This window comes from Muntiacus reevesi, chromosome 1, assembly GCF_963930625.1.
Source record: "Muntiacus reevesi chromosome 1, mMunRee1.1, whole genome shotgun sequence".
In the NCBI taxonomy this organism is placed as follows: Eukaryota; Metazoa; Chordata; class Mammalia; order Artiodactyla; family Cervidae; genus Muntiacus; species Muntiacus reevesi.
The window spans coordinates 103508343-103796700 of record NC_089249.1 but is presented as its reverse complement, the minus strand read 5'-3'; the positions used below and the strand labels follow the sequence as shown (position 1 = coordinate 103796700).

The 288358-nt window shown below is 36.9% G+C and overlaps 3 protein-coding genes, 1 long non-coding RNA gene and 3 other non-coding genes across 11 annotated transcripts in view; 3 read left to right on the top strand and 4 right to left on the bottom strand.

Moving 5' to 3' along the window:
• Positions 1-87417, top strand: part of SLC30A7 (solute carrier family 30 member 7) — an 88173-nt gene extending 756 nt beyond the window's left edge. The window contains exons 3-11 of one of the 2 annotated variants that reach the window (XM_065907935.1): positions 13997-14110; positions 18181-18268; positions 19012-19138; positions 27992-28135; positions 32829-32879; positions 35816-35951; positions 71942-72032; positions 77984-78133; positions 86082-87417. In XM_065907935.1, coding sequence (XP_065764007.1) covers positions 13997-14110; positions 18181-18268; positions 19012-19138; positions 27992-28135; positions 32829-32879; positions 35816-35951; positions 71942-72032; positions 77984-78133; positions 86082-86129 — 949 coding nt within the window. In that variant the 3' untranslated portion in view covers positions 86130-87417. Of the gene's footprint in view, positions 1-13996; positions 14111-18180; positions 18269-19011; positions 19139-27991; positions 28136-32828; positions 32880-35815; positions 35952-71941; positions 72033-77983; positions 78134-82128; positions 86054-86081 lie in introns of those variants that run through there. The other variant, XM_065907927.1, reaches the window with a different exon arrangement.
• LOC136156734 (U6 spliceosomal RNA) lies at positions 76117-76223 on the bottom strand. Its single transcript, XR_010661218.1, has one exon. It is a non-coding gene; the product is annotated as a U6 spliceosomal RNA (small nuclear RNA).
• A 16444-nt stretch (positions 87418-103861) lies between the features above and the next one.
• Positions 103862-133211, bottom strand: DPH5 (diphthamide biosynthesis 5). Of its 4 annotated transcripts, none has more exons than XM_065907897.1 (8): positions 133094-133211; positions 132724-132939; positions 129192-129316; positions 124022-124130; positions 112800-112920; positions 107833-107872; positions 106274-106377; positions 103862-104769 (listed from the first exon to the last, which is right to left on the bottom strand). In XM_065907897.1, the coding sequence occupies exons 2-8, from the start codon at positions 132856-132858 to the stop codon at positions 104546-104548; spliced, it is 858 nt and encodes a 285-aa protein (XP_065763969.1). In that variant the 5' UTR covers positions 132859-132939; positions 133094-133211; the 3' UTR covers positions 103862-104545. The 4 variants fall into 4 exon arrangements, with proteins under 4 accessions (XP_065763969.1, XP_065763959.1, XP_065763986.1 ...); XM_065907887.1 differs by having other exon boundaries at positions 132724-132881; positions 133094-133209; XM_065907914.1 differs by having other exon boundaries at positions 132724-132881; positions 133185-133205.
• Positions 122615-122756, bottom strand: LOC136156565 (U4 spliceosomal RNA). The gene has a single exon (XR_010661076.1). It is a non-coding gene; the product is annotated as a U4 spliceosomal RNA (small nuclear RNA).
• On the top strand, positions 132894-255180 carry LOC136145980 (uncharacterized). Its single transcript, XM_065904827.1, has 6 exons — positions 132894-132942; positions 133080-133465; positions 210656-210711; positions 213889-214015; positions 246814-246906; positions 250026-255180. The coding sequence occupies exons 1-6, from the start codon at positions 132894-132896 to the stop codon at positions 250209-250211; spliced, it is 897 nt and encodes a 298-aa protein (XP_065760899.1). The 3' UTR covers positions 250212-255180.
• On the bottom strand, positions 227405-229006 carry LOC136163169 (uncharacterized). Its single transcript, XR_010662197.1, has 2 exons — positions 228873-229006; positions 227405-228016 (listed from the first exon to the last, which is right to left on the bottom strand). It is a non-coding gene; the product is annotated as an uncharacterized lncRNA (long non-coding RNA).
• LOC136156690 (U6 spliceosomal RNA) lies at positions 243979-244085 on the top strand. The gene has a single exon (XR_010661178.1). It is a non-coding gene; the product is annotated as a U6 spliceosomal RNA (small nuclear RNA).
• Positions 255181-288358: the final 33178 nt, after the last annotated feature.

Below are 288358 nucleotides of genomic sequence, written 5' to 3'. Positions count from 1 at the left end.
AGTTAAGATTTAGGTCCCCGCCTCCTTCGCCAAGCACCCCCACCCCCACCCCCGACTCCTTCAAACCAGGGTGACAGGTCCCCTCCTCATTTTGACAGATGGAGAGAGTCTTTCGTTTTTGCACACCTTAGCTTTGCCCACTTTCTTGGAATTGGGAGAAATCCTTTTCTTCCCGTTCTGTGGCGTAGTGGTATTAGGAATTGACCATTGAAATTGTGGGAGGGAATACCTGAGATCTTATACTTAATTTGATACTAGGTCTTGAAACGAGGGAGAGGTTTATAAAGGGGATATTTGGAGAAACATGTTTCATTCTCTTTACTTTTATGCTGAATCTCTCAGAATTTTCTTCTGGTCTTGACTGTGCTAAAAGATCCCACATAGTTTTCTAAAAGCTTTTCGTCTCTTGAGTCGGTGGGTTTTGGTGTCACCTTTGGTTCTTTTTGTTTTTGTTTTTAACTGCTTTGGGAAGAGGTCTATCCAGTTTAACTCCGTGGAAATGCAGTAATGTTATCCAGGTGTTTGCAGTTGAATGCTTAAGGTCTTGTAAAATTGTTGAGTTAAGGAAAAGATCATCTCACTTCTAGGTGTATTGATTCTTCTTTAAATACACTTGTCTTATAATAGCCAACACTTCAAAATTTTATATAAAATTTTAGTTTTTTCTTGGATTCCTTGTAATAGATCTTGGACCCCAAGTTTAAGAACCTATGCCATCTATGCTTTATTTTCTATTAATTTAATAAACTAAATCTCTGTCCTTTAAGGTCTATTTTCAGAGAGAATTGGTGTTTTTCGGTCTTTATTGAGATTGAACAGTGACATTAGGTGATACCACCACTTTTTGTGACATGTATATTTTTATATGAAAAGGTAGACTTTTAAATTCAAATGTCAACTCAGTTTTATCAGAACTACTCAGCAGATTATGCCGGTTATTGGTTTAGTCACCACTCAAGTATAAAAGGCATATTGAAACATAATAAAATCTCAGTGTATGTAATAACCGTTTTTAATCATTTGGGGATCAGATATATGTGTCCTGTAATATTAATACCCTTTGATATGTTGTGCATGTTAAAAGCATTATATTGTCTTAGTTTGTCTTGAAATAATCATACTTTATTATAAATATGTAATATTACATACAATATGCAATATAATAAATATTTTCTATTGCATATAAATATGCAATATTTATGTTTTACATTTTCCTCTTCCTAAATTATGTCATATTGTGGCATATGTGTTGACTATTGTCAAGGCTGTATATCTTGGTTTGCCTGTGTACAGTTTTGCTATAGTTATGTTATATTACAATACATTTCACTGTGACCTTCCATTGCATAAATTACTAAGTGAGATGTCTTGTTCAAGTGATTCATATTTGAAGTACCTAAACCACCTGTCTATGAAAAGTTAGGTATATAGTAATTCTTTAGATCTGTAGAGATCTGTTGAGGAAATCACTAAGACCATTGTTTTCTAAGCGATTAATCAGTATTCATCAGGCTGTAAAGAAAACATCAATGGTGCATGGCTTGTTCTGCCTCAGGTGGCTTGTTCTTTTGACTTTAGGCCTCTTCTCCAGTTTCCTCCCTTTCTTTGTGTTAAATCTTTGCAGTCTAGCTCTGAACTACTGCCTGTCATGCCTAGATTAATTAGCAGGTACTATGTTAACCTCCACGTCCACAATCATTTATTTTCCTCCAGTGCTAATTTCTATCTGTTGATTGGGAGTACAGATGTGTTCCTGTTGAAGCCTTGGTGGCCTTAGAAGTTGCTTGGGCCTTTTCATAATCTGACTTTTTGTCTTACTTAGACACCACAAGTTTGGAGCCCCTTTGTAGACTGATTAGCAGTTTCTTTACGTGACGAAATTACCTCTGTTCCTGAAGGTTCAATTAGATTTTAAGTTCCTTGAGTAAATTCCTTACCAGAACTTGTTTTCTGTTTTTGTCATAGGCATTTCTGTGTTCCTTTGTGTTCTGTAAAAGTAGTTTCAAGATGTTATGAGATGTCAAGAGTTTTTTCCATTATGGAATTAAAAGATAGATAAAACACACTTTCTCTTCATGAATAAAGGTTCATAGAAACATTTGACCTCATTGGAATGAATGTTAAATAGTTTTGGTTCTGATTCAGTACCTTCATTTTAAATAAGAACTTAATTATAGTTGATTTGTATTTTTGATGATGAGACTATGTCATCAGTGGAGAATAGCTAAGCTCTTTGTATATTTTCCCTTATTAAATATCTAGTACTTTTTACCTTTCCACTAGAATGTAAATGTTATTAAAGTGCAGTCTTTTCTATCTTATTCAGGCACCTTAGTACATGGCACATAATATGTTTAATACATGTTTGCTGAATGAAAGAACAAAGGAATAATTAATGTATGGATTTAGTCTACCAATACTAAACCTGCTAACTACCCTGTTTGGGGCAGGGTTGTGGGGAAGGAAAATACATGTTTGCTGAATGAAAGAACAAAGGAATAATTAATGTATGGATTTAGTCTACCAATACTAAACCTGCTAACTACCCTGTTTGGGGCAGAGTTGTGGGGAAGGACATTAAGCCCCTTCTTTCTCTATTATTGGTAGCAAAATGGTAGGAATACCATATGTGATCTTTTCTTCTGTGGTTCTTTTCTTTCTAGCATTTTATTTTCATTTACTTATTTATTGTTGAGTAATCTTGAGGTAGTATAGTATATATAACAATGTGGTTTTGTACCATCTAGGATTAAATTCTTTCTTCAGTTTTAGGAAAACCCCAAATTAGTGATTGCCTGAGCATAATAAAGCTTTATTTCCAAAATGACTGTTACAGTTCCAGCCATCCCTAGCAGCAGAATATTCAGAATGGAGACAAAAAGATAAAAAGTATGTACAGTGTCTTTTAAGGAGACTTATGTGGACACTAGCACACAACACTCTTCACCAGTATTTCAGTGGCTAAACCTTTATCACATTGTTCATGTCTAGTTGCAAACGTCATGTTTTTTCCAGTCAACCAGGTGTTCTGAAAGTCATGAATTTTTTACTAATGATGAAAGGAAATATGTAGGCTCAGAAGGTGGGACCTCTTCTACAGGTGGAATAGTATAAAAGCCCAGGGAGTTTTCTACTTTCCAGAGTAGTAGAAGAGCTTAGAGGCATCAGTTACCCAAGTATTTTCTACTATACAGTGATTTTTTTCCCCCCCTAGTATCTTAATATAGTTTGCTTTTTCTTGTTTTAATGCTCTTCTATTTTATGTTTACCTCACTGTTAGAATTTTTAATTTTCAATGATATTTTCTACCAAAGCTGTTAACAACCATTTTCCTCTTAGGCATAGAGGAAACTCATTTAACTCTAAAGATAAATGTCTTTGTATCAGCAAAGTAATTACTTGTTCAAGAAATGTTTTAAGCCCTACTAGTCACTGTTTCTGTCTTACTTCTGTATAATATGTCACAGCATATGTTTGTAAAGTAATTCCTTGGTAAAGAAAATGCTTCCACTGGTAACATTTTTTCTATGGCATTAAAGATTTTAAATATCTTGAATTTTTATTGGCTTTTCCCTTCTGAAAAGACATTACCTACCAGGTTACAGTGATGACTTCTTTTGCTTTTCTGTCTTTTTTTTTTTTAACTTTAAAAACATAGATTCCTATTCCATTTTGCTGAGAATTCTACCTTACAGGAAGGGGTTATATGGAATATAGTGGAGTTGTGGGTTTTTCACCATAACTCTCATTAGTTTAACAACTTACACAAATATTAGGATTCTAAGGATTTTCTATTTTCTTGCTAATTAATTGATAGTAAATAGTTTCTCCCTTTCCATCTCATGGAACTCAAGTTGATGATTCCCTGTGTTCGATTTCAAGTTAATGTCTAACAGCCACTATAAATATACTGTTAGTTTAGTTACCTATAGACCTTTAAATTTTTTATTATGGAAAATGTATGTAAAAGTAGAGAGTTCAGTGGACCTCATGTCTCCACCTTTAATATTTATTAACATGTGGCCTATTTTGTTTCATCTGTTATATCTGTCACCACTGAATTGTTTTAATGCAGATACCAGTTACAGTATGATTTCTTCCATATTAGTAACTACTTCATTTGGGTCTGAAAGAACAGAGTCCCCGTTTTTATAATCCAGTGCTATTCTTCGACTTCCTGGTAGCTCAGCTGGTATAAGAATCCACCTGCAATGTAGGAGACCCCAGTTCGGTTCCTGGGTTGGAAGATCTGCTGGAGAAGAGATAGGTTACCCACCCAGTATTCTTGGACTTCCTTAGTGGCTCAGATGGTAAAGAATCCACCTGAATTGAGGGAGACCTGGATTCAATCCCTGGGTTGGGAAGATTCCCTGGAGAAGGGAATGGCTACCTACTCCAGTATTCTGGCCTGGAGAATTCCATGGACAGAGGAGCCTGGTGGGTTACAGTCCATGGATTCACAAAGAGTCGGACACACTGAGCAACTTTCTTTCACTTCACTTCAATGCTGTTCTTACCTATAAAAATATATAATTTATTAATATCAAATGTCCAGTGAGTGAGTGTTCACATGTCCCTTATTGTCTCATAAATTCTGTTTGAAGTTAGTTTTACAAATCAGAATTTAAAATCTATGGTATTTGACTGATATGTCTGTTAAGTCTCAGTTTATTGGTTCTTTCTTCCTTTGTCTTTTCCTTCAATAGACCTTAGATAAAATCCCTTTCATAAGTTTCTTTGGCCAGATGTTCTGTTCACATTTGTTATATTTTGCTTTAGTGATCATGTTTCCATTTTTATATCCTAAGAAGTTTTCTTTATTAAAATACCTGTAGAACGTGGTCATTTAAAAAAAGTTTAAAAATATATTTTAATATTTAGTGTTTAAAGATCAGAGCCAAAAACAGGTATGGTGCTTTTAGCAACCAGTTTTTTTAATCAAGTTGCATTTTGTGTGTAAATCATAGCGCCTTAAGAATTCTCTCTGCTACCTTTATTTTCTAAGGATTTTGTCCCAGGTAGTTTAAGTGATAATCCATAATCAGAAACATTTGCTGGTTGAAGATGGGCAGTAAAATTGACATTCCTCATGAACACTGTTTTGATATATGATAGGTGAGCAGAGAACTAGAAGCAGACTTATTTCACATGAGTTTTCCTACGTAGATGCAACTAAGTAATCTTTAAATCATGATGCAGGGTTCACACGCTCATAATCACAATGCTTTAAGAGAACATCATGTTCTGCCACCTCAAAAGAGGGAGTATTTTTTTCAGGTAGAATCATATTTTATGAAATGTTGGGGGAAAAAAAACATTTTAATGACAAATTTATTTAAAATTTAAATAAAATTAAAATATCATTTTGATGAGTATTAAAATTGCCACACTACATTTAATCATTAGAAAGGAATCTGATTCCTCTAGTATACAGAAGAGGTTTATCATTTTTTTTCCACTATTGAGGCAGTCTTTGGTGTCTATTAACACCAAATATAAATAAATCTGTTATAAAAGAGATGATGTATATTAATTTTCTAGGGCAGCTGTAACAAAGTGCCACAGGCTGGGTGACTAAAACAACAAAAATTTGTTGTCTTGTAGTTCTGGAGCCTAAAAGTCAGAGATTAAGGCTTTGTCAGGATTGGTTCCTTTGAGGTCGATGAGGTCCGTTGTTTGCTGGCAGTCTTTTGTGTTCCTTGACTTGTCGAAGCATCACCCTATCTCTGCCTTATCTTTACTTGGCAATCTCCCTGTGTACATGCCTGTCTTCAGATATCCCTTTTTATAAGGAGAGCATACATAATAGATTTGGGCCCACCTGACTGACTTAATCTCTACAGACTGTGTCTCTACAAATTATGTCTGCAGTGACCCTATTTCCAAATAAAGTCACATTCTGAGTTACTGGAGATGAAAGACTTCAACTTAGAGATTTGGGGGAGAATACAGTTCAACCCATAACGAGATTTTAGTAACTATATATGTAGATCAATAAGTCAGTGAATTTTAAAGTTTATATTTATTTAATATAAATACCTTGCCTTCTTCTATAACTAATTTATAGTCATTTAGAATAAGAGTCATATATACAATAAAACCCTCCAATTAAGAAATAAAAACATTTAAAACTATACAGAGAGGAAAAATAAACCTGTTAAATATGTGAAGTGAAGTCAAGTTGCTCAGTTGTGTCCGACTCTTTGCAACCCCATGGATTGTAGCCTACCAGGCTCCTCCCATGGGATTTTCCAGGCAGAGTACTGGATTGGGTTGCCATTTCCTTCTCCAGAGGATCTTCCCGTCCCAGGGATCAAACCCAGGTCTCTCGCTTTGTAGGCAGATGCTTTACCATCTGAGCCACCAGAAAGTTAAATATGTAGACTACTGTTGTTACTGAAATTGATTTTTGAATTTAGTTATAAAATATCATGAAATCAAGGCAGAGTGGGTAAAAATTCTCATTGTCAACTGTATTGTTTTATCAGAATAGAGAGTTTTTGAAACCAAATTTTAAAAATAGCCTACTATATCATATCAGAACATAGAAAACAAAATTATAAAGTCTTTATTGGTTTTATAACACATTACAAAGATTTTCTTCAAATGGGTCTTCATTCCTCAAAATTTAAATTGTTATTTTTAGTGTTAGTTCAAGTGTGTAGTTTTAAGTGATCTGTTCAAGGAAAAATCTTAAAATAATAAATCTGAGAGGCTTACTTGATTGGCAAGAGCCTTACTTTTTCCTCCTCAGGTATTGATTTTCTCATTCAGTCTTTTCATTTGTTCACTCATTCTTGTTCTGCTTTGAGTTGGGTTTCAGGTGAGTATAGATAGTACTTAAAACTATTTTATGCATCTCTATATATTTGAATAAAATATACAAGGTTCATGATAAAATTTAAGACATTGTTCAAAATGATTTTTGAGGAACTTGTAAATTTTTATTCTTTTCTGTGTGGTGAGTAATATGCTTTACTTCAGTTTCTAAGTTTATAATTATCCTAAATTACAAGGAAATTTAAAAACTGCTTTTTCTACTTCAGTGAAGAAGGTTTTTGACTTTTAGTTTGTAGCAGTTAGAACTGAAGAAAGCTCTGACATATATCCAAATATTAAGAGCTATGTATCATGCTGGGAATACTAGATATTAATACTACTATTAATACTACTAGGTATTACTAATAATGCAGTAATTTATTAATAATAATAGAAATAAGGGGAATATTGATGTGGGTTTAGTGTGACAAGCACTGTGTTATGTTTCATAACTATAATTCAATTATAACACTCACGACACTTTTTACTGTTACCTGTTTAAATGGTGCTAAACTGAGGTCCAAAGTAGTTAAGCAAGCTGACAGCCACAGAACTAGTAAACAGTAGAGCTGGAATTTGAACCCAGATACTCTGACTTCAAAAGTAGTGCTCTTAACCATTCTGATACTTCTTATTTTTAAAGATTGAACTGCTGATGTGCTTGCTTTCAGAATTTTTCTGTTGACCTGTCTTAAAGTTCCCTGATGATGCTCAGCTCTGTCCAGTCTGTGGTTAAGCCAGTTGGAAGAATTCTTCATCTCTGACACCTTATTTTTTGTTAAATTTTTTTTTTTGGTACTTCCATTTTGCTGAAATTTCGTACTGATTCATGCATTTTCCCCCACCTTTCCCATAGATCCTTTATTACTTACAGTTCTGATAGTTCCCATGTCTGAGTCAGTATTGTTGTCTGGTTCTGCTAACTGCATTATCTCTTCACGAGTTATTTTTCATCCTGTTATTTGTATTTCTCGAGATTTTTGATCAAAGGCTGGATGTTATGAGTAAAGAGCAGTAGATATTGAGGTACTGAGTAGGAATTGAGTAGGTACTGAGTAGGAATAGGTATGTGTCCTCTGTCAGTCTTGGTTGGTTGGGCCTTTCACTTCCAGTGTTCTTCATATGCATGTGTCACAGAAGCTCTCTCTGTGCTCATGATGCGAAGCTATAGATGGTTATTGACCATTACTCTGTGTGAGGTTTGAGGTGAGGGCAGAGGGGAGTTTATTATCTTGACAAAGCCTCAGTCTTGGGCACGCCCTTTGAGCCTGGGCCTAGAGGGTGTGCTTTTCACTTGATTGTTTTTGTTTTTACATTTTTACTCTTCCCTTCATGACTGTGAAAGTCTGTCACGTATACGAGGGTAGTCTTGGGTGAGAGTTTCTTGCTAGCAGAACACCTGCTTTGTGTTGATACAGAATCCTCTGCCTAAAAGGATTTCCTGCCCTACCCTCCTCTTTCAGTGTCTTTCTTAAAAGCGTGTATAATGTGAATCTTTAACATCACAAATAGTATGTCACTTCATGTATAAGAACTTTATAATAATACACTTCCATTTCATTCTATCTTTTGTGCTTTAACTGTCATACATTTCTCTTTTATGTAAACCCCACACTGTAGTGTTCTTTTCACTTTATACCTGAGGTTAATAAATAAATCTTTCCTCTTGACAGCTGATAGTAAATATTTTAGGCTTTAAGGGTCATAAAATCTCTGTCGCAGTTTCTTGATTCTACTGTTATAGCACAGAAGTAGCCATAGACAATATATAAACAAATGAGCATAACTGTGTTTCAGCAAAACTTTATTTACAAAAATAGATGGTGGTCCAGATTTAGCCTGTGGCCTATAGCTTGTCGACCTTGCCTTAGATTGCCAGATACCTTTTTAAAAAATAGCTTTATTGAGATACAATTCAAATACCTTAAAATTCTCCCATTTATGTTGTACTGGTGAATGGCTTTTAATGTATTTATAGAGTTGTAAAATCATCACAGCAATCCATTTTGGAACACTTATTATTCCGGAAGGAAACTTTAAAGCCCTAGCTATCACCCTCCAATTCCCTTGTCCTCTGATCTGTCCCAGTTCTATGTGATCACTAATCTATTTTCTGTCTCTATGTATTTGCCTGTTCTGAACATTTCATATAAATAGAATCATTTGCATATGATCCTTTGTGATGCTTTATTTCACTTAGCATAATGGCTTCCAGGGTTATCCATGTTCTGCATGTATCAGTATTTCATGTATTTTTATTGTCAAATAACATTTCAGCAATGTGAAAGAATTCTAGTTTCTCCACCAACACTTGTAGTTATTGGACTATTTTCCCTTAATTTATTACTTTTAATTGAAGGATGATTACAATATTGTATTGATTTCTGCCATCCAAACACATGAGTCAGCCATAGGTATACATGGACTTTTTTATTCTGGTCATCATAGTGGATGTGAAGTTGTTACTTACCGTTTTGATTTGCGTTTAATGATGTTGAGTAACTTTCCTAGTGCTGATGGCCATTTGTATGTCTTCTTTGGAGAAATGTCTATTCAGATCCTTTATTCATTTTTTAAAAGTGGATATTTTCTGTCTTTGAAGAGTTTTAAGAATTCTTCATATATTCTGGATACAAGCCTTTTGTCAGGTATATGATTGGCAGATTTTTTCTCCCACTTGTACATTGTCATTTCACTTTCTTGATACTGTCCTTTGAAGCATGAAAGTTTTAAAATTTCAATGATGTGTTCCTCTTTTTTTCTTTTATTGCTTATGCTTCTGATAGCATATTTAAGAAATCATTGCCTAAGAGATCATTAAGGTTGTGAATGCCTTAGCTCAGAGTTCCCCAACCCCTGGACTTGTCCTAGGCCATGGGCTGTGAAACCAGGCTCAGAGCAGGAGATGAGTGGCTCCCTATTGCTCCTCTTTGCTCACATTACTGCCTGAATCTTCTCTCCCATTGCTCTTATTACCACCTAAACCATGCCTACCCCTTTCCCACTTGTGGAAAAATTGTCTTCCATGAAACCAGTCCCTGGTGCCAAAAAGGTTGAGACTGCTAGTTTAGCTTTTATGTTTAGGTCTTTGATCCATTTTAGGTTAATTATTGTGTATAATATGAAGAAAGGGTCAGAAATAATTATTTTTGCATGTGGACATCTAGTTGTTTCAGCATCATTTGTTGGATACTCTAAATTCTATTCCATTGATCTGTGTATTTATTCTTATCCTAGTACCATATTGTTTTTAAGATCAACTTGTCAGTTTCTCCAAAGAGGTCAGCTGGGATTTTAATAAAGAGAATAAATTCAATCTGTGGATCAATTGGGGACGTATTGCCAATTGGGGAAGTATTGCCATCTTAACAGTATTGTCTTATCCATGCTACTGCTGCTGCTGCTAAGTCGCTTCAGTCGTGTCCGACTCTGCGACCCTGTAGACAGCAGCCCACCAGGCTCCTCTGTCCACGGGATTCTCTAGGCAAGAATACTGGAGTGGGTTACCATTTCCTTTTCCATGTCTTATCCATAAACATGGATATCTTTCCATTTATTTAGGTCTTCTTTATTTTGTTTAAACAATATTTATAGTTTTCAGAGTATAGCTTTTACACTTTTTTTTTTGCTAAATTTATTCTTTAGCATTTTTGATGCTATTATAAATGGGAATTTTTAAATTTGCATTTTGTGCCTCACTAATGCATAAAATATAATTCATTTTTGTATAATGATCTTGTAGCCTTCAACGTTCCCAAATTCATTTATTAGTTCTAACAGTTTTTTAAATTGTCCTTAAGATTTTGCATATACAAGATCATGCCACTTGCAAATAGAGATAGTTTGTACTCTTTCCCTTCCAGTCTAGGTGCTTTTTATTTCATTGCCTGCCTTGTTATACTTTCTAGTACAATGTCAAATAGAAGTGGTGAGGGGACATTTTTATCTTGTACCTGATCTGAGAGGAAAGCATTCACTCTTTGGGGCTTCCTGGATGGCTCAGTGGTAAAGAGTCCACCTGCAATGCAAGAGACACAGGAGATGTGGGTTCGATCCCTGGGACAGGAAGATCCCCTGGAGGCGGAAATGGCAACCCACCCCCTGAAAAAATCTCGCGGACAGAGGAGCCTTACAGGTTATAGTCTAAAGGGTCGCATATAGTTGAACGTGACTGAGCACACACTCACACATTCAATCTTTGGCCATTATAATGATGCTGATATTAGTTAGCTGTGGGTTTTTTGTAGATGCTATTTATCAGTTCAGGAAGTTCCCTCTACTGCAAGTTTGTTGAATGTTTTCATCATAAAGATGTTGGATTTTGTCAAATACTTTCCTACATCTCTTAAGATGATAGTGTGGTTTTTGTCTCTTCCATTGATATGATGTATTATGTCGATTGATTTTCATGTAGTTAACCAACCTTGCATTGTTGGGATTGTGGGTTGTGGGTTGTGGTCTGTACTCTTTTTTTTTTTTGGTGAATTTGATTTGCTAGTGTTTTGTTGAAGATTCTTGTGTGTGTGTGTGTTTTCAAAAACTACTGGTTTCTAGTTTCCTGTGATGTGTTTTGTCTGATTTGGGGATCAGAGTAATATTTACACAATAAATTGGGAAGTATTCCTTCATCTTCTGTTTTTTGGAAGAGTTTGTAAGGAATTGATATTTATTGTTCTTTAAATATTTAGTAGGATTTACCAGTGAAGCCATCTGGGCCTAGGCTTTTTTTTGTTGTTGAAAGTTTTAAAAATATTAATTTAATCTGCTTACTTGCTATATAAATCTGTTTAGACTTTTTTTGACTCAGTTTTGCTAGATTGTTTAGGAGTTTGTATATATCATCTTAGATACCTAATTTGTTGGCTTATATTTAGTTGTTCATAGTAATTTCTTATAATCTTTATTTTCCTTAAGGTCAGTAATAGTGTGTCACTTTCATTGCTGATTTTGGTGATAATGAGCCCTTTCTCTTTATTCTTGGTCACTTTAGTTAAAAGTTGTGAATTTTACTGATATTTTCAGAGAACCAACTTTAGTTTATTGTTTTATCCTCCTTTTTTCTGTTTTAAAGGTACCTTTTCTGTTTTAAAGTTACTTTTAAAAGTATCTTTTAAAGGTACTAAAAGTTAGAAAAGTTATGTTTAATATTTCTCCACGTTTATCATTTTCAGTGATCTTTATCATAGAAATCTAAGTTTTCATGTGGTATCATATTTGTACTTAAATAACTTTTTATTGTAGGTCAGATCTGCTAGCAGTGAATTCTCTTAGTTTTGGTTGTCTGAATAAGTCTGTTTTGCCTTCATTTTTGAAAGATATTTTACACAATATAGAATTTTAGTTGACACATTTTTTGTTTTTCAATATTTTAAAGATATTACTTCATTGCATTCTCCCTTGAGTAGTTTCTGATGCAAAATATGCTATTAATCTTTAGCTTTGCTTTTATGTATCCAGCTTTTCTTTCTTTTCTTTTTTTTTTTTTTTTTGACTGTTTTCAGAATTTTCTCTTTCTGATTGGTATTCAGTGATTTGTGAGTTTTGCCTTGCTAGGATCTCATTAAGCTTCTTGGATATGGAATTTTTGTTGTTGTTGTTGTTGGTTTGTTTGTTTATTCCATTAATTTTGGAAAACTCTAATCATTTTCTATTTAAATACTTTTTCTACCTTATTCTTCCCTCTCCATAACTGAGTATCCAAATACATGTATTTTAGTCTGTCTGATCCTTTGACAGATTTTGAATTTTCTCTTCTTTTTTTCCATTCCTTTTCTTCTTTGTGTTTTACTCTGGATAATGTGGTTTGATCTCACTGATTCTTTCTCCCTGTGTCCTGTCTGCTCAGAAGTCCGTGTATATTATTTTTAATCTTCAATATTATGATATTAAAATTTTTTTATCATTTCCATTTGATTATTTTCTAGTTTCTATCTCTGATCATAAATTTTCCCCAGCTTTGTAACACATCCTTTAACATATTGATCACATTTTTTAGTTCCTATTACAATATAATCTCTGGGACTTTTCAGATTCTACTTCTTTTGACTGTTTTAGCTTTTACAGTAGGTCTTATTACTTTTTTCCTTGATCTTGTTAATATGCCTTATAAATATTTATTGAGTGCTATATGTTATATTTAAAAGAACAATAGAGACTGAGGTTAGTAGTATTTATGACCAGAGGTGTGCACATCTTTTTTTTTCTCTTTTTTTGGTCAGGCCATTAGTGTGGGGGTTTTGAACCTATCTGGTCAATAGTTGAGCTGGGCTGTTGTGTTTTGGTATTACTAGTTACCATTCTCAGGTTTCAGCAAGCCCTGCATACCTGCGCCATAAGGGAGGAGTCTCTCTGTTTTCTTTCTTGCCTCTCAGAGGGAGATTGCTGTTGTCTTTGCTTTAGGCAAGGCTTTGGTTGGAGATGAGCTTCCCTGGTGGCTCAGATGGTAAAGCGTCTGCCTGCAATGCTGGAGACCTGGGTTCGATCCCTGGGCTGGGAAGAGCTCCTGGAGAAGGAAATGGCAACCCACTCCAGTATTCTTGCCTGGAGAATCCCACAGATGGAGGAGCCTGGTAGGCTACAGTCCATGGGGTCGCAAAGAGTCGGACACGACTGAGCGACTTCACTTCACTTTGGTTGGAGAGGTGGGGGGGATGGGTATGTGTTTCTCCTTTTGCAGCCTCAGTATTGGGCAGGCCCTTTACCCCTGAGTATAGGAGTGAGTGTTGTTAATGTTCCTGCCCCATTTCTTGTCCCTTTTGCCAGAGTTGTATCAAAAAAAGAAGAAAGGGCCTTGCTCCTATTCTAACCGCAGACCTTTGCTTTGTATCAGTGTAAGGTCTTGAGCCCAAGCTGGCTTCAACCTTGCCCCTAGTAACAAATGGCTGTTTTTTCTGTTTCTCTTTCAGTGACCTTTCAGTCGACCTTTGCTAGTCACCAGAGGGTGGGCATATTCCTGCCTTTCTTTCAGTAGCAGCAGGGCTTTTCCTTGGGTAGGGTGTGTGAGGGTGTCTTCTTAGATACTTAAAAATTATCTTAGATATTTTAAAATAAATCATATTTCAGTGTTGTCCTTTTATAAGATTAGTTCCTGATAAGCAGAGGCTGAATCTTAGATTTTTAGAGGATGACTGCTAGTTGATTATTATTGTAATATGCCAATGTGTTTCTTCTTTTCCAGCTTAGGTTTGATTTCCGACTCTTTTCACATGTTTTTCGATAGCACTGCCATTTTGGCTGGATTGGCAGCATCTGTTATTTCAAAATGGAGAGATAATGATGCTTTCTCTTATGGGTAAGACTTTTTAAAAACATTTTTATTGAAGTATAAGAAGTACAGAAAATAATACATAAATCTCAAGCTCACTTAATTTTCACAGTTGAACACTCTTATGTAATTTGAACCCTTGAAACCCCCTCAGGTCTCCTTCTAGTTCTTTAACACTCACCTTCCACTTTCCTGACTTGGGCTAGTTTTGCCTGTTTTTGGACAATATATAATTAGAATCTATAATATGTAAATTTTTTGCATCTAAGTTCTTTTGCGTCTTGATTTTACCAGAGAATTTCAGGTGAGATTGTTATTAGATAGGGGACTTTCCCAGCTCTTAACCTTTTCTTTCTTTTTTTTTTTTTCTTTTGAGAGAAGAGGAGGAAAAAGAAAAAGTTTCAGAATATGATCATGCTTCTTTATTTTTCATTTTTGGTTGATATTTTGTTTACTTATTGTTTTCAGCTCTGCCTTTATGTAGAATACTTCTCTTACTTTTGCTGAATTCAGACGATTAATCAAATATTAGGAAAGTGTTTTTATGCTGAAGGGACTTGCTCTGAACATCTGGTCTCACTTCTGAGCCTGGTAACCTTAGAGTCAGAGCTTTCTTTATGCTATCTCTGACTGGGGGAACAATGGGGTTTCCGTTATTTGATTTACTCTGCCTGAGTGTTTTCTTTCTTTCTTTTTTTTTTTTTTTTTTGAGTCCAGAATATTTTACAATGTCATTATATATATGTATTGGCAGCACTCGGAGCTAACATCTGCTTGTCTCTCTTCCACCTACTTTGTTGTTTCTCTACTCCCCCCTCACCTGCTTGTTTGATCAGTTGCCCTAGGTCTTTTCCCCCCTTTTTTTTGAGTGCTATCTCACATTCTTGCCTTTCTTTGCTACCTTTCCTGTTTTCATTCCATCTCTCATTCTTGTCCCCATCCTCCTCCTCATTCTCTCCCCTTTATTTCTCCTTAACCCCCTTCTCTCCTTTTCTGTTCTTTCTAGTTACTTGGGTCTGTGTTCAGGTTTTTTCCCTTCCTCTCCCTTCTACTCTCACTCTTTCTCCTTCCCTCACATCTTTTGTCTTATTTTTTCCTTTCTTCTACTCCGTCCCTCTATACTGTACCACTGTACCCCTCAGGTGCGTTCTTCCCCACCCCTTAACCGCTTCAGCTGTAGGTTTTTTCCCTCAGGCTCTCTTTCCTTCTTTCACAGGTTCTCTTCCCTGAGAACTCCCTCTCTTGTGCAGCTTCTCATTCTCTCCTCTCCCGTGCACATCCACCTTCTTACATGAACTGTCTCTTGTGTCTCTTCTACTCGTAGTCCTCCCCGCTTTCTCTTTCTTTCTGCTTTGCTTTTGTTCTTGAGTAAGCACATACTGCTTGCATGAGCTCTTGTTCTCTTCAAATGTTTATTGAGGATCCACTATGATTTGAATGCTGTGTTACTTCTAATGATATCAAAATGAATAAGGTATGACTTCAGCCTCAGAGGAACCTGTAGTCTGATAGGGAAGCAGTTCTGTAAAAATACTGTAATAACTAAACATTGTGTGACAAGTGCTAAAAGAGAGATATGTGAAATTCTGTGACAGAACTTTCTGATCTGGGGTGTAATCCAGGTGATGTGATTACTTATAAAATTTTAAAAAGTGAGACAAAAAAATTATATTGTTTTTATAGTATAGAGCAAGAGATCCTGTATACAAATCCAAATGGCTTGAAAACTCAGAAAAGAACCTATTTCATGGCACTAGATAATCAAAGATTTTAAAGTATATTTTTAATTTCTAAAGAAAGGTTGTGTGTGAAATTATGATTTTGTGTTGGAAAATTAGTAATTCATACATATTTTATATAAAAAATCAAATTAGAATATCTTATTAAGCAACATTTCTGGATAGACAGTAACTAAAATTTCTTAATTCTTAGGGTATCCTGTTTTCTATTTAGAATACATAATCTCCTGGTATAAGATGGTTTTTAGAAATGGCTTTGAATACCTTTAGTACCATAGCAGGTTTTACTAATTCCACTTTAACTAAAATATATGAGTGTAATATTGTTGTCACCTTTTAATTTGTTTATCCTGTCTTCTTCTTCTTTGCTCTTTTTTTCTTTTGAGAAGGGAAAAATTAGGGAATAAAAGCTGATGTAACATTTAAAACTGTTAGTAATTGCTATAGTAGTAAGTAGCAACAGTAGAAATATACTGCTGTTTTGCTAGTGTATCAAAAAGTCACTGAACAGGCTAAGCCAGTGATGAATCCCCAAATCTCCAATTCAGTATGATCACAGTAGCAGACTGAGTCAAATAGAAGAAACAATAGGAGGACTCTCAGAGGCAGCAAAAGCTTTTCAGTATATTTTATGTGATGTCACCCTTGTGTCTTGTCACACTCCTAATTTTGAAATAGTAAAGCCAGAATAAAAGTAATACACATCTGATAGATAGGTGGATGTATATGTACATGCTAATATACATATGTACATATACTTGTATATTTTTTGCTTTGGCTAAGGAATACAGGTGTGATCATTCTTAAATAGGTAATAGTACATTAATGGATCATACATTTTAATTCCCAGACAGTCTGTTCAAGTAAACACAGTCATTTGAAAAAGCAAGTGTGTCTGGACTTTACAAGTTTTTCATTTCAATCCAGCAATCAAGTTTAGCAAATATATTAAACCTAAATAAATCACTTTAGCCCAACTATTTATCAGATTTTATGGAACACCTACTAAGCATTAGGGGCAAAGAGATACCTGAAAACTGGTCTTGCCTTTGATCTTGAAGTCTAGTGGAACTCAACGACAAAAGGCTTTCAATCATGCATTAGCTATGAGATTAGAAGAGTGGGTTAAAAGAAAGTGCTTTTTTATTTTGGAGAAGTAACACTGCTGATACAGATAAACTCCTAAGTATGGATTGTGGAAAGCAGGCAGTAAATTCTTTGAATTTAATAATAAAAAAAGTATATGCTTTGACAAATAATATATTAATTCACTTATGTGTATTAGAAGGTAGACATATGCTTTATTTCTAAGTATAGATACATATATACTACTTTGAAATGTGCTTTACAGGGCAAACTCTAGCATAACTGTATGGGATATATTTTAAAGAGTTTGTTCTATTTACTTTAAAAATATTTTTGCAGTAAAAATTGTGTTATCTAGAAATTAACATAGAAAGCTTGAAAAAAATCATATTTTTGATGCTCCTATTACATTGCTTAAGGGCCAGAGTGATTAACTGCTGTTAGCACCCTTTGAATAATGTCTAAACATGTTAAACTGCAAAGTTAAAGTTGTTTCTAATAACTTTAACTAAGCCAAATATAGCTCATGAAAAAATAAAATCTTTCCCCAATGCTTCACACAGGTAGGAAGCAGAAAGTTTCAGAAGTCCATGGAACAAAAGACAGGTATTTTAAAAACAGTTTAATTCAAATTACGTGAAACTAGAATTGATTCTAAAATTTAGGATATCGAAGATTTTTTCTTAAATTTATTCATCTTTAGAAGAAGAGTGATAGAAATATAAATCTCAAGTTGTCTCTGGGATAATTCAGAACTAATTTTATTTTTCCTTCGGATCAAACCTCTGCTTGCCAGAGATTTGAAAGCTGAAAGATACAAAGCAAAAAGCATAAGGAGTTCTTAGAAAAGAAGGAATTAATAAGTTACAAATGCCCTTTTTCAAGCTCTCTTCCTCAACTTTTTATCTTTGTATCCTTCCTTCTTTGCCCACTTATCTGGTCCTATTCTTTCTTCTCCAGTTGCAGCTTGAGATTTACATTTCTCTGAAACGTCTCTCTAAAACTGCTTACTCTATAAAGGTCTTTTGGTTGGGTTGTAGATATCTCTGTATTTTATGGCATTCTTCTTTAAACATAACTCATAGTAATTAAATTTATTTTCTCAATTTTATGAAATGTACAATAAAAATACTATACTATAAACCCTGGGACTTTGTTTGCTACATATAACTGTATAGTATGGCTTAGTACCTCTGAATATATGTAAATTTATGATTTGGTTTTCTTTTAAAGAAATAACTTAATTCAGTTGTTTACTTTGCTCTTCTCTAGGTATGTTAGAGCGGAGGTTCTGGCTGGCTTTGTCAATGGCCTGTTTTTGATCTTCACTGCTTTTTTTATTTTCTCAGAAGGAGTTGAGGTATAGTAGATAATAATTAGAGCCAGTAAATTACATTTCTGTAATGAAAATGTTTACTAACTAAAGATACATGTAATAGAGTTATTTTTTTCACACTATCATTGAGTATTTACTGAGGCCAGTCTTGGGTTGCATAAAGTATTATGTGTATACAAGAGGAACTTATAAAATAATTGGAAAGTTATATGTGAAACTACTGAGGCCAGTCTTGGGTTGCATAAAGTATTATGTGTATACAAGAGGAACTTATAAAATAATTGGAAAGTTATATGTGAAACTACTTGAAATTGAAAACAAATAGTAGTGCTTTGTAAGCTGTGAATGATGTTTTGACACTGAAAAGTAAACACGCAACAACCCAGGGGGTGAGTTCTGTTGGAAATAGTTCTTAACATAGAATCTGAGGATTTTTCCAATGAATCTTCAGTATTTCGATGTTTGAGACAAGTAAAAATTTAAAAGGTAATCAACTTAAAATTATTTACAGTATTTTAAGATTCCAAAGAAGGATGGTTTTAGTCCAAATATTCATGCCTTTAAGTGTACTTACTTAAAAATAACAATTGTTACATTTTCTGAAATATGTGAGCAATGGTTTTATTTCTGTTAACTGTTTTGGCAGACAATTTTGGAGTGGTTTTAATTCTGAAAATAAAAAATTTTTTTAAATTGCCTTTTATTTTTATCAATTGATTAGTCAGAAAATATATCAATACAGTTTGTTTGTATTCTGTGTTTTCTAGAGAGCATTAGCCCCTCCAGATGTACATCATGAGAGACTGCTTCTTGTTTCAATTCTTGGGTTTGTGGTAAACCTAGTAGGAATATTTGTTTTCAAGCATGGAGGTCATGGACATTCTCATGGCTCTGGTATGATGGTTAGAACCCTTTGTTTCTTCATTTCTGGTTTCTGTCATAATTATTCATTTTTGAAAATTGATGATTTTTTAAGGTCTAACTCTATATTTATTTTTAATAACAAGAACAATATGTTAATTGACTCATGTTAATGTCTTCCTGAACCTTCCCCTTTTGTGACTTCTCAGAGTTATAGTATCAGTTTGGTGTGGCTACTTCAAGACCTCTGTAGCTCTTCTGTTTAGTATGATAACATTTATATAAAGCAAATACCAAAGCAACAACACAAATTTAGATATTAAAAAATCATAGTGTATGGGGATATGAAATTTACAATACAGTCTGTCTTTGCGATCCTTCTACCTGGTGTCCATCAGTGTACCTTCTCTTGTTCACAGACACATAAAGCTGCATGGTGTGGGTTACTGTGGTTTATTTAAAGTCTTCTATGGATTGTCATGCTTCCATATGAAGCATATCTTTATGATATGCTTTATGACATGCAAACAAACGTTTCCCCAGAGCTGTGCTGTCTTATATAGTAGTTGTTAGTCAGATGTGACTATTTAAGTTTAAATTATGGTTAATGAAATTTAATAAAACTAAGAATTCAGTTAATGACATTTCAAGTGCTTTTTACCATATTGGATAGCAAATATAGACAATTTCCATCATCACAGAAAGTTCTCTGAATTGAAAGTTTCTCAAATATGAATAGAATTGCTGGAACACAGGATATATATTTAGTTTCTAAATATATATATATTTAGTTTCTAAATATATATATATATATATTTAGTTTCAATGGACATTAGCAACTTGCCCTCCAAATAACTCATTTATATTTACCACAGCATAAAATGTAAGTACGAGGATTCTTTCACCCATATCAGAACTTGCTGTTATGGGTTTAAAACCATTTTGCTGATATTTTCATAAAAATGATATCTCATTTTATTTGTTATTTTCTGGGCTAGTAGTGAGGTTGAAAATCTTTCTGTATGTTTTTGCCATCATTCAGATTTTTTCCTCTTCTGGAATTGTCCCTCCCCTCCTTAACACCCCATTTTTCTTTCTTTTTTTTTTTTTATTAAAAAAATTTTTTTTTATTAGTTGGAGGCTAATTACTTCACAACATTTCAGTGGGTTTTGTCATACATTGACATGAATCAGCCATAGAGTTACACGTATTCCCCATCCTGATCCCCCCTCCCACCTCCCTCTCCACCCGACTCCTCTGGGTCTTCCCAGTGCACCAGGCCCGAGCACTTGTCTCATGCATCCCACCTGGGCTGGTGATCTGTTTCACCATAGATAATATACATGTTGTTCTTTCGAAACATCCCACCCTCACCTTCTCCCACAGAGTTCAAAAGTCTGTTCTGTACTTCTGTGTCTCTTTTTCTGTTTTGCATATAGGGTTATCATTACCATCTTTCTAAATTCCATATATATGTGTTAGTATGCTGTAATGTTATTTATCTTTCTGGCTTACTTCACTCTGTATAATGGGCTCCAGTTTCATCCATCTCATTAGAACTGATTCAAATGAATTCTTTTTAATGGCTGAGTAATATTCCATGAACACCCCATTTTTCTATTGTCTTATTATTAATCCATTTACAAGCTTTCGTTTATGTATTTTTTTATACTAATTCTTTGTTTTATGTGTTGCAGATATCTTTTCCTAGTCTGTGGCTTGTCTGTTTAAACTTTTATTTAGGGGTTTTTAATTTGGATGTAGTCTAGTTTCTTTCTTTTTTTGGTCTTACATACATTGTGGTATGTTTTCTGCTTTTTTTTTAAGGAGTTCCTATCCCTGAGTCATAAAAATATTCTTATTTTTTAATACCATGAAAATTTTGGTTTTTGTCCCAATTGCGTTGGTCCTTCATTTATATATATATTTTTGTGATGAAGAGTTAGGACTTTTTTTCCCAGTGTGAATAAGCAGTTTTCCAACACCATTTATTAATTTGCTTTTTACCTCACTGATATAAAAGGACACATTTAGCCTAAATTACCTTAAATATCAGATTATTTTTGGCCTTTTCAGAATCACATGGGACTAATTGCTATAAACTTTATGTTTTAACATCTGGAAGGGTTAGTTTCATCTTTCTCTCTTTTTTTTTTCCTTCCAGAGTTGTTTGGACCTGTCTTGATCATTTGGTATTTTTAATCACCTCATCAGGTTTTATGAAAAATCTTTTTGTGATTTGATTGGAAATGCATTGCCTTTATGTTTAATTCTGGAGAATTAACATCTTAAATTTTGAGTCCTCTATTAAATTGTCTTAGTCACTTTTGATTCATTTTTAGGTATTTGAAAAGTTTTTTCTATTAAGAATGAAAACTATTTTTCCTGTTTGTCTTAATTACATAGCCAGAATCTCTATCACAGTGTTTAGAAATAGTTATAGCTTATATCATTGTGTCAACCTGTATAATCATGTGGGTAACTTTTAAAGAAACATTGATGCCCTGATTTAATCCCAGAATATTTACATCAGAATCTCTGGAGGAAGAGACCCCAACATCAGCATGTTTTTAATCTCTCCAGTCAACTTTAATGTGCAATAAAGGTTCAGAACCACTGCATTTTAAAAATGCTACTGAAGTTTTACCAATGAGTCTGATGTTTGTGGTCTATTTCTGATAAAACTGTTTTACCAAGTTAAGAATATTTTTTTTCTTGCATCTGTTGAAGTAATCATTTTTTTTCCTGCTTTAGTTAATTTAAAGTTGGTAATTATGTTGGTAAGATTTTTCTCATGAGAAACCATCTTTTAATTTGAGAGTTAAAACTTAGGTCTGTGATCCATTTTATGTCAATTTTTGTATATGGTATGAGGTATAGTCCATTATCATTTTCTTGTATATAAATGTGTGGCTGTCTGAACAGAATTTTTTTAAAGGATTGTTTTTCCCCATTGAATTGTCTTGGCACCCTTGTCAATAATCAATTGAGAGTTTAGTTCTGGACTCTCAATTCTATTTTGTGGATCTGTATGTCTGTCCTTATACCATTACTATGCAGCTTTGATTAATGCCGCTTTTGGGTATGTTTTGAAATTAAAACATTTGAATTGTCCAACTTTATTCTTTTTTAAGTTTACTTTGGCTACCCTGGGTCCCTTCTTGGATTTCCATTTAAACTTTAGGATCAGTTTGTCAATTTCTGCCCAAAAAGGGCAGCTGGGGCTTTGATAGAAATCGTATTGAATCTGTAGATCAGTTTGGGAATTATTGTCATCTTAACATCTTAAGTCTCCTGATCTGTGAACATGGGATACCCTTCCATTTATTTTTAGCTTCTTTAGTTTCTTACAACGGTGTTTTGTAGTTGTTAGAGTAACTGTGTCGCACTTCTTTTGTTAACTTTACCAGTAGGGTTTTTTTTTTTTTTTATTTTGGCTGCCACTGTAAGTAGGATTGTTTTCTTAGTTTCTTATTTGGATTGCTCATTGCTAGTATAGGAATATAGCTCATATTTGTTTATTGATATTGTGTCCTACCACATTGTTGAAGTAGTTCATTATCCTAACAGGCTTTTAGTGGAATGTTTCTGTATATAAGCATACCTTATTTTATTGAGCTTTGCAGATTCTGCATTTTTTACAGATTGGAGGTTTGTGGCAGCCTTGCATCAAACAATCTAAATGACCTGGCTAGATCCTACAGTTAAATAGAAGTAGTGAGAGTGGACATTCTTATCTTTCTCCTGATTTTAGGGTGAAAGCATTCAGTATTTCATCATTAAATATAATTTTAGCTGTGTTAGCTATTTTTCAGAAAGGCTCCTTATCAGATTGAGGAAGTTTTCTTTTTATTCCTAGTTCAGTTTTCATCATGAAAGGGTATTGGATTTTTTAATTGATTTTTTTCTTCATTTTTAAAGATAATCATTTGGTTCTTTTATTCTATTCATATAGTGTGTTACATTGCTTGGTTTTCAGATATTAAACCACCTTTGCATTCTTAGGATAAATCCAATTTGGCCATGGTTTGTAATCCTTTTGACATATTACTGGATTTGGCTTGCTAGTATTTTGTTGAAGACTTGTGTGTTTATAGAATACTTTTGTACTTCCCTGGTAGTTCAGATGGTAAAGAGTCTGCCTGCAATGCAGGAGGCCTCGGTTCAATTCCTGGATTGGGAATATCCCCTGGAGAAGGAAATGGCAACCCACTGCAGTATTCTTGCCTGGAAAATCCCATGGAGGCAGGAGCCTGGCAGTCAGAGTCAGACAAAACTGAGTGACTAACGCTTTCCACACTTGTTGTGTTGGTGTTCCTAAGGGATATTTGTCTGCACTTTTCTTTTAGTATCATTGGCTGGTGCTGATATCAGGGTAACACTGGCCTTGTATAATGAGTTGGAAAGCATTCCCTTCTCTTCTCTTTTTTGGGAGGCATAGTTGAGGGATATCTAATGAAGTATTGATTCTTTCTAAATGTTTGGCAGAAATTGCTTGTGAAGACCAAGTGTTTCATTGTTGACAGTTTTAAAATTACTAATTCAGTTTTTTTGCTTGTTATAGGTTTATCTGATTTCTGTTTCCTAATGAGTCATTTCAGCAGTTTGTGTGTTTCTAGGAGTTTGTCTGTTTCATATAAATGACTTATTAATTATTTTAGATATGTATTAAAAAGTATGTCTTTTCTTTTTCTCATAAAGTCAGCAGTGGTTTTAGTAATTTTTACCTTTTTTTTCTTTTTCTTGGTCAGTCTAATTATTTTTTCCTTTTGGTTTTTCTCTATTGATTTTCTTATCTTTATTTCATTTTATTTCTGCTGTAATGTTTATTATACACCCTTTTCCTTGCTTTTGGATTTAGTTTTTTTCTTTTTCTAATATTTTAAGGTGGAAGATTAGATTATTGATTTGAATTTTTTTTTCCTTTTAGCAGAGGCTAAATAGCTATAAATATTTGTCTAAGCATTGCTATAAGTTTGGGTATGTCATGTTTCAGTTTTGTTTATCTCAAAGTATTTTTAAATTTTTCTTGTGATTTCTTCTTTGACCCATTAGTTATTTAGTGGTATCCTTTTTGATTTTCTCATATTTGTGAATATCCCTAATTTTCTTCAGTTTTTGATTTCTGATTTAATTCCATTGGGATGAGATGACCTACCTTTTATTATTTCAAGTTTTAAAAATGTTTGTTGAGTCTTGTTTCTTATTTTAATGACCTAGCATTTGTCTATCCTAGAGATTCTTCCATGTACATGTGAGAAGAATGTGTATTCTGCTGTTGTTGGGTGGGATATTCTATAGCTGTCTGTTAGGTATAGTTTGTTCATAGTTCTTCAGTCTTCTGTTGCTTTGTGATCTTCCACCTACTTGTCTATCCATTATTGAAAGTAGGGTATTGAAGTCTTCAAGTAATATTGTTGTAAGTTTTCCAGTTAATTTTTTTAGTTTTTGCTTCATGTATTTTGGAGCTGTGTTGTTCAGTTCATTTATTTCTATAGTCATGGATATCTTCCTGAGGCATAGAATTTGCTAATAACATGTTCTTTTTTTCTCACAATAATTTTCTGGCTTATAGTATTATGATAGCCACTCTGACTCTGTCTCTGTCTTTTTTAACTGCTCGCATGGCATTGGTATATTTTTCTGTCATTTTACTTGCAACTTATTTATGTCTTTGAATCTACAGTTTGCCCCTTATAGACAGAATATAGCTGAATCATTGTTTTTAGTCCATTTTTTACAGTCTCTGCCTTTTGACTAGAGGTTTCAAAAAATTTACATTTCATTTAATTACTACTATGGTAGAATTTACATCTGCCGTTTTGATATTTGTTGTCTGAATCTTTTGTCCTTTTTGTTACTCTGATCCTTGATTTTTGTCTTTTAAATTAAATAGATATTTTCTAGTATACCTTTTTAATTCTCTTGTTTCTTTTACTGTATATTATTTTAGTTCTTTTCTTAATTGTTGCCCTGGGGATTATAAACATCATCTTAGTTTAAAACAGATTAATAATAATTTAATAATTCAGATTAATAGTAATTTAATAATATACAAAAACTTTGCTCAGATATACCTCTATTCCCCAGCTCCCTTATTTATACTTCCGTTGTCAGACAAATTACATGTTTTTACGTTACAAGCCCATCAGTACAGTTTTATAATTATTGCTTTATGCAATTGTCTTCTAAAACATATGGGAGAAGAAACAAGTTGCAAATTAAAAAATATATTTGTCTTCTCTTGCAAGATTACTGTTAACTGGTGCTCTTTATTTCTTTATGTGGATTTAAATTACTATTTAGTGTTGTTTCATTTCATTTATAGGAAATACTTTTGTTTATGTGGAAGTGTCTGATTGTTCCTTTATGTTTAAAGGAGACTTTAGTTGAATTTAGAATTCTTGATTGAGTCTTCTTCTATTTTAAATTTGTTATCCCATTGTCTTTTGACCTCCCTGAGTTTTGTTGTGAAGTCAGCGTTTAATCTTACTCAAGATCTGTGGTAAATAAGTCCTTTTTATCTTGCTATACAATTTTCAAGATTTCTCTTTGATGTTCATTGATTTGACTGTGATGTCTTTAGATATGGTTCTATTTGAGTTTATTCTACTTGAAGTTTCCTGAACTTCTTGAATGTGTAGATAATATTTTTTGTCAAATTTGGGGAGTTTCCATCTATTATTTCTTCAGGTATTTTTTATATTTCTTTTTCTCCCTCTTTTCTCTTTGGGACTTTATTTATAATTAATTTGGTAGACTTGATGTTTTCATAGGTCTCTTAAGATTCCTTTTTCTTGATTTTCTTTTTTCCACCTGTTTTTCAGGGTATATAATCTCTATTGATCTATCTTCAAGCTTACTGTTATTGTGGCCCAAAACTGTGGTTGAGCCCTTGTAAAGTGGATGTTTTATTTCAGTTATAATTTTTTTTAATTCCAGAGTTTCTGTTTGGTTCTTTATTATAACTTCTATTTCTTTATTAATATTCTCTACTTGATGAGTAATCATTATTGTACTTTGATTCTTTAGACGTGATTTCCTTCTTTGACCATATTTGTCATAGCTGGTCAAAGTTTTTGTCTATAAAGTCAAAAATCTGAGTCCCCTTCAGGAACATTTTCTGTTGGCTGGTTTTTCTCCTATGTATATGGTACATTTTTCTCTTTCTTTGAATATCTTACTAATTGTTTATTGAATACTGGACCTTTAATAATAAAATGACATTCATTATCAGTTCAGTCGCTTAGTCGTGTCCAACTCTTTGCGACCCCGTGGACTGCAGCATGCTAGGCCTCCCTGTCCATCACCAACTCCTGGAGTTTACTCAAACTCATATCCATTGAGTCAGTTATGCCATCCAACTATCTCATCCTCTGTCGTCCCCTTCTCCAAAATGACATTGGTATCAGATTAATTCACCCTTTCCTCTCAAAGTTTGTTGTTCCTGATATTATTATAGTTATTTATCCTCTTGCATGACTTCCTTGTATTGATTCATGTCCTGCAATGTATGTCCACTGAATTCTTGAAGCTGAGCTCTGAATCTGATAGTTACCACGTTGAGAATAAAGATTTTTTTTCCAGGGAACTGCCAACCTTGGACAAAATGTTGACTGTGATCTGCACATGTTGCTTTTAACAGAGCCTCAGAAGAAATCAGATCTCTTCAGTGTCTGCAAAGCTGCTGACTTTTGGCTAATTTTAATTGAGCTTAGGCAGGAAGTGGAATGGAACTAACCCCAAGTTAAAACATCAAGATTCTGCTGTCTTACTGAGATTTGGTAGCTTCTTGGGTAGATGATTTTCAGTTCCTTTTGTGGTTTTGGTTAATTATCAGACTTCTGAAAGTTTTTAGTTGTGTTTCTCATATTTTTGTTGTTTGAGGAGAGGTAGCTTGCCAACTACCTCTGTCTACCATTCTGGAAGTTGATCTCCCTATTCAGAATTTTTCATATAATGCACTGCTGAGTTTGCTTTTAGGGTATTTAGGATTTTTGTAAATATAAGTGATATTTTTGAATTAGGTAGCATCCAGTCATTTTCTGTACTTGGAAATAGTTTGTAGAAGATGTTTCTATGATGGTTAGGTAGTTCTTAGGTCTGCTATGGAGAAATGATTCCCCATTATTTTGTGCCTTTTTTCCTTTAAGGATTCTACCTGCTTTAATTGTACTGGTCCTTTTACCAAATGCAGCCGTTTGCCTCTGCCTTAATGCAACCATATGCATGTATTATTTTAACTTTGTTAGTATTATATGTATGATAGTACTTGGCGAAGTTTTGGCCAAGATATTTGTCCTTGTTCACTGTTTTATCCCCGGTGCCTGGGATGGTACTGTAGCATAATGTGCTCCAACTAAGTACTTCTTGAATGAATGAGCAACATTATCTAATCTGTTTAAATCCCTCTGTGTACTTCTCACTTATTTTTATCACCAGTAGAGTCTGCCACTTCTTACTGTGCTTTTATTTCCTTCCTGAACTCTATACTAAGAACTCAGTATTGTTTTAATGAATCTATGGGGCTTTCTAGATGGCCCAGTGGTAAAGAATCCGCCTGCCAATTCAGGAGATGTCAGAGACATGGGTTTGATCCCTGGGTCAGGAAGATCCCCTGGAATAGGAAATGGCAACCCACTCCAGTGTTCTTGCCTGGAAAATCCCATGGACAGAGGAGCCCCGCAGGCTACAGTCCATGGGGTCACAAAGAGTTGGACACAACTGAGCGACTGAGCATCGTCATTTTAGAACTTTCTACAAATAAATGTTTATTGAACTGAATCTGGTTTTAGCGCTAATTCTTTTCACTAATGTCAGTATTATTGTAACCATTAAGTAATACATTTTTACATACCTTTTGTTCTTACACACTTTGTTTTTAGGCCATGGACACAGTCATTCTCTCTTTAATGGTGCTCTGGATCAGACGCATGGCCATGCAGATCACTGCCATAGTCATGAATTGAAACATGGTGCTGCACATAGCCATGATCATGCTCATGGACATGGACACTTTCACTCTCATGGTGAGTACAGCCAAAATACTTTCAAATGGACAGTTTCTTAAATTGAAAGGGCATAGATTAATTTTTCAAGTTGAAATAATCTGTTAAAAATATTATAGTCAAGTTCCTTTCTAATAAATTGGACTAAATGGTTTCTAAGACTAGTTTATTTTCAGTATAAAAGGAAATTAACTTGGCATAAGGCAGTGAATGTAGCTTTTTTCAGTGAGTTTATCATAATAAAATGCCACTATTTTAAATGAGTGTCAGTGAATGGGGAGCTATTGCATTTTAGCAGTTTTTTTTTTTAGTTATGATAAGGCCTTTTGTGCCATATATAGGCTTATAAAAATATAATAGTTTTCAATTTTCCACATTTTTATTGTAATTTTAACAGATATCACCTGATATTTATCTCCAGTTCCCTTAGAAGTCTTTATATGTTAACTTATATAGTATTGGATACTAAGTTATAAGGTATTTATCAACTTACTTAACATTTTATTTTAAAATTATGTTTAGTTTATTCACAAAATTTTAGAATATTGATAGAAGCTGCTTGGGTGATACAGTTTGATTAATCTTTAAATAAGTTATATGCTTAAAGATTGTCTGTACTTGCCAGAAAGACAGAATCCTAAAGCTTTCAATCTGAAGAGATGAAGTGGGCTTTAGGGATTGAGTACTAAGCCCCTAATATTTTCAGTCTCTAATATTTGCTATACCTTTGTAACTATTTATTACACTGGTCTGCTTTAACAGCTTGCTTTTCTAAGCTTTTTGCTCACATGCATCACAAAGTAATTTTGATAAAAACTGTATATTCACATTCTTAAGACGATTTCTAAAAAAATTTTATTGTTTAATTGCAGAGAATATAATGTAATACTTTATATTTTAGAATGAAACTTCTGTATTACTTTATTGAACATAGTCAGTGGACTCTAAATAACTTAGTGATTTGAGACCCACCATCACCTATTTAAAAATATTTAAACAGTTGTTAATTTTATAACATCCTTTCTCCTTGAATTTTTATTTCTATTCCACTTCCTTTCTAGAATTTTATTAAGTGGAGTATACTTGTGTTAAGGCTTTAATTGGTCATCTGTTATATTTCTTGGCAATAAAAAAGATATACTAATTAAAATCTTTTATCTTTTAGGAACTTAAGACAGCATTTTAACATTTCAGATGGAATTATTATAGCTTTTACTAGTATAAAGTCAATTAAAATAATTATGTTTTGATTTTTGATATATATGTAATCATTAAAAAGCAGCATTGTATTTGAAATACGTATCTTAATGAGATGATTGAAACTCTTTTTCTCTATTAGTTTATGGATAAGTAACTTATTAGCATAAAACAGGTTTTGATATCAATCCTGTTCCTGTTTTCCATCTTTATAATGTAAGTTCTAAGAAACCTTAAACAGAAGGAATTCTGTTACAGCAGTTTCTGTCAATTCTTTGATTACCTTCAGAATTATATTCCAACAGTTACATAGATTTCATCAAATATTTTTGATGATCTATTAATTGGTAGTTTTATTAGCTAATCTCTACTTTTTATTAGAAGCAAAGAATTAGAAACCGTGCTACTTATAAAAAGATTTGCCAGCCAATCTTTAGAGTCAGTCCCACCAACACTTACCATGGACCCCATGTTTGTTGTCCTAGAATCTTTCTAATACTCTGGGGAATACACTGTGATAAACTTTCAGATAGTTGAAAAGTAGCCTTTCTTTGGGGAAAGAAAAGATGTGGAAATGACTAAGACACAAAGAAATTATAGTAACTAGTAAATAGAAATGCCAGACCTCAAACAGGGAATCTGACTTCAAAATCTGCTGTTAACTATTATTCTACCTTCAGTATTTTATAAGCCAGTCTGAGAATGCAAAAGTAATAGGGCCATTATTCCATTTTGCCTGTGAGAATCATTATAGTCTCACTGTGCAGTAGTGTGAACTTTGTATTTATTGGAATGCTGCACTGTAAGTGAAGTGTCACAGGTCTTTTGTTTAAGTGCACCTATGTTAGTGACTTAAACAGCAAAGGTTTATATCTTGGATTGATTAGGTAGAGGGTAGAGGCTTTGTTCCTCATGGCCATTCAGGAATCCAGGCTCTTCCCATCTTCAGGATTCTTAACCCTTGGATTCTACCAGTGGATTATCTGCATCTAGCTGGAGATAGAGTATATAGAAGATCATGTAGGATATTCTTATGAACTGAACCTGGAAATAATTTACATCTTGTATTTTCTTTGTTTATGACTCAGTCACATACACCACCTAAATCAAGTGATCACTAACTCAGGGAGCCTGGGAAATCTAGTTAAGTTGTTTATCAGAGAGGAAGAAGAAATGGGTCTAGTAAGGAGGTAACCAATATCTGCCACAGAAAACAAATTTTATATCCAAAGAGATTGTCAGATTTTACATAGGTGGGAGTTATTTTATATAACTGTTATATTAGTGTAACTGAATATATGTTTTAAAATAATTATGTCAAAAATGACTGTCGAATCTCTTCAGCGACTGATATTGGGAAAACTGGACAGCTGCATGTAGATCAGTGAGTTAGATGACACTCTCACACCATACATAAAACTAAACTCAAAGTGGCTTAAAGACTTAAATATAGGACGTGACACCACAAAACTCCTAGAAGAGAAGACAGGCCAAGCATTCTCTGACATGAATCATACCAGTTTTTCTTAGCTCAGACTCCCAAGGCAATAGAAATAAGACAAAAATAAACAAATGGGACCTAATCAAACTTACAAGCTTTTGCACAGCAAAGGAAACCATGAACAAACTGAAAAGACAACCTACTGACTGGAAGAAAATATTTGAAAATGATGCTACCAAAAAGGGCTTAATTTCCAAAATACAGACAGCTCATACAACTTAATGACATAGAAACAAACAACCCAATCAAAAAATGGGCAAAATGTCTAAATAGACATTTCTCCAAAGAAGATATATAGATGGCTAATAAGCACATGAAAAGATGCTTAACATCTCTAATTATTAGAGAAATGCAAGTCAAAATTACAATGAGGTACCACCTAACACCAGTCAGAATGATCATCATGAAAAAGTATACAAATAACAAATGCTAAAGAGGATGTGGAGAAAAGGGAACCCTCCTACATTGCTGGCAGGAATGTGAATTGGTGCAGCCACTATGGAAAACAGTATGGAGGTTCCTTGAAAAACTAAAAATAGAGTTGCCATATGATCTAGCAATCCCACTCCTGGGCATATATCTGGAGAGTGTTGTTGTTCAGTCCTGCAGTTGTGTCCGACTCTGACCCCATGGACTTCAGCATGCTAGGCCTCCCTGTCCCTTACCATCTCCCGGAGTATAACTAATTCAAAAAGATGCACCCTAGCGTTCACAGCAGCAGTATTTACAATAGCCAAGACATGCAAGCAACCTAAATGTCTATCAGTAGATGAATAGATAAAAAAGATATGGTATATATGCACAATGGAATACTATTCAGCCATAAGAAAGAATGAAATAATGCTATTAGCAGCAACATGAATGGATTTAGGGATTGTCATAATTAAGTCAGAAGGAGGACGATAAATACAATATGATATTTATCACTTGTATGATAAATCTAAAATATGGGATTAGCAGATACAAACTACTATATATAAAATAAATGAGGTCCTACTGTATGGCACAGGAATATCTTATAATAAACCACAATAGAAAAAAAAAAAAATGACTGTCTTTATCTGGACTAACTATGTATAGACAGAAATCTCATGCCCTGAACAGGAGACTGATTTTTAGAACAGTTACACTTTCAGCTCTCAGAATTTTTAAGATGACTACATCTTTCTCCCCATGCAGCAGTACCATATTTAGACCAAAATCATTGCATAACGTTATGCTTTTATAGTTCTTCTGGCATTGGCACTTTGTTCCATCAAAGCTGTAATAAACAAGGGTAGGTCCACTCTTTGTTACTGTGGGCCAAGAACTAGGACTCTGTTAGTCTTAATCAGAAAGCGCATCAGTCGTCCTGATGCTCCCTTATGACAAATACTGCTGATCATTTACATTGTTACCTGATTTTTGCTTCGACATTACTGTTGATTAGTGATCTTCCAACTATTTAGTATAAAAATTAGTGATCTTCCAACTATTTAGTATAAAAATTGCAGTATATTTGTTATTTCTTCATCAAAAAGGCAAAATGAAAAAGTATTTTTATCTCTTCTGTATAAAAGTCTCGCCGCATTCATCTAGAAGCTATTGGGAAACTGTTTGCCATAGTCTAGTTTTCCTGGAAAATGTCCTGGTTTCATTTCTTGGTCTTATAATATCAAAGGGTAGTTTTGTTTTTTCTGAATTTTCCAACTGTAAAATTGTTGTAGCAAACTCTGTAAAGTATGCTATGGATATTAGAAAATTCATAATGTTTTTAATTTACTGGGTTTTTTTTAACCAAATTGCCTAATATAATAATTTCCTAAATACTCTGTACTATTGATGCATTTTGAAATTTCCTATGTCTATCTTCATTTAATTACCATATTAAATTTTAAAAATAATTTTGTAGGTCTGATGTGGCTATGTAATCATGCATCCTTCACGATACATTTGAATGAAAAGTACTCTGAATTGCAAAAATTGAATCAGGAATTGAAGACATGTTTTAAAATAATTTAACTTAACTCTCTACAGATGGCCCCTCCTTAAAAGAAACAACAGGACCCAGTAGACAGATTTTACAAGGTATGGCAAGCTATTTGTTTATTTCTCAGTTTTATGCAACTGGCTTCATAGTTTTGAGCTAGCTGTAGTTTTCCTTTAAGAAAAATGTATAACATAGTATTTATGTTTAAAATGTTAGCCTTCCTAGTTGATTTTTTAATATGTACTTTTAGGTATGTTAGCAGATGTTCTTTTAACTGTCACTGAGCTATTTTCTTAATATTTAATAAGAAGATTAAAATATTCAGAAACTAGACTGCTTAAATATGTATACTCATGCCATTGACTCTAGTAACACCATAATAGTATGTTTGCCTTTGTAGAATTGTTAAATAATTTTTCTAAAAATAATATTCAATATGAATTTATGTTGTAGGAAAATTGAGTGCTAAAAATGTAATGCATCCAAATTCAAAAAATGTGTAACACCAAGAGTGAATCTAAATATGAACTATGAACTTTGGGTCATAATGATATGTCATTTGTAACAAATGCACTATTCTGGTGGGGGATGTTGATAATGAGAGGGACTGTACCTGAGTTGGAACAGTGGATATAAATGAAATCTCTGTTATCTGCCACTTATTTTGCTGTGAACCTAAAACTGCTCTCAAAAGTAATGTCATATTTTAAAAAAATGTGATGCAAAGAGAGATCTTTTGCATATACATAAGCATCAAATGGTTAAACGTAAACAGGAGCTTACAGGTTATGTAAAATGATACATTACAAAATTTTACAAGCTAGAGAAAATCTGTCTTGTCCATGAACAATGGCAGTTTCTTTTTTGGGCTGTGAACTGATCTTTGGCTCTGGATTTCTATATAGGTTTCATTGTCAAAGTTCCTAATTTCCAGCTGCCCATCTTCCTGCCTTTATTAATTTTTAAAAATATTTATTTATTTATTTTTGGCTGCATCGAGTCTTAGTTGTGGCATGTGGGGTCTTTCCTTGCGGCACTGGGGCTCTCTAGTTGAGGTGTGTGGGCTTAGTTGCCCTGAGGCATGTGGGAACTTAGTTCCAGACCTGGGATCAAGCCCACATCCTCTGCATTGACAAGGCAGTTTCTTAACCACTGGACCAACAGGGAGGTCCTCTTTGTTAACTTTTGACCACAGTTGGACTTTCTCACTAGCTTGTGATCCTATTTCTACTGTGCTTATTTTTATTTTCTCCACTATTTTTTTGATACAGGCCTTGCTTTTTATCTTTTCCCTAGGACTATATTCCTTCATTCTGAAGAGTTCATTTCAGGAGGCTTAAATGTGCCTTCTAGTTACCAGTTTTCCTTTTGTGAAATATAGAGAATTGTTTTAGGGCAGCATTTGTTGAAATAACTTATAATCATGCATATGTAATACTATACATTTAGCCTTGATAATAAGAGTTAAGTTTTAGTTATGGAAATCATAACAAACTGAGGAAAGAGAGGTCAAATTTGCCTTCCTAATTATCTTTTATATAAGCTGTTGTAAAAATGAACTAATATTTTCTGAGTGTCCATTAATGGTGGCTGAAGCAGCCCATAGGATAACTGCCAGATACGAACACTTTTCCACATAGATACTCACGGTTGAAAACCAAGTTTACTGAATTTTTCAGTTATTTGCTGCATTTTCAGTGTGACTTCTGGCTTTTATATGAGTTAAACATATTAGTTTATATTTCTTTCTTTAGTAACTTTCCTCTTGAAAACATTACTGGAAAGAAAGAAGGACATATTTAGTTAAGGACATTTGCTAGTAAAACTGGTTTTTAGGTCAGCAAATAAGATGTAGCCAGGGACTTGCCAATTAAAGGAAAATCAAGAGCAAAGGATTCTTTTCTTTCTCCTTTCAGTGGTTAGAGCTGTTTTCAATTCTGATCCTACCAGAACATTGATTAAAGAATATATAAAGATTTAAAGTCTTTATCATATCACTTCAGAGTTTTGCAAGTTAGGGATCCTCATCCACTTCCATGTGTATTCCTTAAGTTTTATTTTTAAAATTTAAAGTGATCCCAAGACTTGTTAATCTATTTAATTGTTCACTAGTTAAAATTATCTTAAATAATGTATACTAAACTGAATTTTTTGACTTTTTAAATTGTTTTCCTGTCAAATATCAATTATTAAATGTTCATACATATAGATTCATGGGCAGTTAGAGTATTAGTAACTTACCATTGTAATATTTTTGGAGAAGAGAATGGCAACCCGCCTCAGTATTCTTGCCTGGAGAATCCCACAGACAGAGGAGCCTGGTGGTTTACAGTCTATAGGGTCGCAAAGTGTCGGACATGATTGAGCAATCATCACTTTCACTTTCAATGTAATAGTTAATTATTAAAAGTTAAAAATATATTTATATCCTCTTTAAACTATTCAGACTGTTACATTCTTTCATATCAGGTTTGAGTTTAGTATGTAACTTCAGTTAACAATACCTTCAGGATAATTAGTTCACCAGCTTATTAGTAGAGTTATGGTCCATAGGAAAATCTTAGTCTCAAAAGGTAATAATTTTAATTACCAGCAGAGGGCTCTGTGTGTACATATATTTGTAGTTATAAACAGTGTTTTCTTGACTGATTCTTTCAGCCTAATGCAGTTTTCTCCTAACAAATTATTAACTTCTGGACTCAACCAGAAATGAATGTGCACAAAAATTTTTTTTTAATCAAGTATTTCTTCACTTCTTCATTTATATTATAGCAAAATATTAAGGATCATGAAGAGCAAGTATAACTTACAAGTCAAATATTTTAACTCCTCCTGTTTTTTAAAAAGAAAGATTATTTTAATTCCCAAAGGTACTATTACTTCTTTACTAAACAGTGAATCAGCATTTGTACTGATTTACAAATTTGTATTTAGTTTTTTAATATATAAAACCAAGAATATAGTTTTAAGAAAAATTTACATTTTTAGTTGAACAGAAAATGTGATTTTGATTCTCATTATGCTTTATTTCTAGGTGTATTTTTACACATTCTAGCAGATACACTTGGGAGTATTGGTGTAATTGCCTCTGCCATCATGATGCAGAATTTTGGTCTGATGATAGCAGATCCTATTTGTTCAATCCTGATAGCCATGCTCATAGTTATAAGGTAAGTGTTGGTATGTTACTTTCAGATATTAAAATGAAAGGTGATAAATATCTTACTTAAATTATAGACTAAATTGTTATTATGTTGGGGGGTTTTTGGTCTTCAACAGATTTCTACATAGATTGTTTCTCTTTTCATCTTACTTTTTTTTTGTGTTACCTCAGGTTTGATATTTCTTTTTTGTATTTAGTGATTGATCTTCTGTAAATCAAATCAGTAGTAATTTTCTTTAATCCAGCACTATATTTGTAGAGTAGAACATTAGAAATATAAAATGTATTAATGTTAGAATATTATTCCTTTGACATCTGCATTTTGTACTATCAAGTGTAAAAGAATACTAAAATCTCTTCTAGAACTAGCTTTAATTTATACATTCACATTATTGTTCTAGAAGTCTTGTAAAAATGCTTACTGAAGTATATTTATGTCCTCTCTCTATCGAGATTATAAATTCTTGAGGAAGGATCTGTCTTTTAGCTCTTTGGCTCTCTATTGCCTGTCATGGTACCAATATTTATGTAAAAGTGTGATTGTGTATAAATTCTCAATAAGTGTTGTCTGAATTAAAGGATAGTTACTGTCTTTTAAATTTATGTCAATTTATTATTTTAATTTTTATCAGAAAAATGAAACAGTTGTGCCTTTATTTCCCAGTCTTGACTTTTTTACATAGATATGTCTTGATTGGACTGATTTTGTCTAGTTTATATTTATGATTTTACTGTTAGCAAAGCTGTCTTTGTAATGATAACAAAGACCTGTTAGCGGGTAGACTATGATGGTTTATAGCTTGTAGTTGAATAGAATAGACTTAAAAAATTACATTGAAATTATAATCTTATAACTTAGTCATAAATGTAGATTTTTTTTTCATAAAAGATAGGTTATACATTTTAAACATGCAGCTTATTTTTAAATTTTATTTAAATTATTTGTACTAGGAAGCATCTCTGCTGTGTAAAAATCTTGTATAAAGTTTGAATCTCTTTTCTTCATCTTTGGCAATTTTACTATACTTCCTTGAAAGTTCTTCAGCTTAGATATCACATATTCTATGAAACTTAACTTCTGATAGATTTGGTTTCTTATATCTATTCCTCTTTATTTGCATGTTCAGTGTTCATTTTATTTTGTGTTATATAATTCTTGGTTGCTTCTAATACTTCTTAGAGTTGGATCTTAATCTCAACTTTTCTTTGTCTCCAATTTTATATCCTAATTCTATCATTTGTTGCTTGGAAGAGGTTGGCTTATCTGTCTCCTTCTAATTTATTTTCTACACTGTGTCCAAAGTGATCTTTCTTTAATAAAGATTAAGGTACATGGAAAAGACTCTTTCCTTGGCTTTCTTGCCCTCAGGATAAAGTCTGATTCCTTAGTAGGCCTTCATGTTGGGATTCATTTATCTCTTCAGTCTTTCTCTCACTCTGCCTCAATTTATATCTGTTCTCCAGCCACAGTAAGTAACTGTCAGTTTCCTGGAAACATGTTACGAGCTCTCTGGATTCTGGGGCTGTCTCATCTTTCCTCTCTGCAAAATAAACTGCCCTTACATTGAGTGCCCGTCTCACTTTCCATTCACCCTCACAAATGCATAGATCTTTCAGATTAAGTGGCACTTCCTTGGAGAAGCCTTTCTTGATTCCCTGCGTCTCAGGAGGGGTTAGGTAAGGCTGTAGCACCACCTGCTACTCCCCTTGTAGTATTTACTTAGAGCCTGTCTTATCTTCTCCTTTAAGCTCCATGAGGGCAAACTGTTTTCATGGTTGTAAAGTCAGCACCTAACTGTGCCAGGTAAAACTTAATACATTTTTTTATTTGAATCAAAATAAATTTGTGTTGTTCTCAGTCTCAGAGAATGACTTTCTCTAATCCAAAATGGGTAATTCTTACTTAGTTCTAATCCCATTCAGTTGTTCCACCAGAAATATGAACAAATAAATAAATAAATACACACAAGACAAGAAAACCTTTTTTTGTTGTTGTTGAAATATAACACATTTTAAGCTATTCAAATTATTTTCAGCAAATATTTATTAAGTAAGTACCTCTTACCAGGGTAGTGAAAGGACAAGATACTGTTTTGATCTTACATTATAGCAGAAGAGAGAGACACAAATTAATCAATAAACCAATATTAAGTAGTTATTGTGCAGAGAGTTAATATGGGGTTGTAGAGACTGAGATACCACTTTTTTTTCTTTTTGTAAATTAATTTATTTTTTATAGTATTGTAGTGGTTTTTGCCATGCACTGACATGAATCAGTCATGGGTGTACATGTGTCCCCCATCCTGAACCCCCATTCCACCTCCCTCCCCATCCAAGCCCTCAGGGTTGTCCCAGTGCACCAGCCCTGAGTGCCCTGTCTCATGCATTGAACCTAGATTGGCAATCTATTTCACATATGGTAATATACGTGTTTCAATGCTATCTCTCAAATCATCCCACCCTCACCTTCTCCCACAGAGTCCAAAAGTCTGTTCTTTACACCTGGGTCTCTTTTGCTATCTCGCATAAAGGGGTCATTGTTACCATCTTTCTAAATTCCATATATATGCGTTAATATACTGTATTGGTGTTTTTCTTTCTGACTTACTTCACTCTGTATAATGGGCTCCAGTTTCATCCATCTCATTAGAACTGATTCAAAAGCATTCTTTTTATTAGCTGAGTAATATTCCATTGTGTATATGTACCACAGCTTTCTTATCCATTCATCTGCTGATAGACATCTAGGTTGCTTTCATGTCCTAGCTGTTGTAAACAGTGAACATTGGGGTACACGTGTCTCCTTCAGTTCTGGTTTCCTTGGGGTGTATGCCCAGGAGTGGGATTGCTGGGTCATATGGCAGTTCTATTTCCAGTTTTTTAAGAAATCTCCACACTGTTCTCCATAGTGGCTATACTAGTTTGCATTTCTACCAACAGTGTAAGAGGGTTCCCTTAAGTTTCATTAGGTCCCATTTGTTTATTTTTGCTTTTATTTCCATTACTCTGGGAGGTGGGTCATAGAGGATCCTGCTGTGATTTATGTCAGAGAGTGTTTTGCCTATGGTTTCATCTAGGAGTTTTATAGTTTCTGGTCTTACATTTAGATCTTTAATTCATTTTGAGTTTATTTTTGTGTATGGTGTTAGAAAGTATTCTAGTTCCATCCTTTTACAAGTGGTTGACCAGTTTTGCCGGCACCACTTGTTAAAGAGATTGTTTTTTCTCCATTGTATATTCTTGCCTCCTTTGTCAAAGATAAGGTGTCCATAGGTGCGTGGATTTATCTCTGGGCTTTCTGTTTTGTTCCACTGATCTATATTTCTGTCTTTGTGCCAGTATCATATTGTCTTGATGACTGTAGCTTTGTACTTATAGTCTGAAGTCAGGCAGTTTGATTCTTCCAGTTCCATTCTTCTTTTCAAGATTGCTTTGGCTATTTGAGGCTTTTTGTATTTCCATACAAAATGTGAAATTATTTGTTCTAGTTCTCTGAAAAATACTGTTGGTAGCTTGATAGGGATTGCATTGAATCTATAGATTGCTTTGGGTAGTATACTCATTTTCACTATATTGTTTCTTCTGATCCGTGAACATGGTATATTTCTCCATCTATTTATGTCATCTTTGATTTCTTTTATCAGTGTTTTATAGTTTTCTATATATAGGTCTTTTGTTTCTTTAGGTAGATTTATTCCTAAGTATTTTATTTTTTTCATTGCAATGGTGAATGGAATTGTTTCCTTAATTTCTCTTTCTGTTTTCTCATTGTTAGTGTATAGGAATGCAAGGGATTTCTGTGTGTTAATTTTAAATCCTGAAACTTTACTGTATTCATTCATAGCTCTAGTAATTTTCTGATGGTGTCTTTAGGGTTTTCTATGTAGAGGATCATGTCATATGCAAACAGTGAGAGTTTTACTTCTTTTCCAATCTGGATTCCTTTCATTCCTTTTTCTTCTCTGATTGCTGTGGCTAAAACTTTCAAAACTGTGTTGAATAGTAGTGGTGAGAGTGGGCATCCTTGTCTTTTTCCTGACTTAGGGGAAATGCTTTCACTTTTTCACCATTGAGGATAATGTTTCCTGTGGTTTTATCATATATGGCTTTTATTATGTTGAGGTATGTACCTTCTATGCCTGCTTTCTGGAGGGTTTTTATCATAAATGGATGTTGAATTTTGTCAAAGGCTTTCTCTGCATCTATTTAGATAATCATATGATTTTTATCTTTAAATTTGTTAATGTAATGTATCACATTGATTGATTTGTGAGTATTGAAGAATTCTTGCATCCCTGGGATAAAGCCCACTTGGTTATGATGTATGATCTTTTTAATATGTTGTTGGAGTCTGCTAGAATTTTGTTGAGGATTTTTTTCATCTATGTTCATCAGTGATATTAGCCTGTAGTTTTCTTTTTTTGTGGCATCTTTATCTGGTTTTGGTATTAGGGTGATGGTGGCCTCACAGAATGAGTTTGGAAGTTTACTTTCCTCTGCAGTTTTCTGGAAGAGTTTGAGTAGGATAGGTGTTAGCTCTCCTCTAAATTTTGGGTAGAATTCACCTGTGAAGCCATCTGGTCCTGGGCTTTTGTTTGTTGGAGGATTTTTGAGTACAGTTTCGATTTCTGTGCTTGTGATGGATCTGTTAAGATTTTCTATTCTTCCTGGTTCAGTTTTGGAAGGTTATACTTTTCTAAGAATTCATCCATTTCTTCCAAGTTGTCCATTTTTTGGGCATATAGTTGCTGATAGTAGTCTCTTATGATCCTTTGTATTTCTGTGTTTGTTGTGATTTCTCTGTTTTCATTTCTAATTTTGTTGATTTGAGTCTTCTCCCCCCCCCCTTTTTTTTTGATGAGTCTCGCTAATTTTTTTTTACTTTATTTATCTTCTCAAAAACCAGCTTTTAGTTTTGTTGATTTTTGCTATAATCTCCTTTGTTTCTTTTTCATTTATTTCTGCCCTAATTTTTATGATTTCTTTCCTTCTACTAACCCCAAGGTTCTTCATTTCTTCTTTTTCTAGTTGCTTTAGGTGTAAAGTTAGGTTATATGACTTTTCTCTTGTCTCTTGAGGTAAGCTTATATTGCTATGAACCTTCTGTTTAGCACTGCTTTTACTGAATCCCACAGGTTTTGTGTTGTTGTGTTTTCATTTTCATTTGTTTCTATACATATTTTGATTTCTTTTTTTATTTCTTCTGTGATTTGTTGGTTATTCAGAAGTGTGTTGTTTAGCCTCCATAAGTTTGTATTTCTATTTGTTCTTTTCCTGTAGTTGACATCTAATCTTAGTGCATTGTGATCAGAAAAGATGCTTGAAATGATTTCAATTTTTTCTAATTTATCAAGGCTGGATTTATGGTCCAGGATGTGATCTATCCTGGAGAGTGTTCCTTGTACACTTGAGAAAAAGGTGAAATTCATTGTTTTGGGGTGAAATGTCCTGTAGATATCAATTAGGTCTGACTGGTCCATTGTATCATTTAAAGTTTGTGTTTCCTTGCTAATTTTCTGTTCGGTTGATCTTTCCATAAGTGTGAGTGGGGTATTAAAGTCTCATACTGTTGTTGTGTTACTGTTAATTTCCCCTTTCATGCTCGTTAGCATTTGCCTTCCATATTGTGGTGCTCCTATGTTGGTTCATTTATATTTATAATTGTTATGTCTTCTTGGATTGATCCTTTGATCATTATGTAGTGTCCTTCTTTCTCTCTTTTCACGACCTTTATTTCAAAGTCTATTTTATCTGACATGAGTATTGCTACTCCTGCTTTCTTTTGGTCTCCATTTGCGTGGAGTATCTTTTTTAAGCCCTTCACTTTCAGTCTGTGTGTGTCCCTTGTTTTGAGGTGGGTCTTGTGTAGACAGCATATATAGGGGTCTTGTTTTTGTATCCATTCAGCCAGTCTTTTTGCTTTGGTTGGAGCATTCAACCCATTTACATTTAAGGTAATTATTGATAAGTATGATCCCTTTGCCATTTACTTTGTTGTCTTTGTTCTTCTGGGACTCCTATGATTCGGATGTTGGGGCATTAACATTGTCCCAGAGGTCTCTGAGGTTGTCCTCATTTCTTTTAGTTCTTTTTTCTTTTTTCCTCTCTGCTTCATTTATTTCTACCATTCTACCTTCCACTTCACTTATCCTATCTTTTGCCTCAGTTATTCTACTGTTGGTTCCCTCCAGGGTGCCTTTGATCTCAGTTATTGCATTATTCATTATTGATTGACTCTTTTTTATTTCTTCTAGGTCCTTGTTGAACATTTCTTGCATCTTCTCAATTCTTGTCTCTAGTCTATTTATCTGTAACTCCATTTTTTTTTTCAAGTTTTTGGATCATCTTTATTATCATTATTCTGAATTCTTTTTCAGGTAGACTCCCTATCTCCTCCTCTTTGGTTTGGTTTGGTGGGCATTTATCATGTTCCTTTACCTACTGAATATTTCTCTGCCTTTCCGTCTTGTTTATATTGCTGTGTTTGGGGCGGCCTTTCTGTATGCTGGGAGTTTGTGCTTCCACTTTATTGTGGAGGTTGCTTCCTGAGGGTGGGGTTGGACTAGTGTCTTGTCAAGGTTTCCTGGTTAGGGAAGCTTGTGTCGGTGTTCTGGTTGGTGGAGCTGGATCTCTTCTCTCTGAAGTGCAATGAAGTGTCCAGTAGTGAGTTTTGAGGTGTCTGTGGGTTTGGTGTGACTTTGGGCAGCCTGTATTTTAAGGCTCAGGGCTATGTTCCTGCATTTCTGGAGAATTAGCTTGGTTTGTCTTAGTCTGGAACTTGTTGGCTCTTGGGTGGAGCTTGGTTTCAGTGCAGGTTGGTTTCAGTTTCAGGACGCTTTTGGATGAGCTCTTGTTGATTAATGTTCCCTGGGGTCAGGAGTTTTCTGGTGTTCTCAAGTTTTGAATTTAAGCCTCCTGCCTCTGACTTTCAGTCTTATTCTTACAGTAGCCTCAAGACTCTCCATCCATACAGCACAAATGATAGAACATCTAAAGATTCTCCACAGTGAGGGATACCCAGAGAGGTTTGCAGAGTTACATGGAGAAGAGGAGAGGGAGGAGGGAGATAGAGGTGATCAGGAGGAGAAGCTGCTGCTGCTGCTAAGTCACTTCAGTCATTTCCGACTCTGTGCGACCCCATAGATGGCAGCCCACCAGGCTCCGCTGTCCCTGGGATTCTCCAGGAAAGAACACTGGAGTGGGTTGTGATTTCCTTCTCCAAGGAGGAGAAGAGGGGGAGTCAAAAGGGGAGAGAACAATCTAGCCAGTAATCAGTTCCTTAAGTGTTCTCCACAGCTTGGAATACCCAGAGAGATTCACAGAGTTAAGCAGAGAAGAGAATCAGGAGGAAGGAGATAGAGGTGACCTGGGGGAGAAAAGGGAGAGTCAAAAGAGGAGAGAGCAATCAAGCCAGTAATCACACCCCTAAGCAAAAATGGGTACTGAAGATTAGAGTCTTAAAGGTGCAAAATTGATAACAAATACCAAAAAGCAAAGAGTAAAAATCTAGAATAGAGGTTACACTCTGAAAAATACAATATTAAAAATAGAAAACAAAATCAATCATAAAAATTATAAAAAATGTATATATGAAATTTACTTTAAAAATAGGGCCTTTTTTTGCAAGGTAATAGTAGGTTCTAAAAATGAAATTTAAAGGAGTAATAAAGAACTTAAAAATTAAAAAATTTTGAAAATTAAAAAAGATAATAGTAAAAATATATCTAGGAATTTCTCTGGAGCTGTTGAGGTCAGTGTGGGGTCAGTTCAGTTTCAGATAGTTCCTTGTTCCAGCTTATACTTCTTCTCAAGGTCTATAGGCCCCCTCCAATGCTTAGTCAGTGCTAACTACAGGCTTTTAATCTGTTGCACCTGTCACTCCCAGAGCAGTTCCCTCTTATTTGTTTATTTTGGCTTTCTCTGTTTGCAAGTCGCTTCAGTGTCTAATTTCCGCCCTGTCACAGTGGGGCAAACGTGGTCTTATTTAGGCTCACTTGTTCAGTTGTGCTGTGGGGATGGAGGAACTCTACAAACAAACATCACTGGTGTGTGTGGGGAGTGCGCACAGTGTCTGGGCCATACTGGATTTGCCCCCGCTCATGGTGTGTGTGCTTTCCCAGTCTACACTGCTCAGGCTCCAGGTTGCTCTGCAGGGGAACTCTCCAAAGCTGGCCCTGGGTTTCATGCACTTCCCGGATCTAAGCTGCTCAGGTTCAGGTTCTCGGGTACTCCACAAAGGCACGGACTCAGTTTGGCTTGTATTTTGTACCCTTCCCAGGTCCGAACTGCTCAGGCAACCAGGTGCTTGGTGAGCGCACTGTCCCAGGTGGGCTATGCTTCTTAATCACCTCCCCGGTCCTGGCTGCTTGGTTTCCCGGGTGCGCCTCAAGTATGCCATCTCAGGTGTGCCGTGTGTTTCCTCTGGGGGGCTGATCTCTGGCTGCCCCCCCTCTTGGCAAAGGTCAGCCCTCCAGGATCCCAGGAAGACTTGGTTAGCAACTGGGAGTCTGCTCACAGTTTGGTGGAGGATGCCATCTCTGGGGCCGAGATTGCCCTCGTCCTCCGGCTCTGGCTGTCGCCCACCTGGCTCTCTCTCTCAAGCAGGAGGCTGGACTGGTCTGCAGCTGGCCAGCTCTTCTTTGGTGTTCATTCAATCCTTTGTCTGTGAGCAGGTCAGGCTTTGCCTTAGATTAGAGCTTTTTGTGGGAAAGTTCTCTCTCTCTCTCTGTTTTCTCTCTCTCTGGCTATCCCACATTTGGGTTGCTGTCTCAGGTTAACTCCCTCAGATTGTCCTCAGGGCATTCAGGCCTAGTCCTTACTAAGCATGCAACCCACACCTCCCTGTTCATCCCCACTCTGGTGGCAAATGTGTGTCTGGGCTACTTCTCCACTGGGAGTTGCGGTTGGGCACATATTCTGTGTTTTTTTTTCCCCCTCCGGGTTTTGATGCCCTCTGAGATTCCAAAACTCCCCACAGACCTCCGGTGAGAGGGTTTCTTGATGTTTGGAAACCTCCTCCTTCATGGCTTCCTCCCTGGGACGGATCTCCGTCCCTAACTCTTTTGTCTCTCCTTTTGTCTTTTGTATTTTGTCCTACCTCCTCCTGAAGAGAATGGGCTGCCTTTCTGGGTGCCTGGTGTCCTCCTCCAGCGTTCAGAAGTTGTTTTGTGGAAGTTGCTCAGCAGTCAAATGATCTTTTGATGAATTTGTGGGGGAGAAAATGGTCTTCTTGTCCTGTTTCTCCACCATCTTAGGACTGCCCCCTCGAGATACCACTTTAGATTGAGTCATAAGGGAAGACTTCTAAAGAGGGAGGGTTTTGAGTCAGAATGTCTAGGAGGGCACTCTAGCCTAAGGAACAGCTACTGTAAAAGCCCTGTAGTGAAAAGAATGTTAGCACTGAAAGGAGGTCGGTATGGCAGAAGTATAGGGAATAAGGGGAGAGTGCTTTGAAATAAAGCTTGGGAGACAGGCCTGGGAGAATCAGCCAGGATTAGGAGTTTGGATTTTTATTTCAGGTGGAGGAGGAAACCATAAGGGGTGACATTATTTGATTTGTATCATTAAAAAGGATTTTGGAAAAAAAATGATTTTGGCTGCTGTGAAGATAATAGGATTAAAGGGGGAAAGGAGGGCACATAGGCAGATTGGCTAGAAAGCTGTTATAGTGGAACAAGTAAGAGGCCTGGGTTCCTTGGTCTAAAGTACTAATAATTGAGGAGGTGGAAAGACTAGCTAAAGCTAGAAAATGCTTTGGGCCTAGAGCTGATTAAATTTGCTCATAGGTACAAATGTTTAGGTGAAGGTTTGAGTGAAAGAGGGGAAATTAAGGATACTTCCTAGAGTTTTTACATGAGCAACTGAGTGAATGAAGGTGCATCTACTGAAAGAGGGAAAACTAGGGGAAGAGTTTATCTGTTTCAAAGGCATTGGTGAGGGAAGTTCTGTTTTAGTTGTGGCTAGATTTGAGATCTCTCGTTAGATATTTATATGGAGATCTCAGGTAGGTGGTGCAAGCAAAAGTATGGAATTCTTGGGGACACTCAGCTAAATATAAAAGATTAGAAATACTGGGTTGGCCAAGAAGTTCATTTGCGGTTTTCCCCAAATGAACTTTTTGGCCAACCCAGTAGTTCACATATAAAGTCATGGAGTGGCATTTATGTGGCATGAATACCACAATTCCTACCACTTCCATTTTCCTGGAAAGCCACCGTCTTTCCTGCTGAACCCAGTTTAGCTTCAGGGAGTACTGCTTTAGGCAGCCACAACCAATCAACTACAGTTGGCTTTCAAGATGAACCTATAATACCTATGTATCCTTGTGTAAGTTCTACTGACCTGTTTATAAAACTTTTTCTCAGTAGTTTATAAAAATACATAGTCTCCAATTCATATAATTTGATTCTTTTTCATTTTGTTATTCTTTTACTTGTTCTTTTCTTCTGTTAGCAAAAGTAATACATGTTGATTATCAAAAATTCAAATGTTATTGAAATGTACAACTTGTCTATTGAAATACCCTCTTGAATCCCACCACTTGGAGATAAAGCAGACAACTTTACCATATCTGTAAATCATTTGACAAATGTTTTAGTGCCGCTGTGTGCTCGTTGGTAAACAATGTAGCAGATACCTTACCCTGGTGGAGCTTATGTTCTAAGGAGGATAGAGTCAATAAAGCAGATGAACACGCAGGTAGATAATGTAATGTCACATGATGATAAATTCTGTGAAGTAGGTGAAGGGGCTATATTTTAGAAGGACTTGGAAAGTCTTCTGCATGAGGTGACATTTCAGCAGAGACCTTAATATTGCAGGAGAGGAACTTGGGACAGGTCAGACGAACATTCCAGATAGAGGGAACCTGAAGTGAACACACTAAGATGGGAGCATGCCTGGCATGTGAGGAACGGTGACAGGCGAGGGCGGTGAGGAGGGTAGAGTGGCAGGTTCAGGCCAGTTCAGTTCAGTCCTCAGTTGTGTCCAACTCTTTGTGACCCTGTGGACTGCAGCATGCCAGGCTTCCTTGTCCATCCCCAACTCCTGGACCTTGCTCAAATTCATGTCCATTGAGTCGGTGATGCCATCCTACCATCTCATCCTCTGTCATCCCCTTCTCCTCCTGCCTTCAGTCTTTCCCAGTATCAGGGTGGTAAGTAGGTATATCTAGAGTTGGGGGAAGAGAGTGAGGTAGAAGATAGAAATTTGGGTGTCCTCCGTTTATGTATGGTATTTAAAGCCATGAGATTGGATGAGTTTGCCCAGAGAATGAGTACAGAGAAAGGAAGCCTGAGGACTGAGCCCTAGGGGAGATGGGGAGCAGGAGGCAACTCCAGCAGAGGAGAGTAAAGTGGAGTGGCCAGTGAGGCAGGAAGAAAGTCATGAGCATGCCTTGCTACAGGAGCCATGTAAAGAAAGTTTTTAAACAAGAAGGAATGATTAACCCTGTTAAATGTTGTGGGGCTGATAATTGGTAACTTAGATAAGATGCCCAGAAGAGTGATGAAAATGAAAGCCTGATCAGAGTAGCTTTAAGGGAGCTTGGCAGAGAAGAAACAGAGATAATTGTAGTCAACTGCTTTTCAAAGTTCTTTACTGTAAAGGGGAGCAGTGTGACTGATGGCAACACTGAAGTCTCACTGTGAGATCACTAAATCTCACTGTGAGATTTGTGGTCATGAATTTAAAGTGAAAACAACCAGCAGTTGTATGTTGGTTTTTTTTTTTTTTTTTTTCCCCCTACTCTTGTTTAGCTACTTGGTGAAAAGTATAGAGTAGGCAGAGAATTGGATTTAAAAGATTTTGGGTTTCGTTAGATGAGTACTGACAGAGTGAGAAAGGAGCGAGGCAGGGTGGGAAACTTAAGATTTAAAGGTAATACTAGATTCTTAAGGTTAAAGTGATAGGAGTGGACTGGATTGGAGTTCTGAGAAGTGTTAGGGAGGATGGATTAGGGGAAGAAATCCAGAAGTAGGAAGGTTTGTGAGATGCTTGAAACTAAGATCTTAAGATCTAGGGTCTGATCTTAGGGGTGGATTCAGCAAAAGATCATCATATTTAAGCCAAATGTTGGAATGCATTGTTCACATGGATATTTAATAGAGTAACGAAAAGGATAGAAGTGGAAAGAGAATAATCCTGTTGCTAAACTCTTTAGTGTCTGAAGAGGAGCTATAAAGAATTTTATCTCTATTAATTAGGATGGGTAGAGGGTGGGGGTTCCCTGGTGGCTCAGATGGTAAAGTATTTGCCTGAAGTACAGGAGACCTGGGTTCGATTCCTGGGTTGGCAATATCCCCTGGAGAAGGGAATGGCTACCCACTCTATAATTCTTGCCTGGAGAGTGCCATGGACAGAGGAGCCTGGAAGGCTACAGTCTGTAGGGTTGCAAAGAGTTGGACACAGCTGAGCTCACAGGCTAAGAGAGAAAGAGAAAGGGTGGAATAAGCTGATGGTGTGAGCTGTGATGGGGGTGTGTAAGAGGAACAGTTGTAGTGATAAGTGAGGAGGACATTTACCTCCCCACAAGCCTTGGTAGTGCAGGGAGTGTAGAAGAGAAAATGCTGTGGGGAAAATTGTCCTCAGGCGATAGCCAGTTTTCAGGTAGAGCAGCAACATGCTATGGCTATTCAGAGGAGAGACTGACGATTTAGTGGAAATCACATGTTTAAAAGTAGGTTTTTTTTAATTTTCAAAGTACTTATGTCGATAACTTGGTAAAAATATAAAAAAGAGTAAGGAAAATAATTATCTATAGTTCCATTAGCCAAGAGAACCATAAAAAAGCTACATAAATCTGTAGCTTGATGTTTGATTCACTTAACTAAAAGGGACACCTGTGCATTATGGGAAAAAATATATAAACAGGATGCAGAAAAAAGCTTTGTTACTGGTGTGGTATTTCTGAAGCCTTGCTGGAGTTTTTGTTTTTTTATTTTTTTTCTCAAAATCAGTTTTCTGCAACTAACAAAAGTTATTACCTCGTGGTGCTCTGTGACTGTCACTGTAATCATTTGTAAATACAGAGAAAAGCTTTTTTAATAAAATAAATTGTCTTTTTGTTAAATGCAAAAGTATTTCATATAATATGTTTATTATCATATAGAAGAAAAAATCGCCCAACTTTTAGAAGCAAACTGAGGTATAGTCCTTAGAAATGACATGTAATGGCATAAATTGAGGTCTGCAATGGAAAGATTATGCAATAATGAATTAAATTTATAAATTCCAAATTCTGAATGATTATCTAGATGATTATCATTGTACATGAATACAGGATTTGCATCAGATACTAATTTTGATAAACCTTGTTGATCTTGTGGTTAAATAGGTAATTATTTGTAACCTATATTAAATAAGCATTTTTTAAAAACAAGTAAATATCTACCATATCCTCAAATAGTTTAATATATTTGAGAAATTACGGATTTTTTTTCAAGAATGGTTTTGGGTGTTGCCTAACAAGTTCCTTTGCGGTTTGTCTTTCAAGTGGTTATAGTTTGTGAGCCATACTTTTGGAGGCTAAGATAAACAGTTCCCCAAGATTCTCACTTGGGGTTAGTGCCATTTTGTACAATTGAACATATGGGAATATTACCGCATAGCACTTGTATTTTTAACTGCATGTAAAACCAGTAGAGCCTTTATGAATGCTGGCTGACCTAGCAGCTTTTCTCAGGCAGCGTTCTTGCAGAGAGTCCCCTGATGCCCTGAGGCATCCATTTGTCTGTAACTATTATTAATAACTTCTCACCTACACATCTAGGAAAGTACTGGATATGAAGTATGTTGTCATTCAGTTGCTAAGTCATGTTGGACTCTTGGTGATCCCATGGACTGTAGCTCACCAGGCTCCTCTGTCTGTGGGATTACTCAGGCAAGAATACTGGAGTGGGTTGCCATTTCCTTCTCCAGGGGATCTTCCTGACCCAGGGCTCAAACCCATGTCTCCTGCATTGCAAGCAGATGCTTTACCACTGAGCCACCAGGGAAGCCCTGTACTACACTCAATGGAATTGAAAATAGTTACTCAAATCATTTTGTGTGTTCAGTGGCTCAGAGGAGAAATCCTAATTAAGAAAGTCTGGTAGACAGTCTTAGAAATACTAGAAGGAATAGAACAAGCATGATAATGTGTTAATGATCATAAACCAATAACATTAGATAAGAGAAAGTATTTGAGAGTGCAGAACTAGGAAGAAGAGATTATTCTTTTATGTAAAATATATTTAAACCTCCTAAGAATCAGTGGAAACACTGGCAGTTTAGTAAAGTTACAGATACAAAATTAATGTACAAAGTTAGTACCCTTGGTGTGTGCTCAGTCATATCTAACTTTTTGTGGCCGCATAGACTGTAGCCCACCAGGCTTCTCTGTCCATGGGATTCTCCAGGCAAGAATACTGGATTGGGTTGCCATTTCCTATTCCAGAGGATCTTTCCAACCCAGGGATATATACAATTAAAGAGCAGACACCTTTTCAATAGCAATAATAAAGACAATCTAGAGATAAAATGTATAAAACTTGTAGGAGAAAAATTTTAAACACTTCTGAAAAACACCAAGGGAGGCCTTCAGAATCTTTTTTTGTTCAGCCACGATGTTTTTGAAGAGTTAACATTATAAACATGTGAATTCTTGTGTTATTTATAAATCTTAAACTATTCTAATAGAAATACCAACAGATTAAACACAGAGTTCCAAAAAATAACCAAAAGAGACAAGAAGGCCTTCAATGAACGGTGCTTAATAATAGAAGAAAACAACAAAAGGAGAAAGACTAGAGATCTCCTCAGGAAAATTGGAAACATCAAGGGAACATTCCACCCAAAGATGGGCAAAATAAAGGATAAAAATGGTAGAGACTTAGCTGATGAGATCAAGAAGAGATGGAAAGAATACACGGAAGAACTGTATAAAAAAGATGTTAGTGAACCAGATTGCTACGATGGTGTGGTTAGTCTTCCTAAGTCAGACATTCTGGAGTGCGAAGTAGGTGGGCTATAAGAAACACTGCTGTTAATAAAACTAGTGGATGCAATAAAATTCCAGCAGAACTATTCAGATCCCTAAAGAATTATGCCATCAAGGTTTTGCATTCATTATGTCAGCAAATCTGGAAGACCCAGCAGTGGCCACAGGACTGGAAAAGGTCAGTCTTCATCCTAATTTCCAAGGAGAGTAGTACCAAAGAATGTGCTAACCCTCAGGCAGTAGCATTCATCTCTCATGCTAGTAAGGTCATGCTTAAAATCTTGCATGCTAGGCTTCAGCATTATGTGACCAAGAACTTCCAGTTGTCCCAGCTGGGTTTAGAAAAGGCAGAGGAACCAGAGGTCAAATTGCCAACATTTGCTAGATTATAGAGAAAGCAAGAGAATTTCAGAAAGCCATCTATCTCTGTTTCATCAACTCTGCTAAAGCATTTGACTGAGTGGATCATGACAAACTGTGGAAAGCTCTTAGATTGAAATACCAGACCATCTTAGCTGTCTCCTAAGAAACCTGTATGCGGGTCAAGAAGAGCAGTTTCCTGTATGGAACAAGTGATTGTTTCAAAATCAAGAAAGGAGTATGACAGGGCTGTCTGCTGTCACCATTTGTTTAACCTATATGCTGAGCACATCATGAGAAATAACAGGCTGGATGAGTTATAAGCTGAAATCACAATAGGCAGGAGAATCATCAATAACCTCAGATATGCAGATGATACCTCTCTAATGGCAGAAAGCTAAGAAGAACTAAAGAGCCTCTTGATGAGGGTGAAGAAGGAGAGTGGAAGAGCTGGCTTAAGACTAAATACTGAAAAAAACTAAGATCATGGCATCCGGCCCCATTATTGCTTGGCAAATAGAAAGGGAAAAGGTGGAAGTAGTGGTATTTCCTCTTCTTGGGCTCCCAAATCACTGCAGATGCTGACTGCAGCCATGAAAACAGAAGACGATTGCTTCTTGGCAGGAAAGCGGTGACAAACCTAGACAGTGTATTAAAAAGCAGAGACATTACCCTGCCGACAAAGGTCCGTATAGTCAAGGCTATGGTCATCCCACTGGTTGCGAGAGCGGGACTGTGAAGAAGACAGAATGCCAAAAACTCAATGCACTCAAACCATGGTGCTGAAGAAGACTCCTGAAAGTCCCTCGGATAGCAAGGAAATCAAACCAGTCAATCTTAAGGGAGATCAACCCGGAATATTCACTGGAAGGACTGATGCTGAAGCTGAAGCTCCAGTATTTTTGTCATCTGATATGAACAGATGACTCATTGGAAAACTCCCTGTTGCTGGGAAAGATTGAGGGCAGAAGGAGAAGAGAGTATCAGAAGATGAGATGGCTGGACGGCATCACCAATGCAATGAACACAAACTTGGGCAAACTCTGGGAGATGGTGAGGGACAGGGAGGCCTGGCGTGCTGCAGTCCATGGGGTCACAAAGAGTCGGACACGACTTAGGTGACTGAACAACAGCAACAACAAGTTGATGTTTTTGAAGAGTCAAAAAATTCTCTTTAGAGAGGAGGTAATAAAGGTTGATTTTAAAGTTTATAAGGAAAAACAAAGAAGCAGGAGGAATAGCCAAGAAAACCTTGGAAAAGATATAAAGTCCTTATAATTAAAATAGTGAGATGGAGCAGATTAGAATTACAGAAGTAGATTTATCTGCAGATAGAAATTTTATAGGGATAAAGGCAGCATTTTGAGTCAGTGGGGAAAAGATGGGCTTTTTTAAAATAACTGGATAATGATGTGGAAAAGACAAATTGTAACTGTACTTCATACTCTATACCAGATAAATCCAAATGGATTGAAGTTCTAAGAGTAAAACACAAACTTAACATCTGAATTACTTTTACAGTGTAAGTGTGTTAGGGGAATAGCTATGGCTCAAAACCTAGAATCAGTGAGAGAAAAGATTGATGAATTGAGTTACATTTAGAAAGAAAAAAGAACTTTGGCATAGAAAAAAGAGCACCATGAGGGAGGTCAAAAAGCATAATAAACTGGGATACATATTTGCCACTTAGATCTTAAAGGACTATTCTCCCTAATATAGACAGAGCTCTTAAAATTAAATTAAAAAAAAACCTGAAAGAAAAATGAGCAAAAGTATAAATTCATTTAGTTCAGAGGAAAAGAAATACAAACGACTTTTAAATGGGTAAAAGTAGTTTAGCCTCACTCATAAAAAAAGAAATGTAAACTAAAACTTCATTGTAATGTCACTTCTCTCCAATCAGATGAATAATTATTCAGAAACTTTTTATAAATAATATTTGGCAAGGGCATAAGTAAAATAAGTATTCTGATACATTGCTGTTAGAAATGAGAGTGGTACTATCTCTGTGGAGAGAACTTTAACAAACATCTGTCATAATGTATGTTTACCTTTGATTAAGCAATCCTACTTCTGGGAATGTATCCTAAAGATAAATTGGCAAAAATTTATAAAGATTTATTTTAAGGCCATTCTTTGTGGCTTTACGTGCTTGGGTTGGAAAGAAGACAAATGTACATTAGTAAGGGAATTCTCTGCATCCCCTAAAAAAAGGGGGGGGGGCTTCCCTGGTGACTCAAGACAGTAAAGAATCTGTCTGAAATGCGAGAGACCTGGGTTGGGGAGATCCCTGGAGGAGGGTATGGCAACCCACTCCAGTATTCTTGCCTGAAGAATCCCCATGGATAGAGGAGTCTGGCAGGCTACAGTCCTTGGGGTCGCAAGAAGTCAGACATGAATGAGTGACTAAGCACAGCACATACACTTACAAAAGAATGGGGGGGCCAGGGAAGTAAGATCAGCAAGATGGCAGAATAGGAAGCCCTAGAGTATCTTTCCTCCATGGAGACTTAACTGAGCAAACTGCAGGATGGCCCTGTGAGAAATCCAGAAGCTAGTTACAAGGTTTCTGCACACTAGACTAATGAAAAACTAACCACATGGAAGCTTGATTGGAAACTCATGGCACTCCCTACTTTCCTGCACGTGGTAGACTGGGAAGAAACCCACAATCCCCATATTCTTCCAGGGCAGGGAAAGGAGTTTAATACAAACTGACTTTTATTTAGCAGGGTTGCCTGAGGGTTGCCTTGCTTATATTCAAGTACTGACCAAAATGGGTGCCTGCTTAGGTTGCTGTTGATACTGTTCAGTTGTTAAATCATGCTGACTCTCTGCGACACCATGGACTGTACCAGGCTGTCTGTCTATGGTATTTACCAGGCAAGACTACTGGAGTGGGCTGCTATTTCTTTCTCCAGGTATCTTCCTGATCCAAGGAACCAACCCAATCTGCTGGGCAAGCATTTAGCACTGAGCTGCCTGGGAAGATGGGGATACAGTACCACAGACAGACACTAGGTGGAACCCCAGGACTGTGACTTACTACAAGTCCAGGCGGCAGCAGTATTAGAGATGGACGCCAGGAGGCGCTCCTGAGTAGCAACCAGCTTGCTTTTCAAATAGATTGCATGCAGGAGCTCAGGGCACATACCAGAAAACACTTGAGAATTCAGGATCTCCAGCCAGATTATGCAGAGAAAGTCCTCCCTGCATGAAATCTGACCACAAAGTCTGGAGAGTTGACTGATTCTTCAGATGCTGAAATCCCGACATGAAAAATAAGACATATAAAGAAATAGCCAACCATGAAAACAATTAGATATCCAGAAACCAGACTCAAGAAAAGGAGACATATGAATTGCCAGGTAAAGCATTCAAAATTACTGTCATAAAGATGCCCAGATAATTTTAAAAAAGCACAGGTAGACACTAAACAAAATCAGGAAAATGATGCATGAACAAAATGGGAATATCATCAAAGAGACAGAAATGGACAAGAGCCAAACAAAAGAAGAAACAAAAATTTTACTGGAGGGCATCAGCAGCAGATGTGACCAGGCAAAAGATAGAATCAGTGAATTTGAAGGCAGGACTTAAAAAAATTATTGAGGCAGAAGAACATAAAAAAGAAGCCAAAAAAAGGGGGGGATCCTGGAGGATTTACAGATAAGTGGAATAACATATGCATTGTGGATTGTGGGTCCCAGAAAGTAAAGGAAAAAATGGGCAGAATACCTGTTTAAAGAAACTGTGGCTGAAACTTTCCCACATCTGAGAAGAAAAGAGGATATAGAAACTCAAGAAATGTAAAGAACTTCAACTAGGATAAATATAAAAATAAAGAAGCCCGCACTGAGACACACCATAATCAAACTGTCAGAGGTTACATACAAAGTAAGAATCTTAAAAGCAGAAAGAGAAAAGCAACTTGTCACATGCAATGATAACCACAAAGGAAATATTTATAGAAAATATGCAAAGGGAAATGAGAAGGAAATCAAAACATGTCACTACAAAAAAATCAATGAAACACAAAGGAAGGCAGCAAAAGAGGTGAAAAACTAAAGATAGAAAACTGAACAAAATGATAATATTAAGTCCTTTCATGCCAGTAATTACTTTATATGTAAAGGGATTAAGCATATCAATTCAAAGGCATTGACTGGCTGAATGAATGGATTTTTCTAAAAAACAAGATTCATCTTTATTCTGCCTACAAGAGATTCACTATAGATGCAAGGACTCAAAGAGACTAAAAGTGAAAAAGTAGGAAAAGATACTTTACAGGAGTCTAAAGAGAGCAGGGTAGTAGCCATACTTAATATTAGCCAAAACAGACGACCGAAACTGTCACAAGAGACAAAGAAGAAAATTATAAGGATAAAAAGGTCAGTTCACCAGGAAGATACAACATTTGTAAGTACATATGCTGTTCACATGAGATCTCATGAATATATAAATCGAACACTGATGAAGAGGTGAGAAGAAATAATAGATAGTAACATAATAATAGTAAGAAACTTCAATACCTTAAGGCAACTAGGAAATAAACCAATCAATCATTTAGAGGCTCAATAAGCAGAGAAGACTTGAACACCATGGACCATTTGGGACTAACAGGTTGTTGTGGGCCTAGCCTAACTACAGCAGCATACACATTCTTCTCAAGTGTATGTGGAACATTCTTCCAAAAAGATGATGCATCATGTCACAAAAGAGGTCCTAAAAAGTGTATGACGTTGAAACTATATGAAATATTTTCTCTGACCACAGTGGAATGAAACTGGAAATCAATAGCGAAAGGAAAACAAGAGCATTTAAAAATATGTGGAAATTAACACAGTCTGTAACAACCAATGGGTCAGAGAATAAATCACAAGAGAATTCAGAAAATATATGGAGACAAATGAAAACAAAGACACAACATACCAAAATATATGTAATTTAGCAAAATCAGTACAAAGAGGGAAGTTCATAGCTATAAACACATACACTAAAAAAATAGAAAGATCTCAAGTCAACAGTCTAACCTTACAACCTTACAACCCAAGGAACTAGAAAAAGAAGAACAAACTAAATTCAAAGTCAGGAAAAGGAAGGAAACAATAAGGTTAGAGCAGAGATAAATGAAATAGAGAATAGAAAAGAGAATAGAAAAATAATAGGAAAAAGTCAACAAAACCTAGAGTTGATTTTTTGAAAAGAACAAGAAAATTGACAAAACTTTGCTAAACCAACTAAGAAAAAGAAAAAGACTCAGTTATCTAAAATAAGAAATGAAAGAGGAGATATTACAACTGATATCACAGAGATAGAAAGAATTGTAGGAGATTGCTGTGGATAATTATATGCCAACAAATTGGATAACCTATAAGAAATTGCTAAATTTCTAGAAGCATGCAACCTACCAAGGCTGAATCATGAAGAAATTTAAAAAATATGAACAAACCTGTTACTAGTGAGAAAATTAAAGCAGTAATCAAAAACCTTTCAACAAAGAAAAGCCCATGATCAGATGGTATCACTGGTGAATTCTACCAAGAATTTAAAGAATATTAGCACCAGTTGTTTTCACACTCTTCCAAAGATTTAAAGAGAAAAGAAGGCTCCCAAACTCATGAGGCCAAAGTTAACCTGATACCAATATCAGATAAAGACACAACAAGAAAACTATTGACCAGTATCGTTGATGAGTGTTGACTTAAAAATCCTAAGCAAAACAGTAGGCAAATCAAATTCAACAGCACATAAAAAGGATCATACATCATGACTAGGGGAGATTTATACTTGGAAAATAAGGATGGTTCAACACATGAGAATCAGTACTATACACCACATGAGTAGAATGAAGGAAGAAAGGATGTGATCTTCTCAAAACAATGCAGAGAAGTATCAAAAGTCAACACCTTTTCATGATTGAAAACACCCAACAAACCAAGAATAGAAGGAAATTACCTCAACATAGTAACAGCCATATAGGAGAAACCACACCTGGGGAAAGACTGAAAACTTTTCTTCTATTATCAGGAATAAGGCAAGGATGCCAATTTTCCCACTGCTATCCACCAAAGTACTGAAAGTTCTAGCCAGAGCAATCAGACAAGAAAAGTTATAAATAAAGGACATACAAACTGGAAATGAAGAATTACAATTATTCCTGTTCAATTCATCCCACCCTCTCCTGTAGATAAAGTTCTTCAATACCAGTTTTCTAGATTCCATAGTGAAGTGAAAATTGCCCAGTTGTGTCCAATTCTTTGCAACCCCATGGACTGTCCAGTCTATGAAATTCTCCAGCCCAGAATACTGTAGTGGGTAGCCTTTCCCTTCTCCAGGGGATCTTCCCAACCCAGGGATCAAACCCAGGTCTCCTGCATTGCAGGTGATTCTTTACCAGCTGAGCCACAAGGGAAGCCCAGATTCCATATGTATGCATTAATATACGATATTTGTTTTTATGTTTCTGACTTCACTCTGTTTGACAGACTCTAGTGCATCCACATCACTACAAATGACCCAATTTCATTCCTTTTTATGGCTGAATAATATTCCATTGTATTTATGTACCACATCTCCTCTATTCATTCATCTGTCGATGGACATTTAGGTTGCTTCCATGTCCTGGCTGCTGACACAACTTGTAAAGCAATTATACTTCAATTTAAAAATTAATTAAAATACAAGGGATTATCATAAGAAATTTTCCCTGTTCACACATGACATGATCTTACATGTATAAAGTCCTAAAGATTATACACACACACGTATACAAACTGTTAGAACTAATAAAGAGTTCAGCAAAGTTGCAAAATCAACCCTCAAAACCCCAGTTTGTATTCTTAAACACTAACAAGAGCCAATCAGAAGAAATTTTTAAAACAATCCCATTTAGCATAGCACCAGAAAGCATAAAATACTTAAGAATAACTCCACCAAGGAGGTGAAAGATCTGTACATTGAAAACTATAAAATACTGCTAAAAGAAATCAAAGCAGATATAAATAAATGAAAAGATGTCTCATGCTTGTGGATCAGAAGACTTTAGTATTAAAATGTATATGCTGCCCAAAGTAATCTACAGATTCAAAATCCTAATGGCATCTTTTTGCAGAAATAGATTTTTTAAAAATCCTAAAATTTGTGTGGAATATAAAGAAACTGAATAGCCAAAACAGTCTCAAGAGAGAAGAACAAAATTGGAGGCCTCCCACTCCCTGATTTCAAAATGTACAACAAAGCAACAGTGATTGAGATGGTGTGGTCCTGGCATAAAGACAGAGATGGAGAGCAGTAAGCTGAATAGAGAGCCCAGTAATAAATGTTTGCACATAAATAGCCGAATGATTTTTGATAAGGGTGCCTAGACTACACAATGGGGATAAAGCAGTCTTTTCAACAAATGGTTTTAGAAAAACTGGATACCAACATGCAAAAAAATGAAATTGGACCTTTACACCACAATAAAAATTAACTCAAAATGGATTAAAGACTTTAAACATATGATTTAAAACTATTAAAACCCTAGGCAAAAACAGAGAAGTTTTAGGATATTGGTTTTTGGAGTGATTTTTTTTTTTTTTTTGATAGAAACCAAAGAAGACAGGTAACAAAATAAAAAATAGACAAATTGGACTTTACCAAACTTAAGAACTTCTGCTCATCAAAAGAAACAGTCGGCAGAGTAATTTTTGGAATTGTCTAAAAAGTCAGTTTATGGAATTGAAGCAAACAATTGCAAATCATATATCTTGTAAGATGTTAATATTCAGAATATATAAGAAGGTCTACAACTGAACAACAAAAACAAAATAAACCAATTTAAAAAGAAGCAAAGGATTTTAATAGACATTTCTCTGAAGATTTACATCTGCCAATGTAAATCTTTTCATGTTGAGCATGAAAAGATGCTCAACATCGCTAATAACTAGGGAAATGCAAATCCAATGACAAGACATTGCCTCTCACCCATTAGGATGCCATGCGGTGCTCACTCAGTCCTGTCCGACTCTTTGTGACCTCATGGACAGAGGAGCCTGCTGGGCTGCAGTCCATGGGGATTCTCCAAGCACGAATACTAGAGTGAGTTGCCATGCCCTCCTTTAGAGGATCTTCCCAACCCAGGGATTCAACCCAGGTCTCCCACATTGCAGGCAGATTCCTTACCTTCTGGGCCACCAGGGAAACCCATGAATACTGGAGTGGGTAGCCTATCCTTTGTCCAGGGGATCCTCCTGACCCAGGAATCAAACTGGGGTCTCCTGCATTGCAGGTGTATTATTTACCAGTTGAACTACCAGGGAAGCCCACTCAATCAGGGTGTCCCCTATCAAAAGAATAAATAATACTGGTAGGCAAGGATGTGGAGAATTTGGATCCTTTGTTTACTTTTGGAAGGAATGTAAAATGGTGCAGCCATTGTGGAAATTAGTATCCATGTTCCTCAGAAAGTTAAAAGTAGAGTTATCATATAACCTAGCAATTCCATTTCTGGGTACATGTCCAAAAGAACTCAGACGAGGATTGTGAAGAGATACTCAAATACCTGTGTTCATTGCAGGTATTTGCAATAGAGAACAGGTAGAAGTAATCCACATCTCCATCAACAGATGAATGGATAAAGAAAAAGTGGTTTATACATATAGTATAATATTAATGCAGCCTTTAAAAAGAAGGAAATTCTATCATACACTTCATCATGAAACTTCAGGACATTATACTAAACTAAATAAGCCAGTCCCAAGAGCAAATATTGTATGAGTCTAATCATATTGACATACATAAAGTAGTCGGAAATATGGAAACAGAGTAGAAGGATGTTGCCAAGGGCTGGGAGCAGGAGGGATGGGAAATTTAGTGTTTAATGGGTAAAGAGTTTTAGCATTGCAACATGAATAAAGTTCTAGAGATCTGTACAACAATGCTACTTGACACTACTGAATTATACATTTTTAAATGGTTAGGCTGGTACATTTAGTGTTATATGTTTTTTTTTACTGTAACAAAAAAGAATAAGGAAGATTTCTATATGATTCAGTTCAGTTCAGTCTCTCAGTTGTGTCTGACTCTTTGTGACCCCATGGACTGCAGCACGCCAGGCTTCCCTGTCCATCACCAACTCCTGGAGCTTGCTCAATTCATGTTCATCAAGTAGGTGATGCCATCCAACCATGTCATCCTCTGCTGTCCCCTTCTCCTCCCGCTTTCAATCTTTCCCAGCATCAGGGTCTTTTCCAGTGTGTCAGTTCTTCACATCAGGTGGTTAAAGTATTGGAGTTTCAGCTTCAACATCAGTCCTTCTAGTGAATATTCATGGCTGATTTCCTTTAGGATGGACTGGTTGGATCTCCTTGCAGTCCAAGAGACTCTCAAGAGTCTTCTCCAACACCACAGTTCAAAAGCATCAATTCTTCAGCGCTCAGCTTTCTTTGTAGTCCAACTCTCACACCCATACACGACTACTGGAAAAACCATAGCTTTGACTAGATGGATCTTTGTTGGTAATGTCTGCTTTTTAATATGCTGTCTAGGTTTGCCTTAGCTTTTCTTCCAAGGAGCAAGTGTCTTTTAATTTTACGGCTGCAGTCACCATCTGCAGTGATTTTGGAGCCCAGAGAGATAAAGTCTCTCACTGTTTCCATTGTTTCCCCATCTGTTTGCCATGAAGTGATCAGACCAGATGTCATGATCTTAGTTTTCTGAATGCTGAATTTTAAGTCAGCTTTTTCAGTCTCCTCTTTCACTTTCAATCAAGAGGCTCTTTAGTTCTTCTTTGCTTTCTGCCATAAGGGTCGTGTCTTCTGCGTATCTGAGTTATTGATATTTTTCCCAGCAATCTTGATTCCAGCCTGTGTTTCATCCAGCCTGGCATTTTGCATGATGTACTCTGCATATAAGCTAAATAAGCAGTGTGCCAATATACAGCCTTGACATACTCCTTTCCCGATTTGGAACCAGTCTGTTGTTCCATGTCCAGTTCTAGTTGTTGGTTCTTGACCTGCATACAGTTTCCTCAAGAGGTGGATCAGGTGGTCTGGTATTCCCATTTCTTTAAGAATTTTCCAGTTTGTCGTGATCCACACAGTCAAAGGCTTTGGCATAGTCAATAAAGCAGAAGTAGTTGTTTTTCTGGAACTCTTGCTTTTTCAATGATCCAACGGCTGTTGGTAATTTGATCCCTGGTTCCTCTGCCTTTTCTAAATCCAGCTTAAACATGTGGAATTTCACAGTTCACATACTGTTGAAGCCTGGCTTGGAGAATTTTAAGCATTACATTGCTAGCATGTGAGATGAGTACAGTTGTGCGGTAGTTTGAACATTCTTTGGCATTGCCTTTCTTTGGAATTGGAATGAAAACTGACCTTTTCTAATCCTGTGGCCACTGCTGAGTTTTCCAAATTTGCTGGCATATTGAGTGCAGCACTTTCACAGCATCATCTTTTAGGATTTCAAATAGGTCAACGGGAATTCCATCACCTCCACTAGTTTTGGTAATGAGGCATTATTTTCAAGCTATATTGTTAAGAAAACAAAATAGCATTGGATATGTAGCACTTGATATATAGGAGTACAGCATAAGACAGGTTAAAAAGTAGCACTTTATCTTTTCTGTAAGGAAAGATGTATATATAATCTGCATGTTCAAAGAACAAATTCAAAATAAATATAATAGATATAGTTACCTCTAGACTGAGGAAGGGATTAGAAATGAGACTTATATGTTTAATATACTTTCGACTTTGGAATCATAGGCATTTTTAGCCTTTAAAAAAGTAAATTTTAAAAGGTTGAAAGTACGTTGAGTTTTTTCAACTCTTAATTTATACCTACCAAAAGAAAAAATATTACTCCCTTTTGATTATACATTTTCAATGTTCATAGTTAATTTACATGTAATTACTTTGAAATTCTCCACCACTAGGTATAGCCTGCACTTAAGTTAGTCTGTTCTCTCGCTTAATTTATCCTATGAAAACATGATTTCTACTCCTACCTCAGCAGCTAAATATTTTAAAGTAGTCAGCCTCCAGTGTAGCAGTGTAGCAATTAGAAATCTACTTTGAGATATTTAACAAAAAATATACTCTCACCGTGATATTTTAGGTTTAATTTGGATAAGCAAATAAGGGTCCTTTTTCCTTTGCTTTTCATTTCCTATGTTAGATTTGCTTCCCACGGACATCTGACTTTGAAAGTTATCATTGAGTATGGGCACAGAGCAGAAAGTAAGTGTCAGTGTTTGCTTCTGTTCAACTTTTGACTGTACCAGTCACCTCTCAGATGGCAGAAAACTTTCATATTTTTTTACTGTTCATCTTTTCCTGAGCTTTTAAATTTCTTTTTATGATCCAGGCCTTCAATACCCTTTGAAGGCCAGCTTCTCCTAAAGTCAGAGCTCTCCTTTAGGTAAAGTTGTCTTGGGAGTACTCACAGAGCCATCTTGATGACTTAATTAGAAGTCTTAGGAGCAGTTAAGAGTGTTTACTTTGAGCAAAGCTGCCTGAGTTCAAGTCCCATTTCGACCTTTTATCTCTGTGACCTTGGGCAAGTCACTTAACCTCAGTTTTTCATCTTGAAAATGGAAATGACAGTTACGTTTATCTCATAACTTGTTATATGTGGACTAAGTAGATTAAGATATTCCAAGTCTAGACCAGACCTGCCACTTGGCAGGCATTGTGTAAGTGTTAACTGCTTAACCTGGAAGTAGACAGACACAGTTTAGCTCAGATTACTAATAGCCTTATTGAACCTAGGTATTGATCAGCACCCTGGTCTCATTCCTCTTAGATTTTTCTCACTAATCTTAAGGCCTTTTTGTTTTGAGTTAAAACCTGTAATTGCTGAAGCCATTTAATGATAAGTCGGTTTTGATAGTATTAATATATAAATATTTCTTGCCATCTCATCTGGTATTTGAAATAAAGTCCTGTTTTTTCACCATTTTTTAAAATGCAGATTTCTTTAAAGAGCTTCATCTCCTGCCTTTGTCCATGTTAGCATAGCCACCGCTTTCAGTGGGTCACAGAGGGAGTAGAGAGGTGCCTCCAGTTCTCATTAGCTTTTAGATGCAAATGTTACCATATTTAATACAAATAATAAGATTTATTCCAGTCTTCTCTCAAGACTGTATCTTGTGGTGTTCTTTGCCCTCTTACTTCTATTCCATTGTCTCTCCCCATTTCCCTCCCTCTTGAGAGGATATTAGCATGAGTTCTCATTCATTTTTCATACTTATTTGCACCTTTGTGCTTCATGGATACATATGTTATCACTTTTATTTTCTGTTTATATTGTTGGTGTGATTTTAGTTTTTTATTCATGAGAATATTCTTTTTCAAGAGAATGAAAAGCCTTTATTAAGATAACAAGTTGCATATTAAGAGTTGGGAATGTGGATTGCTCCTGCCTAAGTATAATTAATTCTTTGTCACCTATACATGAATAGAGGATAAGATACTTCTGCTCCTATTTATTAGAGGTTCTTTTGGGGGAATGATTCTTTTAAGGGCCTTTTTACTACTTTGTTATTTAGCTGTTATTGTGAAGTGTTGAAAGTCATTTCAAACAAGGGCTGTTCGACATTTTAATAATCTTCCACTAGTGTTTGAAATTTTACAATAGACTGTACATTCAGCAGACGTGTGTCCTGCACTTATTATATTCCATGCACTGTGCGCAGCCCTGGGAATAAAAAGAATACAACCTGGTCTCTGACCCCAGAGGTCTCAGTCATCATGAGACACGGCAGTGTAGAGAAGAAAGCTTTCGTGTTGGAGTTATTACCTCCAATTCTGCTGCTTACCAATATGTAACAAAGAGCGAGTTGTCTTAATCTCTCTGAGATGATTTTCTCTTCCATAAAATGAGGGAGTTGGTCTAAATAAGCTCTTATGATCTTGTCTGTATCTCTTATTCCAATATTTTCTTAAAGTTACTTAAATTGTTGTGAGGATCAAATTGGAAAAAACTTATTAAAGTACTTTAAGTACTTTATTAATAGTACTTAAATAAACTATTAAGTGTTGTTTAAACAAAGACATTATTATCTGCTAATTTGACGTTATTTACAGATGCTTTTGGTCCAAAGACCAGATGCATTAAGTGTTATAACTAAGTTCCAGAACTTCAGAGAAAAGAGTGACTTTTTCGTGACTTTGACTCCAAGCTCTAGGGGTATTTTAGGATATCATACCGTCTCTGTTAGTGAGTAAAATAGGTACTCTGTAAATATGCACTGATTTAGACAATAGATTTCAGAAACTCAGTATAATTATAAGGTAAATGACAATCCCTGTGGTTTTAGTTTTCTGTTCTGTATTAGGCTTATGAAATTCTGGGTTTATAGGTAATTATTTTTTACAGTGGAATAATTGTATTTGTGCAAATATGGCTGTATATTTATAGCTTATCAACAGGATCACCATGCCTAAATGTAGAATACATTGCTTTTCAGGGTCAATTTTCTTTGGCTATTTTTGTCCACTAAACATTTTTGAGTATATGACATATGCTAGAAAATACTTCAGATTTATAGGCTCTTTTATAAAGTTACAGCTGTCTTTATGTTTGTGGATTATAAAAACCACTGATAATATGCAGGAAGACTTAGTCCTTTAGCCAGTTCAAAAAAGTTGAATCAGTAATTATGTTTTAATTATTATCAGTATGTATTTGTTTTCAGATTTAAGTGATGGTTTCAACTCTCTGGAATTCTTTATTGTTAAGGATTATGATGATTGCTAGTCTGATTGTTCTTCAAGTTTTCATAATATATAGCCGTTTCTTTTCTTTGGTTGATTTATAATTATTGCTAGACAATTTTATTTACTGTTGAAATGGTGAGACTTTCACTAAATGCTTTTGAAGTAAAATTTTCATTTGCAGAGTTACTGGCAATAAAGAATAATAGTTAACTGTTGCTTATTTAATCTGCTATCATTTAAACTTTCATATTAATTGTAAATTTCTGATTATATGACTGTAAATTTGACTTAGCTTTTGAGGAATAAAAATATTACTATGTTTTACTGGTAAACTCATGTACCTAATGAGTCATTCTTTTTATATATGCTAGGAAAATGGTATTTCATTGTTAAAGCTAGAATTGAGTTAGTCAACCAGAAGTGAACCTCTAATTGTTTCCAAATGCTTACTTTTTGGGTTTGGATACAGCTCTAAGTCTTAGCTCAGTCAGGAATTTGCTAAGTTTGTCTTTTTCCCCATATCCTTTCATTATGGCTAGATAGATCCATGCTAAAATCTGTTTTATGATTCTCTATTACAGTAGCTAATCAGAAAAATATGGGCACAAACTTCTGAGCTAAACACAATTTTAAAAAACAAAAATAGAGTTTCTGCAGGTTTCTTTTACATTTTTGTAACCTTTGAGATTATTATAGAAATTGATTTTGATTTTAAATTGCTTATCACCACACTTGATTTAGCAAGTACTTTTTTCTCCCCACCCCAGTTTCATGACCTAGTTATAGCTCCTACAGCTGAAATTCTTAACAGTGTTTTAATATTATTATTGGAGAAAATTAGCTTGATGTTTCCATGTGCTTTGGTAAAATGCTTGCTGCTCTTGAATGTAGCATTTTATTAAAATTCTACCTAAGTAGACAACCATTTGAAATTTTATAGTGTAGCAAAGTCAGTAAAAACCTCATTGGTACACTCTCTATATATTATTTTCTTGTATCAGTTATATCTTTCATTTAATTATTTTAAAATAGATGCTGGCTTCTAATATTAATTTTATTAAAGTATTTGTCTACATTATGATTTTTGAATTGTGTTAAAATGGGGGATATCTGTTAAATACTGTGTTATCTGTGATCATGGAGCTTCACCAGTTGTAGAATCCTCAAACTAAGGGCCACATGTGAAAGTAAATTTTAGGAGAAAAAGGGATGTACTAGTTGTTGTTCATTGTTGTTGTTTTTACAAAGAGAGTAGCAGACTTTGAGAGGCAACACCATGGATTATACACATAAACATTTGAACAAAGATTTGGATACATTTGTAGATGGTTGTTCTTGGTGACTTATTCAGTTCAGTTCAGTCACTCAGTCATGTCTGACTCTTTGCAACCCCATGAACTGTAGCACGCCAGGCCTCCCTGTCCATCACCAACTTCCAGAGTTTACTCAAACTCATGTCCATTGAGTCGGTGATGCCATCCAACCTTCTCATCCTCTGTCGTCCCCTTCTCCTCCCGCCTTCGATCTTTCCCAGCATCAGGGTCTTTTCCATTGAGTCAGTTCTTCGCATCAGGTGGCTAAAGTGTTGGAGTTTCAGCTTCAACATCAGTCCTTCCAATGAACACTCAGGACTGATCTCCTTTAGGATGGACTGGTTGGATCTTCTTGCAGTCCAAGGGACTCTCAAAAGTCTTCTCCAACACCACAGTTCAAAAGCATCAATTCTTCAGCACTCAGCTTTCTTTATAGTCCAACTCTCACATCCATACATGACTACTGGAAAAACCATAGCCTTCCTAGACGGACCTTTGTTGGCAAAGTAATGTCTCTGCTTTTTAATAATGCTGTCTAGGTTGGTCATAACTTTCCTTCCAAGGAGTAAGCGTCTTTTTATTTCATGACTGCAGTCACCATCTACAGTGATTTTGGAGCCTAAGAAAATAAAGTCTGTCACTGTTTCCCCATGTATTTGGTGACTTATTAGGAGACTGTATTAGAGAAATGTCTTTACTGTTTTAAAATTGATTTCCTTAAGGATTAATCTAGATTGGACTTAACTCCCTTGTATTAATTGTGCTTTAGCTCTTTTGGGGGAAAGAAACCCTTAAACTAGCCTTAGGTGTACTAAGACAAAGATTTTAAAATTTTTTGCAAGATTATATTTTACAGCTATTGCTTAAGTAATATCACTGCTCATATTGCATGCCTTTTGTGACAGTAAAATCCATGTTCTCTTCTATTCCTTTCTTCCCCACATTGTTTTGAAGGGTATTTTTTTTTTTTTTTTTAAATTTTTGGCTGTGCCTGGAGTTTGTTGCCTCTGTGCAGGCTTCCTCTAGTGTGGTAAGCTTTCATTATAGTGGCTTCTCTTGCTGTGGAGCACAGGCTCTAAGGGCATGGGCTTCAGTAGTTGTGGCGCATGGGCTTAAGTTGCTCTGAAGCACATGGAGTCTTCCTGGATCAGGGGTCAAACCCATGTTCTCTGCATTGGCAGGCAGATCCTTATCCACTGTACCACCAGGGAAGTCGGAAAGATGTATTTTTTTATTTTTAAAGGTATGCTTAAGAGTAAGTTATCAACATACTAATTAAAAAGCCATTTGCCAAAAGTTCTGGGAAATGAAAACGGATACAGGCTTTTAATCTACAGTTGTTTTGTGTTCATGTGTGTCTTTTTCCAAATGGTGGGTCAATCTAATAAATGTTTGTTGTGTAGTTTCCATTGATCTCTACAGGCTTTTTCAATACTGTTGAGTTCCTTTGAAGTAAGGCATTGTGAATTATTTATCTTTTTATTTCTGGTGCCTAGCACATGCCTGGCACGTGGTAGATAAGCAGTAAATGTTTGTAGACTTGAACTGTTCAAAATTGATTTTGGAGTCAGAAGACCTGTTATTATTCTAGCTCTCCCATTCACTAGCTTTAACCTTAAGCAAGTTACTTTGGTGCACTAGGTCTCCATTTCCACAACTCTAGAGTAAGATTCCATCTGATGCCAAGCAAACCATGTAGTAACTTATTGCTTATATTTATTGATTGCATAATAAAATCTATTTGCAGACTTAACCTAATTAGTAACAGATTAGATTGGTTTGCAAAAGTATGTCTTGATGATACTGGCATATTGTTGCTTCTTGGTATATAAAGGCAACTTATATTTCATTTCCAAATATATCCTCTCTCTAGTATTCCTTGTACTTTGACCATTTTTTTTCTTACTGAATGAAAATAAATTAAAGATGGGAGAAATTACCTAGAAATTTAATCTATTCCCTTATTTTATAGATGAGAAAACTGATGTTTTGGAAGGTTATACTATTTGTCTAAAGCTGTTTAATGGCAGAGTTAGGACCCAGGTCATATGATTTACACTTGAGTGATTTTTCCATATCAGGTATCTCCAGGCATTATTAGCAGTTTCTTGAGATAAAGATTGAAGAAGAAATTATCAAAATAGCTAAATTTAGTGGGCACATGGAAAAAAATACTATTTTCTTATTCTCAAACGGTTATTCTGGGGGAACTACTTTTGTACCTCATTTCCTGAGAAGTACAATAAGGAAAGTAGGAAAACAAAAATTGTTTAAGTTAGATATAGAAAAGCATTTAGTTATGGATCCTTTCTTTTTCCTGAGAAATGAGGATGGAGAGAGGAAAGAAGAATGGCATAATTGAATTATGCCTTGTTATTCTACTATGATGTTTTTCTTTGCCTTTTTGGTAAATCCAGGGAGCCTTCACCTTTTCAATAACAGCACAGTGGATAGAAACAGACATTACTGTTCAGGTTGAATGAAGGGATAACCACTGTTCTTTCACTGTCAAAATCCTTAACCCCAGTTCTAGTTGCTTTCCACCCATTTTTCCTCCATCCTTACTATAGGTATCACAAATTTTTTATAAGAGCACAGAGAGGAATTTCATAGAGTTTGGAGGACATTTTGGGATCAGAGAATATCCCCTGCAAGGGGTGACACTTGAGATTTTAAAGAAGGACTAGAAGCCAGATTAAAGGTCAGTTTAGGGACGTCTAGAGAGGTTACAGCATGAGACAAAGCATGAAAGGAAGAAACAGCAGAAAGTGAAGTACAAATATGTTTATGTTTTAGAGAGCTTAAAATGTGAAGCAAGAATGATAGAGGGTGAAGCTAGAGTTTACATTTAATTTCGCAGGCAGTTCAGTTCAGTCGCTCAGTCGTGTCCGACTCTGCGACCCCATGGACTGCAGCACACCAGTCAGTAGGATTTTCCTCTTTTTTTTTTTTTTTTTGAGGGAAAGATAGAGTCAGATTCTGCTTTTAATTCGATTAGTCGAATAGCTTTATACGGAATGGTTCTGTTAGTTATCGTTGGTAAGATGACAACTTGCACAAAGTAGCACAGCTAAACTGACGCACACTATCGCCTTTGCCTTGGCTCAGGAACTTGAGCGCGGCTGACTGGGCTCTCCGGCTCGGGCTCCCTCACCCGGTGACAGTCACGGCGTCAGCCAGGGCTGCGGTCATTCTAGTGCTCGTTGGGGGAGAATCTACTTCCAGTCTCACTGAAGTGCTTGTTGATAGTGTTGAGTTTCTTGGGGGCTCTCGGCCTGAGGGTCTCGTTTCCTCTCCAGAAGCATCTCTCAGCTCCCCTTGCCTTGGGCCTCTGCCCAGGGCAGCTCACAGTGTGGCATTTTTGAACAAGTGAGAGAGCAAGAGAGGAGGGTGGAAAAGATGGAAGCCAGCGTCTTTTACCTTAGAAGCATCACTTTTGCCGTGCTTGATGCATTAGGAGCAAGTCACTGGATCCAGACCACACTCAAGGGGAGGGGATGACACAAGAGCATGCACACTAGGGAGGCAGGGGTCACTGGGATCCATCTTTGAAGCTGCCTGTCACAGTGGACTTAAGACAATAAGACTAGAGGCAAAGGGACCACTTAGGAGGCTATTTGAGAATCCAAGTGAAATGATACGGAGATTATTGTAGACGTATGTAATAGAATGAAGGAGGTGGGTGGAGGCAAGAAATGCTTAGCAGGTTAAGTCATGAGAACTTGGTGATTTAGAGCATGAAGGTTTTAAGGGAGAAGAAGCAATTAAAGGTGGCATTTAATTGTTTTTGGCTAGCAAATCACTATCTGACCGAAGAATATTTTCACTTGAATGTGTCTTCAACTCCTGTCCATGTTGAGCTTTTATATGCATCACTGCTATTCTCTCCACACTTTTAGTTTTCTAAGCTTGCCCTTGGTGTTGCTTCCCTGGACTCCACTTTCTCAGTATCTCAATATCTCTCAGTGTCTGTTTAATTTTCCTATTTGTCTCTGTTCCTACTTTTACCTGGCTTACCCAGCTACTTATCTCTGTACACAAAGTGTGGGAACAGTTTCTTAATTTCTTCTTTGAGGCCTTTTCTTTCTTTAATCTAGATTCTAAAATGTCTAATAGCTAGATACATTTATCTTTCATTTAACCAACAGGGATTGAGGGCCCACTTTGTGACCAGCACTTTACTGGGCCTCCTTGGGAATATAATAGCAAGACAAGCCTTGTCCCTATTCCTTTGATCATTAATATCCTCTCTTCCCTTTCTTTCTGTCAAAAATAACACTAATCCTTTAAGTTATCCACTTCACCTTCTACCTTCCTTAAAACGTGCATGTTTTATTTTGTTTTCTCTTTATCTCCTATAGCTTTGGGTTTTCTGGGGTTTCCCAAGTGGCTCCGTTGTAAAGAGTCCACCTGCCAACACAGGAGACCCCAGTTTGATCCCTGGGTCGGGAAGATCCCCTGGAGGAGGAAATGGCTACTCACTCCAGTATTCTTGCCTGAAGAATTCCATGGACAGAGGAGCCTAGCAGGCTACAGTCCATGGAGTTGCAAAGAGTTGGACAACACTGAGCATGCACACATACCTTTAGCTCTAATCAGGAGGGGTTTTACTCTAGAAACATTGAAATTCTATAAGTTTAAAACAAAGCACTGCCTTCAGCTATTAAGCATAATGAAGCTATTCCTGACCTTGCCTTTCAATCAGCATCAAGCATTAGAGCAGTGAGTGTCTGCTCACTCCAGTGACTTACTGGCCTGCCCCTGGAGGGCTTTCTAAAAATATTGATACTTCACCTTTTCCTCAGAGATTCTCATTCAGTTTGTTAGGAATGAAAACAAACCACGCTCTTAAGGTGAATTTGATGTGTAGCTAGTTTAGAAAACTGTTGCAAAAAAAAAAAAAGAAAGAAAACTGTTGCATTAGAGTCACCCTCACCATTATTACATTTAACCATCTAAATAGCCTAAAGCTATAATTTCCAAATACCAGTTACAGACTAATTACATCAATTCATACAGACTTTTGGGCCCTGTCACTAGAGGTGCTGACTCTTCACTAGATCTGTGATAATATGCAGGCTTCTATTTTTTTTTTAATAATCAAAGAATATTGATACATAATCGGGTTGGAAAAACATTCGATGAATGAACCTAATATACTGTATTAATTTTTTTTGTATTTTCCTTAACAGAACTGTTGAGATAAATGCATGTAAATGTTTAATAAATGTTAAGGACCAGTTAACCATGATATGCTTTATAGATTATCTTGGAAGATTCTAGCCACTTGAAGTCATATTCTAAATGGCAGTTGAATGAGTGCTGGGTTTAGATTTTTAGGTGCTCCAGTACTATTCAGTAGTATAATATTAGTATTATACTAACATTGCATGCACTGAAATATTGCATTTAACTCTTTTTTCATGCACTGATATATTTCATTTAACTCTTCTACTTTTACTTTAAATAATAACTTTTTTGTCCCATGAAAAATTTGGAACAGTGACTGGATTCTTTTTCCTCATATTATTCTGATAAATCTTTGTTATATTCTACTGTCAGGAGGTATATTATTACTTTCTTGCAGGATGGGATGGTCAGAATGTGGCTCTAATAAGTTTGTTGTCTTCCTTTTCTATAGTGTTATTCCTCTCTTAAGAGAGTCTGTTGGAATATTAATGCAGAGAACTCCTCCGCTTTTGGAAAATACTTTACCTCAGTGCTATCAGAGGGTAAGTTTCAGTGCTTCCAAACCATTGGGTTTTAGTTGTTTCCAAGTTGTTGGGGGTTTCTTTTATAAATATGGGTAGCATGTATATATAATTTAGTATTTCTTCCAAGATTAAAAGCTGACCATGAATGCCACTTAAACCAGAATAAAATCATTGGAAAATATTGAGCTTCACTAAAGAAATGTGGTAGAAATTGTCCTCATCTAGTCTAGAAATCCAGCAGCTCTTTTAAAATATAAATATGAATAGCAGATGGTATAAGCATTTCTTCAACATGTGTTTTGTAAGCCCCCCATCTTTTATGCCATATATTCTTCTAAGGTCCTAGGGGTGTAATGGTAAACAAGATAGAGTCTATAAAAGTATTTATGGTCTGGCAGGGAAACACAGGCACTAGACAAGAAATAAAGAAGGAAATATCAGTGATGATTACTCTAATAGAAATGAAACAAAGTGAGATGGCAGACATGGATGGCTACATCAGATTTATTGAGGATGTCATATTCAAGGAAGCTGAAGTCTTGTTGATTAGAAGGAACCAGACATATGAAAATCTTGGAGAAGAGTGTTCCAAGCAAAGGAAAATGCTAATGCAATAAGTTCTATGGCTAGAACTAATTTAGTGTATTTGAAAAACAGTGAGGAAAAACCGTTGTGGCTGAAGCATAATAGATAAAGGGAAGAGTGGCTAGAAAGGCTGGAGAGAATGGCAGGGGACAGATCATTCAGAAGTGTTGGTCTTACTAAGATGTTTAGATTTAATTCTGATTCTGTGGGAAGCATTAGAAAGCTTTTATGCAGGGAGAGTGTCACAAAACTTAAATGCTTATTCTGCTTGCTATTAGAGAATAAACTCTAGGAAGAATGAAAGCAAAGAAGACCAGTTAAGAAGCTATTATCATTTAATTTGAGAAGTTATGGCTTGGACTTCAGTGGTGGCAGTGACAGTGGAGCTAAGTAGATATTTTGGATAAGTTTTTAGAGATAGATTATATTAGCAGAGGGGAGAGAAAGCATTGAATTGCAACTAGCTAGATCCTAATACTATTTGTTGAGGTTGATGCAGGTGTGAGGGTAGAAAATCCTCCCATATCAAGAGTTCTATTCTGGATATGTTAAGACTGAAATGCCTACTATACTTCTAAGCGAAATGTCACTGAAGTGCTGGGATGTGCAAATCTGGAATTTTAGGGACTGATTAGAACTAGGAGGAGTTTTGATTCATCAACTTATAAATAGCCTTTAAAACATTAGGATTGTGTGAGATTACCATGGGAGGATTCAGCTCTATTCTTTAGCTCAAGTTTCAACTCCAGATTTAGTGCATAGATACAAAGGGAGCTGGAAAACCCAGAAGAAGTTGAAGAAGGAGGAAGTAATCAACTGTGCCAAATATTTCTGTGAGGCAATTGTAATGGAAACAAAGAAGTGACCATTGATTAGCATCATGAATGGCATTTAATGGCCTTGATAAAAACATTTTCAGTAGATTTAGTGAAAGCTTGATATAGTAGATTAGGGTGGAAATGAATGGGGGAAGTAGAGATAGTGGTTACAGTCGGTTCTTTTAAGAAGTGTTGTTAAAGGGAGTAGAGAAACGAGCTGAAAGCTTGGCTATGGATATAGTAAGAAAGGGGAGGGAATTTGTTAAAACAGCATCCCATAGAGCATTCCCTAGTAATGGAGATGTTCAATAATCTACCTTGTCCAGTTTGGAAGTCACAAGGAACCTGTGGCTGTTGAGCATTTGAAGCTTAATAATTTTGAGCTAGTGCAACTAATTTTTTAATTTCATTACATTTTCATGTATTTAGTCACATGTGTTGAGTGACTTATGTGTTGCACAGTGCAGTTTGGGAGCATGTGTGTTGCCAATGGGAACATGTCAACTGAGAGGAAGACATTGATGATATGGTAGTGAAGCAAGTTAATTTAATGAAGGAATGAAGTTCTTGAGAAGGTGAGAAGGGATAGAATCCAAAGCATTATGGAGGAATTAATTGTAGATAGGAGCCAGGGGTACTATATCCTGCAAGGGAAGGCAGAGCATTCTGAAATAGGCGGGGGTTGACTGGTAGATTTGGTGGGTCAGAAGAGCTTCTCTGTGTGCTTCTATTTTCTCTTAGACCTACAGAGCAGTGTAATCATACAGAGACTTGAGAAGACCAGAGGCAAAAAGAGAAGGTGTAGAATAGTTCTGAGATAGGGAAAGTGAAATGCTGCCCATTTGACTTTTGTGGTTTTATGATTTTGAGGGAGGGCCAGTCAGCATAATTGTGGAAGAGAAAGGGGCAATTTAGTGAATGCCTACTCTAAGCTGGCCCCTGTACTAAGTGATGTACATATATTGTTTCTGTTCTTCAAATTAACCAAACAGGCTAAGTTTCCTATTCCTTTCCCTAGGAAAATTGAGTAAAATTGAGGCTCAGAAGATTTAAATAACTCATCTAAGGTCACAGATGGTAGCGGCTGAATCAGGATTCTAATCCATATAATTCTGGCTTTAGAAGCTCCTCCTCTTTTTGTTGCACCACACTGTCAGAGCAAGAAGAGCAACATAGACTTTCATCTGTAACTACACTTTCTGCACATTTTTAATTTGAGGGAAGTTAATGCCAGTTTCTATAAGAGCCATTCCTTAACTTATGCTTAGAATAACTGCAAGAATGTACTTGCACTGCTGTTTCAGTGGAGGTAGAAGAAATCTCTTCAGTCACCATGTTGTTTCACTAGCAGTACACCATTCATGAGGATTGTCTTTAGAAAAATGTGGAGGATATCAGCTTCAAACCCTCTGTCATCAGAGTCCTGAAAGAGGAAGAGAAAGTCCATCTTGCCCTGTTTCCCCAGTAAAAGCAGTTTTGTTTTTTTTTTTTTTAAATGAGCGCAGTGGGTATTGTCTCAATTTCCCACCAAGAGTCTTGGAGCTCATAGAAGGTAATCCTACATGCAGCAGATTCTGATAAAAATAAATATTTTGATAAAAAGTTCAACCGTTTCTTAGTTAACATTCCAAATAGATTACTTAAGAATCAGAGAATCTCAGAATTTGAAAAGATCTTATTATTCACTTGGTACAGACTTCTATCTGTTGCAAGAATCTCCTCTGCAACATTTAGTTGGTCATCCAGCTTCTTGACCATTTCCAGGAACCAGTGGTTAATCTCTTCACAGAGTAACCTCTTTCTCTTTTAAGTTGATCTAATTGTTATAAAGATCTTTTTACATTGAGCCTCTTTTAACTTCTGAGTTCTGATCTTAGTTCATCTCTTCCAGATCTACTATCTACAGAGATACTGAACAATACCAGTAGTTGGGCATCTTTGTAAAGACTTTTCCTGATCTTCAATGGAATACATCTAATGTTTTTTTCCTTCAGTGTTTTCTGTACATTTTTGGTAGATAGCTTTTAGTAAGTTAAGAAAGTGTCCTTCTAAGCATAAATAGGGGTTGAATTTTATTAAGTAATTGCAGTTCTTTTATTAAAATGATTGTGTGATTTTTCTCCTTTGCTTCATTAATTGAAGAGTAACAGTAATAGAATTTCGATATTTATTGTTTCCTTCTTGGGATAAACCTAACTTAGTCATGATACCTTATTTTTTTTGCTATACTGTTGGATTTAGCTTACTTAATTCATAAGAGAATTCAGCTTATATGTTACTGTCTTTATCTGGTTGGGGATCAAGATTATTTTTACCTATATGACATAGCACCTCTTTTTTATTTTCTGGCAAATCTAAGAGTTAAGTTACTTGAACGTTTTCTCTCTGGGACTTGGCAGGGTTAGGGGAGCTTTATGAAAGAGAACTTTTATTACCTTTTCAGTTTTTAATGGTCCTTTCATATTTTCTGTTTTTTTTTTTCTTATATTACAGGATTTTCTGTATTTTCTGAAATAATTTCCCCAAATTTATTCATTTTTGTCTAGTTTTTTCAAATTGTTTTTTCTTGTTTTTCTGATTTTATTATTTATTTATTTTTTCCAGCTTTAGTGAGGAAAAATTGATAAATTAAAATTATATATATTAAAGTGTACAATTTGATGTTTTGATATACATGTATATTGTGAAATGACCACCACAAAAATAGGGAACACTTCACAAATTTGCATGTCATTCTTGCACAAGGGCCAAGTTAATCTTCTCTGTATCATTCTAATTTTAGTATATGTGCTGCCAAAGCAAACACAAAATTGAGCGATTATTCATTTTATATACGTATATACTGTTTACTGAGCACTTACTTGCAGGCCAGGCTTAGATGCTTAGAGTTTTAGGTGTTCAGGATATAACCATGAAACTCAAAAATTAATCCCTGCTGTTACTGAGCTTGAGTTCTGTCAGAGTAGACAGGAAATAAACAATTTAAATAACATAAGTAGTGTGGCGTGTGTCATTAGCTGCTGAAAAATAAAACAAAGCAGAGAAATGTAAAAATGAAAACGTCGTTTTAGCTAGGATAACAGTGGAAAGGCTTCCTGAGAAGTTGGTGTTTGAGTAAGGGCCCACGTAAAGCAGAGCAGTCATTATTGTGGAAGGAGGCACCCTCCAAGCAGAGGGAATCGTACACGCCCTGAGATGGGCGTGTTTCAGAGTCTTCAGAGTGGTGAGGATGCTGCTACAGCTGGGAAAGAGGAAGCAAGGGGAGAAGGAGGAGATGACGTAAGAGTCGTAAATAACAAGCGGCCATATCACATGGGTTCCTGAGTTATTGTGGAAGCACTGGTTTTGGTTCAGAGTAAGATGGGAATCTACTGAGGATTTTGAGCAGAATGAAAGCATCTGACTTAAAGCAACAGAACCTCACTTGGGCTCCTATTTTGAGACTAGATGAAGAGGTGCAAGGCTAGCAATGGGGAGACCACTTACTTAATCAAACTAGAGTGGCTTTAACTGGACTGATAGCAGTAGAGATGGTGAAAAGTATTAGGATTCTACTCGGTTGTAATATTGTATACTCATATGTTGATACATTCATATATTATAGTGTTCCCTTTTATGGTTTTTTAAATCTGTTATTGGTAGTTGTTTTCCTTTTTCATTTTGTATTTTGTTTAGTTACATATTATTTTATTTTTTTAACTCCATCAGTTTGTCCTGTCACTGGTTCTCAACCTCAGGGTGAGGAACACGTAGGGAGCCATTGGAAAGACTTAGAGCCATCACTCCCATTTTTAGTTGTCACATGAGTTGGGGAAGGGTATATGTTGGCGTTTAGTTTTCTGGGTCCTGGGAGTGCAAAGATCCTGTAGTTTCTGACAGTTGTACACAATGAAGACTCATCCTGTCTAAAATATGCCCCCACTGTGTATATAATGCTGACTCTCTAGCTCATTGATTTTTTTCAAAGAAATATTGTTCTGACATTGAGAATTCCATCATTTCCGCATTTCTGCTTCCCGTCCTTTATTTCTTTTTTTTTTTATTTCTTAAGTTGACTTTGTTGTTCTTTTCCTAATTTCTTAGCTCATTTGTATTTATATTTATCCTCTGATCGATGTATGGTTGACTTTTGAACAACACAGGTTTGAACTGCACGTTCTACTTATACATGGATTTTTTTTCCCCCCCAGTGGTAAATTCCACAGTACTGTATGATCCATGGTTGGTTGCATCCCCAGATTTTTGACTGAGCGGCAGGCTGGTGTCCCTTCCCCTGCACTCTTCTCCGGTCAGCTGTATTTGAAAATGTAAATTTCCCCTGGGCACTCTTGTTAGCTATGCCCTGCAAATTTTGATATGTGTTCATTTATATTTCCTGAATACCTATCATAGTACCAGCATGTAGTAAGTACTCAATAGGTGTTTGCTAATCAATTTGAACCCACCCCACCAGCCCACGTTCTTCCTTAGAGGGTACACTCCATGTTTACTGATGTGTTGTGTAATGATTTACATTGCACCCACTTATATTTGATTTCATGTTAATATCTGCTCTTCGTATTTTAGGTGCAGCAGTTGCAAGGAGTTTACAGTTTACAAGAACAGCATTTCTGGACCTTATGTTCTGATGTTTATGTTGGGACCTTGAAATTAGTAGTAGCACCTGATGCAGATGCCAGGTGGATTTTAAGCCAAACGCATAACATTTTTACTCAGGTATGATATTTTTACTAACCTCTTTTAAGGGTCTAGGAATTTATTGTATCTACTAGTTTTAAAAATATTTACTACTTATCATATTAAATATATATATATATATTCTATACTGTGAGGTATATATAAAAGATTTTTTCAATCACAGAGTCAAATTTGGGAGATCCTTGCTTTTGTGAATACTCTTAATGAAGATAGTCCTGTTTATTCATCATTGAGCTGATTTGAGCTCCTTATGAAAAAGTAGATTCTCCTTTACTGACACTCCTTATAAAACATGTTATATGCTGTTTGAAGCTAGGAGTTCTAAGATAGTATTTGGAATAAGAATAATGCCTGGTAAGTCGCTTTAACTTAAAGCAAACTCTCTTTTAACATATTTGTCGATAGCAAAGCCACTGCTCCTTCTTTGTGATGTAATGACTTAAGATGCTCTTGAGTTTTTCTTAATTCTGTATATGGAATCATGAATTAGTCAGTTCATGGCTGCAACCAAATTATATCAGGTAATGTTTATGCCATCGTGAGTTGACATAGTGACTGATAAACTAAAAGTGATTACTAGGTTATTCTGAACCTACTGGGAAAATAAGAACATCATGTCAAGAATATCTGAGGAGAGAGAGACCACAGATTTTTTTTGGAGGGGGCTGGTTCTGGTTTGCTGGAAATATTTGGCAGAAAATGTAGATGTTGATGCTGCTGCCAAATTTATCTAACACATAAATCTAATGTGGAAACTGATTCCATGCCATAAAAATCTGTGCTTGAAAACTGACCCAGGCCTCCTAATGTGATGCAGTGGGAAGTATACCTGACCTGTGTAATACTCTTGCCAGAAGAGTTAATGTAAATCTAGTCACTCATAAACGACCAGACAAACCCAGCTTGTGGCCTGTCACCCTGGACTCCTAAAAAGGGTCATGAAAGCAATAAGAGGAACGATAGCGGCTTTTTGTAAATTAGAGGAGACTTCACAATTAAATGGCAGTGTGTGGTGCCTGACTGGACCTTAAACCGGGGAGAAACATCACAAAGGAAACTGCTGGGTAATCAGGAAATTGAAATATGGATACATAATAGTTCACATAATTGTGTAGGTGTTAAACTTCTTTGGTATGATACGGTACTGTGGCTGTAGAAGAAAACTCATGTTCTTAGGATTTACATGCCAAAGGATTTAGTGGCAGAGCATCAGGATGTCTAACTTTCCAATGCTTCAGCAAAAGAGAAAAGGATTACAAATAAATACACATACAGAAAAAAAAAGCAAATATGGCAAAATATTGGCGATTGGTTTATATAGGTGATGGGTAGATAGGTATTTATTGCTCTATTCTTTTGTCTTTAAGTCTTTTTCAAGCTAAAAAGTTAAAAAATAAAACTTCGGTGGTTCCTCATTACCACCAGGATAGAGCCCAAACTTTTTAGCATGATCCAGTTCACTTTTCAAGCCTCTCTCCTGCTATTCACTGCCATGTACGTCATACTCCAGCCCCACTGGACACTACTTATCTGTGTGAGACAAAAATCCTACTCTAATGTAAAGGTCCGATTCAATTGTTACTTTCTCTCTAAAGCCTTAAAGACCCTTCTAAGCCTCATATTACAAATGAGAGAAAGAGAGAGGGACAGATGGACAGTTTAAATTCAGGACCTTAGCATAAATTAAATGATCTCTCTTGTCTAGTAAAAGAGAGATGTGTGGTTATGTTCCTTTGGAATAATTAATGAAATGGTCCTATAATGTAGGCAACAGCAAGACTTACTCTACTGCAAAACAATATACTAGTTTCATTTATTTATCCTAGACTTTTTTAAGAACCAAGTCTTTTCTTAGCAGGTGCTGTAAGAAATCTATACTTTTGTGAGTTTCATAATGCAGCATGTAAAAACCTTCACAGTAAGTCAGAATCCTTCTCACACCTCCTCCTTTTTTCAGAGGCAAAAAGGAGAGCATGGCTAGCCTTCAGTAGCTTTCAACAACCTTGCTTTCCAGTGTCATTTCTAGATCATGATTCTTTCCTTCAGTCTATCGATTTTCTCCTAGTTATACCATGTCCTTCCACCCTCACAGCATGAGCGCCTGTCCAGCTTTAGAATACCTCATGCTGTCCTAAAACTTTGGCACTTAAGTCACAGTTCTCCCTCTGAGAAAGAAGTGTGATTTACTGGTTTAGAAATGCACAAGCAGTGGTGTCTGTGCTAAGAACTGCTGAAGTTGTAATTGAAGTGTGTGGAGGGAGGTTCGTCTGGTAACCGTAGAAATCTTGGCTTTGAAAATGGCTGAAATTGAGTTTACTCAGCTTCTTCTTTGGTTTTGGAAGCTGTATTTGGGTTTTGGAAATTTTCAGTTCTAAAACATAATTAAGCCTTTTTATCAGCTAAGGTCAAACCAGCTTGATTTCATTCCTTGCAGAGACCAGGGACTGTCTTAGGCTTGCAGTGAAAATGGTTCAACACATTTTTCCCAGTGGGGAGAGTGAAGTCACCCTACTCATAACTTTCATTCCACACATTTAATGATTGTAAGTTGATGTGTGATAATTATTTTTGGTTCTGAAATATGTGAAATCGAAGGATTTTTTAAAAATTATTTTCCTTTTCTGCTTATGCCCTCATCACACATATTCATTATCCTATGAGTATATCCTAGGGCTTGCAGTAACATTTTCAATTCTTGAATTGAAATTTAAGTTTTTTTACATTTTTTAGAAATTTAAATTCTATCTTAATCATAGATTTTACTTACTAAAAGTAATAAAACTCAGATTGCTTCATTTTTTAGAAAAAAATTACACTAATGCTTTAAGTACTTTTCTTGTAGAAAGATTTTAAATACTGGTGGCCTTAGTTCCAAAAGACCAAAAGAAGAATTTTCTCAATACCTGGTGCTTCTATGATATTTTAAAGTATTTTTCTTAGAGCTGATCTTAAATTTATCAAAAAAATGTTTTAAGTTGTTCTTGTTAAAATTTGTATGGAGGTAACTTTGAGGTTAACATTAAATTTGAGAACTATAACTTTTTGTTTTGTTTATAAATCTGTAAGCTTTGTGACTCTTTTGGAACTGTACATTAAGCATGTCTTTTTATTTTCATTTTCCATAGTTATCACTTAATCATGAATGGTTAAGGCAGCTGGGTTGCTGTCACGAATGTAGAATAACACAAGTGAATTGGTAGAAGTCTCTTCAGTATTTATATTTCTTTGGGATTATTGGTTAAGTGATAATCCAGTTTTAAACTACAAGGTTTTTGTTGACATTGAAAAAGTCCATTCTCTTCACTGCATGCACTAACTTTTTAAAAATGATGTATCTTTTGGGAATTGATGAACTAGAAAACATTATTTACATTTAGTATTTGAGCAGGATGTGGACGTGGGAAACTGGATGAGGAAAGCAGTTTATCATTTTATGTTTCTTGTTTTGAACTGGCTGATATTATCTGTTAATTTTTTAGACACACTTTTGTTTAGAAATAATGTTAGAAGAAAAATCTAGAACATACTTGGGCTCATAACCCTCCTCAGCTCCACAAAGCAGAAAAGACAATTTAACTTAATGCGTGTTATTTACTCTTCAATAGAACTTCTATCTTGCTATCTTCCATTTTTTCTCTTCTGGCCTGTTTCTGCCTGTTAAGTCCTAACTCCTCGACTTCCTGCTTCAGCCTTCTGTTCTCTAGTCTCTAGGCTCAAAATAGAAGTTAACACTGATACCCAGGAGGAACCTGAAGAGCCTCCTCACTAGCCCAGTTGAGAGTTCCTCAAGATTCAGAACCTCCCACCTCCACCACTCTCCTGCATGCATAATCCCTTCAGTGTTTCTGACAGCAGACATCACCCCACTTGTTGTGTCCTGGGAGGTGAGAGTAGAAAGGAGGAAAAAGCTATCCAGTCTTCCAGGTGGTGAGCTCTTTTTCCACCCTTTCCTGTTTGGGGGTGGGGGGGTGTTAATCTTTTGTAAGTGTTGGTTGTTTTTCATTAATCCACAGGGTTTAAGTGCTCATTTGTCGATGATGGTGGACAGAACAACAGCATCAGCAACTGGCCTTATTGAGAGCCCTCCACATGCCAAGCACTGTGATGGGTGCCTAATGCATGAGTCTATCCTTACAAGACAGGTGGGGTATTAGCCCCAGTTTATAGAAAAGGGAGCCCAGACCCACGTGATTGTTCAAGACTTGTAATTTCATCATTTTCAGTCACTATTTCATGAATTCTGAGATGATTTTGTTTTCACATGAGAGACTTAGGCAGTTTTTCAAAAATTCATTTTTATGGGGTAAAGATTAATGCTTTCAGTCAAAAACTAAAGTAGAAAGTTTCTGTAGTTTTTGAGAATTGGTAGAGAAGTACAATCATTAATTTTCTGTAGCCATATTATTTATTTTTCTAAATCTTCTTAGAAGCATAGGTGTTTAAAATAACTGTCTTTCCCATTTTAAAAAGTTTTAACTGATTTTTTTATGGTTTGTACATGATTCTCAGGATATAAGCTACAACTATCCTATGGTTTTCACTTTTGTGAAGGACAGCCCTCAGCAGGCCTCTGAGTGCTAGTGTCATCCCGATAGTAGAATATTTAAGGGAACCAAGCCCCGTTCTGATCTCCTGGAGTATTTGTCATGGGAATAAACTGTATAGGAAATCTAGTTTGTGTTCAGCAAGTAGGTGACATACTATAGGAGTCTTTGAAAATTTCACTTTTTCTATCTACTTCGAAGGAAATTGAGAAAGGAAAATGGGAAACTGGAAGACCTAAAGCTGTGCCCATCCAGCCAGATGGGTGAAACGCATCACTTTTCTGTTAGACAGAGCTTTTGTATGAAGCAGTGGGCCCTTAGGGGAAAAATACCAGCTTGAGTAATTAACTCATGATTATGCAAAGATCAATTTACCTAGCCTCTTTGTTTTTCTCCCTTTTTTTTTTTATTGCCTTGGGCTACCTCATTTCTTATTACCATCTTCACTGTGTTTGGACCAGCATTTAGGAAAGTGGCAGAGATAATAATGGGAGACCAACTTATTTTGTCCATTTAACTTTCATTAACAAGTTTGTTGAAAAGAAATTAAGTCAGTTTATTTGGGCAATAAAGAGTTGGATACAACTTGACCACTGAAGAACAACTTGAGGTTAGATATGCAAGAAATTTGCAAAAGGGTTTCCTAAGTACAGTTATTTTGGGGCCCATCTGGTTGAGTAAATCAAATATAATCAATCATAATTTGTTTTTTATAGCATGTAAAATCTTTCTCATATGTTCACACATGATCCTTACAGTAGTGCCTGTTACTAACAAGGGTTTATTAAATGTCAAATACTGAATGATGTATTATACACAACAGTTTTGTGAGATAGGTAGGGTTGATATTTATCCACAATTCTAAAATTAGAAAAACTGAGATTCTGTTTCAGTTTTTAGCTTAAAATCGTAAGATATTAAGTTCTATCTTTTTTCTGCCACAGACCTCTTTAAGGAGTACATGCTGTTAAATGCATTTTCAGAGAACTTTAACTTTACCACAGCAAGGATTTTTTTTTTCCTTTTTAATGAGACAAAAAAGCTAACATGTTTTCTGTGCTGGAAAGGCACTGGGGTCGTATCGGGCTTTTTATTTCATTAGAGCAGCTCCTGCCTCTTTGGGCATTCATAGTGTTGGGCACAGCCCTCCAACTTGAATGCTAGGGGGAAAGAAAGCCATGCTAGAAGCAATGCTTTGAAGAGCCCAGAAATTCCTATGAAAAGGTAGCATTATTATTTTATCCCCCACTCTGGATTTTCCTTTCTTTTAAATGTTCGAATTTACTTTTCATTCTGTGTTACTGACAAAGTGCTTATTGTAACTGATTGCATGCTTTAATGTTTTTCAAATTGTTTATTTGAAAGAAGGAAATTAGTAGAATTTCACTTCATCCAACTGTTAATCACTTACTGTGTGGTGGGCACTCCTTGAGGTTCTGGGAGTCAGCAGTGAAAAAATAGACAATCTTTTTATTTCAGAGAGAGTCCATTATCAATGAAGAGTGACAATAAACAGTATCACAGCAAAGAAGTTTTATGATATATTAGCAAGTAATAAGTGTTATAGATAAGGAGAGCAGAGTAGAGAGACCAGAGGTGCTGAGGCATTTACCGTTTCTTGTACCAAGCTTTGTTTTTTTTTTCCTTTATGGATGGATAGATAGATAGATAGATGATATCTATCTCATCGTCTCATCTGACATACTATATATACTTGGTTTTTTATCATCTACCCTCCTTCCTAGTTCCCAATAGCTTATAAACTCCATGAGCACAAGGTATTTTATACCTGTTTTGCTGGCTATTGTATTCCCAGGGGATAGAACAGTACCAGGAATTCTAAGAGATGCACAAAACTATTTGTTGGATGAATGAATTGACTGCGTTTGATATAGGGTGGTCAGAGTAGTCCTCACTGACATCTGAGTAGAGATGTGACAAGAGAGGGAATGTGTCATGCGGCAGTCTTTAGGACCATTGTTCCAGGCAGAAGAGCCAGTTGTGGCTGGAACAGAGTGACCAAAGGGAGAAGAGTACAAAGTAAAACAAGAGAAGGAATCAAGGACCAGATCATGGGAGGGCTTTAAAGGCCTTTAAAGATAAGGACTCAGACCTAAGGACTAAGGAAGATTAAACTGTTGTTGGGTTTGAGTGATAGAGTGGCAGCACCGTAGTTTCCAGCTCTGCTGGAAACAGACCAAAGCAGTGCAAAGCTAAAAGAGTGAAAACTAGATCACAGGCCATTACAAAATACAGGTAAGAGACGATAGAGACTCAGGCCAGGGGATAGCCGTGGAGGTTCCGTAAAGTGATCAGAGCAGTTGCAGCATTGAGGGAGGACTTGAGCTGGAGAAGATACCTGATCAGCAGGTTTGAGGGAAGGAGATAGTGATCAGCTTAGCTGTGTTTCGGTGCTTTCAGATGTTCATGAGTAGAACTGTCAAGTATATGGTAGGTAGGTTTCAGCCTACAAAAAGTGTGAGAATGTAGACGGTACTGAAAGTCTGAATATTGGGTAAGACCATGTAGGGGGGAGTATCAAAAAAGAAGGGATCTGAGGATTGAGTCTTCGGGTATTTGAGTGTTTAGTGTTCAAAGACAGGAGGCAGAACCCACAAAGGAGACTGAGAACGACTGATAAGTGAGGTAAAAGGGCAATCAGTGAGTACTCTGTGGAAGCTAAGAGTGGGAAAAGTGTTTCAGCAGAAGGAACTGATCCCCTGTGTCCTTGCTGCTAGACGAGTCACTAAGATGAGGACTGAGAATTGAGCACTGGTCTGAGCAATTTAGGGGAAGTGGTTGGCCACAAAAGTTTGGTTGAAACGGTTTCAAGAGAGAAGAGAGTAAAGGAATTGTAGACAGCAAATATAGAAAAATTGATAACAGAAGAGATGGGGGCAATTTTGAGATCAGTGTCCTTGAATAGCAAGTTTATATCCAAAATTGAAGGGATGAGTTGGAGTGTAAAGGAATGAATAACTAATAGATGGTTTTACTTATTTCAGTGTTTACAAATCATTTATCATAGGGAGATTTAGATGGCATTGATTTCTGGTTTTAGTAGCCAACTCGTCAATCACTGTAGTGTTCTCTCTAGGAGAATACAGGTAGATGGATAACCTCATTTTTCCAAAATTCACTTGGGCAAGGCATGTAATTAGTAGCACAGCTTTCTTTTGTAGAGCTATATGGAGAATTTTTTTGTTTGTTTTTGTAACTTATTAACATACTTGTTTCTAAAATAAAATTATTGGCACTTTATGATGAAAAATAGAGAATTCTTTCCTAAAGACAGAAGAGAAAAATAATTCTTCCCTTTTTCAAAAAGAAAGAAAAAAATTTTTTCCTACTACTTTTCAGAAATATATAGTCTGTTATAGTTTGTTTAATTTTCTTATTTTTTTTTTTTTTTAACTTTTCAGGCCGGAGTGAGACAGCTTTATGTACAGATTGACTTTGCGGCCATGTAATGAGTGAAAAGAAACTATGCTTTTTGGGGGGACCTAATTTTTCTGGTACTGTACAATCCTAAACATTGTACCTAGCTTTCTAAAATGAGAAATCGTCACTACAACTCCCCAGCGCCAAGTAGACCAGGTGGAGTCCACCGTTTGTGCTCTGCCGGGAGTTTACAACTAAGGGGTCAGAAGTAAGAGGACCTCTCCTGGACTTCTGGTCTTGTCTTTGTGCTCTTCTCACCAAACCATTTTGATTTCTGAGGTTTCTAGTTTGGTTCCAGGGTATTGTTTTCTCGGTGTTGTTTCCTTTTTTTTTTTTTATTTCAAATGCCCTCACTCCCACCCCTCATCCTAGTCAGTAAGAAATTCAGACTGTGGGTCTCTAATCATCTGGAATGTCTTCACTGAAGCTGCTGGAAACCACTGCTTTCATTCCCACAAAACCAGTGTTATTTTAAAAAAGAAAAAAAAAAAGAAATGGAAATCTGTTTTATATGTAATGTCACAGTTGTTGACGTTTTTCAATATAATCATATGTTTGTGAAATTGTTTGTACCTTGCAAACTTATGAACCAAACCATATTGGGTTTTCAAAGTGCCTTTGTATCAGAAAATGTATTTGCCAGCATAGAAATGTTCCATCAAAGGTCATGTGTATTTTTTTTAATGGGTATTCTGTATTCTGTACAAAATAAGACTCTTGTTAGTAACATATACAGATGTCTTTTTGTGTACTTCAAGCATAGGTTTAGATACAGAAAAATTTGCCTTTTATTGCTCTCTCATCAAAAAATAAAAGGTGTTATTTTGCTTTTTAAATCAAATTCAGTTATTAAATTATTTTGTGGACTGTGTTTTCAAAACTTTGCAGATGCTTCTGTTATACAGACAGATGTTTTGACTTATGACATCTGCTGAATTTCAAATTTTGAAAAAGCTACTGTGTCTATGATAAACTTTCCTGTATCTCTTTGCTGTTTTTAAAGATTCTCTTAATGAAAGGGAAAAGCATGTAGAGTGAAAGCAGAAAAGGTTGTGACAATGTTATTTTGCTTTTTCGTTTTTCAAATGCCAAGTTCTATAATTTGTTTTCCTATGCAAGCATTGCAAAAATACAGTTGCTTTCAGGAATCCTAAAATGGCATTTTACTGAGTTTGAAGTATTGAAGGTATGGAGTAAATGTGCTAATGTAGAACTCCTAACACAAGTATCTTGGAAGTTCATAAATAAGTTGATTTCTAGGTTCTTGTTTATTTGAAAAATAAAATTGCAATTTGAGATAAGTGCTCGAACACTCTACTTAAATGTTCTCTGTGTTTTATGAAGAAATTGATCTGCATAGATATTTTCCCACTGTACTTCATTTTCTCATAATGTACATTCCTTTTTAACTGAAAAGGAAAAATTAAAAAAAAAATTTGGGGGGGGAACCCTGCAGGATGGAAATGAATGTTTAGAGTGAAGATAAGTAATAAGCACTTTTTCACTGATGTGGCAGAAATCACTGTTGGTTTTGTCTTAAGTTTCAGAGTACCTATTACCCTATTTCTGACCTACAATTTATGAAATATACTGTAAATTGCAGACTACTTGCTTCATGCTTTTCTAAACCACTGCAGATTGCCGTGAGCTATTGATAGTCTCCTTTTTCTGCAGATTACGTAGTATTTTCAAAGTATTTTTACATACTGCCAGGTAGTTCTGAAGCTAAAAATTCCTCAACAGAATACTTTTAAGTGAAACAATTGTTAAGATGTTTCAAGAGGGTAATATAAAAGGAAATGTTCTGATAATGGTACTGCTTTTTCACTCTAAGTAGTCACTTGGAAGTTTGCATCCACTGCCAAGCCTGAGATACTCTGTAGGTTTTGGCATATTGTGGAAAGTGACAGGTCTGCATGAAGGCAGGGACTTCGATGTGTGCCTTTAAAACCTAATTATGTGAAACTGTACTGATCCTTTGCATACAGAGGTAATATTTGCATTGGGCTGTAAAATTTACCAGTGCACACTGAAGATCCACTTCTGCCTTTCATAGAGTCCTCCATTCCAAGTGAAGTTTTCTGTCAAAATATGCATCACTTTAAGTTTTACACTCTCAGTACACAAGTGCATGAGTGTGGTTTTTTAGGACATTTGACCAGGATGAAACTCTTTATTTTGCACCTGTTATAAGAGATCTCCAATTCATATCATTTAGCAGGTTGGCATTAACATTTACGATATAATTAAATGTTCTTAAACCTGCGTGTACAACAGGAAAACAATTTTTTTTCTCACTCTTAGGAAATACTTTTGTCTTCTCAGTGTTCTTGGCACAGATGTACTGCTAAAGTAGATAATTTCACTGAGAAATACTACTTGATTATTCTTATAAAATACATTTAGAATGTCTCTATTGGGGATTCTAATGTTGGGCTAATTTGGGGGAAAAACATCTGGGATATAATTTTGCTAATATTTTAAGAACCAAAATATACTCTGGAGAACAAATTTGTATTGCTCAGGGAATGTTTACCTTGCCAAGTAAACTTCCCCAAATAGAAATATACCTAGACTAGTTTTGTGTTTTTACATCTAAGACTACATTGACCGAGATGAAGGGCTTAACCTGTTCACAGCTCCCTTATTTTGCTGGCTCCTTGTGCGCCTTGTTGAAAGACAGTATCTAGTTTATCTGTAGCTCAGTGTTCCCCATACATCCCCACAGCCTCTTCTGCTGAGACATGAGGAAGTGGAAACAGATGTAACTGGCATTTCCCTTATACCTGGAATGCTCCAGTATTCTTCAAAGCCTGTTTGTATACCCCAGTAGCCAAAATACTGTGACTTTTGTGCACCTTTGTTAAACAGCCAAATCACTGACTCCAAATGCAGTTGATCAGAGTTCTAATACTTTTTTTAACCTCCTACGGAATAATCAACTTAATAGATATTATTAATATGGTAGCATCCTCTAATATAATTCTGGGACTTAAGAATAAAAATAATTCATCGCTGAACATAGAATTTTAGAATTTTACATCCGAGGAGACTGTCTGTAGAAGCAGTCTTGTTCTACCTCTCGTTTTACAGATGAGAAAACTGAAACCCAGAAATGCTGTCATTTGCTCAAGGTCACAGAGATAATTATAGTGGCAAAGTCAAGACAAGAATCCAGGTTTTCTGACTCCAAGTCAAGAGTTCTTTCTACTCTTCTGTACTATGTCTCCAGTGTAATAATATTTGCCTTTATGTAAATGTGATGAAGAAGCATTTTTAAATAAAAAGACATCTGACCTCCATTTTTGGTACATTAAGGCACTTTATAAATGGAGTTTTAATGTATTATTTTTCATAGCTAATTATGAGGTTTAGAATATTATTTCCATAGTATTCTTTATGAAAGATATAATTAATTTTTTACTCTTTTTTACTTTTCTACTCTTGTGTAACCAGTTCCTGATTTATTTTTTTTTTAAATAGTGGCATCTCTGCATTGGATACTTTTAACTTGTGAGTAAATTTTTCTGTTTATTGCCCAAGACTAAATCCAACTTAAGGCCTGCTTAGTTTATTTTGATTATGTTCTGTGAATTGATACTTTTTAGAAACAAAGCTAATTCACAGGTCATATCATTTCATTTTTCATTCTGTCACTTTTAAGTTTTCAGTCACTGGACGGATCTTGAATTCTTAACATTATTCTCAGAGCCACACAAAATTGGCCATTAAATATTGTATAGAACAAAACAAAAATTTCAACAGGGTAGAATTTTGAAGTCTTACAGAGAATCCCAAATGTTAAATTGCGACTTTCAACTCTTCATTAAAAGCGTTACCTTGAGAAAGTTAAATTTTGTTTTTCTTTTTGTCACTGTCTTGAAAACAAATTATTTTCCAATTCACAAGAACTTTGGCAAAAAAAAAAAGAAATGATTTTATTCTTCGAAGAACATTCAATAAAAGTTTTATTCGGAGAAGAAGATTGTTTGAAGACATGATCCCCGAAAGTCTTCATGATCTAGATCTCTACCACAGAATCAAGACAATGAAAAATTATGTATTAAAAAAATATTTGCAGATATAGTTTTATTTACTATAAATCAATGTGTCTTTGATGAGGGTGTCTTTGGTTTATGTTTAACCATTTCCTAACTACAAATTACACAGAAAGAACACCCTTTTATTAAGTATTTATATATCAGGCTCTTTTGTATGGCCTTTTTCATGTTATCACATGTAAAATCCTTTTATTTTCATTTTAAAAAAAGAATATTGCATGATATTGATTGATAGACCTTTTTCAAATATATTTTATCTTCTGATTCTCCTAATATGCTTATGAGGAAGAAATTCATGACTCCATTTTACAGATGAGGAAACTGTTTTGAGAGAATGTAAATGAACTGACTGGGGAATGGCCAGTAGTAGAGCACTGATTCCAGATCAAGTACTTTTTGGTGACAACTACTCCATTTTTTTTATGTCGTTCTGTAGTGATTTAAAGATCCAGGAAGTTATATCAGACTTAAATACACTCTCCTATAAAATTATGAGGCTTCCCAGGTGACTCAGTGGTAAAAAAAAAATCTGCCTGCCTGCTTGCAGGAGATGCAGGTTTGATCCCTGGGTTGGGAAATTCCCTGGGGAAGGAACTGGCAACCCACTCCAGCATTTATGCCTGGGAAATCGCATGGACAGAGGAACCTGGTGGGCTACAGACCATGGGGCCGCAGAGTTGGACACGACTGATCGACTAAGCACAGCACATAACGTTTGTTTAGACTCAGTCCTTCTTTGGATCCTCTGCTACGCTTACTACCTTTGCCATTTAATTTAAACTCTGCAGACTAAAATGAATAATCAGAGCTCCTTTAAGCACTTTTAAGACCATTTTTTCGAAAAATGTAAAATGTTTTCTTGACACAGAGTTAATTGCTTAAAAGGGACTGACTCAAGTGTCAGCGCCAGTTTGAGTGAAGTGAAACACCTCCTGGCCAAGAGACATTAAATTAATTGGTAGGAAGTTGTCTTCTAAGAAGTATAGATGATTTTGCACTTCATGAGAGGGATGTGTACAATTTGATTTACATTATATTTTATAGACTTTATAGCTCTTCAAAAGGAAGACATATATTTCATAATTAGTATTAATCTATGCTTAAACTTAATATTTAACTGTGAACTCTTCCCATGGCTTTGAAAAGTTTAATATTTGTAACTTTGATCATGGTGGAAAGTCTGTAAAAAAAGAATGTCTTTGTTTCATACATCCTATTACCACCAAATTTAGCATGAATTTACACTTACATGCTCAGTAAATGTTTGGTTAACCAGTGAGTAACTATTGTAGTCAGCAGTGGATACACAAGTAAGGTAAAACCAGTAATTTACTGTTTATTACAGAAAACATCTTAGCTTTTCTTTGGCATTTTTGCACAGATAAGTGACTTTATATTCACTATGGCCATTTTTTTTTTTAAGTCACCCTGTAAGCTACTCCTTCATTTTAATACAGGAACAGTGGGAATACAGAGATGTTTTCCATTTTGCACGCTGTGTTCGGACAGCAATTTGGTAGAACTGCGACAGTGGAACCTGGATCACCTGAATTTTTATATTTTGTGTATTTTGAATGAGAAACCACAGTCTCTCTTTTTATAGGAAATTTCCATATTCCTATTATCCAATACTTTAACGGCCTGTGTATAACATTCTATTTCATTTATCCCAGATGCATTTTCATCCAAAACTCTTTCAAAGGTCTATCTTGAAAGTGCTTCTATACAAGCAACACTACATGTATTCATTAAATGATTTAATATTCCTAAGGTAGTTTATATCTTCTGTTTTTCCCCTCTAAATACTAAATTTTAGTAGAGCTTCTATTTCTTATTTTCTCTCTTTTCATTACTGTTGCCAATGTAAAACTTCTCTTTCACTGTCAAAAAAAAAGAAAAATCTTTGTTTTGAATATTAGTATTTGAATTTTATGTATGTCAATTACACTCAGTATTCTATTTTGAACTAGACATATCCTATCAAGAGCTTGTCATGTAGTCTCATCACTTCCTCTAACAGTAACAAATTTAGTGATATATCTGCCCAAGTGATATTTTGCCCCAACATATGTGAGTCTGATCAACAAACAGAATGAGTCTTCTGTATCAGAAATACTGTGAATGAAAAGCCGCCAAATCCCTTCTTGGTATATTTTAAATACTTTAAATACTTTTATTTTAAATACAACACTTTACCTCCCTGTCTCTAATGGTTTAAACATATGGCCACGTTTGATTTGGGTTTGATTCCTTTGGTGAAGAGTACACCATCAAAACATTTCTAAGTAAACATTTGAGTCCAAGGCTAGGTTGGAATATCAAAGACTATATTGTAATTTGGTTTGAATATACTAGAGTGAGCAATTATGATTTGCCTAAGAACAACATAACAAATTCCAAATGTGTATTTCACTTTTTTCTACTTGAAGACATTCATGTATTTTGTTTAACCTCAGATGTATTTAAAAAGAATAATAAGTGATTGTTATCAAAATTCTTCCAATAAAATTTCTGTTAAAAAGTTTTCACCTGACTTGTCTATTCGTTTGATGAAACTCCAATACTTTGGCCACCTGATGTGGAGTTGTCTCACTGGAAAAGACCCTGATGCTGGGAAAGATTGAGGGCAGGAGGAGAAGGGGGCAACGGAGGATGACATAGTTGCATGGCATCATCAACTCAATGGACATGAGTTTGAGCAAACTCTGAGAGATGAAGGACAGGGAAGCCTGGTGTGCTGCAGCCCAAGGGGTTGCAAAGAGTCGGACACGACTAAGTGACTAAGCAACAACCTGAATTGTCTATTAGTTTGATGAACAGAAAAGACCACTGTGAATCTGAGTTACTGGAACAGATCCTGGAGGACTTATGGAATGTAAGGGGAAGAATGATTTTTAGGGCCCAGGAACAGCAAAACTGATGAGGAGAGAGGAGATAGTAGGAGACTTGGAAATGTCTCGACACTGAAGATCCTCACTGTAAATCGTCCTCCTCATTATTTTACCTCATAGACAAATCTCAAAGTATCTCCAGATATTTAACCTCAAAGTATTGTCTCACCTTGTTCTTTATCGTCTCAGCTCACAGGAAATGAAGACCACAAATATCCATTATCCTTCCAAATTTTTTCCTCTATAATCAGAAGAAATTCTTCTTTAAAATAACTTCTTCACAAAACCCCAGATCCCACTCATCCCATCTTCTCAAATATACTCTTACCAAAGCAGTCTCTTCCTTGCCATCAACCTGTGCTATAGGATGAGGGGTTTATCCTCAGTGTGTGTGTGGTCCGCTATCTCACGTGTGGCCTACATGCACTTCTTGCTAACTGTAGCGCTTAGTAATACGACTTCACTCCTCCCTCCCTAGTTTGTAGAGTTAATCAAAAGCCATCAGTGACTTACTTCTTATCACGCCATGGCAGAACTACCAGCATCTCTAATTTTACTTTTCCCACTCAAATCTCTTTTCAACTCCCATTTCTGTTCAGAATTCCTTCAAGAATTCTTAGAAATCTAAATATTGCTTTTGCCACCTCCCATTTCCTGAATCCCCTACCAAAAAGTCTTGCTCATTTATTGGAAATCTTTTAAACTCACCTTTCCATTCCCACTGCCCTGTCTAATACTTCACTGCTGTGTGTAGTCACAATGTGGAATTGTCTGACTTCTCACCTATTCAATGCCCAACTCTAGCCATCTCCATTTCAGCACCCACCCTCACACACCCTCAACACAACGCAAAAACAATTCTGGCCTTAGCCAGGAAGTACAAGGAATTTCTGCTGAATCAGACTCTTAAGTTCTTTTCAAACATTTCCCCTATCCTGGTTTCCTGACTACCTTCTGCTGGCCCTTTTGCATAGAGGACTTTGACCTTCTAGAGCTAAAGCACCTGCCCTGCCTTTCCTGTGCTCTCGAATCAGCCTCTGGCCTAAGGGAAGTCTACAGTGGTTAACAGTTCACTACCCTGTCTTTGAGTTTTCGCTTCCTTCCCCCAGAAGCCAACTTGTGTTATATTAACGAAGTAAGCTTCCCAGTTTCCACTTTTAATTCCTTCAGCTCAGGAATCTTGAGTGGCTCTCTTAAATGCTCATCAAATACAAATTCCTCTGAATAATTTCAGCAACTTGTGATACTTTTCTTTCCCTCCTTATTCAATCTCATTACTCATGATACAGAATAAGCAAACTTTGCTTTATTTATTACTCTAGACCATGGAAACAGCAAAGAAAGGGAGAAGAAGCAAGCAGGTTTTACAGATTAGACAGAAAGACAGTAATTTACTATTTTTCATTATGCATGAAAAAGAGAAAAAGACAACACTACTTTAACAGGATTCTAGCTCATTCAAATACTTTGTTAGCTCATCCAGCTCTACTACACTTTAAAGATAATTTACCATGAAGTTCAGGCTTTAATAAAATCCTATAACCAACAGGAGTAACAATAGTATGACAATACTATCTGGCACAGTTTAAGAAATCAAAATTTATTGAAAAAATGGATTATGCTTTTAATATGAAGTTTAGCACCTCTTTGAAAAATAGTTCTATATGGATTGCCAAAGTGAACTGTATTCTTTGTAGGGCATTCACTGCTAAAGCCAGAAGAAAAATAAAATGAAAACAAAAGCATTCCCCAAAATATTTCCTGACTTTAGGGGGTCAGGAAAGCATAGGTACAGTTTCAGAGCAATTAGAACCCTGCCATTTGACCTGGACTTTTGAAAACATTGCAACTGCTTCTAGAACTATAATAAGGTCTATCTGATTAGCCATTAGGGTGTTTTTCTACTCTAAGCCATTGTTAGATCAGATTGTTGTTCAAGTTCACAGGGGTTATCTGTCCCGTATGTGCATCATACTACTTCCCCTTGAGCAATAATTTGTACACAGTTCATATTGATTTCCTCAGAACTTCAAAACAAGACAAAGTCACTACATTTGTAGTTAAATCAGAACAAAGACTTCCCATTGGCTTGCAAAGAAAACCTGGTAGTGGTGGCCACCAACTAAGGAAACCCTCAAGAACTACAACTGAGAGAAGATTTTTCTGTTTGTAAGAGTTATGATTTCAAAAGGGTAGTGTATACCCCTGTTGCTGTTTTCCTCTGTCCGCCTCTGCACATGGGTCAGAACGTAAGCCCAATCATGAAAGAGTCACAGAGCAACAGAGTAAACAGAACTCCAAGTTTCTGAACAGAGCACCAAAAAAAAAAAAAGAAAAAAAAAGGAACCTAGGGAACCAGGAAGTAGTGAGATCATGAAGAGGAGCTCAGGAAAACAACCTTGAAAAGTCGATTATCAACCCCAAGTTTCACACTCAGTAAGGCTTGTATCTGATCCTTCCTACCTGGCATACCAAAAGACCTTCAGGACTAAATTATCCAACTGCCTAGGTCCCAGCCTGGGTCACATAAACTTGAGATAGATCAAAAAAGAACAGCAGTCCTTGAAAAACCCAACTGACACTGGAACCTCAGCCCATAGAAGATGGACTAGTAATTGCATCCTGCACCTAACCAGGCTCCTTGCCTGCTAAAACACAAACCACAGAATCTAAACAAGAACCAGAATCTCATAATATTCAAAATGTTTAAGCTACAATCCAAATTGGCAAAGTGCCACGAAAATTTCAATGTCCAGATGAAAAACAATCAACAGATACCAAGGCTGAGATGATACCAAAGTTGGAATTATTGGGCAAAGACATTAAAGCAACTATTACAAAAATGCTTATCCAAGTAATCACTTATCTTGCAACAAATGTTAAAACAGAAAACTGAAGATATAAAAGGAACCAAATGGAAATTTTAAAACAGTATCCAAAATTAAAACATACAAAATCAAGTCAACAGCAGAATGGAGAAGACAGAGAAGTCAGTGAACTTGAAAATATATCAATAAAAATAATCCATACTAAATAACAGAGAAAATAGATTGAAAAAAAAAAAATGAACAGAGCTCAGAGACCTGTCGGACAATAAGAAATGTCTTAACACTTTTGTTATCAGATGCCCAGAAGGAGAGGACTCTACATACAATGAGGAAGCACCAAGTGCTGAAAAAAATATTTGAAGAAACAATGACTGGTAACTTCCCAAATTTGGTGACATAAACCTAAGATACAGGAAGCTGAGCAAATGCCCAAAAGATAAATGCTAAAATATCCACATGAAATGCAACATGATCAGATAATTACAATAAAAAATCACAAGTTTTACATAAATGTTAACAAGTTCATTCTAACACTCATATAAAAAGGCAAAGGAACTAAACTAGATGCAATTTTGAAAAAAGAGAAAACTAGAGGAGTTAACACTAGCTGTTAAGATTTACCATAAAGCTAGGGAAATCAAGACAGTGTGCTATTACAGAAGAGAAAGAGACAGACCGACAGAATAGCAGAGTTCAGAAACAGATCCACACAAATACGGTCCACACAGTTATGGCAAACTGATTCTGACAACAATAGAGAAACAATTCAATAATCATAGTCTTTTTAAACAAACGGTGTTGAAGCAATTGAGTATCTCCATGCAAAAAAAGAAAAAAAACAGAACTTTCATCTAAAACTCACACTTCATATAAAAATCAACAAAATATACTACAGATAAGTGTAAACTACAAAACTGTAAAAAACTTTAGAAGAAAACATAGGATAAAATCTACATGTCCTTAAGTTTGCTTATTGGTTCTTATACAATGTAACAGAAACATGATCAAGAAAACGTTAACAAACTGGATTTCATCAAAATGAAAAACTTGTGCTTTGCAAAGACATAGTTAAGGGAATAAAAGGACAACCTACAGATTAGGAGAAAATATTTACAAATCACAATCTGACCAAGAATTTATATCCAGGACGCATGTGTGCTAAGTCGCTTCAGTCATGTCCGATTCTTTGCGACCCTATGGACTGCAGCCTACCAGGCTCCTCTGTCTATGAAATTTCCCAGGCAAGAATGCTAGCGTGGGTTACCATGCCCACCTCCAGGTTATCTCCCTGACCCAGGGATCGAATCTGTGTCTCTTATGTTTTCTGCATTGGCAGGCAGGTTCTTTACCACTAGTACCACCTGGGAAGCTCTATATCCAAAATAGATAAATAATCAAACTTTAACCATAAGAAAATCCAAATTAAAAATGGGCAGAAGGCATGAACAGATGTTTCATTAAGCAGGGTATAAAAATGGTAAATAAATACATGAAAAGATGTTCAACATCATTAACCACTAGGAAAATGCAAATTAAAATTATGATGATATATCACAACACACCTATCAGGAGAGCTAAAATAAAAAACTGTCAGTAGGAAGTGCTGACAAAGATACACAGCAATGGGAACTCTTACATTGCTTGCAAGAAAGCAAAATGACACAGCCACTCTAGAAATGATTTTGGCAGTTTTTTATAAACTTAAATGTACATTTTACCATATGACGCAGCAATTACACTGCTGGGTGTCTACTCTAGAGAAATAAAAATCTACATTCATACAAATACCAGTATGTGAATATTTTAACAACTATATCTATAACTGCAAAAATTGAAAAAACCCGTCTCTTTCAAATAGTGAATGGATAAACAAAGAATAGTGTGTCTATATGAGACTACTACTTAGTAATGAAAAAAAAAAACGAACTTCTGATACTTGCAATAACTTGGATGAATCTTAAAACAGCATTTTATTGAAAGAAGCCAGTCTCATTTATATGATATTCTCAAAAGGACAGAACTACAAAGATCAGATCAATGGTTGTCAGGCATTATAGGTGGGTAGAAGGGATGAACATAAGGGAACAGGGTGAAGGAGTTTTTGTGAGAGATAAAACTATTCTGTGTCTGGATTATGAAAGTAGTTTCACTGTATAATAGTTTAAAATAGCATTACTTTCATTTATTAAGGTTAAGTTACACAAAGATTAGATTTGGCAAAGTAAGCAAATAAAAACACAGGCACTCAATTCAATTTCAAATAAATATTTTCTTAGGTGTCCCAAGTGTTGAATGGAACATAAACATATTTTAAAAAATTGTTTATCTGAAATTCAGCTTAAATGCATCACCCTATTTTATCCGGAAATCCTAATAGAAAAATGCACAGATCCTGAATCTATATAACTTAATGAATTTTGGTAAGTATTTATACCCATACAATCAATACCACGTCAAGATACAGAACCTTTCCATGACCACAGTGCCTTTCTGTCTCCTCGTCATTCGTCACTCTTCACTCTCTCTCTTCTACTCACTCTTACTCTCCAAAACCACTGTTTTCTTTTCAAGCACTGCTTTGCCTGTTACTATAATTCATATAAATGGAAGTGTACTCTTTTATGTCTGGTTTCTTTCACCTATTATTTAAATTCGCTCAGGTTTTTTCTATCAATGGTTCATTCTGTTTTACGGTAAAGTAATATTCCATTGCAAAACATACTACAATTTTTAAGTCCATTCTCCTGTAAAGGACACATGGCTTGGTTCCAGTTTGGGGCTATGAATGAATAAAGATACAAAGTTACAAACATTCACGGACTACTTTTTGTCAGTAGGTTTTCATTTTTTTTCAGTCAATACATAGGACTGGTTTTGAAAGTTCATGGGGGCGGTTGTATGTTTAATTTATAAGAAACTGCTAATTAGTTTCCAAAGTAGTTGTGCTGATTTATATACCTACCAATAATGAGATTTTCAGTTATTACATGCCCTGGCAGCTTTTACTACTATTAGCCCTTAAAATTTTTGACATTCTATTGGCTTTTTTTTACTGTTGGTCCATTTTCTATTTCACCAGTTTCTGCTCTTATGTAAAGTATTTGCTTCCTTCTCAGTCAGTTCAGTCACTCAGTTGTGTCCAACTCTTTGTGACCCCATGGACTGTTGCACGCCAGGCTTCCCTGTCCATCACCAACTCCTGGAGCCCACTCAAACTCATGTCCATCGAGTCAGTGATGCCACCCGACCATCTCATCCTCTCTCGTCCCCTTCTCCTCCCACCTTCAATCTTTCCCAGCATCAGGGTCTTTTCAAATGAGTCAGTTCTTCACATCAGGTAGCCAAAGTACTGTAGTTTCAGCTTCAAGATCAGTCCTTCCAATGAATATTCAGGACTGACCTCCTTTAGGATGGATCTCCTTGCAGTCCAAGGGACTCTCAAGAGTCTTCTCCAACACCACAGTTTAAAAGCATCAATTCTTCGGCGCTCAGCTTTCTTTGTGGTCCAACTCTCACATCCACACATGACTACTGGCAAAACCATAGCTTTGTTGGTAATGTCTCTGCTTCTTAATATGCTGTCTAGGTTGGTCATAGCTTTTCTTCCAAGGAGTAAGTGTCCTTTTAATTTCATGGCTGCAGTCATCACCTGCAGTGATTTTGGAGCCCAAAGATATAGTCTCTCACTGTTTTCACTGTTTCCCCATCTATTTGCCTTGAATGATGGAAACAGATGCCATGATCTGTTTTCTGAATGTTGAGTTTTAAACCAACTTTTTCACTCTCCTCTTTCACTTTCAAGAGGCTCTTTAGTTCTTCTTTGCTTTCTGCCATTAAAGGTGGGGTCATCTGAGTATCTGAGGTTATTGATATTTCCCCCAGCATTCTTGATTCCGGCTTGTGCTTCATCCAGCCTTGCATTTCACACGATGTACTCTGCAAATAAGTTAAATAAGTAGGGTGACAATATACAGCCTTGACATACTCCTTTCCCAATTTGGAACCAGTCTGTTGTTCCATGTCCAGATCTAACTGTTGCTTCTTGACCTGAAAACAGATTTCTCAGGAGGCAGGTCAAGGGTTCTGGTATTCCCATTTCTTTAAGAATTTTCCACAGTTTGTTGTGATCCACACAGTCAAAGGTTTTGGTGTACTCAATAAAGCAGATGTTTTTTCTGGAACTCTCATGCTTTATCAATGATACAATGGATGTTGGCAATTTGATCTCTGGTTCCTCTGCCTTTTCTAAATCCAGCTTGAATAGGTGGAATTTCAGTTGACATACTGTTAAGCCTGGCTTGGAGAATTTTGAGCATTACTTTGCTAGTGTGTGAGATGAGTGCAATTGTGCGGTAGTTCGAGCATTCTTTGGCATTGCCTTTCTTTGGAATTGGAATGAAAGCTGACCTTTTCCAGTCCTGTTGCCACTGCTGAGTTTTCCAAATTTACTGGCATATTGAGTGCAGCACTTTCGCAGCATCATCTTTTAGGATTTCAAATAGCTCAACTGGAATTCCATCACCTCCACTAGCTTTGTTCCTAGTGATGTTTCCTAAGGGTCATTTGATTTTGCATTCTAGGATGCTTCCTTCTAATTACTTAAAATTTAATACAGTCTGCTTTTCCAGCTTTCTAAAATGAAATTGGATCACTGATTTAAAAACTTTCTTCTTTTCTAAAGCAGTAAATTTCTAAACACTACTTTATTTGCATCCCACAAATTTTCACATTTTGTTTATGTTTTTACTCAGTTAAAAATATACTGTTTTATCTCCAATATTTGGGACTTTTATAGATATCTTTTTGCCAGCAATTTTTAATTTAATTCCATTGTGGTCAATGGCCAAGCATATGGTCTACCCTGATAAATGTTTCACGTGTGCTTGAAAATATCTATTCTACCACTGTTGACTGTAGTGACCTAACAATTTGACCTAAATTGTTGGTGTTGTTCAGATCAATACTTTTACTGATATTGTTTACTTCTATCAGTTGCTGGGAGAAGATTGTTAAAATCCCCAACTTTGATTGTGGATTTGTCTGCATCTTCCTTCAGTTTTGTCAATTTTTGCCTCATGTATTTTCAAGCTGGTGTTCAATGCATACACATGCAGCATTGTCTTCTTGATGAACTGCCCCTTTTCTTTATGAAAAGTGTATCTCCAGTATACTCCTTCTTTTTAAGTCTATTTTGTCTTATACTGATACAACCACTTGTTTTCTTATGCTTACTGTTTGTATTGTTTATTTTTTCCCTATTCTACTTTCATCCAGAGTCTAGACAAAATTTAGTTGAGCCTTTGAAAAAAATCTAGTCCTTTTAGTTGGACTACTTAGTTTACAACTGTGATACCAATAAGCAATTATTGGTTTGGCTGGATTTAAGTCTTCCATTTCACTATTTGTTCTTTGTCCTATGTTTTTTAATATTTATTTCCTCCTTTCCTGTCCTCTTTTGGTTAATTATATGTCTTCCAGTATTCAATTTTAATTCCTCTCATTTTTTTTAACTTCTGCCAAGTGTGTGTGTGTGTGTGTGTTTCTAGTAGTTGCCAAAGGATTACAATACATATCCTTAACACTGTCTACCTACAGTTATTATTCTACTACTTCAAATAAAATGTAATAATCCTGCAACTGTATAATTCCCTTCCCCCTGCAACTTGTGTTATTGTTTGCACATATTTTATAGCTAAATACATGCCACAATACTATGTTAAACTGTCAGTTGTCTTCTAAAAGTGAAAGTTGCTCATTGTGTCCTACTCTTTGCAACCCCATGGACTATACAGTCCATGGAATTCTCCAAGCCAGGATACTGGAGTGGGTAGCTGTTCCCTTCTTCAGGGGATCTTCCCAATCCAGGGATCGAACCTAGGACTCCCGCATTGCAGGCAGATTCTTTATCAGCTGAACCACCAGGGAAGCTCAAGAATACTGGATCTTCCCAAGCCAGGAATCGAACCGGGATCTTCTGCACTGCAGACAGATTCTTTACTAACTGAGCTATCAGGGTAGCCCAATAAGTTTTAAAAACATAAAGCAAAGAAAACCTGATAGTCATTTACACTTACATATTTATTATTTCCTTCCTTTCAGCTGATGTCATTTACCTTCAACCCAAAACACTTCCCTCAGTTTTCCTTGTAGTGTGGGTCTGCTGGTGACTAATTCTGCTTTCATGAAGATTGTTGTATTTGTATTTTTCTGTCCTATTTGTTTTCTGTTCTGCTTCTGGGGACCCAGTCACATATATGTTGAACTGCTTGATACTGCCCCACATGGCATTGAGGCTCTGTGCTCTTTTATTCTTCCCTCCAACCTTTTTCCCTCAGAAAATTTCTATTCATCATCTGCACTCTGTTGTTAACTTCAACCATTTGGGGTTTTCTGTTTGTTTCCATGACTCTGCTAAGAGTACTCATTTACATTAATTCACTACAACCACTTTTCCTTTTCATCCTTGAACACAGTTCTGAGCTGCTTTGACATCCTTGTTGGCTAATTCCAATATCTGGGTTGGTAGGATCTCTTTTACTGCGTGTTTTTCTCTTTTTGACCTTAAGTCATATTTTCCTATTTCATTGCATGCCTCATAGTATTTTATAGCATTCGAGGCATTGTTAATAGATTGATTCACTTTGTTATCATGCTCTGGAAGTGATAAGCTTTATTCTAGCAGGCAGGTAATTATTGGCTATTCACCTTGATTTTATGGAGGGTTGATTTCACATTATGTTAAAGATTCTGTCTTTAGTTTTAGCACAAATCCTTAGCCCTAGGCACAGCCTTTACTGCTAATATACAGCCATTCTAGGGATTTGATGAAAAGCCTAAGGTACAAGCTTTCTAAGTTGTTGGGATTCAAACTTTTGAGTTCTCTTGCAACAGAGAGCAACAATCTCTGCTCAACTTTTTCAGCCTTCCAGCTAAAGCTTTCCACCAGATTCACTGGAGTCTTCCCTGCACATGCACAATGCCAGAGTTAGCCAAAGATTTAAGAGGAAATCACATGCAGGTTGGAAGTCTCCTCCTTCAGTGCCACCTTCATTTCTAGAATTTCCTCCTTCAATTTACAGCTCCTCCAGCAGCAACCAATTCCAACAGCTCAAGTCATTAAGACTGCAACTTTCTCTTCCATTCTAGCTGCCCACTCACTAGACTGACTGGTAAATACCCTGAGGGAAAAGTCATGTAAGTATAGTTCTTTTACTACTTCTGGTCACTCCTTGGTGCCTTTAGACAGTTATTTATTATATTTTCCCAGAGTTTATCATTGGGAGAGTTTGTACATTACAAGCTATTCCACCACTACCCAAACCAGAAGGCCAATTCTTCACTGTTTAATGCCTTAGAAAAAAAAAAATACAGAACTGTTACTTAAATGTCCTTGGCTCTCTCTTGCATCTGACAGATTAAAAGTAGAATGTTTTACATATATTAAGATATCTTTTATCTCAAATGAAATAACTCAAAATAATCTATTAATTGTTGCTCCCAGAAAGTAGGGAAGTACTTGCTCAACTTCTAGTGAATCTACTGAGCAAAGAGGTCAGATAAACTGATTAGGCCATGGAAACACAGTTGACTGACCTTGAACAATATAGGGGTTAGGGCAACTGAACTTTCATGCAGTTGAAAACATCCATGGTTCCATATCCCTGGATTCAACCAACTGCAGATTCAACCAACCAGACTGTGCAGTACTTAGTATGTATTATGTGGACCCACACAGTTCAAACCTGTGTTGTTCAAGGGTCAACTGAAATCAGAGTTAGACCAACTAAACTACCATGGAGCAATGCTACTTCTATTATGAACTGACAAAAAGTATAAGACTTCATAGTCATGAAACATAATAAATGGAGTGTGATTTACAACTAGGAAGAAGAATGTGGCTACTAGCATACATATGGAGGCACATTAACTGTTAAGTGATATGACAAATCTTGACCAATCTATTGTTGTCTTCAAGCTTAAATTTTTAAAAATTTTATTTTGTAGTCAGCAAATTTTCCATTTTTCAGCTTGGATGTGAAAGATGCTATTTAAAACCAAACAGCAACTGTACATGGCTGGCTGAACATTTATAATTCAACAATTATATAACCTCCAAAATACAGCAGAATATGAGGCACATAATTAGGATGTCAGCTGAACAAGACAAAGCAATGCAAAAGGATGTCATTCTGTGGCATGTGCTCAGCTGAGCCCTAAGTAGGTGGGACTGTTGGCTGGTGACATATTCTTCTCATCTCTGTTTATGTGCATGAATACCACATGCTGTCAGGACAATGTATCTCGCAGTCAGGACATCAGACTCTTTAAGAAAGAAGAAAGTTCTATCTTGTATAAACTGATTTCATAAACAGACATTGCTTTTAAATGATTCTGTCTATGGATATCTAAGCTGTAAGTTGTCCAGTTTGGTCTGTTCCACGTATGTTCATCCTGAAAAACTGCCAAAATAGCAGCAACAACCGATGATATCACAGGGTAAAAACTCATTGACACAGGAAACCAAGCACTGTTGGAATATCTTTCTTCTTGGTCACTCAACTTATATTTATTAGGTAAACCAAAAGACCTGTTTGATTTGTTACACAAATACGTGTATGTGTATATATGACTGAAATTAACATCTCGCAATAGAAAATGCCTGTATTCAGGGTCCACCAGTTCTTTGGGATTCTGAGCTATTTTCTGGTATGGTAAACAGACTTAGCATCTCCATCTCCAGTGGATGCAAGCTGCCTCCTGTGATAATCAAGGAATGCAGTGGTCCTCCCAAGTCCACAGTAGACATCTGCTGCAAAGTGCCTGCTGCAATCTTCTGGTCCTCAGCTCCAACCCTGGCTAAGCCGACACAGAGTGTCTCCTCGGTGACCGCTATTAAAAGACAAACAAAGATGCCGCCGTTCAATTAAGTAAACGCATTATCCTGGATCCACTCAGACTAACACTAGTGCCAAAGATACATTTAAAGAAGTCCCAAATAAATCCCAAATATATTAAATATCCTTTAGTCACTCATTATAGACATACTATCTGCTGATTTATCTAAGAAATTATCAAATAATTTCTAAATTATTTGCACTACCTAACATTTAAGTAGTACTTCCTAACTTTACCATTTCAGAATTCCAAAGGCTTACTTTAGTTTAAATTTTTAGGATTTGATGAATAATTACCTGTATGCATACTCTGTCACATAGCATTTGTCTTTAACCAGGTTATGAGTGGACAGTGTTTATTACATGCCTATACTGTAAATAAAATGTTTGAGATATCCTCACATTGATCAATTGATATACTGGAAAAACCAGAAGATTATGAGATAAATACATAGATTTGAGTCTGTGCTTGACCACTCAGCTATATGACAAACCTTCAGTTTCTTCTTTTTTATGGGAAAACTAGCCTTCATAAATGGTGGTTTAAGGACCAAGATAATAGATATGAAAGTGCTTAGTAATTTACACAGCCCTGAAGAAATAATAGCCATTATGACATTACTTATGCTTTTAAGTTTGAAATAACATACATTGGTGAACTTCATTATTCATTCCAGTGTGTCTGCTCTTCAGCAGACCCTCTTGTGATTTTCTTTAGTTGGAAAAGCTGTCCTGATTGAAAAATGACCAAAATGGGGCAAATGATTTCTCCAAGGACAAGCAGGAATGTAAGGAACTCTGTACAAAGGTATGGGTATAGAGCACCCCTGCACATTATTTGTTTCATGATTTAACAAGGCCTACTGAGGCCAATGGTTATTAAAGAATCTTTGTGTATCTTTTCTATTAAGAAATATGTGTTCAAAGCCAGTCAGCACCTTGTAACAGAATATAATGACAGATTTATTTAAGAACCTCTCAATAAAAATCTATTGACAATGAACATTTTATTATATAGCATATCTACTGTGTCTAGATATTAAGAATGCAAGGGTAAATTCTCTTGTCTTTATCCTGAAAAAACAACTATACCTGGTCTCAGCGTTGAGAATGAGAAAAAGCAGAATAAGTATACTTTTGCAGGATAGAGCTCACTATAGACTTGGGCCAAAATGGAGGGTCTGTATTTTACCAAAATATTTATACTAACCTATTTACATAAAATCTGATTTATAGTTAATTTGTAAAAAAAAAAATCCTTTATTTCTAGAATGATATTAATATTACTAGAAATAAATCCATTACTTTTCTTTCAGTAGAACTTTCAGCCTAAGAGATTTAAGGGAAAGATGAAAAAAATGATAAGGAAAAAAGGAATGCAAACACACTGGCCCTCACTTTAGCGGTGTTGGTAATGCCTGTGTGTGTTTCAGGTGTTACATACTCATCTCAATGTAGCATGAGGGGAATATGAGAGCCCTTTTAAGATTCCTGAGTACCTGGTTCTTCTCCTCGTATTCGCTGATTCTGAACAATCTCCAGAAGTTGCTGGGCTGCTTGGTTGACACTCATATACCGAGGAGGTTCATAGATCTTTCTTCCCCTGTAAGTGTAAAACTAGATGCCACTGTTCTTAGCCATGAAATTACATAATACATTTTTCATGTAATTATTCCCCCAGGTATACTCAATTACCACATTCTATGTTCTGTTTGAAGCTGCACTTGTTACTCACTTTAAGTATATCATTTACCTTTAGTTTCTTAAGCTTTCTTCATTGTCCTATTTCAAATGCTCTCTCATCTCACTGAAATGTTGGCAGAAATAAGTCCAACCACTTAAAAGATAAATGCTTAAATCAAAGTTACTCTTATTCAAAGTGGTACTTTAGGCAAAAATAATTCAAAATAAGTGGAAATTTGTTCTATACTCTAATCAGATTTTATAGGGTTCATTTTTATTACCATGTTTAAACCACATATTCCTCTTTTCATATCTTCCTCTAAGAAAAGTAAACTACAGCAATAAATATCTCAAAGTCTTGGAGGATAAGATATGTTTAGTTCCATATGCCTCAAAAGCCTATCAAATGTGCTCAATGGTCAAAATAAAAATATTGCTTTTGCAGTTTATAAAAAAATTCATATAGAGTATTTTGTTGACTCTCAAAACAATTCTATAACTCAGCCCTAAGAGAAATATAATGCAAGCCACAAATGTAATTTAAAATTTTCAATAGTATCCATAATAACAAAAGTAAAAAAAGAGACAAAATTAATTTTAACAATGTATTTATTTAGCCAAATATATCCAGAATGTTATATTTCAACATTTATTCCCATAAAAATTATTATACATCATTTTTGTACGAAGTTTTTGAAATCTGGAATGTATTCTATATTTTAGCACATCTTAACTCAAATGTTAAATTTTCACTGGAAATACTTGACCCATATTTAGATCATAAAATTTCATAAAATTCATGGTTGTAAAAGTAGATTTACATGTTGAATTGTTCTAAATATACTTAAATGCTATCTACTTACTTAGTTGAGTATTAGTTTTAAATTAATTAAAACTAAATTATAGATTCCATTCCTCAGTTACATTAGTTACATGTATTTAAAGCTCTCATTAGTTATATGTGGGTAGCGGCTACTGTATGGGATACTGCATCTGTAAGTAAAAAGGGCTTCTTTCCTCCAATGTACAATTGAAGACAATATGGCTCAGAAATGGAAGTAACTTTCCCGAGAGCACATAACCAGAGTCCGACTCACGACTCAAACCCATGTTTTCTGACTCTCAATTAACTCATTCCACATATATTTACTAGTGCCTATTAGGTGCCAACCACTGTTCTCAACACTGAGCCCTGAAATTTACTGCTATTTCCATTCTCTCATACTGCTTAACATTTCATAAGATTGAAAGTGTTAAATTTTGCATTGTTACTGAAAACTGATTTTCAACAATCTTTAGAACTTATGTCATTTAAGTAGAATTTATAGTCCATGGAATTAAAATAGAATTAAGCATTCTCAGAACATGAACTTACCTGATTAGATTTTCCACAGACTGCTCCTTTACTTTGATATCTGTAGGAAGCAAAAAAAAGATAGTTCTCTTTTAATTAAGTACTTTACCCAAAATCCTACATGTAAACTTCAGCTGAAACACCTAAATTTTTGGTAAATATTATTCTCAAGTCTCTAAAATGCTAATTTGAGAGTTTGTGACAATTTTCCCTCACACCTGTATCTGGCCACATTTTTAAGGAAATATAAAGAAGAATGGAAGCTTGTGGTTGTATAAAGATCATTAGTTAGAAAACAAACATGAGGTTGGCCATGAGACCATCCTGAACAGATTGAATTTCCTCTTGGAAAAGAAGACACAGGAAAGAGTTAGATAAATATTGGCATATACACTATCTAACAGCTAATCAAAATCTTTGTGTTCATTTCTATTAGCTGGTAACTGCACAGACCCAACTGGAAAGTTCTTGTTATGTTCCTATTCTTACCTATTTTTCAGACACTAGAATATACATTTCAATGCATGTAATGTAAATATAAGAAAATTCTTACCACACGTTGAAGAGACTTTAACTTTTGTGTGAATGGTAAGACGTGCCAGTAACTTATGAAACATTTTAATACCAATATTCATACTTTATTGGGGATTTCCCAAGCATGGACTGGTAGCCACAACAGCCAAAACACATATAGCCCTTGTTCTCATAAAGCTTGATGATGCAAGCATCACAAAGATTTGATTCTTTATGCTTTGTAATCACTGATGCTCAGCTAAACAATCTGGTAGAAGGTAAAAAAGTAGAATCACTCTACATCCTCACAGGAACTCAGTACACAACAGCAAGAGCAACAGCTGCTTCCTGTTCTACATGCTAAAAACAAATGGTTAGGCCAAAGTTTGTTTCTGCAAAAATAAATACAGTGTAACTGAGTGGTCTTTTTGATAGGCTTCAACAACTTTCTCAAGTGATTATAAACTTTATAAAAGTTTTTCTTACAAAGGATACTAAGCATTTGCTTGGAAAATCCTCGAGACAATCCCTTACATATATTTCTAAATGTTCTTAGAACCAGCAATGAATATATTTTTCAGGTTTGAAATTCACTATTTAGATATTTTCATTGTATGGCATATATAGGAAATATGTATACCTGTTACTGAAATATGGCCTGCAATACAATTAATGATATAAACATCAACTTAGATCTCCTTTACCTAATAGCTGTAATCATTTTTGAAAAGTAAACATTTATTAATGCATTCACCTTGAGCTTCTGAAATGTTATTTGTGATAGTTTATAATATTTTCAATTTTTTCACTTTTTAAATGATATATTCTGTAGAATTTTATTTTAAAAATGAAGAGGGCTGGGGAGAATTTTTATGGGCAAATGCTTCTTCACTAAATGTAAGTCTGTATTAGTGAATAAATTCAAGCCAGACTCATCTTACCTTGTATTTACACAGGCCATATTTATTCTTTTCTACTTGGTAGAATGTAAGCTTCTTCTATTCATTTTAGTACCAGCACCTAGCATAATGCAAAGTACCTAGCAGATACACCATAAATTCTACTGAATAAATTTGTACATGTGGCTCTACTATGACAGCTCAACTTAAACTATCTACCTCTTAAGTAGAGTAAAAGTCCAAACTCCTTCAGAAAGCCTTTACAGACTTCCTCCCAAAGGCTCTTTGTCCTTTGAGATAGCCATACAATTAATGCTATGTTTTGTTAATCTCCAGCTACATCATATGTATCAGTCTTGCCTTTCCAAGTAAATTTTAAGTTCTCTATGGTTTCTTATCATGACATAGTCTCACTAATCCTTACAGGGTATGGCCCATAAGAGCAGGCATTCAATAAATACATACTAATTAAAAATAATGAGAACTCCAGGTGATTAAATGATGAGATCTATGGTTTGCGAAGTCAGAATCATGATATCTTATACTTCACACCTTGTTCCTGTTTTTGTTAATGGAGCAAGGAAGATATATTGTTTAACCTTGTTTGTCTTTTCCCAGGAAAGCCAAGAAAAGAGGCAGCAGCTCTTAGAGAAAGTTCAAGAGCCAAAGCTCTGGGTTGTCCTTCCTGCCTCTGCATACAATAGAACTTAATTGTTCTCTCAGTTTTCAGGTACACAGCCCATTAGTTCCAACTAGATTCCAAAATCCTGAGAGCAGGACCCAGGTCTAATACTTCCTTGGTATTCCAGAAGAACCTAGCTCCACAATGGGCATAAATACTTAATAAATACTGTGAGCTGAATTTCTAACTGCCCTTTCAAAGCTTCCAAAAGATAATTCCAATTGTTCCCCCTTTCCTCCATTTTTTTCATGATACATGAAGATGTTATCACAGGTAGCTTGCCTCTTAAGACTACTTTTATCCCCATTCTATTTTAAAAACTTCTCAATTCTGTTGTTTAAACACACACACACATACACACACACACACACACACACACACTTCATATCTGAGCTCCAATGAATCCCTATTTTTTATCCCTCAGTTGCATATATTTCTACCTCTGCCTTTAATAAAAGTTTTTTAAAATGCTTGTACCTCTTGCATCATTCTCCTTTGACTTTCTACATACCGCTGGCCTTAATTGGCTCTAAGTTTAAGATAACATGATGGATACCTTTAGTGGCATATTCCACATGAATTAACAAGAACCACAAAATAAGTTCTGCCAATAAGAAGTACTAAAGAGGGAGACTAGTATCTTTCCACATGGAAAATCCAAACACAAAACTATAAAGCTAATTAGCTAATAATGAATTACTAAATTACACTGATAATTAACTAAAATAAGAAAGCATTATCACACCAGTAAATTGTGGGATTCGGGCATAAGCCAAAAAAATACCAGAGAAGCATGCATGGCCTGATCTAGATCTAGAACTAATTAGGTGTCACTCTTACTGGAGTAAAAAAGAAATGTAATCTAGCTGGAACTGAATGAACTAGCAAGAGTTAAAGATTTTCTGTGCCAATGGGTAAATAAGATTAAGTCTGAAACTAAAAGTAAACTTCAACCAATTAACTTCTATTACATATCTGTTGGACAGCTACACTGTGCTACACTTCTAGACATTAGAAAGAGAGGAATCAGTAAGACAAAGTCCCTGCTCTTATGAAGTAAAGAAGAAAACCAACAAGTTAATATAACAATTCAGATGAATGGTAAGACAAGAAGTTACATAAGGTAATGGGAAAGAAAATCATTGGGGAATACAGGGTGTACATTAAATTAGGTAAAATTTTACTTTAGATCAGGAGTCAGTAAACGTTTCTGTAAAGAACCAGGTAGTAAATATTTTAGGTTCTGAAGGCCCCAAGGTCTCTGTCAAAAACTACTTATTGCTGCCATTGTAGCATGAAACAGACACAGGTAATACATAAATGAAGTAGCGTGGCTGTGTTCCAATTAAACTTTATGAAACAGGTGGTAGCCTAGATTTGATCCAGCGGTGCCAGTTTGCTAACCTCTACTCTACATAATTTCCAAATTCTACCCTATAAGAAATGCTAACCTTTAGTAAAACTTTTCTACAGTCTTCTCTTTTAAAACAGACATATTGATTGGGGTTCTGATAATATACAAATTATATATTATTGAATAATAGAGAACTTTGTACTTGAGACAACCTAAATGTCTTTGGCAAATAGGAATCTAATGTTCTGAATATCTATACTTACTACAGAGGTCACAATTAGGGGTTCTTTCTTTGCCCTGATTCTGTGCTACATGGCAGACATTCTTCTATGGATAACTTCACACAAAGTGGAACCAAAACAGTGCAATTCAGCGTACGGTCCAGGGACTGACACCAATACGTGAGCATTTTGTTCCCAACAAATGATAAAAAAAAAAAAAACTACAGGAGCGTGAATCAGTGTTTACAAACATAGTAATTTGACTTCAACACAAAAGACTAGAAACTTTAAAGTAAATGAATGTATTTCTTTTTATGTATATTTATTTTATATATGTGTATGTACATACACATACACACATATATACTGATCTAAACACTTCCAAAAGACAAGCAAAAGGTTATTCCTATTTGATAGAAAAGAAGGCAAAGGTATGGACTGTTCAAAATACTCTCTAGCTAATATAGAGTAGCACTCAGATTTTGTCTTCTGATGTCAAGCAGAAGTGTCACTTCAAAGTTATCAAAGACGACAGTTGCTTCTCTTCTGTTGACCAGCCACAGATTAAAGTTCTGATTACAGTATTTTTACAACACATACTGTAGAGAAGGAACTGACAGTAAATGTGAATCAGTATAATCCCAGTACCTCTGCTGGCAAATGCAAGTAGCTGAAACTCCTGAAGCTCTATCAGTACCATCATCTTTGTACACAAAGACAGGGACCCCAACTCTTTCCACACTAGGTAGGAAATACAATTTGGCATCATAATACAGTGAAAAGAGCTGAGAATTACAGGCTCTGTAGATTCTACCAATTCTGCAACCAATAAGCTGGGTGACAGTGGGAGAATGATCCAATGTCTCTGGGCCTCAATTTCATTGAAGACTGATCTCCAGAGTCTCTCTCAGATCTATAATTCTGTGATTCTGACAGCATCACGACTGCAGTATTCAAAGGACACCTCAAGAAAGATAGGATGGAACTTGGTAAGAGTAAATGTTCAGTATAAGTCTTCTGAGTTGCTGTAAATTGATGAGGACGGGCTCTTAATGAACAAATGGGTAGAAGATGGAATGCTGGAGAGGATCTAATAGGGCAGAAGTAGGCAGCAGCAAGAACTGTGTTACATATGCAGGAAAAGACAAGGTGTATTTGGAATGAAAATTCACTTCTCCACAAGAGTATGGGGGAGGGCACACCATGCACAGAGCAGCTAGACTGTACCACACAGAGCAGTTTTACCTTCACACAAAATCGAAACAAGAACGATAGGACAACTCCATGCCGTGACCCTAGTGAAAGTGCGGCGCACTTACCGAGGAGGCATAAAGTGTGCGTGCCATTTTGCCTGTTCTTCTTCACTCTGTCAAAGAAGCTTTCTGGTTTCCAAGTGTCCGTCCAGAAAACGATAGACACTGTCTCTCCAAACTTATACAACTAGAAAAAAGAAAAACATTAATTAATGATATAACAATTCACTAACTACTGTCTCATAGATAACAATCGAAATAAAAAGTGAGACCCAAACTTGAGATGGACTGGGGATCAACTCTGTCATCAAAAAAAGGTAATAAAAATTCCCTTTGCTCCAGAGCAACTGGTGTCATTCTGATGCCCTTTCCGTAGGAGGCTTCTAGTATTTCTATATTCAGTACAGGAACATATGTAACTAGTTCATGATTTAGCTAGGTAGCTGCTAAAAATACTAAAATACAGAGAACCCAGAAGGAAGCAAAAAAAAAAAAAAAAAAAAAGACTTGTGAGCAGTCAGAGCAGTGTTCACAAGGTTCCTATTACTCTCATTTTATGGAGGAGTCCACCAAGGCTCAGAAAGACAAACTGGCTTGCCTAAGGTCACACAGCTAGTTAGTAGAAAGGAACTCAAACCTGGGTCTGAGGGAGAGTTCTTTCCACCATGCCAGCTCTCACTGTGGTCATATCTCAAAATCTATGCCCTTACTTTTCCCACTATTTATTCCCTGACTCTAGAGTTCAACGATAAGGGCCTTTTCCCAAACCTCCTCCTTTCCCCCCACGGTGGCCCATCTACTCCACATGACCATCACACAACTAAGAAGCGTCTTTGTTCCAACTTACTTCCAGACTAGCCGCACATCTCACTTAAGTGAATCCAACTCCAAATCTTCTGTTGAGAAAATCTAGTTTTGAACTTTGGTTCTGCAACTTGTTAGCTGGGTGGCATTACTCTTTCTTTCCAAGTCTTAATCTCTGTAATAGCATGCCCTTCCTACCCACAGAGTTGTGTGAACCAAATAACATGTAAAAAGTTATTCAAACTGTGAATGATATTCTTATATTAATTCCTATCTAGGTATTGCACAATGGACTTTATTTTCAAAGACTTAATATATTGCAAAACCTAATACTAAAGCTGTTACATAAAGATCTGAACTATTCAATGTAAAGAGTGCCTAAAAGAATGTTTAACACAGCCGGAAAGCACTAAATGCTGAAAATCACACCTAGTCTCTGCCACAAGTTAGCTGTTTGGTTGAAATAGCTGTATGACTTCATGAGATTACCTAACTTTTCTAAGCCTGAAGGTCTTCATTTGAACAATGCTGCTGCAAGAGGCATATTCAGGGTCCGCCATCTCTACATGCCTAAAGCAGCTCAACCTTTCTTGATGTTTATACATGGAGGGCTTAAAAACTATCACTCATACTCATAATGATGACTCTGAGCTACAAAGAGAAGGTTCATGTCACCATATTCCTCACATGGCCAGAACCTCCAACCTACTTACCAATAGGCTTTATTCCCAAAGTCCATTTGAAAATTGCTTAAAGAGGATTTCCTCATCAAAGCCATGCTATTCAAGGGCAGTCAAATTCACAGATTAGTTTACAAAGACCCATGTAACTCTCAGAATGAAATCACAAACCCTCCAGCCACACCTAATATGATTTCTCTGTTAAAAAAAAATGTAGAGTTCCAATGTGAGATCTTTGGAATACATTCAGGTAAGCTACAAGGAATAAGCCTTGCTCTCTTGGGGGTTTCTGTCATTGCTATTGTTCCATGAGAAGCAAACGTATCTAACAAATATTTACTATGAATCACCCATGACGTGCCAGGCATTACATTATGCACGGGTATAAAGTGAGAAGCAGAGCTCCAGCCCTCAGGAAATATGCAGCCTCACTTATACCTCACCCAGCAAGCAAACGCTGTGGAGCTGTGGCTCCGGTTCCCACTACCAGGATGATCATGGTGACTAGCTGGGTGACTTTCCGGAGGAACTCCCCTGCCAATTCGATATAATAATTATAAACCTAACAATCTGTTTTGTTAAGGATTAAATGATATACTGTATGTAGTGCCCAGTGCCATAGTAAAGACTCAATAAATGTTAGGGATGTGGTAATCTAACAATGATAATGTTTATAAAGAAGATGCTCTAAAATGTGTTACACTGTAATCCAACTGCTTTCCTTACTGGAATGAGCTCAAAAATATTACCAAATATTTGAAACTATGCTTATGACTTAATCTGACAAGTTCAATCGTTTATATTTTGAAAAGGATTTTTGGCATCTCTGATCAGATTTTGAAATATTAACATTACTCTATTTAAAAAAACCTTAAGTGTAAAACCATTAAAGAAAATTATATGTCACCATAAATAAATAAACAAGTTTTCAACATTTTAAGAATCATGGAAATATAGTCATGGACATAAATTCTTCATTCAAAAAGCAAGGAACAGTTCATTTAAAAGAGCATTGAGATGCTAGTCACATGTAATCACTAGCTGAAACACTTTGTGTAAAAGCTTCTCTGAACTGTCTAATTTGGGGGATTAAAGAAAACCTCACATAAGCACTGCTTTCTAGGACCCTGATTTATAGACTGTAACCATTTCCATGACTGTGGTACAAACTTCTTCAATGAATTCTGGAACATTATGCAAACAGTTTCACCATTTAGATGTCAGTACCTCAAAGAACAGAAGGACCAGTCCCTTTGTGTTTCACAATTCAAGGACTTACCAGTAAAGTACAGAAGGAAACTGGAACAGAATCATATAGTTGACGAGAACTGAGCTTGCAGAGACCTGTGTACCTACCACCCTAAAAATGTAAGCATTTGTGCTTATGATCATTTCCCTTCAAACCATTCCTGATGCAGGTCTACACTGAAAGATTATAAAAGGAGTACTTTTCGAAAACAGTAGGCAAATACAGGCTTTTTAAATTTTAACCTAGAGTAAGTTACAGGGAAAGCAGTTTATCTAACTTGATACTGAATCATGATTTTTTTTAATCTATTGAAGATAAAAATTCAATTCAAAATGAAATATTTAATCATATATAAGGCACTAGTTAAGAGTGAAAAGATGCACAAGAAAGACAAATCTGAGGTAATAAACAATAATAAAAAATTAGATATAGATTAAAAGAGTTTAGTGTTTCCCCCACCTAGAGAGCACCTGAAGGTAACTTTGGAATAGACAGAATATACGGTGGACCTTAGAGGATGGGTAAAATTTAGCCTAGGGAAGCTGAACATGCAGAATGAGATGATGTGAACAAAGCAACAGAGGCGGGAAATATTGGGCAATACTGAGAGTGATATTAAGCAACTGTCTAGAAATAAGTACTGCCTGACTTGCCTCTAACAAGTATGTCTAATTCCTGACATCTTACTATGTACCAATTCCTGTCAATTCTTGCTCTATAGTTTACCCAGATACTATTCATTTCTTTTTTCTCTACCTTAGTTTGAGTTCTCAATACCACTTTCCTGAGTGACCTTAATAGTCTTATTGTTCATCTCACTGCTGATATTTCCTTTCTTTCAGGAGCACAGATGCTTTGTAAGCTCCATTTTATAATTAGATTTTAATGCTTTGGTATTTTATATTCAAGGGCTTCCCTGGTGGCTCAGATGGTAAAGAATCTACTTGCATTACAAGAGACCTGGGTTCAGTCCGTGGGTCGGGAATATCCCCCGGAGAAGGAAATGGCAGCCCACTCCAGTGTTCTTGCCTGGAAAATCCCATGGACAGAGGAGCCTGAAGGGCTACCATCCATGGAGTCACAAAGAGTTAGACATAACTGAGAATGCACACGCACTTTATATTCAAATGAAAATATTTTGTGATTTTTAAGTTAAAAAGTATCTTTTTTGGATATGGAAAAATTAGAAAATTTAACTTGCTAAGAACTTTAACAAGCCCTACATATATCATTTTATATATGTATATCCTAACCAGATCACTTAAATTTGTGATGTAAAAGAAAGCTGAGCCAGCAGGGCTGTCCAAAAATGTACCACAAAACCATTTAATCAAGAATTACTAGTTTTCTTTTTTATATAGAATACTTATTTTAGTTTTTAATCTTCACATGCATTTTGCTTAACACTGATATAACACTGATTTTTGCTAACAGTAAGAAAGATTATACACATGGCTACATAAGCAGGTACACAGATAAAGTTGAATGACTCTGTAGACAGAAGAGCTGTAAGATTTATATTTTCAAATATAAATAAGAGAACACACATATAAATTAAGTGAAAGAATCACAATTTAAAGCATACAATTCCAAAGACAAGATCCAACTTGGGGTGGGGGGCAAGCGGGGCGGGGGGGATAAATAAATAAGCAATTCAACTCAGCAAATAATTGTTGCACATTGATTATATGCATGACACTGCAATAAAGTAGCAAGGAAGATGTGAAGATGAGCAAATTAAGAAGTATATAATACGGTGAGCACACAAACATACACAAGTAACTGAACTCTCTTATAGGATGGAGATTTACCAGGACTGTTTGAATAGAGGAATGGCATAATCAGATCTACAATTTAAGCAGAAAACTATAACCTGTAAGAGAATGATGGTAAGATGGCTATTAAAACAGTGACTTAAAAAAAGGAAATGAAAAGGAAGGGGAAAAAATTTAATACACTCATGATTTAACAGGTGGTCAAAAATAATTCCAAAGTGACTAAAAGAAGGGAGAACTTACTGGATAAATTTTTCTAAGGTTTTCTAAGGTTACAATAGTAATGCAGAGCTCTGATACCGTTATTATCTAATTTGGTGTTCTTTGTATTCATTAAGTTTTACCATTTCTACAATAGTGCCTGGACAACAATGAAACCAATTTAATGCTTCTGAAAACTAACAGTAAGAACTACTACAAGGTCAAAAATGCTGACTATCACAATGAGTGTTATTTTAAAAAAGGAAGGAAATGAGTTCTTACTTTTTGAAAGTAATATATATATTTTCCAAAATAGAAAGGTATTATATAAACAGAGGAACATATAGCAATAATCAAGGTCACTCATGCAACAGTCAGAGAAAGTGGAAGCATTTCATAATGATGAGAAAATTATACAACCTTTTCCCTGAAGTCAGCCACAACTGATAAGGCAGTTTTTATGCAGATATCATTGCTACCTGGTTTCATCAAACCGTTTTATTTACATTTCCTTTAAATATCTCAAAATTATTTCAGTCACCAAACTTTTACAAGAATTAATACATTCTATCACACAGATTGCTAATAATAAATTCTAATAAATTCTAGTATTTATTTATAAATAAATACTAGGCCAAAAAAAAAGCATTTTAGTATTATATAATTCTTTTATTTAGTTTGTCAGATTCAGGAGAATGTACACATAATAAGTGCTAAGTAAAAAGACTGAAAGAAAATATACCAAAATGATAACTGTGGTTACCTTTAGAAGGTGAGACAATGGACACTTTTATTTTCTTCTTTATACTTACTGTATTTTTCCAATTTTTTATGAGTATATATGTCATTTATTATCAAGAAAAAAATTACAAAATGACTCTTCAAAAGCAAAAACAATAATAAATAAAAGCAATTCTGATTTTGCATGATTACATTGCTAAATGTTTAACTTGAAGATTTCAAGAAAAGGACTTTTTCCTCTTGTATTTTGTATACTGAGAAAAATCCTTGATTTTTCATTACCAGGAATGTTTAAATATAACCACCATGTCTGGCTTTTGATAAATAAATAGATTTTTCTTTGACTAGAAAAATCCTCAGAATACAAACAATGTTACAAGTATCTGTTGCCTAGGTATTTCAAACAACATGATTTTAAAGTACACATGTTTAAAAAAAAAAAAAAAAAAGAAAAAAAAAAAAATAAAGTACACATGTTTGTAACTAACATTTTAATTGTGAAAAATCTCAAAGTTAACTCAGTGAAAATCTAGGTCACCTTTGCCTAAAGTTGGCAAACAGGGACTTCACTGGTGGTCCAGGGGTTAAGACCCTGCTGTGCAATGCATGAGACACAAGTTCAATTCCTGGTAGGGGAACTAAGATCCCACATACTAAGGAGCAACCAAGTCTGCACACTGCAACTAGAGAGAAGCCTGCATGATACCACTAAGACCTGGCCCAGCCAAATAAATGAAAAAACATTTTATAATAAAAAAATAAGTTGGAAAACAGGCCAACTTTTTAGCTTTCAAATATACAGGATATTAGAACTTATATACCCCACCTATATATACCGACTATATATATTGACTATATATATATATATTGACTATACCCCACCCTGTCCATGCAGTCTAAGCTCCCATCATCTCTCCTCTAAAGGAATACAATAAGCTTACTGATTTCCTCACTTCTAGTCTTGCCTGGTAGCAATTCTATCTCCACATGCCAGCTAGAGATATCTTTCTAAAACACTTATCAGATCAAGTTATTTGCTCTGCTTAAATCCCTCTAGGGGATTTAAGGCAGTTAGTCTATATCACTTAGAATAAAATCCAAACTCCTGATAGTGTATTAGACAGCCTAGTGATCCAAGTCCACCCACCTATCCAGCCCCTCTGCCTGCTACTCTCCAGCAAGGCTTCCTTCATTGACTTTAAGAAGCCAAGCTCATTTCCATTTTAGGGTTTTTGTTCCAACTTTGGGATATGGTTGTCCTTTCCTGATTCCTATCTAATCTTAAATGTTACCACCCTGAGAGACCTCTCCTAACTATCCAATGACAGTAGTGATCTAGTCACTCTCTAACCGAGCAGTCTTCTTGAATTTCTCATACTTACCACTACCTGTTATTTATTTTGTTATCGCTTCTCTTTCCTACTAGAATGTAAGCTCTTTGAGAGCAGAGACCTTCTTGGTCAGGTTTATTACCATATCCAAAGAAACTCAGTAGGCAAACAATAAGAAAGTAAAAGTCACCCAGTCAAGTCCAACTATTTGTGACCCCACAGACTGTAGCCCACCAGGCTCTTCTGTCCCTGGAATTCTCTAGGCAAGAATACTGGAGTAGGTTGCCATTTTATCCTCCACGGGATCTTCCCAACACAGGGACTGAACCCAGGTCTCCTGCATTGCAGGCCAATTCTTCACCATCTGAACCACCAGGGAAATTCAATAAGAAGGCAAACAGTATTTGCTGAATAAACAGATAACTATTCTTCTTAACGATGTCTAACTTGGCAACCTCTAATATACTTTTCATTTAACAACAACAAAAATTTCATTAGGTATATGTGGATTGTGGTAAAGAACTGTATTTATGGCATACTGTAATAAAACACATAGCAACTGTCTGTGTGTGTGAGTAAAAGTGTTAGTCTATGCAACTACTTACCTTCATTGATACTAATAATTAAGAGTCTCCTGTTGGTTAATAAACTACAAAGTTAATAAAAAATACTCGATGGTCAATTCTGGGCTCTCTACGCTGCTTTTAAAAACAACAAAAAAGAATTCATTTGAATCAGTTCTGATGAGATGGATGAAACTGGAGCCCCATTACACAGAGTGAAGTAAGCCAGAAAGATAAAGACCATTACAGTATACTAACACATATATATGGAATTTAAAAAAAATGGTAATGATAACCCTATATGCAAAACAGAAAAAGAGACACAGATGTACAGAACAGACTTTTAGACTCTGTGGTAGAAGGCGAGGGTGGGATGTTCCGAGAGAATAGCACTGAAACAAGTATACTATCAAGGGTGAAACAGACCACCAGTCCAGGTTGGATGCATGAGACAAGTGCTCAGGGCTGGTGCACTGGGAAGACCCAAAGGGATGGGATGGGGAGGGAGGCGGGAGGGGGGATCAGGATGGGGAACACATGTAAATCCATGGCTGATTCATGTCAATGTATGGCAAAAACCACTACAATAATGTAAAGTAATTAGCCTCCAACTAATAAAAATAAATGGAAAAAAAGTTAAAAAAAATAAAAACAACCAAAAAAGACAGTTGGAAAAGATAATAAGTAATAGTTTAAAAATACTGTACCCATTTTCAGGTAAGGAATTTCACACTACTCATCCTTAACCTAAGGTAAAGATGTTGGAAAGTACATATGGTCCAGGTCTGTCACCCTACCCAAAGTAGCACTTATCTTCAATAACTTGATGGCTGTTTTTGAATTCATAGGAAAGCTCTTTCACAGAGATAACAGAATGCCTTTCGAAAGTAGTGCCAACTTCCCTTTTAGGAAATTGAGCAAGAGAGCACAGCAAGGTAACATTCTACATTTAGCAAGCATTTTTCTGGGAACTAAGATCGACTTTTCCAACTCTATCATACTAAAAGAATGACAGTACAGTTTTTAACTTTCTAAGAAATGTTTTATCTATGTTGGTGATTCTCAAGGTGTGGTGCCTATAACCAGTAGCTTCAGCATCACCTGAGAATTTGTTAGAAGTGCAAATTCTCAGACCCTTATCCCCAGATATATATATCAGAAAATCTAAAGGGAATGCCCAGTAAACTCTTTAATAGTCCCTCTAGGTAACTCTGATGAACACTAAAGATGGAGGACCACTGGTACAGGTTACTTTCTTTTCCATAAATGCTAGTCAAAATAGTAAAGAGAAAAAGACCAGCTATTATAAGGAAGGAGACTTGGCCAGAATTTTTACATTCTGCACGATACTGATAGACATTTATTTTAAAATTTAAGCATGCCATGAATACAATTATTTTTCCATGTTTTTTATCTTAGAAAACTATACAAAGGCATCAATACTTAAGGCATCAATCCCTCCTTCTCCTGGGATATGAATAACTTGCATGGTACAAGAATTATACTTTCATAGAGATTTCATAAATACATAAGCCAGAAAACAGAAAGCTACCTTCTGTTTTTCACACAAGTAGTAAGTCATTTCATATCCAGATTAGAGAACAGAACTAAGATGAGGAAACAATACTTTGTGGCTGCTTAGAGAAATCCCATGTAAAACTGAAAGTTACATTAAAAAAAATATGTAAATGTGTATATGATCTTGAGGGTTTATATGTATAGAAACTTCAATTCTCTTAGTAAATTCCTTCTCAAATACCTTCATTCATTTTAAACATAAGAAAAATAACTCTGCACTTCTTTATCAATGTAGAGCATCAGAGGGACAAGTCTACCTTTAGCCAGTCTGGATAACAGATTTAAAAGACAAGGATCTTTTTAAAAATTTAGGCTTAAAAACTCTAAGTAATAGATTATCATAAGATAATTTAGAGCAAAATATGATGGAAAGGGACTAACTAACCTTCTTCAGTTATAAAAGCAAAACCAATATGAAAAAATATAGTCAATTAACTTAAGATTCACATATTTTTGTCTAACACATGATAATTTTTGCCCTCTCTTTTTTCCTTTCTCCTAGCAGTCATTCTTAAATGATTGAAAGGTAGCGTTGTCCAGAGGAAAGCACATTAGACTGAGAATCACTCAAGAATCTGAGCACCAAGAATTCAATTTACTCCAATACAGAAATGTTCAGAAAGAATTTTAAGTGTAAAAGAAAAAAAAAGACTTGAATTGGCAAGGCTTTTTTAAGTATGCATTTTATTAGAAGACAAAACAGATAGCAAAGTTCTTTGCCAATTTGGACATAGTTATAACCAAAAGTAAGTAATGAATACTGAAAGGTAAATCATTTATACTTTTTCTCTGGTTCTTCAGAACCAATGGCAATATTTCTGGGATGACTAGCCAGGACTAGTCAATTAAAGTGAGCTACTCTTCCTAGGTAATACAAAAAATATAGGTCCCTCTAAAGACCCAGAGACAGCCCTGAGTTCCAAGGGTAATGTAGCTTCTTGCTGTAAACAGCTATTTTTTTTAAACAGATAAATTATTAGAATTTTATTGACCCTCAGAATAAAAGAAAAAGTGTTTTCTTTTTTTTTTTTTTTTTTCAATTAGCAATAATCGCGCCTCGGATAAACCTCATTGGCTACGATACTGCCACTGCGCAAAGCTAGAAAAATTGTTTTCTGAGATTTCCCATATATACAGCTAGCACTGAATTCAGAGGCGAGGTGATCCACTGGCTGTGAGCCGTCTCTTTGTGCCTAATAATTAGTAGCTCTTATTCTATGTGGGACTGCATCTGGGACATCTAACTAGTGTGTAGAAAATTTTAAACTGCATTATCAGAATAATCATGCCAGTACTTCATAACTGACAGCAGCTTTTACCCATGGGCTTCACTAAAGCATACAAGTATTAATTAAGTTTTATACGATTATATTTCCTTTAAAATAAATGTGCAGAAAGGATCAAGGTATCTTTATACTTCCCAAGATACTGGAAATACATAAATGATTCCCCAAAGAACAACTACTATTTTTTCTTTTATTTGATTTTGAGAATATTCCACATATACGACCAAAATATTTACGATTTCATGAAAATAAAATGTCCATTTCATATTCAGAGAGGAAACCAACCAATACAGGCCAACAGTTCTCAGCTCATGTTGTCCCTTACTTTGCAAAGTTACTTTAAATTATGTATTCCAGGAAGATGTATTTCACAGGTTGTAAGGTGCAAATTCTCTTTCCTATTATATCTGAAATAGGAATGTGTCTTAACAATCAATGGAGTCTTAAAACTACTATTGGCCATAAGCAGTCACAACTGTCAAGGATTACACACATGTGAACATCAGAACACAAATTTCAAGTTTGAAATAGAAAATCTTAAACGCAGCTACAGAGCACTCCTTTAACTCCTCAGAACCAAAATTTCTGAGTTAAATACAACTAACTTTGCATATCAGTAATGCCAAGTTGGCTTAAAAGCCTAATATTACTGGCATTTAGCTCTTTTATGTATTATTTTAAGAAATGCTCCATCATAGTGCTCTTGACCACACAGAAAACAATACCGAGTGGAAAAACATGGCCCTCAGCAATGCAAAGTCATTTGGAATAATGTAAAAAGGGTTTAGGAATACTTAACCAATTGAGTTATATTCCCTTTTTGTATGTACCAATTGGATATAGAATTAAAATCTTTCTTTAGATAAATTTCAATGATCTATTCTAAGGAGGAGGGGGAAAAGTCTAAGGTATAGGAAAATTAGTATAAAATATCTAGTATTTAAAAACTTGATACACAGTCTTATATAAGATAATATTGTCTTATAACTCATGAAATATAATAAAATCTACAGGAATTTGCAAAAAACAAAAACATTTTTGCTAAATACCACTAAGAAAACCGTTCTTCTGTAGTATTACCTGCAAGCCGCAGCAGCCTACAGCATTCATTATGGACGCATTGTGTATAACTCTGTAAGGAATCCCCAGTTTTGTTGCTCTCAGAATAAGAGCACTGTGTGTTGTAGCCCTGTAGTGAGAAAAGATCAGGTTGGGTTAAACTAACAAAGACTGACTTTTTAAGGCAGTCAATCTACAACATTTTATGAGCCCAAAAGGTCAAGAAGAATCAGTCAAGGACACTGTTCTCCCTCAAATATTTCAAAGCACCCGCTTAAGCTGTCATCTGGGAATTCTGGCAAGTGTATAAATTTACACAGGCCCTGTACAATGCTAAATTATGCCTTTAACACTCTTAAAGCAGCCTTGGCAGCTACAGAAAAAAGGGAACTTTTAACCTGCTCTTTTTATTCTGTTAATACCTGCAAAAGACATCTGTGGAATATTACTCAGCAATTGAACTTGAGAAGCAATTCTCAAATATTTTGACCTCTAATCTCTTATAATTTCTGTGACAAAGTTTCAAATTATAGCACAACTAGTTAGTTAGTTAGTTACTTAGTTCAGTCCCTCAGTCGTGTCCAACTCTGTGACCCATGAATCACAGCACGCCAGGCCTCCCTGTCCATCACAAACTCCCGCAGTTTACTCAAACTCATGCCCATCGGGTCGGTGATGCCATCCAGCCATCTCATCCTCTGTCGTCCCCTTCTCCCCCTGCCCCCAATCTCTCCCAGCATCAGGGTCTTTTCCAATGAGTCAACTCTTTGCATGAGGTGGCCAAAGTATTGGAGTTTCAGCTTCAGCATCAGTCCTTCCAATGAACACCCAGGACTGATCTTTAGGATGGACTGGTTGGATCTCCTTGCAGTCCAAGGGACTCTCACGAGTCTTCTCCAACACCACAGTTCAAAAGCATCAATTTTTCGGCGCTCAGCTTTCTTCACAGTCCAACTCTCACATCCATACATGACCACTGGAAAAACCATTACCTTGACTAGATGGACCTTTGTTGGCAAAGTAATGTCTCTTCTTTTTAATATGCTATCTAAGTTGGTCATAACTTTCCTTCCAAGGAGTAAGCGACTTTTAATTTCATGACTGCAATCACCATCTGTAGTGATTTTGGAGTCCAAAAAGATAAAGTCCGACACTGCTTCCACTGTAACTTCTGCTCTATTTTGAAGGCTTTGTTTCTCAGGGTAAAGGGAGAATACATGTAAACATAAATATGGATACTGTGAAACCTAACCCCAAATCAATTTAGAACTGCATTATTAACAGCTTGTTTCCCCCTTGATGAAAACTCCAGGCCCAACTGGGGAAAGCAACATTAGCATGTTTGAGAAACTACATACAAACAGGCAGAACCTGTCAACTGGTCAATGCATACCAAGTAGCAAGATCAAGGGCTTTTACCCCATGAGGCAGTCAAAAACAGATTAACAAATGCCCACCAGGGAAGTCTGTTTTTAATCACATACATAAAATGAAACAACAGCTACTAAAAAAATAATCATTAATTTGACTTAGAATAAGCTTAAAAAAATATATTAATGCCTGTTGTAAAGAATGTTTTTAATATCCCTTCCAAACAGGATTTCACTAGTTAACACTAAGATAAGGGAAAATGAAATTAGTTACTTGGTGAGTTATTTAAATAGATGAGCAGAAAGAAAAACTGGTTTAGAATTATTCTCTTTTTCACAAGTTCATTTAAAATGACCAGATGTGGTTGGTATACTGTGAAGATTTAATGACCTGGCAAAGTGATTTGATTTTGTGAAACTGCTATAAATGTGATTAAATGAGCGTCTCAGATTTCTGCTATGAAAAACTGTGATAAAACTGTTATTTTATTACCACAATTACCTAGATTATATTGCATTATATTGCTTCATTTAAAAAAAAAGAAAAAACTGGTATGAACTACACGTTTAACACCCTCATACCAGGCATTCCTCAGTCTGTGGCTCATGAAAATATTTCCTTATAGTAGACTGAGAAAGTCTGTGTGTGTGTGTGTGTGTGTGTTTGTGGGTGCATGCATGCATATGTGCAGTGCTGTGTGTAAAGACAAATTTATTACTATTTCTGGGCATGTGTGGCTCTAACCAAAATCAATTTGAATATATAAGGCTGAGATTGTTCATTTTACATTTTACTTTATAATAACATTAATTTGCAGAATGGAAACAATCAAATGACTCACATTAAGGTACATAGGAGACAGGCAAAGAAAGGTATATTTGTGTGTGTGTGTGTATGTCCATGTGTGCATGTGCATGCCATGAAGGAAATGGCACACAACATAAAGATAAAAAATTATGTGTTTATTTATTATAAAATACATATAGTTACGGAGCACATTAAAATACAGAATGGAATAAAAACAGAACTATCTTTAGAAAGAATCTGTTTAATGATGACCTTGTTCAACTGCTCTTTACAGGGATAGAAAGCTTAACACTATCATCTCTCACATGACTGAGTCAGATCTACTGAGGCAGTATATTTAAAGTCATTTACATTCTTTATGTGATTAACTTCCACATTCCTTTAAACAACCTAGATAAAAGGGCAAAGATGAGAACAACACCAACTGACTTAACTGACTTTCAAGTACCTTCTTCATGAATTTAAGATTGCTGGAGATGGATGGTGCCGATAGATGCACAATGATGTGAATGTTCTTAATGCTCCTGAACTGTACACTCAAAAATGGTTAAAATGATAAATTTTATAAATTTTTAAATATTTTAAATTTTTTAAAAATTACAAAAAATAATTCAAGATTGAGTAAACAATTTTCCCTTCTTTTTGAGTTTTTTATTCGAATAAGTAGAAACGGGCTTAAACTTAAACACAGTACATTTTTTTGGTCATATATAAAGAAGCATTTCAGTGCCCTGTTACATTTTGTATTCCATTCCTGGTTTATCTATTTAATTAATTTAAATTCAAATTTTTCAAGGCCCAATTAAAATTTATACCTTCCTTATCATCTTATCTCCAGTGACTAATATATCTGAATAGTAATCCAGTGGGTAAATGAAAAACAACTACAGTACAGTAAATACCACATAAATATGAATGCAATGTTATATATGACTAGTCACTGACATAAGGAAAATTAATTTGCTAGAAGTTCTAAAAAAAAAAAGCACTTATTCCTGAATAAAATATGGGAAGATTCTTAGAAGAGGTGACATCTAAGTTGGGTCTCAAAGAATCTATTATTTTACTAAATAGAAACTGGGAAGAACAGTCTGTTTTAAGGAAAAAGCAGAGAAAGAAACAGAAAATGAATAATGTGAAACATTTACAAAATAGCTTGGTTCTACCACAGTCAAAAAGAGGAGCAGCCAATGGAAAAAGTAGATAAACTGTTCAAAGGTTTCAGGCCACGAAGTCACTGAAGGATTCTGAGTAGCACGGCAGTACTTTCTCTGGGCCTCAGATTTTTTCATTTACACTGAAATTTCCCTTTCTCCCCAACTCCCTTCCATCCTACCTCACAATCTTCAACTGTTAAACCAGACCTTCCCCCAGCACCAACTCCTCCATAAAGTCTTTAAATTACACAGACTTTTCTATCCTTGTCTTCTACTCAACATTTCAGCAGTACATCAAAGCTGACCACTCTTTCTTTTCTAAAACGTTCTCTTTCCTTGGCTTCTGCTTTAGCACAACTCTAATGGTTTTCATCTTCCTCTGTTCTTGAGAGACCATGAAATGCCAGTATCCTAGGGACTGACCCATCCTAGGTCTTCTTTTCTTGTTCTTATTCTTTCCTACAGTAATTCCACCCATTCCTCTGGTTTTAAACATCTAGATATGGATGGCTTTAAAAGTCATATAACCATGATAGATTCTTCCCTGAGCTCCATTAGCAGGTATCATGAAAGTTAAAACATTTCTAGGATCAATTCCTGTTTCCCCCAGCCCTCTTCCCTGCTGGTTTTCATCATTTCAAAAAATGGCAGCATCAACTACTCAGTTACTAAAGCTAGAATACTTGAAGACTTACTTCATTCCTATCCTCATCAATTACATACATCTAAGCATTTTTCCTTCTAAATTTTCCTCAATTTGTCCTTTTTTCTCTCTTTCACCAGGGCTACTTTGCCTCCCTAAAGTCCATTCACCCACAAACTTAGTGATCTTTTAAGAATGTCAATGAGATTGTGATTATTTGCTGCTTATTTTTATTATTTTATTATTAGTTTCAGCAGAGATAAAATTATTTTGTAAAATTGCTATAAAAGTGTCTAAATGTTTACTTTCAATTTCTGTACTTATCTCATCATGGACTGGTAAGTTTATAGGCTGGTAACAGTCTGCAAATCTCACTTCAAGTAGCATTGGTTTCCCGGACTTTGTCAGTGACTGGATACCATTTGCAACCAAATAATAATGATACATAATCTCCAAAACCTCATATTGACATAAATTATTTTCTTTTTGACAGACACATGTACATGTAACTCCACTGCTTTGAAAAATATCCTCGGTGGTGGGCTCAAAATGACTTAATTGTCCTTATGTTTCTTAAATCTGTGACATAAATTTTGGGTCACCAGCTGGAGAAAAAGAATTGTTCTATTTGGCTTGACATTAGAGATTGATGATGCTTGACAAGACAAGTACAAGCCCATTTTTGTAATGGGCAAGAACAGACCTCCCAGTGGATATAAAAAATTGAAATCTGAGGCTTCATAAATGATAAATTCAAGGCAAGTAAAGTGATAGCAATATCACTAAATAGCATATGATTTAAACGGGGTGGGGGGAAGTCTAAAGACAAAGCAAGCAGAAGACACTTGCACTTACCTGCCTTACCTGCAAAATAAATGGCATGTATGACTCTTGATAATGCAATATACTTATTTAATAACGACATACTACTTTGTTATTTGATGTCCTAAGTGACTTTCTAAACAAAAGCAGAAGCAACAACATAAACTTGACACCTGATAACCAATGTAAGTGATACATGATGACATCTTTCCCAAGTAAATTTTCTTCATTAATCTCAAAGATAACCAAAGTTTAAACTATAAAATTTTAGACAAAGGCTACATAAACAGAGTCTCCTATCAGCACCTGGAAGACAAAGTTCTAAATATAATAATTCTTAATGATTAAAAAAGTAAATAAATTAAAAGTCAAAGTATCTGCTTTGACTTACCCAAATGGATCACCAACTACAAGGAATGCAACATCACTGATATCAGCATCCTTTAAAATATTATCTGCCTCCTGTTCCACTTCTTCTCTATCAGCGAGAATCAATTTTCTCTCATAAAACTCTTCCTATAGATTTAAATTCAATATAAAAATGAGACAGCAGGTGACCATTTCAACACACACACACAAACACACATACACACTCTCTCACACAAAACAATCTTTGTCTGTGGCTGGTGCAAATCCTGGCAACCATCCAAACACCGATCCCTGAATACAATTCATCAATGAGCTAGCACGCTGTATCATGTTGCAATTAAACTCTGTCTTTGGGGCTATCTTAATATCCCAAGAGGAGGTAGACCTCCTAACATCTGAGGCTTTTTGCATTTTAAATTAACCTCTAAATTTGGGTCTAATAGACCAGGCCAAACATTGCAGTTTAAATAGAAAATATGTATGCATGAGCCTTACTTGCTTCAGAAACACAATACTACAGAATAAATATATTAAACAATAATATATGTTTATTTAACTTATGTTTACCATACATATATGGTAGTTGGGTTTTATTGAATTTTCCTTGGGAAAATCTATGGGACCCTGGTGAAAATAAAAGATAATCTCAATGAGAAATAGTAGAAAATTATGATTTAGTTGTTTACAAAACCAGCAATCATTCCTAAATAATTGCAGGAAAGACTAATTTAAAACTGTGCTTCCTAGTTTCTGGTAAAAAAAAAAAAAAGGCAGAGCTTCAGAAGAAAAAAAAGAATGCTAAATATATAGGATATTTCCATACAAACTGCTTGTGAACAAATCCCCAGAAGTTCAACTCCAAAGCATAAACCCAAGAGGCTGACCTTAACTAGAATGGCAGCATGTAAGAGTGAGCTACTGGTCATGGAGTAGTGGTTACAACCTATTATGCAAGATCACGAATCTTATAACTGATTTCCTGTGGAGTAATATATAACTCAAATATAGTAAAAGTGGATGCATAGATAAATAATACTATTTCTTACATGCTAATAAATTTATTTTAGTCATAAGGATTATATCATATGTCAAAAGTTATAAGATTGCTATAAAGGAAAAGTGTCAGCTACTCAGTAATATTTGTCAAGCAAATGAACAAATCATGAAGCATTTTAAGATAAAGGCTAAATAGTTCCAAGTGATAATTATTTCCTAGTACTTAACTATAGTCAGTTTCTCAATTGTGAAAAAAAAGATCCTTTCCTTTTCATTGCACATCTTCTTAGAGATAATGTTCCAGAAGTTCCCACTGGCAATGTTTTCATGGGTGAAAAATGTTTTATTTTCCTCTTACCACACATCTTTTCTTAATCACTCATTTTATATACCTTATTTTAATTTTGTGAGCCCAGTAAACTTAATAGTTGTAGAACATTTATAGTCAACATATGTAAGAGAACACCCATATGATTACTGAAAGCTGAAAGAAATGATGTTCTTTTCTGAACTTCTAAAATTTCTTAAAGATCAAGGAATCACATGTTACTAGCTTAATGCTGGCAGTAATCCGATCCAATATTTTATAAATGACTTAACAACAGAAAACCCATTCTCTCCTCAAGACTTCTATCATGTTCACTCCATATTTATCACTTATCCTAACTCAAGAAATATTTCATTATCTAATTGAGACAACAGAATATTAAAAAAAAATCCTCAAAGAGAAATACACACTAATACCTCAACATAATCAAATGGTTGATCCTCTTTAAAAAGAATGCTTAAAAAAGGGAAGAAATTGCTAAAGCAGAAATAGACAAGTACTACATTATTTTTAACATAACCACTTATTTAAGTATTTGTTCATTCACTCATGTTAAAAATATTTCTTGTGTACAACCTCCATGCCAAGCTCTACGCATTATGTTGGAAACAGTGTGGACATACCTAACCGCTACCCTGAGGAGCATAATATCTAGTGTCATATTCTTTTCCATCATTGCTTATCAAAGGATATTGACTACAGTTCACTTACTGCAGTACAGTAAGACCTTACTGTTTATCCATTTTCTATCCCAAACTCTCAAACCATGCTTTCCTCACTTTCCATCCCCCTTCCAGGACCAGATCTTGACCCTATAAGTAATAACTGTTCAAATGTTTTTTTGGGGAAAATACTTTAAAAATCATAGCAACCAAAGTTAACATTTAGCTAGCACTTAAATTTGCAAAGCAGTTTCAAATACACTAATAAATGATATAATCTTAACAGTCTTCCAACTGGTTATTATCTCCATTTGACAAATGAAGGAACTGAGATGTGGAGATGTTTGGAAACGTCTATTAACTCCTATTTCTGAACACTTTTGTGCCAGCCACTATGCTAAAATCCTATAAGGCAGGCATTTCTGTCCTCTTTTTACAAAGTAAGAAACAAAAGTTAAAGGGCTTGTCTAAGGTCACATGTTAACATGTGACAGAACAAAGACATAAAACCAGGCCCAGTTCTTTAAAACTACTGACTTGTTATTTGTCTATGTTCTCTAAGAAGATTTTAAGTTCATTCTAAATGCCCCTGATCACTAATTAGAAAGGAATATTTCTATTATCTTGAGCTTGGAGACTGTGGCTCCATCCTATTAAATTGAAGCCAACAAATCAAAGCTGGTCATTAGACACAACTTTCATTTTAAAATATGGCTAATTCAAGTAGCAGTCCTTCTTCAGGTTTTAAAGTAACTGTGAGACCTTCAGAATTCCCTGGGCTGTTAATCTGAGAGGCCAGAAGACTGGAAATTCTCTAGGTCACCTTTTTCTTTGGAAGAATTGATAGACCAGACAATCCGAAAATCTTCTCCCTCCTCCTGTATTATATCCATCAGGTTTTGCATCTTAATCTACATTCTATTTGAAACTTGAGGATGAACCTGACTCTGACCCCTCTTTAAAAATTTACTGAGCCTTTAACCAAACCCAGCTAAATGTATGATATGCTAGCAAATTCTATGGTTATCAAGTTTTTGGCTCACTGAACACATTCAAGTGTATGGGTATAAGCCTGACTGGGAACCGTCTATTTAAAGGTTAGATCTCTCTGGATATGACACAGACAGAAAGGTGATTACCATTCCCTATGGAAATACTTCAAAGGGGGAAGCCTTCAGTTTGGTCCCTGAATACATAACCAACTCATTAAGGCTGTGTTAGCACCTCATTAGCACTCAACTCAGAAAGGATTTCTTGGCTATCTCATGGAATAAGGGATTCTGATGACTATCCCCAGGAGTGCAAAATAACTTTCCTTTCCTATTTAATGGAGAAAGCTACACAATTAGACTTGTAAGAAAAAGCACCTTTTCATTTTCCAAGTCACATGGTTAATGTATGATTGCCATGTGATGTACTCAGATTCTTCATGAGAAGGGAATGTGTTTTGAAGGGTTTGAACCAGGAGACCTGAAAAATTCGATTCAGCTTAGTGTAAAAAAAAAAAAAAAAAAATCAGCTGTTAAATGTCCGTCTTCCCAGGAGGCTGGAAAGCCTTAAGCACTTACCAGAACTTCTTTCCCTACGGTCAGGACTGACGTGTAGGCTTCCAGATACACTCGACTGCAGCGTCTGACAGCTTCCAGGCCCTTGACCGTGATGTCCTTAGCATCTCCCAGGCCCAAACCAATCATGTAAAACATCTCAAATAACAGGGGGAGGGTGACTGCAGGACGAGATGAATATGAAAATCAAGTGTCAGCTACACCGAGGATACCTAAAATCTAGTAATGAAACGGAAACCAAAATAACACGAGGAGAGACGGCATGTCAGTGGGAGATTTAAGAACTTCCCGCCTTATAAATAAGGACTGGAGTGTTTAAAATAGCCCCACTCGCTTTCCCTCTTACTACACAACGCTAGGAGCAGACAATTACCAGCTGAGAAAACGACAGTTGAATCCCTGTCCTCCCCAAATTCCTATCTGTCTCCGTTCCCCAGAAGTAGCTGCCCAAGCGGAGGATGTACCGGGAGAAAGGATCCACACCGCCGGCCTCACCTACGATGCCGCAAAGCGCCTCCGCTTTACGGCATTTCACGACTGGCTGGAAGGGGAGACTTCTGTAGGCTCCGGGCTAGGGCACCCGCACGTCCCACCGCCACTAAGGTTGACCCGCAGGGTGCTGGGGCTGGGAGGCGAAAGTTCACCTGGTCAGGGGAGTCCGACCAGTCTCCCAGCATGGCCTTTGGGAAGGGACGAGGCCGGCCCACGACCCCCTAATTTTATAAACATCCCAGCCTGGAACCAGGTAAGTGCAAGAGCTTTTCTCCAGCGAAGAAAGCCAGCCGCGAGGTTGGACCAAGGAGCCCCACGCCTTCCTTCTCTCCTCCAGAAACACCAGAGGGTGGCGGGTGGAGGGGGGTTTCCTTAGTCTGCCCCGAGGTAGCCCAAATGCACACATTCCCATCCTCGCCTTTTCATTCGGCTGTAATTTAACCAGCTGCTTTCCTGTCGAGCTGACATTTTGGCAAAACTGGTGATGAATGTTGTTTCTAATTTCCCAGCGGGGCCATGATTCCTCGGATTTGTCCCCGAAACCTTATTCTGGAGTGCCCCAAGGGGAGTGTGACTGGAATCTGCCTCAGTCATCGTCAGAGTCGGGAAGCCCAAAACCCCTCTGTGCCCCGAGAAGTGACCTTTAAGAATGCTCACGGATTTCAGACCTCGCCACAACGCTTCCACAGGGGGAATTCTTAAAGTGGTTGGTTAAATGTAGTTCCAATGCCGAGATCATTTGTTATGACTGAATATGGTCTTCCTAAGGTCACTAATGACCTCATCTAAGTTAAAAAGACAATTTCCATTGCATATCTCAGCAGGCAATGTTGATTATTCATATTTTCATTGTGCTTCTCTGGCAATGCTTTTTTGCTCAATTCTGCTTCCTTTAGCCTTGGCTATCTTTTCTCTCTGAATTTCATCCAGGCTTTGGCCTTCTCATTCAGTACATCTTAATGATTGGTTCTATCCACTGTCACTGTTAGATTCATTCCTCATATAATAAACAAAAGTAAATTCACTCATAGATGTAAGTGGAAAACTTCAAATTTCCAAGGGAAAACAGGAGAAAAAGATTTGTGACTTACTTAGGCAAAGATTTCTTAGGTGCAACACCAAAAGTATGATAGAGAAAAGAAAAAAATAAATTGTACTTCAGCAAAATAAAAACAATGGTCTTCAGAAAACATTGAAGTCACACATTGGGAGGAAATATTTTCAAAGCATATATCCAATAAAGGACTTATATTGAGAATATACAAAGAACTCTCAAAGCACAATAGTAAGTAAACAGTTTTTTAAATGGGGAAAAATTAAATATGGACACATCCCCAAAGAAGTTACATGAGTAGCAAATACACATTTGAAAAGATGCCAAACATCATTAGACATTAGGGAAATTATTAAAAACCATTCCTAACTACTGTACACCTATATGACTACATTAAGAAACAAACAAAATCCTTAATATTCATTACCATGATTTCAGGTTATCTCTTATGTTTTGCAGACTCAAATTTTCACCTCTCATTCAGACCTCTTTCTCAGCATCCTGTATTTAACTTTTTTCTGGAAATCATCTGAGTAACCCAGAGGCATGTCAAATCTAACACATCCAAAGCTGAATCCATCAGCTTTCAACTTGCCTTTTCCTTCTGTATTGTCTCCTTTGATTGGGAGACATTGTTATCTGTAGACTCCTATCGAAGCCAGACACCTGGAAGTCACCTCACATTTTAATCTGACAATCTGCTGGTCTTTCTCAATAGAAACCAAGGCTACCATCACAATCTTGATTCAGGTCCTCATTATGCCACTCCTGCAGCTGGTCACCATGTCTCCTTCACATTCATCCTTCTCTCAGGAGCCAAGGAGATCTCGCTAAGATACAATCTGAAAATATCACTCCCCTTCTAAATCCTTTTGAGGCCAAGAGAAAGTCCAGTCTCCTTAACATGTCCCACAAGATCAACCATGATGTGACAGTTGTCTACCTCTATAGCTTCATCTGTCTCTGCTACTTACCATGAGCTTTTTTCTCTAGCTGTCTAGTTCTGTGCCCACAACATGCTGCTCTGTGCCTCTCTGCCTTTAGTCAGGTGGCCACTTCAGCATGGAATACCCTTGGCCATTTTCTTCTGCCTAAATCCCTGCTACACATTCTTTAAGACTAAATCAAAGAAGTAGTCCCAGAGATCCTGAAACTAGGTTAGGTATCTCCTTTTTGTTACAGTAACACTGCTTATATATACTTACTGGTCAATTTAGGTGTTTTGTAGTTGTTTATCTTTATCAAACCATAAATTTCATGAAATCAGGGGCTATATTTTATTTATATTCTCATCCCTAAGGCATATCACAGTGTCTGGTACATGGTAGGTATTCAATAAATGTTTGTTAAATAGATCATTATTCACTATGAGCTGAGCAATTTCTTTGTTATGATGAATTCTTTTTCAGTCTATGAAATGCAGAGAGTGATATTTTGATGATGGTCAAAAATCATTGGTGAAATTATCAAACATAAACATGCCTTGCTTATGATACTTTAGGAAGTCACTTATGTTGAAAGGCTCATAACATGTCATATATACTTTATATGGTCACTATTGAGTAGGTAAATTTTCCAATGTACTGATCATTTTCTAGCATGTTTCAGTTTTCAGATTTTCCTTGAGTGATTTCAGATAGCTTCACAGGGAAAGAACATTGCCATAAAGAAAATTAGTAATCCAAAGGAAGGTATACTTTATCTCTTTGCAGTAAATCTGTATTGCAAATGAAGTTATTCTGAGTTGGTAAAGAAATACTGTATTTTGAAATACAGAAGTAATGTCATGTTTTACTTTTCAAAATTGGGTCAAAGGAACTTACTTTCACTATAGAATTGTTAAACACACCTTTCTGCCTGCCTTCATTTCTCAATAGGAGTGTGGATTTGGAGGACTTTTCTGGAGGTAGATAAAGCAAACATGTTATGGCAGTCTTTTTTCTTCGCCACCTCAGCAAATATAAGCAGAAAAAAACTGGTGTCATTTTTTTTTTTTTTGTAGAATGTTTCTGTGTGAATTCATTTCTTTCTTGCCATTTAAAAGGTTTCAAGTATGACTGCATTTTCATCAACAATTTATCATTAAAAGTTTCAAACATATAGAAAAATTAAAACAATTTGACAGTAAATATCCACATAGCCACCTCCTAGGTTTTACAGTTTTAACATTTTGCTTTATGTGTTCAATCACATATTTATCCATTCACTTAGCCGTCAACTTATGTTATTATTTTGTTGTATTTCTACAGGAGTTACATAAGTACAGGTGATTGCATTTTACTGCTCTTCTGTTTCTCTGGCCTCACGTCCTGGTGTTCTCTATACCACCACCCACAGATATCTGTTTGTTCCTGGCTCCACTTCCTTGAAGTCTCTGCCCAAAATTTACCTCCTCAGTGAGGCCTAACCTATGTAAAACTGACAGTTTTAGTCACTTCACCTGCTGTTTCCCCCCAGAGCACATATTTACCTTCTAACATAACTGTGTAATTTACTAATTTATTATGTTTATTGTCCGTGCCATCCTAGAATATAAGCACCAGAAAGTCAAGAATTTGTTGTTCTGTTTGGTTTACTAATGTGAAAGAAACACCTAGAACAGTGTTTGGCACGTGTGCTCAGTAGATGCATGTTGAGTGAATGAGTACACATCTACATATAGTAATATATTATATACATTATTTGTAAGAGAAGAATTACGCAGAGAGAAGTTTGCATGATGATTCAGAACGCAGATTTTGAAATCCTTCAGACCTCGGTTTGAATTTAGGTGTTTCTGCTCAGTGGTGTTAATGAACCAAACTTGGGTCTGCTTTCCTGTGCATAGTAAAGCCAATCTACTGACACTGAGTTGTGGTGAAGGAAAGTACAGCATTTATTGCAGGGCACCACGCAAGGGGAGTGGGTAGCTCATGTTCAAAAGACCCAAACACCCCAGTGGCTTTCAGGGAAGTGTTTGCTGTTTTTTTAAATTAATTTTATTGGCATTTATATAGGTGCTTAGGAAAGGGGGTTTTAAAGGCATTGTAAGGGAGGAGGCTGCAGGGTATGTGATCAGCTTATGCATAGTTCTCAGATGGGTTGACATCAAGGTGAAGTTTCAAGCATCATCAACCTTTGCGTCTCAACAGGTCTAGGTCTGTGTTCTTGTGGGCATTGTTTTCATCTGGTGGGGGTCTGCATCCTCTAAAGACAACTTAGGAATGTGTGTCAGGCTTTTGTATCTTTTAGAGAACTGGGAGATCAGTGATTCTGCCATGGGAAAGAATCTATAGTAACTGATTACTGGTAACAATCTATAGTCTAAATTGTTACCAGTTTCCCAACCCAACTTCTATTCTTTGTTTCTGTACCTTCACATTTCCTAATCATTAACTCTTGAGCCAGTCTTTTGAGACTCAAGGGAAACTGGTTGTGTGTTAGTCATTCAGTTGTGTCCTACTCTTTGCAACCCCATAGACCAGCCCACCAGGCTCCTCTGTCCATGGAATTCTCCAGGCAAGAATACTGGAGTGGTTTGCCATTCCTTTCTCCAGGGATCTTCCTGACCCAGGGATCGAACCCAGGTCTCCTGCATCTCAGGCAGGTTCTTTACCGTCTGACCACCAGAGAAGCATTTTACTTCAAAGGACGGGGTCACAGAGACTTGTATATGGTTTCAGTAGTGCATTTCTTTTCTAAACCTCAGTTGTCTCATCTGTGAAATAGAGATAATAGTACCATCCTTCATAGGATTATTATGAGGTTAAATGAAAAAATACATATTAAGGGCTTAGCACAGTATCAGGCATTTAGTAAAGACTCAGTCAATAATGGCAGATATGGAGTTTGAAATTAATTTTATGGTAATCTACAGTGTCTATCAGATTATGAGAATCAGACTCATCTTCCCCCAAGATTGGTTCTCATTCTTTTCCTCATTCACTATAGTTCTTTGAAATCCTGACATAGTTCAATTAGACCTCTAGGTGGACTATTTTATTGATTCACAAGAGTCATCTTAAGCAAACATTATTATTATACTCTGAGGTACTTTTTCTGAGAAAAGCTTTGTTTCTATCATTCTGTCATTGACTTTCACATTGTAGACTTGATTGGCACCAAATAAATGTTGCCTACCAATATGTTAATATTAAAAATAGAAGAAAGCTAGCATGCAGATGAACTTTGTTTGTATTCTAGTAAACAAAATCCAATGAGCAGAGAAAATGTTCACTCGGGTTCTAAACAATTAATTTTTTAAAATTTTAGATGCTCAGCAGCAATTAAAAAGATAATTGTAGTCCATTCAACAATACAATACTATATAACAATTAAAAAAGGTGAACTACTGCTACATAAAACATCCTGGATGAATTTCAGAATCTCAATATGGATGAGTAAAAGAGTACTTTGAAGGTGGTATATAACTTACATACAGCAAAGTCTGCAAAATCTTAAATGTACAATTTGAGAAGTCTGCTCTAAACATTGTTATATCTGTCTTTTGTTGGAAGTAAATGGTATACACCATTTCTCTTGGTATATACCCAAGAATTTGAATACCTGTGTTAGTAGGATGCATGTGTTTTTACTACAGTGAAAGTGAAAGTTACGCAGTTGTGTGCAACTCTTTGTGACTCTATGTCCATGGAATTCTCCAGGCCAGAATACTGGAGTGGGTAGTCTTTCCCTTCTCAAGGGGATCTTCCCAGTGGGCAGTTTCTTTACCAGCTGAGCCACAAGGAAAGCCTTTTTACTACAGTAGGTGGTGCCACATCTTGCCAATAATAATGAGTTCCTATTCTTCCATATCCTTGCCAATGTTTGGTATGGTGAGTCCTTAAAATTTTAGTTACTGTGTATTGCTATCTCATTATGGTTTCAGTATGCAGTTCCTTGATAATTAAGATATTTATCACCTTATATGCAATTTTTTTAGTCACTCTTTAATTTCTTTATTTTTTAATATTAGTAAAACTATCTTTTTTGTGTTGGATGAAAGTGGTTTTTTGTTTGTTTACCATATGATTCTGTTTATATAAAATTCTATGAAAGGCAAAAGGTTAGTGGCAGAGAGATCATTGCTGACCAGGGGTCAAGGATGGGAGAAAGGATTGACTGCAGGACGCATGAGGGAACTTTTTAAAGTGATGAAAATAATCTATATCTTAATTGTAATGGTGGTTGTAATTTGTCAAAACTCATCAAATTGTATACTGAAAATTGATCAATTTTATTGTATGTAAATTATACTTCAGTAAAAAGCTGATTAAAAAATTGAAGTAGATAAAAGTAGTTTGCTCATGGAAAAATAGAAAATGTACTCTTGAAGGAGAAAGAAGAATATAACATTCTATCACAAATCAAAATAGCAGTGATTCAATGGACATGAGTTTGAACAAACTCTGAAAGATAGTGAAGAACAGGGAAACCTGGTGTATTGCAGTTCATGGGGTTGCAAAGAGTTGGACATGACTTAGCAACTGAACAACAAGTAGTTCATGTATTTCAATTTCAGTGTTTTAGTAGTACATTTTCCAGCCTCATCTCTTGTGCTGAGCATTAGTCTCTATGAATGTCAAGCTTGTTAAGAGGTGCCCCATCCACAAAGTATTGTGTTTCTCTTTGCAGTCATTTGCTTATGCTGAACACTTGCCTGGAACAATTTTCTCACTTATCCTCCCCTGAGACTCTAATTTCTTCTCTCTGTCCTCTGGCTAACTCCTATCTATCCTTGAAGAATCAATTTGGAATTCACTTTGGGTGAAAGTGTTTTTGAAGACAATATTAATTGAAGACATTTCTAAGCAAGTTTATTTATTATTTTTAAAGATAACAAACACTATCATTTTTCTAATCTCTTTGCTGTGCCTATACAAACAATATTTTTCCAGCTCTATTGAGATATAGTTGACACATAACATTGTGTAAATATGTGTACAGTAAGTTTACTTTTTTAAAAAAGCAGAAGTATTTCCCCCTGTCACAATGTTATTTAAGTGCTGAATCTGTACCTGTAAGTAAGCAAAATGATTTACAAATTAAGATACTTTCAGTGGGAATATGTGTGCACCAGCGACTGTGTGTGTCTAAAGAATATAGTCATATCCAGAGAGGATGCCCATGGTCAGGGTGCCTATTTACTCCAGCTCCGTTGCCAAGTCATTATGTGAGTTTGGACAGGGTTTGCTATCAGTGAAATAGATATATTTAGCTAGATGATTTCTAAGAAACACTCTAAGATTCAGAAACTTCTGCCTGTGGAAGGAGCAAGTTAGAATGCAGGAATATTAGACCAGGAATCCACCTGGGATCTTTGCACTTGTGGGCCTTTGTTTCATTGTTCTAAACCCCAGAGAGTCTCTTTGTCTTTGACCTCCTCTTTTCCTACCTTCCCTTCTTTAACAGATTCTGATATGAAGCAGTGAGCAATGCAGTGATTCCATAAGCCTGGAAATTAGCATAACCAGAATATAAACTTTTTTAAAGCCACGTAAGTTCTTGTCGTTATTAAATATGTACACTAATAAACTCTGTGGACATTGAGTTATTCAGATAATATGGTCACTTATGTTACTTAGAGGCTGGTTTTTTCCCTGTGGTAAATCTAGAAACCCTTTTAACCAAAATTAAACCCCTGTCTATATCAAGTTGCAGAATTTCCACAAACTTAATTTTCCTGGAGTGGATTTGGTTTTCATTTTCTAAATCCCAGGCAGGCATAAGGCATGATTCATCTTAACCTTATTTCCTTGCATTTTAGTTTATTTGATTTGATTTTTTTGCTTGATTTACAGTAAAGTTTTCTGCTGTGACTGAGGAGCATTGTTTCTTTTCAGCAGTTTTCAACACCTCACTTTCCAAGTTCATTATATTTTCTGAAAATAATCGCTTGTTGGTATCCAGACTCAAATAGAATCTGCTTTAGTCTTATCTTCGCTTCTGGTTATTGCTCCTCTTTGAACATTCATTAAATAGTAGGCACTTGATAAAATACAACAGTAGTATCAAAGATACTGTTTATGCCATGAATACCAATTTCAGAAGCAGTAGAAAGCTGTGATTAAGAACCTGGGCTTTGAAGTCAGACTACTAGACTTGAATTCTGGCCCTCCGTGCTAAAAGTGTGACCTTAGGAACATTCCTGAATCCTTAGATAAATTATGTGTAAAGTGAAGACAATAAAGGTAGTTATCTCATAGGACTGTCTTGTGGATTACAAGCAGTAGTATTGCATATAAATTGCTCTGAACAGTATCTTGTATTTAGTAATCATTCAGTTCTTAGCTGCCATTATAAATATTTCTACCTTTAGATGTTTTCTGAGGATTAAATGTAGTATGTATAGTGTATATCGAAAGGCCTTCAGTGTGGTACACAGTTAACATTAGTTGATGTATTACCAAACAAAGATTTTTTTCTGATCAGTTGGTTTTTACAAAATTTCTCTGAGCCTAACTAAAGCTGCACTTTGGGACCATTCTCTCCTCTCCCCTCACCCAAAAAGTAAACTTGCCATTACTATATTTGTACTCAGAAAATGCATGGATTTCTAGGCTAAAGCACAAAGCTTTTAAAAATTATAATGCAGCTGAAATGTTATTTATAATGAAAGGAAATAAATGTGGTATTAATCACTATTAAAAAAAGACAAATGTTTTTCCTTCAATAATGATATGATAACATTTCCTTTCCATTATTTCCTTTCCTAATAATTTTGGTCTATGACCTATTAAACTCCATCAGTAAGTTGGGGATATTTGAGGGGATTATGGCATTGTGTTGTCTGGGGCCAGTCCTTTTCTTGAAGAAGCTGTAATAATCTTACATAGAAATTACACTCAGAAGTCATACTAATCTTGATCATTTGCTTATACCTAGTTCCTAAGGACCAGCATCTCTCTCTTGTTGTTTCAAGAGACTGAACCGTACAACTGATTTCAGACTTTGGACCTAATTTCTTGCCTTCAGATGCATCTCCCCCTAAATGAGCTCCCTTTTGCAAAGCCAGACCCCCACAAAGTTAAATACCTACCTGTCTGAAACCGTCAGGCTTACTGAGTACCTTTGAACAAGTAGTGCATCAAAAGTGCCCCTCACGTAATGGCCCGCCCAGCCGCGCCTGTTGGCCCAATGACCGGTTTTCTGTTTCTTAAACTGTTGTTCTCCTGCTATGCTCTTTCCTGACTACATACCCTGCATCCTGTGTTACTTGATTTTTGTTTGTTTGTTTTTATTTTAAGGTAATATTATATGCTGTATCACTGTGTGCTAGAGTAGCACTTTTAAAGAGCAGTCTTCATTAGACAGCATGTAATGAGATTGCTGCCCAGGTTTGTGAAAATGGAAGTAGCTCAGTCGTGTCTGACTCTTTGTGACCCTGTGGACAACACAGCCCACAGAATTCTCCGGGCCAGAATACTGGAGTGGGTAGCTGTTCCCTTCTCCAGGGGATTTTCCCAACCCAGGGATCGAACCCAGGTCTCCCACATTGTAGGTGGATTCTTTACCTCTGAGCTGAGCCCACATTGTTTTACCTCATCTTCTTTGTATATTGGGATTCACTGGTGGCTCAGATGGTAAAGAATCTGCCTGCAATGCAGGAGACCTGGGTTTGATCCCTGGGTTGGGAAGATCCCCTGGAGGAGGGCATAGAAACCCACTCCAGAATTCTTGCCTGGAGAATCCCCTTGGACAGAGGAGCCTGGTGGGCTATAGTCCATGGGGTCGCAAAGAGTTGGACACGACTGAGCGACTGAGCTTTGTATATTAGTTCCAGTTATTTTGTTTTAACTTTCACAGTCACTCATTGCTTAGTATTGTTACATCCACCTGGAATACTCCTTCTCTATTCCGTAGGCATCTTAACTTTTACACTCTAGTTTAAAATATAGTATATTTAAAGTGTATACTATAGTTTCTCACCTGAGCTGCAATCTATTTCCTTTCTTCCACTTCTCATTTCCTTTAATGTTTTATTACTATTTTGTTATTTCTTTAGTTATGCTGTGGATTTGAAGGACAAGGGCAGTGTTTTACCTGTTTTTATCTTCTCTGTAACATCTATATCAGTGCTTTGCTTGAACTAGATGCTCAGTATTTATAGAGTGACTTGGTGAGACTGCTGCTTAACAAGAGCCATCAAGTAGATATGCTTAATGGAACTGAGAAGGGAGGGACTAAAAAGAGGGAAGTGATTTGATAAACTATTACAGTGATTTGTGTACGAAGTAATAATCAATCTTGAATCTACTCAGTGATAAAACAAGCTGAGATGCATTAATTATATAAATCAATGTGTATGATCATGTACATAATTAAATGGAGGAAGGATTGATTAAAATCTGATGTCAGTCCAAACTGGAACCTGTTTCAATCCAAACTTCTAAACTTACTTTTAGAAGTCTATTTCAATCCAAACTTCTAAACTTACTTTTAGAAGTTTATATCAAATGTCAGGAGAATAAAAGTAAATTCAGACCTAGGTTAATGATATTCTACATTCACTTTAGTAATGTTTAAAACCACAAACAAGTGTATCATTAAAAAACTCTCTGTCTTTCCAGGGTGTCATGACATTTGATTATTTTAAACATGAAATCCAATTTTTTTGTGAAATTCAACAAAACTAGAATGAGCTATGGGATTTCTCCACCGCTGCCCCCCCCCCCCATAACCAGCTGATTATAGGAATAAATAGAGAGTTGAGACTATTACTCATTTCTGCAAATTACTTGGAATACTTTTATGCCTTTCTCCCCAAAAGCCCTGAGAGTTAGACATACAAATTTCTGGAGCACTACATTTTTGACATATTCTTACATATTTGTGAGTGTCCATCACATGCAGAGATTTATCTTAATTCCTTTCACAACTAACTTGAAGCCCTATAATACCTATTTGACCTTTATTGTCCCTGGTTCAACACAATAAGTATTTATCGAGTGTCTTGTATGTAAGGCTATGTGTCCTTTATTCTTAGGGAAAAAGAAAAGCATGAGTTACTATCTATGCCCTCTAGAAATGATATTCAGGTGGGAAAAATAGCATCAGTAGCTGTGTTCCTTAGTGATACCATGATAATAGGCAGCAATACATGCTGTAGTAAAGATACAGGCAGTGTACAGTGGGAGAAGAGAACGAAAAGGGGATTAATTAAACTGGATAATGCTCTAATAGCTTGATCTAATTCTGTTTTTTTAATAATATCTAGGTGACACAAGGAAACTCTGGTTGTTTGACTGATCACCAGATAACTAGTTTATTTAAATGTCACAGTTTGGAGGGGGGAACTATATTGCAGATGAACTATTTAGTTGCAGATGAACTTCAGCCTTACAAACATGTTAACTGGATTTTCCAGGTTACCCAGAATACCAGTGTCATAGCAATGGACTAATACTAACTATATTTACCTGTTTCTGACATACAAAAATCTGGGCATCATTTTGTCAACTTTATTAGTGTTTCGGGAAAGGTATTGGGTGTGTATTCCTAATTTAGACATTCCTTCTTTCAGATACCAACTTGAAGGTTACTTGATGACCATACAATCAGTACGGGAAAGTGAATATTATTACCTAGATTCTGGGAAAACATAAGGAAATATCAATCTTCCACACAGCATTCAGGTTAATGGGATTCTTGTGAACCCCATTTTTATAAGTTCCCCTTCAGAAGTCTGTTTCCTGGACATAAATTTGAATTGGTTGCCCTGTGGGGTTGGTATTCATAAATGAGTGACTCACCTTTTAAGGATTCCAGACAGTTAACTACACCATCATTTCAGAGTGTTTTGTTTTTTTCATGAAAACTCTTACAGGATGAATTAAATTTGTGTGGTCTATTTTTATGAAACTGTTTTCATAGAAAAATGAGTACTAGTGACTGCTAGTTTAAAATGTTATAAATATACCTCCACCATTTAGTCATGCCTTCTGCCTACTCAGCAGAAACAGAATGTCCACTTATGCATCTATTTCAGTAGCTAATTCCTGGCTTCCTCAGGAAAAGGAAGCCATGGTATGGAAGGGATATTTGGCCTGATATTATGTATGGCATTCCTCTGTAGAGAATGTATATAAATCGTTGCCTATTTTGTATCATTTTCAAAGAATAGCAGGCTCAATAGGATTTCCATTGTTAAGGAATGCCCTGTTCTTGTAAGTAGTTTGAGTTGTAATTTAAGTTTTCTCTTTGTAGTGCCATCCCTACCGTTATTTTTTTCTTTCCTATTGGCAGTAAGGTATTCCTCATGTTGTTTGTTGAACATGTATCCATCTACCCATTCTCTTAATCTCTTCTCCCAAGTTCACAGAGCCCTAGCTTCATCCATTATATTGGTGATTTAGTCACCAAATTGTGTCTGAGTCTTGCAACCCCATGGACCCCCTTGTAGCCTGCCAGGCTCCTTTGTCCATGGGGTTCTCCAGGCAAGAATACTGGAATGAGTTGCCATTTCATTTTCCAGGGGATCTTCCTGACCCAGAGATTGAACTCGGGTCTCCTGCACTGCAGGCAGTTTCTTTACCGACTGAGCTACAAGGGAAACCCATTATCCTCTTCCCTAATTTCAACTACTCCCTCACTTCTGACTTTTTACCTTCAGCATATTAGAGTGTACCCATCTTAAAAATAATCAGAACAACCTTCCTCTAATTTTTACCTCATCTAGCTATTAGCCAATACTTCTTCCCCTCACATATCATGTTTTGAAAAAATATCCAGAGGTCATCTCAAATTCCTCCTTCCTGCTATGTTGTTAATCCTGCTGTTCTTTAATCTGATTTGCATCCCTTCTACAGTGAAACCATGGTTTCTATGGCCTGCATTAAATTCTGCTGCTGGATCTTTGCAGCTTTGTTGATTCTTCCTTGGTCTGTGACACCATTTCTCTTCAAGTTCTATGTTCTCATTCCCTCTACTTTTCAAATGTTTGTGTTTTAGGGGATTCTTTTCTTGGTCTTATTTATTCTTTCTTTGCTATACAAACTCCAATTTGATACCTTATTCATTCCTGTAATTCCAGAATCAAAGTTATGACCCTCGTGTCTGTATTTTCACTTGCAATAACTTACCCGAACTGCCATCTCGCACATTCAACCGTATGTCGGCTATACGTAGTTGTTTCACAGCATCTCAGTACACACAGAACTGAGCTCTACTCTTCCCACCATGGATGCTTTTCTTCCTGGATTCCATTTAATGACAAGAAGCACCATCCAGACCAAACCTTGATGCGTCCCTAAGTGCCGACCTCTTCAAAATCAAATAAGTACATTCCCATTTTACCTCCTTATATCTCTTGTTTCTGACTCCATCTTTCCAATTCCAAAGCTTACTGTTTTTGTCTGCAGTTACCTCATCACTTCTTAAAACTGATTCCAATCTCATCTGATATTTAATCTATTTATAACACTTCCAATTTGGTTTTTTTTTTTGAGGGGGGTGGTTGGTTTCTATGTTGTTTTTTTTCTGAAACATACCTTTTACTTTATTCTCCTGCTTGAAATCCTTCTGTGCTTCCCCACTACATTCAAGGTACGCTCCCACTTCTTAGCATAGTGTCTGTAAGATATTTTATGTTCTGGGTCCAGTGTTTCTCTCTGGCTGTACCTCTTACCTCTCCTATGTGCAAGTCAACTTTGTACCAGGTCCCAGAGGGCACTCCATTCTTCACCTTCCACACTGTCCTCTTTCTCCTTCTTACCCTGCCCAGCTCTCATACTTCTGATAGCATTTCTTCCAGGCCTCTGCTTTTCTTTCTCACCTACTCTTTTGACATTGCCATGTGTCCCAAGTCATGTTTATCATGATAATTAATTCTGTTGTAATGGTTTATCTGAGTCTTTCCTAGACCAAAACTCCATGGCAGCAGGAATTGTGAATTATCTCTGTATCATGCCATCTAGAATGTACCCATGGAATATCCTTAATAAAAGTTTGTTGGGAAAAAAATCTCTGATGTCTGATTTACATCAGAAATAATCACTACTCTTACAATTGCTATTAAATTATTTCATGTATACCAGGCTTATTCTTTAAATATGGTCAAAATTCCTCTCTGAACCAAAGAACTTAGAGGTTAGAGAAAGTAGCTCAGGAATACAGGTGGCAGTAAATATGTAGAGCCTTTGCAATGCGATTCTGACTCTACCCATAGGCCAAATTTCATAGGTTAAGGGCACAATCTTCCACAAGACTGCCCTCATTTCATTCACCAGCTACAAGCTTATGATTTCCCAGAGCTACCCTCACTTCTGACCAGCTGCTTATATATTTGGGAGGTTCCCTTGACGCGCTCAGGTTTGATTATTCACTAGAAGAATTCACAGAATTCAGGAAAGCACCAAATATAAATTATAGCTTTATTAAGGCACAGAAGATTCAAATCAGAACCAGTCAAAAGAAGAGACTTATAGGGTGATGTCTGGAAGGGCCCGACGTGTGAAGTTTCCGTGTCCTTTCCCCGTGGAGTCAGCTACCCGCCTCACGTTGATGTGTGGAAGCACATCTGAGCTTCAGTGTCCAGAGTTTTTATTGGGATTCATTACACAAGTATGACTGACTAAATAACTGGTCATGCATGTATGCGAGCTTAGTTGCTCAGTCGTGTCCAGTTCTTTGCGATCCTAAGAACTGTAGCCTGCCAGATTCTTCTGTCCCTGGGATTCTCCAGGCAAGAATACTGGAATGGGTAGCCATGCCCTCCCCCAAGGGATCTTCCCCATCCAAGGACTGAACCCACATCTCCTGCACTGGAAGGAGGATTCTTTACTACTGAGCTACCTGGGAAACCCCAGAAATCATTGGCCATAGGTTGAACTCAATCTCCATCCTTCCTCCCCTCCACATAGGCTGCACTGATACTGTATGACTTAAGGTCCCTGTCTTATAATCTCGTGATTGCTCTAACATGTCTGTCCCCCATCCTGAATCTCACTAGTATAAACTCTAGAACCCCACCATGAATAACAGAGCCACTCCTATCACTGACAAAATCCCAAGGCTTTAGAGGCTACCTTACAGGACCTGGGGACAGAAACCAGCTATGTTCTCTAGCCACTAGTCTTAGACCATCTACAATTAAAACATGTCTGGCCACCAGGATTGAAACTTAAATAAAGCCTATATTATATTGGTAGTCTAGAATTTGTATTCATTTGTCTTTTTTAATCATACCAAAAAAGGACCATGGTCTGAAGGAAATGAAAACAGAATATCGAAGAGGTGTTTGCACTTTTGTGTTTATTGTAACGTCATTCATATTAGCCAAGATACAGAAACAACCTGAGCGTCCAGCAACAAAAGAGAGAAAGAAGATGGAGAGTGTGTGTGTGTGTGTGTGTGTGTGTGTGTGTGTGTGTGTACACACACATGTACATGTATATATGTGCACATACACAGTGGAATATTCAGGCATGAGAAGGAAGGAAATCCTGCCATTTGCAATACATGGATGGACCTTGAAGACATTAAACAAAGTGAAATAAGCCAGACACAAACAAATTCTGCATGGCGTCACTTATATGTATAATCTTTTAAAAAGTTCTAAAAAAAAAAGTGGTTTCCAGGGTCTGGGAATGGTGGGAAATAACAGAGAAGTTATAAAAGGTTACAAACTTTCAGCTATGAGATAATGAAGTCTGAGAATCTTATATATAACATGATGACTATATTTTATAACACTGTATTGTATAATTGAAATTTGCTAAGACAGTGAACTTTAAATGTTCTTATTGGGGTGGGGCAAGGAATTTGACATTCATGTACAGTTTAAAAGTCTTAATGGCACTTAAAAAACTGAATTGATAGCATAAATTTCCATTTGGCAAAGTCTGTTAGAGACTGTCCGGACAAGAAAAATTTATCAGAATTAGGAACTACTTCTGAGTTAGATTATACCAACTTCATTTAGAGAATGTGTTTCAGAAATTGTGCTAATGCGAACATTAAGAGCATATAAAGAGAATAAAACTTGGATGATCCCTCTTATAAAGCTGATGACCTATGAAATCTTGTTAGGTCCTGCATCAAACAAATTAAATTGAATAGATAAAGTAATCTTCCCTAGAAAAGATTTATTTCCTCCATTTGGTATTTCTTGCTGATTTAATATTTTTACCATTTATAATACATCAAAATTTATTTATAAACAGGAATTAAATCCTGATTAAGATTTCCACCTACATTAAAGTTACTTTAAGCAACCAGACAATGTTAAATCTATTTCACCAATATTGGCAGTCTTTCTTAAGAGCTGTTAGGCTGGACAGAAGTATAACTCTTAGGAAGAAATCTGAAAATCTCTCTATGACTTTAACCTCCAAAACTCTGAAAAATTTACAGAGGCTAAAACAGCACATTGGTTTTAGATAGTGTGAATAAAAATGACTTGTGATTAGAGGATCTCTGTTTCTGCAGAATAATAAAATATTGACTTGCCCTCTTACTGATAATAGCAATAAATGATAGATAAATGAACAATTGAATTAACAAATTTTAAAAATTCACAGGTCAAAAGCAAAATGAATACAGAAACCCAGGGAACTAAGTTAGCACACAGGTTGCCTTTTGCCCCAGAAATTTGTGCAAAAGCATTTGACCCTGAGCTTCCCCTGCACAAATCAGACTATTACTGAGGGCAGAGACAAACTCTGTAGCCCCCAAGGCAGTCTAATAAGAACCCTCTCTTGTAAACAGAGCTGTCTTCAGAGGGCTATACCCTCAGTTTAAGAGTGATCCTAAACGTCAGCTTGCCCCACCAAAGGTAACAGCAAGAAATATTAATTAAAAAATGAACTTTGCTTAGCTGAGGTTTTCAAGTTGTAGATCTCAAGCCAAATATGCCTGCTGTCTGTTTTCGTATAGCCTGTGAGCAAAGCATTATTTTTACATTTTTAAATAGTTGAAACAAATCAAAAGAACCATATTTCATGACATGGAAATTATATATGAAATTCACATTTCAGTGTCTATAAAGTTTTATTGAAACAGCCATGCTCATTCATGTATGTATTGTCTGTGGCTACTTTTGCACTGGAATTGCTGAGTTAAGCAATTACAGTTGATACTATGCATGGCCTGCAAAGCCTAAAGTATTTACTATCTGGACCTTTACCAAAAAAATTTCTCAACCCTTTGTTTAGGATTTATTATGGTTAGAAATCATTTGTGCTTTTTTCAGGTACAACTCATAACCCATGAGATACTACATAGTCCTTTATGTAAATACTAGACCTAAACAGTGATTTAACGTCAAAGAAATAGAATTCCGTTCTGCCATTTTCTGTGACCACCTTGAGTTTATGAAACTGCAACCTATGAGGTATAATATCTTACTGAATTTTAATCTTCAAAATTGAAATGTAGTCTCATTTGTTAACTTAATTTTTTAAACTAAGGAACAAATCAAGAAAATAGTTCCTTATAAAAGGCCCCCAAAGTGCTAACCCTAACCTAAAAGCAATTGATAAACTGAAAATTCAAAATTAAAATACTCTGTTCATCCAAAGACATCATTAAGAAAATAAAAAGTGAAGCCACAGATTGAGGGAAGATATTCTCTCTCTCTGTCTATCTATCTATCTATATATCTGGATAAATAAATCCTACAAAGAGATAGAACTCTTTGTTTCTACTTTACTGTTACAATACTACCGCAGTACTTCTGACACCAGATGTCGGGGGTTTCCCTCAGCACCAGCTCAGTGCTTACAATTTAATTCAATTCTGAAACTAACCAGGGTTAGTACACACTCCACAGGTTAAAGGTTCAGTCTCCCAAGACTGCCCCCAACTTCAGATGCCAATCACAAGTAGTAGATCCCCAGGTATAACTTGTGTTTTTTTCCAACACCAAACAATTCTCTGTTTCTCTTATTTGGTCTCACAGATTTAACTCAGTTCTGTTATTATCTACCTGGAGATAGTGTAAGATCCTACAGGTTAAGAGCTCAGTCCCACAAGATTGCCCCCACTTCAGATGCCAGTTATAAGTCCAGTGTTACATGTGCTGCTGACCAAGTGACTATAGGTTGGAGAATGTCACCACCTTCTCTTTGAGCTTGATCAATTTGCTAGAGTAGCTCATAGAACTACCAGATCACTGGTTTATTATAAAAAGATATAACTCAGTAACAGCCAGATGGAAGATGCAGAGGGCAAGACACGTGGAAAGGGTGCTGAGCTTCCATATTCTTGGCTCACTATTCTCCTACCATTGCCACTTGTTCACAAACCCAGAGGCTCTCCCAAGTCCCCTCCTTTTGAGTTTCTGTAGGTGCTCCATTGGGCTTCCCTGGTGGCCCAGTGGTAAAGAAACTGCCAGCAATGCAGGAGACCAGGGTTTGATCCCTGGGTCAGGAAGATCCCCTGGAGGAATGCATGGGAACCCACTACAGTATTCTTGCCTGGAGAATCCCATGGACACGGGAGCCTGGTGGATAACAGTCCAGGGACAGAGGAGCCTGGTGGGCTGCCATCTGTGCGGTTGCCCAGAGCTGGACACGACTGAAGCAACTTGGCAGCGGGGTTGCACAGAGTTGAAAACTACTGAAGTGACTCAGCAGCAGCAGAAGCTCCATTAAAGAGGCATGATTAATTAAATCATTGGCCATTGGTGATTGATCCAACCACAAGCCCCTCTCCCCTCTCCAGCGCTCAGGTGGTAGGACTGAAAGTTCCAATTGCTTAATCATGGTTAGTTTCCCTGATAATTAGCCCCGATCCTTAGAAGATTTCCAAAAGTCATCTCATTAACATAAATTCAGGTCTAGTTGAAAGGGGCTTGTAAATAACTAGACACTCCTTTCACCTTTATGGCTCTGGAGCTATTTCAGGAATCGATGACAGAAGGCCAAATATAGCAAAAGATGCCCCTACAGGTCTTATAAAGGGAATTGCAAGGTTTTACAAGCTATGTACCAGAACAGTGGGCAGAGATCAATTAATGTATTTCTTACTATAAAGCCCGGTATCACAGCATTTCCCACAACTTCTGTCTGGCTTGGCTGAAAATCAGATATTCCCATGACCCCCTCCTTGCATTGGATCATCTGCTAGAACAACTACAGAACTCAGGAAACACATGTTTACCAGCTTATTGTACAATAAAGGATATGTTAAAGGATACACAAGAACAGCCAGATGAAGTGATGCTTAGAGCATCGCCTGGCAGTGTCCCAAGCACAGGAGCTTCTGTCCCTGTGGAACTGGGTGAGCCACCCTCAGCACAGAGGTGTGTTCTTACTCAGAAGCTCTCCAAAGCTTATACCATTGGGGTTTTTATGGAGGCTTCAACTTAAAGGAATGATTGATTATTAACTCCATTTCCAGAGCCTCGCCAAATCTCCATTTGGATATTTACAGAGGCTCTATATAGGCATGATTGATGGTTACATTCAAGAGGAGGGAGTGGAGAGAAGCTGAAAGTTCCAAAATTATGATAATCTTTGGTAACCAGTCCCATCTGGAAGCCACCAAGAGTCACCTTGTTAGAACAAAAGATACTCCTATCACTCAGGAGTTCTTAGCATCTCTGCATCAGGACCTCTGGTGAAAGACTATTAGAAAAAAATTCTAGCATCTGTATTTACAAGGATTTTAAGACTTCTGTGTCAAGAACTAGGGGCAGACACCAATATTTATGTATTTTCTTATTATTTCACGCTAGCATTCAAAGATAAGATTATCTAGTTTTTTAAAAAGACCTGAATGACACTTCATCAGAGAAGATTTATTGATAGCTGGTATGCATAGGAAAAAGTACTCAGCATAATTAGTTATTAGGGAAATGCTTATTAATATTAACAATGAGACACTTTACACCCATTAGAATGCCTAAAACATTAAAAACTAACACCAAGAAATGTTTGCAAGGATGTGGAGGACTGTAATTCTCTGGTAGAATGTAAAATGGTAAAAGGACTTTGGAGACCTGTTTTTCAGTTAAGCATGCAACTATTCTATGACATAACCCACTTAACTCCCAGTATTTATCCAAGGGAAATGAATACAAATCCTCACAAAAAGACCTGTACAAGTTTTTGTAGCAGTTTTATTTATATCTGCAACAAATTAGAAACAGCCAAAAGGTCCATCAAATGTCAAATGAATTTTTAAAAATTGTGATACATACAACAGAATACTATATTATAAAAAACTAAAAATGAACTACTGATCACACAGCAAGATGGGGAACATCAGGAACATATTGATCAAAAGAAGTTAGACACAAAGGAATACATATTGCTCTTATTTAAGTGAAACTAAAAACGGCAAAACTCATCCATGGTGCCTATGGGGAGTGGCACTTGCCTGGAAAGGTGCTCTATAGAACTTTCTGAGGTGATAACCAGTTGTTGGTTACATGAATTTATACATTTGTCAAGACCTAATTTTACCCTTAAGATTGTGTGTTTCACTGTATATAAATGTACTAGAAAAAAACAAAATATAAGCACACATATAACTTGCAGTGAAAACATTTTTGAAGCCGATCCAAGCAAATCTCTTGCTTAACACTACTTACTGCTGCTGCTGCTGCTCAGTCACTTCAGTCGTGTCCGACCCTGTGCGACCCCACAGATGGCAGCCCACCAGGCTCCCCCATCCCTGGGATTCTCCAGGCAAGAACACTGGAGTGGGTTGCCATTTCCTTCTCCAATGCGTGAAAGTGAAAAGGGAAAGTGAAGTCGCTCAGTTGTGTCTGAGTCTTCGCAACCCCATGGACTGCAGCCCACAGGCTCCTCTGTCCACGGGATTTTCCAGGCAAGAGTACTGGAGTGGGTGCCATTGCCTTCCCCGAACACTACTTATTAGTACCTCTGTAAATCATTGAACATACTACAATATTTTTCAAAATGACATTTTATTTTGTAATATTTGATAAAATCTAAAATCATTTCTTTTCCATATGCAAAGCCACATGTCTCTGCCTTCATAGTAGATTAGAAGCCTATCTTTAAATGAGTTATAGAAAACAAAGAGTACAGATCAGTATCAGACTTCAAATCAAAATCAGGATTGCAGGAGGCGTCTTGCTAAAATTTTGCTACAACTTAGATATTTTGTTCATTATTTCAGTTACCTTTACTATAATCCTGTGAAGAAGTCTAAAGTCCATTTCACAGATCAGTGCATTAAGGTTTAGGAAGACTGAATAGCTAAAAGATACAAAACTAGTGAGTCTTGGAACCCAGATTTGAGCTTAGTTCAACTGACTCCAAAATGTAAACTCTTTTCATTTTACCCACTGTTCCAGATTTCAGAAAGGAAAGGATGGAAAAAGCAGCACAGTTAAGATTTGCAGGCCGGAATACAGTAGGGTCCAGTGGATTTATCATTCCAGTGAGGCCTAAGCATCTTGACTTCTTGGCTACTGCTTCAGATGTCTCTTCCACTCCCTGACCCAGGCCCCCAAGTAATCTCTACAGTTCATCTGTGTCCTTTGGGTACTACGTAAGTCACAGACTGATCAGTAGTTCAGTTACATTTCTACCAAAGCAATTCATCAATATTAAAAATAGAGAAGCACCAAAGAGAAGAATGAATGAAAGTTGGTGCAGTACATTCTTGAAAAGCAGGGCAAAGGACTGTATCCCTATATTGTAAAGAATAGCAGAGAAGAAGAAAAAAACTCAAAGACAATTGTAAGTATACCAAAACAGGTGTGTTTAGCTTTTAAAAAAAACCATATTCTAATGACAATATAGGAAAGAATTATGTTAGTTCCTGGCATTGAAGGAAATAATTTATATTTGTGCAGGTCTTGAAAAGATAGTAAAGAAAATTGTGCCTTATTTTAGTAAAAGTAGAATTATCTGATTAAAAATTTTGAATGCTTTTACATTACTATTACAAAATAAGGCTTAGTAGGATTTCTGGAAATGCTTTGTTCTCAGAGTGAAGCTTGGTCCCCTCTGTGAAATAATTCTGGATTTTAGTCCTAACTTGTCTGATCACTAGCTTTAGCTTTAAACCTAACTTGTCTGCTCACTTGCCTTAGATATTCTTTTGGCATTCCAGCAGTTCCATCTATTAAGTGAGAAATTTAGACTAGATGCTTAATAATAATAATCACTAACTTTTAAAAAATATTGTGTCATAGGCGAGGTACCATGCTAGTTGCTTTGAAGTCAGTTTTCTCATTTAATTGGCACAACAGCCTTATGAGATTCATGTGACAGTCCCTGTCTTATAAATGAGGAAACTAAAAAAAGAGTGTTTAGGTCTGAAATTGAACCTTGACTCCATTTGGCCCAAAGATTTTAACCACTATGTTATCCAACCTGTCTGTGGTCCTTCAGGTTTAATCTACCATCCTATATTCTATTCCTAGTCAGATCAATAAACAGATGTTGAGTTAGCTGTGAATCCTTGAAAACCAGGGGACTTAATTAGTCTCTTAGTTTTCCCTTTATCTACAATGCCAGCACATTTTAGACCTGACTGAATTCAAGCAAAGAGACAAAACAAATTATTAATCTTCTTAAGAAAAGGGATTTTATTTTTATTTTTTTTCACTCTGCTGATCATGTCACCTCTTTCCGCTGTATTTAGCACAGTATTCTGCACGATACATATTCCGTAACATTTGAGTCACTATGGGGAGAAAAGGCTAAACAATGATCAATTCTTTTTGGTTAAAAAAAAAAAATTCTACTCAAAGCTTTCATGTAAACCCATCTGTTTAACATAGAGGAACTGATAATAATTAAAAGTCTGAGGTTAAGAGTGACCTTTCAGGGAATTCCCTGGGGGTTCAGTGGTTAGGACTGGGGGGTTTCACTGCTATGGGTCCTGGGGTTTGATCCCTGATTGGGGAACTAAGATCCCAGAAGCCACGTGCCGCAGCCAAAAAAAAAAAAAAAAAAAAAAAAAAATGAAGAGTGACCTTTCGGAGCCCAGGGGTCTGCAACTGGTGCTGATGACAACGATGGATGGAGGAAGAACAGTTGATGCTGCCTACCAGGGCGCGGCAAGCGGGAATAAGCCCTGGGGGATGGGAATAACAATTCGCATATACCGCCTTCCAAGGCCAAGTCTTAGTTTCTCTGCTGGTGAAAGCTTCAGAAACTTTTGTCTGTGATTTACAAACTCTTCCTGCATTATCCCTCCAACTTCCCACTTGATAAGGTGACAAGTTGTTCTTGATTGCAGGGGCATTTGCCCTGCCCTGAGCTGTGCTCGCAGATTGTGTTTGTCCTTGTTGCCTTTAAAAAACCCTATCTCTTCCTTTTTTAAAGTAATTTTATTTCATTTACTCTTGTATCTTTTACTTTTTTTTTATGTGTTATTTAAAAATTTTTTTTTTTTTATTTTTCAGTGGGTTTTGTCATACATTGATATGAATCAGCCATAGAGTTACACGAATTCCCCATCCTGATCCCCCCTCCCACCTCCCTCTCCACCTGATTCCTCTGGGTCTTCCCAGCCCACCAGGCCCGAGCACTTGACTCATGCATCCCACCTGGGCTGGTGATCTGTTTCACCATAGATAATATACATGCTGTTCTTTCAAAACATCCCACCCTCACCTTCTCCCACAGAGTTCAAAAGTCTGTTCTGTACTTCTGTGTCTCTTTTTCTGTTTTGCATATAGGGTTATCATTACCATCTTTCTATATTCCATAAAAAACTCTCTCTTCCTTTTTTAAAGTAATTTTATTTCATTTACTCTTATATCTTTTACTTTTAAAAAGGAAATAGGAATGAGGGACAGCTTATTTATGACGGTGTTTGTATATTTGGGGCCGGTAGAAATATTTATTGAATTAAATAAAATCATCCACAATAAAACCATATATGTCATAATTAGCTTGTAAATTAAGTGTAGGTCCTCTGTTGCAATATCAATGTTAAAAAATAAGTATTTTGCCAAATTTTGGCTTTAACTTACAAGTCCAAGGGTCTTTCTCCTGAATGCTGGGAGAAACCCTTCTGAGAGTAGTTTTAGTCTTGGGGAAGCCCAAATAATTTGTATTTATACTTTTAGTTAAGAAACACACATAAAATTATTATTTTATCAAGTAAATACACCAGACACATTTCTAACAATTGTGAAATTCCATTTTAGCTAACATTTTCATTCTAAGTAATACTTCTTGCTTCATAGAGACAAACTAGAACTTGATAAACTACTAATTTAAGTTCTGTTTAACTATCATAATGAAAAATTCTGTGTGCCCAGTTCTTATAAATACCCTCTTTATTAAGTGTGCTTTAGTCAACCAAACTTAACAATGACAAAAATGTATGGCCCCTGAACAAAACTGCACATGTAACAGACTGAGTCTTCTATGATACCAGAAAAGTGCTAAGGTTGGTTATCAATTATTTTTTAAGTAATATATAGTAATGAATACAATTTCATTTCTTTGTACAAGAAATTAAATTTTTTCTAGGAATTTGATTTCCTTATAACTCCTATAAGTATTACCAGGATTTCCCATGAAATATCTAATTTGTCATCTGTGACGTTAGAGTTAATTCCCATAACGCCCGGTGTCTCAACAGCCGTGTCTGCGCCTGTTGCCAGGTGCCCGCTCGGCGTGGCTTTCGCCTTGGGGAAGACCCAAGTAATTTGGTAGTGGGGAGGCCCCGGTTGATGGAAGGGAAAAACATTTTTTGGGAACATTTCAATTACTTTTTCTACTAATATGCTGCAATTAGGCTTTTACTTCCTCAGATCCCTTTCACTTTGTAATCCACTGCAGTCTTAAACCCTTCCCTAAATTCCACCGAAACAGATCTTACTGGGGTCACAATGAACTACTAAATGTCAAGTTCTGAGAACAGGTTTCAGCATATGACCCCTCCTAGTTCGTGATATGGAGAAGGCAATGGCACCCCACTCCAGTACTCTTGCCTGGAAAAATCCCATGGACGGAGGAGCCTGGTAGGCTGCAATCCATGGGGTCGCTAGGAGTCGGACACGACTGAAGCGAAATAGCGGCAGCAGCAGCAGTGCTTGATATGCTTGCTCGTCTTCTTGATGATTGCTTCCTTTTTGGCTTCTGTGATCCCTTTCTTCTACTTTTCTGATTGCTCGTTGGTATTTACAGCCCTATATTTTCCCATTGATTGTTGGGTGCTGCCTTCCCTTCTGTGCTGGATAGTTGTATGTAAACTTGGCTAGGCTATAGTATACCGTTATTTAATCAAACACTAATCTAGATGCTGCTATCAATGTATTTTATAGATGTAGTTAACATCTGTAATCAGTTGACTTTAAGGAGATAAAGTGGTTGGGCTTCATCTAGTTAGTTAGAAAGCCTTAAGAGCAAAAACTGAGGTGTCCAGCAGAAGAAAAAACAAAAAAGAAATTCTGCCTTAGGCTTGTGGCATCTGAGTTTGTAGTCTCCCTGAGTTTCTGAGTTTCCAGCCTGCTGATCTGCCCACCCTAAATATTTCTGACTTGACTGTCCTTCAGACTTCAGGATGCCAACCCCAACAATCACATGAGCCAGGCCTTGATATAAATCTGTTTAAAATACGGACACACACACACATGCACACACATCTCCTATTAGTTCTGTGTTTCTGGAGGACTTTGACTGATTACAGATCACTTTATCATTTTGTTTGTCATGTTCCACATGATTCGTCCGTTTCACTTCTTCTACTATGTCCATAATACGTCTTTGACTCCAGAATATTTATCTCAGGCTCTTATCTGAATTCCTACTTGTACTTCCATATAGTAAGCCTCTCTACATTGTTGCCTCAGTCCCATGTAAACCAAACATGTTCAAATAAGAATTTTTTTTTATCTCCATTGCAACTCCCTTCTCTCCTTTTTCCATATCTCAATTTAACACCACCTCTACACCTAATCATCTTATTTAGGAATCTCAGAATTGTTCTTGATTGCTCTTTCTCTCATCAGCCCCTAAACTTGGATAATTTTTTTCCTCCTTGGCAACCCTTGAATCCACTTCTTTATTATTTCTTCTACTGTCTTACATTAGAACCTCTAATCACCTCTTGCATGTATATTTTTTCCTAGTTATCATGACTTTTTTATCACTTGATTTTGTTCACCACTTTTTTTCCCTTCTATATCATTATCCACAGATCCACAAAGGTCGTTGTCCCTGTCATAACTATTGCATGATCTTATAATTACTTGTTTACATGCTTTGTCCTCCCTTCTAGACTAGGTGTCATTTATCACATTCATGTTGAATGAATGAGCATGATGAGTAGTTCTTTACAAAAAAAGAACTACTTATTTGCTGCCTATAACAGAAATTATATTTTCCTAGAGAATCAAATTAATGAATCAAATTAAGAGTATCCAGTTTTTTTCTTATTACTAGTGTTGTAGGGATTATGTTTTTTTCCAACACAGGTGTTCTTAACTTGGGATCCACAGGTGGACCTCTAAGGGATGCGTAAATTCACTAAAATTTTATAAGAAACTTTTTGCATATTTTTCTGTGGCAAATGACTATAGTTTTCATCAAATTGTCAAAGAGGTCTAAGTTGCCTAAATGCATAAGATTCATGGTGCTGAGTAAAAGTGTGTGATTTTATGTCCCAGCTCCCCTACATACTAGCTGAGGGACTTCAGACAAGTTATTTAACCACTCAGGGTCTTTCACAACTTTCTCATCATTAAATTGGGATGCAATAATAGTAATGGTCTCATAAGGTGTTGTGAATATTAGCAAGTTGAACCTGATGCTGGGAAAGATTGACAGTGGGAGGAGAAGGGGACAACAGAGGATGAGATGGTTGGATGACATCACGGACTCAATGGACATGAGTTTGAGTAAACTCCAGGAGTTGGTGATGGACAGGGAGGCCTGGTGTGTTGCAGTCCATGGGATCGCAGAATTGTACATGACTGAACAACTGAACTGAACTGAATTGAATGTATGTAAAGTGCTTGGCACATGTAAGTGGCCATGTGGCTCTTACTATGTGTGTGTGCATGTGTGTGTGTGTGTGTGCATGTGCTAAGTCGCTTCAGTCACGTCCAACTCTTTACAACCCTGTGGACTGTAGCCTGCAGGCTCCTTTGTCCAGTGGGATTCTCCAGGCAAGAATACTGGAGTGGGTTGCCATGCCCTCCTCCAGGGGATCTGCCTGACACAGGGATCAAAACCGAGTCTCCTGTGGCTTCTGCATTGTAGGCAGATTTTTTTTCTTTTACCACTGAGCCACCAGCGAAGCCCTGACTCTTACTTTAAAAAAGAGTGCCTATAAAAATATAAGATAAAACAAAATACAGAATTTTAAAGCTATTTTTGTTGAAAATGTAAAATTTAAAGCTCAAACGTTAGGCAAGAGTTGAAAATTTAGGTTTGGAAGTTACCCACATAGAAGCAGGAGTTGAAATCACAAAGTAGGAGAGAAAGAATGGGAAAACATGGGATAAAGAATGAAAAGAAGAGCAAAGAATTTTGAAGCAAACTCATAGTAAAGCAAGCCCATGGTAAGGTGGAAAAAGAGGGAACAGAGCTCATGAAGATGTTAGTGGAGTGTTCAGATCCAATGAAGGAATTTTACTATGAAAGGTACAATTAATCCTTCCTTTAGTTGAGGAAAATAAGGAATAAAGAGACTATCAGATTTTGTTATTAAGCTTCCTACAAACTGGATGGCTTAACACAATTGAAATTTATTCTATCATAGTTTTGGAGGACAAGCCTGAAATCAAGGTATCAGCAGGGCCCTGCTACCTCCAAAGCCTCTAGGGACAAATTCTTCATTGCTTCTTCTAGTTTCTGGTGATTACTGGCAGTCCTGCATGTTGCTGGCTTACCACTGAGTTGTTCTAATTTCTGACTCCTTTGTCACATAGCCACTTTCCCTTCAAGTGTCTGTGTCTCTGTTGAAATTCCCCTCTTCTTATTAGAACTTCAGTCTTTGGATTTAAGACCTACTCTAATCTAGTATGTTCTAATCTTAGCTTAATTATATCCTCAAAGACACACCCTATTTTCAAATAAGGTCACATTCACAGGTTCTGGGTGGGCACAAAATATGGGAGTTGGGGGTGGCACCATCCAAATACAAAGAGCTCTGATTACTTCAAATAACTGTTTATTTCAGAGAAATGGCAAAGTAGCAGGCTATACTGCAAGGCACTCAGAACTAGGTTAGCGAGTGCTTAAGACTTTTTTCCCCTGGAAATTTCTTGCTGAAAGAAAAATAGGATTGTAGTTTCAGGCATGATCTACATTGAGGAAGAGAGACATGGTGATAAATTATATAGAGATAGAATCAGAAATAAAGATATAGACACAGAAACAGATGTAGCTATAAAACTTAAGAATAGTTTTTAGGCATAAGTGGGGGGTGATAGAAGGAAGGTTATCAAGTACAGTGGTGGGTGGTTAGCTGGAAAGGAGACAGGACAACTGTTTCTCTGAGATAAGAGGACAGACTATTTTGCAGTTCCAGTAACAGCTTGTGAAACAAATGATTGTTATTAATCACACAATCAAATAGTATGTACTGTTTTTACACTGTTTTGTCTGTTTTCACATTGTAGATATCAGTAATATATTTCTCAAAAAGATTCCTTTTATTTTTTCAAGGCAAATCCTAAAAGAATCACCTGTAATTAAAATTGAATATAACCAACATAAACATGTTTGACTTGTTTTATAGTTTCCTTACAGAGATACGTTTTCAAGCACATCAGGTTAGAACTTATAATTTCCTACTATATAAGAGTAAATATATTTCAGAGTGATTCTTTTAGTAAAAGTACATACATGGTTGGATCCTAGCCAGTAGCACAATGTGTATGTTTATGATGTCATGTATAGTTCAAAACTTTGACGGTATTAAAGTGCCATTTCAGGTTCTTCCTTTTTGTGGTTAGATTCAATGTAATATCACTTTTGTGGGAATCTCCCTGAGATAGAAGAGAGCTTAAATAAGTAAAGTTTCCTTATAATGAAATATCTTTGTGGATTCTGGTTTAATTTTATTCTTTTATGCAAATTGATCAAAAAATTTATGGAGACTAAATGTATTAAAATTATACATTTATTTATAAAAACTTCTAGCTTTTATTTTACAGATTTGCTCAACTTTTTTAAGTGATGAAAATTTAATAAAACTATTTCCAATTAGAAAATATTTTTATACTGTTTTATACTCTTGTTGGGCTTTATTAAATAACAGTAGATTTAAAGAAAAGTCTAACAGAATGGAATAAGTTTCTTGAGAAACTTATTAGCAATAATATATGGTTTATATTTTATAATATTAAAGCTCATAAACATTAACATTTAGAGTAATAAAAGGACCATAGCAGCCCAGTTGTGTTTTATTTTTTTTCTTTTGGAAGAGGCATTTTTCAGAGAAAGAGAAAAAATGATCCAAAAAATGTATACAGAACTGCAAAAGAAACTGAATAGCTGAAGCAATCTTGATAGAAAAGAATAAAGTTGGAGGCATTTTGCTTCCTGATTCTATACTATATTACATAGCTATAGTAATCAGAACAGTGTGCTGTTGGCGCAAAAGTGGACATATAATCAAAAGGAAAAGATTAGAGAGTCCAACTCCATGACAGTGGTCTTGGCAATTATTTGTTGGATTTGACATTAAAAACAAAAGCAATAAAAGCAAAAAATAAACAAATGGGACGAAATCACTAAAAAGCTTATTCACAGCAAAGGAATCTATCAAAAAAAATGAAAAGGCAACCTATTGAATGGGAGAAGATATTTGTAGGTGGTATATCCATAAGAGGTTAATATCCAAAATAAACAAAGAACTCATACAACTCAACATCAAAAAACCAAAAAAAAAAAAAAAAAAAAAAAACAAAAACTGATTAAAAAATGACCAGAAAACCTGCATAGACATTTTTTGCAAAGACATACAGATAACTAAAAGACACATGAAAAGATGATCAGCATCACTAATCATCAGCCAAATACAAGTTAAAGTTACAGCCAGATATCACCTCATACCTGTTAGAATTGCTGCCTTCCAAAAGACAAGAAATAAGTGTCAAGGGCATGGAGAAATGGATACCTTTTTGTGTGGTTGGTAGGAATATAAATTGGTACAGTCACTATGGAAAGCAATATGGAAGTTCCTCAAAAAAGTTTTTAATAGAACTAGCATATCATCCAGCAATTCTACTTCTGTTTTTATCAGAAGAAAAAGAAATTACTAACTTAGAACAATATATGCATCCCTATGGTGGATCAGGGGTAAAGAATCTGCTTGCGAAAGCAGGACCCTGGGTTCGATCCCTGGGTCAGGAAGATCCCCTGGAGAAGAAAATGGCAACCCACTCCATTATTCTTGCCTGGGAAATCCCATGGTAGGTTACAGTCCATGGGGTCATAAGGAGTCAGACAGCATTTAGCAACTAAACAACAACAATATTCATTGCAGCATTATTTACAATAGCCCAGACCTGGAAATGACCTAAGTGTCCACTGAGAGATGAATGGATAAAGAAAATGTGGCATATATACATCCTGGAATATTATTCATCTCTAAAAAAAGAAATCCTGCCATTTGCAACAACATACATAGATCTTGAGGGCATTGTGCTAAGTGAAATAAATCAGATGAAGAAAGACAAATAATGTATGATCTCATTTATATGTGGAATCTTTTCTGAAGAAAAAAAAGAACTAATTGGAAGAAAAGAAGAACTACCAGAGAACAGATTGGTAGTATTAGTGGTTGCCAGAGGTGGGGAGTGGGAAGTGGGTGCACTGTTTAAAGGTGGTCAAAATGTACAAACATCCAGTAAAAGATAAATAAGCTCTAGGGATGGTGTGTACAGCATGATGAGTGTATTTAACAATATTGTATATTTGAAACTTGTTAAGAGAGCCTGGCAAGCAACAGTCCATGTGGTCACAAAGAGTCAGACACGACTGAGTGACTAGGCATAGCACAAACACACCCTGGTTTGGTGCTTCCCCATTCAAAAAAGAAAAAAAATAACCTCTAAGAGTAGCTGTTTAAAGTTATCACAGAAAAAATTATAGTATGATGTTTGATGTTCACCAAACTTATTGTGGTAATCATTTCACAATATACACTTTTATCAAATCATTAGGTTATATGTCCTGTGTCAAATAGATCTCGATGAAAATAAAACAGAGTAAGATAAGAACTACTTCTTTACTATGGCTATTTGGGTCTCGTGGACATCAGCCTAGTTAGCTTTCAGAGCAATGATTTTTGGGGGCCTCTTCCCTCAAGTGAATATCTTAAAATTTCGAGCACTAGATGTTGAGCCCAAACATTCATTTTTCAGGGATGAGCTGGGAGTTATGAGATCCTTCCAGCTGTATGTCACTGTGTCAGGGGTGCTGTTTGTGCAAGGGTGTCGCTCAGTCTCTCTCACCCATTTTTATGTGAGTATTTTCTCTCTTGCCCAGTATGTAAGAGTCATTCGATAGACTTCTGAATTCAGTAGATTTCTAAGAGAGAACTGCTCTATCGGTGGCTGTAGATTTGGTGTGTCCATTGGAGCAGGTGAGTCTAAGAGTCTCCTATGTTACCCTGTTGGACTGAAACTACACTTAATGAATTCTTAAAAATCGCCATTTTATTTCCTGTTTGATTTCTTCAGTGATCCAATGGTTGTTGAGTAGCATATTGTTTAGCTGCCATATGTTTGTGTTTTTGGAATTTTTTTCTTGTAGTTTATTTCTAATTGCATAGCACTGTGATTAGAGAAGATACTTGATATAATTTCGATTTTCTTAAATTTACCAAGGCTCCCCTTGTGGCCCCGCATGTGGTCAATCCTGGAGAATGTTCTGCGTACACTTAAGAAGAAGGTGTATTCTGCTGCTTTTGGGTGGAATGCTCTATAAATAGCAATTAAGTCCAGCTTGTCTAAAATGTCATTTAAGGCCCGTGTTTCTTTATTAATTTTCTGTCTAGATGATCTGCCCACTGGTGAAAGTGGGATATTAAAGTCTCCCACCATTACTGTGTTAACTGTCAATTTCTCCCTTTATGTTTGTTAGTATCTGCGTTACATATTGACATACTCCTATGTTGAGAAAATCACCATTTTAAAGATGAGGAAATAGACATTCACATGTTAGATAATCTAAGAATACCCTCTTAGTAGGTGACGGTACTGGACTTTGAACCCAGATGATCTGCTGTGAGTCAGCACACTTGCTCTGCTCCCAGTTTCTGGAAAGGGCCATTTTGAGACTCATAACCATCCTATTCTTTTTAAAACAACCCAGTGAGAAGAATTGTCATTTTCAAATTCCAATGAGACTAAGAGGAGAGAGAGAAAAAAGAAGCTCTTTGATCTATGCTTAAGCTGGCACCATTTCAGGCATTTGCTCTAAATATGAGCTAGAGGGAAGTCACTCTTACATTTTCTAACCAAAATGAGCTGCTTATGCTGTCAGCTGCTTTCACAGACACTAGAAGAATCTTTTGTACTGTCATCTCTCTGACTGAGTACACATTCATCTAAATGAAGATCTGTTTTATGCCTGTGACTAGTTTGTGTATGGTATCACGTAGATTCTACTAACTTAGTTTTTCAGAAAACTATTCTTGACCTAATGATACTTAAATACAATCCTTTTCGGATTACTAAATGATTATATAAATGAGGAAATTGGTGCCTTTTAGCAAAGTTAGTGATGTAGATCATCAGACAATAGTAAGCTGTTGTCTGTGGACACTTGCTCTCCTGATGAAAGTTTTTTAATGACTATGGCATAAGTCAGAGACAAGAGAGGAACATCTTGAGTAAATGGCAAGTAGCCCATTTCTGTTGGATTGTAGAGTTTCTATTTATCAGTAGTTCTTTTTCCAACTCCTGAGTTTATAGGTCTCAGGTGACGCCTGTGAAATTTCATTTCTAAAGAGTTTCTGGAGGCTGCTGCTGCTGGTCCAAGTACCATATTTTGAGAATGACTGTGACAGACAATGGGCTTCGCTGGTGGCTCAGATAGCAAAGAATCCGCCTGCAAAGCGTGAGACCTGGGTTCGATCCCTGGGTGGGAAGATCTGCTGGAGAAGGGAATGCCTACCCACTCCAGTATTCTTGCCCAGAGAATTGCATGGACAAAGGCGCCTGGTGGGCTACAGTCCTTGGAGTTGCAAAGAGACTGACATGACTGAGCAACTAATACACACACACACACACACACACACACACACACACACACACGTAACAGGTAATATGGAGGTAGTGGAAGTAAAGACTTTCTGCACTAGATCCAGACTGTGGAGGAGTTTAAGTACCAAAATAAACATGTGCACTCTGTCCTGCACATGGTGGGAGGACTTGGGAAAGTTCAAAGACATGGAGTCACAGTTAAAGCATATTTTTAGAAGGATGATAGTACTTAAAGATCTATATTTGACTGCTATTAGATAACTCCATATGACTGTACAAACTATCTGTCTCTGCATGTTCAAAACTAGGCTCTTTCCCCCTGATTTTTCTCTCCTTTTATGTTCATTTCTATGTTAATGGTTCCACTATATTTCCACTTGGCCAAACCAGCAACCTGGGCATCATCTTTGACTTCTTTTACCCCTGAAGTTCACAACACTTTGTTATCAAGCCCTGCTATTTAAAAAATATCTTTTAAATCTGATTCTTAATAATTCCTTCTGCCTACATCATCTTCTTGCTTGGACCATTGTAGAAAGTGCCCGACTTGTCTCACATTTCCTAGTCTTTTTCCAGCTCTCATTTCTTTCCATATTCTTCAGCTGTTCTTTTTCAAAATACGTATTTGATCATGTCACTCTTCTTTTTGCGGTTTCCTATTACTTATAGAACAAAGTTTGAACTTTTCATCATAACATACAAATGTTTGTGCTCTGGCTCTTTTCACCTATCTTCCTTCATCTTCTGCCACAGTGCCTGAAAAAATAATACACTCCAGTCACACCATATCCACTATTCACCTTTCTTTGAGCATCATACCAGGCTTTTAATGTGCTTATATGTCTACGCCATTCTCTTTGCCTGAGAATTACTTGTTATTTAAGACACAGCTTAAACATCGCAACCTCTCTGAAGCCTTTCTCCTCTTCTAGAAAGGGTTCATTACATCTTCTGTGTTTATCTTATTAAACTTGACACATATCTACAGTGTCCTTGGGCTTCCCCGATTGCTCAGTAGTAAAGAATCTGCCTGCAATGCAGAAGACGTGGTTTAGATCCCTGGGTTGGGAAGATCCCCTGGTGGAGGAAATAGCAACCCATTCCAGTATTCTTGCCTGGAGAATCTCGTGGACAGAGGAGCCTGGTGGGCTACAGTCTATGTCCAAAGAGTCGAACACAACTGAGCGTGCGCGCGCGCGCACACACACACACACACACACACACACACAGTGTACCTATTACTTGCATTGTACTCACTTATGTAATTGTCAGTCTCCTTCACTAGACTGACACAGGAACCATGTACCCTCAATGAAGAGTTCATTATTTGATGCTTGGAGTTCAGTTCAGTTCAGTTGCTCAGTTGTGTCCGACTCTTTGAGACCCCATGAACTGCAGCACCACACCAGGCCTCCCTCACCAACTCCTGGAGCCTACTAAAACTCATGTCCATTGAGCCGGTGATGCTATCCAACCATCTCATCCTCTGTCATCCACTTCTCCTCCCGCCCTCAATCTTTCCCAGCATCAGGGTCTTTTCCAATGAGTCAGCTCTTCACATCAGGTGGCCAAAGTATTGGAGTTTCATTTTCAACATCAGTCCTTCCAATGAACACCCAGGACTGATCTCCTTTAGGATGGACTGGTTGGATCTCCTTGCAGTCCAAGGGACTCTCAAGAGTCTTCTCCAACACCACAGTTCAAAAACATCAATTGTTTGGCGCTCAGCTTTCTTCACCGTCCAACTCACATCCATACATGATCACTGGAAAAACCATAGCCTTGACTAGACCGACCTTTGTTGACAACGTAATGTCTCTGCTTTTTAATATGCTGTTTAGGTTGGTCATAACTTTCCTTCCAAGGAGTAAGTGTCTTTTAATTTCTTGGCTGCAGTCACCATCTGCAGTGATTTTGGAGCTCCCCAAAATAAAATCAGCCACTGTTTCCATTGTTTCCCCATCTATTTGCCATGAAGTGATGGGACTGGATGCCATGATCTTAGTTTTCTGAATGTGATGCATGGAGAGTGCTATGTAATACTTTTTGGGTAAATAAAATGAGCGAATTAATGCACAGAGGGATTTTAGGGTAATAGTCTAGAAGCAGCAAGGCAAGTTAAAGGGGAGTGGTCCCTTCTTGATGGAGTAATAAAATCTAAAACTCAAGTGATTTTTACACGGGGAAAAACTGAACAGATGAGAAAAACATTGCAGCTTAGACCTAGTGATTGACTTCTATGAGCAAGAAAGAAATTGAAACAATACTATAACCTTGAACTGTAGTGACTTATAGTGAAATAGAGAAATCCAGAAACGTGTGTAAGGTCTGTAGTTGCATCTCTTTTTTCCTTTCTGATATTGGTGATGCATGTCTTTTTTTCTAATTTATTACAATTTGCAGTTTATTATCTTTTCAAAGCATTTGTTTTTATTGATTTTAATTTGTTCATTTTCTTTCATTTAAGCCATTATTTTATTTCCTTTCTTCTGTTTACTTTGAGTTCAATTTTTTCTTCTCTCCTTGATTTCTTCAGCTGTATCATTGATTTTAGTGTTTTCCTCTTTTTTAATACTACACTTAATGCTATAAATTTCCCTCTAAGTAGCACTTTAACAATGTTTCCATTTCATTCAGTGCAAAATATATAAGGTTTTTTTCATGATTTATTCTATGGCCATAATTTTTAGAGGTGTTTTAATTTCCAAATACCTAGAGATTTTTTTCCCCAGATATTCTCTGTTATTAATTTCTAGTTTAATCAGTGGATCAGCTTGCAGTTAGAGGAAAATACTCTATTTTATTTCATTCTTTTAAAATTCATTGGGACTTGTTTTCTGGACCAGGATATGTTCTTTCATGATGAATGTTCCATTGGCACTTGAAAATATTAGATAATCCTCTGTTGTAGGTAGAGTGTTCTATATATGTCAGTTAGGTCAAGTTAATTGATAATGTTGTTCAGGTCTTTCTACACACTTAATGATTTGTCTGTTTGTTTCATTTGCTAGAATATCTAACTATAACTGAATTTGCATATTTCCCCCTCTATTTCTGTTAGTTTTAGCTTGATGTATTTTGAGTCATCAGATATAACCGAATATCTAACTATAACTAAATTTGTATATTTTTCCCTCCTTTTCTATTAATTTTGGGCTGATATATTTTGAAGTTCTTAGATATATATACACATTAAGATTCTTATATCCTCCTGGACAGTTGACTCCTTTGTCATTATGAAATACATCTCTTTATCTCTGGTGTCTTCCTTGTTCTTAAATCTTATTTATTCTTACTTTAACTGAAAATATAGTTTTTCCACTTTTCTTTTTTGAAGAGCAACTAGTGCCACATTTAATTGTCTTTTTAATGTTATCTTCTATTCTTCAGATTCAATAAAGTCATTTTGGTTAAGGTTGATGCATTCACCCCCTAACCTTCTAGAGTTGTTCAAGATGTAAGACTTCAGGCCTCTCTCCCTCTCCCCTCCGGAACGATTCATTGGTTCTTTTCAGTGGTCATGCAGGACAAAGAGAACATCAGGGGAGTATCCAGGGACGCTGCTACTGCTAAGTCACTTCAGTCGTGTCCGACTCTGTGCGACCCCATAGACGGCAGCCCACCAGGCTCCCCCGTCCCTGGGATTCTCCAGGCAAGAGCACTGGAGTGGGGTGCCATTTCCTTCTCCATCCAGGGATACTAGATACCACCAAAAAGCAAAGAGATATCACCGTATATATAGTCTGTTTGAAAGACAAAATCCATTCAACTCAAGGCTAAAAGTTTCCTTTGAAGTATCTTCAGACCCAAGGAAGATGGAGGTGAGAGGAGGAACAGGGGGCTCCTATAGCCTACAAATATCACTAGTGCTTTAGAATAGATCCTAGGGTCAGGAAGATCCCCTGGAGAAGGAAATGACAACCCACTCCCAGTACTCTTGCCTGGAAAATTCCATGGACAGAGGAGCCTGGCGGGCTACAGTCCTTGGGATCGAAAAGAACTGGACACTACTGTGTGACTAACTTTCACTTTCACTTTCAAATAGATTACTACATCATCAAGGGCTGAATCCACCTGCCCATGCAGGAGACGGGTTTGATCCCTGGGTTGGAAAGATCCCTGGAGAAGGAAATGGCTACCCACTCTAGTATTCTTGCCTGGGAAATCCCATGGACAAAGGAGCCTGGCAGGCTACAGTCCACTGTATTGCAAAAGAGTCATTCATGACTTAGCGACTAAACAGCAACAGCGAGGAAGTTAGGGAGTGGTTGGGAGTGCAGGGTGTGGGCCTGCTGTTTGAGATACAGTGTCAAGGAAAGGCTCGCTGAAAAGGTGACATCTGAGCAGAGACCTGAAGGCAGGAGAGAGTCCGCCCTGAAAGTATCTGCGGAAGAAAGATCCCGCAGAGTGGACAGGTACTAAGGTCCCAGGCAGAACTGCTTGGATATTCAAGGAATAGCAAGGAGGTTAGTCTGGTAGAAAGGGGAGAGAGGCAGGTGATGAGAGGTCAGAGACATGGGGGCAGGGTTGCAAATCTTATAGGGTTTTACAGATTATAGTAGGGGGTTAGGGCATTTGTTCCCAGTGAGATGCCTTTGGAAGCAAGTTGTCCATTTTTAATTCAAATATCCTCAAACCAAATGTCCACAAGTCTTGTGTTACTTAATTATCAATAGACCAATTTCTATTTTGAATTATTTTTTGAAATTAAGTGGATCATGCTATAAGCTTATTAACTTAATCTTGAGAAAGTCTTCCTTGGTATTTTGGTGGGGACTCTAGTTGCCAAAGTTCTTAGAACAGCTCAGCCATGTTTAGATTTTTATCGTTCATAATGTTTCACATTTCACAATGTTTGGCTGATTTTTTAGCGTATCAGGGCCAATACTTTGGTAAAACTGTGATATGTTATGGATAGTTTTCAAACAGAAGAAAGCCTGTTATAACATTCTAGCCTGTTAGCTAGAATATTTTAGTTTAATTCAATCATTTATTCAGCAAGCATTTACTTTGTTCCCATTAAATTTCAGGAATTGTGTTAGTTGGGAATGCAAAGATATATAAAGGCTCTTTCCTTAAAGAGCCCACAGTCAAATAGGTGAAGCAGGTTCACAAATAAATAATTGTACTATGACAGGGCAAGTGCCTAGTACTTAGTAGATGCTGTTAGATACTTGTTAGATTGAGAATGGTAGCACCAAGATGGAAGTATTTATTTTTGTCTGAGGAAGTCAGGGACAGAGGAATAATTTACAATCAACCATCAGTTTCATGAAGATAGGACACTGTCTGCCTTATTCACCCCAGCATCTAGTACAGAATCAAGCAAATAATGGGTGCTTAGTAAAAGTTTATTGAACAAATGGATGATTGAATGAGGAGATGGTTGAACAGGGTGTGAAGAAGGGACAAGGTTTGTTTGGGAGGCAGGTGCACATTGTTGGCAAAGAGTACAATGTATGTATAAGATATGGAGACCTGGAAAAGCATAATTCCATCCCAGTAGTAATTTTAGGTTTCCATTTAAAGTACTCTGCCAAGTCCCACACTTGAGACATGATTGTACATATGCTTGTTTATGGAGTGTTTCTTATGAATTTGTACACAACTAGAAACTTCCTAAAACATTAATTAGTCTATACTTATGCAGTCCATGGGGTCACAAAGAGTTGGACATGACTGAGCGACTGAACTAACTAGCTAGTTGAAATAGCTACATTTTTAGTACAAAAAACTTTGTTGCCCAATTTCTTTGTTAAAAAGTATATATTGTATATACTGGCTTCCTAGGTGACTCAGTGGGTAGAGAATTCACCTGCCAGTGCAGGAGACGTGGGTTTGATCCCTATGTTGGGAAGACCCCCTGGAGGAGGGCATGGCAACCCATTCCAGTATTCCTGCCTGGAGAATCCCATGGACAGAGGAGCCTGGTGGACTACAGCCTGTAGGGTCACAAAGAGTCAGACACAATTGAAGCAACTGAGCACGCATGCATACATGCACATAGTTGTAGGAACAACTCTGAAATCAGAACAGAACAAATAATATTGTCCTAACAGTACAAAGATTGATTCTCTTGGGTAAATTTAGTGGGGAGAAAAAACCCAGAATTTTCCATGCAGTAAGATGTACTATTTTATTCATTAGTTGTGCGGTCAAACCTTCATCAAGGTATAACAAGCCCTGGGAGTGATTTCTATAGAATGACAAAAGAAGTAGAATAAAATTCATTTAAAACTGGCTCACACCAGCTCTCCTGCATGTGCTATAAACTGCTAAGATCAAGTCACAAAACATTATTTTGAGGAGAAAGGGTTTAGTGAACCCTAGAAATTGGGTTTGATTTATGCCAGAAAATCTGCCTTTTCACTGCTGAGATTTCTATGGAAGAAAGCCACAGTCTTTTACCAAACGGTTTCTAAGGAAACCCCTTATAGCACAGCATCTGAAAACAATTTGGTTGTTAATGAGAAATGGTTCTCACGATGGTGGGAAAGTGTTGACTGAAAGAAAAGGCTTCTAGATTTGGCAGTTAGTCTGTAAAAAGTGTCTGCTATTCTGCAGTTACGTTCCTGAAATTTCTACATAGATTAAATATTTGTAGGTCTTATTTCATAGATGTTCTTACTTGTAAATATATTCTTTTAGAATAGTTTTTGTGCTAAAAATGTAGATATGTGAACTTGCAAATATATTCAAACAAGTTGTTTCTCAGAATCTGTGCACTCTTACGGATTTTACCAATCTGTTTTGAAATTCCAGCATGCTGTAATTCGTATATATTTGGCATTGAATTATAAGTATATAAAAATAATTTGCATAAAAGTCTTCTAAAAGTCCTAAAGTACAGTGAGATATTTATATATTCTTTAAATCTATTTTAAAAATACATTCTGAAATACCCTAAAAGTTGTATTTGTTTTACTTCTTTAAGTTCTTCCTCAAAAGAAAGTAATTACAATATTTTAATGATAATCTCATTATAAAAATTTCAAGATTAAGTTTTAATATCTAAAAAAGCACTAAACTTTGTAGCTAAAAAAAAAAACAAAACTAGGATATACACTCCTTTATCTAAATTGAGTTGAATTTAGATTCCAAAATAACCATACCTATATTTCCTTGAAGACTTTTAAGTTATAAAACAAAAGAAGAAATGCATACCATGATTTCAAATAGATTTTCATCTGTGACATGATTCAGAAACATGAATGACTGTATGACAGATATCCAAAGAGTAAACCTCCAGCAGTTTAGAGAAAAGCATTTAGAAATACTTCTTACCCTGGGAGCATTAAAAGCTTGTGAGTCTGTGTAAAAATATGATGCTCACTTGTTGTCACTTAAAAGCCTAGGGGTGCATCACTTTGCCCATGGCTGCCACCCGTCCATCTGTCCCCTGGTATGTTTTCCGTTTTAGACTTTTGTACCAGGCAGAGCTGCCAAGAGTCTTCTTGTTGTCCTCAGTTGTTTTCCTCATTTGACCCCACCTCCTTTCTCTTTCTTCTCTGGTCTTTGAACCTCTTCCACTCTGGGCAGCTGCTTTCATTTGCAGCTCTGCTTTGGGTAGGGAAAAATTCTGCCAATGAAAACAGGAAAAATAAGAAAACAAGAGGGACTGCAAGTGCTTCGCATGTGCTGCGGCTCGCTGGCGGCCCGTTCTGGGGTCTTTCCGCTCATTGGGTAGCAGACTCAGAAGGATCCGCTGTTGAAGACTAGCTCACAGTGACCAGAGACCATCCCACAGGCCTTTCTTTCTCATCTAAGAAAACAAGCACAGAAATCGTTTGTGTTGAAAAAAGTTGGAAGGTGTTATCTTTTGTGTTTACTCACCCAGTCCATACTCTGAGAGCATATACTCTCCATCCAGCTTGGTCAGACCTATACAGCTATCAGTATTTCTTGGTGACAATAATAATTTGTATATTATTTTGACTGTGACATTTAGAAGGAAGGAAAATGACCCTTTCTTCTCTTCTCCCTTATTCCCTATAATAGAGAAACTCAGAGGGCAGAAACTTCTTATTTAACTTTCTCACAGTGGTATATGATAGACAAATATATATATGAGAGTATTTTGTAAATATTAGTCCATGAAGAGAAAGGATCTGTTTTACTGAATAGTGATACCTTTATTCATGTAACAAACCTCTAATGAATGCACTATTTTGTGATAAGGTCCTAAGCCCTTGGGGATAAAATGATGAATAAGACAAGGGACCCTGTCCTCCAGAAGATCTCACAGTCTAGAGGAGGAAAGAAATATGTAGAAGATAAATTATAATACAACTTTATGTAAATGAGCTAACAGTGTTCTTACTGGAACACTTAATTTCTGAAATTGATAGAACTTAACCAGTTACATGAAAACCCAGAGAAAGCGCTTAGTATAGTCCTTGACAGATTGAAAGCACTCAAGAGATGTTAACTGTATCCATGAACATCTTTACCTCCCCTATTTCCATATTCTCATGCCAATAATGAGTGTGTATTTTTTAGGAGAAATGAAATGTCTATGTTAGCATTCCATTGTAACTTATGTTCAACCACAGTTCCTAAATAACACATGTGATGATAAATACAAAGATATGTGAAAAATTGTCTATTAGCTAAGAGAACATGGAAGGTTTTTCATTTTACTTCCACATTTCCATTTCAGTAGCTTTTCCTTTTTGGAAAATGAGTACTCAACTGTATAGTGAAACTTTATTATTTAAACAAGAGAGGGTTTGGTGGATTTGGCTCTGGATGACCGTCTAATGCTGTCATTAATATTCAGTTAACTTATGAATATTAGGATTTCTTAACTTAGCAGTATTGACATTTTGGGCCAGACAGATTTTTGTTTGGTGGAGCTGACCTGGGCATTATGGGATGTTTGGCAACATCCCTAGCTTTTACCTCCTCGATGACAGCACCCTTGTCAGTTGTGAGACCCCAAAATGACTCCAGGTACTGTCAGATGTCCTGTGGGAGGCATATCACCCCTAATTGAGAACTGCTTTTGATCATCTGGCCATTGATTTTAAGCCAGTGGGACTGTGTAAGCTGACCATGGTACAGCTTTTCTTCCAGTAGGGTAGGTCTTCAGTCAGCCATGCTCCTTCATACATTCAGAGCCTAATACATTCAGTAGCTTCAGAGAGGTACTAGCAAAACCATGATAAGTAAGTTTATGCTTGCCCTGAAGTAGCTCTTGTCTCAAAATTTGTAAATTAGGTTGATTCTTCAGGTTTTATAAATGTACCAGGTGATTCTTAGTAACACTTTGAAGCAGTGTCCTGAACTTCTTAGTTAGTTGAAATAAATTTCTTAAATCAGGTATTATTATGTGGTATCAAAATACTTCCACAGCAGTGGACAAAGTTCTATAATTTTCTTCAGACTATATATTAGAGATTTTTGTGCATGTAATAAGTTGAAATTCATTGCTCTATTTTCCTACCAAGATACTTACTTATTTATTTTTTATGTTAAGTCTTTTTCTTTCAAATCTTTTGTAAATGAACACTTGTGTTATAGATTTGCAGGGTAATAACAGCACCTGTCTTGATACATAGAATTCTTATTGTTTGGACAGCTGTCTACACTGGACATTTGTACAGGCACATTCAATTTTGAAAGAATAATTGTGTGGTAAAAAAATCTTATAATTGCATCACTGAAGCTAAACTGTGTTCAGCTCATCATGAAGTACATAAAAACCTTAAAAAGTATCTGCATTTAGTTTATGTTTTCCAATTTCTCCATCTCTTTTTTGTTGTTACTGTCATTGTTGTTCTTTCTCAAGCCTTTATCAAGTGTAGTAGAAAGTCTTTTGAATACATACATATAAATACTATGTATAATATAATATGCATGTTTTAGAAAATTTATTAACTTTTGCCTAACTAAAAAATTTATGACCTTTTGATTTCACTTGTTAGGCAGTATGAATAGAATGGTAGATTTCTAATTTATATTCTCTCAAAACTTTGATATATTTCCATATATTTTGGCATCTAGTATTACTGCTAAAATCTAGAAAACTTATTATCTTAGTGATTTAAAAATTTTGAATGAGGCTTGAAACTTATAATCCAATTCTGAGAACATAAAGAAATATTATGTTGTAAAAAAAAAACAAACAGGAAATTAACATGTGATATACTATTATTAGTTAAAGTACAAATTTTGTTCAAATTTCACAAAACTTTATGCTATTGTCCATTATCTGTTTTCATATCTTACTCAGGACTCCACATTGAGCAGCTTCAGCTGCAAGCAATAAATTCTGGTAACTTTTTCTTTTCATTTTTATTCTGTTACAAATATTTTCTGATTTTCCTTGTTACAGCTTCTTAGATATACCCATCATTTAAAGTGGACATTTAATTTCCATATATATGGAATTTTTAAAACTATCTTTGATATTAGTTTCTCATTTTGATATTAATTCCTCATTTAAGTGCTTTCTTCTCTGCAATCACTGTATTTTTTCAGTCTTCTAAGTTTATTGAGGCTTTTAATGGCTAAGTCAAATAACTCTCTTGGTAAATGTCACATTGCACTTGAAAATATGTGTTATTTTCAAATGTCTTTTGATAATATTAATTTATGACATAATCCCAAAGTAACAAGGGAGCAGACTCTTGTTTTATGTCCCTGGATATATTCCAGTGTCTCCTAGTTTATGGTCTATGGGAACTTGTATTTGTATCCTACTATTGTGTGAAAATTGTCTAAATTTTAATTATGTTGAAAAAAAATAACAAATGATGCCAAATACTGTAATTAAGCATTATGATTAATTTAAAATCAAGTATAGAGTGACATGCAACGTAATACTTAGTATTGCATTTGAGTTGATAAGATGTTAGAATAATATAGTTAAACATATTTAAAATAGTGAAACAGTAATTAATATAAAGAACTACTCTCTAGCATTATAACATCTTCCTGGCATTTATCAAGCAATCTGTATATGCCTAAGTGATTCACCTCTAGTTCATAAATTTATATTAAGAATCTGAATTTTATGGTTCTCTATATGTTACTAATAAAGAAACATCGAGGATGAACAGTTGTTTTTACTTTTAATTTTCTCTTATCACTGAAGTCTTTTCTATGGAGATTTTAATTTTATAAATCTAGCATTATTTTACACATGTACTTACATGAACATATGTGAGCTACTGTTACTGCATGCTTACCAAATACCTGGAGCCATGCTAAGCATTTAGTCTGAGAATCTCATCCAGAGTTACACAGTGAGCTCCAGAACATGAATCTGAACCTGTACTTCTCTGGCACCTATGCTCTTTTCTTAAACATTACACCACATGGCTCCACTCAGCATTGTATGAGCACTAAAAGAAATGTATATTTCATGCAAAAGAATGAAACTGGGCCCATCTTATACCTTACGCAAAAAACCAACTTAATATGGATTAAAGATTTAAATGTAAAGAATTACCTGTAAATCCTGAAAGCATAGAATTCCTAGAAGAAGACATAGGGAAAAAACTTCTTGGCATTGGTATGCACAATGATTTTTTTTGGATATGACTCAAAAATCGCAGGGAGTATATCAAACTAAATTGGGAGTATATCAAACTAAAAATCTATACAGCAAAGGAAACAATCAAAATGAAGAGCCAACCTACAAAATGGGAAAATATATTTGCAAACCATGTATGTGATATGGGATTAGTATCCAAAAATTTATACAAAGTATGAGTTCAAAGTTCAACTATGCATGCAAAGAACTAGTATTCAAAGAACTCATACAACTCAACTGCAAAAAAAAAAAAAAAAGTATCTTGGTATAAAAATGGACAAAGGACCCGAAGAGACATTTTTTCAAAGACACACAAATGACTAACAGGTGTATGAAAAGGTATTCAATATCACTAATCCTCAGAGAAATGCAAATCAAAACCACAATAATACATCACCTCACAGCTTTTAGGACAGCTATTATCAAAAGTACTAGAGATAAGCATTGGCAAGAATGTGGAGAAAGGGAATCTTGTGCACTGTTACTGGAAATGTAGATTGATAAGAGGCACTATGAAAAACAATATCGGGGGTTCCTCTAAAAGCTAAAAATAGAACCATCATATGATCCAGCATTCCCACTTCTAGATGGGAAATGATCTGTCTCTTGAAGAGGTATCTGCACTTCCATATTCATTGCAGCATATTCACAGTAGCCAAGATGTGGAAACAACTGGTCTGTCTATGAATGAATGAATTTTAAAAATTGTACATATATATTACATAGTGTGTATATATACACAAACACACACATATATGTAAATATTATTCAGTCATTGTAAAGGAATCCTGCCATTTGTGATGACATGGTTAAACCTGAAATGCATTGTTGTTCAGTTGTGTGCGACTCTTTGTGACCCCATGGACTGCAGCACGCCAGGCTTCCCTGTCCCTCATTATTTCCTGGGGTTTGCTCAAACTCATGTTCATTGAATTGGTGATGCCATGCAACCATCTCACCCTCTGTTGCCCTCTTCTCCTCCTGCCTTCAATCTTTCCCAGCATCAGGGTCTTTTCCAATGAGTTGGCTTTTTGCATCAGGTGGCCAAACTATTGGAGTTTCAGCTTCAGCATCAGACCTTCCAATGAATATAGACGGTATTATGCTAGGTGAAATAAGCCAAACACAGAAAGACAAATAGTGTATGATCTCACATATACATGTAATCTAAAAAAAGTCAAATTCATAGATTCAGAGAATAGACTGGTGGTTACCAGGACTAGAAAAGAGTAGGGAGATGTTGGTCAAAGGGTACAAGCTTTCATTTATAAGATAAAAAAGTTCTGAGGATCCATTGTACATCATGATAGTTATAGTCAATGATACCATAATGGTATGCTTGAAATTTGCCCAAGAAGTAACTCTTAAGTGTTCTCACCACACACACAAAACAGGTAACTATGCAAAGTGATGATGTCTCTATTAAATTAACTTGACTGTAGTAATCATTCCACCATATATAATATATGAAATCATCACAGTGTACTTCTTTTAAAAAATCTTGTTCTACAACCTAAATATATACATTTTTTTGGTGTGACTTAATAACTCAATATTAAAACTTAAAGATGAACTCCCCAGGTCGGTAGGTGCCCAATATGCTACTGGAGATCAGTGGAGAAATAACTCCAGAAACAATGAAGAGACAGAGCCAAAGCAAAAACAACACCCAGTTGTGGATGTGACTGGTGATAGAAGAAAGGTCCCATGTTGTAAAGAGCAATATTGCATAGGAACCTGGAATTTTAGGTCCGTGAATCAAGGCAAATTGGAAGTGGTCAAACAGGAGATGGCAAGAGTGAACGTTGACATTCTAGGAATCAGCGAACTAAGATGGACTGGAATGGGTGAATTTAACTCAGATAGCCATTATATCTACTACTGTGGGCAGGAATCCCTTAGAAGAAATGAAGTAGCCATCATAGTCAACAAAAGTGTCCTAAATATAGTACTTGGATGCTATCTCAAAAATGACAGAATGATCTCTGTTCATTTCCAAGGCAAACCATTCAATATCACGGTAATCTATGTCTATGCCCTGACCAGTAACACTGAAGAAGCTGAAGTTGAATGGTTCTATGAAGACCTACAAGACCTTTTAGAACTAACACCCAAAAAAGATGTTCTTTTCATTATAGGGAACTGGATTGCAAAAGTAGGAAGTCAAGAAACACCTGGAGTAACAGGCAAATTTGGCCTTGGAGTACAGAATGAAGCAGGGCAAAGGCTAACAGAGTTTTGCCAAGAGAACGCACTGGTTATAGCAAACACCCTCTTCCAACAACACAAGAGAAGATTCTACACATGGACATCACCAGGTGGTCAATACCAAAACCAGACTAATTATATTCTTTACAGCCAAAGATGGAGAAGCTCTATACAGTCAGCAAAGACAAGACCGGGAGCTGACTGTGGCTCAGATCATGAACTCCTTATTGCCAAATTCAGACTTAAATTGGAGAAAGTAGGGGGAACCACCAGACCATTCAGGTATGATCTAAATCAAATCCCTTATGATTATACAGTGGAAGTGAGAAATAGATTTAAGGGACTAGATCTGATAGACAGAGTGCCTGATGAACTATGGATGGAGGTTTGTGACATTGTACAGGAGACAGGGATCAAGACCATTCCCAAGAAAAAGAAATGCAAAGCAGCAAAATGGCTGTCTGAGGAGGCCTTACAAATAGCTATGAAAAGAAGAGAAGGGAAAAGCAAAAGAGAACAGGAAAGATATACCCATTTGAATGCAGAGTTCCAAAGAATAGAAAGAAGAGATAAGAAAGACTTCCTCAGCGATCAATGCAAAGAAGTAGAGAAAAACAATAGAGTGGGAAAGACTAGAGATCTCTTCAAGAAAATTAGAGATACCGAGGGAATATTTCATGCAAAGATGGGCTCAATAAAGGACAGAAATAGTATGGACCTAACAGAAGCAGAAGATATTAAGAAGAGGTGGCAAGAATACACAGAAGAACTGTACAAAAAAGATCTTCACGACCCAGATAATCATGATGGTGTGATCACTCACCTAGAGCCAGACATCCTGGAATGTGAAGTCAACTGGGCCTTAGGAAACATCTCTACGAACAAAGCTAGTGGAGGTGATAGAATTCCAGTTGAGCTATTTCAAATCCTGAAAGATGATGCTGTGAAAGTACTGCACTCAATATGCCAGCAAATTTGGAAAACTCAGCAGAGGCCACAGGACTGGAAAGTGTCAGTTTTCATTCCAATCCCAAAGACGGGCAGTGCCAAAGAATGCTCAAACTGCCACACAATTGCACTCATCTCACACGCTAGTAAAGTAATGCTCAAAATTCTCCAAGCCAGTCTTCAGGAGTACGTGAACCATAAACTTCCAGATGTTCAAGCTGGTTTTAGAAAAGGCAGAAGAACCAGAGATCAAATTGCCAACATCTGTTGGATCATCGAAAAAGCAAGAGAGTTCTAGAAAAATATCTATTTCTGCTTTATTGACTATGCCAAAGCCTTTGACTGTGTGGATCACAATAAACTGTGGAAAATTCTGAAAGAGATGGGAATGTCAGAGCACCTGACATGCCTCTTGAGAAACCTGTATGCAGGTCAGGAAGCAACAGTTAGAACTAAACATGGATCAACAGCAAGCTTCTTGATGAAAGTGAGAGGAGAGTGAAAACGTTGGCTTAAAGCTCAACATTCAGAAAACTAAGATCATGGCATCTGGTCCCATCACTGCATGGCAAATAGATGGGGAAACAGTGGAAACAGTGGCTGATTCTATTTTGGGGAGCTCCAAAATCACTGCAGATGGTGATTGCAGCCATGAAATTAAAAGTCGCTTACTTCTTGGAAGGAAAGTTATGACCAACCTAGACAACATATTAGAAAGCAGAGACATTACTTTGCCAACAAAGGTCTGTCTAGTCAAGACTATGGTTTTTCCAGTGGTCATGTATGGATGTGAGTGTTGGAATATAAAGAAAGCTGAGCACAGAAAAATTTATGCTTTTGAACTGTGGTGTTGAAGACTCTTGAGAGCCCCTTGGACTGCAAGGAGATCAATCCTGGGTGTTCATTGGAAGGACTGGTGTTGAAGCTGAAACTCCAATACTTTGGCCACCTGATGCGAAGAGTTGACTCATTGGAAAAGACCCTGATGCTGAGAAAGATTGAGGACAGGAGGAGAAGCAGGCAACAGAGGATGAGATGGTTGGATAGTATCACCGGCTTAATGGACATGAGTTTGAGTAAGCTCCACGAGTTGGTGATGGACAGGGTGGCCTGGGTGCTGCGGTTCATGGAGTCAAAAAGAGTCGTACACGACTGAGCGACTGAACTGACTGACTGACTGAAAGCTTAAAGAGAGATTCCCTAATAGCTCAGGTGGTAATGAATCTGTCTCCAATATGGGAGACCTGGATATCATCCCCTGGAGAAGAGAATGGCTACCCACTCCAGTTTTCTTGCCTGGAGAATTCCATGGACAGAGGAGCCTGGCAGGCTATGTCCATGGGGTCACAAAAAGTTGGACATGACTGAGTGACTAATACTTAAACTAAATTTAACCTAACTCAATAAAGCTAGAAAATAAATGTGTTTGTTTTCAAAGCTACCTGCTGCTCTGAGATGACAACTTAAACATTTTGGTCTTTGCAATACAAATATACTAGAGACTTTTGATTTGTTTGAAACAGATTCCAATGATCATTCTAATGTATTATGGTGAGAGGAATAAAGGAAAATTTCTCTAATTTCATTTATTTGAAAGATTTCCCTATTGTCTTAGCCTAGTTTCTCCCTAAATAGATAGAAGGACAGAATATGTGCAAGTGATATAATGTTATTTAAACAATAATACTATCACTGTTCTGAAGTCAGTATACTTTAAGTGATTCAAGATACCTGTTTTTGTTTTGTAAAACTTATTTAAATCACAAGGCTACATTAACTTTGACAGAAAATCTGAGAAGAAAGATATTTTTAAAATAATGCGTTTTTGTAATGAAAACTATTGAGTTATTTCTTTGTTCACCATGTATAGCAATGATCTTTTGTTCCTTGATAAAATAAAATTAACATGTTTCAATGCTGAGCATGTGTTATAACTTTTTTTTGGGGGGGGAGATAAATTATGTAGCATATTTTTATGTGCATGAAAGAAAGGGCATGAGAGAGAAGAGAAAATTGAATCGAATCCTTTGGAAATCTAATCAATAAATACTCAAGCTTAACTAAATAGTTAAAAGTTTCAAGTCAGAAGTTCATTTAATTGAGAAACTTAGGAGAGGGTGGTGTCCTACTAATAACAGTATTGCTAGGACTTCCCTGGTAGTCCAGTGGTTAAGATTCTGCCCTTCCAACTGCAGGGGGCAGTGGTTCAGTTCCTGGCCAGGGAACTAAGATCCCACATGCTGCGTGGTCAGAATAATAATAATAATAGAACCATTATTATCATCATTTTACCGGTGAGGAAACTGAGACACAGGAGGTTTATTCAGTACTGTCTCTCAGACTCTTACCCTTTGAAAAAATTACTTCCTTTGAAATTTCACAAGCAGAGCAAAGTGGTACATTGCCACACAGGATATAACACATATATCCCAAAGAGGGTGTCACCACTTTAGGCAAATTTTTGTGCTAGGCAACCCAGTTCTGATACTCCATTGCTTCATTCCTGATATGCTCTAAATGTCTTCAGTTCAGTTCAGTTCAGTTCAGTCGTTCAGTCATGTCTGACTCTGCGACCCCATGAACTGCAACACGCCAGGCCTCCCTGTCCATCACCAATTCCCGGAGTCCACCCAAACCCTTGTCCATCGAGTCGATGATGCCATCCAGCCATCTCATTCTCTGTCATCCGCTTCTCCTCCTGCCCTCAATCTTTCCCACCATCAGGGTCTTTTCCAATGAGTCAGCTCTTCACATCAGGTGGCCAAAGTATTGGAGTTTCAGCTTCAACATCAGTCCTTCCAATGAGCACCCAGGACTGATCTCCTTTAGGATGGACTGGCTTGATCTCCTTGCAGTCCAAGGGACTCTCAAGAGTCTTCTCCAACACCACAGTTCAAAAGCATCAGTTCTTTGGCACTCAGCTTTCTTTATAGTCCAACTCTCACATCCATCTAAATGTCTAAACATCTCTAAATGTCTGTTATAGGATGAATGAATATGAAAATTTTCTCTTGGACATATACCTGATTTTTAGGCTAAAAGTAGAAAATACAAATCTGCTTTAAAGAAATACATTTTAGGGACTTCTCTGTGGTCCAGTGGTTAAGAATTTGCATTGCAATACAAGGGACGCAGGTTCAATCACTGGTCAGGGAACTCAGATCCCACATGCCGCAGAGCAGCTAAGTCCACTAACCACAACTACTACCAAGCCCTAGTGCCACAACTAGAGAATCCATACACCAGCCATTAAATATCCTGCATGGTCCAAAGAAGATCTCGTGTGCCACAACTAAGGCCCAACGCAGCCAAATAAATTTTTTTAAAGTAATAATTAAAAAATTATTTTAAAAATACATTTTTTAAATGACTTGTCCTTGACAGTCATTTCAGTAATATTCTAAGAAGCAGTTATATATACACCAGAAACTAACACAACATTGTAAATCAATAAAATAGATTTTTTAAACTGAGGCCTGGTCAAGGAATCAGTACATTTTCAAAAGTAAATCAATTTTCACATCACAGACCAGAGCAAATGTGTTATTGTCACATCATGTCTGTCATACAGACACGGCCCTTAAATTATAAGTACATATGAGCTGTTGAAACCTCCAGGCTTGGTGCCTTAGGAGCCCTGTTCTCTGAGAGCAGCGAGTATAGTATAGCATTGGAATCAGACTGACCTGAAGTTGCATCATAGCTTTGTGGCTTATTAGATGCATGACCATGGAATTCCTCAGCTGTGATCAGAAAATGAGAATAATTATGCCCAGCTATAGGCTTGTTTTGTGGGTTAAAGAAAAAGTATATATACAGGCTAACATAAAACAGATTGTATTAACATTCTCAGACATATTAACATTTACATATTAACAAATTATTAACAAATTTTTAAAATTGACAAATGTATTAACGTTTGCAGGCATATAGGAAGCAAAGAAAAGAAGGAAGGGAAAAGAGAGGGAAGGAGAAGAAAACTGGCTGAAATTTTAAAAAGTTAATTAATATTAAGGGTCAAACAGTACTCTTAGATTTTATTTTGATGTATTTCTTCAACTGCTTTTCTTGATATTTGCTTTATTCTGAAAGAAGTTCTTATTGCTGATTCTTACCACCTTTATGTTAATATCTTTCTGGTTTCCAATTTAACAGGAAAAAAGGGTCAGCTCCTCTCAGAAAAACCCACGAAAGTCTTGGCCTTACCTTGATTAAATTCATATTTGCATGTTTCCAGTCCCCAAACAATTGTTTTAAATAAGTCCAATCTAGATCACATACCTACCTCCAGAATCTGGGATGATTTCAGTTCCATCCAAAGCATAAGGACAAAAGGCACAGGGAACATTGTTCCCTAGAGGAAAAGTGTAGGTTTATTATTAGAAGAAAAGAGAATGAGTCTTGGATGGCAGTTTCAGAAAGACATCTACTACATTGGCATTTGGGCTTCCCTGGTGGCTCAGATGGTAACGAATCCACCTGCAGTGTGGGAGACCTGAGTTCAGTCTCTGGGTTGGAAAATCCCCTGAAGAAGGGAAAGGGTACCCACTTCAATATTCTTGTCTGGAGAATTCCATGGACAGAGAGGAGTCTGGCAGGCTACAATCCATGGGGTCACAATGAGTTGGACGTGACTGAGTGACTAAGCACATTGTCATTTAATTAATTTTTTTTTAGGTGGTATGTGTTTTTTATTCAAATATAGTTGCTTTACAATGTCATATTAGTTTCAGGTATACAGAATAGTGATTCAATACTTTTTTTTAAATTTAATGGCAGTTATTATTATTACATGCATTTTTAGGTCACTTACAAAATCCTATTAATCCTATTAAGGTAAAAAAAAGATTATTGTATTTGACAACTTTACTCAGAAAATATATTTATATTTCCAGTTTTTAATATTGCAATACATCCCCCTTCCCTTGCTTCAAGGTGGGCATAGTGAGCAAGAATTCCATCACATACCTAAGTAGAACTCTCATCTGACTTTGTTTGTGTTTTGTTTTTGTTTTCTTGGTTTTGAATCCTTACTTCCTTATTTAACTTTTATGAACCTCAGTTTTCTTGTCATTTTCTAGGGAGTAAGTGAGTAAAAGTCGCTCAGTCATGTCTGATTCTTTGTGACTCCGTGGACTATACAGTCCATGGAATTCTCCAGGCCAGAATACTCGAGTGGGTAGCCGTTCTCTTCTCCAGGGGATCTTCCCAATCCAGAGATGGAGCCCAGGTTCTCCCACATTTCAAGCAGATTCTTTACTTTCTGAGCCACCAGGGAAGGGAGTAACCCAACCAAATTTCTTTGCTTTTGACCAAGGTATTGCTACTTCTTGTAGAATATAATCAATTATTTAACTTTGCTTCCTTCCTTTGTTCCAGAAGCCAGAACCTGTTACTTTTTTTTAGTTACTGTTTTTAGTAACATTTTTTTAGTAACTCTAAAAAAATATTTTTTATCTAAGTTATTTTTGGTTGTTGTTGTTGTTTAGCTGCTAATAACTGTATAGAAACCACCACTTCTGGTTTCTCCTTTTTCATTTTGACTCTAGAGAGAAAGACAGGGTACATATAGGTGTTCATTGTAGACTCCACAGGAACTGAAATAAGGTGCCTGGGCATCTTGGATGTTGTGACTGTGGAGGGAGTCAGTCTAGATCTTTGCAAATAAAGAGGGAGTGATGGAGTTCGGAAAGATTAAGGAAGCTATCTCTCAAATAGATGGGTTGTAGTACTAAGGAATTCCTTTTTTTCAACTTTATTTATTTAGACTGTGCTGGGTCTTCGTTGCTGTGTGCGGTCTTTCTCTCGCTGTGGTGACCTGGGCTGCCTTCTGGCTGTGGTGTGTGGGCTCTCACTGTGGTGTCTTCTCTTGTTGCAGGGCATGGGCTGTGGAGCTTGCGGGCTTCAGTAGTTGCGGTGTGTGGGCTTAGTTGTCTGTAGCATGTGGAATCCTCCTGGACCAAGGATTGAACCCATGTCCCCTGAGTTGGCAGGCAGATTCTTAACCACTGGGCCACCGGGGAAGTCCACGGAAATCTTAATGCATGGGTAATTGTGCTGAAGAGCAGAGGGTCTGCAAATTGTTCACAGCAACCCAACCCTGAGGTGTAGATAGGTAGAATTATTGGTTCCATTTTATGCACAAGAAAACTCAGGAACAGAGAGATTAAGTCATGGAGCCAGGATTCAAATGCCCTAATTCATTGTCAAAGCCTAAATTCTCAAAATTGCAAATCTCATCACAAACTTCAGGAATTAAGGTACCTACAATTCTCTTGCTTTCTTGCTTCAGATTTCTTGTGCTGCAGTCCATAGGGTCACAAATAGTCAGACACGACTGAGCGACTAAACAACAGCAACAAGAAGAAATCCAAGTCTCTGGATCAAAAATTTATCCTTTTTTTCCAGATCTTACTCAAATCTCAGTTATCGTTTAGCCTCTGGTATCTCTATTAAAATGTATTTGTAGTTGGACAAAGAAATAAAGCTTCACATGAACAGCTTCTATTAGAGCAATAATTATGCCACTGCTAAGTCACTTCAGTCGTGTCCAACTCTGTGCGACCCCATAGACGGCAGCCCACCAGGCTCCTCCATCCCTGGGATTCTCCAGGCAAGAACACTGGAGTGGGTTGCCATTTCCTTCTCCAATGCATGAAAGTGAAAAGTGAAAGTGAAGTCACTCAGTCGTGCCCGACTCTTTGCGACCCCATGGACTGCAGTCTACCAGGCTCCTCCGTCCATGGGATTTTCCAGGCAAGAGTACTGGAGTGGGTTGCCATTGCCTTCTCCAGCAATAATTATAGTAGTGACCATATTGCAATCATGATGCAAGAGGAATATGGCTATGAGCACTTTATACTTATTATCTCATCTCATCCTTTCCAGAACCTGATGAGGTAAACTACCGTTACTTCTACTGTAAGTATATAATATTGTTATGTAATAAAATTCTTAGAGTACATATATGGTCATTATACCATATTTATATGATAAAACTACAACTCTGGATATGTGACAAGTTTAACAGATATTTACTTAATGAAAACATGAAGGGATTGATTAGCAATTATCCCGCTGCAGTTTTAGCCCTTCAAGAGTTCCTGGGAAAAGAGGAGCTGTCCTCTATCAGTGCTCTGTCAGAGTTGGTTTCACTTGACTTAGATGGTTTTCTTTCTTTCTTTATTCTTCCAAAATGATTCAGTTTCAGAATTGTTCTTTAATCTTTAATATCTCCATTAAGAAGAGTTTCTATCAAGTGCTTCAAAAGTACACAGTTCGAGGGAGCATTGCTTGTCCCCGGCTGGCTAGTGAAGTGGAGGAGGCAGGCATCTCAGCCAGCCCCTGAATGCTTGCTCAGAAATGCAGGCTGATGGGAAAGCACATGCCAAGAACCCATCTCCTTTCTACCACATTACTCTCTTTTCACTGGGTTTCTGTGTGTCCTTTGTAGTCCAACCTGCAAGCTACTTTGAGACAAAGATAGATCCATCTCTGGCCAATCTAGGAATAAATTAGTTCCCCTGCTTAAAAAAAAAAAAAAGAATAAGAGAGAACCTTTAAATATTGAACTTGTGGGTCAAAAATTTGAAATTCCTTTCCTCTTAGATTAAAACCCTTTGACTTTGTCTGAAACCGTTGCATCAGATGGTAGTTTTTTTTTGTTACTGTTGTTGTTTAGTTGCTGTCAGGTCCAACTCTTTTACTTCTCTGCTAATTTGCCACCTGTGAACTTGGCACCTTTAGGAGATTGTTATGTGGTTGAACAAGGGGTAAGAATGGACCAAGTTGACAAAATGGATAAGTTTAACAAAAATATGGGACCTTCAGTTTGATACTACATTGTTGATGACAGTTATTTCACTCTTCACAGTCCAGTCATAACGAGACAGGATACTACATAAGCAAAGACCACAGAAAGGATTGATGGTAAGTGTCAAGAGGGTGTGGAGGAAGTGGGTTACAACCTCTTTTCCTAACTTGTAGTGGCTTGTCTTGCCTTTTAAGAACACAAAGAAAGCTGCATGAAGCCCTGATGTATTCAGGAACACCAGTAACAACAAAAAAATTAGGTTTACTGAAAGCTGCAACACTTTTTCACCTTTTTTCCCTTTACAGGGACTTGCCCTCTCCACCAAGTTCTCTTTATTTTCTTCTCAAATATTATTTCATGTCATTGTATCAGGCTTAGGACATTGGAAAAGCCTATGTCCTCTGTAATTAAAGTTTTAAATAACACGCAGTTTACCTTGTTATTAAAAAAAAAATTCAGGACCTCGCTGTGGTACAGTGGGTAAAAATCCACCTGCCAATGCTGGGGACATAGGTTCAATCCCTGGTCCAGGAAGATTCCACATTCCTCTGGGAAACTAAGCCCATGTACCACAATTGTTGAGCCTGAATGCCGAGAGCCCCTGCTTCTCGCAACAAGATAAGCTCACATACAACTAGAATAGCTCCTGCTCACCACAACTAGAGAAAGCCCAGGTGCAGCAATCAAGACCCAGCACAACCAAAAATAAAATGAACAAATAAATTTTTAAGAATCAGCTGCCTTTTCTGAGTGGAAGACTGTCAAGGATCCTTAATATCCTTCTGTAGAAATTGTGATAAGAGGACAGATAAACTTAAGTAAATCCAGGGTGTAGAGCTCCTTTAAAATGTGAGGACCTTGTCAATGGGTTAAAAAAGAAAAGTTGGTTTTGTTCTAAATATCCTCTCTGGGGCCCATTATGCATAATAAGGGGCCACAGCCCATTTGTAAGGCCTCTGAATGAACTCCATTCATTCCGTACTTGGAAATGTTTCTTCAGCCACAAAGAGAAACAATAGTTATAACCTAATTTCTTTGGCACCAATATCAGCAGAGGAAAAACCAAAAGACCATTATGAAAACTCTAGTAACTTCTCTTGGTGATTATATAATTCTGTATTCATTGATCATATTTGTGTATTCAAATTTTTTAAAAAGATTATAAAGCAGTTTGGTAATGCTATAATATCACATCTCATGCATCGATCGAGCAACATCTTAAAAATGGAGTGCTTCAAAGTGATTTACTTATAATAGTTATTAAAGTTTATAAAAAACAAAACAAAACAAAACACTAACATGCATCCTAAGGCTTTCAGGGGAAAGCTTTTGTATTTTTAATTACTGTGTTTTAAAATCTGATAAGAATTCAAACTACAATTTTGTTAAGTAAATCCATTAATCCATTTCCACGTTTACCTGTAAAAGTCAGTGGAAGATAATACATCTGGAAATCGAAGTCGTGGAGCGATGCCTGTTTTTTGTTTGTTTGTTTTGTAGCCATCTTTTTTTTTTTTTTTATTAGTTGGAGGCTAACTACTTTACAATATTGTAGTGGTTTTTGTCTTACATTGACATGAATCAGCCATGGATTTACATGTATTCCCCATCCCGATCCCCCCTCCCACCTCCCTCTCTACCCGATCCCTCTGGGTCTTCCCAGTGCACCAGGCCTGAGCACTTGTCTCATGTATCCAACCTGGGCTGGTGATCTGTTTCACCCTAGATAATATACATGTTTCGATGCTGTTCTCTCGAAACATCCCACCCTCGCCTTCTCCCACAGAGTCCAAAAGTCTGTTCTGTACATCTGTGTCTCTTTTTCTGTTTTGCATATAGGGTTATCGTTACCATCTTTCTAAATTCCATATATATATGTTAGTATACTGTAAAGGTCTTTATCTTTCTGGCTTACTTCACTCTGTATCAAGACAGTATGGTACTGGCACAAAGACAGAAATATAGATCAATGGAACAGAATAGAAAGCCCAGAGATAAATCCACGAACCTATGGACACCTTATCTTTGACAAAGGAGGCAAGGATATACAATGGAAAAAAGACAATCTCTTTAACAAGTGGTGCTGGGAAAACTGGTCAACCACTTGTAAAAGAATGAAACTAGAACACTCTCTAACACCATACACAAAAATAAACTCAAAATGGATTAAAGATCTAAATGTAAGACCAGAAACTAGAAAACTCCTAGAGGAGAACATAGGCAAAACACTCTCCGACATAAATCACAGCAGGATCCTCTATGACCCACCTCCCAGAATATTGGAAATAAAAGCAAAACTAAGCAAATAGGACCTAATTAAACTTAGAATCTTCTGCACAACAAAGGAAACTATAAGCAAGGTGAAAAGACAGCCTTCAGAATGGGAGAAAATAATAGCAAATGAAGCAACAGACAAAGGATTAATCTCAAAAATATACAAGCAACTCCTGAAGTTCAATTCCAGAAAAATAAATGACCCATTCAAAAAATGGGCCAAAGAACTAAACAGACATTTCTCCAAAGAAGACATACAGATGGCTAACAAACACATGAAAAGATGCTCCACATCACTCATTATCAGAGAAATGCAAATCAAAACCACAGTGAGGTACCATTACACGCCAGTCAGGATGGCTACTATCAAAATGCCTACAAACAATAAATGCTGGAGAGGGTGTGGAGAAAAGGGAACCCTCTTATACTGTTGGTGGGAATGCAAACTAGTACAGCCGCTATGGAGAACAGTGTAGAGATTCCTTAAAAAACTGGAAATAGAACTGCCATATGACCCAGCAATCCCACTTCTGGGCATACACACCGAAGAAACCAGATCTGAAAGAGACATGTGCACCCCAATGTTCATCGCAGCACTGTTTATAATAGCCAGGACATGGAAGCAACCTAGATGCCTATCAGCGATGCCTGTTAATACCATTTCCAAGTGACTGTAGAGTGAACTATCTGAAGCGCAAGTCTGCTCTGAGCATGTCATTCCTTGGTCAGTACCCTTTGTGGACTTCCCATTGCCCATGAAGAGAAGACCCACATTCCACATGACTTTCCGGCTTCTGGCTTTTGCCTACGTGCCTTGTCAGCATCTCTCATCATTCTTCCCTCAGTGAACTCTCTTTAGTGGATCTGGCTCTTTCTTCCACATGATGTTGCTTCTGCCTGTTCTTGCCTGAAATGCTCTCCCTCCCAACCCAGTTTCCTCACTTTAATCTGACTAACCTTTACTAACCCTTGAAGTCTAGAGCCCATGCTCTGCAGATTCCCAGTCACTGGACCACCAGGGAAGTCCCTGGAACCACATTGTGAAGGACTTTCTAAACTGTGCTTTCAAGAGTTTGAACAGGAAAATGGTATCAGCTTTATGTTTTAAAAGTTTGAAGGATGGTTTGAGCCTTCGAAGAATGTTTAACATACCCATGTAAATTAATGGCCACTGAGTTGGGAACGATTGAAGGCAGAAGGAGAAGGGGACGACAGAGGATGAGATGGCTGGATGGCATCACCGACTCAATGGACTCGAGTTTGGGTAAACTCCAGGCGTTGGTGATGGACAGGAAGGCCTGGCGTGCTGCAGTTCATGGGGTCGCAAAGAGTCAGACACGACTGAGCGACTGAACTGAACTGAAATTGAGCTAGGATATAGCACTCTAGTCCTTTTGATGATCCCATTTTCCATGTCTCCCAAGCTCTGTGAAAAATCACTTGCTCTGATGGCATTCTTGGCGACCCTGCTAATGCATACTGAAAAATTGCCAGCTGTCAGTATTTGGCATTATGTTCTCATTTACTTGGTGAGTGATGTTAAATGTTAAAACTCAAATACCATTGAATTATATAATAATATATAGGGAAGTAGTGTTCAGAGTGCACACTCTAGAGAGATCTGGTTTAAAATTCTTGCTATGCCACTTACTAGCTGTAATAGATGTGAAAAACTATTTAGACAACTTACTTAGCAAAATAAACTCCAAATAAGGGATGGGGAGACTGGGGCAAGGTTGGTAGACCATCAAGCAGTTTGCCAAGCATGATATTTCTTCGAATTTGGGAGTCATTTAAAAATCCAGGTGAATCTTGGGCTTCCCTGATGGCTCAGTGGTAAAGAATCTGCCTACCAATGCAGGGGATACGGGTCTGATCCCTGGTCCTGGCATCCCCCAGGTCGCCGAGCAGCTAAGCCCGTGTGCCACAACCTGTTAAGCCTGTGCTCTAGAGCCCTGGAACCACAACTTCTGAGCCCACACACTGCAACTACTGAAACCTGAGCACCCGAGAGCCTGCGCCCTACAACAAAGAAGCCACCGCAATGAGTCCCTGCACCGCCACTAGAGAGGAGGCCCCGCCTGCTACAGCTAGAGAAGAGCCTACACAGCAATGACTATGCAGCACAGCCGAAAGTCAACAAATAAAGTTCTTAAAAAAAAAATCCAAGTGATTCTGGCCTTCTCTTCTAACACATTTCTGTTCGTTTTAACGTAAAAAATATTTTTAAGTTAGGCAAAGGAATTAGGTTGGTTGGTAGTTATTGCCTCAAATTTTCTGCACAGTTATTTCTCCAAAAAAGCACACTATATTTATCTTACGGCTTGAAGCAAGCCCCTGGTACAAAACCGTGTGGAAAACAGACTAGGAATTATCAGAAATGTAAGGATAAACTCATCAGAGCAGAAGTTCTACATTAATCTTCAGCCACTGATCTAGTGTTCAAGGTGAGTTTTTAAAAAAAATCCAGCTCAATATTGTAAAATTTGTTACAGTTCAGTGTGTTACATCATTCCCCTCTTTCCCCATCTCTGAAACCAGATTATTCTGACTTTCCTGGCTTCACCATTTTCCCAGTTACTCTCAGGAAGCACACCAGCTTCTCTCTCTTTCTTGTCCCCCCCTAGATATTTTAGCTAAACATTTTAATCTTTCTCCACAGAATCCACATTAAACATGTAATTCTTTTTCTCACTGCCTTTTTTTTTTTTCCCATTAATGTTCTGCTGTCAGCTGTTCTGTTTTTTTTTGTTATTAGTTGTTGCCTGGACCATCACTTGGTTTGTGGACAGGTTTCCTCCATGCATTTTCTTTTGCCTTTCATTTAGCCTATGTATACAGTTCCTTCATTTTTCTCATGATCAAATACAAAATTAAATATTTTCAAGACAGGCCTTTCCCACCATATTATGTTGACCTTCCTTTCCAACCTAATCTTTTCCTACTCTCTACATGGTCCATATACTACGGCCAAACTGAACTGTCCACTCCTCGCGGAGAACTCTCAAGCTTTTTTACCTCCTAACCTCAGCATCAACTATTCCCACTGCGTCCCACTATTGTGTCCATTTTCAGAGCCTGTTTGAAAGGCTTTCGCCAGCATAAATCATTAAATGAGCATTTCAACCGAAGGTATAGGATTTCTTTCTTCTTTTGTTTATTCATTCATGGAATAAATATTTATCAACTATCTAATATGTATCAAATGAGAAAAGTCCTGGGAATTTAACAATGACCTGGGACAGAATTGGAACCCACCCTAATGGGGGTTTTAATCTAACATAAGAGAAAGCTTGATAACTTTTTTCAAGTGTCATGGGTTTTACAATACTCTGTGCAGCATGTTTAAAAGAGTATAACTTAAGCTGAGAGTCAGGTATGGCTTCTCTGAGGTGAGGTACAGAAAGAGATCTGGAAAATGAAGATGTAGCTAGGCAGAGTGGGAGGGGATTGAAGAAATTTGGGGACATGACAGTGTTCTAGGCAGAGCAAACAGCACACGCAAAAGCCATGAAGTAGGAATGGGCATGGCATATTTGAAGAACTGAGAAAAGGCCAGTTCGAATAGCCAGATGGATGTAACATGAACCATGGGACAGGGGAAACTGAGACATTAGCTGATTCATATCTGTTCTTAAGTCTTCTTTTGTCTTTATGTCACTTTTTCATATTTCTACCTCAGTTAAGAGAGACTCACTCATGGAACAATGGCTAAAGCTCTGCCTCTTTGCTAGTCCTAGTCATAGTTCAAGTATCATGCGACCTGCACTTTGGAGAGCTAACCTACCATGAGCTGGAGTCTAGTCCTAAGTAGTACAGGTTAAGAATCTCAAGTTGACTCACTAACTAAAACTTGCTTATTAATCAAAGTAATATGGTTTATGTATTATAATAATGTGAATTTATCCAGTTATTATTTTGAATCAATAGGATGTATTCATATCAAAGAGATTTTACTGTACTAGCATACTATATATAGTAATTGCCTTCTGCTCTTCCCTAAGAGCTTATTGGACACCTTCTTACATGAGGGGCTCATCTTCCAGTGTCATAACTTTTTGCCTTTTCATACTGGTCATGGGATTCTGGTGGCAAGATTACTGGCGTTGTTTGCCATTGCCTCTTCCAGGGGTTCACGTTTTGTCAGAACTCTCCACTGTGACCTTTGCGTCTTGGCTGGCCCTGCACTGCATGGCTCATAGCTTCATTGATTTATTCAAGCCCCTTCCTCAGGACAAGGCTGTGACCCACGAAAGGAACAGAACCAGAAGGTGCACCCCTTCCTTGGTAGGGTATGATCCAGAATTTTCATGTATCACCTTTAGCCAGAGCTTAGTCAATTGGTCACATGTAGCTGGAAAATATACTGGAGCATGTGGTCTGTAGCTGAAACTTGTAAGATTTTACTACTAAAGGAATTGGACTTTTGAAGGACAGCCAATAATCTTAGTCACTGTCCCCTTTTATCAGGAAAGTAAATGTTCTTTGGGCACCTTCATTCCTCCTTTACCTCCCAGCAAATTTCTGCTTAGGCCGGAACTGGGTCATATGGTCACCTCTAGAGACAAGGAAGCTGAAGAAACAGGAAACAGGTTTTACATGATTGGTTTGACCAAAGGCTCCCAAAGTTTCTTGGTTCACAGCTCCCTTGGGATCTCAGTAGATATTTTCATGGTGCCAAGTGAAAGTCACTCAGTTGTGTCTGACTCTTTGCGACCCCATGGACTACTTAGTCCATGGAATTCTCCAGTCCATGGAATTCTCCAGGCCAGAATACTGGAGTGGGTAGCCTTTCCCTTTTCTGGGGGATCTTCCCAACCCAGAGGTCAAATCCAGGTATCCCGCATTGCAGGCAGATTCTTTACCAGCTGAGCCACCAGGGAAGCCCAAGAATACTGTGGTGGGTAACCTACCCCTTTTCCAGCATATCTTCCCAACCCAGGAATTGAACCAGAGTCTCTGTATTGCAGGTGGATTTTTTACCAACTAAGCTATCAGGGAAGCCCCAAGAAATACATAATAGTTCCATTTACAACTTCGTATAGCCATTTGAATAAATTATGCACATAAATTGAAAGAACAATAATAGCCATGTGTTATTAATGAGAATTCTGTATTGGGTACTCCATAACTTCTCAAACACTGGAATCACACTCGACATTGCCATTTCTCATTCTACATGCATTTCATGCCATACTTTCTTTTTCAGTCAGCAACCACTGAAAATCCAGTTTTGCGGTGATATGGCATAGTCTAAAGGTATGTGGTAATCTCATGTGAAACCTGCACCTTAAGCTAGTAGTGCGTGCTGCCCAACAGATACGGAGCTCCACTGTGTTTCCCTTGAAAATGAAAATATGCTATGGCCCCCAGTGAGTTTACTCCAGCGTCCTTGGAACCTGGGCATACAGTTTGGGAATCACAGGTTTAAACTAATCATGACCCATTATGTGAAGCTGGACATATTGCTCCCCATGCAAGAATCAGTTTTCTTTTAGAGAAAAAGAAGGGATAGTGGAAACTGTTTAGGAAACTAACAATTGCTTCCTCAATCTGCCCCAGCCCGACTATGTACTCTTTTAGAAGAGAGGCTATGACTGCTTTTAACTGCTGTTTTGTGTTTAGCACAGTTTTTCTACTTAGAAGGAGCTCAATGCACATTTATTAAATGAATGGAGAAATAAAGACCATGTGGTTAACAGTATGGTTGATTCTATTAACCACAGAATGCCAGAGTTTAGGAAATTTGTTCCCTATACAATGAGTCTCTATGTGAATTCAAGGGCATGGACTTTGGCTTCCTTATTTCTTAGAGCTCAGAGTCCAATAGTGATTTGGCATATTGTAGGTGATAGAGAGTTTTGGTTGGATGAATGAGGGCATGTCTCAGTGAGAGCTGATTCTGTCTGCAAAACCATTAAGAAGGCGTTTCATTACACTGATAATGAAAATGCTTATTAGTGAGCTCTCAATATAGATGCCCATGCTGACTGCCAAGAAAGAAAAATATCCACTCCATCTTATCACTATGGATCTAAGGCTTTCTTTTATTACCACAGTCACCACTAGAAAAACTGACAAAAAAGAGAAAAGCAGAACTTTTTTGAGATAGGAGAAGGACTTTTTCTGCAGTGGTTTTACATTGTCAGCAGCTAAACTGTTTCACAATTAAGGATCATTATAAAGACTAGAAAGTGACTTTTTACACAAAAGCCATGAAGCTTTATAAGTATGACAGCTATTTGAGCAAAATTTGTCTTTCTCCTCTTATCTTCTCAGCTCAAATTTATTTTTCTGTATTTTCGTGTTTTTGCAGCAGAGGAAGCCATTGATGCTTTTTGCCCTCAGTTTCCCTCATAATAAAATGTATAATTCTATGACACTCTATAGAAGAATGTGCATGCACTGGCATGTTAGAGTTATGTCTACATCTAAAAATTGCCTATGGTTATCTTGCGTTTCTAGTAGTATATTTAGAAAGTTATTTATGTATGTGTCTCTATCACTAAGTCAAAAGTGTTTGGGTCTATATCCTTTTCATTTTTGATCTGGGGCTTCCCTTGTGGCTTAGACTGTAAAGAATCCACCTGCAATGCAGGAAATCTGGGTTTAATCCCTGGGTTGGGAAGATCCCTTGGATAAGGGAATGGCAACCCTTTTTAATTAGAAGAATGTTGTGCTGCTATTTAGTCACTAAGTCAGTCTGACTCTTGCAATTCCACTGTCTATGGGAATTTCCAGGCAAGGATATTGCAGTGGGTTGCCATTTCAGGATCAAACCCACATCTCCTGCATTGGCAGGCAGTTTCTTTACCATTGAACCACCTGGGAAGACGTAATAGAAAAGCATTAGCAAACAAACAAAAGAATAAATAAATAAAATATTCAGAGGAGCCTGGTGGACTATACAGCCCATGGGACCACAAAAGAGTCAGACATGACTTAGGGACTAAACAGCAGTGCAATATTCCCTTCTACAAGGGATCTTCCCAACCCAGGGATCGAACCCAGGTCTCCTGCATTGCAGGTGGATTCTTTACCACCTGAGCCACCAGGGAAACCCATTTTAAAGTATGTTAATTAATTATTTATTTCATAGTAAAAACACAAGATTTGGTATCCAACATTGAAGATAATTATATTTTTCCATTTACAAAGCAATGAAAGTAAGTTCTGATTTTCCTTAGTTTATAGGAATACTGAAGGAATTAAAGTAGAGATGATTTTGGCTCTCACAAAATAAACACACAGTGAGTACTTAACAAAACACTGCAAGGGAACATTTCATGCAAAGATGAGCTCAATAAAGGACAGAAATGGTATGGACCTAACAAAAGCAGAAGATATTGAGAAGAGGTGGCAAGAATACACAGAAGAACTATACAAAAAGGATCTTCACGACCCAGATAATCACAATGATATGATTATTCACCTAGAGCCAGACATCCTAGAATGCGAAGTCAAGTGGGCCTTAGAAAGCATCACCATGAACAAAGCTAGTGGACATGATGGAATTCCAGTTGAGCTATTTCAAATTCTAAAAGATGATGCTGTGAAAGTGCTGCACTCATTATGCCAGCAAATTTGGAAAACCCAGCAGTGGTCACAGGACTGGAAATGGTCAGTTTTCATTCCAATCCCAAAGAAAGGCAATCCCAAAGAATGCTCAAACTACCGCACAATTGCACTCATTTCACACACTAGTAAAGTAATGCTCAAAATTCTCCAAGCCAGGCTTCAACAGTATGTGAACTGTGAACTTCCAGATGTTCAATCTGGTTTTAGAAAAGTGAGAGGAACCAGAGATCAAATTGCCAACATCTGTTGGATCACCGAAAAAGCAAGGGAGTTATAGAAAAAAATCTATTTCTGCTTTACTGACTATGCCAAAGCCTTTGACTCTGTGGATAACCACAAACTGTGGAGAATTCTTCAAGAGATGGGAACGTCAGTCCACCTGACCTGCCTCCTGAGAAGTATGTATGCAGGTCAGGAAGCAACTGTTAGAGCTGGACATGGAACAACAGACTGGTTCCAACTCAGGAAAGGAGTATGTCAAGGGTGTATATTGTCACCATGCATATTTAACTTATATGCAGAATACACCATGAGAAACAGTGAGCTGGATGAAGCACAAGCTGGAATCAAGATTGCTGGGAGAAATATCAATAAAATCAGATATGCAGATGACACCACCCTTATGGCAGAAAGCAAAGAAAAACTAAGGAGCCTCTTGATGAAAGTGAAAGAGGACGGTGAAAAAGTTGGCTTAAAGCTCAACATTCAGAAAAGTAAAATCATGGCATCTGGTCCCATCACTTCATGGCAAATAGATGGGAAAACAGGGGAAATAGTGACAGACTTTATTTTGCGGGGCTCCAAAATCACTGCAGATGGTGACTGAAGCCATGAAATTAAAAGACACTTGCTCCTTGGAAGAGAAATTATGACCAACCTAGATAGCATATTAAAAAGCAGAGACATTACTTTGCTAACAAAGGTCTGTCTAGTCAAGGCTATGGTTTTTCCAGTAGTCATGTATGGATGTGAGAGTTGGACTATAAAGAAAGCTGAGTGCCAAAGAACTGATGCTTTTGAACCATGTTGTTGGAGAAGACTCATGAGAGTCCCTTGGTCTGAAAGGAGACCCAGTCAGTCTATCCTAAAGGAAATCAGTCCTGGATGTTCATTGGAAGGACTGATGAAGCTGAAACTCCAGTACTTTGGCCACCTCATGCAAAGAGCTGACTCTTTGAAAAGACCCTGATGCTGGGAAAGATTGAGGGCAGGAGGAGAAGGGGAGGACAGAGGATGAGGTGGTTGGATGGCATCACCGACTCAATGGACATGAGTTTGAGTAAACTCTGGGAATTGGTAATGGACAGGGAGACCTAGAGTGCTGCAGTCCATGGGGTTGCAAGGAGTCAGACATGACTGAGCGACTAAACTGAACTGAACTGAGCATTTACTAGATGTAGCTCAGTGTCCAGGCATCAGACTCATGTTGTGGTTAATTTTATATTCCTAAACTTATATTTTAAATGCATTTAAAGAATTTTTTTCAGAACACAAATGAAATACATGTGCTGGCTGCAAACAATTAAATCCTTAGAAAAATATTTAACAAAAATATCAGAGATGACTTCTGTTGATAGTGCAAAGTAATTCCTACAATTTTTTTCTGTGGATTTATACATGCATGATATTGTCACAGAAACAGTAGTAATATTTTTACAATTTTGAAGGGCAACTGTATGAATGAAATTGAATTGTACTGTGCACCCTATTTTGCAATTTCTTTTTTTTTTTCATGTAGTGTATCTAAACTTTCAAGTGTAAAAGATCTTTCAACTAGTAAATATAAATTTCCCTCATTCTGTGTAATTGCTAGATCTTGCATTTAGATATTCATAGAACCCTGTACTCTTACTTTGAATTACTTATTATAGTGATAATTTGAATTATTATTTATAAAATTGTAGTTTTTTTCCTGTCTCCCTAAGCAAGTTTTACATTCCATGCCTAACACACAGTATCTGAAATATACACACATAATGTCAATAGATGCTATGAATGAATGCATGAATGAGTTAATGGTGGGCTTCTGACCCAGGACTCTCTTTACAAAACCTGTACTGTTGCTACATTTCATGCTGCCTCCCCTTTGTGGTTTTTGTAAATGTTTTGAGAATTTTCGTATTCTCGTTATTTATGCTTACATTATTTTTAGCTTTGTTTAGTATGTTGTATGGAGAAGGAAATGGCAACCCACTCCAGTGTTCTTGCCTGGAGAATCCCAGGGATGGAGGAGCCTGGTGGGCTGCCGTCTATGGGGTCGCACAGAGTTGGACACGACTGAAGTGATGCAGCAGCAGCAGCAGCAGCAGCAGTATGTTGTAGGTCAATGTGCAGACAGAGAAATAAGCATTTTAGATATTCAGAAGTATAGGAATAATAATTACACAATGATAAACCTAATCATCATTTTAAACCACTAAAGTCACTGAAGCTTGTGTGTGTGTGCTAAGTCACTTCAGTCCTGTCCAGCTCTTTGTGACCTATGAACTGTAGCCTGCCAGGCTCCTCTGTCCATGGGGTTCTCCAGGCAAGAATACTGGAGTGGGTTGCGGTGCCCTCCTCCAGGGGATCCTCTGGACCGAGACTGAACCCGCCTCTCTTTCCTCTTCTGCATTGCAAGCGGGTTCTTTACCACCAGAGCCACCTGGGAAGCCCCCATTGGAGCTTACTACTTTTCAGAATTAAAAAGACAATAATAAACATTCACAAAGCAACTTTCTTTCACTTTTCTGACATATTTCTTGGGCCAGTCTCTTTAGTCATTCAAGAAGAAAAAGTTTCTAAACTAAAATAGTTATATAAATTAAATGATAAATGGCAGAGACTGATAGTTATCTCCCAATAGTAGTTCCCAGAGTTGTAGAAGGTCAGATTTGTGACCATTTGCAATGGACATTTTATTTCCAGCTTGCAACCAGGCATGGCCCGCAGCATACAAATGGAAGTGTCTTTGGCAGTTTTTTAATTGATTAACTAATTAATTACTGGCTGCACTGGGTCTTCTTGCTGTACGCGGGCTTTCTCTAGTTGCAGAGGGCAGGGGTTAACTAGCTCTCTAGTTGTGGGGCACAGGTTTCTCATTGCAGTGACAGAGCAGTCTCTTAAGTTTACGGACTTCAGGAGTTGCAGCATGCAGGCTCAATAGTTGTGGCTTTCTGGCTTTAGAGCGCAAGCCCAGCAGTTTAGGCACATAGCCTGCGGCATGTAGAATTTTCCTGGAGCAGGGATGGAACCCATGTCCCCTGGGTTGGCAGGCAGATTCTTTATCCACTGCACCACCGGGGGAGTTCCTCTTGTGGCAGTTTTCATGAACATTCTTCAGGAGAGAGCAAGATGTAGGCCTCTCTGCTCTTGTCCTCTGAGCCTTTCCCTGTTGCTCCACTGGAATGTGATGCTGCCCTCTCAGACCATGAGGTTGAAGCCCTGCAGTTCAGAATATCAAGATGAATGACTCCTGAATTCTTGGTAGTTTGGGTCACAATGCCAGTCATGAAACACTTCCTGGAGTTTTCTATGGGACAAAAACAAATTTCTCTCTTTATTAAGCTATTGTTTCTGTCGTTTACTCCCAAAGCTAATCTAAGCTAATACAGATGTTGAATCTGGAATTTCTAAGAAAGTCCCAATTTTATGGCTTGTTATTTGCCATATATAAAGAGCCCCTACCAAAAGCATTTCACCAAAGGAGGTATATGTGGCATTACTCCTTATTTATTAAAAAAAAAAAAAAAAATGAGGGCTAGAAAAGTTTCAGTTCAGATTCCAGATCCATTGTGCTTCATAAGGGACTGCAGTTATATGCTAACTGACAAATAATAGAATAGAATACAAGGTCGATAATGGCATGTCCTTATACAGCTCTGTTATTTGTTTCACGATATTAATCTCATCTAATCCCTCAGAACCACTCATAAAGTAGGTGCATAGATGATAAAACTGAACCCCAGAAAGCGTCATCTGTACAAGGTAACAGGTCTACAGAGTGCACTAGTTTCCTGGGTTTTAGTTCTTTATGCTTTTTATCATATCATTTATCAATCTTGTCAAGCCTCATCATAAAGTTTATTATTTTGCATTTTATTAGCCAAGTTTAATAAATGACCTATTTCATCTTCATTGCAGACTATAGAATGTCCTTTCACATCCATATCTGCACAACTGAGAGGAGAGCATGAGCATCAGAAAAGATTTTTGTATATTAGTAAGGTACTGTTTCTCTCTTCCTCTAGGAAGAAGGAGATATTGGAAGAAAGAGTAAATAAAGATTATATCTGATCTAAAACACTCTCTTGGTTCAAGAAAACAGTAGTACCAATTACCTATACTCTTGACCTAGCTAATGTGTAAAGATGTATCATTTCCGATTTTCAAAAAAAAAATCAAGGAATCCTTTAATTGACCAAAGCAATATGAGTCTGATTGAAAAATCCACATGCAAAAAGAAAAAAAAAGAAAAATCCACATGCATAAGAAAAACTCAGTTGCTGATTGCAGCTTCATAGTTAGGTCAAGCTGAATTTTTTAGTGTGTAGTTTGCATCTGGGTTCATGCCCCAGTGAACTTAAATTTCAGTATTAATTCAGTTTCCTGACACAACCTTAGTGAACAATATTTTGCTCCACTTCCTATGTAATTGTTTAGGTAACTGCTCCATATTGCTTTTGCTATAGCCTTAGATTATCAGAAGGATAATCTATGTTTTAAAATAATATGACCTGTACCACTTTCTCCAATGCACTTTAAAAAGAAACCATTTTTGGGGGGTCTCTAATAGTTTCTTTTTAAATTTGTCTGATTTTCTTATTGCATAGTTTGCTCCTTTTTGCTTGTGTGGAATAGGGACTGAATGTTGATTACTGCAAGCTTGGATTCCTTCCAGGCATTAATTCTGGGACAAGTTCTCAGTCTGTTGGCACCAAAACCTACCTCTTGCGCTGTCCTACCCTTTCCTACCCACAGTATAACATAACACCCACTCTTTTCCCACCATGTAATAGGAAGGATGGGAGCTCTTTTAAAAATATCTGTAAATTTAAGCATTCATAGACCTCTGGGTAAATATAAATAAGGCCCAGGGAATTTATTAAGGATAATAAAACTAGTTGCTGTATTATTTTTTTTAAAGGAGATATTTTAAACCACTTCCTGGCAGTTCCATCATTAGTGTTGCCTCTAACTGAATGTTCTTTAATAGCCAACTCTTATACAATTTCCTTTTCCTTTTTAACAGCGTGTAACATTTTACTTAAATGACTTTTTCTGGTATAAATTGCATTTGCTTTTCAGAGGATTGGGAGATGTAACTATTGTAGCCCCCCGCTCTTTTGCTACATCCCACTATTGATTTGAGAGTTCAGATTCCTAGTGTTTTCACTTTCATATTTCCAAGCTATGATAACCTGAGTGTGGTAAACTTTGAAATGAAAGTTTGAAGTCCTGAATGTTACCAGATAAACTTTGACTTATCAGTGACCTCTACATTTTTCATTAGTAAAATATATATGTAATAACTAGTAGCTAATTGGTCTATATGTTTGTTTGGGCTTGTCTAACTAAAATCAGAGAAACAGTAATTAAGTTCTAGTAATTAATGCTAAAAGAATTACAAAAGAAGGGATTTTCATCATTTAATTGGCTTGGATTAAAAAAAAAGGAAGAACTATTCATGTGATAATGTTACAAAAACATTATCACATGAATAGTTTAAAAAAACCAGCAGCCTTTTCACTATTATATTTTTTCCGAAATGTACCTCCAGAATTACACTGATTTTTCAACAATTCAAAGAAAGTAGGCAAAGTAAAATCATAATTATATTTAATTTGTTAAAAACCAAAAGTAAAGTATCCTTTTTTATGAACTCTTGATTCTTTCACTCCCTTGCAGACCCAACTTCATTAGGTATAAAAGCTCCTGCAATTATTTCATAATCCAACAGTTTCTACCTTCTCTGAACTGTTACATACCTCATGTGTCTTATAACACTCATTTTAATCCTTCCTTATATACAGTGTTGAAATTATTCTCTAAAATTTTTAAAAAATGGTTTCCATACTCTAAAGTGAATTTTAATTTTTTGGGAAAAAAACACTGTACAGTATCATTTACTCACAAACTTTTATCTATTAACACAGAATAAATTTCAATAGATAAACTATGACTTAACTAGCTCTATAGCTCCTTTGCACTGGAATGTATAAACACAGTTGTTGGGGGCAATTTATATTAGTCTGTGAAGTAAATAAGAAAGTTATGATCAGTATCTCAAAATACTATTTATACTATAATAGTATATTATTTCCTTCAAAAACAAATTTTGTCTTGACAAGCATAACATTCCATGTAATCTACTGTAGATCCAAAGCATAAGAATCTTTGAATTATGGAGAGGCAGATAATAACTAAAGCGTTACAATCTTAATATTTTGCATTTTATAATGTTCTATATTTTTCAAAATGTTTTCTTGTATCTCATGGAGGTAGACACAAAACATACTTCAGTGCTACAATGTATCATTTAATAATGAATATTAGGTTTTAGTTAAAATTCTTTAAGAGACCATATAGAATGGTGGAAATTTAGAATCAAAATGCCTGAGTTTAAATCCTGGTTCTGATACTTACAAGTTGTGTGACCTTTGTCAAATTGTTTAACCTCTCTATATCTCATCTATAAAATATATATAATTATAAAATTGGTTGTAATAATTGAATTAATACATAAAACACTTAGAATCATGCTTAGAACTTAAATATAATTAAATAAGTATTTTCTTTTCATTACTATTTGGGAAAAATTTTTAATGTTTTATAGGAGGGAGTGACAAAGGATGAGATGGTTGGATGGCATCACCAATTCAGTGGACATGAACTTGGGCAAACTCCAGGGGATGGTGAAGGACAGGGAAGCCTGACGTGTTATATTCCATGTGATCGCAAAGAGTTGGACATGACTTGCAACTGAACAAGAACAACATTTCTAAAACAGCTGAATTCAGATTCTTTACTATAAATTTTATATAAAAATAGATCAGCTGTTGTTGATAAAATGATTTCATTTCTCTAACTACAATGTGAGAAACATAGTTTTAATCACAGTACCTTAAGCTTTTCTATAAATTATTCCTCACCAAGCATATGGGACAATTTTTACTATATAGTTCACTTTCTATAGCTGTATAAATGTTTACTGGAATGTAGTCAAATTTGATCTCTTGTTTTCCTTGCTAAACTGTCTTGGGCAAGATTTTATTTGTCAATTGAAACCTATAGAAGTAAATATATACATATGTGTGTGTATATATACATACCTATATGTACACATGTGTATATACCATATATATATATATATATACTATCATAAAAAAGATATGAAAGGTATATATATATATATACACACACATATATATATATATACCATCATCGAAAAGATATGAAATCTCTCCAGTGCCACAATTCCTCCCAAAATTATCCTTATAATCCCATTCTCCAGAGGTTTGTTACATATTCTCCATGGTTTTTATATAAGCATGTGATATGTCCATATGCATGCATACATGATAATTTTTTCCCATAAAATAAGGATTATGCCATTTGTAATAGGCTTTATGGTCTCTTATGTTTTTTTTTCTTAATATATCACATACATCTTACTATGTTAATCCATATAGATTTACCCTCGTTCTTTCCTTTTCATTTTTTGGTTAAATTCAGAAGAATGTAAAGACATATACAATTGTGTATATAAATAAATATATGCATAGTGAGCATCCAGACATCCACTTCTCAGCTTGAGAACAAGAACATTGCCAGTACATTGGAAATCCTATCAGTTCAGTTCAGTTCAGTCGCTCAGTTGTGTCTAATTCTTTGCGACACCATGAACTGCAGCATGCCAGGCCTCTGTGTCCATCACAAACTCCCGGAGTCCACCCAAACCCATGACCATTGAGTCGGTGATGCCTTCCAACCATCTCATCCTCTGTCGTCCGCTTCTCCTCCTGCCCTCAATCTTTCCCAGCATCAGGGTATTTTCAAAGAGTCAGCTCTTTTTATCAGGTGGCCAAAGTATTGGAGTTTTAGCTTCAACATCAGCCTTTCCAATGAACACCCAGGACTGATCTCCTTTAGGATAGACTGGTTGGGTCTCCTTGCAGTCCAAGGGACTCTCAAGAGTCTTCTCCAGCACCACAGTTCAAAAACATCAATTCTTTGGTGCTCAGCTTTCTTTATAGTCCAACTCTCACATCCATACATGACTACTGGAAAAACCATTACCTTGACTAGATGGACCTTTGTTGGCAAAGTAATGTCTCTGCTTTTTAATATGCTATCTAGGTTGGTCATAACTTTCCTTCCAAGGAGTAAGCATCTTTTAATTTCATGGCTCCCGTCACCATCTGCAGTGATTTTGAAGCCCCCCAAAATAAAGTCTGTCACTCTTTCCACTGTTTCCTCATCTATTTGCCATGAAGTGATGAGACCGGATGCCATGATCTTAGCTTTCTGAATGTTGAGCTGTAAGCCAACTTTTCACTCTCCTCTTTCACTTTCATCAAGAGACTCTTTAGTTCTTCTTCACTTTCTGCCATAAGGGTGGTGTCATCTGCATATCTGAGGTTATTGATATTCTCCCGGCAATACTGATTCCAGCTTGTGCTTCCTCCAGCCCAGTGTTTCTCATGATGTACTCTGCATATAAGTTAAATAAGCAGGGTGACAATATACAACCTTGACATACTCCTTTCCTGAGTTGAAACCAGTCTTTTGTTCCATGTCCAGCTCTAACAGTTGCTTCCTGACCTGCATACAATTTTCTCAAGAGGCATGTCAGGTGGTCTGGTATTCCCATCTCTTTCAGAATTTTCCACAGTTTATTGTGATCCACACAGTCATAGGCTTTGGCATAGTCAATAAAGCAGAAATAGATATTTTTCTGAAATTCGCTTGCTTTTTCGATGATCCAGCAGATGTTGGCAATTTGATCTCTGGTTCCTCTGCCTTTTCTAAAACCAGCTTGAACATCTGGAAGTTCATGGTTCACGTGTTGCTGAAGCCTTACTTGGAGAATTTTAAGCATCACTTTACTAGCATGTGAGATGAGTGCAATTGTGCGGTAGTTTGAGCATTCTTTGGGATTGCCTTTCTTAGGGATTGGAATGAAAACTGACATTTTCCAGTCCTGTGGCCACTGCTGAGTCTTCCAAAGTTGCTGGCATATTGAGTGCAGCACCTTTATAGCATCATCTTTCAGGATTTGAAATAGCTCAACTAGAATTCCATTACCTCCACTAGCTTTGTTCATAGTGATACTTCCTAAGGCCCACTTGACTTCACATTCCAGGATGTCTGGCTCTAGGTGAGTGGTCACATCATCGTGATTATCTGGGTCATGAAGATATTTTTTGTACAGTTCTTCTGTGTATTCTTGCCACCTCTTCTTAATATCTTCTGCTTCTGTTAGGTCCATATCATTTCTGTCCTTTATTTTACCTTTTAAATTTATGCATTATATATCTTTGAGAAGCAAAAAATCTCTCTTATTGGTAGCCTGTAGATAGAACAGATACTCTGTTATTTGAATTTTTAAAATTTCTAACTTGACTAAAATTTTATTTTGGCCTACTATCTATAGAAAAAAGAAAGTATAACATTTTGAGAAATAGAAAAAAATTTGATTTATACTTTCTTGAGAATATAATACTCTTGAAGGTAGTTTTTAAAAATGTTTAATATATTTAATGTTTTTACTATGTTAGAAAAGAAGTGTAGTCTCTATTTTTTTTACCCTCTGCTAATTGTATTCTGTTTGTTATTTAGTTCATATGCATGAAATAACTAAACCTTGGCAAGGGTTTTTAGCTGGGCTCAGCTTTTTGTAAGCCAAACAGTTTTGAAAGAGGATGGGCATTCTTTAGTTCCAAAATGTTGACTCTGGATTCAGCAGCTACTAAGTAATAATAGACTACCCACTGACTTAAAGGTCAGAATCATAGAATGATTAGAACATCATGATTATGTGAAGAAAAAACATTGCATCATTTAGTGCCAAGTTTGGATTAGATTGTGTTCTGTGACCTACTTTTCTTAGATTCATTTGGTCTCTATGAATAAAACATGTACCAGTAATCTCTGGAAAGTACTGGTCATTATTTAAAATTTGAAGGATTTAAAGAAATCATATACTATTGAATCTTACCTTCCTGGCAATACTAACGATGGTTAATTTGTCAAAAACTATATGATAAAAAGAATGGGAAGCCTCAGAAGAACATTATAGTGTACAAAAACTAAGACAAATAATTTTACTGGAAGCCTTGATGTAGTCAAGTACTATAAACTTCACTAGTACTTATACAGGTTACTGGTTATACAGGTTATACTGGTTGTGTTATTTTCTGTGTGTATACATATACATATATATGCACACAAAATATAATACATATACATAAAATAACAAGTGAATATGCAGTTCAAATGCATAAAATTTATCTTTTTAGGATACAATTCAGTGGTTTTTAGTATATTCACAGTTGTACACCCTCACTAGTATTTAATTTCAGAACACTTTCATCACCCCAGAAAGAGACCCTGTACCATTAACAGTCACTCCCCAAAGCTGATTCTCTGATACAAGCCTCTGAATAGACTGACCAAGAAAGAGAGAAGACACAAATGCAGGTTTTAAAGGGATAGGAAGAGGATATCATTATCCTTATTATTATTATGAATAACTTTGTCAATAAATTTGAAAATTTAGATGGAATGGGCAAATGTCTAGGAAAACATAATTTGCTAAAAGTAAAGAAAGAAAAAATATGGAAATCTGAAGAATCTTGTAACTGATACAGAAAATGAATCCCTCATTTCTGTCAGTGGTAATATCATTTATCTAATACCAAGCCAGAAATAAAGGGTGAGACTGCCTCCAGCCTGTGTATTGCCTTTGTAGAAATTAGAAAAAGGCACTGTTTCCAAGGGTACATGCCAGGGGACAGGATTTTGTGAACTAAGTGTTGGATGTCAGCTCCCATGTGCCCTTGTCAGCTCGGCACACTTACTGAACATGCTGTCCAACTGTATGTGGCAGCCTGGCCTTGGCCTTCTCCCTTTTTTCTCCCTCCCCCACTTAGATTCAGTTAATTTACAAATACTGCCAAGTGCCTCCAAAGTATATCTTGCAACTGCTCTCTTCTTTTCCACTCCTTCCACCTAAGCCTGGCCACCATCATGTCCCACCTTGACTCCTTTCCCCCTCCAATCTATTCTCCATACAGCAGTTGAAGGGATCATCTTAAAACATAAATAACATCAATCTCCTGCTTAAATTCTTCAGTGGCTTCCCTTTTCATTAAGAAAAAAATCCAGACTCTTTCCTATGAACCGCAAGGCTCGGCCTGATCTGATCGTCTATGTTTCTAGCCTCAACTTGGGCACTCACCTCTTTGCCTACTCTGCTCTAGCCACATTACTCTTTGTTGTTGCTCAGTCGCTCAGTTGTGTTGACTCTTTATGACCCCGTGGACTATAGCATGTCAGGCTTCCCTGTTCTCCACTAGCTTCCAGAGTTTGCTCAAGTTCAGGTCCATTGAGTCATGATGCTATCTTATTTCACTAGTCTTATTTTGGTTTAATTAGTCTGTAAAGATCTTTCTTGCCTCAGGTTTTTGCATGTGCCAGCCTTCTTTTTTGGGATAGTAGAAATAACTGCTATTTGTTTTGTGCTTGCTACACACTAGAGACTGTTCTAGGTATCTTCTATATGCATACATTTAATCCTTACAACAGCAGTATGGAACAGGTACTATCGTGTTCCATATTTTACAGATGAGGAAACAAAGACACAGAGAGGTTAAATAAATTGCCCAAATCCCCACAGTGTGTAATTAATGACACCAGGATGAGCTTTTCCATTGTGTGTAATGGCAGCCCCTTGTCATCCTCTAGGTCTTGGCATATCGACCCTATCCTTGGGGAAGCTGTCTCTGGCTGCCGTATATAAGGTAGGTCTTATGGTCACCATCTCAGCTGCTAGTCTGTGTACTTCATAGTACATACTATAACTTACTGTTATGGTTTTTATTGTTTTTCCCCTGTCTTTCTCATTAGAATATAAGCTCCACAAGGACAGGAACTTACTATGGAAGCATTAATGTGCTCAATTCTTTAATATATAAAATAATGAAAGAGAAAACTCTTTCAACATCTAGCACATTGCTTTGCCACAATAAGCACTCCGTACATACTACCAAAGCAATAAGAATAAGATATCTTTCCTATTCAGATACTTACCTGCAGAAAATAATTAAATCTTTTACAATTTAAAACTAAGTGAAAAAAACACTACTGAAATTACTCCTCAACCAATTTAGGTGTTTCCAGAAAGACTTACTGTAAGGATAACCAGACAGATAGTAAGGAATGTGTCTAAGTTGTCTTTTCATAAAAAGTCACTGTGAGGTTTTTTCTGATTCTGGACTAGATTCAATGGTGTTAGTAGTAATCGTTATTTCAATTTGTTAGGAAATACATCTAGTATTTTCTTTTTGGTTGAGTGACTTAATTTAATCTGATGTTCAGTCAGATTTCTTATCCAAAGTGGCAGAAATTAACTGACTAGTTGAAGCAAAGGGGATTTATTAAGAGGACGTCAGGCTCACAGGACGAACAGAAGACTAGAGAATGGGAAACTTGGAAATAGAAACCAAAAGTTCACTAGAGTTGAAAAGGAGCAGACTCACAGTCACTGCTTTATCACTGGGTGGGCTGATCAGGGTGTCACCTCAATACTGCCCTTGAACCCTGTCCTTGCATTGCTCATGAAATATAGAATCCCATGATAATGCATTGGATTAACCTCGTTCATGTGCCAGGTTGTCCAAGTGTCAGTTCTGACATTTAAACTGCACACAGTTAATTTCCCAGAAGGAAGCTGGAGATGTGAATGCTGGGAAGACAAAACCAAGAATGTCTTTTGTATTTGTGTAGGGGAAATCAAAAGTGTGTGTTTTCATCTTTTATTTTTGGGTTTTAGAATTTTGTTAAGGACATAGACTTTATCCAAACACAGAGATTAGAACATTAGAAGGGACTTTATTCTTCCTCTAGCCAAACTCTTATTTGACATAGGAATTAAACAAGAAAAAAAAAAAAAAAAAAAAACCCTGTATACTCTCATTTAATAGCAAAATACATAATGAACATTTGTGAGTAAGTTATGAGCTTCTCAGAATAAAAAGCCCAGAACGCATCCTTGATCTTGGCAGAAGTAGAGAGAGGTGTTTCATTCAGGTCATGACACAATCATATTTTCAACTACCAATGGCCTCTTCATATGGTTTTCCATATCTGTAAGTTTAATTTTGGACATAATGAATTTGAACTCTTAACTCAACATGTCTAAAACCAAACTCATCTCTTCCACACTTACTACGTCTCGTGTTTTCCCAAACCAAAAACCCTGGACTCAAACATGATTATCCCATCCCCAGCATGTAGTCATATCACCAAATTCTGTCCAGTCTTCCTCCAAACTGCTTTTCAAATCTATGACCTTCTCTTCATCCCCTCTTACCAGTGTCTTGGTTCAAATTCATGACATCTGCATTTCTCACCACTGAACTTATCTGCCAGTTTTCATTAATTTTTCTAGGTCCCGCAGGCTTTCTGGTTGAGGCCATGGTCACAGTTCCAGCCGTGTATCCCATCGCTTCTTCCCATCTCACCTGAACAACCTGATCTCAGTATATCCTGATTTTTCGTGTGCCTCAGATTTTTATGGTGCTGATTTTTAATTAGTTGATTTTTCTACCTGCTTCTATTACTCCTGTTCTCTTAGTTTGCCTGCTAAACTTCTACTCCAGCCTTTCAGACTTTGTTTCATTGAATTTTTCCTGAAGATCGTCCCTTGCCAGCCATCACTGTCCCCAGCTACACTCCAGCGTTTCCTCTGAACTCCCTAACACTTGTACATGCTTCTCTAGACCGCGTACTTTCATTATCTGCTCATGAGTCTGCTTTTCCTTTCAGATTGGGAGCAGGGACCGTGGCTCATTCACAGCTGTGTTTTCCCACCACATTCATCAGTGCCTGGTATACCATAGGCAGCAAAACATGTTTCTTTAATAAATGAATGAAGCATGCCTCACTGAATGAAACCCCTGGATGAAAATGAAGCCCTAAGCAGAATCTAGAAGTTGATAAAGTACGCATTCATCCTGACCCTTTTATGCCTGTTATCCCAGTCATGTGGCTGCACCCAAGGGGAGGAACTTCAGGAAAGCAGCCCTCATCACACCTCAAGTTCTGGGCCCTCTTCTTTCTTGCTCTCCCTAATTCTTGTTACCTTATTGCCTTTATCTAGAATGCAAACTGCCTTTAGCTCCCATTTCTAGCCTCCAGCTTGTCTCAAAGTCTTAGCAATGGTCTTGGTTCAGTTCCGAATCTCAGTGTTTGCCCTTATAGAAATTATTCTAACTTCTCCATGCTTTTCCAAGAGATTACACCACTGCATGATCCTTTGACCCCTGGACCATGCCTCAGTGCTGGCCCTTGTGGTCCACATTGCTTTTGGGACTAAAGATAAGGACTTTTAGGCAATGCCAAAATGAGTATCAGTTTAATTTCAAGGAAAAAAAAAAAGAAAGGAGAGTCATGGGAGAGAGTCCAGACTGCAACTTGGTCAGTTTTATCCAGAAGCACGTCTTTGTTTTAAAGCCACTTTTCATAGTCTTGTGTATACATATCCCTTGTGTTCACACACTCACACATTGTTCTGTTCGTTTATTCCTTTGAGCACTTACTGAGCTCAATCACTATGTTAGGCTCTGGGATAAAATGATATGAGAACAAAGATATTTTCCCTGCTCTTCAGATTGCCCATAATCTGGGAGTAAGAGACAGTACCATGAATGATAATTGTAAATAATAAAACAAATGTGTCAATATAAATAATCACAGGGACTTCCCTGGCAGTCCAGTGGTTAAGACTTTGCCTTCCAATGCAGGGGGTACAGGTTCAATCCCTGGTAGGGGAACTAGGATCCCATATGCCTTGTGGCCAAAAAACCAAAACATAAAAACAGAAACAATATTGTAACAAATTCAATAAAGACTAAAAATATTCCACGTCAAAAAATCTTAAAAGAAACAACAACAACAACTCTGTGCTTCCAATGCAGGGGGCACAAGTTCAATCCTTGTTCCAGAAAAGAAGATCCCATGTGCTGCTTGGCAGAGACCAAACAAACAAACAAAAAAACAGGTTCAATAGCAGCAGAGGAGAGGAGGTCTGCAATCTTAAACTTGGTAAGCAGTACCTGACTAAACCCTGAAATAATAAATATTTCATGCAATGCTTTCCATAACCTGCCCACTCTATCTTATCCATTTTATTTCTTTATGCAATTATACACTCTAAACTCCAACCATATATGAGACTACCATGAAAAATATCCATCAGGAATTTTAGACAATTTTTATTTGGGGGAGGGTCATTTTCTCATAGCTAAATGTATACCAAATGCTGCTGTGGCAGCAGCTTGTACATTCTATAGTCTTGTAATCCAAGGTCATGAGGTACAATTGATTTTTTTTAGGGAGGAAATTTGATAAGATACCTTTGTATTAAATATAGTCAACCTTCTACCAGCACTATGCATAATCCCAAATGGCAAATAATCTAAATTTTGTTTCACAGATAATTTTAAAATTGTGCATAGTTTGATTTAGAATGCGTTTTTTGCTTTTCTACTCTACCATCTGTCATAAGAGTGATACCCTATAGGTTTCCCCTTTTTAAAGCTGTCAACATTTAAACTTTTAAATTAATGACAGTGTTGATAGTTTTCTGATGGATTATGAGGAAGGAAACCGTCTAAGAACTAAAATTTGTCTTGCATGATCCCCACGTGAATTACCAAATATATATATATATATATATATATATATATATATATATATATATATATAAATGGCTGTTTTTATTGTTCTCATGTGTGCATGTTTGGATACATGTAGTCAAGATGTGAACAACTTGCAGAAAAATAACCTCTTACCAAAGAAGTCTATGGTACATGCAATAGTAGTGTTCACAAGGCTGTCTTAGAACCGACCTTTGGGTGGAGTTATATCACTGCCAACGGTTCAGATGTTGTGGTTTATTCTAACACTTACTGTCACTTTGAACGATTATAGTTGTTTGATCCAACGTTAGAAGACTGCATTTCATGAGAATCAAGACAACGTATACTCTAGCTGTCTGAGCCGGCAGCATGCGTCAGACCACAGACTGATTGCCAGCCATTTCTTTCCGGTTCCTGTTTTTGTCTGAAAAATGGCAATGTTGGGAATTGAAAAAATAGTTGTAAAAGTCCTTAGATGAGATTCTGTATAGTCAAGGTAAAGAAAAGCGTACTTTGTCCCGTTCTCAAATATGAAAGTGTATACAGTATTACTTCCTTTCTAAAAGAAATTTAGTTATATATGATGAACTGGCACAGCTACTCCCTCTCCCTCATGTTTTCAGCCTTTATCAGAACACTGCCTCTCCCGCCTTGGATGACAAGCACGCTCTAGTTTCCCTTTGCCTGAGATGCTCTCCTTGGTAACTCACTGCCCTGCTACCCCTATGTCCTCATTTTAATCTCATGCTTCACCAAATGCAATCTGACCCTGCTCTCAAAACTGCTGCTTAATCAAAACTTGCCAATCTCCCAACCCCATTTGCCACCTTCAGATCATCATTCTGTCCACGTTTTCTTGAAGTCTTCAACACCACCTGGTTAAGCACTCTTCCCTTGACTATTAAACCTCAGGTATCTTTCAGTCTTCTTTTCCCCCTTTCTCTCTGACTCTCAAATTATATTTGTGCTTAGAGCATTTCTCAAGTTCCTGCCTTTGACACTTTTCTTTCCTTCCTCTATATGATCACTTGACAATCTTATTTTTTTCACAGCCTTTTTTTTTAAAACCCTGAAAAGAACTTAGAAGCGATAAATGTGCATTATAACAATACAAAGAACGCAATGGACTATACAGTAAAATAATAGTTGTCTTCCCCCCATACATTTTTTTCTGTATATTTATATCTGTCTATATGTGTGTATGTATGTTACTTTTCTGTCTATAATATATTCACACATATATGTATTTTCATGTCTATTTTGTAATGGAATTTGAATCATATTAAATATTGTTCTACAACTTGCATTTTTTTCTTTACAACAAATCATGAATATCGTTCCTAATTGATGCATATGTGCTGTGCTTAGGTGCTCAGTCATGTCTGACTCTTTGCAACCCTATGAACTGTAGCCCACCAGGTTCCTCTGTCCATGAGGATTCTCCAGGCAAGAATACTAGAGTGGATTGCCATGACCTCCTCCAGGAGATCTTTCCAACCCAGGGATCGAACTCAGGTCTCCCACATTGCAAGCAGATTCTTTACCATTTGAGCTGCCAGGAAGCCCAATTGATACATATGGAGCTATCTAATCCTTTAAAAGGCTTCAAAGTATTTCACAATATGGAAGTATCATACTTCTGAACTCCATAGGGACATATCCACATGGTTATTTCACCAGCTAATCAAATGCAACAACACAAATATTATAATTGTTGTATTAAAAATTACAAAAAATTGTATTAACAGTTGCAATTGTTAATTGTTGTGTATTTCTAAATTGTATTCCATACTTTGGCCAGTAGTGTCATCCTCCTTCTGAGTATGTAACTTGAGCACTAGCACTGATATTACCCCTAAGTCACAGACATAAATTTCACTGCTTACAGAAATATCCCCCTGGGTATGCCAGAGATGCTTCAGATGCTGCGTACCCCAAATGGACTCTTCATTTAGTGGCACAACTCTACCTCAAAGTTGGTTGTTTCACATCCCATGTCACTGATTTTGTCCAATGTTATTACCTGAATATTTCTTTATTTCATTCTACCTATCCTTCTCTCATCACTATCTGAGTAGACTTCACAATCTTTCATCCAACCTGCTTCCATCCAATAGACTCTGCCATTACCATTCTCTCCTCACACCTACCCACCTTCTCTCCCCTCCTGCCAATCCATTCACCAAGGTTTCACCAACATGCTTCCCATCTGCTCTTTTCTGATGGGTAGATCTACCAGCTGACACACAGCTTAATAGCTTAACTGACTCCCATCTACACACAGAGTAAACTTCATGCTCTTTAGCTTGCAATGCAGAGATTTTTATCCCCTGCCCACCTCTCCAATCTCATTTCCCATTAGTTCCCAGATCCCCGTTGCTTTTGCAAAATACTTAAACACATATGCACACATCCAAACACACACATGGGGGGAGAAGTTTTTTGAGACCTCCACATACTTAAAAATTTTAATTCCTCTGTGTGAGATAGGCTCTGCACCTCTTTACCTTGAAAACTCCTATTTATTCTCCAAAGTCCTGCTCAACCACCACCACCATTTGCTCAATGGAGTCTTCCCTCAGTCTCCCCAGACACAATTACTTTTCTTTGTAATTTGTAAACTTTGTTTACACATTATTTTTAAAATATTATTGCATATTATTTTATTTGTATATATTATTTATCTATTCACTTTATGTCATCCCTAGTTTTTTGACAGTAGGGACAAGATATTAATTTACATTTATATATTTAATATCTATTGCACTGGGGCACATAGTAAGTACTCAGTAAATTTTTATCAGGGTAAATCATGTAAGGATTTTATTTCTTTGTCTCCCTCGGCGTCTATATCCTCAGCGTCTACATCCAACCAGATAACATCTCTGTACAATGTCACCTCCTCAGTTCTATCATGTCCGTTTCATCTCTTTGCCTTCCCACAGCCATTTGCATAATACAGGAACCCATCCCCTTTCCCACATGCATTAAGCAGCACCTGTTAAATATGTGTGACCCAGGGAGTATGACATTATGGAAAACATGGTGCCTGGCCTGGAGATGCTTGTGACAAGTCAGCCGACAGACAAATAAACCCATCACTGAAGTAACTTCACCACTGGTTTTGCCACCGTATTCTTCCTTTAATCTTGTGTACCCTTCACAGTTCCATCAGAGTACACCTTGTAACTCTGAATCATATTACTTTTGAGCTCAAAATCTGGTAGCTTTCTATTTATCACAGAGTAAATATTCACCATTTAGACGAGCATTTAAGACTGTATCCTTTTTCCATCCTACTCCGCATCTCTCCTTTCCTCTCCACTTCCTGATTCTGCCCATTTGTCAGAGATTAATTCAAATTATGTCTTTTCCTTAGAAAAAAGTCTTTGACTATGTAGATCACAACAAACTGTGGAAAATTCTTCAAGCGATGGGAATACCAGACCATCTGACCTGCCTCCTGAGAAATCTGTATGCAGGTCAGGAAGCAACAGTTAGAACTGGACATGGAACAACAGACTGGTTCCAAATATGGAAAGGCATATGTCAAGGTTGTATTGTCACCCTGCTTATTTAAATTATATGCAAAGTATATCATGCGAAATGCCAGACTGGATGAAGCACAAGCTGGAATCAAGATTTCCAGGAGCAACATCAATAACCTCAGATATGCAGATGACACCACGCTTATGGCAGAAAGTGAAGAACTAAAGAGCCTCTTGATGAAAGTAAAAAAGGAGAGTGAAAAAGTTGGCTTAAAACTCAGTGTTCAGAAAACTAAGATCATGGCATCTGGTCCCATCACTTCATGGCAAATAGATAAGGAAACAATGGAAATAGTGACAGACTTTATTTTGGGGGGGCTCCAAAATCACTGTGGATGGTGACTACAGCCATGAAATTAAAAAGCATTTGTTCCTTGGAAGAAAGACTATGGCCAACCTAGACAACATATTAAAAAGCAGAGACTTTACTTTGGCAACAAAGGTCCATCTAGTCAGAGCTCTGGTTTTTCCAGTGGTCAATGTATGGATGTAAGAGTTGGACTCTAAAGAAACCTGAGTGCTGAAGAATTGATGCTTTTGAACTGTGGTGTTGGAGAAGACTCTCGAGAGTCTCTTGGACTGCAAAGAGATCCAACCAGTCAATCTTAAAGGAAATCAGTCCTGAATATTCATTGGAAGGACTGATGCTGAAGCTGAAACTCCTATACTTTGGCCACCTGATGTGAAGAACTGACTCATTGGAAAAGACCCTGATGCTGGAAAAGATTAAAGGCAGGAAGAGAAGGGGATGAAAGAGTATGAGATGGTTGGAGGGCATCACCGACTCAATGGACATGAGTCTGAGCAAGCTTTGGCAGTTGGTGATGGACAGGGAAGCTGGACATACTTGCAGTCCATGGGGTCACAAAGAGTCGGATACGACTGAGTGACTGAACTGACTGATATCTTTTCTGTAAAGTCTTCCAGGATCCTTCTAGGAACAATTAGCCTACCCCTTCTTTTGTTGCAATAATGTGAATCCTTCTTTGTGTTATAATTATTTATTATAAATCTATCCCCATTAATGAATGGGACAGTAATAAGATTTGGAAGGTTTTTTCTTTTCTTGCTTCACAAAATTAATACCAACAGAAATACAGTGGGCTTTTGAATTTGAAGCTTATTTCGTATTCAATTTGAAGATTTTTTTCACTCTCCCCGTTTACACAGTTCTCAGTGATATTTCTGCCTATGAACTTTACAGAATCAAATGCCATGAAGGCAAAATTTATATTTTATAAAGGATATGATTATTTTATAAAATAAAGTCACACCAAATTTAGCCAATGATCTAGAAAGGATATTATTGCCTAGAGCTACAGTGAAATCACATAGCAGCAAACCTTCATTAATAAAGAAATTACTGTAGTGTGGTAATCTCAAATGCAAAATAGTATTACAATAGAGTATATGTATCACACTTGCCAAAATGAATTAATATTGCTTACTCTTTTGATTAAAAGATCAAAGATTTTTAATCATGTCTTTGCACATTTTGCATGTGATCCGCTGAATTCAGTAATAAGTGATAACAAATCTATCGTTTATGTAAATGTTCAGAAGCTTGGCAGTAAGGAAGCTTGGATTAGCTTTTATGGAGGAAAGAAGAGTGCAAATATGTAATCTTTTCACATGCTTGCAGGGAAGGATAATTCTTTTTTATTTTTCCAGTTGAGAGCACTTTACTGATACAAAAGTGATTTTTATGTTGCTTTTCCATCTTTACTTGATACATTGGCCTACAGGCCAGATTACTGAAAAGAGTCACTGTGAAGTTTAAGTATAAACGTGGAGAGCTATGGGTGAGTTATATGATAGAGATGTGCTATGCTTACTACAGTTAAAATTAAATGTTATTCATTAAGATACACTACATTTTTCATTATTAGAGATCAAATTTTCTTTCAAGATTTTTTTAAATTAATATTTTCTTCTATTTCTATTTTATTTAGAGGCAATTCAGCTGTTGTGAGGAAAAGAACTTGGAGTCCGATTAAACTTCAATGTTAATTCTGGCTCTGGCACTTACTAACACTTTGACTTTGGGCAAAATACCTATATTCTCTTGACTTGAGTTTCCTCATTTGTGAAGCCTGAAAGAACTGTGAGGATTAAATTAGATAAAATAAGTAAAGCATCTGGCACAGCACCTGGGGCCTGTGATAGTCCATCACAAGTGAAAATCACTAGTATTACCATCAGCAGCAGCACTGGACTGTGTTCCCTAAACTTTTATCTTTTTTGTTATTGTGAACTGGGGAATGGAAAAATCTGGGCTCAGAATCTGAAGTTTTAGGTCTGGCTTTGCCTGTGTTACCAATCTTTTAGTACTTTATAGTTTGTTACTCTGTCTAGCACCTATGTCATATCGGGTTGTCATGATTGTGTAGATAACATTCCCAAGGTCATTTTACTTATGTTTTAAGTTGTAAATATAGTTTATGCAGTGGGGAGTGTGGAAGTATAAGTATCCTTTCCTACTCATCTGTAATCCCACCGCTCAGAGAAGATCACTTCTATCTCTTCTCAAACCACACATGTGCATACCTATTTTTGACCAAAATGACATCATATATATGGCATGTATTCACCACTATAGTATCATACAGGACAGTTTCACTGCCCTAAAAATGTTCTGTGCTCTGCCTGTTCATATCTTTTCCCCCAACCCCTGAAAGCCATCAATAACCACTAACCTTTTCACTGTCTCTGTATTTTTACTTTTTCCAGAATATCATACCATTGAAATAATATAGTATGTAATCCTTATAGACTGACTTATTTCACTTGGAGATATACATTTAAATTTTCTCCATAGCTTTCCAAGGCTTATTAGCTCATTTCCTTTTAGTGCTGAATAATATGCCGTTGTCTAATGTACCATAGTTTCTTTATCCATCACCTCCTGAAGGACATCTTGGTTGTTTCCAGGTCCTAACAATTATGGGTAAAGCTGCCATAAACATCTATGTGCAGGCTTCTGTGTGGATATAACTTTTCAACTCCTTTGGGTAAATACCAAGGGACTCAATTGCTGGATCATCTGGTAAGATTTTATTTAGTTTTGCAAGAAACTGTCAAACTATCTTTCAACGTGAATATACCGTCTTGCACCAGCAATTTTCACCAGCAATAAATGAGAGTTTCTGTCATTCTGTATCCTCACCAGCATTTGGTGGTGTCGGTGCTGTGGATTTGGACTGTCCTAATAGGTGTATGGTGGGCCATTGGAATGTTAATTGCAAGGTTTATCATCTAATTTGGGGTTGAGTGAGTGAAGTCGCTCAGTCGTGTCTGACTCTTTGCGGCCCCATGGACTGTAGCCTACCAGGCTCCTCCCTCCATGGGATTCTCCAGGCAAGAATACTGGAGTGGGTGCCATTTCCTTCTCCAGGGGATCTTCCCAACTCAGGGATCGAACCGGGTCTCCTGCATTGCAGGCAGATGCTTTAACCTGTGAGCCACCAGGGAAGCCCTCTGGTATTCAAATTTTCTGTTATGTCTTTAAGTGAAGCTTTATAATTTTTGCATGTAAATCCTGTATTTTTTTGTGAAATTTCTTTCTGCTTATTTATATATGTCTACTATCATCAATAACAGAATTTCATTTGCGTTTTCTAAGTTATCTTTTGTGTCTGACAGTTATCGTTTTTATATATTTCTTTTGTTCTGATTATCTTACTGATCTCCAATTATAGATGACACAATATAATCAAAATAATAACTAAATCTCTTCTTATGGAAACTTATACTTCTTATCTGTGTGCATTCTTGAGAACTTCTGAGACTACAGACTCTTCTTTCATCCATCTGGCGTGAATTCAGCTCCGTCCATTTTAGCTGTGATCCTCAAATCTATGGCTGCATTCCATGCTTTTCTCCAGAACTTGAGACTCATTTATTTATTCGTTCAACAAATATTTATTGAGCGGTTATTGTGAACTAGACCCTGTTCCAGATATATCTCTGGGATAGTAAAACAACTAATTCCGAAGAAGGAATGTTCTACTTAGAATAGCACTGCTGTTTTGTTATTATAATGTTTAAGTTTTGAAAGATAATGCATTTGATTACAAAGAACTTACAGTTTCTCAAATAGTTTATATTTGTAAAATCATGCCCAAACCACATTTAATCAGCATCTTAGAATGTGTTTTGAGGCCCTTAACTGCTCGTTTGATCCTGGAAACATGTGACCCTTTTTCACATGTTTCAATTTCAAATTTGTGGCAAAGCACTCTAAAATGTAATGCTGTTTTATCAAAAGGCTGTATGATGTTAACTGTCATGAGGATTTAATTCAGTGATCACAAATAAATGTGATAAATCTTTTACTTGCATGGTTAACCATGAGATTTTAAGTTGAAGATTAAATTCTATCTTTTATATTTTCCCACTGGGTTGCTTCGAAGGTTCATCTATTGTCAGGTGATTAGCTCATCTTCATACCTCTAACAGCATTATTTTAGAAATAGCATTACTAGTGGGAAAAAAAATCCCAAGAGTTTAGGAAGGAAGAGGTCATCTAAGAAGTTTCTAATAATAGAAAGACAAGTTGTTTATAAGCTACTTTGGTTATTCTGTAAGGAGAGAGAGTCAAAAGACAAAGGTTTAAATTTCAGATCTACAGGGAACATGACTTGGGGGAAAGTTACAGCTTTTCTCTTCAGCTATAAGATGAGAGGAAGTGTATTTCCTTTTCTACTTCAGAGGAATGTCAGGAAAATAAAATATGAAAAACCTTATAATCTCCTTGTTATTGCAGAATGTTAGGAAAGGTCACCAGTTTCAACCTACTTTTCAATGCAAGAGAGCCCATTTTCAGTTTTTCTAACAGGGAGACAGATATCTAGTCTCTGCTGTGTATTACCAAATCAAAAGTTATAAAGGAAGTATAATATTAAGAAGATAATTATTAATGTGTTTGTGCATGCTCAGTCATATCTGACTCTTCGTGACCCCATGAACTGTAGCCCGCCAGACTCCTCTATCCATGGGATTTTCCTGTAAAGAATATTGGAGTCAGTTGCCTTCCCAACCCAGGAACTGAACTGTCTCCTGTGTCTCCTGCAATGGCAGCCAGATTCTTTACTGCTGAGCCACCGGGGAAGCCCACTTTAACAAACACTAATGATGAAAGCTGAAATGGAGGAAATCATCTTGATTATCAATTATTTCTTTATAATAAGATACTTTAAGGGTTCATGGAATTTTCTAATGTCAAATCCTCTGGAGACAAAGCCAAGTGACATAGAAGATACAAATAATATATTTAAATTGAGTCCTAGTTATTGCATGCTTAGAAATATTTCTTTGCCAAATAAAGAGATTGATTTTTTGATGTTTAAAATAACTCTGTGTTACTTTAGCAAGTATAAAAATTTTCTATTCCAATGTAACTCAGAAGAGAGAAAAAGTAAAAGGATTTTGAAAGCAAAATATTTGCTGTCAGTTGAAGTATCAATACATCAGAGTTTTGCTTTATGTTCTCAAAATGAAAAAAAAAAACAAAACCCATCAAACTTTTGAAGTATTATCATGTAGAGAAAATGCTTAAAATACTAAAGGCATTCATCATGGCAAGGCTCACCTGTTACATATTGACTGAGTCTATCAGAGAAATGGGAGTACGGAACGTGTAATATTTGCATCATGGAAACTATTTAAAATGGGAGGCATGAGATGCACAGAAGAAAAACTTTGTTTTTCTTGTTTCAGCATCACTAACATCATCCTTCCTAGACATCAATAAATTAATAAAATACACAGCATGTTGAATGTAAATGAGTTTTTTATGGTATTTCTCCCACAATTGAATAAACAAACCAAAGGCTGTGTTCCAACTAGGTTGTCTCCTTAAAAACATTTATTTTGTATTCCTTAAAACGCTTCTGTGCAAGGAAGATTTGCCTAATTTAGTAGCTTGTTTCTACCTCTTGGCTCACATGAAGTACTCCCCTAGTGCTTTCCTTCCTTTTGGTGACCAAAAGTTATCAAATATCATCAGTTATTAGTGAATAGAGTCTAAATATTATATTTTCTTAAAACTATGCACATTTTCTTTATAGCATTTACTAAAAACTATCCTGCGTTCTTAGAAAAAAAGTGATGAATCTTTATCATTTCTTAAAATGATAAAATGGTTTCAGAGAAATAAACTGGAAATTTCTTAACTGCCTTTTTCTTTTCAAATGAAATACATCCTGTCTGAAACAGAATCAGCAACAAACTAAAAGCAAGAGCTTCAGGATGACTGAATTTAAAACTATTTTACATTTTTTAAAAAAGGTAGTTCTGAGCATATCAGATGATAGGCTTCAGTATAATAATAGAAAACCCCCTTCAAGGTGCTGTGGTAAGCCACAATAGCTTTTAAAATACCTGTTGAACAGAAAGCTGTGGCTCAGGGTAGTGGTCAGTGTCTGCGGAATTAGAAGTTCTTAGAGTTTCAAATAATTAAATCATAGAATTGGTGAGAACCAGTATTTCTATATGGCAACTCAGTTTGTAGAATTTTACAGCTGTATGGTAAAAGAAAAATACTTTAATAGTCACTTTAAAGAAATCGTGACTGTATATACTTTAGCAGGAACAGTAGGGAACTTAAATTGCATGAAGTTTAGTCCCCTTGGTGCTAGTTCCCTAAGAATGAGACAATGCAGTGACCATCATCATTGAGGAGGTCCAGAGCTGATCCCTGCGGGTTTGGGAGCAGCTGCTGTTCCCACACTTCCTTCCAGGCCTCAAATTATCATCGACTCATTAGGGTAAAACTTTCTGCATCCGTGGAAGAAGTAGCAGCCTAGCGGAACTGCGTTTTCTTTGGTATGAACCTACTATCAACCAACCAGTGACAGATAAGTATTTTAGCGATCACCACTGCAGAGAAAATTGGAGCATGACAACCATAGGTGAAGAAAAGCTCTGCAGAAGGAAACAGGACAGAGTAGAACAGCGCCACCATCCATTGCCCTCACCGGGAAACCTTGGTAGGTGACAGTCATGCTTAGGCCCTTACTTTCCTGGTAGCCCACATCCAGATATTCACCAGATACTGACACTGGATGTGTCCACTTTTTTTTCTTTCCGTGCTTTCCTGGCATCAATTCAGTCATCGTGATAGCTCACCTGGCTTTTCACAGCAGCATCCTTCCTGGCTGCCAACACTCAACTTTATCCAGTCCATCCTCCATATGACAATTAAAATGAACTTTCTAATAATCTTTCAGTAATTTACCATGGGCACCAGCATAAAGTTTGGATTCCTCACGCGGCTGTAAAGCCCTTCCCGATCCAAACCTTTCTGCTGAAATATTTCTACAGCTTCACCTCTTTATGAATTTCTGATATTCCAGTTCTCAGGACAAGTGATGTTCTTACCTCAGGATCTTTGCACATTCCCTGCATGATCTGCCTTCTGCTTGTCTTCCCAGGCCATCTCACGCCACTGTCACATCACTCCTCATGGGTCTTCAATGCACTGAGCATGTTTTGACTCACAGCTGCTTGTGTTTTCTCTGGTTTTAATACGTCTCCCTAGCTATCATGTGACTTCAACATGTCATACTCAATAGTGAAAGTCGCTCAGTTGTGTCCTACTCTTTGCGATCCCATGGACTATACAGTCCATGGAATTCTCCAGGCCAGAATACTGGAGTGGGTAGCCGTTCCCTTCTTCAGGGGATCTTCCCAACCCAGGGATCGAACCCAGGCCTCCTGCATTGCAGGTGCTTTCTTTGCTAGCTGAGCCACCAGGGAAGCCCATTACACCCAACAGTTGTATGGAAAATCAAAATGAGAGAGTTTACACACATACTTTAAGCACATCTTGAAATATAGATTCAAAAGTTCAAAGCTCTGGGCTTCCCTAGTGGTCCAGTGGTTAAGAGTCCACCTTGCAATGCAAGAGACACTGGTTCAATCCCTGGTCCAGGAAGATCCACATGCTGTGAAGCAACTAAGCCCATGCACCACAGCTACTAAGCCAGCGCCTAGAGCCCATGCTCTGCAACAAAAGTCCCATCAGTAAGGAGCCTGTGCACCACAGTGGAGAGTAACCCTTGCTCACTGCAACTAGAGAAAGCCTGAGTGCAGCAGTGAGGACCCACAACTAAATAGATAAATAAATTTTCAAGAAAAGAAAGTTCTAAGAAGCCACAGTGGAAAACTGATATATGGATCACTGAAAGGGGAGCAGTAGCAAGACTCCTTGAACTGCTTTTCCACAGCTAAGAGGCTGAACCCGAATTCTTCAGGTAGTGCTAGTAGTTGTGAAAAATTTCCAGTTGATGTATTGCCTATACATTATGATGTATTGCCTATAAGATGCTTAATGGTCCCTGAACTATGGATGCTTCTAGACCAGTGAGGGAAGCAAAGATGTTCACTGCCAGCTGGGAGGTCTGTTCAGTAGCAGCTGCTGATCACTGAGCTTCTATCCTGTATCGTGTTCCCCTGCATCATCTCCAGACCTGTATTTCTAACCACGTATTGTAAATTACTACTTGGGGGTCCCATGGGTGTCTCAGAAGACTCTACCCGTCTAGAATAGAATTTGTTTTCTTTCCCACAAAATCTGCTGCTTTTCCAAAATTCTCTCTCCCAGTTAATGGCACCACCATCTGCTCAGATACCCAAATAAGAGGTCCAAATGTTCCTTTATACCTTACACTCTCACCATCCACATGCAGCTTCTCACCCTCTCCTGCTGATACCACTTTCTTAATTTCTTTTTAAGGCTCAAATCCATTTAATTCTCTTTCTCCTCATCATCTCTCCTTCAATGAAAGCTGCACTTATTTCTGGGTTCTAACAGATCCCTAACTGATTTCGCTCATTCTGGTCTTACCTTATGCTCATTCATTCTCTGTAAGGCCCTATAGTGATTCTCCAGGGCACTCAGGCTAAATCAGGTGATGAGTATTTGTTGAATGAATTATCTTCTCTAATCTTCAAAATAACTTTAGGTTTATTTTTCAGTGTTGTACACTAAGGCTAAAAGGAGGAGCTTACCTCCTCATCAAATGACCAGGTTTGTCTGACTCCTGAGGCTGTACTGTTTCTATGTCACACTGACTGTGCTTTCTATCTGAAGATGGCCTTTTCATGTAGACAGTGAAGACTGCTGGTTCCACAATGGAATTCTGACCGTCATATACAAGTAAACAATCGTCAGTTCCCATGACACTGTAGTGATTTCTTTACAGATTATCTTGCACTGCAGTAAAAGTGTGATGAACCAGAACTTCAATTATGTAGGCTTTATTTTAAGAGCATGCAGAGGAAAGACATTGTAAACTTTTAGGCAAAGTCACCATATTACCAAAAACGAGCTAATACAAAATTTTAAGAGTACATTGCAAGGAAGAAGTTGGAATCTCTGCACATTGAACCCTGTTATTTATACCTTTAGAGTATATATAAAGACTATCAAATAGAACTTTTGCCCAGAACAGTACTTGGCACATTGTTGATGTTCAGTAAATATTTGTCAAATAAGTGAATTAATAAAGGGAAAAAGTAAAACCCTCAGTATTCAATTGGAGGAGGCAATGGCACCCCACTCCAGTACTCTTGCCTGGAAAATTCCATGAACGGAGGAGCCTGGTAGGCTGCAGTCCATGGGGTTGCTGAGTCGGACAGACTGGGCGACTTCACTTTCACTTTTCACTTTCATGCGCAGGAGAAGGAAATGGCAACCCACTCCAGTGTTCTTGCCTGGAGAATCCCAGGGACGGGGGAGCCTGGTGGGCTGGCGTCTGTGGGGTCGCACAGAGTCGGACACGGCTGAAGCGCCTTAGCAGCAGCAGCATCATTCAATGATCCTGAATCATTTGCTTGTGCTTGTCATATTCTTTCTGGTAAAGGAAAATAGTAAACTTGTTTGTTTAAGCTAAGCTTTCCACTACAGAGATCAAAGCTAAAAAGTTTTCATTTTCTCATTAAACTAGAAAGCTCATTCAATCAGAACAATTTATTTCCTAAATATACTGTAAAAAACACGCTTCAAGTTTTTGAAGTTTCTATCAAAGTTTAATATATATATTTCTGTTTATGTTTTAAACTATGAATTTAGCTTTATGAGGAAGAAGATTGACATAATTAGCTGAAATGAAAATTTTGGATTTATTTGCAGTCAAAATATCTGTTATCTCAATCTACATTAATATTTCAGATTCCATTTTTGCTCATCTCTTCCCTAACTCCCTCCATACTTATACACTACTGAGTTACCCAATACATGATAATTTTAACCAAGGTTATCTTAAGATTGTATTTGACATATCAAAAGAAAAGGAAAATATATTGATTTTCTGAGTAAAATGTACAATAAATAATTGTTGATTAGTCAGGAAAAAGATATCACTCAATGTACATGTCACATACTATAATTCTATGTCTTATTTTTATAATAGAAAGTACATTTATAATATTGTCTTCAATATTTTAGTATATAAAGTTCTAATATGAATTTAAAGAAGTACAATTTAAAGAAATTAAATCTTATCTCTTTAAAAAGAAATCAGATCTTTATTTATATTGTTATTGTTGTTCAGTTGCTAAGTTGTATCCAACTCTTTGCAACCCCATGGACTGCCATATGCCAGGCTTCCCTGTCCTTCATTATCTCCTGGAGTTTGCTCAGACTCATGTCTATTGAGTTGGTGATAGCATCCAACCACCTCATCCTCTGTTGTCCCCTTCTCCTCTTACCCTCAATGTTTTCCAGCATCAAGGTCTTTTCCAATGAGTCAACTCTTCACATCAGGTGGTCAAAGTACTGAAGCTTCAGCTTTAGTGTCAGTCCTTCCCATGAATAATCAGGGTTGATTTCCTTTAGGATTGACTGGTTTGATCTCCTTGCTGTCCGAGGGACTCATGAGAGTCTTCTCCAGCACCGCAATTCTGGTTATGATGTCAGATCTGTTTTCAGGTCATGCTATAAATAGGCCAGAAAATCAGGGAGAAGCTGAGCTTGAGTTCCCATTGTAGTGAAATTATGATATGTGTATGATACCTTGACAGTTTGTAGCATTACTAATTATATACTCCCTGTTTAAAATGTATATCTAACATCTCACTGCTTCTGAGAGAATCTGTATGGGAAATTTATTTTATCAATACCAAGGGTTTTCAATGGAAATCAATCCCATTCTGGGGCCTGGTAAAACTTTTTTAGGACCGAGTTTGGATACTTTACCAAAAAAGCATAATATTGGCAAATTTGGAAAATCTGGGAGTGAAGGTGATAATTAGATCAATATTAGATTTTTAAAGGTAATAGAATTTTCAGACCTTCTCTGACAGGACATGTGCTTCTGGGGACTATGATTATGTCTGGTCTGGACATTGACCTTGGCTGGGGGAAGCATCCCATCCTACTTTCTTCTGTTTGGAGGACTCTCTCTTCTTTGATTCTTCAATCACACAGTAGGCCAACCACAATAGGCCTGGCATAGAAGCACTTCTTCCCAGCAGCTTTCACAAGAGGAGGAGGTACTGTGTATCTATGCAAATTTGCTTCTCTGTGTGTGGGCACTCTGCAGGGGGTATCCATCCAGAGCAGCTCTCCTCTCTGGGTCTCTGAGACGCAGGCTTCCTTCCTGCAGTGAAGCGGAGGGAAGAATGGGAGTGGGAATCTCTCTGAAACCACTCTATTTTCCTGCCTTTTTCTTTTTTCCACTCCTAGTGAGACACGCAATAGATCAAACTCATTCTCTTGCTTGGCATGTTCTGCGTCTGACTTCAGTGTGTTTTTTTGTTGTCTCAAGTGAATTACGCACAAAACGACAGCCGCTGCCTGCAACAGATAACCCCGAAGGGCAGGGTGGTAGAGTCTTGCGGTCAGTCCTTCCTTTCCTGAGCTGCAGTCTTCTCCTTTGAAGGTCTCCTGAGTTCCTAACTGCCAGAGTTCAAGGGAATCGGACCATATTTTGATTTCAATAGGGAAAAACAAAAAATTGATGTAAAATTCAAAATACCCATGTAATCATTTAGAGAAAAAAGAAATCTCTAAACTTATGTTTCAGAGAATAAAGAAGGAAAGAAGGGGGAAATCCCCTCAACAGTTTCATTTAGAAAAGAAAAAATCACACCTATGCCACCTCCATGGTGTGAAGTAAAAATTATAATGCAGGAGAAGCTGGTGAATGTATTTTAAGTAGATTGCTAATGTTCACAGTGTCAAGTACAAGAGCACTGGACATAACCTACTTACTTACACTTATGACTGCATGCTTAAATGACTTGCATGCACCATACTGCTGCCTCTCAGGTGGCTTTGTGGTTACTGCGGATGATGAACCCCACCCTTTTAGATCAGATAAGGCTAAAATGTGATGACGAAGGGAGGGGGGAAAATAACCCTTATATTTATAAGCCAGTGCTTATAAAGATACATAAGACATCAAACATCTAAAATGAAAATCTATTTATCAGGCTATTTAATAAGCTTGGAACAATATTTTTAAACAATACTACTGCTTAGCAATTTGCCTTTCATGAGGCTAAAATCTTCTGAAGCATCTAAGTTAGTAGAAGACTTAACTGATTTTTTATAATGTTTACATTTGAGGTTTTAAGACCACCTGAGCTTCAGGTATTTTTTTTTTTTTTTACCAATAAGACTGTAGCTCTGTCGTTAAGTTCCTGCTGGAAGGGAAGTCTGAAGCTATCTCTGGCACTAGATCTTTAGGTTCTATCTTTAAAAGTCTCTGGAAGACCCTCTTCTCTGTCCTTAGCAGTGCCGTATGACCAGCCTTTATAGCCATTTCCCTATACTGATCTAGGAAAACTTTTAACGTATTTGATTGCCTCCTGCCTGCTCTCTACACTACTGCTATAGTTATCATTTTAAATGCAGCACTGATACTTTCACTCTTTTGCTTAGAAACATTTCAACAGTTCATAGCTCACCAGAATGGGTTACCAATGTGACCAGATATTGATCACAACAGCCTTTGGGGGTACTAACGAACCTAAGTTCATTGCCTCAGTCAAGCAGCTTCTTCTGCTGACTCCAGTGTACTATTCAAATCTTACCATTTTTTTTAACTGAGCCTCTACTTAAAAGGTTTGGAAGCACCGCGTTAAAACAAGTGTTCTGACTCCGGACACAGGAGAACATGAGTCCAGGTTTACTAGATCTCTTACCTTTTCTAGAGAAGCTGGAAACCCAGTTTTTGGTACTGTGATGAGAAGGAGCATGGTGCATGTCCTGTGTGGTATGCTTGTAGAGAATAAAGCAAACTATCATGGAGACCTCCCTGGAAGTCCAGTGGTTATGACTTCATCTTCCAGTGCAGGGAGTGTGGGTTTGATCCCTGGTTGGAGAGCTAAGATCCCACATGCCTCATGGCCAAAAAGTCAAAATATAAAACATTAGCAACACTTTACAGGGGGTGCTAGTGGTAAAGAACCTGCCTGTCAATACATAAGAGACACAGATTTGATCCTTGGGTCTGGAAGATCCCCTGGAGGAGGAACTGGCAACCCACTCCAGTATTCTTGCCTGGAAAATCCATGGACAGAGATCTCCTGGCAGGCTACAGTCCGTGGGGTTGCAAAAGAGTCGGCATAGTCATATACACACACACACACACACACAAAGATTGGAAAGGTAACCCACAGACTAAGAGAAAGTGTTTGCAAATCATGTGTCTGATAAGGGATTAATATACAGAATACATAAAGGACTTCTACGACTCCTACAACCAACAATAAGAACAACAAACAAGCCGATTTTAAAATGGGAAAAAGACTTGAATAGACATTTTCCCAAAGATAGCAACTGAACAACAATAACAAACAAAGATAGTGCATAAATGGCCAATAAACACATGAAAATATGCTCAACATCACTAGTCATTAGTGAAACAAAATCACATATATAAGATACCACTTCACACCCATTAGGATAGTTGTTATTAAAACAAATGAATAGAAAATAATGGGTGTTGGCAAAAATGTAGAGAAATTGAAACCCTGTGCATTGCCGGTGGAAATACAGTATGGTACAACTATATAGTGGTTCCTCAAAAAATTAACCATAGAATTATCATGATTCATTAATTCCAATTTTAGAGATATATCCCAAAGAATTGAAAGTAAGCATTATAACAAATATTTGTACACTTAGTTCTTAGCAGCATTGTTCACAATAGCCTATATATATACACACACACACACATATATATACATACATATATATGTATATATATATATATATACAGGATGATGAAAAAGTTCTGGAGATAGATAATGGTGATGGTTGCACAATTAAAGTGAATGTACTTACTGCCACTAAACTGTGTATCTTAAAATGGTAAATTTTATGTTATGTATCATCGTTGTTTAGTCGCTAAGTCGTGTCTAACCCTTTGCGACTCCATGGAGTATAGTTCCTCTATTAGTTCCTCTATTTTACCACAATTTTTTAAAAAGCAAATCATTCATTATTGCAATCTTTATTTCTGGTTTACATAGGGGTTTTGGTCAGGCTCCTTTTTGTCTTTACCCTAGTTTCTCTTAAATCAATTGTTCTACTCTATACATATATGTACACACATAAGAATGTGTGTGTGACAGAGAAGGTGTTACAATGGATCACTCAAAGATTGAAATGGGAAGGGCAAGTTAATATTGATATTCATCTCTGAAATCTAAAAAAACTTGTCTTTAGAGAATCTTGTTGCTCCAAAAATGTTTTGTTCTAGCTCTGCTGCTGCTGCTGCCAAGTCACTTCAATCATGTCCGACTCTGTGCGACCCCATAGACGGCAGCCCACCAGGCTCCCCCGTCCCTGGGATTCTCCAGGCAAGAACACTGGATGGGTTGCCATTTCCTTCTCCAGCGCATGAAAGTAAAAAGTGAAAGTGAAGTCAGTCGTGTCCGACTCTTAGTGACCCTATGGACTGCAGCCTACCACATTCCTCTGTCCATGGAATTTTCCAAGCAAGAGTACTTGAGTGGGGTGCCATTGCCTTCTCCTGTTCTAGCTCTAGATATTCTATATATATTATTATATTTTATATGTGCATATTTATATATATAAAATTATACTGAACATTTTTTTCTTAAGTTTATTGGCCAGTTGCATTTGTTCTTTTTTAAACATTTGTTTTTATTGAGTTATAATTGACAGATAACATTGTATTAATTTCAGGGGTACAGTATGATGATATATATTGAATGCATAGATTGTGCATATAATGCATATATTATGAAATGACCACAACCATAAGTATAGTTAACACCCATCACCATACACTGTTAAAATTTTTTTTTAATCTTGTGATGAGAACTTTTATGATCTACTGTCTTAACAACTTTCAAGTATGCAATACAGTCACCATGCAACAATATAGTCACCATGCAGTACATTATATCCCCATGACTTATTTATTATGTAATTGGAAATTTATACCTTTTGACCCTCTTCACCCATTTTGCCCACTGCTACCCACTGCCTCTGGCAACCACTAATCATCTGCTCTCTGCATCTATGAGCTTAGTTTTTTTATTTGTTTGGTTGGTTTGGCTTGGTTTACATGTAAGTGATATCAAATGGAATTTCTCTTTGATAGCTTCTTTCACTTAGCATAATATGCTCAAGGTCCATTTATGTTGTCACAAATGGCAGAATTTTCTTCCTTTAATAGCTAAAGTATATTCTATTGTCTCTCTGTGTATATACATTTTATCCCACATTTTCTTTATCCATTTATCCATTGATAGAAACTTAGATTATTATCTTATCTTGCCTATTATAAATAATGCTGTAGTGAACATGGGGTACATATATCTTTTTGACTTAATATTTTCACTTTGTTTTCTTCGGATAAAGACCCAGAACTGAAATTGCTGGATCATATGGTGGTTATGTTTTAAATTTTTTGAGGAAACTTCATACCGTTTATACCGTTTTCTGTAGTGGCTGCACCAATTTACTTTCCTACCAATAGTGTGTAAGGGTTTCTTTTTCTCTACATCCTCTCCAACACTTTTGACTTTTTATCTTTTTTGATAAGAGCCAGTCTAACAAGTGTAAGGTGATAATCTCACTGTGGTTTTGATTTGCATTTCCCTGCTGATTACTGGTATTGAGCACTTTTTTTTCAGGTACCTGTTGTCTATCTGTGTCTGCTTTGGAACATGTCTATTCAGATTGTCTGCCCATTTTTTTTAATGGGTTGTTTCTTTGCTATTGAATTGTATGCCCTATATATTTTGACTACTGACTCCTTATCAGGTATATGTTTTGCAAATATTTTCTCCCATTCAGTAGCCTTTTCATTTTGTTGATAGTTTTTTGCTGTGCAGAAGCTTCTTAGTTTGATATAATCCCACTTATTTAGTTTTCCTTTTGTTGCCTTGCTTTTGAGTCAGATTTTTAAAAAAATTTATCACCAAGGTTGATTTCAAGGATCTTATTGCTTTTATTTTAGATGTTTTGAAATATTGGTGTCATGTGGCAATTCTGATGGCATGGATGTTGTCTATCAGAATCTTAATCAGACAAAAAACAATGCTTCTCATTTTCAGAAGAATATGAGAAGAAAAAAGCCATGATGTCCACCCCTCTTTTCCAATCATATTGCCATCACTCTACTTAAGTCCCATATAAACTCACAACTAAGCTATTATGTTAGCTTCCTGTTTATACTTTTAACTCATTTCGTTCAGTGTATGCCATATTGATTTTCTAAAATAGCACGTTTTCTCAGTAGGTGGCTTTACTTCCTATTTCACAAAGACTATATCAAGCATGAATGCTCTTAGTTCCTGCCCTCCCCCTCCCCACCTTCTACAAACACAACTTGCCTCTTTTCTCTGTTACAAACCTTGATTCTAATCCAGCCACTTGTGCTCTGGATCTCATTCTCTCCCATCTCCTCTGGGACCTGGATCCATCTGCTGCCTCTTTTCTGTCCTGTATTTTTAATCTTTTCCTCTCCTTTAGCTCCTTCCCTTTAACCTATAACCAGACTCAACTCTATCTCAGCATAAAAAAGCAAAGTGCGTTTCTCAAGCTGTCACCCTGCCTTTCTCCTTCTCCTCACCCCGAGCTTCATGAAAGCCTGTGCTCTATTTGCTTTCTGAAACTGCTCTATAAACATTACCTGTGGTTGCTTAGGTACTAAATCCAGTAGGCAGCTTTCATTATTTTTTTATCCTATCTGTCTTCAGCTTTGTCTTCAGTTTGGGCCAAAATCTTTCTTTGTGTAATCATTCTTGTAACTCTATAATCATTCCTTCTTACTCTTCCTCTGCCTACCCTCAGCTACTGGTGTATCCCACTGATCAGTTCTTTGTGGTCCCTTCTCTGCCGATGGTCTTCAGGCTGATGGCATCATCATACGCTGAAAACTCCAAAATTCTCTTTTCCTCAGCTTTTCCCTGCTTGCTGAACTCAGTTGCACATAACCCAGCATTTCCACTGAACATGCCTACTTGGATGTGCAGCATATTTTATTATAATACCCTATTTTCCATATCTTGGTAAATAGCACTGCCATCTATCAATTGTCCAGATCAGAAACATGGAGACGATTCTGTTCTTGCTGTTTATAAATACCTAATCCAATTAGGCATGATGTCCTGTGCATTTTACTAAAGTATGTCTATAAGCTTAGTTTTCTTATTCACTTTATTTGACTAAAATAGTTCTTTAGCTACTCACTAAAGTAAGATGGCACCATATTGACAATCAAATAAAAATATTAGTTCTTGTTATTAGACTGTCATAGTGAGTTCCAAATCTTTTGTAAAAAACATCTAGAAATTTAGGCCAAAACTGTAGTTTATGAAAAATTAAAATATAGCAATGTGATCATACCCTTCACACAATAACACCTGTTATTTTAGATAGCAGCTATCACCAAAAAAAGAAAAAAAAAAAAACAGAAAGTAACAAGTGTTGGCAAAGATGAAGAGAAACTGGAACTATTGTACAGCATTGGTGGACACATGAAACACAACTATGGAAAACTTTATGGCAGCTCCTCAAAAAATTAAGCAGAGAATTACCTTATGACCCAGCAATTCCACTTCTAAGTTCATATACGAAAGAATTGAAAGCAGGGACCAGAACAAATATTTGTACACCCATGTTGATAGCAGTATTATTCACAATAGCCAAAAAGTAGAAACAGCTTAATGTCTGTTGACAGATGAACAGATACAGGCTTAATGGAATGTTACTCAGACTTAAAAGTGAGTGAAATTCTGACATACAGTACAGTGTTGAAGACACTATGATAAGTGAAATAAGCCAGACACAAAAGGACAAATTATATGATTCCACTTATATGAGGTATCAGGAATAGTCCAATTCAGACAGAGAGTAGAATGGTGCTTGTGGGCTGGGAAGTTAGTTTTTAATGGGTACAGAGTTTGAATTTAAGATAATGAAAAAGCTCTGAAGATGTATAATGGCAATGGTTGCCTAAGAGTATGAATGTACTTAATGCTTCTGAACCATACACTTAAAAAGTCAAATGGTTAAATATTGTTGTATTTTACTACTGTTGTATTCAGCTCAGGCTGCTATAACAAAAATACCACAGGTTGATTGGTTTAAACAATAGACATTTATTTCTCACAGTCCTGGAAGCTAGGATGTTTAAGATTAAGATGGCAGCAAATTCAGTGTCTGTTGAAGTCCTACTTTCATGCCTGTAGATGGTGGCCTTCTTGCTGTATGGCCACATGGCTGAAATGTCATCTCTCTCTTCTTATAAAAGACACTAATCCCATTCACAAGGGCTCCAGCCTCATGTTCCCAAAGCCCCATCTCCAAATACTATCACAACGGGAATTTAGGTTTCAACATACATGAATTTTATGAATTTGAGGGAGCACAAACAATTCGGTCCCATAGAAGCCATTTAAAATTAGAATATGTTTATCATATTTTTTAAAGCCTTCCTTCTTGATACATCTTTCTTTAGACTTCCAGAAGTAGAGACTTTTTCCTTAACAAAACACAGTGTGAGAACTAACTGAAGGGAGTGGTTTCTTGCCAGAAGGGATAAGGGAATGGTTCTGAGAGGCAATCAGAGATGTCAAAGTGCGCTCTGAAACTCCTGGGTGAAAAGAAATGGAAAACTGGGTGCCACTAATGGTAAAGAACCCACCTGCCACTGCAGAAGATGTAAGAGACACAGGTTCGGTCGCTAGGTCGGGAAGATCCCCTGGAGCAGGGCATGGCAACCCACTCCAATATTCTTGCCTGGAGAATCTCAAGGACAGATGAGCCTGGTGGACTACCATCCGCCGGGGCGCAGAGTCCGACAGGACTGAAGCGACTTAATGCGTGCATGCACAGCTGTGAAGGACATCCCGCTGCTGGCTCTGTCCCCTTGGTGACTGCAAAGATGCCTTCCTCACTCCTCTACTTGTATCCCTCCAGAGTGTGTGTTTCCTAGCTTGAACTAGACCCTTCCTACTTCTGTTAAAGCAAACAATGCACTCCAAAACAAAATAGAACTATACTTAGCAAAAAAAGAAAAAGTTTAAAAATACATGCGTTTTTGCAGTCCTTATGAAGCAATCTAAAAGCTGAATAAAAGAGAAAAGCAACTCAAAATTAGAACAAAGACCTTGGGAGCTCTAACGTGAAAATATGTGTATCATTGTTAAGTGCCAAAGTAAATACAGCATGCAAACCCCAAACTGCTTATCTGTGTGGTTTCCATAGTGTCAATATATATGCAAAGTTGGTCTGGCTGCACTGAGAGACATTAAAGGTCATGGAAGTAAAAACAAAAGTCAGACTCTCTCTGTGAACATTTGGCAAGGAAGTGTCAAGTTTCCTCCACACTTTCTCAGTTCTAGAGAAATGAGCGAGGGGTGGCAGTAATGTTCTCCCCTTCCCTCCACTGCCCCCTTCCTCTCCCCTTCAGTCCCAATCCCCCATGAATTACAGCATTATTTTCTTTTGAGTCCCAGGAAATGAAATTCAAATTTACAGTGAAAGGGTACCCAAGGAAAGAGATGACCTGTTCCTTTTAATAAATATTTTCATATTTAATTACATCATAGCTAAAATGAGAAGTGCTTTAAAAACTGACCTGCTTTGTGGGGGGAGAAATAAGATATCTTCAAAATGCTCTCTCCTTTCAAGTCAAAATAGTTTCAGATAAGTGAATAACAGGAATACCTGCTATAGCAACATAGCATCAGGATGACTGGAATGAATAGGATATCGCCCAGTTTTCACTGGTTGGGCTACAGTTTTTGAGCATAGATTAGGAGGCTCCTGAAATTTTAAGTGGATGTGGTAACAAATTATATCAGTTATAAAAGCTACACTCAGTGGGATGGTTTTGCCTTATTATTTTAGAAGTTTAACAGCAGATATATACGGGGATGGTTTTTGGTTCTGTTTGTTCTTTTAGTGGAAAGGAATGGAAATTTGGCACTGACTTATTCTACAAGCATTTATTGAATGATTACTGTATGCTGGGCACTCTGCTGGGCACAGTTGTGAGTTGTTTGAAACTCACATCTGTTGAGTAGCTCCCCTAAGGTCTCACTACTGATAAACAACAGCACAAGTCCATGCTTTGAACTCCTATTCTATGTTACTTCTCAATTTCTTTTGTGAAAAGGGCAGGGTTCTGTATTGTATGTCCCTGTATCTTCCTACTCCTTCACATCCGATTCGCAGCCTCTGTGCGCAAGAACAGGGTCCATCTCATCAGTCCTCTCCTGTGGAGCAAAACAGTCGATAGGTCTTAATGCATGTGCGCTCATTCACTTCAGTCATGTCCGACTCTTTGTAACCCTGTGGTCCGTAGCCCGCCAGGCTCCACTGTCCATGGGATTCTCGAGGCAAGAATACTGGAGTGGGTTGCCATTTCCTTCTCCAGGGGATCTTCCTGACCCAGGAATCGAACCCATTTCTCCTGCGTCTCCTGCACTGCACGTGGAGACCCACTGAGCCGTGTGGGAAGCCCATAGGCCTTAATAGCTGGCTCCAAATCCCACATACGTGTTACTGCTGCTACAGGGACCACTTCTGCTGCAGTTAACAGTGCTGCTTCCATTACTGGGTTCTCTGTGCGTGCTCAGTTTCTCAGTCATGTCCAACTCTTTGCAGCTCCATGGACTGTAGCCTGCTAGGCGTCTCTGTCTGTGGAATTTTCTAGGGGATCTTCCCGACCCAGGGATTGAACCTGCATCTCTTGCACCTCCTGCTTTGACAGGTGGATTCTTTACTTCTGAGCCACCTTTATTACTATACTATTAACAATCGATAATCTTCACTGACTCCTTCCTATGTAACTGGAACTCTGCTAAGAGCTTTGTAAGCCTTCTTTCATTTAATACTTTCAATGGTGGTTGACTGTATATGCTCTTGAACAGGCTGTGTTAGTTAGATCCAATCCTCTGTTCATTAGCTATGTGACCAAGGGCAAGTTATTTAATGTTCTTGATTCTTGATTTCCTTATCTATGAAACAAAAATAATAAAAGTATCTGTCTAGGAGAGTTGTTGAGAAAATTAAGTAATATAATTTAGAGAAGTAACTATGAGACAGTAAGTTCTGTTCCAAGATGGCAGAGTAGAAGGACACGCATTCATCTTCTCCTGCAAGAATATGTGATATGTATTGACTACAAATCATTATTATTAATACAAATGTAATTTCATTCATCTGTAAAATTCCTGCCATGTTCATACAGCCCAGTTATGAGTCCTTTTTGCTTTGGTCTCCCATATTTTTATTCCAGTTCCCTGCTTGGAACTGAAACCTGTTTTGAAACCAGTCCAGTTGGCTGGATCTCTGACAGCCTGTTCTCTATTCCTGGGAACTGGATCTTGTCTCCTATGTCATCAGCCTTTGGATGGGATGCTACATATCATTCCCTGCCAGTGGAGCGACTTGATTTTTAATATTCCATTGCTATTGTATTCAAGGCAAATTAGGTCCCATTAACTTTGTCTTTGGCTGAGCTCCAGTTCAACATGCTCCTTCATAAATGCCAATTTGAACTGCTAAATGGTTTTCCCACCTTGCTCAATCCTGCTTCTTGCCCTTCTCTACAAACTGACTTTGAAATCAGTACACCTGGAGGTCAAACTCATCTAAGATATAGTTATAGTTATATTTATAAAGGACCAAAGATGAAAATACATAGTCCTGCCCTAAATGAACTTGTGCTGTGCTTAGTCGTTCAGTCATATCTGACTCTTTGGGATCCCATGGACTGTAGCCTGCCAGGCTTCTCTGTCCATGGGGATTATCCAGGCAAGAATACTGGAGTGGGTTGCCATGCCAACCTCCAGGGGATCTTCCCAACCCAGAGACTGAACCCGTATCTCCTGCCTTGCAGGCAGATTCTTTACTGTCTAAGCCACCAGGGAAGTCCATGAATACTGGAGTGATTAGCCTATCCCTTCTCTGGGGATCTTCTTGGCCCAGGAATTGTACTGGAATCTCCTGCATTGCAGGTAGATTCTTTACCATCTGAGCTACCAGGGGAAAATGAACTTACAATCTTTATAAAATAGAAAAAATGCAAGACATAGCTTATATATCCCCTTGGATTCCATTGATCTTGCCTGCCCTGTGTTCTAGACCTTCAGTTATTTCTCAAAAGCTTCCATAGTATATCTACTCTGTGGCTCACATGGTTCTGATGTCTGGAGCCAACTTATTGCATAACTAAGAATCCTGACCCTTCACCTTGGTTATCTATCACCTTGTAGCCAGGTAACCAGTCACATGCTCAGAGTCACTGGCTGCTTCTTCCATTTTGGGGGCTCTGACGAATTGAGCTATTTCAAATCCTGAAAGATGATGCTGTGAAAGTGCTACACTCAATGTGCCAGCAAATTTGGAAGACTCAGCAGTGGCCACAGGACTGGAAGAGGTCTGTTTTTATTCCAATCCCAAAGAAAGTCAATCCCAAAGAATGCTCAAACTACCGCATAATTGCACTCATCTCACACGCTAGTAAAGTAATGCTCAAAATTCTCCAAGCCAGGCTTCAGCAATACGTGAGCCGTGAGCTTCCAGATGTTCAGTCTGGTTTTAGAAAAGGCAGAGGAACCAGAGATCAAATTGCCAACATCTGCTGGATCATTGAAAAAGCAAGAGAGTCCCAGAAAATCATCTATTTCTGCTTTGTTGACTATGCCAAAGCCTTTGACTGTGTGGATCACAATGAACTGTGGAAAATTCTGAAAGAAATGGGAATACCAGACCACCTGACCTGCCTCTTGAGAAACCTATATGCAAGTCAGGAAGCAACAGTTAGAACTGAACATGGAACAACAGACTGGTTCCAAATAGGAAAAGGAGTACATCAAGGCTGTATATTGTCACCCTATTTATTTAACTTATATGCAGAGTACATCATGAGAAACGCTGGACTGGAAGAAGTACAAGCTGGAATCAAGATTGCCAGGAGAAATATCAACAACCTCGGATATGCAGATGACACCATCCTTATGGCAGAAAGTGAAGAGGAACTAAAAAGTCTCTTGATGAAAGTGAAGGAGGAGAGTGAAAAAGTTGGCTTAAAGCTCAACATTCAGAAAACTAAGATCATGGCATCTGGTCCCATCACTTCATGGGAAAACAGTGGAAACAGTGTCAGACTTTATTTTTCTGGGCTCCAAAATCACTGCAGATGGTGATTGCAGCCATGAAATTAAAAGACACTTACTCTTTGGAAGGAGAGTTATGACCAACCTAGATAGCATATTAAAAAGCAGAGACATTACTTTGCCAACAAAGGTCCATCTAGTCAAGGCTATGGTTTTTCCAGTAGTCATGTATGGATGTGAGTGTTGGACTGTAAAGAAACCTGAGCGCCAAAGAATTGATGCTTTTGAACTGTGTTGTTGGAGAAGACTCTTGAGAATCCCTTGGACTGCAAGGAGATCCAACCAGTCCATCCTAAAGGAAATCAGTCCTGGATGTTCATTGGAAGGACTGATGCTGAAGCTGAAACTTCCAATACTTTGGCCACCTCATGCAAAGAGTTGACTCATTGGAAAAGACCCTGAGGCTGGGAGGGATTGGGGGCAGGAGGAGAAGGGGAAGACAGAGGATGCGATGACTGGATGGCATCACCGACTCAATTGACATGAGTTTGAGTAAACTCTGGGAGTTGGTGATGGGCAGGGAGGCCTGGAGTGCTGCGATTCATGGGGTCTCAAAGAGTCGGACACAACTGAACGACTGAACTGAACTGACTGAGGCTTACAAGAAAATATGGGATAAGTAGAAATTTTCTCTCTGATCATATTTTTCTACACAAACCTCTCTCACCACAACTTCACCCTCCCCTAACATACACAGCACCCTAATATGATGAAAATTCTTTTGCCTTCAGGGTTAGCATTTGATCTAGAATTTCCCTTCCACTAACTGTGGAAGAAAAAATTTTTCTTTGAAAAATGAAAGGATAAATCCTTTCATTCCACAATTAGAGATAAGGAGCTTACAACACAAATACCTGAATCAGTTTTAGCTATCAATGAGGATATCACACTCTTTTTTGTTTTGATGGAGGAGGAGAGTTGGAGAGCAGAAAGGCAATGTGGATCTTCAGAAGCGGACAGAGCAGCCTTGAGGCAGGCCAGATGACTTTATCCAATTATACAATTTATTCACAGTTCTGCACTGTTCATCTTCATCTGATAACAAGCAAAGAAAAGCTGGGCATAGCAGTCCTGTGGGGACAGACTCAGACAAATTATAATGGAAACTGTGATCAGATAATAAGCTTAAGCAAAGATCTAATCCATGATGGAATATTTATAAAAAGCAGAATGAATTCTATGTGGAATATCAACTGTATTAAACAAGGCAATTATAATCTGATGCTGGATAGTATGGAACTGAATGAATATTATAGTTCAGATTTTGCTGCAGCAAATGTTGTTTCAAAAAAATCCTTTATAGAAGAAAATCTAAACCTGCTCTTGGAATGATAGGCCATTTAGTTAAAATCATATTTGTTACACTTTATTAGCATGGATAGTTATTACATGGATAGTGATAGAGCTGTTATTTGAACTCAAATTCAGCATTTCTAACTACTAACTGAACTATACCCAGTACCTTCTGTTATGAATCACTGTACTACAATGACCTATTTTGCTGAAAAATAAGTATTATCGCATCTCTACCTTTCAAAATTTTCAGTTTAAAAATTTAGCATAGCATTCCAAGCTCTTTATAATCCACTTCTAACCTCAATATTGACCCCAGTTATTTCATTTTAGAATCCCATCACATTTGCTTACATTCAGTAAATATGCATTGAGCTAGCCCTGTATTAGGTAAAAAGAATATAAGGACCCTCCAGAGTAACGACAGAATAACTAGGAAGAAATTGCCACAGAAGAGGTTACATATGAGTTGACCCTTAAATATGGGTAGTATTCCAGCAGGAGAATGAGGTAAGGACTCTTAAGGCAGACCCAATATGGGTACCCTAGACATGCTTGGCATTTTCCTATTACATTGCATTTTAAAACAAAAATGGAGCCTTGGTACTAGGACAGCACGAGGTGGTAGAAAGAAACTAGATTGGAGAACAAGAGACCAGAACTAACCATATTGGACTAGCCACTTCAAGGCCTTGCTTTCCGTCTTTTCATCTATTGATTAAGAGGGTTTAACTAATACCTATTAAAGACTGCTTCAAGCTGTAATAAACATCATGCTGTGGTTGAGGAACAAGATCTATTCCATTATCTTATGTACAAATGCATGGAGGAAAAACTATCGCAAGAGTCATGGTTAACAACTTGGGCTCTGCTACTCACTTGTTTTATGGTCAAGAACAAGATTCTTATGCTCGCTTCGGCAGCACATATACTAAAATTGGAACGATATAGAGAAGATTAGCATGGCCCCTGCGCAAGGATGACACGCAAATTTGTGAAGCGTTCCATATTTAAAAAAAAAAAAAAGAAGAACAAGATTCTTGACTACCTGATGCTTTGATTGCCTTAGCTGATCATGTAAGGTTGTTGGAAGGGTTGACTCATAATGTAATACTTTATATTAATGAATATAAAGTACATTGCCTGGCATATATCAAGAGTTCAGTGTTAACTGTTCGATATAATTATATGTGCATTCACATGTGTTTGTATGTACACACACATATATATCATACCTGCACTTATATGGGTAGAAATTTCACATAGTATTCAAACTATGTGGACTTTGAAAATGCAATGAAACAATAAAAATCTGATTTATATTTTTAAATAGAAGCAATTTTTTTTTCAAATGACAGTGTGGACTTATTTAATATAACTTTTACTTTTGCTTTAAAAAGTGAAGAAATTGCACCATTCAATCTGTTCTTTTACTTTCTTATAACTTGGAGAAGTTTATTTTGCTTATAATAATTTACTTTCTAGATGGAAATACCTGTCCAACTATTTATATAACTTTGTATATAAATGACTGATATATATTCATTCAACAGGGTAAATGCAAATAATAGCTGTCATGTGTAAAATTCCTGTGTGCCAGGCAATTTTAAGAGTTTTACTCAGATTGTCTCATGTATCCTCATGACAGTTCTAAGAAGGAGAAATTATTTTTCCTATTTTACAAATGAAGAAAACAAAATGGAGAGAATTAAAAACACTGCCCAGGTCATATGACTAGTAAGTGGAGAGCCAATTCCATCCTAAGCCTTGCCTTTCCAGCCGTGCTTCTCTTCCTTCCTTGCTTTGTGAGAGCTTGAAACTGTCTTGAGATCAATTCTTGATCATTAGTTACCAAATATGGCTAGTGATTAAATCCTCTAAGGACCCAAATGTCCATAAACAAAATGTGGTATATCCATGCAATGAAATACTCTTTGGCCATAAGAAGGAATGAAGTACTAATACAATTTGGTTGGACCTTGAAAACATTATGTTAAGGGAAAGAGGCCAGTCATACAAGATCACAAATTGTGTGGTTCCATTTGTATGAAAGTCCCAAACGGGGAAAGGTATAGAGTCACGAATGGTGTGGACGGCAGGACAGTCAGAGAATAGCTAAAGAGTTTCCTTAGAAATGATAAAAGTGGTCTAAGGTTGACAGTGATGATGGTCATATCTACCTATGAATATGCTAAAAACCGCTGAAATGTATTCTTTAATTAGGTGAATTCTATGTTAGGTAAATTATATCTCAATGAAACGGCTTTTTAAAAAAGCCCTCTGGGGAACTTTTTAAATAATTCTGGTTCTCAGGTTCTGCCTCACCCTGCCTCCAGAACCTCCACCTCTAAGATTCCAGTTTGATAAATTTAGATTGGTTCTCTGTTGTTGTAATTTAGTCACTAAGTCACGTCTGACTCTTTGTGACGAGATAGACTGAAGCCCGCCAGGCTACTTTGTCCATGGGATTTTCCAGGCAAAAATATTGGAGTGGATTGGCATTTCCTTCTCCAGGGAATCTTTCCGGTCAAATCTGTGTCTCTTGCACACATCTCCTGCATTGCAGGCAGATTCTTAACCACTGAGCCTTTTACATTTTAATGATAGGCTAGTTAAGTGGCCAGAAAAAAAATTTAAGGAATGGACAGTAAACTGAAAGGGATGAAAAACAAGAACTTCCAACCAGTGGTTAACCATATTTCATGATTATATATATGTAACTACTTGCATTTCTTGGGGGATTTCTATTCAAATTGGACCTCTGAAAAGACTGCATCTTATTATTCTAAAGTTTCAAATGCATTTCAGTTTCTTTAGAATGTGTTAGGCTTTTGCTGACTAAGCAGCATTACCTCTTAGTAGAGGTCCAATGCTATAATTTGACCCCTCTGGCAAATTAAATACAATTATGCAAATTACCAGGATTTGGGCATAATCTAATTAGTACAATACATATGCAGCAGATAATAATTTCCCTGGCTGAAAACTAGATTGTCTTATTTCATGTTTGAAATATGTTTTAGAAAAACATTCTACTATGTAAGCAAGATTTCATTATCTTATATATACTATTTGCTCAGCTCTGTAATGGACATGTTTAAAAAAATAAAGCCAAAATTGGAATCTTCAAGTGATGTAGTATTTTTTCAGAAATTCATAATTACCAAACAGGATATTATGAAACTAGAAAGAAAATTCAAGTGGAAATGATTGCTTTCCACTAATAAAGTATGTGTAACACTGCTATAACTTTTCTCTTTATATAACTACAATCGGTGTCAAGTATGATTTAATGGAGATAATTCTGTTCATTTAAACGTAAAAGTTTAGGAGTTTAAAACTGACCTGAATTAAATTCATACCAATAAATTCCAGTCACACACTTTCTGAATGGTATTTATAATCATGAGATTGAGTGCACTCTTTTTTAAATATGTGAACCCTATTAGCATTAATCAGTATTACATGTATGCACTGAGCAGAAATCAGGAAAGATTTTTTTTTTTAGAGCTCCTTACTGAGGAAACTAAAGAAATTATCCCTCTTATGTAGAGAAAAAAAGAAGCTTTCTTTTTCTTTCTTCCTACAAAAGTGAATTTCATATGTAAGAGAAGTACTGACTAATAGCATTAGATATTGGCCTTTTATATAAAGGAAATTAATGTACGGGTGTACCAAGGCCTCCAGTGTGCTATTGTCATTTCCAAGTGTGTGAACACAGCCTTCACTCATTTATTCTTAGCTTTTCCAGGAGACTGCCAACAAGCACAGCCAGCTCTCAAGCTGTATTGCGCAAAGATTTGCAGCCCACAAAGATCGGGAGTTTTTTTCAAAGGTAACGTCAAGGTCATAAAAGCCCCTAAACAGCTGTTAGGGAGTAACAACGCTTGAGAAAACAGTGGCCTGTGTTAGCTCTTTGTTCTGTTAGCAGAGAAATGCTCAGTTTAGTGGATAAAGAGGAGAAAAAAGTCCTGTTAATTCTATCTTTCTTAATCTACTTATAAACTCGTAGTGACAAGTATATTCTTGAGAAATAAAGCTGCACAAGCAGTGTTTGTGTTGTGAGTATATGTGAAGGCATTAATGAATAAGCATATTTCTAAGTGATGTTACCAGCTATTTTCATTATGCCAGGAGCTTCCCCGCCACAGACCACAGAACCTTGTGATGGGGAGGGTGGCACAGAGTCAGGGCAAATCCGCAGAAGTGGGGTGGGCAATAATCCAGATGGACCTGTAGATTTTAACTGAGTATTGTTAAAAATACAAGTACTGAAATGTGACAGGAGAGGGCCCTCAAACATTTTACTCTAGAAACAAAAGTAAATCATCTCATAATTTGGATCTGCTTCAAAAATAATATGGGTGGAACAAGTAGGTGTGTTATAGATGAAACAAGATTGGTCATGAGTTGAGCATTGTTGAAGCCACATGATGAATACATAGAGATTTAGTCTAGCCTTCTTTTTAACTTGGTGGCTTTTGAAATTTTCCCTTATGATAAGCTTGAATATTATTATATTCAAAAAGGTTAGGAACTACTGTGTTATGTTAAATTGTCAAGTGATTTTGCTTAAAAAATATTTTACTAGATACTCAAGCAGTCAAGTTGTTGAAAACAAACATTAAAATGGTTTTCTACAGACTGTATAAAGGATATTGTTAATCACTTGTTTACTATAAGGATGCCCAGATCTACTGTTTGTAAACTTAACCTAATCTTCATCTCTCAGCAAAAGTTAAACGAGGAAAACACAGCATGCATACTCCTATAATGAGTTACAGGATATATCGATTGAGAGAAATCTAAAAATTAAAATGCATTTTTCACTGTTTCTTGTTAAGCCCTTTTTTCCTCTCTTCCTCCCTCTCTCTCTTTCTCTCTGTTTTACTCTGATGCAGCTATATTTACCCGAAATTTGAAGATAATGACCTATTTCAAAATTTAAGTGGCAACACAAATTAGAAAGCGTCCTTTTGGTCTGTACAATCCGTCTTCAGCAACTGTTCTACTTTTCTTTAGCCTTGGCAAGCTATTCAGAACAACATTTCCTTCTTTTCATTCTGATGCTGGGTGATTGTTTGGTGCTGATACGACATTGGCTTTTCCCATAATTTAGCTAAGAGTGTTTTACACTAGGGAGTTTCAGTGTGTTTAGATTGTAAAACTTTTTCTGAACACTTTTGTAGCAGAACTCTATGTCTTAATAGCTCCAGAAAACTTGTTTTAACTACTTTTTTTCCTGGATTTTTGTTAAAAGTTGATTCCAGTTTAACTTTAATGGATTACTGTCACTTTGCCTTGAAGATAAATTAAAACATGCAAAGAGATGGTCCTTTCCTGTTCTATGTGTTGTTCCTGTGTACAATGTTGGCCTGTTTTATTTATTTAGGTATATGCTGTTCCTTGAGGGTAAGCAACTTCCTGATTAGTCCTTAGGAGCAACTCCTGGAAAACTAATGTAATCCTGCATGTCAGCCACATGTGTTATGCTGGATTGGGTTAAGACTTATGTGATCATGTGTATGCATGTGCCTTTAATTATATAAGAGAATTATCACTTATCATAGTGTGGCTTAATATTATTATGTTACAGCAGCTTCCCAAATTCTTATTTCTTCGCTGATATGCATGATGAGCTGGCAAATAGGTTTTAAGATGTAGCTGTAGAAGAACTAGGCAGCCAATAGTAGGAGGTGTTGGCTGAGACACAAATAGTTATTTCAGAAGATTATGGTTGCTTTAGTAATACATTGCTATGATGTTGTACTCTCAGGATATGATTTTCTGCCTTCTACAGAACATTTTAGAAATAACTGCATTTCCAACACAAATATTAGACAAATGCTGTGTTCCTGTAGCATAATGGTCCTTAAACTTTCCTATTCACATGCAGCCTAATAGAATTGTTTTGACTTTTTATTTTATATTGGAGTACAGTTGATTTAACAATGTTGTGATAGTTTCAGCAAAGTGATTCAATTATATATATATGCGTGTATCTATTTTTCAGATTCTTTTCCCATTTAGGCAGCCCAAAAAAATTTTGCAAAAGTATGTGTCCCTCTTGCACATTGTTACAGTTGAAAATTTTTATTGTAAGTGCCAATAGTTACAGAGGATATAATTTCTCTCAGGGAAATATTTTACTTAAAAATTAAAATGTTGTATTCTTTTTTAATAGAAATTAATGTGATCTAAATACCATAGCAATTTAATATCCCTACCATCCATTTAAAAAGTAAATATTTATGCTTTCTTTATAAGTATTTACATCATTTTTTCTCTTAAACTTATGTTTCCATTCCAGCTCATCCATAAGATATTATTCTAATATATGTTTATGCTTAAGTATCTTTTATTAATATTTTGACAAAGTCATTTATATAAATTGAACTTTAAAATTTTAAAAATTTCCCATGAACATGAGGTCCAAACATCTCTGCTATAAGTCACCAATATAATTACTATTAATATACAGTTGATTTTTAAAAGTTATATGATTTGACTTAAGAGTAAGTATAATTTTATTAGAAATGCATCTCAATGAGATAAGTGTGAGGTGAATTAGGCTTTAAAACCTTTTTAAAATTGTGCCCTCTATTGCTTTTGTTTGGAGGATTTTGTTTTGTTTTATAATTAGTTTGTGTATCTATTGATGAATAGTTATTGCTTTTTGCTGGAGTAAGATAGGTTCAGCATCAATAAAATTTCTAGATTTTATATTTAGAGACACATTTCCTAAGAAGCCTGAGGCATATACCTAAGTAGATAGCTCTGCAAAGAGGGCTTTTTGTTTTTTAATTGAAAATTTACTTAACCTCTTTTCACTGCTTCTGAGTCATATGCCCTAAATTGCTCTGTATTTTGTTGGAAAATAATTTGGAAAGTTATCAGGGAAAAACTTAATGAGGATTCATACTTAACCATTATTTCCCACTGCTTTTCTTCTAGGACCTCTTGAGTGAGAAACTGAGATCTCAAAAATTCACCAAGACCTCCAGGATCCATCATCTTCCTCATCCTAAGTGCAGCTCTGTTACTGCTGCTTCTCTGACCTGCCAGCCAGGAGGTGGTCAGCAGACAACATATCCAAAGACTGGCTCCTCCAGTTGGAGAAATGACCTTACTTCTAGGTGACTCAGGGAGTGAAGGTCAAGCCCCAGATGAGCTGTTTCTACAGTGGAAGCCCATTTTTCAAGCCTTATCTTCATCTGTAAATTGTGAATGCTATTCATATCTACTTGATTCAAGGTTCAGTTGAAATGACACCTGTGAAACTTCTTCCCCAGAATCATCTTAGCAATGTATAAAATGCTGCATAACTATTAGTTGTTCCATACGGAGGATATTTGAACCTCATCCGTCCCAACCCTCTGGTCTCTATCAGGTAAACTGGGTCTGCTGACAGAGCATGAATATTAAGAAACATACAAAAATGCAGCCCACCCATTTGGACCTACTGCTGCATCTTGTTCTCTAAACAATTGGTTTCCTAGCAAAGATCTCATTAACCCACTGAGACCCTTCTTTGATGGACATTCGGACACTGACAGGTACTTCTCTCAGCAGTCTCTCCTTAGATAGCCTTTAATGATTTCCCTCATATTCCACACATTATATAGTGTTAGGCAAGAGGCACTCCTATCTTCTTCCTTGCTCTGTTACAGGCTGGGCTGATCCCAGACAACCGCTCAGTGGAAGGTTGATGGGACAAATATGTACCTTATCAGATATGCAATGAAGAAGAGAATTTAAGTAAATAGACCTGTTCGGTAAATACAGTACACAAGACTTCCCTGGTGGTACAGTGGGTAGGAATCCCTTGCCAGTGCAGGGGACCAAGGTTTGATCCCTGGATTGGGAAGATCCCCTGGAGAAGGAAATGGCAGTCTGCTCCAGCAGTCTTGCCTGGGAAATCCCATGGACAGAGGACCCTGGGGCGCTACAGTCCACGGGGTTGCAAAAGAGTTAGACTCGACGTAGTGACTAAGCAACAGAAACAGCTCCAAATTAACTGGTACAATGCTAAGAATTTTACAGATGCTCAATTAATATTTGTTGATAAGACCACTAAACATCCTTGCTTTCCTCAAATCTTTGCACATTTGAGTTTGTCTGGGTTCTGAAGTTCATCTCAAAATATTTTCTCTGAATACAAGGAAGCACATTGTGAGGTCTTTTGAAACTGAGAACTTGTCAACCTTTTTTTTTCTTTACATCCATAGACTTCCTAGAACAACTTCTTAAAAAGTCTATAGATAGTCTCTTTTACTTAAAAATTTTATTGTGACAAAATATATATCACATTAAATTTACCACTTTAACCATTTTTAAGTGCACAATTCAGTGGCATTAATTACATTTGCAGTGTTGTGTTGCTTTTTTTGTCAGCTGAATAGAATTCCTAATATGTTTGTGACAGAGACGGATGAAGTGTTAGCTAAGAAACAATTGTAGTGAGCTTTAAGAACATTTCATAATCACAAAATACTTATCAGAGGACACAAATACATACAACATATGAATTGAGTAGGTCCTGAACCCCATCCCATGGAGTTAGGAAATCCCCGTAACTGTTGTGCAATGTGCAGCATCAGATCTTCCTTGGAACAGGATCGTCTTATGTCAGGCCAACAAAAACTTGGCATTGATGCATAATTAATGAACTGAGAAATGTATTAATGAGATTTCTCTCTAATTAATGTTTCCCCAATATCTGGCATAAAAGCAAAGCTGTATTAATTAGTAGAGTGGGTGTTTGTCTGTGTGTGTGTGTGTGATTGTGGATGTTGTGCGTCTGTGGTTATAGTCTGACATATTTCATTTGCAGTGTTTTTCCTTCCTGACTCTTATTCTCCTTCCTCATTTGCGCCCCCTCATCACTCCTTTTGTTTATCTCAGGACTGCCATTATGTTTTTGTATGTGGATAGGGGGAAGGAGTGACAGATTGAACAATTCCATTTTTAGATGGATGTCAGCATACATGAATTCATCAATATTTCATAATCTAGGTGGTGAAAGCCCCTCCTTTTCTTAGAGCAAAGAGGACATTATGCTCTGTGTGTGCAGCTCAACTACCATTAATGTTAATTAAATCATGCAGGCAAAGCCCCTTTCTTGAGTTGATAACATGCTCTAGTGTACATCACCGTCAATTGTAAGTCAACTCTTAATCATCTTGGGTAACAGGAGAGATAAATCCCCCTGCTGAGCAAAAGCACCTCATGCAGGGATTATTGGCCAACATTAGGATCTGAACTTAAAATTGTAATTCTTTCTTTTCCTTCGAACTTCTACTATTGTTAGTTAAGTCAAAAATTCCCCCAGGAAATGAACAAATACGAGTGTGTATGTGTTTATAAGCAGTGTGTGGGGTGCAGGGAGAAAGCAGAGATAAAGGAACATTGACGGCTAAGAGGAAGAATATTTTTTATTCATGTTTTAGGGTTACAAAAGTACTTAATTCATTTTTTCAAAATCTTGTATTTGAATAACATGTTTTTGCAGATATAAAAGATCTTCCATGTGTTCTGATAGTATAATGAAATAGCCACTGCTGAAAAATTTACTCCTTGCATGGGTAAATATTTCTTCACTCCACAGATATTCATGAAATGTCTTATGTGCCAGGTTGTGACTTGCTACAAAGATAATTAAGACTAAGTTTTTGCTATCAAGGAGCTCCCTGATTAGTGGGAGAGATTGACACATAAACAGATACTTAAAACATGTGAGTAAGCAGTTCAGTTCACTAGAGCTTAAATTCAAGCTAGAGAATGATGAAAGGCACGGCTGGAAAGCTAGGGGAAGGCGGAATAGAAAGCCTTGAATTCCACATTGTGCTAGTCAGGACAAGAACTGCTGTCACTACAATGGTTTGAAATGCTGGAAGTGGTGTTCTCACTCTCAGATCAGTTTAGTGCAAGCCATGGCTCTATCCAGGGCATTGAGGCTTCCTCCAGCATCTGCCCCATCTGTCAACAGACTGGAGAAAGGACGAGCGAGTTAGGCCTGGGTCCGCCTTGGGGTGACGCGCTTCACTTCTCCCCATCGTGATCACTTGCCCCAGTTTATGCCTGAATTCCTAGGACAGCAATTAACAGTGCAAATGTTCTCTTGCACTCCCAACAGTGTCCTGATTTGGGCAATACATTGTATGATCACCCTAATGTCTTCCACCTCCATGGGCCAGAATTCAATCACATCATCACACCTAACCTCAAGGGAGGCTGGGAAATCTATGTCAACAAGGGGAAAAGGCAGTGAATTTTGGTGAATGCAAGGCACTCCCCGATGCACATGTTGAAGCACCAGAGAGTTATCCTCTCTATCCATTGCCTTTTAAACATTTCCTCCTAAACACTGATATGTCTTTGAAACCTTATTGCTTATCTTAAAAATTCATTTGAATTTTGCGTCCTGCTCCATAATATATTTGTGTTTTTCTTTTTAATTAATTAATTATTTTTGGCTGTGCTGGATCTTCCTTGCTGCGCTCTGGCTTTCTTTGGCTGCAAGCAGCGGGGGCGCCTTTCGAGTTGCAGTGCACAGGTATCGCGTTGCGGTGGCTTCTCTTGTTGAGAGATACAGGCTCTAGGTGCGTGGGCTTCAGTAGCTGTAGCACTCTGACTCAGCAGCTGTGGCCCATGGACTCAGTTGCTCCGGGGCATGTGGGATCTTCCTGGACCAGGAATCGAACCCGTGTCTCCTGCATTAACAGGCAGATTGTTGTCCACTATACCACCAGGGAAGTCTCCCATGTTTCTCCTAAAATAAGATTAATATGCTTCTTTCTTCAAAAATCTTCACAGATAAATAATGCTCCAGGAATATTTGCTAAAGTTAGTTGTTATTTTATTGACTCCTAGAAGAGCCATACACCACTGAGACACACACCACTGAATAGTCTTAGACAGAATGACTTGGACAGATTTTCATTTTAAAAAGAACCCTCTGACACCTCTGTTAGTGTAGATTCCCAGTGGCAGATCAGAGAGACCAATCCAGGTTTTTACAGTTATCTGGGTGAAAGATGATAAGCCATCTGATTTAGGTTAGTGCTGGTAGAAATCGTAGGAGATTAATTCAACAGGACTGAACCAAGAAAGAATTTGACTATGTAAAAATTAAAAGCTTCAGTAAAAACATAATAAAATTGTGAAACAAGGGGCAAACTGGGGAAAACATTTGTGACACCTGAGTGATATGAAAGATAAAAGGGTTGATATTCCTAATATTCAAAGTGGTCTTATGACTCAATAAGATAAAAAACTTTCTAATAGAAAAAATGGATGCAGCAATTTATCAAAGAATATAATTGCCCTACAAAATGTTAAAACTTCACTAACGATCAAAAAGTAGAAGTAAAAAGACAAGAACTACTTTTCGTTACCAGATTAGTAAAGAAATTCTCATCATAGCACATATTTATGTGCAAGGTTGGGCTTCCTCAGTGGTTCAGCAGTAAAGAATCCGCCTCCAATGAAGGAGACACAGGAGGCACAGATTTGACCCCTGGATGGAGAAGATCCCCTGGAGGAGGAAATGGCAACCCACTCCAGTATTCTTGCCTGGAGAACCTCATGGACAGAGGAGCCTGGTGGGCTGCAGTCCATGGGGTCGTGAAAGAGTCGGATACAAATGAAGCAACTATGCATACACCACATGTACAAGGTATTAGTATCAGTGCTGTCCTAACTGTTAAAATTGAAAACAAGTATTTCCTTCAATGAAAGATTCGTTAAATAAATTATGACATATTTGTATCAATGGAAATTATACAACCATTAAAACATGAAAAAAATATTGTGTATATCTATGTTTATTGAAGTAGAAAGACTTCTGTGACCTGTTAAGTAAAAAAACAGAATGTTTCCCAACTCCTTGTATAACATGCCTCACTTTCTATAAAATTGTCTGTATGTGTGTTCAGGAATGTGCATGTGTATATATAGAGAGATATCTATAAGGCTGCTCCACAAAATATTAAAACAGTGCTTATTTCTAGGTAGTAGGGTAGGAGATAATTTTTAGTTATTTTTCTCTGTCTTTTTATATCGTTTTTAAATTTAAAAATAAATATTATTGTTTTATAAGTGAATAAAACTTTATTCTTTTTTGGGGAAAAAACAGCAGATATTTTATCCCTTGTAGTAAAAAATGAGGATGGCTTGATAATGAGTTGCATTTAGAGAGTGACGGAGAAGTCTTGGTCAAGGAGGATGTCCAGCTTTCTCATTCCTTCATTCTCTGGTACTGGATGAATGGCAACCTCTTCTTAGTTACCTTTTTCTCCCACTGTCATTCCCTTTTCTGTGTAACTTCTCAGCTCATATTCTGCCCCTCCTAACTCTGTATGCTGGTCACATTGTTAACCCTTCTAAAATTGTTTGTTTTATTTTAGGATACTCTCTTCATCTACTTTGCATAACTGAGCTGCAGAAGATTAGAAATGAGATATATCACTGGAAATGACTGGCCTAAATATTCTCAGGTCTTCCCTGGTGGCTCAGATGGTTACGAATCTTCCTGCAATGTAGGAGACCCAGTGTCAATCCCTGGGTCAGGAAGATCCCCTGGAGAGGGGAATGGCTACCCACTCTCATATTCTTGCCTGGAGAATTCCATGGATAGAGGAGTCTGGTGGGCTACAGTCCATGGGATCCCAGAGAGTCGGACATGACTGAATGAGCATGCAAGTGCATAAAAAACAAAAAAATAAGAAATGTATTGAGGATCCCAGTTTGGCATCAGAGAAGATGAGTGTATGAATAATGATGTTTAGTAGGGGCCCACTACTGTGTGGCTCTGTTTCATACTATTCAAAGTAGTGGTAAGAATATGAATACCCTATGAATAGGGTAACCCAGTGGGTTGCAAAGTTTGGTAAGGAGCAGGAAAGAGTTCATTGTTGACTGCATTATTGCTAGAGCAGGAGGTTGAGTTGTGAAAACAATGGCCAATCTTGGTTAACAATTTAAGAGGAATTGCCAACTCATTATTTTTCTGTATTGCAGTTTTGCCTTGCAAACCAATTTATTTAAAAGCCAAGTTATGCAGACACAAGCCTAAATGCTGTCTCTGTAAATGTATAGATTAAACATAGACACTCTTCATGGTCAAGAAACATCAAAGATTGAAATCTAGGTGGGTCAGCTTCTTGAATCTTATTCTCTAGGGCCACCACACCCCAGACAGTCTGCCTTTCTTGTCGTCACTGAGATCTTTGCCATTTGAGGCTGATTCATCCCAGCCTTCAAGGGCCAGGGCATTTCTTAGTATGCATTGAACTCAGGCCAAGCTATTGTTTCACACTATTATTGTTTAAAAGACAACGTGTACTAGAAATGTGAAACAGGAAATGTCTATCTGAACTTATTACTGGAGAAGAAATTTTCCAGAGTCTATACACTGATGTAATTATTTTCATATTTTTAAAAACTGTTTAGTGGTCAAATCTTTGGAAGAATTAATTGTCTTTGCCATTGTGGGCACAGCATAAAGCTTATTGTTGTTGTTTAGTCACTAAGTCATGTCCTACTCTTTTGCGATTCCATGGACTGTAGCCTGCCAGGTTCCTCTGTCCATTGGACTTCTCAGGCAAGAATACTGGGGTGGGTTGCCATTTCCTTCTCCAGGGGATCTTTCTGACCCAGGGATCGAACCCACGTCTCCTGCATTGCATATTTTTTTTTTTTCACCACTGAACCACCTGTGAAGCCCATAAAGCTTATCACTCTTTTAAAGGAATAGAACACTATAACTTCCACAATAAAGTTTCATATTATTTTCAAATTAGTTTTTAAGATTTTTTTTCTCAGTTTGTGTGTGTTTTGAAGCAAATGTATTTGAATGTGTTAATTTTTATTTTCTTTGGAGGGTGCTTATACAGAAACTTTTCCTCCATCTTCAAAGTCGATGACATATGCCCCATTCCCTTCTGTTCCAGGACTGTTTTGTACAATTTCCTGTAAACAGCAGTAGGCGACTTCAGTTTATTCTGGCTGGTTGGTTCACTATTCTTGCAGTACTTACAATGGACATTTCTCAGGACAACTAATCTCTTTTTTATTTTGGTCCCATTCTCATCAGCACCAATCCTGTGCTTTGAAATGAACTGAAATGCTGTACTCTGAAAGGATGACGATTAAGCCTTAAACTGGGTCCAGGGATGAGGTGAGGAGGAAAAAGCCCTCATAAATCTGGTACTTTTTTATCCTGAGAAATGAAAAGCAATAAGCATTACTCTATAAAGAAAGGAAACGATATTACAAGCTTTTTCCCTGACCACCATACTCTGTCTTTGGTTTAAAGCAAAGCGGAAGCCAATCAATTATTTAGTCCTTTTGTATATTTAAGGGTAGAATTTGATTTTATATATCTGACATCAAGAAGAAGAGATCTTAATTCAGATATGACCATGTCTTTTCTTCTCTTTCTTCTCTTATAAGTAGTTTCATACTGTTGTTTTATATCAGTTTGTATCCATGATCTTTTTTTCATCCTGTGTGTTATGCATCTGATAAACTCCATTTTGTCCCATTTCTTTCAGCTTTTTCTTCTATAGACAATTTTGCAGAATCCCAGGAATTTTTTTCTCCAGCTAAAATGCTATCACCTGTAGCATTATTTCTAATGTTAATTTGAGCTTCTGTATCCTAGCTTCTTTATCCTAGCATACGCTGTGCAGGTTGAATTCTTAAGTGTAGCTATAGAAAATGAATGATTGGTTTTCAGCCAAGCTCAGTCTATGTCTTCTCATGACCAAAAATAATTAGGTGAAAGTGAAAAACTCAATTAGCTATTGTTTTGTCTGTCTAGTCCCCCAAAATTTACATGAATATTTTGGGAAATTTTCTTAAGTTGAATTCACTGAGTGTATATATTTTATGTATGTTGATGGCTAACTTTTTATTATGTAGCTATATAGTCAAAAGTTTTCAGTGAGAAACAGTTTCAATTAAAAAAAAAAGCCATTTCGGAAACAAATGAGGTCAATGGGTGGCTTGTTTTAGAGAGGGAGGGTTGGGAGGACTTTGGAGTAAGAGGAAGTCCTATGTCAGAGGGCTCTGTGCACATTTTCCTGAACCACCTCAGCTGAGCACAAATGTCATCTGTTATTTTAATTGACTGTAGTAGCTGCATTTTGCCTTTTCTCACATTACATCGTGAAATCAATAACTTATAAGTATGGCAAATCTTTATATTCCACAGCTTCCTCTCCCTTCTCCCCAAGTCCTAAAAGTTTCCTTTTCATCCTTTCTCAAGACCTCAAAAACTACCAGATTATTGTTAAAAAACTAAACACATTTTGGAAGACTACTTACCATTAGCCAGAGTGGAGGTCCTGAGTCATCCAAATGTTCTCTAGCTGGAAAAGAAGCATGAAAAAATTTTCTGCCCACCTCTGTATGTGCTGTAGCATCCAGGTAAATCAGGGACACACATTTATGACACTCAGTGAAGAAATGAAAGGGTAAACAAAATACAATGTATTTCTGTGCCTTCATTTCAAAGGATACAGAGACTTCATTTTTCTTCTTTTCTTCCAGCTTGTGTATTTCAGTTTGTACGGAATCGTTCCTTGGATTCATAAAATATTAAAGGACTATATAAAGAAAGACTTAGAAATCAAAGGAAAGTCAACTAACATAGCCTCTGTTAGGTGCATTCATAAAGCTGACTCTACCAAAGAACAGTGTTAAATTAATAAGCACTGGTTTCTTACCATGTTCTAATTTTATACTAAATGCAGTGATTGCAAGAACATTGAACAGGAAACATTTAAGGATTTTGTCTGGGCAAATATTGACCTTAAAATCCTGATCTCTGACAATGTCAAGCATATTCTGTGGAAAATTGTGAAGTAAAATTTTGAAAGTAAAGGGAAATTTAAGTGTTTAAATATTTATGAATTGTTTTAATATTTTTAGAGGAAAAAAGTCATGCTATTTATTTTTCAGAATGGCATATGATTACCATACCAAAATCCACAAAATGTGAAAAAGTAAAGTGAAAGTATCAAGAAGGAATCAATTGTTTTTATTCCAAAGACGTAGGTAATAAATGAGGATATATTCATAAAATACACTTGGAAGGATTTATAAGGAACTAGAAACTGGTTGCCTTTGAGGAAAAGAATTGAAGACCTAATTGAAGACCCAAAGTCAGGGAGACTTTGCACAATTTACACTATTATCTTTTTTTTTCTTTGTACAGGTATAGCTTTTTTAAAAAGAATAAGGCTTTACAAATACAAATTTTTACTGTAGGTTTCTATTTCTATAAAATTAAAAGTAGGTGCCTGATCAGTAGATTTTGTTGATGAAACAAACTTGAATTTGCTTGCCTGTCACAAAGCAAAACCAATTTACTGACACCAAGTCCTGTTGAAGGAAAACAGCATTTATTTGCAAGGTGGTAAGCAAGAAAAGTCTTCCTTGATGGCTCAGATGGCAAAGAATCTGCCCACAATGCAGGAGACCCAAGTTTGATCCCTGGGTCAGGAAGAGCCCCTGGAGAAGGAAATGGCAACCCACTGCAGTATTCTTGCCTTGAGAATTCTATGGACAGAGGAGCCTGGTGGGCTACAGTGCATGAGGTTGCAGAGTTGGACATGACTGAACGACTAATACCAACTAACACCAAAGCTAGGAGAACATGCAGTTCATATTCAGAAGATATGACATGCCCGATGGCTTTCAGGGAAAAGTTTTTAAAGGCAACATTTAGGGTGAGGGTGCATGACTTCTGATTTATTGGTGGTGAGGTACCAGGGTGATATTTCAGGGATCTTAATCTACTTTTTGGTTCCAGTCAGGCTGGGTTCTACATGCTTGTGGTCAGCCTGTGGTCACTATCCTCTATCTGTGTTGGGAGGGTGAGGGTGTCTTAATTTCTGCAGAACTACTCAGAGATATGCATCAAATTCTTATGTATACTCCTTGTGGAGAAACTAGGATTCTGTTTTATTGCTGAACCATTATTATTACTTTTCTTGCTTAACTGCTTTTTCTTCATTTCTCTCTCACCTCACTTCCCGTGGTAGTAATTGCTTGGGCCTGCTCTTTGGAACTCAAGGAAGAGGCCTAGAAGACTAAAGCCTTTTTCTACAAACAAGAAACAGAGGACGCAGAGGGACTTTTGTATCCTGGAGGGCACTGCAGGGCCCTTCTCAATTTTGATCTTCCCTTGTGGCTCAGCTGGTAAAGAATCCGACTGCAATGCGGGAGACCTGGGTTCGATCCCTGGGTTGGGAAGATCCCCTGGAGAAGGGAAAGGCTAACAACTCCAGTATTCTGGCCTGGAGAATTCAGTGGACAGTATAGCTCATTGGGTCGCAAAGAGTCAAATATGACTGAGAGACTTTCACTTTCACTTTTCTTTGATACTCCTCAGTCCTGAGGGGCATAGGAGTGGGACTAGAAAGGGTATAATGTTTTAGATGGAGAGGTTAATCATAAACTCTGTAGAGGAACTCGGTTTTACGGGGACTCAGTTTCAATTCTACCCTATACCCATAAAGAGATCAAACTAGTCAATCCTATAGTAAATAAACCCCAAATATTGGAAGGACTGATGCTGAAACTGAAGCTCCATTACTTTGGCCACCTGATGCGAAGAGTTGACTCAAGACAAAAGGAGAAGGGGACGACAGAAGATGAGGTTGTTAAATAGCATCACGAACTCAATGGACATGAATTTGAGCAAACTGTAGGAGATAGGGAAGGACAGGGGAGACAGGTGTGCTTCATGACTTTGTCGAAACGAGTCAGACAAACTTAGCGACGGAACAACAACATAACCAGGCTATCCCTTGTTTTGTTTACCTGGTAACATTTGCTGGTTTGTAGACTCTTCAGAATTCCCCAAATATTTTCACTAGCTCTTCTGGTTTTCTTGCCTTACTTAATATGTGATTATCATGCTAAACTGCAGTGTTTTTTTTCCTCCCTAATACCACACACACAAAATACAAAGTCAGCTGATACAAAGCTTTAGTAGTACCTCAGTTCAGTTCAGTTCAGTCGCTCAGTCATGTCCGACTCTTTGTGACCCCATAAATTGCAGCATGCCAGGCCTCCCTGTCCATGACCAACTCCCGGAGTTTACTCAAACTCATGTCTATCAGGTCGGTGATACCATCCAACCATCTCATCCTCTGTCGTCCCCTTCTCCTCCTGCCTCTAATCCTTCCCAATGACCTCCCATCAGGGTCTTTTCCAATGAGTCAACTCTTCGCATGAGGTGGCCAAAGTACTGGAGTTTCAGCTTCAGCATCAGTCCTTCCAATGAACACCCAGGACTGATCTCCTTTAGGATGGACTGGATGGATCTCCTTGCAGTCCAAGGGACTCTCAAGAGTCTTCTCCAATACCATAGTTCAAAGCATCAATTTTTCGGCAGTCAGCTTTCTTCACAGTCCAATAACGAAGGTCTATTTGCTACTTTAACCCTTTTCTTTCCTTCATACTGGGCCAAGCTGGAACAGAATTATAAAGCTCGGGCTTTCAGAACAGAGATAATTCTGCTACTCTTGTGTTTCTCTTGATAGACATGCAGAGCTCCATCAACATTCTGTTTGATGTTACCCTCCTCTTACCCCATGGGGCCCAAGCCTGAAGATTCAGTAGCTGAGTATGAGGGTAAATTAAAGCACCACTTGAAACTGAATGGAACGTGTGGACAGGAAGTGGGCCTGCAGGGTATTAGGAGATTTGTCCATCACACTTTACCACAAATTCTCCTATGCTACACTGGTGGCTCAGAAGGTAAAGAATCTGCCTTCAATTCTGGAGACCCAGATTCAATCCCTGGATTGGGAAGATCCCTTGGAAAAGGAAATGGCAAACCACTCCGGTATTTTTGCCTGGAGAATTCCATGGACAGAGAAGCGTGGTGGTCTACAGTGCATGTCATAAAGATTCTTACATGATCGAACAACGAACTCTTCACTTTACTTCTCCTCTGCTAAGGTGTATCACTGCTTTTCATGCAAAAAGACAACCAGACAAGAAAAACAAACAAATTGCTCTTAGTATTTGGTGTTTTGGACTTATAGACATACCTCGGTTCTCCTTTTTTGTTTCTGATAGGGCTGAATGTTTTCCAATGGGAGTTATTTGAAATTAACAATATTTCTTCAAAATTCATTCATTAAATCATTTTATATCAAAGAGGGCTTCATATATAATGACCGGGTGGGAGTTAGCTGACAGCTGAAATGATGAACAACCCATTCAGTTCTCCCTATTGTGCCTTCTAGAGAATAAAATACCTTAACCAACAAAGAGAGAGGAACTTCACTTACCTTCCTGAATTCTTCCTTCCAAGCTCGTATTTAACCTCAGGAGAGAATAACTTTTACGTGACTGTTTAATATTTAATTGACAATGTAACATGGCCTTGTCATATTTAAAGGCAATGTAACACAGTCGTTAAGAATGAAGACTTGGCATGAAACAGACCTAAATTCAAATTCTGGCTCTGCCATATACCAAACATGGGGTGCTGGAAAAGTTACTTAACCTCTTTAATCATCACTTTGTTCATTTGTAAACTACATTTTGTTGCAAGGAGTTATTCTTTTTTTTAAATGCATTAAAGTGCACAGCACAAACCTATAATATAAAGGGAATTTAGTAAACAGTTATTGTTATAATTCCTAAAAGATTCTTTACACTTAGCAACCACATAGGAATATCAAGGCAAGTACATAACAACTGACACCAGGCCATGTCCTACTCTTCTCCCCTGCCCCTCACTCCTGAACCCACTTCTTTCAAGCAAACCAGCATTTCATGGACACTGCACTTATCAACGACCAATGACATTCAGATTGCTAAATGCAGTGGCCAGTTTTTAGTACTCATTTCAGGTAATCAAGATGCATTTGAAATAGTTAATCTTGCATTTCACTGACAGCTCTCTCATTTTTATAATTTCTAAACATTGGGCTGCTCCAGAGTTCAGTCCTCTGGCCTTTACTCTGTCCATAATTGCTCCCCTAATACCTTCATCCATTCTTGCAGCTTGCATATCACATATAAGCTATTGATCCCACATTTATTTCTCCAGTCCAGGCCTTCTGCCTGAGCTCCCAATTTGTAGATACAAGTGACTGCTTGATCTCTACCTGGATGTCTTAAACACTATCTCAAACTGAGCATATCTAAAATGGAATTCCCCAGTCTTTTCACAATCTGCTGTTCTTAAAGCCTTCCCCATTTCAATAAATGACAACTCCCTCATTCAGTTGCACGGCTACAAACTTTGGAGTCATTCTTGACTCCTCTTCTCCTTTCTCACGCTCATACCCAAATGGTCAAGAAATCCTCTTGACTTAACCTTCAAAATATCTCCAGAACTAACTACAGATCAACACTTTCTCTTCTGTAACTCTGGCCTCTCCCACATTTCACTGTGATTATTGTTGAAAATTTCTGAACCAGTCTTCTTTCTTCTACCATCGCATCTCCAGACTTCTGCTCTCTAAGAGCAATCAATTATTCAACTATAATATAATTTACACCTTGTCAATCTTCTGCTCATGGACTTCCCTGGTCCATGAGGCAGGGATGCTTTACTTTCAGACAGTAAAGCATCTGCCTACGATGTGGGAGACCTGGGTTCAATCCCTGGGTTGGGAAGATCTCCTGGAGAAGGAAATGGCAAGCCACTCCAGTATTCTTGCCTGAAAAATCCCATGGACAGAGGAACCTGATAGGCTACAGTCCATGGGGTCACAAAGAGTCAGAAATGTCTGAGCAACTTCACCCACTCAATCTTCTGCTTATGCTCCACTGACTTCTAGCCTCACCTAGAATGAAAGGCAGACAAACCCTATACTATACAATATGTCCTCATTTCCTGTACTCTCTGCCTTGCCCCCTGCTCCAGCCACACTGCCCTCCTTGTTTTTCCTTGAATATACTAGATACCCTCTCAGATGAGGGTTTCTGCATTTACGTCTCTTCCTAGAATGCTCTTCTGTTGGATATTCACATGTCCAATGTCTCATGTCCTTTATGTCTTTGTTCAAACGTCTTTTCCAGTGTAGTTATTCTAACCAACTTATTTAAATTTACAGTTTCTCTTTGCTTTGTGCCTTGGCTTCCTTCTTGCTTTATTTTTCTTCATAGTACTTCCACTATTAAAATTATTATATATTTTACTTATTTCTCTTGTTTATTTTGTCTTTTCCACCTAAATGTAGTCTGTAAAGTGAGGGATTATTTTATGACTTGTTTATTGCTCCTGTGCAGTATCTGACATTCAATAGATACTACTAAATAAAACTAAATCACTACTTAATAAACGTTTGTTTTAATCCATGAGGGAATAAATACATTTGAGAAAATGTATTTCCTACTGTATATGATATAAAAGTGTACTGTGCAGGGATCTGAATTCCGGTTTTGCCTGGGTGTTCTATGAACTGTCTTCACTGTGGACTAGTAGTTCCACCTCTGAGTCTTATTTTCCCAATCTTTAAAACCTATTTAAAAAATAAGATTATTTCAGGAAGTGCAGTCCTCTGTTTGCACAAAAAGGAATTTAATTCCTTCTTATTCCCCACTTCCCCAATATACTCACAATCAAAGGTTTATGTCAATCTTACTTCAGGAAAATTAGATTCCCTATGGAATAGTTTTTTTCTTTTTAACTGTCACTGAAATAAATTGCCAGTTAGGTAAATACTGTATTTAGAGATGAGAGGCATTAAAGAGACCTTAGCAGAATTAGGATCCACCGTATTTTAGGATGTATGAAAAGGAAAGGGAAGAGACATTAGATGTCTCTCTTTCTGTCCTCGCCCTCATATTAGAGTTCAAGTTAAGGAACAAGAAATGAAAAGGATTTTGCATTTTTCATGTTTATTCAGGCTCATGTGATTTGCATAGTCGTAATACAATTCAAATGACCATTTTTGAAGTTTTAATATTCAGTGCCCTTTGTCCCAGCTAGGCAAAATAAATAGCTGATGCTTTGTACTTTGTAAATACATTGCAGTGTGGAAACCAAAGAATGTCCTAAAGCTTTTAAATATTTTAAAGGTATATTTATTGAACTATTGGATAGGTTTCAAGGATTTAAAAAAAGTTTTTACATCCATTAGGATGATAAGACAACATAATAAAATCACATTGGTTCAAATTGCCCTGATTCTATTTTCTAATGACTAAGTTAAAGGTTTATCTCCTGTGCTGGTTACTTTTTAATAGATTCCCAAAGGATTCTTTTAATTTGCCTAATGTATAACTTGATCAGGTCCTGAATTGGCATTTACTTAAGAAATGCTGCCTTGAAAACTAGTGCAAATAATTTGTGCAAGTTAAGCTTGGAAAAGCAGAATCTTAAAAATATTAAGCAAAACAAACTTTAGAAGTGACTCATCACATACAAATATTTCACACATTGAGATATTTTAAAGCCTATGTTAAAGGGATTCTAGTTCTAGATCTGCTCTCCTTACATTTCAATCCAAAAAGCATCTTCAGTGTAAGCTTTTGACTGGTCTTCTCGTGTTTTTTCACTCATCTCCCCTGAGCTTGGCATTTATCCTTTTTGCCCCTCCTGTCCTTTACCATTAAGTTTGCCGTCCTCACAAAGCTTCCTTGTATTTGTGTTCCTACACAAGTTTGTTTGTAAGTTGATGACCCATTCCTGCCCTATACAGTATATACTGAGAGAGAGACAGAGAGAGAGAGAGAGCGCAATATAGAATCTCCCCACCACCTCCCAGTGGGGCACTCTAAAAGGTTTCCAGGCATGAGAGTGAGATAACCATTTCTGCATAGTGGTGTAATATCTAGCCTGTCTGGGGCCAGAGAGAGCAATGTGACAAAGTATAAAAACATGTATGGTAGCATAGATGTGCAAGGAATAGTTGAGTGTTTAAATGACATACTGCTATCTCACAGATTTGCAATATTTTTTATTCTATCAGTAAGGAAACTGAATAGATCAGGCATTCGTATTCTCATCGTTAACTTTGTAACCCAGCAAAAAGAAGTATCTGACAGTTTGTGACACAATAAAGTAAGAAAACCCAAAAGCAGTCTTTCAGAGCTCATCATCGGGTGATCATCTCTTCCTCAATTGCTCTCACCTCTCCCTGGAACTATAATACAATAAAACATTTGCATTTCATTGGCATCTATGTGCCAACTTCTATTTTCTCTCCACTCATCTTCCTGACCCTGTCAGTCTGGTTAGGTGCCATTCCCATACATTCCCATAGTATATGTTCTTACCTCTCTCCTAGAATGTATGACACCATTTTCAAGTTTACAGTCCCTTATCTATAACTCCCAAACCCAAAAAGCTCTGAAAACCAAAAGTTTATTTTAAAACTGATGCCAAAGCATATTAACAGCAAAATCTGATGTGAACAGACATGAGGCTATTCATAATGTTGTTCTACTAGGGAAATGTTGCTGTATTCGTTTATTTGGAGGCTGTCCCAGGCTCCATCATGATGAAGCCATATCTGGTTATATATAAATATTGTCTTACCTTCCTAAAAAATCCACAAATAGTGCTGCTTCTGAGACACTTGTGGCCCAAATTCTTTGGATAAAGACACACGGAGCTGCTTGTTGCCTGATTTCTAGTCTGTGTCCCCTACCAGAGGCTGAGGTCTCTGGCATCAGCCCTGATTCCTTACACCTGCCCGGCACGTTAGTGGGTCTCAACAAATGTTGAACCAATGATTAAGCAAATATTCATTATCGATTTAGCATATTTAAATGTATCAACTTTCTCTGTTATATTTTATTTATTTATCTACATATTCATTCATCCATTCACTCATTCACAGAGGAGAGAAAGCTTTATTCATTCACACTGCTCCAGAGAAAGGCAAGATCACTTTAATATGCAGTTCTCTTGGGTTTCTGCCAATTCTCTCTGAAAGCGTTTCAGCTCCTCTTTCTCCTCAGCTGCTACCCTCTCCTCTCCTGCCCAGCATTTCAGGTAATTGTAGACTTGGCTTCACAGGTCAAGCCCAGGAACAGAGCAGAGTAGTGGCCAAGCTTGATGAGGGAGGGACCTGCGTTGGTGGCACCATCTTGTCTGTGCTCTGTCCTTATTTTTTTAAAGTTATTATTTCGAGAAAGAAGAGTGACAACTAACAGTCCGTTTTGAAAATTTCTTTTTTTAACTGAAAACAAATATTTGGTCAGATTCAAAAATCCGCAACAGAACCAAGAATAATATCATGTTTCCGAGTTTTTAGATTTGTGTTTTATTACCTAGATAAGACTAATGTTATGAATACCAGTGACGCAAAGGTCAAAGGAAACAACTTTCTTTAAAATGTTGTGGCAATCTTACTAGTTAAAAAGCTGAAAAAAAATGATCATAATATCGGCAAGGATATACTGAAATAGACATTCTCAAACAATGCTAGCAGGAGTATGGACTGTTAGAGTCTTTCTAGAAAGCACTTTACAATAAAAATCAAGAAGATTAAATTTACATCAGGGCTTCCTTGGTGGTTCAATGATAACGAATCTGCCTGCCAATGCAGGAGGCCTGGGTTCTATCCCTGGTCCAGGAAGATGCCACATGCTGCAGAGTAACTAAACTTGGGTGCCACAACTATTGAGCCTGTACTCTAGAGTCTGAGAGCCTTAATTATTGAGCCCATGTGCTGCAACTACTGAAGTCTGCATGCCTAGAAGTGAGAAGCCTGCACATTACGACTAAAAGTAGTCCCCGCTCGTCGCTGCAGCTAGAGAAAACCCTGTGTAGCAAGAAGACCCAGCACAGCCAAAAAAGAAAGTTTACATCCACAGTAGAATGAAGGGATAATATTTAGCACATATTATTTAAGAAATTTTGTGTTCTTAAGGCGTATCAGATTTGTTATTTCTTTAGGAGGTTTCAAAATGTGTTTCTTTTTCTGAAAGCAGCCAATATTTAGTTTTATAAGGCCTGCTCTGTTAATATTTTTTATATGAAAAGCTTTTAAGCCTTTGTTTTGTTTAAACATTCTTTGAGAAAGTTGTAGTTCCTATTCCATCTTGTCTTAACACATTGTATAAGTATGTGATGGGATAGTTTATAAAGGTCTCATAGATAACATGTTTTGTTGGTTTTGGCTAATAATTATATTAATACGGTACATAATAATTTTTGAACAGCTTATCAAAACAGTGTGGGTGATGTATAATAAGCTCCACATCATATTAAACAAAGTAAATATAGAAAAACAGAAGGCACTCTATGTACACTAAATATGAAGTGTTTTTAATATGGAAATTAGAGGCATCCACAATCATTGGAAGGATTGAGAAAGATCAGGGAAACTGGTCCAGTTGGTGGTTGGCTTCGAGAAAACTTTCTTGGAAGATTTTGTGGCTCTTAAGAGTTTCCTGGAAGCTCCCACAAGCTATGCAAGCTTGGAGCACCAAATCAAGTAATTCGCCACCAAGCACCATTAGCTATTGTCTATGGGACCAAAGAAGGTAATTTGCAGGAACTCATCCGGAAGCTACTGTGAAGTTCATGTCCACTGTCAGCCCACACATCTATCTGTCATTACCCTCGGAGAGTAATAGCTTCTGTTCCTCACCATTCCAATGTCACATAAGTGCCTCTAGCTGGCAGACTCTAACCAGAACCATCTAGGAAGGGGAATTCTGGGAGCAATGCTTCTCAGCTTCTCCTGAGAATCAGATCACAGGGGAAAGTGTGATGCCAAATAGACAAGTCATGTTTGTTTTGGTGTTGATGACAACTGCATGATTATTTTTTTTTTTACTAACTTTCTATGCTGTCAGTATTGGTTCAATCAAATTCACTGTTACTACTTGACTGAGACCCAGAAATCTCTCAGCAAGCAAGTAAGCAAAAGTACAGTTGAATTCATCCTTTACTGTTTGATTTTTTTTCAGTATTCAAATGTATTATTATAGTTGGTTTTTAAAAATCAATATCCAAACTATGACAATACAGTTCATTTGATTAATATGTTTCTTAGGTAGAGTAAGTATAAAATTTAATATTTAAACCAGAAAACTTTTAATACTGAAAGGAAATTTCCATTAACAATTATACTGGGACAACAAGCATAAACCTGGATTGTCAAGGACAAATGGAGAGATCTGGTCACTCTTTTTCTTTTTAATTGAGGTATAGTTTATTTACAATATTAGTTTCATGTGTACAAAATAATGATTCAAAATTTATATAGGTTATATTCTATTTAAAGTTGTTATAAAATATTGACTATATTTCCAATACAACATACAATTGAATTTATCTTTGATCCATCATGTTGCCTGTTCAGGATTATTACTACTTGATTCTTTGTTCCAAAAAGCTGAGGCTCAAGAAGCTAAACAACACATTTAACATTACCATTAATCTTCTTGTGTAAGACGAAATACAAATAAGAAAGTGAGATTTTCACTGATCTATTTTCTAGAAGGAATTTTTCTATCCAGGACTTGTACTTAGAAAAGAATCTCAAATATTCTTCATTGTCAACTGTAGAAAAGACAATTTTTGGCAAGGTTTTAATGTAAATTTGCAAACTCCATGTTCTCAATCTCAAATTTAGTAACATAAATTTTTTTTAATGTATTTTGAATACTTAGTGCTTTTCTAATTCTTTCAACTTTATACATGTTTTATTTTGGCTCAATGATAACATGTACATTGTACATGAGTTTGTAGCTTTTTCTATATTTTGAGGAAATTTTGAAAGACTAAAATTCCACTTTATAAAACAAACTCTCAAAATGTGAATAATACCAGAGGGCCTTTCCATAAAACAATCATGGTCTAAACTGAATAAAATGACAAAAAAAGGAGGCAGGAGGGAAGGGAAAGGGGCAAACTCGACCCCAGAGATGGAACCCCCTACCAAACTGCAAACAGGCCTCCAGTTTCTAACCAAAGACTTCCTGAGATTCTGGATGGTCGACATCCGCCGGGAGGGTCGCGGCTAGAGGCCAGCTCCTGGGAACAGACACAAGGAGCACACACTGGACTGGCGCCCGTGGAAACTGAGGCTGGGACCGCGGAGGGGAGAAGGCGCACCGCACCCGGGGAGAGTGCGCCTGTCAAGCTCCAGGCGGCCTGAGCTGCTCGGCGGGGAAGGCTCAAAACGCAGGCCCAACCGAGTCCGCGCTTTTGTGGAGTAACTGAAAACTGGAACCGCACGCAACGCAGGGCCCACTCCCTACAGAGCAGCCTGGAGCCTGAGCAGTGTAGACGGGGAAAGCATACGCCGCGAGTGGGGGCAAACCCAGTGTGGCTGGAACACTGCGAGTGCTCCCCACACAGGCCAGCGATATCTGTCCGCAGCGCCCCTCCCTCCCCACAGCACGACTGAACCAGCGAACCTAAACAAGAGACCACCTCTGCCCGCCTGTGTCAGGGTGGAAATTAGACACTGAAGAGACCTGCAAACAGAAGCCGAATAAGCAAACAGAACCGCTTCAGAAGTGACCGGTGCAACAGATTAAAATCCCTGTAGGTAACACCGACTACACCGGAAGGGGCCTATAGATATTGAGAAGTGTAAGCTTGAATGAGGAGCTATCTGAAACTGAACCGAACCCACACTGCCCGCAACAGCTTCAGAGAAATTCCTAGATATATTTTTACTTTTTTTTTTTTAATTAAAAAAATTTTTTCCTTTTCTTTTTGTTTATTTTTTCTCTTTTATTTTCTTTTAAAATTCCCTATTACTCCTCCATTACTCCTTAACTTTCATTTTCATGTATTTTTACTATTTTTTAATTACAAAAAATTTTTTTCTCTTTTTTATTTTTTCTCTTTTTTATTTTTTTCTCTTATTTTCTTTTAAAGTCCTCTATTACTCCTCTATTACTCTTTAATTTTCATTTTCATTTCACTATAACCTTGCGAAAACAAAAAAGAGGTCCTATTTTTAAACCGAACTTCATATATGTTTGTTAAATTTTTTGTGTTTTTGTTTTTAATATTGTATTTTCAAGAGTCTAGCCTCTACTATAAATTTTTAATCTTTGATTTTTCAGTATTTGATATCAATTTTGGACATTTAAGAATACAATATTCAGTACCCATTTTTACTCAGGAGTGTGTTGATTACTCTCTCCCACTTTCGGCTCTCCGTTTTATCCCTCAGATCACCTCTATTTCCTCCCTCCCCCTTCTCTTCCCAATCCAATTCTGTGAATCTCTGTGGGTGTCTGGTCTACGGAGAACACTTTGGGAACAGACAACTGCGTAAATCTGTCTCTCTCGAGTCCCCCCCCCCCTTTCTCCTCCTGCTCATCTCTATCTCCCTCCTCCCTCTCCTCTTCTTCATGTAACTCTGTGAACCTCTATGGGTGTGCCTCGTGGTCGAGAATCTTTTCACCATTAACCTAGAAGTTTTATTATCAGTGCTGTATAGTTGGAGAAGTCTTGAGACTACTGGAAGAATAAGACTGAAATCCAGAGGCAGGAGACTTAAGCCCCAAACCTGAGAACACCAGAAAACTCCTGACTACAGGGAACATTAAGTAATAAGAGACCATCCAAAAGCCTCCATACCTACACTGAAAGCAACCACCAACCAAGAGCCAAGAAGTTCCAGAGCAAGACATACCACGCAAATTCTCCAGCTACGCAGGAACATAGCCCTGAGCGTCAACATACAGGCTGCCCAAAGTCACACCTAACACATTTACCCATCTCAAAACTCACTATTGGACACTCCATTGCACTCCAGAGAGAAGAAATCCAGTTACACGCACCAGAACACCTACACAAGCTTCCCTAACCAGGAACTTTGACAAGCCATTCATCCAACCCCACCCACTGGGTGAAACCTCCACAATAAAAAGGAACCAACAGAATACAGAAAGGCCACTCCAGACACAGCAATCTAAACAAGATGAAAAGGCAGAGAAATACACAACAGGTAAAGGAACATGAAAAATGCCCACCAAGTCAAAGAAAAGAGAAGGAGATAGGGAATCTACCTGAAAAAAAATTTAGAATAATGATAATAAAAATGACCCAAAATCTTGAAAACAAAATGGAGTTACAGATAAATGACCTGGACACAAAGATTGAGAAGATGTAAGAAATGTTTAATAAGGACCTAGAAGAAATAAAAAAGAGTCAATTAAAAATGAATAATGCAATAAATGACATCAAAAACACTCTGGAGGGAACCAACAGTAGAATAACGGAGGCAGAAGATAGGATAAGTGAGGTAGGAGATACAATGGTGGAAATAAATGAAGCAGAGAGGAAAAAAGAAAAAAGAATCAAAAGAAATGAGGACAACTTCAGGGACCTCTGAGACAATGTTTAACACCCCAACATTCGAATCATAAGAGTCCCAGAAGAAGAAGATAAAAAGAAAGGCCATGAGAAAGTACTTGAGGAGATAATAGCTGAAAACTTCCCTAAAATGGGGAAGGAAATAATTACACAGGTCCAAGAAACCCAGAGAGTCCCAAATAGGATAAACCCAAGGCAAAACACCCCAAGACACATATTAATCAAATTAACAAAGATCAGACACAAAGAACAAATATTAAAAACAGAAAGGGAGAAACAACAAATAACGCACAAAGGGATTCCCATCAGGATAACAGCTGATCTATCACTAGAAACCCTTCAGGTCAGAAGGGAATGGCAGGACATACTTCAAGTAATGAAAGAGAATGACCTACAACCTAGATTACTGTACCCAGTAAGGATCTCATTCAGATATGAAGGAGAATTCAAAAGCTTGTAAGGCAAACAAGCAAAAGCTGAGAGAATTCACCACCACCAAACCAGCTCTTCAACAAATGCTAAAGGATCTTCTCTAGACAGGAAACACAGAAAGGCTTCATAAACGCGAACCCAAAACAACAAAGTAAATGGCAGCGGGATCATACCCATCAGTAATTACCTTAAATGTAAATGGGTTGAATGCCCCAACAAAAATACAAAGACTGGCTGAATGGATACAAGAGCAAGACCCTTATATATGCTGTCTACAATAGACCCATCTCAAAACAATGGACACATACAGACTGAAAGTGAAGGGCTGGAAAAAAATATTTCACACAAACGGAGACCAAAAAAAGCAGGAGTTGCAATACTCATATCAGATAAAATAGACTTTAAAATAAAGGCTGTGAAAAGAGACAAAGAAGGACACTACATAATGATCAAAAGATCAATCCAAGAAGAAGATGTAACAATTATAAATATATATGCACCCAACATAGGAGCACTGCAATATGTAAGGTAAATGCTACATTTACCTTACATATGAAAGGGGAAATTAACAGTAACACAATAATAGTGGGAGACTTTAATACCCCACTCACAACTATGGATAGATCAACTAAACAGAAAATTAGCAAGGAAACACAAACTTTAAATGACACAATGGATCAGCTAGACCTAATTGATATCTATAGGACATTTCACCCCAAAACAATTAATTTCACCTTTTTCTCAAGTGCACACGGAACCTTCTCCAGAATAGATCACATCCTGGGCCATAAATCTAGCCTTGGGAAATTCAAAAATATTGAAATCATTCCTGTCATCTTTTCTGACCACAGTGCAGTAAGATTAGATCTCAATTACAGGAAAAAATGTATTAAAAATTCAAACATATGAAGGCTAAATAACATGCTTCTGAATAACCAACAAATCATAGAAGAAATTAAAAAGGAAATCAAAATATGCATAGAAACGAATGAAAATGAAAACACAACAACCCAAAACCTATGTGACATTGTAAAAGCAGTGCTAAGGGGAAGGTTCATAGCATTACAGGCTTACCTCAAGAAACAAGAAAAAAGTCAAATAACCTAACTCTACACCTAAAGCAACTAGAGAAGGAAGAAATGAAGAACCCCAGGGTTAGTAGAAGGAAAGAAATCTTAAAAATTAGGGCAGAAATAAATGCAAACGAAATTAAGGAGACCATAGCAAAAATCAACAAAGCTAAAAGCTGGTTTGTTGAAAAAATAAACAAAATTGACAAGCCGTTAGCAAGGCTCATTAAGAAACAATGGGAGAAGAACGAAATTAACAAAATTAGAAATGAAAATGGAGAGATCACAACAGACAACACTGAAAAACAAAAGATCATAAGAGACTACTACCAGCAGCTCTATGCCAAAAAAATGGACAACTTGGAAGAAATGCACAAATTCTTAGAAAAGTATAACTTTTCAAAACTGAACCAGGAAGAAATAGAAGATCTTAACAGACCCATCACAAGCAGGAAATCGAAACTGTAATCAGCAATCTTCCAGGAAATAAAAGCCCAGGACCAGATGGCTTCACAGATGAATTCTACCAAAAATTCAGGGAAGAGCTAACACCTATCGTACTCAAACTCTTCCAGAAAATTGCAGATGAAGGTAAACTTCCAAACTCATTCTATGAGGCCACCATCACCCTAATTCCAAAACCTGACAAAGATGCCACAAAAAAAGAAAACTACAGGCCACTATCACTGATGAACACAGATGCAAAAATTCTTAACAAAATTCTAGCAAACAGAATCCAGCAACATGTTAAAAAAATCATACATCTTGACCAAGTGGACTTTATCCCAGGAATGCAAGGATTCTTTAATATCTGCAAATCAATCAATGTAATACACCACATTAACAAATTGAAAGATAAAAACCATGTGATTATCTCAATAGATGCAGAAAAAGCCTCTGACAAAATTTAACATCCGTTTATGATTAAAACTCTCCAGAAAGCAGGAATAGAAGGAACATACCTCAACATAATAAAAGCTATATATGACAAACCCACAGCAAGCTTTACCCTCAATGGTGAAAAATTGAAAGCATTTCCCCTAAAATCAGGAACAAGACAAGGGTGCCCACTCTCACTACTACTATTCAACATAGTTTTGGAAGTTTTGGCCACAGCAATCAGAGAAGAAAAAGAAGTAAAAGGAATCCAGATAGGAAAAGAAGAAGTGAAACTCTCACTGTTTGCAGATGACATGATCCTCTACATAGAAAACCCTAAAGACTCTACCAGAAAATTACTAGAGCTAATCAATTAATACAGTAAAGTTGCAGGATATAAAATTAACACACAGAAATCCCTTGCATTCCTATACACTAACAATGAGAAAACAGAAAGAGATATTAAGGAAACAATATCATTCATCATTGCAACAAAAAGAATAAAATACTTAGGAGTATATCTACCTAAAGAAACAAAAGACCTATACATAGAAAACTATAAAACACTGATGAAAGAAATCAAAGAGGACACAAACAGATGGAGAAATATACCATGTTCATGGATTGGAAGAATCAATATTGTCAAAATGACTATACTACCCAAAGCAATCTATAGATTCAATGCAATCCCTATCAAGCTACCAATGGTATTTTTCACAGAACTAGAGCAAATAATTTCACAATTTGTATGGAAAAAGAAAAAACCTTGAATAGCCAAAGTAATCTTGAGAAAGAAGAATGGAACTGGAGGAATCAACCTGCCTGACTTCAGACTATACTAGAAAGTCACAGTCATCAAGACAGTATGGTACTGGCACAAAGACAGAAATATAGATCAATGGAACAGAATAGAAAGCCCAGCGATAAATCCACGAACCTATGGACACCTTATCTTCAACAAAGGAGGCAACGATATACAATGGAAAAAAGACAACCTCTTTAACAAGTGGTGCTGGGAAAACTGGTCAACCACTTGTAAAAGAATGAAACTAGAACACTCTCTAACACCATACACAAAAATAAACTCAAAATGGATTAAAGATCTAAATGTAAGACCAGAAACTATAAAACTCCTAGAGGAGAACATAGGCAAAACACACTCCGACATAAATCACAGCAGGATCCTCTATGACCCACCTCCCAGAATATTGGAAATAAAAGCAAAACTAAGCAAATATGATCTAATTAAACTTAAAATCTTTTGCACAATAAAGGAAACTATAAGCAAGGTGAAAAGACAGCCTTCAGAATGAGAGAAAATAACAGCAAATGAAGCAACAGACAAAGGATTAATCTCAAAAATATACAAGCAACTCCTGAAGCTCAATTCCAGAAAAATAAATGACCCAATCAAAAAATGGGCCAAAGAACTAAACAGACATTTCTCCAAAGAAGACATACAGATGGCTAACAAACACATGAAAAGATGCTCCACATCACTCATTATCAGAGAAATGCAAATCAAAACCACAATGAGGTACCATTACACGCCAGTCAGGATAACTGCTATCCAAAAGTCTACAAGCAATAAATGCTGGAGAGAGTGTGGAGAAAAGGGAACCCTCTTACACTGTCGGTGGGAATGCAAACTAGTACAGCTGCTATGGAGAACAGTGTGGAGATTCCTTAAAAAACTGGAAATAGAACTGCCATATGACCCAGCAATCCCACTTCTGGGCATATACACTGAGGAAACCAGATTTGAAAGAGACACGTCCACCCCAATGTTCATCGCAGCACTGTTTATAATAGCCAGGACATGGAAGCAACCTAGATGCCCATCAGCAGATGAATGGGTAAGGAAGCTGTGGTACATATACACCATGAAATACTACTCAACTATTAAAAATAATTCATTTGAATCAGTTCTAATGAGACGGATGAAACTGGAGTCCATTATACAGAGTGAAGCAAGCCAGAAAGGTAAAGACCAATACAGTATACTAATGCATATATATGGAATTTAGAAAGATGGTAACGATAACCCTATATGCAAAACAGAAAAAGAGACACAGATGTACAGAACAGAGTTTGGGACTCTGTGGGAGAAGGTGAGGGTGGGATGTTGTGAGAGAACAGCATTGAAACATGTATACTATCAAGGGTGAACCAGACCACCAGCCCAGGTTGGATGCATGAGACAAGTGCTCAGGGCTGGTGCACTGGGAAGACCCAGAGGGATCAGGTGGAGAGGGAGGTGAGAGGGGAGATCGGGATGGGGAATACATGTAAATCCATGGCTGATTCATGTCAATGTATGGCAAAAACCACTACAATATTGTAAAGTAATTAGCCTCCAACTAATAAAAATAAATGGAAAATAAATAAATAAATAAAAGCCAGAAGAAGAAAAAAATTAACTAAATTTAAAAGGATTAAAGAATGAATGAGAGATAAGCAAATATGGCATAGTATTTTTTTCAAGAAGAGTATATAACCAAGCCACTTAAAGATATGGAAGTCTCTTAAATGAATATTTCTAAGTTACAGAAGCAAATTTGAGAAAGTTACATACTATATATCATTCCAATTATGTGACATTCTGGAAAAGGCAAAATTATGAAGATGGTAAAATGATCAGTTGTTTCCAGTGGTCAGAGGGGAGACAGGAATGCATAGGTGGAGCAGAAAGAATTTTTATGTGTGATATCTATGATAAATATCTGGTATTTTAATAATAAAAATATGTCATTATATATTTGCCCAAACTCATAGAATGTAAAACATGGAGTGATTGTAATGTAAACTATGTATTTAAGTGATAATGATGTGTCCGTGTAGGCTCATCCATTGTAACAGATGTACCACTGTGATGTGGGATGTTGTCTAGGGAAGAATTCTATGCATATGTGGGAGCAAGGGGCACTTGGGTATGCTCTGAACTTCCCACTCAGTTTTCCTGTGAGCCTAAAACTGCTCTAAAAAATAAAGTTTATTTTTTGAAATGAATATATAACCCCTTTTCATTAATATAAGCTTCTGGATTCTATTCATGTATATAACTCTTATTGTACTGTTTTATAGTCCTTACAGCTTTCAACAAAATATTGCAATTTATTTTTGTCCCCAATGAAGTAAGTGTTGGCCACTCAGTTGTGTCCAACTCTTTGAGACCCCGTGGACTGTAGCAAGCCAGGCTCCTTTGTCCATATAATTCTCCAGACAAGAATACTGGAGAACTTTCCAACCCAAGGATCAAACCCACCTCTTCAGCATTGTGGGCAGATTCTTTACCATCTGAGCCACCAGGGAAGCCAAATATATGAGAGATATGTAGAATTTGTTACATTTCAGAGTGACAGAGTGGTGCTGAATTTTATACTAAGTATTATAAATGCATAAAGAAGTATTAGACCTGTCTTTAAATGCTTATTACATGTTCCTATTATCTTATTGCTGTGTTAGTAAACCACTCCAAAACTTGGTAGTTTAAAACAATAATTGTTATATTTCGCTTTTCTGGTTGTTAATAGACAGAGCTGGGCACTTCTCAGTTGGGATCCTTCAGACAGTTGCAGTCAGTTGACAGCTGAGGTTGGAATCCCGTGAAAGCTCCTTTACTCATGTCTCATTGCTTGGCTGAGATATCTAGAACAGCTGGTGACTGGTGGATCCTTTCTCTCTGTCTTTTCCCCATGTGGCCACTCTCAAGTCTGGCTTGGGCTTCACACTACATGGCAATTGAAGGAGCAAGCTTTCCAAGAGACCCAAGCAGAAGCTTCAAGTCTTGGGAGCTAGATGTGGGAAGTAATGCAGCCTTTCTTTCACTATATTTTGTCAGACAGAGCTGTTATAAACCAGTTCGAATTCAATGGAGTAGATACAGAGAAGGAAGAAATTGATGGATGTCAACTTGGAAACAAGCTACAGCAATTTATCTGGGGGAATGTTTATAAATACACACATATATGAAAAAAATAATGATTATAGTGAATGTTCAAGTATAAAAATAATATGAAAAGATAAGGCCTTAGTAATCAAGATGGGAAATAAGATTAATTCCTAGAGGTCTACCCAAAGACATTGCATTTTTCTAGCAAGGTTTCTCAAGAGACTGAGGACATAATGCCTGCACTGATGTTTGAGATGCCTAATCAAGCTAGTGATGCAAAATCATGTGGCCTCCAGATAATTAGTCTAGAGCATCTCTGAACTCACATAGTTCACAATATAAGTTCCAGATTATTTTTGGCCAAGATATCCTCTGTCTTATATTCTTAAGGCTGCCTGTTTTTCTGACTCTCTTCTACTCCATTGGCCCCTAAAGTCTACGGTCCTCTACACTTCCAGCAGCATAATGGCAAATCTGCTATTTAATTCTGAATCTGTAGATAATTATCATTTCAGCAAGTTTGAAACCTTTTAACACTTAATGGCCAGGAAAAATCTTGTTTTATTTCCTCTGTGTGTTAGTCACTTAGTCGTGTCCAACTCTTTACGATCCTATGGACTGTAGCCTGCCAGGCTCCTCTATTCATGGAATTCTCCAGACAAGAATACCGGAGTGGGTTGCCATTTCCTTCTCCATTTATTTTCTTTATTTAGTTAATTTTTCTTTTCATGTCTTTTCTTCTTTCATTACATTTTGGTAAGATTTCTTGTGTCTTTTACTTTTATTATTTCTTTTTTTACTCTCCTTTGAAATGACATTTATAAGCAAGGTTAAATATATGTTATTACTTTAATTTGATAAAACATATAATCAACCTCTGCCTTAGAAAGTATTTTGAATGCCTTAGAAACTGCCTTTGCTGCACACACAGGCAGAATGGAGTGATATTTTAAGATTTCCTGCGACTAGAAAGGTATGGAAATTTTGACTGATTTATATTGTGTTCTGACTTCCTGAGGCAGTTTTCCTAATGCTATTCCATTTAACTCATATCCTAAAACAAAGCTTGTTATTTTTTTTTTTTAATGAAAATTTAATCTAGAACTGAGTGTTTCAGTTTTGTTCTTTGTCTCTTAAGCTTAATTTCCATGGAGTTTTATAGTAGTAGCAGTTTTACAAAATTTCTCCTGTTGGTGGGATGATTCTCAAAGCATTTGAGAAAAGGAATCCCCAGTTTAATTTTCAAAATTATTTTTAAAAATAAATAACTTGATTATTTAGCATATATTTGTTGTTTTATAATTGCTTTCATTTCTGTATCACAAAACTTAAGATTTTATCTATTTTTGCTTTGCATGTGAGAATCACATTCTTTGCAATAACTGTTTGTTTTTTGGGGCAGGAATTTTATAGTTTTACAGGTTTTTTTTAAATATCCCTAAATCTTGTACCATAATGTTCAAGATACTGTTTGTTGAGACTTCTTGATATATCAGTGTTTCTTGTATTCTTTTAGTTTAATTCTATAACTAAGTTTCACTCTCCTTAATCACAATCTATAGAAACAAAATAGACTTTCCTAAGGCTTAATTTTTTCTGAAATAGCATTACTGGTTATTTGTACATAGGTCTTTATAATTTGAATCTTTCCCCTAATAACTAAAACAGAAATGAGATCATTTAATCTTTCTAAAAAGATCTCTCTGTCATCTCTTTTTTCACCTCTCTTTATTCATACAGTGTGGAGGTTCTGACTCTGGAATCAGACTACTTGGGTTCAAATCCTAGTTGTACCACTTACTAACTGTATATTCTTGGGGAAAATTTTCTGTGTCTCAGTTAGCTCAATTTCAAAAGGAGCTCACAATAGTAATAACCGCTTAATAGGATTGTTGAACTTCCCTTGTGGCTCAGATGTAAAGAATCCACCTTCAATGCAGGAGATCTGGGTTCTATTTCTGGGTTGGAAAGATCCCCTGGAGAAGGGCACAGAACCTACTCCAGTATTCTTGCCTGGAGAATCCCCGTGGACAGAGAAGCCTGACGGGCTACAGTCCATGGGGTCGCAAAGAGTTGGACACGACTGAGCGACTAAGCACACACACACAATAGTTGTGTTGTGGGAATTAAATGAACTTGCTCATGAAAGCAATAGAACAATTCTTGCTGCTGCTGCTAAGTTGCTTCAGTCATGTCTGACTCTGTGCGACCCCATAGATAGCAGCCCACCAGGCTCCCCCATCCCTGGGATTCTCCAGGCAAGAACACTGGAGTGGATTGCCATTTCCTTCTCCAATGCATGAAAGTGAAAAAGTGAAAGTGAAGTTGCTCAGGCGTGTCTGACTCTTAGCGACCCCATGGACTGCAGTCCACCAGGCCCCTCTGTTCATGGGATTTTCCAGGCAAGAGCACTGGAGTGGGTTGCCATTGCCTTCTCCAAGAACAATTCTTAGAACATGGTAATTATGCAATAAATGTTAGCTGTTGGTATTGTTGCATTGTTTATTTAGATTTAATAGTTTTTGTGTGTGTTAAGTTGTTTCAGTCCTGTCCGATTCTTAGCGACCTTATGAACAGTAGCCTGCCAGGCTCCTCTGTCCATGGGATACTCCAGACAAGAATAGTGAAGTGGGTTGCCGAGCCCTCTTCCAGGGGATCTTCCCAACCCAGGGATCAAACCAGTGTCTCTCATGTCTACTGCAACTGGCAGGTGGGTTCTTTACCACTATGGCCAGCTGGGAAGCCCTTAATAGTTTTCATTCTTTGTTAACTGTATCTTCTTTTTTTAAAAAATACTAATTTATTTATTTTTTAATTGAAAGATAATTGCTTTACATAATTTTATTGTTTTCTGTCAAGCATCAACAAGAATCAGTAGGTATACATATGTCCCCTCCCTCTTGAACCTCCCCCATTTCCCTCCCATCTCCCTCCCCATCAGATCCCTATAGTTACAGGGTCCTTGTTTGAGTTCCCTGAATCATAGAACAAATTCCCATTGGCTATCTATTTTACATATGGTATTATAACTTTCCATGTTACTCTCTCCATCCATCTCATGCTCTCCCTCCTTCCCTCCTGCCGAGTCCATAAGTCTGTTCTCTATGTCTGTTTCTCCTTTGCTGCCCTGCAAATAAATTAATCAGTGCCATCTTTCTAGATTCCATATGGAATGTTATGGAATGTATGTTAGCGTATGATATTTATCTTTCTCTTTCTGACTTACTTCACTCTATATAATAGGCTCTAGGTTTGTTCACCTCGTTAGAGCTGACTTAAATGCTTCCTTTTATGACTGAGTAATATTCTATCGTATATATGTATATGTACCACAACTTCTTTACCCATTCATCTGTTGATGAACATCTAGATTGCTTCCATGTTTTAACTATTGTAAATAGTGCTGCAATGAACAATGGGACACATGTGTCTTTCAATTTTGGTTTCTTCTGAGTATATGCCTAGTAGTGAGATTGCTGGGTCATATGGTGGTTTTATTCCTATATTTTTAAGGAATCTCCATACCATCTTCCATAGTGGCTGTATCAATTTACATTCCCACCAGTAATGCAAGAGAGTTCCCTTCTCTTCACACCCCTTCCAGCATTTATTATTTGTAGACTTTTTAATGATGGCTGTTCTGACAGGTGTGAAGTGGTATCTCAATGTAGTTTCGATTTGCATTTCTCTAATAATGAGCAATATTGAGCATCTTTTCATGTGTTTGTTAGCCATCTGTATGTCTTCTTTGGAAAAATGTCTGTTTAGATCTCCTTAATGGTTTTACTAAATGTCTACTGAAGCAATCACATCTTGAAAATCACATAAGTAGGTAGCTTTCATCAATAAGCTTGTTTCTAAACTGATTTCTGGAGATAAAAAAGGAGCTGGTGGGAGGGGAGTAGTGGGTGGAGAGGAAATTTTTGTTTTTCAGTACCCATATTTAATCCTTTCACTTTTATTCAGTAAAACTGCTATGGACTAAATGTTCGTATTCTGTTATACGTGGAAGCCTAATCCCCTAGGTTGAAGGAGGGCAGGGCAACCCACTCCAGTATTCTGGCCTGGAGAATCTCCATGGACAGAGGAGCCTGGTGGGCTACAGTCCACGAGGTCGCAAAGAGTCAGACACGACTGAGTGACTAAGCACAGCACAGCACCATCCCCTAGGATATGAGGGTGGAGGCCAGGTGAATGGGACTAGTGATTTCATAAGCAGAGAGGGCACATGCAGAAGTGATAGGATAGAGCAGTTTAGGAGCCTGGAGAAGTCAATGAAACCTCTGAGCAACTGACTTTTGCATAAGTTGAGTCTTGAAGGTTGAATAAAACTTACTAGACAAGAAAAATAGGAAAATCATTCCAGAGAGAAATAAGCACATGCAAAGGCATAGAGTCATGGGATGGCCTGGAAGTTTGAGGAATTGGGAGAAGTCCAGGCCGTCTGAAGCTTAAAACACACCATAGGTAAAGAAGGCTTAAGATAGTGGAGACATGTTAGGGAAACTTTCTTTTTCCTTGTATGTCAAGTCAAAGAGTTTATATATTATTCTCTGAAAGCCAGAGTAAAAGTTTTTCCAGTAGTGATTTTTTAACAAAAAGATGACACGACCAGGAAGTGAGATAGCTGGAGTCAGAAGGTAGTCGTAGCAATAGTCACTCAGTCATGTCTGACTCTTTGCAACCCCATGGACTATAGTCCACCAGGCTCCTCTGTCCATGGGATTCTCCAGGCAAGAATACTGGAGTGGGTAGCCATTCCCTTCTCCAGGGGATCTTCCCAGGTCAGAGACTGAACCCTGGTCTCCTGCACTGCAGGCAGATTCTTTACCCTCTGAGATACCAGGATCAGAAAGAGGAAAGTTTAAATGTCAGCTCCAGTACTGTAATAGCCGTGTTTCCTCAAATCAACTATTTAATCTCCCTTAATTTTCTCACTTAGAAATACTAAGGTAATACAACGCTGCTGCATGTTGTATTAGGGATAATATATTTTAGATGCTTGATATTGTATTTGGTGTATAATTGTTTTGAAAATGTTCTTCTCCCTTTGTTATGCAGAAAGGATTCTCTGAGGGCAGTGAGGAAGAGTGCAGACACTGCAGTAGAATAGGAGTACTAGGACTCCTGGTTGGGGGGAGGGTGGGTAATGCTACTGACATCCACAGTATAGCCTTTAGCACAGAATTGGGAGTGGTGAAGAAAGGTGAGATTTTTAAGATCTTTCTCTTTTGAGGTAAACATTTTGTGGCTCTTGGAAGTAGGCCAGTGAGAGAAAGAGAAACTGGCAATTAAGAAGTTTAGTTTAGGAAGCCTGAGACATCTTCCATATTTTAAGCACCATTCTAGGTGCTGTGGATGAATAACTTATATTTTCTTCCTTGAGGTTTTCCAAAATCTATCAGTGAGACAGATACCTGTATGAATAGTCACAGTATAAAGATTTATATTCTAGGTGGGATTTTTGTAACAGCATCATCTTTTATCTATTTTCCAAGTGGGAAGAATAATTTATTTTGGACACTTTACTGAATCAATTTTAAATTATGTGAGCATTGTCAGGTCTCAGAATGTATTCTTACTAATTGTAGTCACCACCATGTATTCTCAGCACTAAATTTCCCAGATCAGTTTTGTATCCCTTATGTATAATAGCTCAAACAATGCCAGTACAATTTTTTTTAAGTTCGTAATATAATTAGAGGCATCTCATTAAGATTTAAGATAAGCTCCTTGCGTGCAAGGTCTTGTAATCACAAATCTCAGCAAATATCAATTCTTTAAATTACATGATTGTCAAGAACTGGAAAGAACCGTTAAGAATAACAACAACAACCAAAAAAAGCTAAAGTATAGTGACACGTAAAGAAATGAGACATTTCCAGAAAAGCCATTCATTCTTTTCATTATTAATTTTCTTCTTCTAGACTGAATAATAAATAGCATTTTCAGTCAAAACTGTACCTTTTAGAACTCCCTATACGGTGTTGTTTATTTCATCACGGCACATGTATCCTGAGCATAATTCTTACTATTAACCCTTTTGAGGCTGCCGGTGGTTTCAGTTTCTTATGTTCTTTTGCCTGGCACCCAGAAAAGTATATCACTTTCTCTAAATTTGTCATCTTTTCTACTATGTTACTGACCCATCTTAACATATCATGTTCTCTTAATCTTTATAGTCAGAATTGAATAAAGAATTCACATTTGGATCTTTTAGCATTCATCAGAACTTCTACTTCTGTTGGAAAGTTTTTAAAGCATGTAATGGAGGAGGTAGAAGAAGAGAGAGATCAGATGATTCATAGTACCCAGGAGAGGAGTTTCCATTAAGAAGAATATAGGGACGGATAACACACAGTAAAAGGAGGAAAGGAGGAAGTGGAGGCCCTAGAAATAAATGTCATAAAGGCACAGAAGTAGAGTGGTAAATGTGTGTATTTCTTTAAGAAGATGAGAGAATTGGAGGATACATGCCAGTGGAAGGATGGAGGTAAGGGACTGGCAGTCAATTGCCATGGAAATCCATAAAGAAAGCAGGTAGAACAATTGTTTTTTCAAAGGAAAAATTTAACCTCTAAAGGGTCAGATGAGGTTTCTGGCAAGAAAGAAAATACTCTGTAATGATAGATCCTGGTTATATTTAAATAAAAAAGAAAAAATTTGACTTCTAGCTTATTAAGTTCTATGCTTTTGGAGCACATTAGATTACCTAAATTGCTTCTTCATTTATATCTGCCTGAAGAGATTTGATGTTTTTCTTCTAATTCAAACCAATTCAACAAACATTTATTGAGTGTCTGAAAGTGCCAAATAGAAAAGATAAAGAAGACCAGCCTTCAAGAAGCTTACCTCTTATGAGTAGGAGCAATGTTGTGGGAGGGGGGGAATTAGAACAAATGTCCAGGTAGGTAGATGGTTTTAGGGTAAAAATGTAAGAGCGACATGGAAGAAGTTATGTGAGGATTTGTTCAGGACATGTTTCTGGAGCTGATTAAGTCAATTCATACTCAAGTGGAAATCTCCTGAGATAGGAAAAGGCATTTTAGACATAAGCAAAAGCACGTTTCTCTCTGCCACTGCCCCTTCCCCCAACCACTACTTTTCAACTACAAGGACTGCTGCGTCATAAATTCCTAGGTTGTGTGAGAAGACAGGAATAGGACTTATTTAGGGCTATATTTGTATAGACTTAGGATACTCTAACTAATGAGATGATAATACTGTTCTCCATTATTTATGTGGTGGTGCTTTAGTTGCTAAGTTGTATCTGGCTCTTGTGACCCCATGGATTCCTCCTCTTCCAGGATCCTTTGATTCTCCAGGCAAGAATACTGCAGTGGGTTGCCATTTCCTTCTCCAGGGGACCTTCCCAATCTAGGAATTGAACTTGGGTCTCCTGCAATGCAGGCAGATTCTTTACAGATTGGGCTACGAGGGAAGCCCATTATATACAATTTCTAATTTTTCCAAGATTGTTATTTTGGTGTATGTTTAATGGCAAATATAAAAAAATGTCTTTCCCTTATATTTTTTTCTTTTTTAATGTATGTTAAGAACTTACAGCTAAAAGCCAAATAATAATTATCGTAATTATACCTAACTTTTACTGATGCTGTACTGTATTCTAGGAGCTTTGATAAACCCTCTATGTAGACTATTTCACTGAATCCTCACAACAACCATTTGGGGTGTATACTATTATTGCTCTTATTATTACTATTGATAAATTGAGGCTTAGAGAATTTAGTTAACTTATCACATGGCTAGGAAGTGATTAAGCTAGGACTGCAAGACTGGGCAGTCTGACTTTAGAGCCCAAATAAAGTCTTTGTCTTGACATCATGAGGCAGAAAATCTTAGCATATGTCAAAACAGATGTGTTGGTAAGGGTCCTTGCTCCCTGCAGTGCTCTTTAAACCTTGGACTCATTCATTTATTCAGTCAATATTAATTGAGTATCTATTATGTGCCAACACTGGTAGGCATTGAAGATCAGGAGTGAATACTACAAAAGTTATCTCTGTCTTCATGGAGTTATCACTGTAAAGAAGAAAATGGAAACAAGTGACTAAACATAATCAGGTATAATAAGAATTGCAAGAAGGAACTAAAGTAATGTGGCAAGCTTGACAGAAGCCTATCATATGTGGGAATTTGGGAATCCCTCTCTGAAGAAGTGAGGCTTACACTGAGATCTGGTGCATAGAAGAACAGAAAAAAATTACCTAGGTAAACTGGAAGAGAGGAGAGTTTCACACAAGGTGAATATCAGGGTGAGGTGGACATACAAACGCCCCATCCAGACCCCCTGTAAGGAAGGACTTGATCCTCCAGCCTTCGGCAGTGCTGACAAGCTCTTCAGGCATTGCCTCAGTTGCAGGGAGAACGTGACCCTTGCCCAGGGTTATGTTCTTTCTGTACGTGCAGGCCAACTTTGATGGGTCGTTTCTGTTTCATAGCTACCTGCACAGTTGGCTGAGGCTGTCAGGCTTGCATCACAGCTTGATTTTTACCTTCTTCTCAATCCTGCTCCCGCCCACTCCCTTCCATGGGTGTTGATTCAAGGACACTCCCTAATAAACATCCTGAACACTAAACCCTGCCTGAGTCTACTTCCTGGAGAGCCCAAACTGCATGACAACATAAAAAGCTTTGCCAAATCAAGGCATTCAGAATGACTGTAGTTTAAGCAAGAGACAGAGATGAGCTGTGGTCGAAAAGGTAAACAGGGGGTCGGATTCTGAGCTCCTGATGAAGCATGCTAAAGAGTTTTCCTAAAGGTAGAGGCCAACAGGAAGTCATAGCAGGATATTAAGCAGGAATGACATCATTAAATTTGTGGTTCTGAAATTTGCAATGCATGGCAGGGGTGCTTTGAATAACAAATTCATATTTTTTAAAAAAAAAACCCCAACATTTTCCTTCTTTCAGATATTAATGGTAAAATAAAAGTAGCAAACTGTTTTTCCTATCCTTGAATCATTGCTCTTCATTCCCCTCCCCTTATCAAGAAAAGCTACTAAATCTGCTCCATAGTTCATGCAGTCATAATCCTATGAAATATTACATAATATTAGCTTCTTGAAAGACTTCCTCATTGATCAATGCAAAGAAATAGAGGAAAATAATAGAATGGGAAAGATTAGAGGTCTCTTCAAAAAACTAGAGATACCAAGGGAATATTTCATGCAAAGATGGGCACAAGAACAGAAATGATATGGACCTAACAGAAGCAGAAGATATTAAGAAGACATGGCAAGAATACACAGAAGAACTATACAAAAAAGATCTTCATGACCCAGGTAACCACGATGGTGTGATCACTCACCTAGAGCCACACATCCTTGAATGTGAAGTCAAGTGGGCCTTAGGAAGCTTCACTATGAACAAAGCTAGTGGAGGTGATGGAATTCCAGTTGAGCTATTTCAAATCCTAAAAGATGATGCTGTGAAAGTGCTGCACTCAATATGCCAACAAATTTGGAAAACTCAGCAGTGGCCACAGGACTGGAAAAGGTCAGCTTTCATCGCAATCCCAAAGAAAGGCAATGCCAAAGAATGCTCAAACTATTGCACAATTGCGGTCATCTCATGCACTAGCAAAGTAATGCTTAAAATTCTCCAAGCCAGGCTTCAACAGTACGTGAACCATGAACTTCCAGATGCTCAAGCTTGATTTAGAAAAGGCAGAGGAACTGGAGATCAAATTGCCAACATCTGCTGGATCATCAAA

Excerpts from the sequence above, each read along its gene's own strand:
- DPH5 (XM_065907897.1), bottom strand. The coding sequence starts at position 132,858 with ATGTTTTACATGATTGGTTTGGGCCTGGGAGATGCTAAGGACATCACG. Across the intron at positions 124,131-129,191 it reads GTAGTTGGTGATCCATTTGG|GGCTACAACACACAGTGCTC; the intron begins GTAAGTCAAAGC and ends TTCTCACTACAG. Across the intron at positions 107,873-112,799 it reads GCACACTTTATGCCTCCTCG|ATATCAAAGTAAAGGAGCAG; the intron begins GTAAGTGCGCCG and ends TGCTTCCTACAG.
- LOC136145980 (XM_065904827.1), top strand. The coding sequence starts at position 132,894 with ATGAATATGAAAATCAAGTGTCAGCTACACCGAGGATACCTAAAATCT. Across the intron at positions 210,712-213,888 it reads CTCTGGCTGCCGTATATAAG|GGGGCACAAGTTCAATCCTT; the intron begins GTAGGTCTTATG and ends CTTCCAATGCAG. Across the intron at positions 214,016-246,813 it reads GGTCTGCAATCTTAAACTTG|CTTTTCCAGGAGACTGCCAA; the intron begins GTAAGCAGTACC and ends ATTTATTCTTAG.